General features: G+C 45.7%; 10 protein-coding genes, 3 long non-coding RNA genes and 1 pseudogene across 22 annotated transcripts; 9 read left to right on the top strand and 5 right to left on the bottom strand.

Annotated features, from left to right (window-relative positions):
* The first annotated feature begins 55,501 nt into the window (after positions 1 to 55,501).
* On the top strand, positions 55,502 to 70,740 carry LOC119180886 (E3 ubiquitin-protein ligase Siah1). Of its 3 annotated transcripts, none has more exons than XM_075875534.1 (5): positions 55,502 to 55,809; positions 60,425 to 60,724; positions 62,584 to 62,716; positions 64,844 to 64,950; positions 69,403 to 70,740. In XM_075875534.1, the coding sequence occupies exons 2-5, from the start codon at positions 60,568 to 60,570 to the stop codon at positions 69,777 to 69,779; spliced, it is 774 nt and encodes a 257-aa protein (XP_075731649.1). In that variant the 5' UTR covers positions 55,502 to 55,809; positions 60,425 to 60,567; the 3' UTR covers positions 69,780 to 70,740. The 3 variants fall into 3 exon arrangements, with proteins under 3 accessions (XP_075731649.1, XP_075731650.1, XP_075731651.1); XM_075875535.1 differs by lacking the exon at positions 55,502 to 55,809 and adding an exon at positions 58,415 to 58,524; XM_075875536.1 differs by lacking the exon at positions 55,502 to 55,809 and adding an exon at positions 58,513 to 58,552.
* Positions 70,741 to 86,610: 15,870 nt separating this feature from the next.
* Positions 86,611 to 88,889, bottom strand: LOC119181059 (heat shock protein 68-like). The gene has a single exon (XM_075875533.1). It carries the CDS (start codon positions 88,794 to 88,796, stop codon positions 86,883 to 86,885), a length of 1,914 nt encoding a protein of 637 aa, XP_075731648.1. The 5' UTR covers positions 88,797 to 88,889; the 3' UTR covers positions 86,611 to 86,882.
* Positions 88,890 to 103,766: 14,877 nt separating this feature from the next.
* Positions 103,767 to 105,892, bottom strand: LOC119181080 (heat shock protein 68). The gene has a single exon (XM_037432253.2). The coding sequence runs from the start codon at positions 105,609 to 105,611 to the stop codon at positions 103,890 to 103,892; it is 1,722 nt and encodes a 573-aa protein (XP_037288150.2). The 5' UTR covers positions 105,612 to 105,892; the 3' UTR covers positions 103,767 to 103,889.
* Positions 105,893 to 115,585: 9,693 nt separating this feature from the next.
* Positions 115,586 to 117,776, bottom strand: LOC119180947 (heat shock protein 68). The gene has a single exon (XM_037432090.2). The coding sequence runs from the start codon at positions 117,652 to 117,654 to the stop codon at positions 115,741 to 115,743; it is 1,914 nt and encodes a 637-aa protein (XP_037287987.2). The 5' UTR covers positions 117,655 to 117,776; the 3' UTR covers positions 115,586 to 115,740.
* Positions 117,777 to 118,570: 794 nt separating this feature from the next.
* Positions 118,571 to 119,487, top strand: LOC119180948 (alpha-crystallin A chain). The gene has a single exon (XM_037432091.2). The coding sequence runs from the start codon at positions 118,722 to 118,724 to the stop codon at positions 119,343 to 119,345; it is 624 nt and encodes a 207-aa protein (XP_037287988.2). The 5' UTR covers positions 118,571 to 118,721; the 3' UTR covers positions 119,346 to 119,487.
* A 6,441-nt stretch (positions 119,488 to 125,928) lies between these two features.
* LOC119180714 (uncharacterized) lies at positions 125,929 to 148,802 on the top strand. Of its 7 annotated transcripts, XR_012886505.1 has the most exons (6): positions 125,929 to 126,470; positions 128,328 to 128,393; positions 128,812 to 128,920; positions 133,701 to 133,793; positions 134,110 to 134,286; positions 148,711 to 148,802. XR_012886505.1 is itself a non-coding variant. In XM_075875532.1 (3 exons), the coding sequence occupies exons 1-2, from the start codon at positions 126,100 to 126,102 to the stop codon at positions 133,759 to 133,761; spliced, it is 432 nt and encodes a 143-aa protein (XP_075731647.1). In that variant the 5' UTR covers positions 125,930 to 126,099; the 3' UTR covers positions 133,762 to 133,793; positions 148,711 to 148,802. The 7 variants fall into 7 exon arrangements, 1 of the variants encoding a protein (XP_075731647.1); XR_012886508.1 differs by lacking the exon at positions 128,812 to 128,920; XR_012886504.1 differs by lacking the exon at positions 134,110 to 134,286.
* A 4,703-nt stretch (positions 148,803 to 153,505) lies between these two features.
* Positions 153,506 to 154,411, bottom strand: LOC119181748 (alpha-crystallin A chain). Its single transcript, XM_037432991.2, has one exon. It carries the CDS (start codon positions 154,274 to 154,276, stop codon positions 153,644 to 153,646), a length of 633 nt encoding a protein of 210 aa, XP_037288888.2. The 5' UTR covers positions 154,277 to 154,411; the 3' UTR covers positions 153,506 to 153,643.
* Positions 154,412 to 155,477: 1,066 nt separating this feature from the next.
* On the top strand, positions 155,478 to 157,626 carry LOC142761785 (heat shock protein 68-like; annotated as a pseudogene). Its single transcript, XR_012886509.1, has one exon. The product of XR_012886509.1 is annotated as a heat shock protein 68-like (transcript).
* A 7,013-nt stretch (positions 157,627 to 164,639) lies between these two features.
* LOC119180646 (heat shock protein 68) lies at positions 164,640 to 166,784 on the top strand. Its single transcript, XM_075875531.1, has one exon. The coding sequence runs from the start codon at positions 164,723 to 164,725 to the stop codon at positions 166,634 to 166,636; it is 1,914 nt and encodes a 637-aa protein (XP_075731646.1). The 5' UTR covers positions 164,640 to 164,722; the 3' UTR covers positions 166,637 to 166,784.
* A 6,453-nt stretch (positions 166,785 to 173,237) lies between these two features.
* Positions 173,238 to 175,426, top strand: LOC119181750 (heat shock protein 68-like). The gene has a single exon (XM_075875530.1). The coding sequence runs from the start codon at positions 173,329 to 173,331 to the stop codon at positions 175,240 to 175,242; it is 1,914 nt and encodes a 637-aa protein (XP_075731645.1). The 5' UTR covers positions 173,238 to 173,328; the 3' UTR covers positions 175,243 to 175,426.
* An 8,095-nt stretch (positions 175,427 to 183,521) lies between these two features.
* Positions 183,522 to 241,064, bottom strand: LOC142774219 (sodium-coupled monocarboxylate transporter 1-like). The gene is made up of 15 exons (XM_075874614.1): positions 240,983 to 241,064; positions 238,718 to 239,019; positions 235,636 to 235,701; positions 234,308 to 234,523; positions 223,091 to 223,329; positions 215,864 to 216,004; positions 211,633 to 211,762; positions 209,968 to 210,056; positions 208,695 to 208,804; positions 207,356 to 207,423; positions 203,783 to 203,869; positions 187,572 to 187,732; positions 186,743 to 186,843; positions 185,538 to 185,635; positions 183,522 to 183,712 (listed from the first exon to the last, which is right to left on the bottom strand). Exons 1-15 carry the CDS (start codon positions 241,062 to 241,064, stop codon positions 183,575 to 183,577), a joined length of 2,028 nt encoding a protein of 675 aa, XP_075730729.1. The 3' UTR covers positions 183,522 to 183,574.
* A 3,859-nt stretch (positions 241,065 to 244,923) lies between these two features.
* LOC119181061 (uncharacterized) lies at positions 244,924 to 253,914 on the top strand. The gene is made up of 4 exons (XR_005111145.2): positions 244,924 to 245,113; positions 249,873 to 249,960; positions 251,118 to 251,226; positions 253,680 to 253,914. It is a non-coding gene; the product is annotated as an uncharacterized LOC119181061 (long non-coding RNA).
* A 5,482-nt stretch (positions 253,915 to 259,396) lies between these two features.
* On the top strand, positions 259,397 to 269,891 carry LOC142774364 (uncharacterized). The gene is made up of 4 exons (XR_012886362.1): positions 259,397 to 259,530; positions 268,174 to 268,252; positions 269,076 to 269,187; positions 269,776 to 269,891. It is a non-coding gene; the product is annotated as an uncharacterized LOC142774364 (long non-coding RNA).
* Positions 269,892 to 277,818: 7,927 nt separating this feature from the next.
* On the top strand, positions 277,819 to 283,565 carry LOC119181003 (uncharacterized). The gene is made up of 4 exons (XR_012886361.1): positions 277,819 to 277,913; positions 279,413 to 279,500; positions 280,042 to 280,153; positions 283,272 to 283,565. It is a non-coding gene; the product is annotated as an uncharacterized LOC119181003 (long non-coding RNA).
* The last annotated feature ends 4,793 nt before the right edge of the window (positions 283,566 to 288,358 follow it).

Raw genomic sequence — 288,358 nt, 5'->3', positions numbered from 1 at the left:
CGCGAAGTTTCGAATGAAGCGCCGAAGGTAGGAACACAGTCCTACGATACTGTGCAGTTCCTTGACCGATGTTGGCTTGGGGAACTCGGTCACGGCTCGAAGCTTGGCTGGATCAGGGAGAAATCCATTCCTGGACACGACGTAGCCGAGTATTGTCAGCTGCCGAGCTGCAAAAATGCACTTCTTTAGGTTCAGTTGCAGACTGGCGTTGCTCAGACGCGTTAAAACATGCCGAAGGCGTTGAAGATGCGTCGAGAAGTCAGGAGCGAAAACAACGACGTCATCGAGGTAGCACAGGTACGTGTGCCATTTCGGGTCACGCGGAACTGTATCCATCATACGCTCAAAGGTGGCGGGCGCATTGCACAGCCCAAACGGCATAACGTTGAACTCGTACAAGCCGTCGGGGGTGACAAAAGCGGTCTTCGGTCAAGCGTCCTCAGCCATAGGTACTTGCCAGTACCCTGAGCGCAAATCGAGGGATGAAAAGAATTCTGCTCCTTGCAGGCTGTCAATCGCGTCATCTACCCGCGGTAGTGGATACACGTCCTTACGAGTGATCTTGTTGAGGCGTCGGTAGTCCACACAGAACCGCACAGAACCGTCCTTCTTCGTGACGAGAACGACAGGAGATGCCCAGGGGCTGCTGGAGGGGCGAATAACATCGCGGCGAAGCATGTCGTCGACTTGCTCATTGATTACATGTCGTTCTGTGGGAGATACGCGATATGGACGTTGCCGCAGCGGTGGCTGTGCGCCTGTGTCGATGCGATGCGTAACGGTGGATGTGCGGCCGAGAGAAGGTTGAGCGACATCGAAAGAAGAGCGGAATTCTTCCAACAGGCCCAAAAGCTGGGAACGCTGGCCTTGCGTAAGGTCGTCGGGTAAGCAGGGACCGAATATATCATCGGATGATGAAGCAGATGTCGAAACAGCACCAAGCGTACAGGAACTTGAGCAGTGCACGTCATCGGGTTGATCTATAACTTGCGTGTCTTCGATGGGTTCCACACTGCCGAGACATTCCCCTCGCACCAACGTAACGCTGTACGGAGATCAGTTCACAACGAAAATAGTGGTTCTGCAGTGAGTGAGTTGCATGGTCACGAAAGGAACCAGCAAACTTTTCTTATGAAAACACGATGAGATGGCGAGAGGAGTGCAGCGGTGTCAGAAAGGCTTGCGCAGTAGAGCGACACCGCAACGGACGAGTTTGCAGGCACTTGAGTGTCGTCTCTGACGAGTACCTTGCTTGCAGCGGATGGACTGTCGGCCGGCGTCAAAGAAGAGAATGGCGTGAGTTCTATTTCTGCTGGTGCGCAATGAATGACGGCGTCGTGGCGGGAGAGAAAATCCCATCCTAGGATGACGTCGTGAGAGCATGAAGAAATTATGATGAATTCGACCACATACATCACGTCCTGAATCATAAGGCGGGCTGTGCACATCACCGTAGGGTGAATACTTTGGGCGCTGGCTGTACGGAGGGAGAGCCCACAAAGCGGCGTGGTCACTTTGCGCAGTAATCGGCTAAATTTTTCGTCCATCACGGATACGGCGGCTCCAGTATCTACAAGAGCAGATGCACGAACGCCATCCACAAGCACGTCTATCACGTTCGACGGGCTTTCCTGAGGGCTTCCGCAGTTCGACAGCGTCGCAGCCCTTGCCTCGTGGACTGCGACGACTAGTTTTCCTGGTCGCCCTCGAGTGGACGTGGCCGCATTGGCGACAGTGAGCGACGTCGTGGAGATGGTGAACGGCGGGTAGACGGAACGGGGCGGGACGACGGTGACATAGGCGGCGGTTGGTCATAAGAGCGGCTTGACTGGCTGGGAAAGTTGGAGGCGACCTGCGGTTGCTGCACACGATTGCAATAGCGTGCTACATGACCGACGCAACTACAAGCAAATCAGATGGGGCGATTGTCAGCAGTGCGCCATTGGTTTGCGGGTCGCATCCATGTCGCAGAACGCGATTGGCGAGCCGGCTGCTGATATGAGTGTATGGTAGGTGGCACTCGGGGCACGTGGGTGACGCCGGCGTATGTAGGCAAGACAGTTTCTCCAAAGGCATGGGGCCTCGCGACGGTTTCGGTGTAATTTAGGGGAACAGTCGCAGAAATCGGTGGGGGCGGCCTGGCAACAACATGGGCGTAGCTGAGTGGCACAGATGCAGGAGGCGGCTGGTGGTATTCAGGGACGACCTCCGCGATTTCCTGCTGAATGGCTCGGCGGAGCGGAGGTAGAAGCGCACTTGATGGCTGTTGAGCATGTTGCGGGGAAGCAAAAGCCAGTAGAGAGACCTGGCGGGCAACTTCCTCACGCACGAACGACTTGATTTCGGCGAGCAAGGTTGCGTGGTCCGGAACTGCTGACAAGGCCGAGAGATCAGCATCACGTGGTGGCGGTCGACGGGTCATCAAGCGCTGCCGCCGCAGCTCGTCGTAACTTTGGCATAACATGATGACTTCTGCCACAGTGCGGGGGTTCTTTGCCAGGAGCATGGTGAAGGCATCGTCGGCGATGCCTTTTAGAACACGCGTGATTTTGTCAGCCTCTGACATGTTCAGGTCTACTTTCTTGCACAAGTCAAGGATGTCCTCGATATAACTTGTGAAGGACTCGCCTGTCTGCTGGGCTCGTTCACGTAAACGCTGTTCAGCTTGCAGCTTACGAACTGCCGGGCGGCCGAACACGTCGACGACAGCGGTTTTAAAAGCGGACCATGTCGGGAAATCAGATGCGTGGTTGTTGTACCACATGCCGGCCACACTCGCGAGATAGAAAAACAGGTTGCCCAGTTTACCTAACTCATCCCAATGGTTGGAAACGCTCACGCGTTCGTACATGGCCAGCCAGTCCTCGACGTCGGTGCCATCCGCTCCGGTGAAGACAGGAGGGTCGCGGATGCGGGGGACACCGGGACATGGCGTCGGCGTAGGAGGAAGCGTTTGCTGGGCGGCGTCTTGGTGCATGGTTGGAGGCACGGTACGGGATCGAAGCTCCAAGGGCATCGAATGCGGACCGAAGGTGTTTGAAGGGCACAGCACTCTCAGCACTCTCCACCAAATTGTTAAGCGGTTTATTGGCGGACACTCAGCGATGATTCACGACAGCGACAGTCAATGCGGGGATCGACTCTCTGCGCGAGCTGCTCTTCTTATGAAAAGGGCAACCCACTAGAAGGCGCTGAAGAGGACGACCCACTGTTCAAAGGCTTTACCACAATATATATATATATATATATATATATATATATATATATATATATATATATATATATATATATATATATATATATATATATTGAGGATGAGACAAGCGTATGGTGGTGATTTTGATCAAGTAGGGATGATGACGATGTCAATAACAAGCGCCCACACTGATTCCCTCACTTGGAAGCGGACATCGTGGCCGCCGCCGGTGAAAGTGACGAGGAACGTCACGTGAAGGGTTTCATGGAAGAAACGAGCACAATCTCTGTGCTGCGGTAACGACGGTCTGTTGAGGCGACAAGTGGTGCCACACGATAATTGACCGACGAAGTCTGTTCCAAAATTATGTGTGGACGATGAAGCACGGTTCGAATTTGTGACAGAGACTAGGAGTGCGTAAAGGCGTTAAAACCAGCACCTCGTCACCAGGTCGGAAAGACACAACGCTATGGGATGCGTCATAGATGATCTTCCACTCGTGCTGTTCCACTTCAGTATTGATGCGAGCCTGATGACAAGACTGGGCCAGGTGGGAAATCGTATTCTTCGCTAGAAGACTTACATGAATTAGCATGGCTGTTAAAGAAGAAAACGTCGAGAAAGATAGTAGGAGGACGTCCGTACACGAGGTAAAACGGTCAGTAGCCAGCTGTTCGCTGAACAGTTGTGTTGTAGGCGAATGTCAGAAGAAGAGTATCCCAGTTTTTGTGGTTGGGTTGGACGTAAACGGCTACTATGTCAGCAAGGGTTGGATGAAATCTTTCTGAGACTGTTGGTCTGAAGGTGGTAGCTTGAAGCTGTCTAGTGAGTAGTTCCAGAAGCGCGCAGTACTTCATTTACCATTTTTGAAAGGAACACTTTGCCACGGTCACTAAGCGATGCACGAGGAGCCCTGTGGCGCAGTATTATGGCGTGAAGAATAAAGTCAGTAAATTCCGCAGCTGAGCCTGTACTAACGGAGGACGTCTCAGCGTATCGTGTCAGGTGGTCAACGGCGGTCACTATCCATCGTTTGCCAGCAGAGGTGACGGGGAGAGGCCTGTGAAAATCAATACCTACAACCTCGGATGGCATGGAAGGGCATAGAATGGGCTGTAGAGGTCCAGCAAATAAAGATCTCGGGGGTTTACGACGGTGGCATGGGGAGCAGGAGCCGACGCACCGCGCAACACTAGAAGAAAGGCCAGGCCAGTAATTACGACATCGAATGCGGCCAAGAGTTTTTTTGAAAACCAAGATGGCCAGCAGTCAAGTCATCGTGAAAAGCTTCAAGCACGTGAACGCAAAGAGAGCGTGGCAGCACAGGAACCCAGCGCTGACCGTCAGGATGGTGAATGTGGCAGTAGAGAATCCCATTGTCCAGCCTGAAGTGTAGGAGTTGACGACGAAGTCGCACGTTAGGTGGATGAGAAGCTCCCGGAATATGGTCCATAATTCGTCTGCTGTATGGATCAGACCACTGGCGGGAGTTGAATGTTGGCTCGTCGTCCGTAAAGGGTTGTTCTATTGAGGCGAGGGGATTAACTGCGGTAGATGTGGCGGTTGAGCTCTCGCCAACGCTCATATGAGGAGTAGGAAGCGGGCAACGAGATAAAGCGTCGGCGTCTTGGTGTTTTCTGCCAGACTTGTAAAGTATGTCAAAATCATACTCCTGCAAGCGTAGTATCCACCAACCCAAGCGTCCGGACAAGTTCTTCAGTGTAGACAGGCAGCATAAGGCGTGGTGGTCCATAACGATTGTGAAGTCACGGCCATGGAGATAGGGATGGAACTTCTGCACCAACCAAACTACAGCCAAACACTCTTTTATCGAGTAGTTCTTCTCGGTAGCGGTGAGTACGCGGCTGGCATATGCAACACCTTTCTCTAGGGAAGACTTGTCGCGTATTTGGAGAACGGCTCCTACACCATGGCCGGTAGCGTTGCTATGGAGCATAGTCGGTGCGGCTTCGTCAAAATGACAAAGTACAGGTTCAGACGCGAGGGCACCCTTTGACAGGCCGAATGCTGTTTTATATCCTTGAGACCACAGAAAGGGGGTGTTGGAAGCAAGTAGCTGGTGTAATGGAGCAGCTATGGAGGCGAAGTTCTGAATAAACCGGCGAAAATATGGGGCGGGGCCAAGTTTCTGCGCAGCTCCTTCGGTCTTTCGGGACGCGGAAAGTGAACAACCGCAGCAATCTTTTTATAGTCGGGCCGAATTCTATCTTTAATAACGACGTGTCATAAGATCTTGATATATTTACTAGCAAAATAGCATTTCTTAGTGTTTATCTGCAGACCGGCGCCGGCAAGGCACGTCAGAACCTGATACAATCGTTCTAGGTGCTCAGATAAGACAGATGCTTCTGATAGTTGGTGATTGGGAATCAACATATTTGCACAGCGCAAGACTAGGAGTAGTTATGACGTAACTACAGAAGAAGAGACAAGGACAGAAAGAGCGCTGACTTAACTGAAATTTTATTAGCGAAAACGCTGGAATTATACACTCGTGACAGAACATCGCCGCGCAATCACGCAACCTACTGCATCACAGCAAGACAATCATCATCTCATTATATAGCTACAACACCACACCTCAGCGCGAATTCACAATCTATTGTGCCCAAGCCAGAAACTCGATTTTTTTTTTAGTCGGGGAAAACGAAGGCATGCTGATGCATCGATAACCCAGCATTTGCATTTGAATGGCCTCAATAATTTCTCAAATTAGCTGCTGACGGTGTTTGGCTTCAACAATGCACTTTTCGAATTTCGGTCTGCAACCACAATCTCTTCAATGGATACCCAATTGGCCTTGCACAGCTGAGTACACATGGTAATGATGCTCCTTTAAACGCTCATTCAGGCACCGGCCCGTTTGCCCAATATACATCTTGCCGCATGACAACGCGAGCAAATAAACGACAGCTGTCACACATGCTACCAATGGCCTTCTATGTTTGAGTGTGCAGCAGCTACTTCGTGCGGACTGCGCATTCACCCGTTTGCAGAGCGCTGATAGCTTTTCTGGGACAGAGAAAACAACCTTCACATCTGCCTTACCTGTCTTTTTCAAATTCTGCGAAATTATGTGTAGATAAGGAATCACAGTAACGCGCTTTGAGCTACTAGCCACGCAGTTAGCTGGTGCTGCTCGTCCCTGTTTAATTGTCTTAAGCAACTTTTCCGCCACCGAAACCAGCACATGATCGGGGAAACCAGCGCTGCTCAGACGGGAAGCCTGCTCAACGAAACTGCTGATTAACGAGTGGCCGCAAACTTTCGGAGGGCATTTATTTAACAATGATTAGCAATCCCTCTCTTTACGAGCTTCGAATGAGCCGACAAGTACGGTGGAAGATGTTTGCTTCCTCTAAGCTCATATTTCCAGCAAAGGTGATCACTTGAGATGTTTAATCTCAAATCTAAAAGCCTTAACGAAGCATCCTCCGGAAGCTCATGCGTCAGAATAACGGCAGCTTCGAAGCCTCGATCTTCGCAGTCAAAAAGCACCAAAAAATCGTCAACAAAACGAAACGCCTTTACGACAGCCATTCTGTCGAGGTGGCTAGCCAAGAGTCGGTCATGGTGAGCGAGAAAAATGACACTTAAAACAGGTGCTGTGCATGAACCGATGCACACTCCTCTTTTAAGTGTGAATACACTTTATAAGCGACCCCAAACCATCCACCGCCGTCGGCGGCGTCCGCAGTCTTCTCTCTATCTTTAAAAGAAAGAGGACTTGGCGGGCCGCAGCGCGACGCTCTACCGAATAAGCCACGGACGCGACGCTGATATCCCCCTTCGCTCGCTCCTCCGCTCTCCTCGCTCGCTGCAGATGCGCGCGCACCCCTCTCTCTCGCGCGCCCGTCTCCTCTCACAGTCTCCCGTCGAGAGCGGGTCGTGCGATGGATGTCCCGGAGGCAACGCCACCATCAACAACGAATGCAGTACAACCGAATGCCAGCACTGCACCCGTCGTTGGAGGTGACGGTACCGCGGTGGTTTCGCCGACGTTGGAAGACAAGCCGGCGCTGCGAAGGGCTCGTGAGACCGAACGTAAGCGGGCGAAGCGTGCAGCGGATGCCGAACTTCGCGCTCGCGAGGCCGAGGACAAGCGGGCGAAGCGTGCAGCGGATGCTGAACTGCGCGCTCGCGAGGCCGAGATGAGGCGTCAGCATCGAGCCGCGAACGCGGCCCAAGATGCGGAACGACAACGCAAGCGTCAGGCGGAGAAGGGCGATGAAGGCCGGCGTCGAGACGCCGCTCGCAATCGTCAACGGCGAGTGGACGTTCCCGAAGCCGTTCGAGCAAGTGAACGTGCCGCGCGGGAGAGGGTGCGAGCCCTGGACTTTGCTCGTCCGGGGCTCGCATGCTATGAGGGGGAGTAAAGTTAAAATCCGTTGGCATTCGCCAGTGAGTTAACGTAAACTCCCCCGTGTGATCAAATTGCGATTCCCAGGAGCCATTACACCATAAATGCACCATAGTGTGATTATTAAATATAATAGTGCGAATTAATAAATACCCCTCATAGCATCACCCCGTGCATTCGCACTTAACCATGTTCACCCTCGGGGAAATGCTTGGGAGTTTTTTTTTGAATAAAAGTGCCTTCTTTCCATGATACAAAAGTTGTCTTGAAGTAAAATTCGACGAGCTTAAGAAAGCCACTGACTGTTATGACCACCGCATTCTAGAACTCAACTGAACTGAAGTTGTCAATGCAATCCTCAACGCACCATAGTAGCATGTCATGTTGTAAAGAGTAGTAAAGATCCTTGATGTCAACGGAGCAGACACTTAAGCAATTGTTGTGGCGTGAAAGAAATGAAATAATGTCATTAGAATCTTTCACCAGAAAATGGTCGTCAATGGTCAGCAACTTTACCTTATCTTGTAAAAACAAGGTCACTTCCTTTTGCCACGTCCCATTTTCCGAAACAATGACTCGAAGCGGCCAGTCTACTTCGTGAGTCTTGACCGTGAAGAATAAATCCAAGCTACGCTTGTTGCTTTTGTCAATGAATCTTGCTAGCCTACTTATTTCCAGTGCGTTGCACAACTTCTTGGCTTCAGTCTTTACTTTTGTCAGCGTTACGTCGCTTCGGCACTCGAACACGGAACTTAGAGCATTGCTGGCTTTTGAGCGTAGCACTACATTCGGCAACATAGCAAAACCCCCATCATTGTCCGCGGTCATCAAGGCTAGTGAATGCTCTTTGAGAACGTGACAACATGGGGAAAAGGGAGGTTATGGTGGTCTGGTGTAGACTGCGCCAGAACCTGAATGTCTTCAGCTACACACCAATCCCTTTCGGCCTCGGGAGCCCGTTTGGCTACTTGCCTGACAAGAGTCAGCGTTCCCGGAGGTGCCAGATGATGTTGTGTGGCGAACTTGGGACCCAAGCTTAACACACGCTGTACAGAGTTCGGGATGGGCACCTCACAAGCAGTGTGGATTGGGTTGCTCGGTGAGAGTTTCTTCCTGGGAGTGATGGCCCGAAGATGCGCCAGCACATGTTGCCAAATTAAACTCCAGGAAACGTTGACTAAAATATAACAATGTCGTCTAGGTAGCCAAGGCAAGTTTTCCATTTGAGGCCGCACAGCACGTTGTCTAGCATGCGCTTAAAAGTCGTCGGCGCGTTGCAGAGCCCGAAGGGTTCTTTTCTTATGTGATTCCTAAAGAGAAAAAAAGATAAAAGAGGGCCCCGTAACTGTCTGCATCAAAGTACGACACTTCAACAGTAGCTCATGAAAGATGGGGGTACGGAGGGATTAAAAGGATAGCAGTAAAGGTAGAGAGAGAGAAAGATGCGCAAGGACAGTGAGCGACGACATCAGAGAGATAGGAAAGATGGAAACACGGTCACAGAGTCCGAGGACGGGGCACCACTTGCGAGAGCTCTTGTCGGCGACAGGAGATGGCGTAGGGCTAATCCAGCCGGCCAGAGCTGCGATGTTGTCAGAGATCGCGAGGGCAAAACCGGTCGGCACGGAATCCAGTGAGCTAGTCCAGCCCGAAGGGTATCATGTTGAATCCGTATAGCCTATCGGGGGTCGCGAACGCTGTTTTCTCCATATCGTCTTCATGCATGGTAATTTGCCAGTACCCAGAACGCAAGTCTGGGCTTCCAAAGAATTCCGCGTCTGGAGTCAAGGGCGTCGTCAATGTATGGCATGGGGTACACGTCCTTGCATGTAATCTTATGGAGCACCCGGTAGTCCACGCAAAAACGCACAGAGCCACGCTTTTTACGAACCAAAACAACAGGAGACGACCAAGGACTAGATGATGGATGGATGACTTCCCGTTTAAGCATGTCGGCGACGTTTTCTTCTATAATTTTTCTTTCAGCTAGAGATACGCTGTAGGGTCGGCGGTGTACAACAGATTTCCCAACTGTTTGAATTCGATGTGCTGTAGCAGAAGTGCAGCCCAGGGTAGACGAGCAAACATCGAATGAATTTGCGTGTTTCTGTAACAATGCCAGCAGCTGCTGCGTCTATGAAGTTGTCAAGTCACTGCTGATGGTGGTGGTAAAGCCGGAGGAAGAAGCATGCTCACCGAGGGAAGGGTCCTTGGATGCGATGGCCTGAAGTGGCATAACAAATACAGGCTCGTAGTCGGCAACGTGGGCTACAATAGTGCTCTTGGCAGTAGGATCTTCTTCGGTGTAGAGTCCAAGGCCGTTACGAGTGCAAATACATTGCGAAAACGAACGACACTGAACGTAAGAACTATGCCTTTACGAACGCAAAGTGGTGACGGGGAGACCAATACATCGCCGTGGTAGATGTCGTTGGACGTAATGCTGACAATTTGCTCTTGTAGTGGTGAAAACTCGATGTCTTTCGCAGCGACCAGACGAAGCGGCTTCTGATTGTCGTCGTCAAGCATGTAGTCGGTGTCATCAAGGTTAACGACGCGTTGTCCACGACAAATCGCCGCGGAAGCAGATGATAAGAAATCCCACCCTAAAATTAGTTGGTGAGAGCAGCGGGACAGGACAGCAAACTGGACATGATGGCAGATGCCGTCGATGAAAGCACGCACAGTACAAAACGCGGAAGAGCGAATAACGTTCCCCTGGGCAGCAACTAACGTGGGATCATCTTAAGACGTCATTACTTTCATAACAGGTTCTCACAAATTAGCACGTATAGCAGACAATGTCGCACCCGTGTCCACCAAAGCATCGACACGCACTCCTTCCACTTCCACAGAAACCAAGTCACAAGGGCCTGATGGAGGAATTTCAGTTCTGATTTCAAATGCAGTTTCTCCTCCACAAACTGCATCATTTAGTTTTCCGAATGAATATCAGAGGAGAATGAGGCGGGCCGAAGTGGAGAAGAGGAACGGCGGAAGAGCGAAGGCGAGCGGCGTCTCGTGTTTCGGCTGTTCCGCGGTGCATTCGATGCTGGTGGTGATTCAGACCGGTGCGGAGGAGACGAATAACGCTGAACTTGATAAGAGACCCCAGTGGACCAACCCAGTTCACGCACGTCGTAACCCCGACGCTCGTCTTGCTGGCGCTTTCGGCAGAAACAAAATATGTGACCGCGATAGCCGCAGTAATAGCAGACAGGGCGGGACGAGCGCCACGGTGGGGAGTAGAAGGCGTTAGGGGCACTTGGAGATAGCGCGGTAAGGTGGGCCGAAGAAGGGTTAGGTGGCATCGAACAGAAGTTGACCGGGGGAGCGGCAGCAACCGACGCGTAGGATGGTTGCGGCAATTTCGTACCCATCGTTAGCATAAACGCAATTTATCCTCACAAATTCACCGATTTCGCCTGCACCGCTTGCGGGCAGACCGCTACACTAGCACACATGCTCTGGGAGTGCGGGTCGCTTTGACCGAATAATAGCAAACCCGAGTAAGATGCGCTTCTGCACAGCCCAGAACTTCAGGACCAAATCCTGGCCGTCCAGTGTGCCCGCGACAGGGCCGTCAGGCTAGACCTGCCGTTCTCTACGTGGGAGTAGCCGGGTGACGCGTGGACACCAGAGCGTATGCACTGCACCATAATAAAGTTGTTCTCACTCACTCAATGTCACGTGTACGTTGCTAGGAGGCACGGCAGCGACTTGAGCGTATAGGTTGATATGGGGCGAGAAACAGGTGGGTGTACGAGATCAGGGCCGGTCAGAGATGTAAATAACAAACGCCTTTTTATATCCTTTTTATTAACCCCATTAGGGGTTGACAGTATGCTAAAAATAGACTAAAAATGTTATAAACCACGCATGCAGATACGGCGGAGCCATCTGCTCATGCTAATCGCGGTCATCGTCTCCGGACCCTTCCTGCTGGGCTGCTTGATCTACCGAATGCGCGGACTCGATGACGAGGGCAATGTCTTCGAGTTCGTTGAACCATCGGCGTCCACCAACGCCTACAATGACCGCGTCGGCCGTGCGGTCGAGCCGCACGCTCGTTGGGTGGAGCACGGACACCGGTGGCAGTCCCCACAGCGAGGACTGCGGGTGTTTTCGGCCCACTACCGCCACGAGCTAAGGTACGCGAAAGCGCATGCGCGTATACATGCACGTTTTTGTTTAGATAAGATAACGCAGTCTATACAAGTAAGACTTCAGTGTACGCATAGCACCGTTTCAACGGGTTTCGCTTATTAGGTCATGACACTCTTACTTTTTTGTGGGATCTTGTTTTGCTGCTTTCCGAAGTTTCCACTACAATTCAGCAGTGTGTGCTTGAACGTGCTATCAGATAAAATTGTCCGAAAGAGACAGTTTTCTTACCTGTCATTTTATTTAAGCGCTGTTATTTCACTTTTGCTTCTGTTGGGTAATTTTCACTCATTGTAGTTGAAATCCTGATGGTTAAACTCAATCGCGTCGCTTACGCCATCTCCGAAAGCTGCTGACGCCATATAGCACCTGACGCTATAAGGTTCACATGGCAGCTTTTTTCTTGGCCCTTGCTATTTTGTAACAACATTTACAATAAAAACTAATGAATAAATAAGTAAACAAAAAATAAATAAAATATATAAGTAATAAAGTCGCGAAACTTTTGTGAGGGTCTCGTTTCTTTCCTAGGAACTACCGAATGAACACAACAATCAACCCAGGAATAGCATTGGGGCAATAAATATTGTCTTTCACAACTGTGCAGACATTATAGCATGAATAATATCAATTAAAACGGATAGAAATAGCCCTTTATGTCGATGAGATTCGCAAGCACAACCTTCGAAATACGCGTCCGATGAGCTACCAATCAACCTACGAAGGAATGCACTTTCCCGTTTATTTCGCGTGATTTGAAAGTTCTTTTCGGAGAAGGTGCTTTTCATGCTTCTCATTAATTTCGACTTGCGTCGTAATTGCTTTACACTGCCGTCAAAGGCCCTAGTGATTATCCCCTATACTTACCTTGGGCTAACTGTTTGCCGCCTTTATTTAGTGTTGCTCTTCCAGTGTTTTTATCTTTCGCCTTTTCGCGTTCTCGAGCGTGCCTCTTTCTGGGTACAGTGATGTCTAAACTTCTACTTGGACGACGACGAAGCTCCGCCCCTCCTTACGGAAGCTGATAATTTTCAATGACATGCCCATTGCACGAAAATTCTTGAGAAACATGGCGTATCGCGCTCAGGTCGCTGAAGTGGTAAAAAAAAGCGTCGAGTTGGGGATCGCTTAACAATAAAAGTGTTGCTGGAAGCGGGCTTTATGGTTTATTCTAACGACATCAATACAACTGGCGCAATAGCTCAATCACTATGCCCTCGTTTTCATGGTCCGCGAGATGCTCTTTTAGCTCCCATCTCAAGCTAGCAGTTTGGCAATTAAGATCAATCGTGTTCTAATTAAGTGAGGACACCTTTCTTTACGTTTTATTATTCAGGCTTTTCATGGTGCACTGCTAGTTCATCGCGAAAACATTCTCATACAGTGATAAACATGTGAAAACTGGACTACAAATATTTATTTATTTATTTATTTACTACATAGTGCAGGCCCTTAGGTCCAAGCAGGTGGGCAGTTACAGAAGACATAGCTGAACAATAGGTGGCATAAAGATTGTTTGGGGTGAGTGTCTCATACACTCATAGTGAACACAAGGAGCGACATAGCAAATTATTTCATAATAACGCATGTACTGGACAAAAGAGAAAAAAAACACCACAAATTCATACTTCATATGTTGTGCGATTGAAGTAAAAAATAAATACGTAATAAATACAAAACAATAAAACATTTATTTTTACCGTTCAAGCCAAGAAATATATGCACAAAAATATGGCTTACAAAATATGGCCTGCCAACACACGTTTAGAAATTATTCTAAGCTTTTTCGCTCAGAACAGCACGCCACTTACATGGCGCTCGATAGTCTGTGCAACAAACCAGTTTCTGCGCTTCCCAATATCTTTCATTGTGTTTATCGCATTCATATTTCTGCGTGTCTTACGTAGGTCTTTCTCTGAGCCCATCATACGAGTCCTTGCGCTCACGACTGCGGAATTCCTGGACAGCTGCCTTGTGCGAGCCCGTATCGTCTACAGGGACTACCCCAACTCTATTCCAACTGGACAAGTTACATGCAGGCAACTATCACGATCCTCGGAAGGCGCCGACCTAAACAACTCACAGCGGCTGCACGACGCGATTCTCGAGGTCGCCACGGGTCAACCAGACGACCGCGTCCCGGTCGCCCTGTCCATAGAGACTAGTCAAGACCACCGATCTGTCGTGTGGATACCCGTGAAGGCATCGTTTGTCGATCCTCTTCGAGAATCGGATTCCATCGCAGTCTGCATTCACGTAGACAGTGGGAATGCCGAACGCGCGAGCGATCTCGTCTCGTGGTACAGGTCCAGAGGATCGGGTCAGGTCACCGCCTACGGCGTGGCGAAAAGAAGTGCCGCATCCAAGGCGCCTTCGTTTAGTGGAGAATTCGTGCCCTGGTACGATTCCGAGACGCTCTACGGAGTGTCAGACGTCACGGCTACGTCGCTGATGCTCCGCGACTGCGCGCTGCGTTCTTCGGCGACGTCCAAGTGCGTGGCCCTCCTGGGCGCCGACGAGCGGCTAGTCGCCGATTCGCGGGGATCTCGGACCAATTGCTGCTTGCGTTATCCGCAGCTACTGCGGCTATGCGAAAGCTCGCGAATGGCGTTCGTGGAACGTCGTGATGGCGGCTCATCGTGCGAAGGATTCGTCAGCGGCGCTGCTCCGGGAAACGAACAGTCGGTGCGCCATGCGCCGAAGAGGCCGTTTCAGCGCTGCGTCAACGGAACGGCGTGGGAACTCGTCCTGTTTAGCGTGGACGACGCCTTGCTGAGTGGCTCAACTGCCGTGGAAAGTGCTAGTTTTTTGCCGCCTTCCATAGCCGTATTGCGTTCTTCGGTATCTTCTGGACCTAATGGCCAGACGGGCAATTCGGAAATAGGACGGACTTCTTCGTGACCTTGTGTATGCGTCGAAGAATGCGAGTTTCTAAGCTCTTTTAGCACTCGTTTCTCTGTCAAGTGTGCGCCATCGCCCTTACTTTATTATTATTATCCCTTTCTTTCAGGCAGGGGAGGGCTAGGGGGCATTGTAGTGCATGTTATCTTTTCTTACACTTCATGTCATGCCATAACGCGTGATATAGAAAAGTGAAAAATCAAGTCTCGGCATAAGGCTGAAGCAATGAATGCGATATAGCACGACATCGGACTGTCATACGAAGTAAGGCTAGGAGATTTAGAAACCATACGAAATGTATATAGTGAACGCGGTCGAATGCACGTTGACGTGCAGCAGCACGTTCTTTCTGTGCCTGAGCACGTATGCGAGCCCGCCTTGATTCACCACGACAAAAGCATTCCGTTTGAGCTGTTCGGCATGGTGTTCATCCGACATGCGGTGGCATAACAAAGGCTGAACTACATGCAGCGTTTTCGTCGCCATTCATCCGGCGTTTCCGTACTTTTCGTCAGTCGACGTTTACAATACCGGTGACGGTAACGAAAAGTACAGTTCCAATGCACTTCACGAAAACGTCCACCTCAAATGGTCCCAGACCTTCCAGTCAGTGTCGACGCCGGAAGCAGCTGGATGGCGGAACAAGCTTGCTTGCTTGTTTCTTGACATAAGGCTCCCACCCACCTCGGGAGATCGACTATGAAATCGGCTGTCAATATAAACAAAATTTTTAATTTTGAAAAAGGGTGACGTAGAAATCTATGGCCATAGGAATGAACAAATGAAGTGCTTAATTCAAAGTAATTATTATTGTGTCAATAATAGGTGCTTATTTCGAGGTAATATCGCGTTTTCGTGGTCCGCATCGCACTGGCACACTTAGATTCCCCCGCCTAAAAGTTGTCCGCCTCGCGTAAGTGTTGCCGTGCACAACGTTACCCAGCTTTAGTGCACGGCGGCCACAGAAACTAGTAGCAGCAGACCGAAAGTAGCGGGAGCCACAGCAGCAACAAAGACCATTCAACAATTTTCTGCCATGGCCTACACGATGGCGGGCCACGGCAGCGCCATGGCCTCCGAGACGGCGGGCACACGGCGGGTTTGCTTCCGGCCGTCCCAATCGCACGGAGAGTTTCGAGAGGTGGGCGTTGCCTGCTCCTTTCTCCACACCGCGGCGCTCCTTCGTATGGTCGAAAAGGCTGTCGCGCTGTTGGCGTAGCTTGCATGTGGCGAGAAAAAAAAGATGCTTTTTCGCTTTTATGTAACTTCGCGCTCATTTGGGAATGTCGGGCCAAAGTTTACGAGAGGCTATAAGTTAATGCTTGGGCGTATATACCCTCAAACTAGCTTTTTTTTTGCTGAAGATTTGCGCCACCCATACTAGGGCACTTTCATTGCGATGTCTACGCAAGAGATCCGGATATGCTGAAAACTTGCTATACTTCGAATTTTACGGGCTGTATAGTATGGAGGGCACTGGCGGAGAAAAAAAAATGACAGCCCGATCAACAAGTATAGTGAATAGAGTGCCACGTTCTACGCCCACGGGTAACACTCGATTAAAGGGTAGCTTTTTCTTTACTTTCATGGAACTAGCGCTGCTTTTCATTGTAACACCTTTTTTAAGAATCGTCCCGTCGAGCCACAGAAGCAGGACGCAGGGAGCAGGGTGCCGGCAGTCTTTATGCGTCTAGAATGTGCATACTGAACTTAACTGGTTCTGCGACGAATACGGGCTGGTTACAGGCACGTTTTGGTCACTTATGGTCGCCCATTTGCACAGTGAATTTACGGTGTTCAGTGGATACGTTGGGCAATGTAAGAACGAACATCGAAATATTTTGCTTGTTCAAAAAGTACACAACACGCGTTCAGAGTTGGATGTACGTGGTATGAAACACTGCGGTGTTACATAGCCGTGATAGTTTGCACTTTTTTCTTTCATTAGTTGTCTACCTGGGCAAATGCTTAGTTTTCATTAGAAGGACGCCGTTATGCTACAAGTGAGAGCCTTTGATTTTGATTAAGTCGAGAGCGCAGTAAATGAACACGACACTCATGTCATTGAGGTCAGCAAGACAACGCGACAAGGACTCCTGAATAATTGTATCATCGCTACGTCACGCTATCACTACCTTTATATTGTCCCGATGAACACGAAGCCACAAGGAAGACAGAAGCGAATATATTTTACAATATTCACAGGCAATTGCTACTGAAAGGTCGCCAGAATCTCGCGAGGCACACCAGCCTCCTCCTTCGCCTCTCCATGTGCCACGACGAGCTCATGCACCCACCATTCTTTGTAACATATATCACCCCCATTCTAGTGACAACAGGATGTAAGTTCCGGGTGAAATTTCCGTTAACACAGTGAGACTGTGCAGCTGAAGATTTCGAGTGGTAATTGGAGCGCAGGTCCTCATGCGTCGGCTATCTTCAGGGAAAAGTTATTCCACTACAATATACCAGCGAATAAGGATAATCAAGAGACTATCAATCAACGTAACCGACCAACACATATATGGCGCAAACATCTTTTGTTCTTTATGGCGATTTCATAATTAAAAGTAATTTGCAACATCATTACAAAGGCGCAGTCACAGCGTGGCGTTGGACTTGGCCACCAAGTTCCCGAAGGTGCTGGTGTCTGGAGAAAAAAGAAGAGACGATAGAGCGCTGCTGAAATAATACTTCGAAGAAATATTCAAAAGGCGCTAAGTCAAAAGCACTAGCATAGCTTTGGGTGTATGCAGCATGATTCATGCTCATATTCTGGGTCCAAATGCAGCCGGATATCTTAAATGTGAAGCATTCGTTCATCTCCCCTTCAAGTTCTGCCTTAAGGGAGCAGAAAAGAGCATGAATAACTTGGTTTAGATTGATAAACTGCACTCTGAAAACCCTATACTACATAAGTATCACTATCAAATTCGTTATCAGCTGGAGAAAAACTAAGTTAAGGTTTCACTTTTAAATTTCACGTCGAGTTCGCAGCGTTCTAGTTCATAAATTTCGAAAGAAATTTTTTCCTCTTTTCGCGACATTGGCTCGATGAAATTTTCTGAAACTTTGTAGCGGCTAGATTTATGGCACCCACAGATGCTAATGCACTTCAATTTTATCGATTAGATGCCATGTTGAATCCTGTTAGGACTAACTCTTGTATTTACAAACGCTCCTCGACTCGAGAACTCTCCTCGACTTGAAAAAGTCGATGGGAGCGTCGTCTCTTGGCAGACCAAGTCACTGCATATCGGGAATATTCTGCAGCCATCCTTGAAAAGCGCAGCGTCAATTTCAGTCGAGCAGCGGTGAGTTGCTCAACTCAGTCAAGTGAAGAATTCGAGTCGAGGAGCATTTCTGAATACGGGGATTAGAAGCCACGTAGGGTTCTAGTTTACGCCTTCAAAATTTTATGATTTCACGATGTTTGGTGCGAGAATCTCAAGGTGGCCCCTCAATCCGCGTTTTCTATTCGCAGGTTTTCGCACTCATCAAGCGTCGTGTCGCGGTGAAAGTGGCGTTTTCGGGATTGTGGAAGTCTACTAATGCACAAAAAAACCGGTCTTCCCTTTAGTATGCCTTACACGCTTCACTTTCTTCGAAACACAGCGCCTGGACCATCGCCGGCGCGTTTGGTCCAGCACCGTGGCATTCAGCGCATTCTTTTTTGCTGATACTGCAGTTTTCAAGATGAAAAAGCCGGAGAGCTCCTGGTTTTTGTTAGATGCGGAGCATCTAATACTCGAGGCTTGTAGTGCGGCGCCGTCCGCAAGCTTCCTCCTCCTTCTTCCACCATCTGTGCATCCCTTCCTCCTCTACACACCGCGCGCGCTTCACTCCTCCACCATCTGTGCACCCTTCCTCCTCTACACACCGCGTGCGCTTCTCCTCTTCACGATGCGCCGTCACGCTTCGAGAACATCGGCAGCTGACGCGCGCGCATGCGCCGTCGCGCTTCGAGAACATCGGCAGCTGACGCGCGCGCATGCGCCGTTGCGCTTCTCCCCCTTCTCGAACATTCGACAGCTGACAGTGCATGCGCCGTCGCGCTGTATATATACTCAAGGTCGGTGCTCGCTCGCTCAGTTGCCGCTCGTCGGTTGGTTTGTACGGCGCGTCGACGTCCGAGGTCGCAATGATCGATGTCCCTTCGACCAGCGCCGGCCAAAGTGTTGGCGGAACCGCTCAAAGTTCGTCGCAATAAATACACACCGCCCTTTCGCATACGTGTCGTACGTGTTCACTCATTTAACACCCCTCCTACAACCACGTTAACCAATTTAGCCAGCGACCCAAGTAAGTCGCAATTTAACACCCCATTTCACAACCACGTTAACCAATTTAGCCATCGACCCAAGTAAGTCGCACTTTAACACCCCTTTAACCAATTATATGCTCCGCATCCTCCTCAGTGTTCCCCCGAGGGAAGCTGCGGGCAATTTTTTTGCACGTTAAGTGAAAAAGTGTGCCAACGAATAAAAACCCGATAATAACCTCTCATTCGATGGAATGCTGCGGTTCCATTCATAACGTTACATTTATCCAATCACAGGCCTCAGCCACCCGTCGTCACTTCCGCCGCAGTAGTCCTAACGAGCGCCGCAACGGGTCGCTGCGGTCACCACCGACGTAGGAGTTTCCGATGAAGCCTTGAAGGCCCCCTGCCCTCCAACACTTTACACTTCGGTGTCGACCGCATTAACGCGTGGTGGCATTCGTCAGAATAGTTACGCACGGAATGACGACGCAGAGCGCAGGCCTGCCATTGGATCAATGCAACGTTAGATTTAATTGTGGCATTGTATCAAATTAGGAGTTACTGTTCATTTTTTTAGTTTTTAGCATGATTTTTCACTGAACGCAAAAGAGGAAAAAGCTATGACCTTTTCAGCTCGACGAAATCGGTCAAGGAATGGCCCGCCACGGTGCTGGAGGAAGCGCACTACAGATGCTCCATGCAGGTGTCAGTGTTCGAAGAAAGTGAAGCGGGGAAAACGTAAGAGCGTCGATATAGACGTTGTCGCCACAAGAAAAATTACCGAAACTATACAAAACACGATGGAAGCTTTCGCCAACTGCCTCAATTTGCACGTGCGGTTGGCGCTTCAAGAACCCCACTGTTTGTTACTTTCGCAACGGCGTCATCGATTACTTGCAAATAACGGGCAAAATCGCACTTCCCCTGCGCAGGAGATATCAATTTTCTTAGGGGTGCTCTCAAACGTGGCAGCGCAAGTGAAACGTATTCAGGTGAACCCTTTGAGGGCAGTGGCATAGCCGGGGAGTGAGTGACCCACCAAGCTCGCACCCCCCCCCCCCCCCGAAAAATTTCTGCCTACGACTTTTCTTGAGGTTAGGCGTCCATCTTTCTGTATTTTGAAGTTTTGCAATGAATAACTTTGTACTGCTTGCTACTATATATTGCTGCCGTTCTTTATGCAAAAAATTTCTTCCTTCAGAGTACGCAACACGCAAATAAAAGACTGTAAAGAAACGGGGCCTTCAAAAGATTTGAAAGGTCCCGCACTAACACTCTACATCATTCCTTCGTCCCACGCGCATCCAACGACTGAAACCACCGTCCCTCTGACATGGTTTCCACCTCAAATCATGACTTGTTTTCATCTACAACGCAGAATTACTTACGTGATCACGCGTGAAGTGTATACTGTACGTATATAGTTTTGCACCCTGTTTCCCCACGTTTCTGTTGATACTTTCCCGTACATTCAGTGTATTGCCTAACATCGAATTTTCATGTGTTCTAATCTTTATTATTTGGATGTTACTATGTTTGCTCTTGGTTATAGTTTTTTTGGCGGAGGGGGGGGGGAGTGGGGCACCCCACTCCCCTTTGTAAAGCTATGTGCGATTAAAGGTAAAATAAACACAAATACAAACGGCTATTTCACTAAATCTATCTATAACTACGAACCCTACGCATGAGTTCTCTCGCCCCATTGAACGACTTAAAAAGATTGATTGATCAATATGTAGGGTTTAACGTCCAAAAACCACCACACATATGATTATGAGATACACCGTAGTGGATGGCTTCGGAAATTTCGACCAGCTGGTGTTTTTTAACGTGCACCCAAATCTGAGCACACGGGCCTACAACATTTCCGCCTCCATCGTAAATGCAGCCGCCGCAGCCGGGATTCGATCCCGCGACCTGCGAGACAGCAGCCGAGTACCTTAGTCACTACACCACCGCGGCGGAGTCAACTTAAAAAGAAGAAATGCATCTCAATGGATACAAAATTTTGATTAAGCGATCACATGCTTTACACAACCACTTGATTTAGGTCTCCAGGTGTGAGGAGGTGAAGGTGTGAAGTCACCAGTTCGTGGAATGTAACTCCGGATGTCTTCAGCCGCCATTGTCGTCAAAAACCTACATAGCTCTGCACTTTATTCAATTACGAGAGAAGTCTGACACAGTAAATAAGGCAGACTAATTGGCCCTATTAGATGTCTAGCGGGCTCCCCCTCGCCCTCTCACGTATGCCTACCATCGTAGCTCGACGAACTCGGTCATGACACGACTCGCTCGGACTCATTCAGACTAAGATAGAGCAGCGAGTCTGAGGGAGTCCAGGTGAGTCCAGTTTAGTTAATCTGAGTCACAGATTCCAAGTGTCCGGCTCCAGAAAATTTTGGCGAGTCCGAGCGAGTCCAAAGTGCAAGATATTTTAACGAGTGGGTCCGAGTGAGCTCCGATGTTGTTTACCGACCTATGCTTGCCAGCAACTATAGAAAAAAAACGCGTTTCCGCACGTTTACCAAATCGTATTCGCATCCGCTACCAAAAGGTAATTTAATGCGTCGCTCACTGGTTCAGTCGAGCAGCTTGATGAGCAGCAGTACGAGCTTGAGCCGGCTCATCGGCGCGTACAGACCGTCAACGTTGAACTCGGTGGCCTGGTTGGCCAACGCCGGCACCGACGGGAAACAGCGCTCGAAGGCCTCCAGCTCTCCGAGCGCCTCGTCCTGGTTGCGAGGAAACGCCACGGCGATGGTGCCGCCGGTGGAGCCGAACTGCTCGCTCAGCCGCCTCATGAACGGGTCCAGCTGATTCCGGGACATTCCGCCGAAGACGGTAGCGGACGTTATCTGCGAGGCAGGAGCGAAATATGTTGCTCTTGAGCGCTTCCTCTGCAGAGCAAAAAGCACCATGAGCTAATGAAATTCACCGTGGCGAAATCTGCAAGTGAATCCTTTCTCGAGAATAATAAAAAAACGGCTAGTAGAGCGTTTCGCAATGTTTCGACAACGTTTCACCTTTAGCACTTTACTATTAATTGAAAATCAGTGTGGTCGATGATCAGGGAGAGATTGCATCTTGAAGCGATGAAAGATCCTTGCAATACGGAGTGTCTATGGAGTCAACGTTCCTACAAACGGTCCTGTCTACTACAGAGGACACTACAACAACGCACATTCACGCACTATGGTAGGAAGATGTCGCCTGGAAGACGCGACCGCTGGTGGAAACGTCAGCTTTAACGACACCCCGTGTTCCAAGAGGTGTTGAGTGAATGTTATGTGACAGTGTCAGCTCGCCAATATAGTTCTTACACATTGAAGTTGTTACCAACAAAGTGTCATCTCACACTTAAAGTGACTAGGACTGCATCGTAGCCTTGTGCGTGCCCGTAGCACGCGTCTCAATCGCAATTGTACCTGCACGGTCCTTCCGGTGGCCTCCTCCACGAAGTGCGAAGTCACCGCGTTGCCCTCGATGTTAGCCTCGGTGACACGCAGCGACTTGAAGACGAGGACACCCGGAAGCACGTTGCGGAACACGGCGCCTCCATCTCCGCCCGCCGCCGACGCCTGACGGTATCCGTGGGCCCACGGAAATCGTAGCGGTGCCGCCGAGGTGGACGGGCTGAGCAGGGCCGCTTCAATGTCCAGCGGCGGCGTCGTCCGTGCGCCATCGATCCGTGGTCGCCGCCAAGCCTCGTGGCTGCTCGCACCAGATGGCAAAGACAACGGCCTGTAGGAGTGTCGAGGATCTTGAAGAGGTTGCGCACAGTACGAACTATCCTATTTTTTTTTAACCTATACGCTAGTCACACGAGCAGTTAAGAAAACCCCTGACTTTAGAGAAGTTCGCGAGTGTTTTCACTTCCCAGAACAACGGGCTCAGCCACTAGAAGTTTCGTCAACACACATTACCACTCCTTCTGCAGGGCAAAGCAAAGACCTTTTCCATGTTTCTCCATTCAATTCTCTCTTAAGCTTACTGCAGCCAACTCATCCTTGAAGTTCTTAGATCTCGCCAAGTCACCGGTCAGTCCCTGAAATACTCCCCTTGTCTTGGAATTTAGTCCGTCACTATATGATCAGCGGTTTATCTTGTCTCCTAACACGTCTTGCTCATGCCAATCTCTTCTATCGTCGCATTATCATAGTTGCAACAAAATACAACTGACGTAACTACTCAGTACTTTATTTATTATTTATTTACAGTACCTACAGCGCCCGCGAGGGGCATTAGTGTAGGGGGGAGATAACGATTTCGAAATTCAGAAAGGCGACAGTCCATTAACACTGAGTTGAACATAAAAGAAATACAGATACATAATAAAGCATCCAATGGTGACACGTAATAAACATTGACGTGTGTGAAGATACAGGAAAAAAAAAAGCTGAAGCGTAGATCGCTAGAGAGATGAAACGAAAGTGTAGGCAACTTTAATGTGTGCTCAGGCTACGATAAAATATGATGTTCCAGCGCAGTGGCAAATGTTTCCCTGGACGCGGCTACAATTTCATGAGGTAGTTTGTTCCATTGCTTAATTGATCGCGGAAAAATTGAATACTTAAAAAGGTTAATTCTGGTAGCGAACTCGCGCACTTTAAGGGGGTGATCAGTACGAGCAGATATATACGTAGGCTCCGATATGTAGTTTTCTTTGTGAATACCCGTTAAACCATGGAATATTTTGTGAAACAGAGATAAACGTAAGAATTTGCGCCTGTCTTCAAGAGGAGGCCATCCTAAAGTACTCCTGATTTCGAAAGATCTTTTAGAAAAGTTGTAATCACCCGTGACGAAACGCGCCGCTCTCAGCTGCACGCGTTCTAGAGTGTCGATGTTCACCTTAGTAAAAGGGTCCCACGTGCTGCACGCGTATTCCAAAAGTGGGCGTACATTCGACATATACAGGATTTCTTTCAGGCTGGCCGGTGCTTGTTTAAAGTTACGTCTTAAGAAGTTTAATGTGTTGCTGGCCTTTGTTACGATGTAATTTATGTGGGCATTCCAAGTCAAATTGCTGGAAAAAATGACTCCTAAGTACTTATATTCTGTTACAAGGGACAGTTGTGTTGTATTCATGACATAGTTTGCCATCAGCGGGTGTCTTTTGTTTGTGAATCTTAAGAGGTTGCATTTGGACAGGTTGAGTGTCATGTTCCAAGTCGCACACCAAGACATGATTTTGTTCAGATCATTCTGTAGCAGTTGACTATCTGATTCACTTGAAATTTCACGATAAATACAGCATTCATCTGCATATAACTTCACACGGCAAGACAAGCTTTCAGTAAGGTCATTGATAAATATAAGAAAAAGCAGGGGCCCTAAGACGGACCCCTGTGGCACTCCAGATAATACAGAGACATCAGAAGAGCGGACACCATGAAGTATCACGCGTTGGTTTCTATCTAACAGGTACGCTTCCAACCACTTCAGGAGGGTGTTCGGCAAGTTGAGGTAGGACAACTTTAGTAGTAACAGGGTGTGAGATACGGTATCGAAAGCTTTGCGAAAGTCTAAAAAGATGCAGTCAACTTGCAAACCTGAGTTAATAAATGCTGCGATGTCATGGCAAAATTCTACAAGCTGAGTGTCGCAAGAGAAGCCAGCCCTGAAGCCATGTTGCGTTGGAATAATGAAGCTATTTTCTTGAAGGTGTGCCATTAAATTTGTATAAACAACATGTTCTAATGTTTTACAAGCAACGCTTGTAAGTGAAATTGGCCTGTAGTTGCACGTTCTTGTTTTTGAACCACTTTTGTGAATTGGGATAACATTTGCAGTTTTCCAGTCCGAAGGTAGAGCACCAACTTAAAGAGATATCTTAAATAACAGTATTAATAAAGGGGTGACAGACAATGCACAGTTTTTTAGGACAAAATTTGAAATAAAGTCAGGACCGGTAGCCGAGTGGATGTTTATCTTCCGTAGTAATAATGCGATACCATCTTCAGACAGCTCAATTTCCCTCATCTGAGTAAGCTCTCTGACGTCATGTGATTTCGAAAGTGCGGCTTTTGAGCATGAAAACACGGAGTGAAAATAAGCATTGAAGGCCTCTGCTTTTGCCAAAATATCTGCGCCGTAGGCTTTTTCATCTATGACGTCAGGGATAGCGTCACCAGAGTTCTTTTTGCTCTTGACATATTTCCACATTTCTTTTGGATTAGTTTTCACTTTGTGTCCTAGAGTGAAAAGAAACTTTTTATGTGCATTGCACATCAATCTCGCTATCGTTTTGCTCATTACCTTCATCTTTGCGAACAATGTAGGATTCGGCGAGTGGCAGTGCTTACGAAAGGCTCTATTTTTCCTGTTTAACATCGTTCGAATCTCTTTAGTAATCCATGGTTTATCGTTTCGACGCTGGGAAGTAATGACATGCGAGGGAATGAAGGTTTGTGTCAAGGACAGTATTTTAGTCTTAAAAAGATCCCACAATGCACCTATGTCTAGACACGAACATTGAGCCCTAAACTCTGGGAAAAAATTGTCTAGTTCACATGATATTGCCGCGTAATCGCCTCTTTCATAAAAAAAGACCTTGCGAGGCTGCGCAGAACGACAATTCTTGGTGGCACAGGACAACTTAGCGACGGCAACATCATGATCACTAATACCAGGAATCAAGGTAATCGAAGACACGAGATGAAGCACATTGCAAAAAAATAAATCATGTACATTTGCACTACTAGCCATAATTCGCGTTGGTTTTTGCACAAACTGTAGTAACGAATGGGCATTTATCATTTCGCGGAAGGTCGTGTACAGGAGGGATGAATTGACTAACACTGGTGTAAGCTGCTGCCATATCACATCTGGTAAATTAAAATCACCTGCCAAAACAATATATGTAGTTTGTAGTGTCAGCAGCACATTGCTTAAATAGAAAAGGGGCTGAGGGGCCCTCGTGCTGGGTGACCTGTAGAAGGAAACGAATGCCACAGACGAGCCGTTGTTCAAGAGTACTTTGCAGCAAACAATTTCGGTTGAGCCAGCTTCAACGTCAACGAGGAAGCTAGATATAGCATTATGAATCAAAATGAAAACACCTCCCCCATGCGCGTTTCTGTCCTTCCTGTAGACTGTGTAGCAGGTTGGAAAGATTTCATTGTCATTTATTGTGTCGTCTAACCAAGATTCAGAACCAAGTACTACATGTGGCTTTGTCGTTTCAATGAGGGCGGCGAGTTCTATAATTTTATTTTTTACGCTACGACAATTTACCACAATACACACGATGTCATCCGGGCTGGATGGTTGTCTAGAAGTTACGAGGGCCTTTTTTAGTTGCTATGTCTTGGTTTTAGTCACGCTGTCTGTTTCAGCAGTATAGACAAAAGTGTCCTTGCCATTCTTTAGTTTGTTATAATAATAAACATGGACTTAATATAGATGTCCATACACCGGGCCTGCATAGCGAATAAGTACCTTGATATGCAGTCATCCTATAAGCCAGTGCATATGCCTATGTAAATTTGAAAGACTATCATTTTACTCTCAGATGTTTCTGTGTGACCTTGTAATATAACAGATTACACTAAGAATGAAACTCCGGGCTTACTTCATACCATAGCAAATAGCTGTCCAATGTTGCCTCAAGCTCTTTCCGAATTTGTTATCGCCTCCCGGGGCAAAGAGGCTCATTATGCTCGTTAGAAGGTTGGCCCCAGATATCAACTGACAATTTTTAGCTCCTCAAACTGAGACATTCGGTGAGTAAAGCGACAGGGCAAACAGAGTGTGTGTTAATAAAGTAAACGTCCCTTGTTGACGTAATCCTCATATTAAGTGGATGGATAAAGCTGTATTCTTTGCTTGGATGATGGCTCACGCACCCTTGCCAATCGTAGTATGTATGGTCCATCACAGAAGTACTAACTCTCTTCAGTGACGGCTAAATTTCAATTCTGCCTCGAGCCACTAATCACAAAACTTCGTCTTAGTCATTTGTACGCCCTAGCTATTTTCGTTTCACAGTCCCACTGCTTTGAACTGCTGGATGAGGTATTTTGCCAAATTTATGAGGTGTTCAACCATTTTTTATTGCTCTCGGCAAGCACCGCATCACATGACTACACTTTTTTAGTTAGCTAAGTGCACTACGGTATATGACTCGCTCTCTATACCCTATCAAAAAATTGAACTCGTCTCTAAATTGGTGGCATAGTAACTACAAGGAGAGCTTATCATCGCCTTCTTCGGCAGCAACGTCCCCGTACATTGACTCGCGAACGCTTGATACACAATGGAGGCTGTTATTGGAGTGCGCGTAGTGCTAACTGTAAGAAGCACTCACCCGGGTACGGCGCCGTCCACCAGCTGTAGATGTGGCAGCTCACCAGACTCCGAGGACCGTTCTTCACCGGCGCTGAACAGAAACTCACCAAAGACGCCCTCGTGTATGACGTCGTCGTAGATGGTTCGGGCAAGCTCGAGCTTGAAGTACACGATGACCGAGTCCGGAGGCAGGAACTCACGCAGGCGTACTACGGCTACGTGAAACAAAATGAAAAGAAATGAAGCAGCGGCGAAATTTTCGCTGAACAGGAGGCCGATAATCATGGAGTGCAGTATCTCTACAGAAATGATGATGAAAACTATTGTTCAGAAGATGAAGGGAATCGGGGGAACAGTGGTGCAATTCTTATTGTATTCTGTTGGCTGAGGAAGCGGCCCTGGCTATTTCGACGAGGGTTTACTGTTCCTCGAGGAAGGAGCTGGACAAGGCTGCCTCCCATCCTTCCACCTTTGGCGGATTTTTAGCGTCTGCGTGCTATTAGCCTGGCATGAAAGTAAACAAGTGCTTTCTGCCCAAGGAATCCGCAATCGGCCGAAAGCCATTCTGGCTCGACATCAATTTCTTATCGGATTATTATTCAACATATTTTTTGATCTTCATAAGTGGCATTCTGTTGTCTCTTTAATATACCTCGTCTAGGCTCAGTTACTTCCCACAGCAAGCCAGAAGCATCAAACGCAACGCACTAAAAAATTCTGGAGGCGACTCTACTCCATGACTTCGGTTTCGTTAGTGGCACACGTGCGTCGACATTTGTGCGCCCTTGTCTATTGCTTACGTTAGTGGCCTCAATCTCGCGACCCGCGGGTCGCATGCAGCCCCTGGACCTCTCAATTAGTGGCTCACGCCTTCTCGGGGAGTATATGTTGTGACTTTGCTAGATAATATTTGCAATATTTCCTCGCCTGCAGTGATTATTAACGCTTTGCTTGGTTCAGTTATACGGATACGGGACATGTCTCAAGCATATTTTTTTTTCCTGAGGCACGTTACTGCATTGAAAGATCACCACGGAACAAAAGCTATTTCAGAATTTCCCGTTCTGATAATCAGTATCGAGATATTCCTCGAAGCTTGACGTCAAGCAATGGCCATCGGATTTCGTATACGACTAATACGTAAGATTACGGAAGACTTTCTTTCAAATCCAGCGTTAGGTCACATTTTCTGTAAATTGCTGCCGACATTTTCACTGTCCTTGGCCTTGATGGACTAAAATTAGTGTCAATGCAGTGTTTTTGTCTGGAAAAGCTAGTGTGGCATTTCCAGGGAAAAATCAGCACGAAAGACGGGACAAAAAGATACTGTACTTTAGGACTAGTGCTAACCTCTTGACTAATGCGAATCAGTGCTGACCTGCTCAGAACTGGTCCTGATGTACTGTTCTTTTTTCTGTCCCGTCTTTCGCACAGATTTTTTTTTCGCAAATGTTGCATCAATTTGCCTAGACAAAAGATATGCGACGTCATTAATTTTAGTTCACGAAGGGCCAAGACAGTGAAAAGTCCACCAGTGCCGACTTGTTTCCGTAAAGGAAATACGTCACTGACCTATTTCTGTGATGGAAAATTGATCTATTTCAGTGACACAAATACGTCAGTGAAAACTTGGTGAACACCACCACAGAAAACTTTCATGTTTAAGAATAAAAAGGAGCACTGACATCAAATATACTCATGTCAAGATTTTTTGTGTCAAAGAATAGCTATCGACCCTCAAGTAGTGATTCGCGACCTAAAACGCATATGAGGGACGAATGAGTATCTGTAATATTGATTAATACATTCACTATCGAATGCAGTTCAATATTGGAAAGCCCGCCAAATTTTAGTGCTGGTAGCGCTACCTCGCGGCGACGTCGAGTTCGCTGCACAGCTGATGCAGCTTTCACGAAAATTGGTGACGTCACACTGGCGTTCCGTCTGCTAGGCACGCACGTACAGTCAGTCCGGATGGGTCCTCTGAAGCGTAGACTTGCCTTTTTCGCCAACATCGTCATCCTCGCCATCGTCGCGGTGAACATCGGCAAGTGATGATGACAGCGACCTAAAATTGGGTATCGCCGCGATTCGCGACGATCCTTCGCGACGATTCGCGACAAGGTCCGCGTTAAATTCGATGTATTTATCAGTTCCGACCGTATACTGTCGGAGCTCAGGAACACCAACTACGCACCTCAAGTCGCGGGCATTTGGCGAGTGAATTGCTGCTTTCAGCTCCTGCAGCGCACACGGTAGGAATAGCCCCGGCCTCGAGAAGAGACCTCGTACTGCCAGTAAAACCTAACTGGTTTGCCAACACAGGATTTAGTAGCAGCTCGCCGCAAATTGAAGTTAGAAAATGCGGCTGTTCTTCACAGGCGTCCAGTCCCTCTGTCCAACGGCGCGTACGAAGTGAACCCACCGGCTGTGTTGAGGTTCGTGGCTTCGAAAGGCATAAAATGCCACGCACTTTCCAATTTTTCCGCGCCTCGACGTGCAGGTTCTCACTACGCAGCGGTTCCCCAACATTCTGGCACGTATTGGCACTCTGAATGATCGTACTCACACGCAGTGGAACACAACGCAAATCAGTCAATACGACACGATGAATCGCACGCACGCTCCAACACAGCAAGGAGGGTCACTAGTGACAGCATGGCCGGAAGTCGGCTCCAAACACACTCGGAGATCATCGACGTCATCGTTACTAGCATATCGTCACTCAGGATGGTATTTGTGGAATGTATCACACCGAATACGTAGCACTAGTGTCGATGTCGCAGGGCAGTCTCTTTTCTGTTTTTTCTCCTTAGCTTTTCTACGCTCTTTGGCGTCGAAATAAAATAACTTCGACGCGACGAACGCCATTCAAACTGAATGACGGGCAAATCTCGATCTTGAAATTTGATGTCAGTGCTCGTTTAATATGTACATCAGCCACGGGCGGAGCACTTACATCGTTTGTCCTCGTTCAGGTCGGCGTGGTAAGATAGAAACACCAGCGATGGCCGTAGCCCCGCCAGGCGTGCGATGTTTCGGTAGAGAGCGAACTTTGAGCAGAATATGTCCACGCACACGTGGGAGCTGCCCAGCGCCGACACGGGGACGGCCCTCTCCGAGTCCTGCGAGGAAGCAGCGCGCCATCTTGCATAAATGGCGGGTAGCGCTACGCACCCAGTTTCATCGTTTAACTTGACGTTGGTCAAGGCGACAGCTGACGCATTATGACGCTGTTACCGAGTATACCGTAAGCCAGACGCTCTATACTGAGCTGGTCGTCTGTACTGAGCAAAGGCGGCAAGAAACGACAACGGGGGAGTGAGGAAGCTCAGGTCATCTCCGTACAGCGTGCCCAAAACATAACTTCAATATGCATGGTAGTATCAAAATCTGGAGCTGAAACTGTTAACAGCGCACGCAAGATTAGCAGACCGAGCAGGCAAAACATAGGCATAGAGATGAACCGTAAGTGCGCTCTCATTTGGGCTGGTAGGTATATGTCCTAATGAAACGAGTAAAAGTGAGAATAGAAAAGACAAAGGTATAAGCGTCGAGTCAAGCGCAGCACAGCATTAAAGTGATCTCTGCCTTGTCCCGTTTTTCGCAGCGTTGCTCGTTTTCCGTAGACATGTATACTAACCGACACAAATAAGACTGGCTGTTCACTTAGGCTCCTTACTGTCGTACGCGCAGTTGCTCGCTTTCTTCGGGCATACGCAAAGAAGCATTTGTCAATTCTCTTTGGCTACGCCTGTCCATTACTCCGTTTTGTATATGCTGTAAATACTTAAGTGTACTATATCAACACGTCCAAGCTTCTACTCAAAGCTTGACCCACAACACTATAGCTATCTGAACAGAATGCACACGAGCTCGCGCACCTCATAAGTTGCAAGTTTACCAACCAGCACTGGTTCTACGCGGTTAATAAGTAAACGTATGGCTACTAGTGCGCCTTGGGCCGACCTTGTTGCACAGCCTTCATGTACCGTGGCGCCCCTTGCTGCTAGCCATCAAATAGAAGAGGTAACCACGACAACGAGAGGAGTAAATAAAGCCGCAAATAAAAACGACCAAGCGATAAGCCAAACAGAAACAATCCTAAACTGACACAGGCATATGTTACCTTACGTCAATGACGAAACACTGCAGTACACGCCCATAGACATGGCATTTGATTCCCGATAGGCCCCATCTAGAAACTTTGACATTGGCCACCTTCCCTTTGAATGAGAAGCGATCACGTGCTTGAGATTTCTATACTAAACTACTGTAATATTTATCAAGAGGCTGGGCCCTTCTCCAGTTGCTTGGGGGACGGTCGAGATGGCTATGACGCGCGGCGTGGTTCCAGCTCACGTGTGAGCTCTCGGGCTGACCGAAAAACAAACGTGGCGTCCCTCGAGTAGAATATGATGGAATGTAGTGGTCTCTGCGTTTGTCGCGCGTATCGTAGAACAGTCCTGGAACCCATGGAACACGAGGTCGTAGCCCCAACCATGGCAGGTTACGTGATGCCATTACTTGTCTGGAGTTCAAAACGGCACAAAACTGAAGTTGTTCGTATCGACAGACGGCTTCACCGCCTTCATCTAGCTGAACCTGTACCACAAGTGAAGGTGACGTGACTCACCGGCGCGCAGCAAATGGAGACGGAGATCAGCTTCCTGCGCAGCAAGGACAGGGCGACCGACTGCCACAGCCGGTTGACCTCGGCGCATGCGAACAGTTCCTCGGTCTCCAGGTGGTCGAGGACACCTTCCACCAAGAAGTTCTTGGAGGTGAATGGACTCTCCTCCATGGCGGCAGCAGCAGCCTGACGTGGCGGTTACGGGCGTTCCAGCGAAGCCGAGCACGACCGCACCTCACGAGGAGTTGTCTTCTTCTGCGAACGTGAGCGCGACGGATCCCGTGCCATGCGCCCCCTTGCTTGCTTCGTCTTCCTCAGTTAGCTGACCATCGCACGAGGACGCCGCTCGTCTTTGGCTAGAGACACCATCTTCTTGAGGCAAACTGCCTTATATGCCTCGGCCAACGCGAGAATTAACCGTTGGCATTGACAAAACTAATGGAAAAAAATATTCATAACATGACGACTCCACCGAGGCGTCACGGATCACCAAACATGCCACGTCATCATTGTGTCACTTGGACGTCACATAACGTGACATCAGAAGGTTACAGAACTTCCTGGTCGAAGGTCCGCTTTGCCTTGTCTTAGACCCCTCGTAAAATGCGGGAATTAACCGTCGGCATCAACTCAAGCGACGCATAAAAAAATCACAGCATATTCACGAAGCGAATGATGACTGGGGCGAAGCGTTCGTCAGTCCATCCGTGCTTCCGTCCGTCCATTCGTTCTTGCTTCCGTCCATCTAGTGAACACTCCAATTACTGCCATCTCGCATCTTTTCATCGTATATTTATCATATACATGTACCGCCATCCAGCAGACACTCCAAGGGCTAAACGAGACGTGGGTATACATGCATCGGGGCGCACGATCCATGGCTTAAGGAGCTTCACCCCTAAAAATCACCATCATATTGCCGCGAACCATGCATTGGGTTTGTTTATTTGTGTTTTGTTTTTTCGGCCTGGCTGCGCCGGCCTGTGCTATCACTGTTTTCACAGCGTTTCGAACAAACGCTATCACAGCGTTTCGAACAAACGCTATCGAACAGCGCTTCGAGCGTTCCGAACGAACAGCGTTTCGAACAAACGCTATCACGGCGTTCTCGATACAATTCGACTATTCGAGAAACCCTCGCGCCGAGGGATATAAATTCCCGCACAGCCGATGCCGCGACATTCGATCGCCGACGCTCACTAGCGTGCACGTCGTTTTGCCGGCCGCTGCTTCGCCGCCTGTGTATTCTTTAAGTTGTTAGGGGAGAACAGGTTGGCTCCAATAAACTTGTCTTGTCTTGTCTTGTCTCCTAGGAAATCTTGGCTCATACCCACATGGGGGATTGGCCACACTGTACCTCATAATAGATCATTTTTTACAACGCTTGCTAACTAACCTTGTTTCCTTATAAACTTGTTTTCCTTATAGACAACTTCGTCGTCCTTTGCTGCGTGACATCTGGTGGAGGTGCGGGGTACATGAACCCTAAGCCATTGCCAAGCCGACAAGCAAGCCCAACACGACAAGCACGCCCAACTCGTGTCAGCCGCCGACAGCAAGGCCTTCAGCCAGCGTTTGGACTGCTCCCAGATAAAAAGAGGAAAGAAGACGTAAAAACCACGATGATCAACGCAGGCACCATGACCAGCGCTACCAACCCTCCCGTCGTTCTGCAACAACCTCGTGAGCCCCCATCATTCCGAGGATCTCCTGGTGAAGACCCGGAAGTGTGGCTGGAGAAGCTGGAGCGCATCCGCATCTTTAACAGGTGGGATGACGAAGAAACGTTTCGTCGTGTCTTCTTCTATTTGGAGGATGCAGCTCGAAAGTGGTTTGAGAACCATGAAGGCTCCCTAACCGACTGGATTGTCTTTAAGAGCGAATTCTTCAAAACGTTCGCTACGGTTGTGCGGAAAGAACGAGCCGCCCTTTTGTTGAGACGCGAATGCAACACCCTAACGAAGGTGTTGTACTGTTCGCTGAGGAGATGAAGATGCTGTTCCGGAGAGCTGACCCCGAAATGGCAGAAGAGAAGAAGGTGCGCTTTCTGATGCGGGGAGTTAAACAAGAGCTCTTCGCTGGACTCATCCGCAACCCCCCTAAGACCGTCGCTGAGTTCATCACCGAGGCTTCGATGATCGAGAGGACCTTGGATATGTGTTCGCGGCAATAAGATAGACCACTCAACACCCTTTGGGTGAACCCGGTAAACGCCCCTGGATTGGCGACGGAACACTTGCGGGAGACCATCCGCGCCGTCGTTCGCGAGGAACTGAGGAAATTGTTCCCAGCAACGCCGCAGCCCCAAGTCGCCTCTTTCACTGACGTCGTCCGCGAGGAGGTTCAGCAAGCACTGGGGAATTCTACGCCGTCGGAAGCATCTTACGAACCACAAGCGATGACGTACTCCGCTGCTTCTCGTCGACCCCGACCCGTCCCAACCCGTTATCAAGAGGCCCCGCCGTACCGCCGCCCAATGTCGCCCGCCCGACCCCCTGTAACCCGAAACCAGGCGCCCAGGAAGACCGAGGTGTGGCGAACGCCAGATAATTGTCCGCTGTGCTACCACTGCGGAGAGGCCGACCACGTCTACCGCCGCTGCCCGTACAAGAGGCTGGGTTTGCGTGGGTTCTCCGTCGACGCACCCCGCCCGCGAGCTGGCCAGCGCCCATTTGAAATCGAAGAATACCTGTCGAACACCAGCCGTGGACCATCCCGTTTCAACCATTCGCCGTCGCCCTACCCGTACCAATCCCCCGACCGTCGCAGCAATGCTGACTTCGCCCGTGGAAGGTCCCCGAGCCCACGAGGGGGAAACTAAAAGCAGCAACTTCTGGAGGTGAAGTTGCACAACGGCGAGAAAATGAAAACCCTCCAACGACGCAAGGCCGTAATTCACGACATGCCCTCATCCCGACGACCCGACGACACCCTGTCGAGACCCCCGAAAACGACGACAGCTACGCTGCGCGACGCGTACCCCAAATGACGAAGCCTGCCGCTGAGAAGACAACGATGACGACGCATAGTGCCCGACCATCAACACGTGCAAGCCGCGATAGGACGCCCGACGTGCCCGAAATTCGAGGAAAGCGGCATCCGACGTCCAGTTGTCCATCGACGGCCTTGACGTAGTCGCCCTCATCGACACGGGAGCTGACTACTCGGTCATGAGCGGGTCATTCGCGTCCAAGCTAAAGAAAGTTACGACCAGATGGGACGGTCCGCACATACGCACAGCAGGAGGCCACCTCGTGACCCCAAGTGTAATGTGCACATCGCGCGTCACCATAGACGGCACTACGTACCCTTCGGAGTTCGTCATTTTGCCTAACTGCTCCCGCGACGTAATTCTCGGAATGGACTTTTTGACGGACAATGGCGCAATAATTGATCTGCAGACCGGGTCGATAACGTTTTTTTTCCGATCACTCCACGACGCCGCAGCCGAACCTCGGACACCGTGCTGCTGTAAGGATCGCCGACGATCACGTCACCCTGCTACCCCGCGCAAGCTTGATGATCGCCGTCTATTGTGAAGGTGCTGCTCCTGACGTCGACGCTATCGTGGAGACTGACCAAAGGTTGCTTCTAGACCGCGGTGTGTCTGTCGCAAGAGGCATTGCGCGGTTTAAGCAACGCAGATCCCACATTTTGGTCACCAATTTCACCGAGGAGTACCAGCATCTAAACAAGGGCACTGCAATTGCGTTCCTCGAAGAAACGCAAGAAGCGAGTCAAGTGATCGCGGTCGCCACCTTTGAACGCGCACGCGCAGATGCTTCCAGGCTGCCACATCCTTTCGACGTGAACCCGGCGCTGTCGCAAGAAAATTGGGACAGATTACTGGAGTTGCTCCGTCGCTACAGCGAGTGTTTTTCCTCGAACTCGAAGTTACGTCAGACACCTTTGGCGAAGCACCGGATAATAACCGAAGATGGAGCCCAACCTACCAGACAGTCACCGTACCGCGTTTCTTCACACGAGCGCGAAGCCATCCGGACTCAAGTAGATGACATGCTCAGCGATGACATAATACAGCCATCGAAAAGTCCGTGGGCTGCGCCGGTTGTACTCGTGAAGAAAAAAGATGGCACTTTAAGATTCTGCGTTGACTACCGGAGACTAAACAAAATCACCAAAAAGGACGTGTACCCCCTGCCACGAATCGACGACGCCCTCGACCACCTCTGCCACGCCAAGTACTTCTCATCCATGGATCTGAAGACCGGCTACTGGCAAATTGAAGTGGACGAAAGAGACCGAGAGAAGACTGCATTTATAACCCCGGACGATCTATACGAATTCAAGGTGATGCCGTTTGGACTGTGCACGGCACCCGCGACGTTTCAGAGAGTCATGGTCACTGTGCTAGCAGGCCTGAAGTGGCACACTTGCCTCGTATACCTCGACGACGTTGTCATATTCGCCCGGACTTTCGACGAACACCTCACAAGGTTGGAATCTGTACTCGAGGCCATTCGTACGTCGGGGTTAACGCTGAAGCCTGAGAAGTGCCGTTTCGCGTACGAGGAACTCAAGTTCTTGGGTCACGTCGTGAACGCCGCGGGAGTCCTACCTGACCCGGCAAAAACATCAGCCATTGCGAACTTCCCAAGGCCGAAAGATAAGAAGGGTGTGCGAAGATTTCTCGGACTGTGCGCATACTACCGGCGCTTCGTCGCAAACTTCGCACGCATTGCAGAGCCACTCACGCGCCTGACGAAAGAAGGCACCCCTTTCAGCTGGGAAAACGACCAAGAAAAGGCATTCTGCGAGCTGCAACAACGCCTGCAAAACCCACCCGTACTCGCTCATTTCGACGAAAACGCCGAAACGGAAATGCACACGGATGCCAGCGATATCGGTTTGGGTGCCGTCCTCGTCCAAAAGCAAAGCGGTTACGAAAAGGTAATCGCCTATGCAAGCCGTGGTCTGTCGAAGGAGGAGCGAAACTACTCTGCCTCCGAGAAAGAGTGCCTGGCTATCATATGGGCCATTTCAAAATTTCGCCCATACGTCTATGGTAGACCGTTTAAGGTTGTGACAGACCATCATGCGCTGTGTTGACTCGCCAATTTGAAGGACCCCTCTGACCATCTTGGGCGGTGGAGCTTGCGCCTGCAAGAGTTCGACGTTACAATATTCTACAAATCCGGCAGGAAACACTCCGACACCGACTGCCTGTCCCGCGCCCCCGTCGACCCACCACCACAGGACTCCGATGAAGACAGCGCGTTCTTCGGAGTCGTGACAGAGAGCGACCTAGCCGCCCAGCAGCGTGCCGACCCTGACCTCCGCGCCATGATCGACTACCTCGAAGGACGCAACGTCGCCGTGCCTATGGAGTTCAAGCGCAGCTTACCAGCGTTCAGCCTCAAAAACTCCATCCTAGTGAAGGAGAATTTCAACCCCGGAACGAGAACGAATTATCTACTTGTCATCCCCGCACACCTTCGTGACGAAATTTTGGAAGCGTGCCACGACGACCCGTCTTCCGGACATCTCGGAACAGCTCGCACGATTACAAAAATCAAGGCGAAATACTTCTGGCCCCGCCTGACATCCGATGTCACTCACTACGTCCGGAGCTGCCGTGACTGCCAGCGACAAAAAACACCACCGACGAGACCCACCGGACTTCTGCAGCCGATCGCCGTCCAAACGAGGCCCTTCCAACAGATCGGAATGGACCTTCTGGGCCCGTTCCCTACATCCCGATCCGCGAACAAATGGATTGTCGTAGCGACAGACTACGTGACGCGCTACGCAGAGACCACCGCTCTTCCTAGGGGAACTGCACAAGAAGTTGCAAAGTTCTTTATTAACCAAATTGTGCTGCGACATGGAGCCCCTGAGGTCCTAATCACGGACCGCGGAACGACCTTCACTGCGGAGCTCATGCAAGGAATCTTACGCTACAGCAACACAGATCACCGAAGAACGACGGCGTACCACCCCCAAACGAACGGACTAACGGAACGGCTGAATAAGACAATCGCGGATATGCTGTCTATGTACGTCGACGTTGAACAGAAGACGTGGGACGAAGTCCTCCCGTACGTCACGTTTGCGTACAACACGGCTATCCAAGAAACCACGCAGATGACACCGTTCGAGCTCGTCTACGGAAGACGGCCGACTACGATGCTCGACGCCATGCTTCCGCACGTAGAAGACGGCGACCTCAACGCCGACGTCCAAGAATACCTCCAACGTGCGGAGGAGGCCCGCCAGTTCGCTCGAGTTCGTATAACGGACCAGCAACTGGTGGATGCCGGACGCTACAATCTCCGACGCCGAAACGCCGAGTACCATCCTGGAGATCGTGTATGGGTTTGGACTCCCATTCGACGACGTGGACTCAGGGAGAAACTTCTACGACGCTATTTCGGACCCTAACGGATTCTACGACGTGTTGGCGAACTAACGTACGAAGTGATCCCCGATGGTGACTCCCGTACATCATGAAGACGCACGCGGCCCGAAGTCGTCCATGTGGTTCGCTTAAAACCTTTCTACGGACGATGACGAATTTTATTTTAATTTGTTTGGACTGTCCCTTATGTTAGCATCTGGTCGATGCACTCTTAGAAGGGGGGTAATGCCGCGAACCATGCATTGGGTTTGTTTATTTGTGTTTTGTTTTTTCGGCCTGGCTGCGCCGGCCTGTGCTATCACTGTTTTCACAGCGTTTCGAACAAACGCTATCACAGCGTTTCAAACAAACGCTATCGAACAGCGCTTCGAGCGTTCCGAACGAACAGCGTTTCGAACAAACGCTATCACGGCGTTCTCGATACAATTCGACTATTCGAGAAACCCTCGCGCCGAGGGATATAAATTCCCGCACAGCCGATGCCGCGACATTCGATCGCCGACGCTCACTAGCGTGCACGTCGTTTTGCCGGCCGCTGCTTCGCCGCCTGTGTATTCTTTCAGTTGTTAGGGGAGCACAGGTTCGCTCCAATAAACTTGTTTTCCTTATAGACAACTTCGTCATCCTTTGCTGCGTGACAATATTACGTGCCGATTCAACGAGATCATTATGAGGTACGACGTAGCTAGCTGGGCCCTCCCGATTAGTTTTGACTACGTTTGTTTCTTCAACGTTGACCCAAACTTAAGTACACGAGTGAGCTTACATTTCATTGAAGTTGAAAAGCGGACGTCGTGGATTAGAACTGAACCGGTGACCTAGATTGCAGCAGTACTACACCTCAGCCTGCTAAGCTACCTCATTGGATTGCCTGAAACGTAATTTCAATGCATTTTTAGCTCCCGCATCGCAAAATCAGACGAAGTCGTTTTACTATTGAACTTATTATCATAAATATCAAAGAGCTGCTCAAAGGCTGTGCCTTAGTGTATTTGTATACTTTGCAGCGCATTATTATTTTCAGTTCGAGTGGCACAGGAGTTTAAGGGAGGGGGGCATCTGAAAAAATTTTTGTACAGATTATGTGTTATGCTTATTGGCGGGAGTTATGGGGCTATTTTCATGAGTCGGTTAGTCCTAGGTATATGCGAACGTAATGTCAAATTAAGTCTGCCTAATACATGCAAAAAAAAAGACGCTATAGAGCTACTAAAGCAGCCATCTGTTTTTTTATTCGCTTTGTACTGTGTTATACGTCCAGTTAGCTTGGGCTTCGAGAAGTAGCGTTTTTCTCAACTGCAGGGAGAGGAAAAAATTCCAACACAGCACTTTGCAGATTGCAGACCCAAGGGGTCTTCCTTTTTTTCCTTTTTTGTTAACAACGTACCGAGTATATAATTCACCGAGTATTCTTCAAGCTTTAGTGAATATTCTCTAACTAAACATCTTAAAGCATGCCAAATTAGCGATATCGAATGCGATCACAGCTCGAATAAGAAGCGTGCGGACAAGGGGGGGGGGAGGGGGGAGTCGTTCATTCCCGAATACTATATACTACTACCACTATTGCTATACGCAGTACGCACGTTTCTGCTCCCTGAGAAGGGGACACTCGTTGGTCCCGACAATGGCTACGGTAAATATTAGTAATGCACACGCCAGCACTGGCATCATCGACCCAACACCGCGCTATCAAAACGCACAGGCCGTTGGACGAACTGTGCGTGGCGCTTATCTGCATATCGTCCGCTCCCGTTTAATGAACTCGTCATTCGATGACATGACAGGGCACTCAGTTATCTAGAGCGTAACTGCGTTTCGGTTGACCACCTCATAAATAACCGCACGCGATACAAGAGTAAATTTATGAATTAGGATAGGAGAGCAATACCATTCAACGCGGATAAATACGCCAGTTTTCCCCTAGAAGTCTCCGAAAAGGAGGAATGCTAGAACGCCTCTATATTTTTCAGATCAAGGTATTTATCAGCGAGACAAAACGGAACATAAATGAAGAAAAAGTACTAGTGTCCCAAACAAATCGATACCTCCTTACAATTACCTATCAGCAAAATGCCCCAAGTCTTGTTCTTCTCTTTGTAAATTGGACCGAAAGTAATGCAGAAACAGAAAAAAATAGTTCACTTCAGATTCTGGTGGTAATTGGTGGCAGCTGAAGATTAGCGTGGTAAATAGAGTGCAGATCCACATGCATCAGCTACTAGCAGGCAAAAGTTATTGCACTATTCGATATACCAGCGAAGAAAGATAATCGAGTGACTATCAATCAACGTTACTGAGCGGCACATATACGCAGGAAACAAATTGCCCGGTATCTGCATTTATCACTGCAAATGTCGTCGGAAGGCGATGGTCTTGCGTCTGGAGAGACTGAAGAAAACGTTTTTCTCGTGTTCTGCGTGAGAAAATCGGTGAATTGTATACTGGAGGCGCTGCCTTAGAGAGCATCGATTCATGCAGCGAAGGCGAAAGAGCGCATCGAGGCACATTTGAAACGAGCGCTATCTGGCACTTAACTTCGAAAACGAAGGAAGGCGTGCACCCCCAGGGAGAAAGATGCGCGTCTGTCTCGGAGGCGATAAGGTATAGAACGCAAAGCGACGGGAAGGTGCCAACACCGTGTTGTCTTAGCAAAGCGTTAGAAACACTTGCCTTTTTAAGCATCGCGTTGCTCTGCCAGCGCAGCGTGATAAACGCTACGCTCCTTAGAATTACTTGTATGTGAGTTCTCTAGTATAAAGGCACGCATACAACACAACAACTTGTTGTTGTGATGCCTCAGATATGCGCAATGTTGGCTTTTAATTGAAAATCGCACAATTATGAACGCTAAAACATGAGGAATATCGGTGGGCGCTGCGGATGGGGTTAGTCGTTCGGGGTATCGCTTGGTGCCGTTTGGGGTATCGTTACGGCGGACAAAAAGACAAATGTACTGAGAGATGTACAGAAGGATAGACAAACCAAAATTTTGGCGCCGAAGGTCCTCAAGAAAGACTATCGTGCTTAAAAATGCCAGGACTGCGCGGAAGGCGCAGCACAGTCACAGCGAAAGCGAGAAGAGCGGCCTTTCATAGAATTTTAAACACTCATTGGGTAACTACAAGCGCACTAGCTTAAACACTATGTAATTATTAATAAATTTATTTGGGTAGCAGGCAGGCATTCGCTATGCTACCTTCTCATTCTTCTGAGAAGCGTGGTATCCGCTACACTTGCAAGGAATTTGGTGCCAATGGTTCATGCAGTGACTGACGACGATGAGGAATTATGGCTGAAGTGGGTACGCGCCATAGTTATTAGGGAAACAAGAACAAGCTTTTGTTATATCTAGGAGCAAGTTGGACTGCCCACTCGTTATGCTATTCTCATTATGCGACGACTGGTTGTTCTTTTGCTGTTTTGAAGTGCTTTATACGTCGTATTAATGCGATTGCTTTCCCGACACCGAGCCTGCCTAAGGCAAGGTTGACAACTACTGACAAGCACCGGTGTAGCTGAGTGGTAGAATACTGGGCTGGCATCCAGCGGACCCGGGTTCATACCCTACTATGCCATTTGTGCTTAGTCAAGCCTGCCTAAGAGAAGTTTGACAACAAGTTGCGAGCACCGGCGTAACTTAATGGTAGAATACTGGGCTGGCATACAGCGGACACGGGTTCGAGCGCCATTGTGTCGTTGGTGCTAGGTTTGAACACCGCGCGCCAGCGATCACGGAGGCCTTGCCCGGGCGCGCTTAGTTCAACTTAGCTCCGCCAGATGGCACTACCTGTCTAGTTTAACTAGGCCAAAATGGAATTGTTGCGGCAGTGAAAGAGAAACAAGGGTGGAATCCTTCAGGGCCCCAATAAATGTTTTGATCTCTCATCCATCCATCTTGATGCACTGAAGGCTTTTATTGTAACTAGTTTGATATTTAGCGATTCATTTATAGTATCATGTCCAAGATATCTCTCTCATGGGACTTGTCGCGTGGTGCATTTAGCTCAATTTCTCGGCAAGTGGGGCACTGCAGTCGATAATATTGCCGTTTTAGTGTCCCTGTAACCTGCCGTCGCCGCCGTCGAAGCTCCCCGCTGCATCATCGTCCACACCCTCTCCCACCTGTACCCCTCTCTCTCTCTTTTATGTCTGTCTTCTCTCCTTCCCCAGCGAACGCGCGAAACCATCGCTTCGCCCTATAGTTTTTCAACTCTGCGGCGTCTCCGTTGTTTCACTCCACCTAGTGGTGGGTCCGTAGCCCGAGCTGGCTCGGCTGCGTCGCGCGCGCGGCAAACTCGTTCGGACATTCCCGCCACCGAGCGCAGACTATGGGGCGCAGAAAACACTCTCCCCACCCTGTACCGCCTCCGTGAAAGCTAGCAGATATATCAAGCACACAATCGTTAGCGTCCCATTTCTAACGAGCTTCGCCGATCGGTTGTGCTCATTCACTGAGCAACTGCTAGTATCTTGTGGTTTTGGATTGCCTGCTTGTTATCTCTGCAAAATGAAGCGTTTCATTCCGAAGTACCTCACATGAGATACGTACCCAGTTGCAGAAGCCATAAGGCGAAGCTCTCGGCGTGAACACTTACCTAATCGACCCAAGTAGTTCACTTGGCCGAAACAAGACAACGCGACGAGGACTCCTGAAGGATCTTATCTTCGCTACGTCCCACTATCGCAACCTTTTTATTGTCACGAGGAACACGACGCCACACGGGAGACACAAGCAAATATTTTTTACAATATTCACAAGCAATTGTGCCACTGAATAGTCGCCAGAGTCTCGCGCGGCCCACCGGCCTCCTCCTTCGCCTCTCCGTCTGCCACGACGGGCTCATGCACCATTCCTCGTAACATATAGCATCAGCATTTCAGTGACGACCGGATGTAAGTTTCAGGTGAAATTTCCGTTAACACAGTGAAACTGTGCAGCTGATGATTGGCGTGGTAATTGGAGTTCACATTCACATGCATCGGCTATTTGCAGGGAAAAGTTATTCCACTGCAACATACCTGCGAATAAGGATAATCGAGAGACTATCAATCAACGTAACCGACCGACACATATATGGCGCAATCATCTTCTGTTCTTTATGGCGATTTCAAAATTAAAATTATTTACAACATCATTATCAAGGCGCCGTCTCAGCGTGGCGTTGGACTTGACCGCCAAGTTCCCGAAGGTGCCGGTGTCTGGAGAAAAAAGAAGAGACGATAGAGCGCTGCTAAAATAATATATCAAAGAAATATTCAAAATGCGCTAAGTCACGAACACTAGCATAGCATTGGGTGTATGCAGCTTTCATGCTCAGATTCTGGGTCCAAATGGTGCCGGATATCTCAAATGTGAAGCATTTGTTCATCTTCCCTTCTGCCTTAAGGGAGCACTACAGAACATCAATACCATGGTTTAGAATGATCAACTGCTCTCTGAAAAATCTATAATGACATAAGTATTCACTATCATGAATTCGTTGTCAGCGCAAAAAAATGAAGGTTGAAGTTTTACTTTTAAATTTCACGTTGAAATCCCCACGCGCTAGTTCATAAATTTCGAAATGAATTATTTCCGTTCTCGCGACATGGCTCGATGAAATATTCTGAAACTTCGTACGCTAGGTTTACAGCACCCACAAATGCTAATGCACTACAATTTTATCGATTCGAAGCCATGTAGAATCATGTTAGCACTTAGAAGCCACGTAGGGTTCCTGTCGACGCCGCAAAAATTTATGACTTCACAATGTTTGGTGCGAGAATCTCAAGGTGGCTTCCCAACCCGTGTCTTCTATTCGCAGGCTTTCGCACTTATCAAGCGTCGTGTAGCGGTAAAAGTGGCATTTTCGGGATTGTGAAATTTCACTTTACTAATACACAAAAAAGCGGTCTTCCCTTTAGTTTGCCTTACACGCTTCACTTTCTTCGAAACACAGGGCCTGGACCATCGCCGGCGCGTTTGGTCCAGCACCGTGGCATTCAGCGTATTCTCTTTTGCTGATACTGCAGTTTTCAAGTTGAAAAAACCGGAGAGCTCTTCGTCTTTTTGCACGTTCAGTGAAAAAGTGTGCTAAAGAAGAAAAACTCGATAATAACCTCTCATTCGATGGATTGACGCGGTTACATTTACAACGTTACATTTATCCAATCACAGGCCTCAGCCACCCGTCGTCACTTCCGCCGCAGTAGTCCTCACGAGCGCGGTAACGGGTCGCTGCGGTCAGCAACGACGTATGAGTTTCCGATGAAGCCTTGTAGGCCCCCTGCCATCCAACACTTCGCATATCGGTGTCGACTGCACCAAGGCGTGTTGGTATTCGTTAGGATGGTTGCGCACGGAATGACGACGCAGAACGCAGGCCTGTGATTGGATCAATGTAACGTTAGATGTAATCGCCGCATTGCATCAATTTAGGAATTACTGTTTATTTTTAGCATGGTTTTTCACTGAACTCAAAAGAGGAAAACGCTATGAGCTTTTCAGCTTGAAAACTGTGAAATCGGTCAAAGAATGACCGGCCACGGCAATGGAGGAAGCGCATTGCAGACGCTCCAGGTGACAGTGTTCGAAGAAAAGTGGAGCGGGGAAACGTAACAGCGTGGACATATACTTTGTCGCCACACAAAAAAATTCCGAAAATACAAAACACGATGGAAGCTTTCGTGAACTGCCTCAGTTCGCACGTGCGGTTGTTTGTGACACCGCATTGTTTGTGAATTTCGCAACGGCGTCTTCGATTCCTTGCAAATAACGGGCAAAATGGCACTTCCCCTGCGTCGGAGATATCGATTTTCATATGGGTGCTCTCAGACGTGGCAGCGCGAGTGAAACGTATTCAGGTGAGCCCGTTGAGGGCAGTGGCAGAGCCAGGGAGTGACACCCCGAGCCCGCACTCCCTCCCCCCCCTTTCCCGAAAGAATTCTGTCTACGACCCTGCTTGAGGATAGGCGTCCATCTTCCTGTGTTTTGAATTTTATACAATGAATAACTTCGTACCCCTTGCCACTATATATCGCTGCGGTACTTTATGCAGTAATTTCTTCCTTTAGTCTACGCAACACGCAAATAAAATACTGTAAAAATGGGGCCTTTAAATGATTTCAAAGGTCCCTTTGATGGTAATTTCGCTGAATCTATCTATCTATCTATCTATCTATTTATTCATCTATCTATCTATCCATCTATCTATCTATCTATTTATAACTAACTTTCTTTACACAACATGCTTTACACAACCACTTGATTTAGGTTCCCAAGGTGTGAGGAGGTGATGGTGTGAAGTCAACAGTTCATGGAATGTGACGCCAGATGTCTTCAGCCGCCATTGTCGTGAAAAACGTACATAACCCTGCACTTCAATCAATGACGAGACAGGTCTGACAGAGTAAATAAATAAGGCTTTCTTATTGGCTTCCTTAGATGTATGCCTACTACCGTAGCTCGACGAACTCTGTCATGACACGACTCGCTCGGGCTCATTCAGACTAAGATAGTGCAGTGAGTCCGAGTGAGTCCAGGTGAGTAATATTTTGGCGAGCTTGAGTCCGAGCGAGTCCGGTTGAGGAAAAGTTTCGTCAATGTGAGTGCCAGATTCCAAGTGTCCGGCTGAAGAAAATTTTGGCGAGTCCGAGTGACTCCAAAGTGCAAAATATTTTAACGAGTGGGTCTGAGTGAGCTCCGCTTTTGTTTACCGACCTATGCTTGCCACGAACTAAAAAAAAAAAACGCGTTTCCGCACGTTTGCCAAATCGTAATCACATCCGCTACCAAAAGGTAAGTTAATGCGTCGCTCACCGGTTCAGTCGAGCAGCTTGATGAGCAGCAGTACGAGCTTGAGCCGGCTCATCGGCGCGTACGGACCGTCCACGTTGAACTCGGTGGCCTGGTTGGCCAACGCCGGCACCGACGGGAAACAGCGCTCGAAGGCCTCCAGCTCTCCGAGCGCCTCGTCCTGGTTGCGAGGAAACGCCACGGCGATGGTGCCGCCGGTGGAGCCGAACTGCTCGCTCAGCCGCCTCATGAACGGGTCCAGCTGGCTCCTGGACATTCCGCCGAAGACGGTAGCGGACGTTATCTGCGAGGTAAGAGCGCAACACGTGGCTCCTGAGCGCTTCCTCTGCAGAGCAAAAAGCATCATGAACTGCTGAAGTTTACCGTGGAAAAATCTGCCAATGAATCATTTCTCGACAATAAAAAAAGGAGCGAGTGGAGCATTTCGCAATGTTTGACATTTCCTCTTTAGCACTTTACTATTAATTTAAAATCAAAGTGAGCTCGATGATCAGGGAGAAATTGCATCTTGAAGCGATCAAACACCTTTGCAACACGGAGTGTCGGTGGAGTCAACGTTTCGACAAGTGGTCCTGTCTACTACAGAGGACACTACAACTACGCACATTCACGCACTACGGTAGGAAACCGTTGCCTGGAAGACGTGTCCGCTGGTGGGGAAAAGTCAGCTTTAACGACATCCTATGTTGAGTGAATGTTGCGTGACAGTGGCTTCTCGCCAATAAAGTTGTTACACAGTAAAGTTTTTACCGACCAAGTGTCATCTCGCCGTCTTACGCGTGTACGTAGCACGCGTCTCGATCACAATCGTACCTGCGCGGTCCTTCCGGTAGCCTCCTCCACGAAGTACAAGGTCACCGCGTTGCCCTCGATGTTAGCCTCGGTGACGCGAAGCCACTTGAAGACGAGGACACCCGGGAGCACGTTGCGGAAGACGGCGCCTCCATCGCCGCCCACCGCCGACGCTTGACGGTGTCCGTAGGCCCACGAAAATTCTAGCGGCACCGCCGAGGTGGACGGGCTGGGCAGGGCCGCTTCAAAGTCCAGCGGTGGCGTCGTCCGTGCGCCATCAACCCGAGGTCGACACCACGCCTCGTGGCTGCTCTGACCAGATGGCAAACACAACGGCCTACAGGAGTTTCGAAAATCTTGAAGAGGTTGCCCACAGTACGAACTTTTCCACCTTTTCACCTTATACTCTAGTCACACGACGAGTATTTTCACTTCCCAGCACGCCGGGCTCAGGCACACACATTACCACTGCCTCTAAAAGCAACGCAAAGGCCTTTTTCATGTTTCTCCAATTAATTGTTTGCTATGCTTACTGCGGCCAATTCATTTGCGCAAAAGTTCTTCTCACCTAACCACCTGCCTGCTCCTGAAATGATTCCCTTGTCTTAGTTTTCCTTCCGTAACTATATGACCAGCAGTTATCTTGTCTTTTAACACGTCTCATGCTCGTGCCCATCGCTTCTACCATCGTATTAAAATAGTTGCGATAAAATACAACTGACGTAACTACTCGGTACTTAATCTACATGTTCATATACCGGGCCTGCATGGCGACTAAGTACCTAGATATGCAGTCATCCTATAAGCAAGTGCCTACGTATATTTGAAAGACTCTCCTTATTTGGTATCAAATGTTTCTGTGTGACTTTGTAATATAACAGCTTACACTATGAACGAAACTCCGGGCTTAGTTCATACCATAGCAAATAAGTGTCCAACGTTGCATGAAGCTCTTCCCGAGTTTCTTATCGCCTCCGGGGCCTGCGGGGCCAACCTTCTAACGCTCGTTAGAAGGTTGGTCCCAGATATCAACTGACAATATTTAGCTCCTCAAACTAAAACATTCGGTGAGTAAAGCGAGATGGCAAACCGAGTGTGTGTCAATAAACTAAACGTCCCTTGTTGACGTAATCCTCATATCAGGTGGATGGATAAAGCTCTATCCTTTGCTTGAATGATGGCTCACGCACCCTTGCCGAATCGTAGTATGTATGGTCCATCACATAAGTACCAACTCTCTTCAGTGATGGCTAAATTTCAATTCTGCCTCGAGCCACTAATCACAAAGCTTCGTCTTAGTCATCTGTACGCCCTAGCCATTTTCGTTTCACTGTACCACTGCTTTGAACTGCTGGATGAGGTCTTTTCCCAAAGTTTTGAGGTGTTCAGTTTTTATTGCTCTCGGCAAGCACCGTATCACGTGACTATACTTCTTTACTTAGCCAAGTGTGCTACAGTCTATGGCTCGCTCTGTATACCCTATCAAACAATTGAACTCGTCTCTAAATTAGTGGCATAGTAACTACAAGGACAGCTTATCATCGCCTTCTTCCGCAGCAACGTCCCCGTACATTGACTCGAAAACGCTTGATGCACAAAGGAGGCTGTTGTTGGAGTGCGCGTAGTGCTAACTGTAAGAAGCACTCACCCGGGAACGGCGCCGTCCACCAGTTGTAGATGTGGCAGCTCACCAGACTCCGAGGACCGTTCTTCATCGGCGCTGAACAGAAACTCGCCAAAGATGCCCTCGTGTATGAGGTCGTCGTACATGGTTCGGGCAAGCTCAAGCTTGAAGTACACGATGACCGATTGCGGAGGCAGGAACTCAAGCAGGCGCACCACGGCTGCGTGAAACAAAAAGAAAAGAAAAGGAGCAGCGGTGAAATTCTCGCTGAGCAGCAGGCCGATAATCATGGTGCAATGTCACTAAACAAATGATGATTACAGCTATTTTCAGAAGATGAAGGGAATCGGGTGAAGAGTGGTACAATCCTCTTTGTTTTCTGTTGCCTGAGGAAGCGGCCCTGGCTATTTCGACGAGGGCTTATACTGTTCCTCGAGGGCAGAGCTGGAGAAGGCTGCCTCCCATCCTTCCCCCTCTGGCGGATCTTCAGTGTCTGTGTACTATCAGCCTGGCATGAAAGTAAACATGTGCTTTCTGCCCAAAAAATCCGCAAACGGCCGAAAACCATTCTGGCTCGACAACATGTTCTTGTCGGATTATTATTCAACACAACTTTCGATCTCCATAAGTGGCATCTGTTGTCTTTTTCTTAATACACCTCGTCCAAATTCGGTTATTTCGCATAACAAGCCAGAACCATCAAATGCAACGCACTGAAAAATTCTGGAGGCGACTCTACTCCATGACTTCGGTTTCTTTAGTGGCACACGTGCACCGACTTTTGTGCGCCCTCTTCTATTCCTTAAGTTAGTGGGCTCAAACTCGTGACCCGCGGGTCACATGCAGCCCCTGGACCTCTCAATTAAAGCATATTTTGTGACTTTGCTAGACGATATTTGCAATATTTTCTCGCCTGTAGTGATTAATAACGCTTCGCTCAATTCAGTTATACGGATACGGGGCAGGTCTCAAGCATATTTTTTTTCCTGAGGCACGTTACTGTATTGAAAGATCACCACGGAACAAAAGCTATTTCAGAATTGCCCATTCTGGTAATCAGTTTCGAGATCTTTCTCGAAGCCTGACGTCAAGCAATGGCTATCGGATTCCGTATACGACTTATACGCGAGATTACGGAAGACTTTCTTTCAAATCCAGCGTTAGGTCACATTTTCTATATATTGCTGCCGACATTTTCACTGTCCTTGGCCTTGATAGACTAAAATTAGTGTCATTGCAGTGTTTTTGTCTGGAAAAGCTGGTGTGGCATTTCCAGGGGAAAATCAGCACGAAAGACGGGACGAAAGATACTGTACATTAGGACTAGTGCTCACCTCATGACCAATGCGAACCAGTGCTGACCTGCTCAGCACTGGTCCTGATGTACTGTTTTTTTTTTTACCCGTCTTTCGCAGATTTTTTTTCAAATGTCGCACCAATTTGCCTAGACAAAACAACTGCGAGGTCATTATTTCAGTTTACGAAGGGCCAAGACTGTGAAAAGCCCACTAGTGCTGACCTGTTTCCGCAAAAGAAATACGTCACTGACCTATTTCCGTGACGCAATAATGATCTATTTCAGTGACAAAAATACGTGCGTGAAAACTTGTTGAACACCACCCCAAAACACTTTTGTGGTTAAAAATATTTAATATGTACATCAGCCACTGGCGGAGCACTTACTTCGTTTGTCCTCGTTCAGGTCGGCGTGGTAAGATAGAAACACCAGCGATGGCTGTAGTCCCGCCAGGCGTGCGATGTTCCGGTAGCGAGCGAACTTTGAGCAGAATATGTCCACGCACACGTGGGAGCTGCCCAGCGCCGACACGGGGTCGGCCCTCTCCGAGTCCTGCGAGGAAGTAGCGCGCCATCTTGCATAAATGGCGGGTAGCGCTACACACCCAGTTTCATCGTTTAACTTGACGTTGGTCAGGGCGACAGCAGGTGCACTATGACGCTGTTACCGAGTATACCGTGAGCCAGACGCTCTAAACTGAGCTGATCGTCTGTACTGAGCAAAGGTGGCAAGAAAGGACCACAGGGGAGTGGGGAAGCTCAGGTTATCTCCGAACAGCGTGCCCGAAATATAACTTCAATATACACGGTGGCATCAAATTCTGGAGCGTAAACTATTAACAGCGCAAGTAAGATTAGCAGACCCAACAGGCAAGACATAAGCATAGAGATGAACTGTATGTGCGCTCTCATTTAGGCTGGTAGGTTAATATCAGAAAGAAACGAGTAACAGTGAAAACAGAAAAGACAAAGGTGTAAGCGTCGAGTCCAGCCCAGCCCAGCATTCAATAGATCTTTGCCTTGTCCCGTGGTTCGCAGCGTTACTTGTTTTTTTTTTCTAGACATGTATACTAACCGACACAAGTAAGAGTGGCTGTTCACTTAGGCTTCTTACTGTCGTTCGCACAATTTCTCGTTTTTTTCGGCCATACGCAAAGAAGCATTTGTCAATTCTCTTTGACGATGCCTGTCCTGTACTCAGTTTTGTATATGCTGTTAATACTTAAATATATCCTTATCAACACGTCCAAGCTTCCACTCTAAAGCTTTACACACGACACTTTATAGCTATCTGAACAGAATGCACACGCGCTCGCGCACCTCACAAGTTGGAAGTTTACCAACCAGCACTAGTTCTACGCGGTTAATAAGTAAACGTATGGCTAGCCTTGGGCCGACCTTGTTGCACAGCCTTCATGTTCCGAGGCGCCCCTTGCTGCTAGCCATCAAATAGAATAGGTAACCACGACAACGAGAGGAGTAAATAAAGCCGCAAATAGAAACGACCAAGTGATCGGCCACACAGCAACGACCCTAAACTGACACAGGCATATGTTACCTTCTGTCAATGACGAAATACTGCAGTACACGCCCGTAGACATGGCATTTGATTCCCGATAGGCCCCGTCTGAAACTTTGAGATTGCTGACCTTCCCATTGATTTCTAGACTAAACTACTCTAATATTTATCAAGAGGCTGGGCCCTTCACCAGCTGCTTGGGGGACGATCGAGATGGCTATAGCGCACGGCATGGTTCCAGCTCACGTGAGCTCTCGGGCTGTCCGAAAGTCAAACCTGCCGTCCCTCGAATAGATTATTATGGAATATAGTGGTATCTGCGTTTGTCGCGCGTGTCATAGAATAGTCCTGGAACCCACGTTCCCACGCAACATCAGGTCGGAGCCCCAAACATCGCAGGTTACGTGACGTCATTACTTGTGTGGAGTCCAAAACGGCACGAAAGTGAAGTTATTCGTATCGACATACTGCATCACCGCCTTTATCTAGACGAACCTGTACCACAAGCGAAGGCGACGCGACTCACCGGCGCGCAGCAAACGGAGACGGAGATCAGCTTCCTGCGCCGCAAGGACAGGGCAACCGACTGCCACAGCCGGTTGACCTCGGCGCAGGCGAGCAGTTCCTCGGTCTCCAGGTGGTCGAGGACACGTTCCACCAAGAAACCCTTGGAGGCGAACGGACTGTCCTCCATGGCGGCGGCAGCAGCCTGGCGGTTACGGGCGTTCCAGCGAAGCCGACAACGACCGCACCTCACGAGGAGTTTTCTTCTTCTGCGAACGTGAGCGCGACGGATGCCGTGCCATGCGCTCCTTTGCTTGCTTCGTCTTCCTCAGTTAGCTGACCATCGCACGATGACGCCTCTCGTTTTTGGCTAGAGACAATATCGTCTTGAGGCAAACTACCTTATATGCCTCGCCAAACGCGAGAATTAACGCCGTCGGCATCGACACAAGTGATCAAAAAAAATATAAGCATCGCATGACGATTCCACCAAGGCGTCACAGATCACCAAACATGCGAAGTCATCATTGTGTCATTTGGACGTCACTTAACGTGAAATAAGAAGGTTACAGAACTTCCTGTTCGAAGGTCCGCTTTGCCTTGTCTTAGATCCCTCATAAAGTTCCAGAATTAACAGTCGGCATCAACTCAAGCTACGCATAAAAAAATCACAACATATTCACGAAGTGAGTGATGACTGGGGCGAAGCGTTCGTCAATTCATCCGTGCTTCCGTCCGTCCATTCGTTCTTGCTTCTATCCGTCCGTGCCTCCATGCGTCCGTCCATCTAGTGATCACTCTAAGTACTGCCATCTCGCATCTTTTCATCGTATATTCATCATATACAAATACCGCCACCCAGCAGACACTCCAAGGACTAAAGGAGACGTGGCTACACGCATCGGGGACGCACGATCCATGGCTTAAGAAGTTTCATCCCTAAAATCACCATCATATTAAGTGCTGATTGAACGAGATCATTGTGAGGTACGACGTAGCTAGCTGGGCCCTCCCGATTAGTTTTGACAACGTTTGTTTCTTCAACATTGACCTTAACTTAAGTACGCGAGTGAGCTTACATTTCAGTGAAGTTGAAAAGCGGGCGTCGTGAATTAGAACTTAACCGGCGACTTAGAGTGCAACAGTACTACACCTCAGCCTGCTAAGCTACTCAGTGGATTGCCTGAAACGTAATTCCAATGCATTCTTAGTTCCCACGTCGCAACATCAAATGAAGTCGTTTGTTAACTAATAAACTTATTATTATAAATATCAAAGAGCTGCTCAAAGGCTGTGCCTCAGTGTATTTTATACTTTGCAGCGCATTATAATTTTCAGTTCGAGTGGCACAGGAAATTAAGGAAAGGGGGCATCTAAAAAAATTTGTACAGATTACGTGTTACGCTTATTGGCGGGAGGTCTGGGGATATTTTCGTGAGGCGCTTAGTTCTAGGCATATGCGAACGTAATGTCAAATGAACACTGCCTAATACATGCAAAAAAAAGACGCTATAGAGCTACTAAAGCAGCCAACTGTTTTTTATTCTCCTTTTTTGCGTTGTATGTCTAGTTAGCTTGGGCTTCGAGAAGTAGCGTTTTTCTCAACTGCAGAGAGAGAGAGAGAAACAAAATTCCAACACAGCACTTTGCAGATTGCAGACACAAGGGGTTTTTCTTTCTTCCTTTTTTTTAACAACGTATTGCGTATCCAATTCACCGAGTATTCTTCAAGCCATAGTGAATATTCTCTAACTAAACATCTTGAAGCATGCCAAGTTTGCGATATCGAATGCGATCACAGCTCGAATAATAAGCGTGCGGACAAAAGGGGGGGGGGGAGTCGTTCATTTCCGAGTACTACTACTGCCACTATTGCTATACGCAGTACGCTGCTACAGCAACATAAATAGAAAGTACGAGTGCAGTAGTAACGTTCCTGCTCTCTGAGAAGGGGACACTCGTTGGTCCCGAAAATGGCTACGGTAAATATTAGTAATGGACACGCCAGCACTGGCATCATCGACCCAACAGCACGCTATCAAAACGCACAGGCCGTGGGAAGAACTGTGCGTGGCCCTTATCTGCATATCGTCCACTCCCATTTAATGAACTGAGCAAAAGGAAACTGTCGCGTCGACCTTATGTAATTCCCACGGCGCGGCTTCACAAGGTGGTGAAGTGCTTTTGCACAGCGTTGGGTGTCTCTCGGCTACAGCGTGGCAGCGGCGGCACCGGATGTTTTCAACTTGAGGCTAACTTGGGACAACAAGCTGCAAACGTATGAACTATTGCGTACACCCGCTCGAAGACATCCACCGCCTTCAGGCGAGTGAATCTCGTCGACCGACACCGGTAGGGTTTTCACAGTTTACGGTAACGCACGCCACTTCGTGTATGCTCATACATAGTCTTCATTTACGAAATATATGGAAAGTATTGGTTTTTGTCATATAAGTGACATATTGAAAATAATTTTATTTGAGTGCGATTTCTTTGTAGAACAAAAATATAAAGGTATGTATCTACTGAAAACCTATATGACTTTTGAACGTAATTAAGACAGCACGTTTGGACGGGCCAAAAGCTTACAAAAAACCCACATACTTGTAACTTTTTGGCTTCTCTAGGCACGCTGTTTCGCGTTCAGCATGTACAAAGTATATATATATATATATATATATATATATATATATATATATATATATATATATATATATATATATATATATATATATATATATATATTGAAAGAGAAGATACACAACATAGCGGTTCTCTTAATTTTATTTCCAACGATTTCGAACGGTCGACCGGTCTTCGTCAAAGTTTGCTAACAAGTGCGGCGCTAGCGTCGCATTTGTTTTGAGTTTTATCGCCATTAGTGGCGACTGAGGAGCCTTGATGTTCCACTCCAGGAACCATTTACTTGCCACAATAAGACATGGATGGCCGAGGACTGAAGGCAGGCGGTTGGGGCACATGGCTGATCGATCAATCAATCAATTAACCAATCTTCATCAGTCACGTCAGAAAGCTAATACGGTCCAGATAAATATTTAGAAGGAAATACCGAGGTTACAAACCCAAAAAGAAACCTTCTATGTTAATACATTGGAAAAACAATAACCAAGAAGGAATAGCAAGAACCATTTTAAGTGGAATCAGTAACAAGGTCATACATTTTGGTTATCTCGTAACGAATGGCATACGCATACATACAAGACAACTTCACAAAATTGACGTAACGCCGCAGTTATTAACGCAATAAACAAGCAGTTTCCTAATTTTACCTTAGAAACATGAATGTGCATCATTTCCTTTAGATAATGTAGTATATTGAAATTCTATATTGAGCAAGCAGTGGCAAGTGAAGGAGAGAGAACGCTGGAGTCAATAACTGAATACTTTCCCCTCTCCCGCGCACACGTACCCATGGCTCATAGATACAACTAATGTTAATCCCATCATTACTGCAACTGATATTGCTGCAACCACTGCTGCAACCACTACTGCTACTTAGCGTGTGATACTGCGACATAGACAAGAGCAATTGCAAATACAACAGCGACGCTCAATGACAAGGCGGCAATCGCCGCCTCCCAGTTCTGTCTTCTCATATCGCGGATGTCTGTTTCTTTATGGGCTCAAAATTAGTACACGCAACAAGGCAGCAGTCGACGCCGCCAGCTATACGCAAGAGGATGTAGGCCGGCGCTGATTCATCCGCGCAACTGGGCGCTATCAGAACGTGCACATATAAACGTTCGGGCCACGGGGAGCGCTGCGTCCGGCTCTTATCTCTACGTATCGTTCACTTCTGTGCAACTGGTTTCGGTTTTGTTGAAAGGAAGGGCACGGCATTCGTGTTACGCGACTGTGCGGGGTCGTGTTTGTTGTGAACAGTGCTGGCGATCGTTGGGGTGTATCTCGGACAGTGTGTGGCAGCCAGGGCACAACTTGAGGCAAACTTGGGGTCATCCAGCAGCCAACGGATCAACCGCGGTGACGCCTTCTCGACGGCATCGACGACCTTCCGTGTGCGAGTGATTCTCGTCAACCGACGCCGGTAGGTTTTCCCAGTTTGCAGTCGCACGCACCAGTTCGAGTATATGTGTGCACCGGTTTGAGAACACTAAGAAACACAAAACACACACACCAAAGATGGCAGTGATTTACTGCATCAATACCATAGCGCAGTACTCACGGCCACGCCCCACCAAACAGCGCTCGAGGTTTCCAAGGTGACATATTACCAACCAGGCCGAAAGCACGCCTATTGTGAAGTCTGTAATGCCGCTATGTTATTGCGACGTTCGGTATATCTGTTTTCTAGCTACTCACAACACTACGTACATATAGCCCGCATTTAAATGCAGGTGCAATGCTTGAGGTTGATTAACATAAAATCAGGTTCACGCAGAAGAATTCTGGGTGGCCGATATTTCCAGGACGCTCCACTATGGCGCCCTTCATAATCATATTGCGTTTTTTGGATTTAAAACCCCTACACAGCGGATAGGCGTATTTTACATATCCAAACGGACAAATAAAAAAAACTGGAAAGACGCGCCAGCAGTGCCGTTTGCATATTAAGTATAGCATGTATAGGGCCAGCCCGAAACGTTGTGATGCCGTATACCCCAACAATCTTTTTATATCACGCGGAACTTGATTCCTGGATACGGCGGTGTGCAGTGATAACGAGATGCAGCACGATCACCGATACGAACGTCCCCTTCACGCCTGCATTCTGAATTACGTGATCGCGCAGATAACGCCGGCTGGTTGTCTCTGTCGCTAATAAACACTGTTAGCACACCTGTGTCCCTTGTGCGCTCACGTTTCTATAGAGCAGACCCTGTCGATATTAGACGATGTTGTGTCCTGGATTCATTGCTAGCGCGCGCGACAGAGAAATATTAAGCATGCCTTGAAGAGTGGCTGGTTAATGGATGTTGGGTGACGGGGTCCCTTATACCAGAAACACTCGATCTTGAATGGTTGCCGGGTGATGAGTTGGCGCCAACTACTAAAGAAATAGCAAGTGTGCGCATCAAGCTAGACTTGTCTTGCTTTAGCGCAAAAGGGGCCTAATCCTAATAACTAGGAGAACGTTAAGAGCTGAAAAGCAGCGAGGGGCAGACAGAGGTTGATTGCGACATTGCTTCAATCACAGGGGGAGGGGGGAGCGAAGATCCAAACTTCCACCCACGACAGACACCATATAGTGGAGGAATCTGACAATGCCGAACAACTGGAGTTCTTTGACGTCCCATACAAAAATTCCATATATGGACTGGCATAAGAAGTCCCATATAATAACACATCAGAAATTGGGCATATCAGGCAGCATATATGAGGACCGACCATATATACGCCATATATGGCCCGATATGCCTAATTCCTGATATACCCATATATGAATGAGCCCTATATACAGCAACATAAGGCTGTATTTGACCCCATATAGAAACCAATTTTGTCATATATGGCCATATTTTCATCCATATATGGTAATCGGTAATCACATATGCGGACATATATACTCCTATATATACAGATGTGATTTATATAAGTGCTCTATATGAAATTTCCGTAAGGGGTGGGCCTAAACCCGAATATTGGGCTTCCTGCATTCTTCAATATTGTATATACAAGCTGATATGCAAATGCACTCATGAACATGTATAAAGTATGAATGAAACGACACACAGAAAAACATCCTGGTGGCACTCCTGAAGTTCAACTGAACTAGCATTTTACCCAACACTGGCGAAAGTGATGGCGGAGTTTGGAAACGCACAAGTAGTGATATACGCTAGAGATAGAGATCGAAGACTAGAAGCACTCACTTGAACATAAGTTCTCAGCGTGGATTTGTGGTTCGAAAGTATAGTACATACAGTTTTTGTCGTTGGGAAATAGAAAAAAAGACTAAAAACTCCTTTCCGTGCATATAGTAAAAAACAACGGACTCTTCCATAGATCTAAGCTATAGACTCGTGCACTACATCGATAACTTATACGTTATTCTTAATACAAATCATTGCAGTGCTGCTTTTTTTTTCAAGGAGAAAATTTTCTGGACGCTCCTCAACGTTTTTTTTTTAAATTTCGATCAACAACTCGCAGTGACGGAAAGCATTTAATTATGACATTTTAAAAGTGTCACGTTAAACCATTTTTGTATGTGTCAAATAATCGTCTCAGGATTACCCTGTTTGATTGATATGTGGGGTTTAACGTCCCAAAACCACTATATGATTATGAGAGACGCCGTAGTGGAGGGCTCCGGAAATTTCGACAACATTTCCGCCTCCATCGGAAATGCAGCCGCCGCAGCCGGGATTTGAACCCGCGACCTGCGGGTCAGCAGCCGAGTACCTTAGCCACTAGACCACCGCGGCGGGGCTCAGGATTACCCTGTATATAAGAATTTAGTATCACTGTACTTATGCAAGCTTTACGATCCCGCAAAATTGAGCTTGTTTTTCGGTTTTTGTATTTCGCTCTGTTTAAAAAAAAAGGCGCCATGTCCGTAAAGAGAAGGAAACAAAGAAAAAGCTTATCCGCGCTTTCTGGTGTTGGCTTTTCGTATCGCAACATTTATCGCACGCTAGAACGAAGTGTTCTGCTAGCCGGGCCCTTTATCATTTGCCCATATCGAGCCACTCCAACAACATGTGGAATGTTCCGAACTGATAACTGCGTACGGGGCGAAATCGGTTCTGGCGGCTTAACAGCAGAACCGCTGCCATCGGCGTCGACGGATGACGCACAGGTATTGCGAGTTCGCCTTTCGTGCAGTCGTACGTGGGCCACTTTTTCTTTTTCTTCTTTAATTCGTGTGCGTGTGTTGTGTACGTTTTTGCGATTACCAATTACAATTTAAATAGATAGATCGATCGCAAAGCTTGACTTTGGGCGAGCCTTGCCGCAACAAAACATTGCCGAGAGCCTTTCCTATATAGTCCTCTTTATGTGTCGCAATCCATTACCATTCATACAGCTTTCGATCTTACGACACAAATAAAGCGTAGCAGTAGCCAGCCAGAAAGTTTTTGTGTGGGGGGGGGGGGCAGCCATGGGTTTTCATTTATACTTGATGTTCATGCGTGCGTTTTGTATCTTTGCGCCAATGTATACACATGCGAAATCGAAAGGTTGGACCCCCCCCCCCCTTCCCGTGCTACACAAGTGAAGTGCATAAGTTCAATACTTGTCGAGGGCGGGTGTTCCACAATAGCGTACGACACTGAAATACCGCTTTATTTTTTAAATTAAACAATTCAGTTTAGGTAAGGTTAGAATATTACAGCAGGAGATCCAAAAGTTTCGAACAAACTGACAGGCCCGGGCACCTTCTGCGTCTACATAAGTGAGGTAATTACCGAAAAGGCATACAGCACAGGTTTTTGCTCGAACAAAGGGCACACTTGTGTAAAACAGATTACCTGCCTAGCACTTCAGACGAAACTGGGCGAGACGGGGGGGGGGGGGGGGGCTGAAAGTATGTGCGTGTTGCCTTTTATAGCCCACGCGAAAAGCAATGACTGAAACAGATGACGTCGACAACGCTGTCTCATGCCACGTATGTTCAGGAAACAAGGAGAGTGCGACTTTAATTCCTACTTCTGTATTTATTATTATCGCAATATAGACTTAACTTTCAAAAGTTCATTTTATTTTTGTTTTCTCTCGTTTTAAGTTATATAGAAAAAAAAATTCTGTGTCAGATTTGAATTGGTGAAAAACAGTTATTGCACTCTTTTTGATTTACGTACGTTGTTCTGATTGATTATCAATGTTCAGTCATCAAAAAGTCCAACAAAGTCATCTAACGAACTCTTGGCCCATTCCCCTGAGTGGGCAATAGCCATACTAAACAACATGCCGCATTCAGTAAGCCTGGCAGAATCCTATTAACCAGTATCTTATGAAACACCCCACTGTACTTAATCAATCTGGTATTTTATGAAGCATCTCAGTGACGCGCTGCTTTTGCTGACCCGTTTGTAACACAAGACTGAAAAGATGTCACGCAGTTCCTTCAGACCAATCCCTCGATAGGGTGCGTTTGCGGTTAGCGCACACCTTAATCATTCACCCCATTACTTCGTTAATTTCTCGCTATGTGACCATACAGTCATGTCGTCAGTAAGACAGTGTGAGTCGACCAGCCGAAAAACTACTTCTGAAAATCATGTAAAGATTGAAAAACGTGACTTTGACAGCCTGGACGTAAAGGCCGACCTGAACAGCAGTGATGTACACGGACATTCTTCTGATATAGAGTGCAAACTATGCGTCTATCAATCATCCTGTTCATATGTCATGTCAGAGCCTGACTCAATGACCTGCAGTTGTCCGTTGGACCCGGTTGTCCATTCGAGCCGGTTGTCCATTCGAGCCGGTTGTCCATTCGAGCCGGTTGTTCGTTTGACCCGTTTGTTCGTTTGACCTGGTTGTCCGTTTAACCCGGTTGTCCGTTTAACCCGGTTGTCCGTTTGACCAGGGTGACAGTTGGTCGGGGTATCTGTTTTACCAGAGTGTCAGTTAATTAGGGTGTCGAACTTGGACGTAAAGACCAACCTGAACAGCAGTCATATTCGCGCACGTTCTTCGGATATACAGCGCAAAACTATGCGTCTGTCAATCATCCTGTTCGTCTCTCCTTTCAGAGCGTGACTTGCAGATCATCACGAGGACCCATCCGAAACGTGATCACGAGACGAGGTGGCCACAAGTCAAGGTTGTCCAATTGCACTGCCAGAGACCAAACGAGAAAGACCGAGAGTTGCGACGTAATTAGGGCCAAGTCGCGATGGCCGCCTCCGAGGACAGCATGGTGAGCCTGTTCGAGTGCCCCGTGTGTTTGGACAGCGTGCTGCCGCCCATTGTTCAGTGCCGCAACGGCCACCTGGTGTGTTCCAGCTGCAGGGTGAACGTGGATACCTGTCCCGTCTGTCGGGAACAGCTGGGTGAGTGGACTATATAGGCTGTGTTTATCAGTTATAGTCGACGCGTCTCTGTACGAAGTTGTTTTAAAGTAATATACCCAAAGGGTGCGTTATGCATTCTTCTAAGGCATCTAAAAGGCGTAACCTATATATATTTATATATATATATATATATATATATATATATATATATATATATATATATATATATATATATATACTGCAAAAGCTGTTATGAGATCAACACTCGGGTCTCGCGCAGCGCCGTATATGTCCACCACCGGTGTCCTTAACCTCGTCGCGTGAAATTAGAAACAAAAATCGAGAACCAAAGACACAGTGGGGCTCAAACCTGGGTCCGCTGGGTGCCAGCCCAGTATTCTACCACTGAGCGATGCTGGTGCTTGGAACTTGTTGGCAAACTTGCCTCAGACAGGCTTGGTGTCGGGAAAGCAATGGCGTTAAAGCGACTTATAAAGCGTTGTATAACAGCGATAGAACAAACAGTCGTCGTACAATGCGATTAGCGTAACGAGAGAGTCGTCCAACGCTCAAAGCAATTACAAAAGCTTGTTTTTGTTCACCTGCGGCGGCTGCATTTCCGATGGAGGCGGAAATGTTGTAGGCCCGTGTGCTCAGATTTGGGTGCACGTTAAAGAACCCCAGGTGGTCGAAATTTCCGGAGCCCTCCACTACGGCGTCTCTCATAATCATATGGCGGTTTTGTGACGTTAAACACCACATACCTACCAACCTGTTTTTGTTCACCTATCAACTGTGGCACATAACACTTAAGCATGATTTCACATCGTCAGCTACTGCATGAACAATTGGCACAGAATTTCCCGCAACAGTTTAGCGGATACCACGCTTCTCAGAAGAATGACAAAATATAGTATAGCGAATGCTGGCTTACTACCCTCAAATTATTATTATTAATGCCGTAGTGGGCATCAAGCGAATGTGCTTGCAGCACTTACCCAATAAGTTTTTAGAAAGGGCTTTGAAAGGCCGCTTTTCTAGCTTTCGTTGTGACTATGCTGCGCCTTCCGCGCAAGCCTGTCGTTTTTTTTTTTTCTGAGTCGGTGTAATGATTAGAGACCAGATTTTAGGCGAATGCCTATTTTATTCCTCGCATTCCTACAATGCCACTTTGATTAAAGAGCAATAATTAGAAGTTAATCAGGACTCATATAATATTTTATTGTGCCTATAAATGCCTATTTTCGACAAAGGTGCCTATATGAACACTATTTAACCTCAAGTTTTACTTTCTAGTACAGTTTGAGACATTTCCTCGTGTTACTGGGCAAAGCTGACCTTTTGGAAATCTGTGGGATGCAATGTGTAGTTATTCAGTTCAACAAACTTCCGCAATGTAACCGCTAGCAGCAGTGAGCGGTTGTCGCCGGTTGAAGGAGGCGTAGGAGGAGAGTAAAGGATGCTATTTCTGCAACCCTAATTCGGAACGTGTCCCAGACTATTCAGTTAAATTGAGAGAGGAAAATAAAGCTGTCAAGAAGGAGAGGGTAAGAGTGGCGTTAATTGCCGAAGACGTTATGGGCGGCTTTTACAGCCGCTTTTACAGTCCTTGAAGACCTGGGTATGGTGGGGGGGGGGGGGGGGGCGACGGGAAGTGCCTCTGTGAAGCCGCAGGAAGGTGGAGAATGATTACGAAACTACGGAGTGCCGTCAGGGTAAAGTAGAGCGTCGGTGAAAAAAAAAAGAAAAAAAATCGAATGTGTACGGGGCTTTTGTTTGTTTGTTTGTTTTTTGTAGTCTTACACATATTTAAGAACATTACCGCACCAATGTTTTTTTTTTTTTTTTACCATGCTCGCCCCCTGGCGGCTGTAATCACACGCGGGTTTTCTGCGCAGACGACATTCGAAACCTCGCCCTGGAAAAAATTGCCGAGAAGGTCAAGTTTCCCTGCAAGTTCAAGTCCTCGGGCTGCACTTTGATGCTGTCGGCGGCCGACAAGCTGATGCACCAGGGCGTGTGCCTCTTCAGGTGTGTTTGGTCTCAAGCGATGCCTGCATTGCCTCACGAGCGTCGCTGGTGTTGTGGGTGCGACCGCGGAAGAACCCGGCGCCATCAAGCGGGAAAAAAATGGGGCCCTCGATGGCGCGCCGGTCACCTTTCCTTCTTCCGTGGTTGCGTATTTGTAAGCGCCGTTTTGCAATAACTGCACGATACTCTCTCGTACAGGGCCCCGCCGCCGTGGTCTAGTGGCTACGCTACTCGGCGGTTGACACACAGGCCGCGGGATCGAATCCCGACTGCGGTAGCTGCATTTTCTATGGAGGCAAAAATGCTGTAGGCCCGTGTGCTTAGATTTGGGTGCACGTTAAAGGGTCAATGTAACAGTTTTTTCACATTCCGTTTTTTTTTTTATTGTTAGACCACTACTGGAGCAAACCATTGGCACCAGAGTTCAATCGTAACACCCATTATTAACGGAGCTACGAGTACCAAAAAGGTACCCTCCTCCTCCGCTTTGGATGGATGGATGGATGGATGGATGGATGGATGGATGGATGGATGGATGGATGGATGGATGGATGGATGGATGGATGGATGGATGGATGGACGGATGGATGGATGGATGAATGGACATGGCTGTACCCTTTATATCGGGCGGTGGCTAGCGCCACCAAGCCGTAATACTTAATGAACCCAAAACTATATTTATTTTTTTTCCTTAAAAAGTGAGTTTGAGGATTCGTACTTTGCGGTAAAGAGTTTAATTTTCACTCGTGCCTTGACTTTAGCCACCAATCAGATAACCTCCTTCTAGTTAAGTCTACTTGCTTAAAGTCTATTTTGCCCTCCCGGTCCCTAAACCCCAGTGCTTTGAAACCCCAGTGCTTTGCCTTTCACCCTCAACTGCCCTCAACTCTTCCTTCGAGCACTCGGGGCTAAGCTCCGCCTTCACGGAGCCTGCGTCACGATGTGGCGTGGAACCGCATACGCGTTAATCCAGCCACCGATCGGATACCGGCAGTCTGTGCTGCGCCTTCCACAGCCAATCAGATCAGCTGGAAACGATGACGTCAGTGGGGCAGAGCGTGCCGCTTCGTGTATGGGCGGTTGAAAACACGTTTGGCCGAGTCGCAGCAATCTGCAGTGATATGGAGCGATTCGCAGCTTTAAAAGCGTTGTAAGAAATTACACAGCTTACGCAGAGAACTCAAATCGGTCTCTAAAGTACCTTTGAGACTTGGCCTATCGGCTCAATGTGTTTGTGAAAAATCGTCGAAACCGTTTGAGTCCCTTTAAGGAAGCCCAGGTGGTCAAAACTTCCGGAGCCCTCCGCTACGGCTTCTCTCGTAATGATATATGGTGGTTTTGGGACGTTAAAACCCACATATCAATCAAACTATCATCTCTCGTGCAGCAGTCTCAAACATGTGGCCCACCGCGCTTTCGGTAGTATACCCCGCCCACACACGACCGCTTTCGTCCCCCCCCCCTTTTTTTTTTACCTTGCCCCTCTTTACGAAGTTGCAAAATAGTACTCGCATTATTTTTCTGCCCGTTTCGATGAAAAACGCCTTGTTCGCGTAAGTTCTTAAAGAGACGCTTAAAAACGCTGTTCGGGTAAGTTCTTCAGTCTTAAAGAGACGCTAAAGAGGAACAATGACTTGGTTTGGATTTACGAACTGTACTCTGGGAACTCTAATGTCACATGTCCCACTATCATGAATTCATTATTAGCGTGGAAAATCAAGGCTGAAGTTTGTTAAATTTCACATTTAAAATAATTAATGTTGTAAACTAAAGGCTCACTTAAAAGGGAGTTTTCGAATAGTGGCCCAGAAAGTTTGGGGTCCCAAAGCCCTTTTCGTATGCACACTTTGGTTTAGGCCGGATCTACGAGTTTACGAATAGTGTCTGCTGCGCTTTGCACATCAGCCCTCACTTCAGCAGGTGACGTCACGTTTGTATATCACAGCTTTTGGGCCATGCTTTAGGGCACCCGCTCAATTCGAGAAATAGCGTGCCTAACACTATGCGAAACCCAAACGTGTTTTTGCGCATGCGCAGTGGTCTCGACGCTATTTCTTCGGCGCGCCCCAAAATGTTGAGGCCTCTATTCCGAAAACTCCCAAGCATCTCATTAATTTTTTTTTTCAGGTTCTTTAGGTGTCCTCACCCAAGCGGCCAGTGCCAGTGGCAAGGATGTGCGGACGAAGTGAAAGGACATCTCCTCAGCGCGCACCCTTTCGTTAGCGCATTGAAAGGTAATATATACGTATAGCGTACCATCCGCGCGGTAGTCACGGCGCTCGACTGCTTGACCTGAAATTCGCGGAACAGAACGCCGGCCAAAGTGGTCGCGTTTCTATGGGGACGAAATGTTAGAGCCCTTTGTATACATTGATTCAGGTTCGCCTAAAAGAATTCCACGTGTTCGGTTTCCGGAGTTCCGACTGTGCGGCATCTCGCGTAACATGATTGTTTTGAGACGCAAAACTCTAGCAGTTATCATCATTGCGATAGCAATTATATGGACACTCTCGACTTGATTTTGCCCCAGGCGTCACTATATATATATATATATATATATATATATATATATATATATATATATATATATATATATATATATATATATATGTGTGTGTGTGTGTGTGTGTGTGTGTGTGTGTGTGTGTGTGACAATGCAATAAATAACCCAGAAAAAGACTCTGGCACGCGGAATCGAACGTGGGTCCTCTCAATCGTGAGTGCGAGGCGTTAGCCACAGAGCCACCGAGGAGCACATTCTTCACCTTTCAAACGGCAAGCTATTTATATCTACCGCTTACCACTCCTCGCGGATATCTCGGGGGGGGGGGGATCATCGTGTTTTCAGCATTATCAGCAAGATGGCGTATTGAGCGCGCGTCCCCACATGGCGCGGCGGCGCGCACTCTTATCTCCTACGCGTACTTTTCCCCGCTTAGAGGAGGGGAGCAACACTCCCTTGCAAGTCCTTTTTTCCGGTGGGGAGGAGGGGAGGACCCGACATCTTGGCTGGTGTCGGGCTTTACCTGGAATTATTCTGTTGTAGTTACCGGGCGCACAAAGGTCACTGCAATCGTTGCAGACTCCGTTTCGCACGCTTTTCAGACACAGCGAAGTAACAACTGAGACGCTTATTCGCGTACATCTGTACCTGTGAGAACGTTTCGTGCGTCATTTGTGCGTAAGAAACGCGGGGCCCGTTTCGATTTGCTTGCAATTTTGCGCATGACCTTCCGATGTGTTGCCTTTGCGGCAAAGCTGTGACTATTATTATTATTATTATTATTATTATTATTATTATTATTATTATTATTATTATTATTATTATTATTACTATTAATAATAATAATATATTACAGGGTGCTTCGAAAATTTTGCCTAAAGTCTGAAAATATGAAAAAATGCGATAATTTTGCTCACTATCTTAATACGTACTTTGTCTGTGGAGACCGACATCCTAATATTATCAAAACATTACGACAGTAACTAAGGAAAGTAAACTAACTTTTCGATTAGTGTAGAATGGCAGCCCAGTCGAATTGAAGAACCAGGGCACCTGAATTTGGTCGAATTTGATTATTCCTTAACGAATCCCACCAGTTTTTTTTTCACTATATTTGCACCGAAAAAAAGAAGTCTTAGCATATCCACGGAGTGAATGATGATGACTGTGGCGGAGCTTCGGAGGCTTTCAACGGTAAACCGTTAAACGTCCATCCAGTCCATCCACAGGCCTGTATGTATGTATGTATGTATGTATGTATGTATGTATGTATGTATGTATGTATGTATGTATGTATGTATGTATGTATGTATGTATGTATGTATATATGTATGTATGTATGTCTAGTGAACCCACGACGTCATCTCGCATATTTTCATCACACATACATCATGTACAAGTACCGTCATCCAGCGGACATTCCATAGACTAAACGAGAGGTGGCTACCTACTACTACTACTACATACATCGAGGACGCACGCCAATGGCTTAAATAGTTCCGCCCCTAAAAACTCATCTTTTGTTCTTTGATAACGAGTGCCTCGCCTGGGCTGACTTAATATCTTTAGGTCTCATGCGAGAGTTAGTTTTGTTGTTGTTGTTGTCAGTGGCCCCCTCGTCCAAAGTTCATGGACTCCCTCCGGCGCAAACACGGGGTGAGAAAGATATTGCACACCCGCCGCTTTGGCTACGAGTGGCGCTGACTAACACCCCCTAGGAATACCCAACAAAGTGAAGGCGGTATGCGCCTCTCGTGAGGCATCGGGCGTATAATTCAAAAGTTGTTTGTTCGGATCCCACCGACGGGAAAGACAGAACGCCGGACAAAGAGCGAGGCGCGATAGCCTCGCTCGTGACTTAGCGAATTCTTGAAAGAACATCGCAATATGCCTTCAAGCCAATCCGTCAAGCTGGAGCTATGACGTGTACTGTGCGATGTCAGTGAACGAAAGAGAACGCCAGATGGTCGCATATTCCGGAGGTTCTCCATAAGGGCGTTTCTCATAATCATATCGTGGTTTTTATGATGTAAAACTCGCCATATTAATATTTCCGAGCCACACATGTGCATCAAAAATCCGCGTTTCACTTCAATAGAACACGCCCAGTGCGCGTTCAGTTGAAAAAAAAAAACATTCTGACAGTCCAACTTCAGCTGTTCCCAATATTACCTATGTATGACTGATACAGCTTTTTTTGTTTATGTAGCATGCTTCTAGAAATTATTGTTCCAGCACTACTACCAATAATTCTGATATCATTACGTCTTATCATTATGTTTTGGCCATTTTGAAAAGCGAACTATTCAATAACCGGCACTCTCCAATACACACCTCCAAACCACTCGCTGAACTACTCCTCGGAAACACCTTGGTTCTGTCTTGCTTTCCGACGAGCCTCAAACTCACCCCTCTTGGCAAGCCTATCAATGGCTCGCTCATTTCAACGAACCGTATATACCTTTGCACCTCTAGGCACACTTTCCGCTGGTCCCCTCCCCTTTTCCGCAGAGCATCACTTTCTCCCACTCTCGACAAAGCAATCCCTGTGTCATTTGGCGCTGCGCTGCTACACAAGGAGCAAAGTGAACTTAGGAAATGATGGAAGTGGCAATTGCTGCGGACTTATAGCGCAACATGCATTTGTTATTTCTTGACATTACTTGCTGCTTAATAACATATTATGGGTGTGAACATAATTTAGAATGAACTTGAACATGACTGGCCACTGCCTCAAGACAGCGCGTTTTAAACGAGTTTTTGCTGCATGGTAGGCGATGGCAAGTCAAGTTCAAGTCGAGGATAGTTTCTGAATAGGAAAGTTACAGTCGTATAAAAAAAAATCACAGCACATCCACGGAGTGAATGATGATGAGTGGGCCGAAGTGTCCGTCCGTCCGTTCATCTGTCTGTCTGCGGATATGCTGTGCTGGCTACGCCGGAGGGTTGGACTACCACCCTAGTCCATAAGAAGCTTCGCCCCTTAAACGCTCCTTCTCTTCGACTTGACTTGCAACCGCCTCAAGGTAGCGCGTTGGAAACGTGTTTGCACTGCACTAAAGGTGGTGGCAAGTTAAATCAAGGAGATTTTCTGAATACAGGGGGGGGGGGGGGGGGGGCGCTTGGCCAGGTTGCCATCTAGCCGTCAGCAAGTTTGAGAACAATTTATGGCGAGCGCCAAGGCTGTCTTGAGGCTGGCTCAAATCAAGTACGTGTCAAGTAACATTCCTGCACTGGGGGGGAGGGGGGTTCACCTGTCTTTTTTTACCTGTTCTCAGTGCGTAGCACTTTGTGGACCCGGCAGGCCGTCTATTTATCGTTTTATGCAGCATGGTCGTGCAGTTGTCAATACATGTTTAAAAGAATGGTAAAAATGATCAAAAGCAGTGCAGGATAAGCTAAAAATGGCTAAAATAATGAAAATCCTGTAATAACCAAGAATTAATCAAAATCATCTGCCTGAAATCAGAAAAAATCCTTCTGAAACATCGGACTGATACCCGCGCCGCTCTAAAGAGGGCACCATCTCCTCGGCAGGAGCGCTGTTCCGGAGGCAGTTCCACGCGCCAAGGTCATGGCCGGATTCGCCGTGCCATAGTTTCCTAAAATTAACTGGAGTGGACTCTAGCGATGCGATCGTTCAGCGACCATGGGAATGATGAGTAGTGCGCGGATTTAGTTTTTTTTTTTTTTTTTAGTTTCGCGCTTGTGGGTTTCGAACGTCCTTGTGTCTTTGTTTATCGCTTGTTTTGGTTTTGCTTCGAATGAAATAATGAACCACTGGGGAACTTTGTGACCCGATTCAAATTGATCAGCCTAAGAGGTTAAGCTGGTGAAGTGCAACTGCCGAACATTTGCTGATTGTCGTCTAGCGAAAAAGCAGCTCCAAGCCACGCGAAGCCAAGCGGAGTCAGAAGAACGCAGATAAGGCAAATCGGTGTATTACCTATCATTCCCATGCTCGCTGAAGCAACGTGCGTTGCAGCTACCAAAAAAAAGCTAGCGCAAGAGTTTCCTCTTGTGTGTTTATGGGCCTAACTTTATGGCACGTGATATGCACTTTCTTGGGTTTCACGGTATAGTGAAGCTTCAGTAAGCGCGAGATTTAATACCGCACCTAGACCTACACAAAAACAAAGTTAGCGCAGGATTTTCGCCAACGTCATTATCTCAACCTTTTCAGACAAGGAGATTATGCTGCATGTGGAAGCCAGCGACGCGGACGTCATCTCCTACTGGATGCAGATGCAGCTTTGTTTCGGGCGCGAGTTCCTCGTGATAGTGCGTCGAAGACAGATAGACGATGACAGGTGGTGTTACTGCGCCGTCGTCCAGATGATCGACCAGGATAACAACGCGGCAAACGCGTTCGCCTACCACGTGGAGCACAACGGTCCCAACGGCCGGCACGCCCACGAGGGCATTCCGCTGGGCATCGAGGATGACGTCACGGTTGCCCTGGACAACGGCGACTGCCTCGAGTTCGAGGTCACCAACGATCACATTGTACTGTCCGGCGGATTGGTGCGCGTCAAGTCGACCATTGTGGACCTCTCGTGAAAGCGCGCTGGCCGTATTTCGGCCCATGCTTGAGCCGCAGATTCCACATCGTCGCAAGGCTGACATCGCTGACGTGGCCACCCCTTCTGGTTTGTTGACTGTGTTGCGAAGTGCAGTGTTTACAGCACGATTGATGCGAAGACTGTGCAGGCTTGAGGCTTTCGAGATTAGCGAACACCCTCGTGATCGCACGATGAACTGATTGGTGAGGTACAGTGTGGATCATGTTGTGTAGAGTGATCTTTCAAGCACGAGCAAGTACTACGGAGAACGTTCATATTTGCGCTTGTGACGATTAGCGAACACCTTTCTGGGCGCATGGTTGACGACTTCGTTGTCATGCTGTTTTGCTGGTGTCTTACATACCGAGTTGTGCAGCGTACTGTTATAAGAGTGAGTGCCACGTGAGTAAGCTGCCGTTTTGGCGATAGGCGAACACTTCAGAGCGCATGAGCTTCTTCCCTTATACTTACTGCCCTTGTGCTAAGCTTCAGTTTCATGATATCCTCGTTCTTAGAAATTACTTACAATGTGCACGCCTGGAGATAATTTTTTGATGTTCCAATCTGTCAATCAATGCATGCGATACCATCAGATGGCACTTCAGATTGCATGTCACCAAAAAACACAGCAGAGCGTTGCTGAGACAAACGACGCAGCTGCGTCCCGATACGGTGGTGAGATTGAATACGTTGCGAATATTCGACTCTTACCAGAACTGTGATATACGAATGTACAATGCAACGAGTGATGTAAGAAGGCGTGTCAACGACGGCACGCCGAAATGATGTATACTCATGTGAACGAGTTGTGTAGAGCGCGGATGGACGTAATGGTGTGAGGTAATGCTTTGAGTGGTAATTTCCTGTTTTATTGGGTTTTTTAGTTTGCAGAAAGCGTTTAGTATTTTAAAGTGTTCTACAAATCGACAAATAAAGTGCATGCTGTTGGTGGAGAATAATCGATTCTTAACACTCGCGATGCGCGATTGTTGACTTTGCTTTCGCGTGTTCGTACATCCCACATTGTACCTGCTACTCATGTGCAGCCAATTAAGAGGATATCTGGGCCACGTGGCTACAGGCGCTGTTGGCGCCATCGACAGCCACTTACAACACTGCTCGCTTTATGCCATCACATATGCGACCGGCATTTTGTAGTACGCCCATGGAATACCGGTAATCGTACTAATCCACAATTTAAGCTTCTTGAGTAACATCGTACAATAAGAAGCATGCGCTAAGTAGTTGAAGTACGCATTAGGGACAATATATCGCTATCGCGTTAAACTCTTGATGGCAAAGCTTAAGGATCTCCAAATTTTCGTGCTCGTTAATTTAGTTTTCATGGATAGCCAACTAGCCCGATAGTCAGTTCTGCTTAAGTGAGGTCGCGAGTGCACGCACTCGCATGTGGCGGCCTCTTACGGCGGGCGCGGCAGGTATATGGAGCCCACGACGCTCATATTTGGGGTCATTTTCAGCGCATGTCATTATCTGTTGAGAGAATAGGGAGCGTCTTTTAGCTGACTTTGATAATTGTCAATTTCAGGCCACAGGCGGCGCTATAATGTTTGGCTCGCGTGTCCGGACCTCCGACCCCGGCATATCGCACTCACCCTCGGCTATGCGTATGGACCCGTTCCTAACATACACAGATATTCTAGAACAGCAACGACTCGAAAGACGAAAACTTCCGCCCCGGCGACAAAGCTCGGTGAAGAATCTCGGTGAGGTAGCGTGGCGTCACCTGCAGACCTTGTCTTACCCCAATCCATACATACTGTCCAAGATATATAGATCCCGACACATACACACCACAGTGCAGGTTATGCTTCACTAAAACATCCACCCTGTACCTCGTGGTATGGGAATGCGCACACAATCCACCTTTACAACCCAGAGCACAGCCCAACACTGTAGGGTGGGAGGCAGCTCTGTCCAGCTCGGAACCGAAGACCCAAGAGGCCCTCGTGAGACAAGCGAGGACAGCGGCCCGTGCTAATGGGATCCCGGACTAGGAAGCCCACTCACCGACACTCCTTCAGTCGCAAATAAATGTTTTATTCTCTCTCTCTGTCCTCGGGAGCATCTAACTGACGATAGCTCTCTGGTTTGAACAACCGTTGTTTTGCGGTGCATATAACGAAGCTCCTTTTATAACCACAAGTGGTTCAAATTTGGAACAGCGAATGAGACGTTCGCAGGAACCAGAAAGACGGGACGGGTGCCAATTATGTGTCTCCCGTTCTTTTGAATGCCTGGCTTTGCGCTCTGTTCCCACTAGCTATGCAGCGTTACGCCGTATTAAAGGTTTCCTTAAACACCCTACGCATCCACTGACCCGTCCGGGACCGTTTTTTTTTTTTTTCTCGTAATGGCAACAAAGGATATGGACTACTACTGCATATGGGCTACTACTACCTGTGGCTGGCGTAGCCAGGGAGTGTAACACCAGACTCGTGCCCCAACCCTCCCCCCTCTTTCCTCCACCTGTTTGTTTCTATATTTGTCATACTATACAGAACACAAACTGTCATTCTACCCCATCTGCCTGCCCAACCCCACTTCATATCAGTGCCGCACTTCAAGTCTCCCGACCTCCTTCAAAAAATTTGTCTGCTTCCCTGTACAGCTTGTTCCTACTATCAAAAGTCGTTTATTGTTCCCCTGTCTCCCCTTATAATTTCGGTTTATTATGTACCTTGTAAACGCTTATTTTAAGCCTGTTTCCCTTAAAACCTCGGAGGCTATGTACAATGAGAAGAGCTGTGTACTTTCACAAAAGATGGCAGCACACCTCAGGCGCATAGGTGTGCTGCCATCTTTTGCTGGTGTGCTGCCATAGACATATCGGGCCAAATACGAAGGGGTAGACACAGTATGCAGTGCGTGTGGAGAGGAAGAAGACACTGCCGAACACTTGATAATGTTCTGTAAAGGGCTTCACCCTATAGTTCAGGATGATGGCGCAGAGTTTTTCAAAGCACTGGGGTTTAGGGACCGGGAGGGCAAAATAGACATTAAGCAAGTAGACTTAACTAGAAGGAGGTTATCTGATTGATGGCTAAAGTCAAGGCACGAGTGAAAATTTAACTCTTCACTGCAAAGTACGAATCCTCAAACTCACTTTTTAAGGAAAAAATAAATAAATGTAATTTTGAGTTCATTAAGTATTACGCCTTGGTGGCGCCAGCCACCGCCCGATCTAAAGGGTACAGCCATATCCATCCATTCATCTATTCATAGCCGGCGCTTAATCTCAGAGGTCATACACATTCAAAAAAGCTTGTGTATTTTCACAAGAGATGGCAGCACTTCTTAATCTTAAGATTTGTTGACGCGTGTTATTTCTCATTCGCGTTCGCGGGAAACCCAAACTATCGCGCATCACCGCCTGCAACGTAACTGAAGCGTGATCTCTCAAGACTGGCAGCTTAGTCTAGAGGCCATAATTTAGAAGAAATCGTGTCAAGTAACGAAGACAGCAGCACTCAGGTAAATGGGCACCGTGTTGTAGGTTTCCTTTTAAGAACGTAGCACTTTTGGGGCTCTGCTTGTCGTGCATCTACTGTTTCATGTTATCTGACCGACAGGCGTACCACCTAGCGGGTTGCAGAAATTAGGCACCTTTTTCTTTTTCTAACCACCACCACCGAGTGACAGTGGTGACAGAGTCACTCTCTGGTCATTACACCCCAAAACGAGGCTAACAGTGCTCAAAACAATTAGGAATTAGACTAAAAATCCCCACAATAATACAAGTTTCAGAAATATGGCCAACAATTAATCACAGTAAATTACATAAAACTGCAGAGAGAGAGAAAGAGAAAGTATACGAGAAAGGTAGGGAGGTTAGCTAGACGGGCGTCCACTTTGCTACCCTTCCCACGGGGAGAGGGCAATAAGGTGGAAAAAGAGAGCAAGAAGGAGATACACTTTGCATACCACAGACACGCTTCACACACAGTGCAGCTGTGTCATAGGCAGTTGCTCAGTGATGTTGCCCTCAATATTGTACAAGGGTTCGTGTCAGGGGAGGCCTGTCAAAATTTCCCAGGCCACTATAAAATATCATCATCAAACACCAGAGGAAGAAAAAGAAGATGATGACGATGATGATCCTTGACACTCTGGCGCACACCCACAAAGAGGGATCGGCCAAGAACCGGGCGGCAGGATCTTAACTAAAAGGCTAATGGTTTTTCAAAGAAAACGTAATTTTGGGCTGAAAAAAAAAGTATAGAAAGAAAAGCCAAAAATCGGAAAAGGAGTATGGAGTCAATGGGGAAAAAGCTGACGATTGGTTCATTTGGAGGAGACAAAAAGGTCAAACTAATGAATGAGGTGCAAGTGACTGTAGGATCACGAGAAACAAGAACGACAACAGTGATTGAAGCGTTACAAGTCGTTGTATCTCCCACAGTTGTATACCCACTCCAAGCCAGATCACAAGAAGAATGCTGCCTGGAGCAAGCGCGTGCTACTTCACTTCTTCTAATAAACTGTATTCGTTGGAAGCAGTCCCTGGTCTAGATCTTCTTAATAATGGTCCCGTGAACCAGGATACTACCTCCTCGCTGCCAAGAAAGGTCAACCTGCCACGGAGCAGCAGAGAAGAAAATGGCGGAGGAGCAGAGTATTGACATATGGATCGAGCGACGAGACCACGGTGGACAGTACGAGCATCAGAACGAACGATTTACAAGTAAGGAGCCATTGTTAACTGCCTAAATATGAGCAAGGAAGTGATAACGAAGAAAAGGAAAGTGCTTCACTCCCACATCACGCATTAACGCAGCTGAACAGCAAATTAATGATGGGGCTAAGCGGGAGCAGCTGCTTGCAATGCAGGCGCAGATTAAATGAATAAGCGACAGTCTCAAGAGCGTGAACGAGCAAATGGAAAAGTTTGACAGAAGACAAGAGTACGACATGAAATTAATGATGACCTTGTCTGCAATAGAATTCAGACTTTGACAGCCTTCACAATCGGATTCAAACGATAGGACAAGGCAGATGACGCCCTTAAGTACAGGACAAGAATCAACGGAACTAGTTAAGCTACCAAAGCCTGAAATGATAAAGTTTGGGGGAAAAGCTTTGGACTGGAACCGATTCTGGGCTCAGTACGAGTCAGCAGTTCACCTGAGACCGAACATGAGCAAGGGACAGAAGTTCAATTACTAGTTAGCATCGCTAACCGGAAAAGCGGTGGCTGCTATTGAAGAACTTCAGTACTCGGCAGAGGAAAATTTTGACGATGCAATCAAAATACTGCAAAAAACGTTCGGCAATCACGAACATTCTATTAAAATGCACATGAATGAGCTCTTGAGTTTGGAAAAAGTGAGGTCTGCTCAAGATACCGATGACTTAAACAGGCTAGTACAGAAAGTGCAAGTTAATATATTGGCACTCGAGTCCCTAAAAGTGGAAATCAAGAGCTATGCGCCAATGTTGTTACAGGTATGAAAAAGAGCAATTCCACCAGAACGATTAGTGCAGTTCAAGTCAAAAGAGGCTATGAGAAACAGCTCAGCTTCAGAGAACGGCGAGCAAAGCAACGCAACAGGAAAAGCGTGTGAGGAGAAGCTGGACAGGATTATGTTATTCTTATGAGAGCAAGCGGCTTTTCGTGAAGAAACACAACGTGAACAAAAGAGGATAACTACAAAACCAAGAGAGAATGGCCGACAGATGCGCACAACTTCAAGCTTCTAAGCTCAGCAGACAGAATATGCTTAATCTGCAAGCAGAAAATCCATGCAACCAAAAACTGTCGACAGAGCATTCCAACGAATGAAAAGAAAGCTATGCTTACTGAAAATAGAGCATGCTTCAGATGCACGCGGCCAAACCAGACTGCCCGCATCTGCAAGGCCCAAGTAAAATGCAAGCAATGCAAGGGATGACATGCCACGTCAATGTGTAGAACTGTGATGCAGAAAACAAGGGCAGAGCTAGTATCAACAGCGCAAGCCGAAGCGACATCTACGCTACACGCAACCGAAAATATCAAGCATAAGTTTGTGCTTTTGCAGACGGCTGTAGCATGCGTAGAAGGAGAAACATGTGGCTGACATCGCCGTTTGCTATTAGACAGCAGAAGTAAACGTTCATTTATTGAAGCGGAATTAGCGAAAGAAATAGGTGAGAAGGTGTTGCGACAGGAAAGGCTGACAATTGGTTCATTTGGAGGAGACGAAAAGGTCAAACTAATGAACGTGGTGCAAGTGACTGTAGGATCACGAGAAACAAGAATGGCAACAGTGATTGAAGTGTTACAAGTCGACGTTATCTCCCACAGTTGTATACCCACTCCAAATCAGAAACTCAGCGAGAAAATGAAACAGCTAAAGATGCAAGTGGCTGATCACAGGACCGAGACGACTGCAACAGGTTCTGTAAAACTACTGATCGGCTCAGACTATTATTGGGAATTCTTTACTGGTAGAACTCGAAGAATTGAGGACAGACTGATGGCTGTAGAAACCATATTGGGATATGTACTGCAAGGGCCGTCAGAGCAAAGCAAGACAAAACTTACACATAATAAAGCAGTCATGGTTCTGAAGGTTGAAGCTGCAGACACAGAACTCCAGCAAGAGCTACAGAGGTTTTGGAGCCTGGAGTCAATGGGGATCACAAGAAATAGTTTGGATAGCACAGGAAATTAAGTGGTCGAAGAATTCGAATGCAAGATTATGCAACAAAACAGTCACTATCAAGTCAGCTTCACATGGAAACAGGACGTAAACTTGGAAAAAAAACAAGGAAAATGCGATAAAAAGAGTATAGCAACTGACTTAAAGGTTGCATAAAAATGAAGACATGCTGTATCACTATAACAAAGCTATATGGCAAAGAGTATATGGCATTAGGAGTTGCAGAGGAGGTCCAAGAGCCATCAAAACAGCCAAATGCACTTTGCTACTATTTACATGCCACTTCCTGCAATCATTAGAGAGGACCGAGCCACAACAAAGGTTCGAGTAGTGTTTGACGCCTCATCACATTTTCGAAAAGGCATGTCTTTAAACGATAACTTAGAGGCAGGACCCAATTTGAATGAGGACATGCTATCGCTGCTCATTAATTCCCGAAAAAAAAAAAAAGGTGGCATTAGTAGGAGATGTTGAAAAGGCATTTCTACAAATCTCTATACACGAAGAGGATAGAGGTGCAATGAGATTTCTGCGGTGGAAGCATGACGTTGAGGGAAGGTTAATGAATGAAATTCAACTATGGCGCATGACAAGAGTAACGTTCGGAACAACACCACTGCAGGAAGCGATCTACGTGGATGAGGTCATTCTGGGAGCAGCAATGCTTGATGAAGCAGCCAAGTTGTACAAAGAGGCAAAGCAAGTGTTCAGAGAGCCAGCGATGAGTTTGAGAAAATGAACATCCAATGAAGAGCGATTGAATAAAATAATAGATGAAAACGAAAGGGATGATTCTCATAAGAAGATTCGATCTAGATGATTTACAATGCTTCTGGGCTTCATATGGAAACACTCAAAGGACATGATTTGCTTCCCTGTGGAAAAGTGGGATTTATTAACAGATACAACGTATTTGAGAAAAAGGGCCGTGTTACAAGCCAAAGCCAAGATATTTGACCCGCTCGGTTTGTTGTCGTCGTTCACAGTACGCGCGAATATAGGACTGCAGCTCAAGAAATCATTCGATGCTATGCCAGCAAGAATCAACCAGTACTAGCATACAAGCTGCATGTCTTTGCTGACGCGAGCCCATCAGCATACGGAGCGGCAGCATACTTAATAGCAGTTTACTGCGATGGAAGCAAAGAATCAAGGCTAGTAACAGCGAAAAGCCGCGTAGCTCCAATTAAAAAGCTGACATTGGCGCGACTTGAACTAATGGCAGCGGTGGTAGCATTAAGATTATGAGACAACATCCAAGGTCACTTCAACGAAAGATTTCAGGAAATACACTGCTGGACGGACTCGATGATTATGCTTCACTGGATCAAGGGAACAAGCAAAATGGATTTGCTTTTTGCCAATAAAATCGCAGAAATCACAAAAAAAAAACACATCAAGCAAGCTGGTCATTCGTTCAAAGTGACGACAACCCTGCTGACCTACTTACACGTGGAATAAGTGCAAAAAGACATTGATAACATTAAAGTTATGGTGGAACGGTCCCGAATGGATAACATCACTGGAAAAGAACTCCACAAACATAATTGGCACGAATACAGACGTGGAAGACCAGCATAAAACACAATGTCACCAATGCATTGGAGGAGCCGAAGTTGAGCCAATCTTGAAAACGAAAGGTATTCATCATACAGACGGCTTGTAAGAGTGACAGCATGGGTGTTCAGTTTCATAGACCACACTAGAAGAGAAAAAGAGGTAAAAAATGCAGAAAATTATTGGATAAGACAGACCTAAATATCACTGAAACAAACAAAGGGTGAGGTCTATTCAAACACTCAGTCATTTGAAATTAATGGACACGAAGTCTACCTTGATGACTATGGAATCATCAGACAGAAGGGACGATTGCAGTGCACTCAAGAATTCAACAAGCACGTTATAATAATTCTAAAAGACGGCATTTCACGGAACTGCTAATACGTCACGTGCATAAAATGGTATTACACAGAGGAGTTCAAGTGACGCTAGCGCAACTTCGAACTAAGCTCTGGATATTGCAGGGTAGACAAGCAGTCAAAAGAGTTCTGAACAGATGTGTCATCTGCAAGAGGCATAACTCCAGACCAGTGACTCAAAACATACCTCCACTCCCAGCAGACAGAGTCATCGAAGCAGAGCCATTCAAAGTTACGGGAGTTGACTTCACAGGACCTTTTTATGCAAAGGACAAGTACCAGAATGTGAAGCAATATGTATTGATAATCACTTGCGCGGTAATGAGAGGAGTACACTAGGAGGTTACCAACGATTTGTCATTGTCAAGTTTTCTACAAGCATTTTGACGGTTTACAGCTCAATGGAGAATGCCAGCAGTGATTCTATTTGGACAACGCCAAAACATTTATAAAAACTGAAAAGGAAATCAACAAAATGCTTCAAACAATTAAAAACGAGGTCTTAAAGGATTACTGCAGTGGCCAACAAATTCAGTGGAGAACGATAGCCGAGTGCACGCCATGGTGGGGAGGATTTTACGAGCGCCTCATAAGAAGCCTGAAGACGTCGATCCGAAAGATAATATCGAAAAGTACAGCTTTGGTAGAGGAGCTACGCACTATTGTAGCAAAAGTTGAAGGAGCAGTCAACAATCGACTGTTGACTTACGTATATGGAGAACCTAACGAGCCAATGCCACTAACGCTGGCAGACATCATAGGCGGACGGCGACAGCTTCAAGATGGACAAACAAGACTCTACAATGGTGACATTGAAGATGCATGGCGAAGCAGATGCAAACTCGTGCGAGCTTGGTGGAAAAGATGGCATCGAGAATACATCAAGGAAATAGGAGCTACGGTCAAAGCCAAGACACGGCAAGCAAAACCACTCTCACAGGGTGACATGTTGTTGGATGAGCACAATGCTCCAAGAACATTTTGGAAAATGTGCCGGATTGAAAAACTCTACCCTGGGCGAGACGGAATAACAAGAGTTTGTCTCCTTTGCACAGGCAAAAGAGAACTTCTAAAAAGATCGGTAAACCACATATACCCTATGGAGGGTTGTTTCAAACAGCCCGCGAGAGCTTATCTTATTTCAACTTGGGCGGGCGGCAGCCTATAAAATATCATCATCAAACGCCAGAAGAAGAAAAAAGAAGACTGCAAATGCCAGAAGAAGAAAAAAGAAGACAGCTACCTGGAGTGCTACTTCATTTCTTCTAATAAACTGTATTCGTTCGAAGCAGTCCCTGGTCTCGATTGTCTTAATAGCCACTCTGCCGTAGATAGTGGCTTGGGAACTTCTGACTCCCCCTGTGCTTGGGGACCGCGCACCCAAAATCTTCTCCTGAGTATACTCATTCATTCACTGTTTATTCAGACAAAAACAATGATTGCATAGGTTGAAGGGACTAAAGGCAGATTACCTCTGCCTGACTAAGGTCCCTCCACCCATACATTTGCTCAGGTGAAGTGGAACAAAGGATACAAATTTCATTCTGCTTTTGAATGAGGGGACACAAAATTCAAATTCAACAAGTGTAACAGATGTCAACACATACGTTTTAAAATTAGCCATTACAGTCATCACCAATTTGCAGTACCAATAAACAACATATGGTAAGCAAACTTTATCATATCAAATACCTTATCTGCTCCAGGAAAATAGCTATGTCGTGAACTTTTGAAAGAACATAACACTAAACACAGTGCGAAGAAAAAAGTTAAGATGTACTTCCTTTCTTGTAAGGAGCCCTAATTGAATTATTTATTATAAATATTTCTTTTGTGTCGTTTGTGCTTTTGCATATTAGATGACAATTGCTCAATTTCTTTCTTTTCGAATGTATTTCTCTGTGGTATTTAGTAATTCTGTCAGAAATTTCTCCTTGTTGCATTTTTATACAAATATATTTTTATTGGTACTGCAAACCATATGTTGTTCTGAAAAAAGGCAATCGAAAACGATCAAAGTGTAGTTCATAGGGAGTATCGCTTGGGTAGCAATGCTCCATATAAGTGCCAACGGTGTTTCCTACTTAATTAATGACATATAAGCAGAGTTTAAGATTGTATAATTAGTAGACCTTAAATATCTGAAGCTTGCCAAAAAATGGAGGAGTACGTTCTCTAGGTTGCAGATTTTCTATGTAGCGTACAGACCTTTTTTGTAAAACTAACAGCCTGTCAAGATTGGTTGTTGAAGTTGTACCCCAAATTGAAAGACAGTATAGGGACGGTTATCCAGTCTTGAGAGTCCGCCGATCTTGTTCAAAGTCGAGACAGTACGTGGCACAAGACGTGGGTAAAGTCGCGAAAAACGCTTCTGAAGCATCCAACTGATACACGCGCAAGGCCATAACTTCGACATGCGTGTGGTTTCCAAGGAAACCGCTAAGTCAATTGACCCGGGCTCGCTCTGTACTTCCTCAGTTTTCACATAGTAGTATAGACATTTAGAAATACACCAAGACCTACACAAGAATGACATTGTCACAGGCTTAAGCATGCTGTTTAGAACTATATAAGCACTACACTAACCACAGAATTTATTACATACGTGGCCTGTCAAGCAATTAAGCGGCATACATGGCATTTTATGACACATGTACATATTAGTGATGTTTAATTACCAATCACAAGTAAACCAAGCTCTCCTGAATTACACTAGAAACCTACAAAGCTTATAGGCAGACCACATATTGTAGCATCAACTTTATAGATAGTGACAATCAGAATAATTGGTACCTATTTGTTTTTTAGTGAAAACAGGAAGCTTACCCGTCAGAGTGCCTAATGACATGATGATATTGTGTAAAATGCTGTGAATCATTTACAATCAAACTTTTTCTATGTGCAGTCATAGTGATGTCGTACACGCAACAGACTCTGCAAGCATTGGGAGGTGAGCGCAATATCAGTTCATGTTTGTACACTGAGCTTTGTTGCACAAGCATGCACTCCACACGTACGCGCCGTTTCTCGGCATGTTCCATTTGTTGCTGCAAAGCCACCGCACCTTCTCAGCCTGAACTCTTTTTACTGGATAATGCAGCACATAACAGAGCAGGAATGAACAATGGTTATTTGCATACTCAAAAGCTGAACACTCGTTATATCAAACTTCTCTACAGCGAATGGAACGACTTAATATTGCAGCATCAAGGCTCTTTCACAAACCTATGTCACATAAAAATTTTTTGTCACCTTTGAATCAGTTTAAAGACGGTTCTATTCAAATTGCAAAAAGGATGCTTTGAATCTGTCACTGCAATTCACAATGTTTTCAGCTGGACAAGGATCTAATCCAGATCCTTGTGTGTGTGTATGTGTGTGTGTGCGTGTGTGCATGTGTGTGTGTGTGCATGTGTGTGTGTATACACACACACACACACACACAAGCAAATTCTAGCCCCTTGGCTTCAAGCCTTATGTTTTTCGAATACCTACACACACACAGCTGTAGGACAACCAAACAGAATAAATTGTAATAGTCGAAACGTGTTGCATTTATTCTTCATAAATAAAATTTAGTTAGCTTATCTTAATACTTATTCTTGTAACATCAGTGATCATGTGTTAATAAGTTTTAATCTTTTGAATTCAATCATATAGATAATAATAATAATAGGATATACAGTAATTCAATTGACACGTATAACTAATGTTTTTGTAATGCGTGCTTCCTTAGCGGCCCTGATTTCACCTCATGCTGTAAAATGCCCTTTAAGTCAGCAAAAATTGTGGAGCTCGCTGACACTCACTCAAGAAATATATTTTGCGTTTAAGGTGTACTCGGGCTCTGGTTCACCAAAATTTTTTTTGAGCAGGACTCGTATCCACAAAGATTTTCTTTAACCTGACTTACCCGTACTCAAATTCATTAAAGTATTAATCATGCAGAGTCACTCAGACTACATCTGCGTCCAAGTAAGTCCAAACGAGTTGACTTATGAGTTCGTTTGGCCAGAATTACCGTTTTAATCATGGTGTTCTTTAAAACCAATATCTCACGTAATGGGTGCTCTTTTAGGTGTCTTTTGATATAGTACCTAAAATGTAAAAAACCTTGCAAAACAAGAAGAACGGTATACGACTACAACAAAGTCAATGTACATGAACTAAATAGTGATCATAGTACTGATATTTTTCTGGGCAGTCTTTCATGACACTTTACGATCATGATACAAATGAAAATTGGCAGATCCTTAAAACTACATAATGAATTTAAAAAAAAAACATATCCCTAAGATCACCATTGCACCTTCAAATAGAAATACGTGGTTTACAAAACAAGTGAAACGCTTCATAAATAAAAAAAAAGAATGTACTTAAAAGTGAAACGTTCGAATGCAACGGACGGCAGGGAATGCTATCGCGAACATTCAAGACTGTGCAAAGCAGGAATGAACTCAGTGAAAGAGAAGTTTTACAACTACAACTCATCATAGCTTTTAAAAACAACTGTGAAAAATTTTGGGAAATAGTCAATCTAGAATCATACTCTTTGTTTGTTGTATCAATAACGATAATGGAGATTGGTGAGCCGGTTTTGCAGTCCGATGTTACAGACAAACTAAACAACTAATTTTGTACAGTTCTTACATCAGAAGAACCTATACTGCCGAATGTCAAGTTTTTCAAAATATACGCTTCAATGTCTGACCTCGTAATCACTTGAGGGAAGGGGGGGTCTAGAGGCTGCTACAGATCGCATTCCAGTTAATTGGGCTCCAGGTCCAGACAACATCTGTGCAAAAATGTTCAGACTAACAAGAACAGTTACATCATTAATTTAGTTGCCATTTTTTAGCAATCAGTCGATACAGGATGCGTTCCTGACACCTGGAGAACTGCGGATGTGGTTCCCATTTTTTAATCCGGCGATTCATCCTTACTCTCTGACTACAGGCCCATTTCACTAACGAACATATGCTGTAAATTGCTAAAGCACACCATATCATCCACCGCGATTACATTTCATCAGAACAAAATTTCTTTTCCAACAATCAGCATGGGTTTGTTCACAGTCATTCATGTGAAACTAAACTGTTTCAATTGATAACAGAATTACACGAATCCATTCGCGTTGGTTTTAAAATTGTTGCCGTGTTCGTTGATTTTGCAAAAGCATTTGACAAGGTTCCACATATACACTTAATAATGAAGTTCACGAATCTGAACATCAATAGCAAAATCATTACATGAATAACTAATTTTCTGACCAACTGCAGCTAATCAGCTTATGTGAAAGGACACACATGTTCACATTCACATGTAAAGTCTGGCGTTACTCAGAGATCAGTCCTGGGAGCAATTTTGTTTCTCATTTGCATCAACAACATTAAACATGGTTTCTAATTTACAATCAGATTATTTTCAGATGATTGCATCATTTACAGAAAAATCAGCAGCCACCAAGCTAACGAATCATTACAGTCAGACTTTAATAAACTTGCACTTTGGCATCACCAGTGGCAAATGCAAATTAACACTTCCAAAACTAAGGCGATGACAATTACAAGAGCACATAATAAGAACTTTGAACATGAAATTCAAAGTGTCTTCATTGGAAAAGTATTCATGTTTAAATATCTCGGAATTTATTGATCATCTGACCTTATCTTGGAATGAGCCCGTAGATATAACTAGTAAGGCATCAAAAACACTTGAATTTATTAAAAGAAACCCGTACTTGCCGAACTTTACCACTGAAATGCCAGGGTACATTACATTTGTCAATTCAAAGATTGAATATGCATCCATCATCTGGAACCCACATCAATCATATCTCATCGATCTACTAGAATCAATACAAAATAAAGTGGCAAGATTTATCACCAAGCAGTATTCTCTCAACTACACCATTACAGATATCAAACACTCACTTTCATTACACCCCTCTTGAAGAATGCACACTGTTGTCGCATTTTTATACATTTTATCAGAGTAAAGTCTGCTTCGTGAAGCCCACATAAACACACTTCACAATATTGCCAAATGTATTGATCACCAATTGAAAACACAGCCCTTCCTTGAATGAACAAATTTGTATCAACACTCACCATTACTTCAAGCCATACATCACTGGAACACACTGCTCAGGGACATCGCATCAATCATTGGCCATGCCCCTTTTGTAAACCAGTTGAATATTTTCTTGGACATATGACTTACCTATTTATGTATATGTAGTATTTACTTTTACTCTTCTTTCATTGTAAATGTATTTACTTTTTTTCATGGCAATTTTTCGTATAATTATTTGCACTATAGCCGTGTCCCGCTTTTTTGTTTTCATTCATGTCAGAAATTTTTTTTTCACTTTTGCATATTTATCTATGGAACAATATTTTACATTGTTTACCATTTTCATTTTATAGTAACAATGTTCTGATTATCAAAGGTATTGTATAACTAAAACTCCCCTATGTAATGCCCGAATGGGGCTTTAAAGTTATATATAAATAAAAAAAAAACACCTATCACACTCATTTTCTTTTTATCCAACCACTTGCAATGAGTATTTCGATAGTTAGGACCCTGAAAGCTATGAATCTTTGTTCGATAATAATAATGCGTCATTTGTAAAGCTATAGCACAATACGTTGTAAATGCTTGATTATTAACGTCACTTTAGAAATTGGCATTTTTCTATACCAACTTTATGTGGACTATTTTGTCATTCCTATTTTTTAAGAAAGAGATCCCATGTTCCTTTAGAATTATAGACCCATTCGTGTCCTTGCATTTTTTATTACTTATTGAAAAAGAAACCAAAAACCATACGACAAAATATTTAAATAAATTTAATATCCTTCCCCTTTTTAGTTTGCAATGCATTAAGTATTTTAGTCTAACCTAGCATTTAAGAGGCGATTAGAGAAAGAAAGTTTGCAGCGCTTGGCATTTGTAGACCTATCTAAGGCATTCGACGCTATGAGTCGTCCAGTTCTTGTCAATAAGCTCAAAGACGAAGAGCTGTGCCACCGCTTCTTATCTGCACTAACTTACCAAATCTCTAACGAATAATGAATATTTTGATGCTTGTGCTCAGAGGAAGCACCAACCTATACAAATGTATACTGCAGAGGCCCAATGTATGTCCCCTACTTTTGCTCGTTTATATTACTGATCTGTCTGGTTGCATCTCCTTATCGAGAGCATGGTTTTCACAACTGTGTTTAATTTGAACTGTTGCGCACAGTGCCAAAAGGTAAGTAAATGGAGAGCATAGCGGGTGCGAGTGAGGTGCCTGAGCGAGCTTGCTTGCTCAAGGGACCGTTTTGAAGGTGTTCTAAATATGAGCCCCTGCTATAGTAATTAGGGCAGCATTCTGTGGTACTAGAGAGGGTTGCAGTTCGACTCCTGCCTTGGAAAATTCTTTATTGTTGTATTCTTTTTAGTATTACTTGTTTATGAATGCCATTTCACTGCATTTCTTATATGTCTCACATTTGCAGCTGTGCACGCACCACAGGCTTTCAGTCATCTCAGTGGACAATGTTTTCTATCTGGCAGGCTTATTTGGGGAGAGGAAGAAGCTGCAAATTGATGCAACACTGCGACTTGGAACAGTGGTACTACAGAAGTCACTTGAGAAAGTCAGCACACCTATGAGTAAGCTGCAGATACGAGCTTTCCTTGGGAGAACCTATATTTGCCGCGTGACAACACTGTGCACGTCCGACTTCACACGACAAACTAGCCTTACACCAACTACTTGAAGATGCCTAATGATCACTACGCTGTAGTTCTGTATAAACAGGTTAACAAACAAGGCTGCTTTTTTTACGTCATTGTAAAATAAACTTATTTAGAAAATTGTAGGCATTATAGCGATACTTACCTGTGGCAACTTGCCGCAGGGTTGGTCTTTGCCCATGGGAAGCCATCTTTTCCTTATTCTCAATTGCATTACAATTAATAACATTCCTTATACTTTTCTTAGCATAACTGTCTATCAGTTCTCACCAATATTGTGTCTAAAATAGAAAACGAGCCCTTAAATTTACCCTTCTTTCCTTGACCTATGGTAAAACGACACAAGTTCCCCCAATATAAAATGACATTTTCGTGTTACCTTAAATTGCGAGGTGGCATATAAAGAATGAAGCACTTTACTCTGCATCTAGTTTCACGAACTACTCAGTCGATAGAGAAGCCTAAGGCCTCAATCCATCGAAATTAAGACCACACGTTTAAAAAAAAAAAGACAGGCTATTTATTGAGGCATCACAATAAAGGGACAATGATAAAAAACTTGTTCGTTCCTAAGGTATCACGGAATTATCACAGAAGATCCTGTTTTCTCAAACAACACATCAAAAGGGATAAAGATCTACATATTAGAAACTGCTCTTTTCAAACACCACTCAAAAGGGACAGAGATGAACATATTTACATGTTATGTACATTAATAGTTACATGCAGTCCATTTACACATTAAATAGCTAAGTGACATTCCATCACTCAGTCCACTTCTTCTACAGTGGGGCCACTGTGATGAGGTGTTGACCCGTGCTTCGGCCCTTGAGACTGGTGCAGCTTGCTCATGATTGGCATGCAGGCCTGCTGAAGCTCCTTGAGACGATGCTCATACTCCTCCTTCTCTGCCAGGCTGTTTCCGTCGATCCACGAGATGGTTTCCCGACATTTGGACAGCACGGATTCTTTTTCCGAAGATGAAAGCTTATCTCCAGCTTCTTCGGCAGCCTGCTTAACTCCATAAACATACGACTCGAGGTTGTTTCTGGCAGCCACCCTCTCGCGCTGTACGTCGTCTTCCTGCTTGAACTTCTCAGCCTCGGCAAGCATTCGGTCAATCTCCTCCTTGGAGAGACGGCCCTTGTCATTGGTGATGCGGATGCATTCTTGCTTGCCAGTGCTCTTGTCTTTGGCCGAGACTTGCAATATGCCATTGGCGTCCATGTCGAAGGTGACTTCAATCTGTGGAACCCCTCTGGGAGCTGGTGGAATGCCGTTAAGGTTGAATGTTCCTAGAAGGTGGTTGTCCTTGGTGAGGGCGCGTTCACCTTCGTAAACCTGGATGGTGACTGCAGGTTGGTTGTCGGAGTATGTGGTGAACGTCTGCGAAGTCTTGCATGGGATGCGCGAGTTGCGCTCCACAATGCGGGTCATGACCCCGCCCGCCGTCTCGATGCCTAACGACAGCGGCGCCACGTCAACCAGTAGAACGTCACGGATGCTGTCGCTCGAATCTCCGCTCAACACGGCAGCTTGAACCGCAGCGCCGTATGCAACGGCCTCGTCTGGATTGATGCCCATGGAAAGTTCTTTGCCGTTGAAGAAGTCCTTGAGCAGCTTCTGCACCTTTGGGATTCGAGTGGAACCGCCCACGAGCACGACGTCGTGGATCTGCGACTTGTCCATCTTGGCGTCACGAAGTGCTCGCTCCACGGGCTCCAATGTGCTTCGGAACAGGTCCATGCAGAGCTCCTCGAACCTGGCTCGAGTGATCTTGCTGTAGAAGTCGACGCCTTCGAACAGTGCGTCGATCTCAATGCTCGCCTCGGCAGAACTCGAGAGTGTCCTCTTGGCGCGCTCACAGGCAGTGCGGAGTCTTCGAACGGCTCGAGGGTTCACCCTGAGGTCCTTGCGGTGTTTCCTCTTGAATTCCTGCACAAAGTGCTCCACCATTCGGTTGTCGAAGTCTTCACCTCCGAGATGTGTGTCACCTGCCGTGGAGCGCACTTCGAACATGGAACCCTCGTCGATGGTCAGCACGGAGACATCGAAGGTGCCACCACCGAGATCGAAGATGAGGACGTTCTTCTCTCCGCGCAGGTTCTTATCGAGGCCATAGGCTAGCGCGGCTGCAGTGGGTTCGTTGATGATGCGCAGCACGTTGAGACCAGCGATAGCGCCAGCATCTTTCGTCGCCTGCCTCTGAGAATCGTTGAAGTAAGCGGGCACCGTGATGACAGCGTCGCTCACCTTCTTTCCCAGGTACGCCTCGGCCGTTTCCTTCATCTTGGTCAAAACCATGGCGCTGATCTCCTCCGGGTTGAAACGCTTTCGCTCGCCTTTGAACTCGACACTGATTTTGGGCTTGCCTCCGTCGCTCTCAACCTTGAAGGGCCAATGACGGATGTCGTCTTGGATCTTGGGGTCGTCGTAGCGGCGCCCGATCAGCCTCTTAGCATCGAACACCGTATTCTCGGGGTTCATGGCCGCCTGCGCCTTGGCTGCATCGCCGATCAGCCGCTCCGTGTCCGTGAAGGCAACGTAGCTTGGCGTCGTGCGATTACCCTGGTCGTTGGCGATGATCTCGACGCGACCGTGTTGAAAGACCCCCACGCACGAGTACGTGGTTCCCAGGTCGATGCCGATAGCTGGGACGTCTGACTGCATGCGGCAAGGCATGATGAATGCGTTGTGTGGTATGCGTTCTTTGCAGAACTATCGCTCTTGTGATTCGAGTCACAAGTCTGCCCGACGCCCGCTCGGCGCGCAATTTATACCGTTCGCGCGCTTTTCTAGAATCTTCGCGAGCAGCGCCGGCCAATAGGAGCGAAGTGAGTCATTACCATCTAGCTAGCCGCTCTTCCATTGGTCAGGCGCTCGTAGAAGCTTCGAGAAAAGTCTCGCATCGTCTGCTCCTGCTACTGGCATGAAAAAACAACAAAACAACGGACTGACGCCCTGTAATGTCATTTATTAAAATACCACTGAGTCAATCCTGTACGTACCGCTAACAAGCGCGTCATAATTCATGTTCTACGTAAAATAACACGAATTAATCGCACGAAAATATAGATACTCACTCTATTCATGCCTGGGCGTGTATTTACATACGGATGGCCGATATTTTACAAACGTGTGTAATACATGTTTCTTAGTCAATAATAAAACTGCGTTCAAATAACTTACAATTGTAGCGTTTCTAAAGCGTGATGTGCTCTAAAATTACGCTGGCTGCATTCTTGTTCTGTGCGATCCTGATTTGTTTTAGAATCAGCTGATCGCAAGTGCGCGAGAACATTCGAGAAACGGCGAGATGTAAACACTGTCTCTAGGACCAGCGCTTCGCTCCAGGAAGCTTTTTTTGCGTGACTTCCGAAACTCTGTTGTTGTTTTGTAGGTTGTGATCATTTACGAGCTCATGAGTACCCGAAGAGGGCTTAACATAGTCTAATATTTGTAAGTGTGCCCCGCTCCGTTCTTGGAAGAAAGTGTCGCGCATTCTAGCATCTGCTGGCAGCTTTTGTGGCTCTTTTCGAGATACGTTACTATGAAGTACTGTGCGAAATCCCGTTGTCTGTGCTTCCGTGCCCCGTCGCGCTGCATTATGTATTGTTTTAGTAATTCCATAACCCTGAGGGCAATATTGTTGTTATCCATAACGTGCGGTAACAAGGTCAACGAAGTGAGCTGTCATATAAACTGTACGATCACGCGGCAGAAAAATTAAGAGGAGTTCTTTGGGTTAGCGATTATTATTCTTCTCTATGCGCATTTCTTTTATGTATGGCTGTCTTGCGGCATTGTAGCGTATCATCGCGCATTTGTATCTTGTGCCGCTTTGTTCATGCAAAGTTTTAAGTAGTCCGATAAGTTGAGTCCCCCATCACATGGCTAACAAAACACAGCCAATGTGGCAAATCGCTGCTGCGATAGTTATTTTAGTTACGATGGCTCGGAAATTATGCAGTGACCGATCGGTTTTTCTGGATGGTAGCAGTGTTCACACTGGAAGTGTTATTCCGGCGTCCATCAAGTTATCGTTTTGAACATAGTATTGGCACCTTTTTCTTTCTTTTTGCATTAGAAGAATTCAGGAAAGCAAGTATGTTACGATAGACTAGCAGTGTTTTCATTTATCTTTTACTTCAAGTGGCAGGAAATGGGGCTGGGGCTCAAGAAACAAACAAGCAAACACGAATTTTAGGAACAGCTATCTTCATAATCACGTGGACATCCGGAAAGTTGTTCAGCATTTCTTAAAATCTCTTGAACAAAATCTGTTTTAAAAGTCTCTTGAACATGCAAGTACAAAAACTTTAAAAGCCATGCTAGATTTACGTGCTGTTGGGCCACACATAAACTGGACATAAATACAATGTACTTGCATCATGCTGGAACAAGCAGCATGAATGCATTTTGTGAATAATTATATCAAAGTGTTACACGCAATCATTTCGCATAGCTACATATTGAGTGGGAAGCTGCCTCAAGAAGTGTTTGTTTTGGAGTCTCGAAAAGGACATTATCACAGCAGCAAGTGAAGGATATAAAGTAATTAAACGGAGCAGTTTTGGAATTTTCCACTGTTACAGCATATGAGCAGTGTGTAGCCTTCATACTTATTTTGTTTGTACTATGTTTTGTTGAATTACTCATTATTGGACACACATTGATTAAGCATAGGCCTCCGTAGTACAGCTGTATTTGACATGTCAGTTAATAGGAAACCTGCTCGGTGAAAGAGAAGTTATGATTCACCCCTATTGTACTTGAAGGTACAACTATAAGCACAAAGAAGTTATCAGACAGAAAACAATGCATCCCAGTTAACAGAAACCGCTTTTTCTTCCGTGAAATCCTCAAACGTCATATTTAGCACAGCGCTTACATCGAGTTCAAGTAACTTACGAAGTCAAGGAAGTGAGCAAGACTGCTGTATATCAATGTTTGTTGGCCATCTTAGTTTTTCAGTGTGTGCTTAAAATAAACATTGGTGCTCTATAATGCCTTGATCAAATGCATCCGTCACTAGCAAAGATGGTTCATACTTTTTGAGTGAGCGGGAGCTGTCACTTGAAGTTTATCCATGAGGCTGCAGTCACGCTCATGCTATATCTGTGTAGGTCCTCACTTGCCATCAACTTTCCTTGTTGAAGTGTGAAATAATGCATTCATTCATCTCTTATTAACAGCCGTTCATGAACCCAAGTGATGCCATTGACCTGTTTGTTGCTGCATGCCTGATCTCTAACACCAAAATGTGTTAGTGAGATCGATTTGTCGGTTCAAAACAAACCGTAGTTGATCGACTCACTTGAAGTCGAGACTGTTTAATGCACGCCAACGGACACACACACTTTTTGCACCATCTGTGACAGATGTATCACTTCGCTCCTTAAAGTTACACTGAAAGGAAACAATGACTTGCTTCAGATTAATAGATTCTACTCTTGAGAACTCTAGTGTCGCAACTTTTACCATCATCAGTTCATTATTGCTGGAGAAAATCAAGGGTGAAATTTTGTTTTTAAAGTTAGCACCAAAATCTCGGCACGTGACGTCCCTCATTTCAAAACATATTCGTACTTTCGCGACGTTAGCTCACTGAAGTTTTCTTATTAGTATGCTACGTCTATGGCTCCCACAGATGACAATTAATTTCATTTTAGCCGATTAGGGGCTACATGAGAACTAGAAGATGCTGTCATAATCTGTGACGTCAGGATCTTTGGTGCAGGAAACTCAAAGTGGTGTCTCCTCCGGCACTTTCTTTTCGCACGTTTGCTTGCCTACGAAGTGTTGTCTCGTGGTAAGAGTGGCATTTTCGGGATTGTGGAATTGTGCTTTACTAATATGCAAAAAATCATTTTTCTGTTTAGTGTCCCTTTAAAGAGCTGTCATCTCACTTTCATTAGCTTGAATTGAACAGGCTGTTCATACAATATGATTCCAGAAGAACTGTAAAATAACTTTTTCTATAGATTGGAAGCATGTGTCCTCATGTACTTGTTGACGTAGAAAGCTACACTTTGTCGAGTTGTCATAGCAGTTGAGCAACCAGGGGCCCGTCGTCTCTCTTGAACCGCCGGCATTCGAGTGCGCTCTGTCTTAGTTATTCACTACTGCAATAAGCCGAATCACGCTGAATACACGGTTGTTTAAAATTGATTTTGTTGTTTTGCCTTCTTATTCATCATTTCATGGTCAGCCTTGTCACTTTCAAAGAGCTTACATGTGTTTGTCGGTCAGCTGGGCTTACGTTTACTATTGTGTTAGGTCCACTGTTTCATCTTTCACGTCTTTGAGTGGATCTAGTAATCGCTTCTTTATTCTAATCTCATACATACATAAGCACCCAAGAAAATTGACATAAGGATGGTAACCATGCAAGTTTGCATGGTTACCATCCTTATTTCATTGTTTTGCGAAGCAAGCGTCTTGCACTGTACATTTTTCTTCTTGCATTGTTAGTCTTCTTGTGAATGCCTTGTCATTGTATCATTGTATTTGCCCCTCCTGCATGGGCCAGCATATTGGCCTGCAGTATCGATAAATAAATAAATAAAGTGCAGTTGCAGCATGTGATACTCTTGATGTGGAATACATCGGTTCACCTCTCACGCACTTCATAATGCCTTCTTGGGCACTTTACATTGTCCCAATTTTTCCTACATTTAAATAAACTCTGCAACTGCTTTCCCGTGTTTCCTTTGGCTTTATTAAAGCCTATGTACTGGCTTTGTGTGACTGCTGAGCATAGTGGTGCACCCTTTCAGCATAGTTGCAAAAAATGAAAAATGCAGCATTCAGACTTATCTGAATCTCACAGTTCCTGCATAACTACACTAATGCCTCTAAAACAGTTGTTTTTGTCACCGCATTCTTTCCGCACAGGCACAAGGATCCTTTGTAGATGTAGGGTTGCAACCTTTCCCCGGAAAATAAAAAAGAACATTGAGAGAGCGATGCGAATTGCTTGAATAAGGTCATCTTGAATGATTGGCATATTTGTCTTGCAGTGCCATTTAATGTAATCTAGCTTTCTTTGAGTAAAATAAGCTCAGTGTAAGTGTACATAAAAGCAAAACACGAAGCTAATCTAGTCTAACTGTGGCATAAAAATGCCTGTGATTGGAATCAAGCTTGTACTAAAAGTAAGTGAGGTGTTGGTTATTCCTTGAAATAAGCTGCGCTGAAAAGGAACTGCGTATACTTCATCCCCAAAAAGCTCTTCTTTGCAGCTGAATACACCAGGCCAGTGAAAACTGTGGACACAAACGAACGTCAAAACCTATACTGCGCAGATTCTACAAAAATATAGGATATCATGAATACATAGATGCTCTATTCTAATGATCTCTACAATTGATCAGGATCTCAACAAATGCATGACAGCTCCACTGCGGAGAAACCTAAGGAAATGCGTAACACGGGCATGCAACGAGTTCCCACGGCTCCTTTTACCATAGTGTCGGTGACATCAATGTTTGACGTAAATGCAGGACTTTCCCGGCATGCGTAGAATCTTGTTAGAGAGATTCGCGATCTCGGTGTGCGACATTGTGCTACCTTTTTTTACCTATTACGGAAGTTGAGATTTTTGTCACCTGCAGCGAGTTTCCTCGGGCTCTTCGCTCCATCGTTTCTATAACAATTCAGACCCCATCAGACTCAGCGATGCCGTGCCTTGCTGCACTGGCGAGGAGTACGGGCAAAGGAAAGGGCATTTGCTCAGCGAGGTGATGGCACCTTCTCTAGCGCTCCCCGGGAGCCAGCCCAATGTTTAGAAACGTTTTTATCAATTTTGGGTTAATAATTAAGACTTTCTTAATTCTGTCAATTATATTACACCCACCTTGTTCATTTCAATCCAGTTTTGAGCGTTTCTAGCCTTACCTTAAGTGAGCACTTTACTACACTGTAGATTTACGATAAGCGCGATCACGCCAAATGAGATACACGGATGACAAGCCAGGCCCCTGAAGTGCCTCAGACTTAAAAATAATTTATTTATTTGAAATTCTTTACAGGCCTGTTCAGTATTGTGAATGAATGGCTCTAATATATAACATCAATCAGCAAAAAATAATAATAATAGTGATCAAACACAATGAATAAACTGTACACTAAATCAGACAAAATAACTGTTGAACATTTCACACATAACATGTACATAATGCTGAATACATACTGAATCAATTCGTGATACATACATAATACTGACACAATATATACAAACTTAGCTTTTTCAATGGACGACCTTGGTGAAAATGTGCAATTAGTTGGTGGTTGAATATGTTGAGGCTGGACAATGAAGCTATGTTGTCGGGCAGGCTATTCCATGATGTAGCAGCACGTTTGAGGGCTGACGAGGTTAATGTGCCACCATATATGTGAGTAAAACTCGGTTTCAATTTTCTGGATGTTCAAGATGGGACATTGAGATGAAATGAACATGACTAAGAGCATACAAGTTTTGTTTATTGGCAATGAATAGTTACCATTATAGTTGTTGAACTTGCGCTTATATAATGTCCTAGAAACAAAGTAATTGTCATATTCTCACGAGAAACCTGCCATTGTATACCAGCAACCGGCCTTCCACGAAGCTGGCAGGGTTGGTCTAAAACTGGGCAGGTGGCAAGCCTATGTAGAAGGTGAAAAATTCATTAAATCAAAATATTTTTCCCTTGTCATGCTGTGTTTTCTTCTCAGATGTTACTCTCTGTCCAACTGTGTATTTAATTTCTGACGTCTGTGTTACAGATGCCTAAGTCTTTAGGAACCAAAATACTTGAAGCTTAAATAAGGGTTGTTCAACTGCAAGAAATGCTGACATTTGTAGCAGCTAGTTGAAGCATTAAATTGGTAAGTGGTTAATGAGTGCTTGATGAAATGGCTGCACTGAGGCTATCATTACTTATAGGGTCAATAATGCTTTTGATATTCTGAATATGCATTCATTTGCTTCTGATCATTTCTCAAAAAAGAACATGGCAGTTTGTGAATGTCATTTTTACATTATTGTATTGCCACTGATCTCCAGAGTACTTGTCGATTTGACATACCTTGCTGACTAAACGACAGTTTTGAGCATAGTGGCACAGTGTTCCTTCTATGTGCGGTCTCTTGTTTTGACAATGATGTTGCTAATATGGCCTGGATACAATTGGTTTTACAGATGCGTTATTAGTACTTATATGTTTCATCCTTCTGTGCAATGAGTCTTATTGCTCAGACAGTTCCAGAACCAAATATTCTACTAAACACAATAAACATGGACTTTATAGATAACACACGTCGCAGCACTCTGTTAGCCTGCAAAGCCTCATTTCTGGTTATCCAAGCCTCGTGTCGACATCACTATAAACAAGTTGCAGTTGTAACCAATATGAAAGAAAACAAGGAAATTACCTTCACGTCATATTGGCTGAATGCAGTTGGCAAGCGCAAATTTATTCGTTACACTGGTGTAAAAGTGTTAATTCACTGCAAATTAATACATCACATTCGCATTCATACATTGTGAGTAGTCATTGCTGAAGAGCAAATATGTTGTTTCCTTTCACGTTGTTCCCGACTGTATGTGCATAATCTTTCCTTGGCATGCTAAAAGCGAACTGCACAACTCCACTTTCCAGAAACTGTGCAGCTGACTTCCAGTCATTATCCACATTACGGGGCTCTGTACGTCATGACGAAACCATGCAGGCATAAGTGCCTGCGGAGTAAAAATGATGGCTTTTCATCACATTTTTTCATTACAAGATTTCTGTTTTGGTTATTACGAATGAAATAAAGAAATTAGGATTGAGCGTGGCATGTGTCGATGAAAGCTGTTGATGAAGGCACTTTAGCTGGATCAGTTTTTGTTAGCCTAACCAAAGCCTTTGATACTATTAATCATCAGATACTCTTCCTAAAACTAGAAGCAGTTGAAATTACTGGTCCTGCTTTGTCACTGATTCGTGGCTACCTCTTTAATAGAAACCAACTGGTCTGTATTGCGGGCACTTACTCAAAACAAAAAACGTATAACACAAGGGTACCACAAGAGTCCATTTTGAGCCCTCTTTCGTTTTTAATGTATATTAATGACCTACCGAATATACCACGCACTGTAAATGTTTGTTTTATGCTGATGATACAACAATATTTAGCTGTGACAAAAGCATCGACTGCCTAATAGAGAAACTAAGTACTGATCTTCGCAACATATTATATTGGTGTAAATTTAACAGATTAAAGTTCAATCCTCAAAAAATCCAATTCATTGTCTTTTCATCACATCAACGTTTGCTGGTACCCGCTCCTACAATTTCTATTCCACATCATTTGATCCATGCTAGCAATGACTGTGTTTATCTAGGTGTCAGGCTCGATAAAAACCTAAAATTTCATAGCCACGTTTTAGGTGTTGAAAAAAAATCTGTCTTATGGTATATGCAAGCTCATTCGATCTTGGCCTTTTTTTTCACACTCCATTTTCCTTTCACTATATCATGCATTTATTCACTCGCATATCAACTATCATGTCACATCATGGGGTAATAGTTATAATAGTCACCTTGCACCGATACAGACAATTCAGAACAAAGCAATCAGGATAGTAACTTCTACCTCATCTAACAACAGTTCCCAACAGTTGTTCTATGTTTATAATGTTCTTACAGTACACGACACAGTAAAATACAATCTAGCCATCTGGTTATCCAAGCACATTAATAATAGGTGCCCCATCTCCATCATCCCTTCTTTTTCATTTTTTAAACCTAACACACTAGATTTGCTTCATACAAAAACTTAATTTTGCCGAGAATCCGAACTAACTATGGTAAACAAACTGCTAATTTCAGTGCATTTTCTCTATGGAACTCATTGCCATCTATCTTAAAATCAATTATTCTAAGCTTAATTGTAAAATAATTAAAAAGTTCCTTTTCAATCAGTACAAAGCTAAATAACTTTTTGTTTACACAGCCTTGAAAATAATTTGGTGTCATTTTTTATTTTTGTGTATATTGCAAACCTTATTTTTTTCCCATTTCAAGTGTATCACGTGTTTTCTTCTTGTTTTACATTAAGGATTAGAATTATTTTATCCACTGTTCCCAAATTCACACAGAAATTTTTCCTCCTTCCCATTGATGCAAATGTCACGTTTTTCTCCATGTTTAGCCTGCATGGGAGGTCTCAATTCAGTCCCTGACTCCGGGACCTCCACCTGTATACCGCAATAACGAGATTTTATGGAAATAATAAAAAAAAAATTCTGATTCTGACTTTTGATACCAATAAAATTGGGGGTACAAGTGAACAAAAAGTTTTCATTTACAATATATCATTTATGTACGATTACGCGTATCGTAATCGGGGCCCACTCAGAACTCTCGCAATCTGATTTCTCAGCCCGTTTTCCTCGTACATCGCTGGAATGTTAAAGAATGAAGCTTTGTTAATGTGACATGCTTTCCATTAATCGTACGCTTATATTGCGAAATTTCGCAGCAACTCTCGCTTTCCTATTGAACTCCAACTTGTGACACACCAGCCGGTTGTTCGAAGTGGAAGTTTGAAGAAATTTATTGCCACATTGGTACAAAACATCGAAAACAGACAAAGACGGTGGGATAAAAGCTGCATATAGGCAGCTTGACAGGTCCCACCTGCCCGTACGACAGCAGCAGCAACAGGACAAGAACTTTGGCTTGTTGCAATATTAAAATAGAAATACTCAGAGCAAGCCGATGAAAAACGGCAAGAAGCACACATTTTCAAGAAACACAAAAGCAAGGTTAACATTCATCCAATCAGTTGAAGTAGTGCATTTTTAGAAACATAGCGTACGTTTTTCATCGCAAAAAATATATCGGTTTGGTGTTGAGTGAAGACAGTATGAAAGTGTTTGAAGACCACAGTTTGCGCGTGTTTTCAGAACTGCCTGACATTCCTTATAGTGTATGTCCTTTGTAGAGACCACATGACAGTCTCTGTACAGACTGCACTTTTTTCTAACATCACTTGTAGTAACACTGCTACTTTTTCATGATACTACTAGGTATGTCCAACATGATTTACGTGCCCAATACAGTTAATCAATAAATGAAAAAAATAAAAATAAAGCTAGTTTCACTTCAAGTAAAAGCTGTATGAAGTGCAGAGAAGTGATTACTCTGTGTTTCTTTTGTTTTTGCTGCTCTTTTCTATTGTGTTGTTTTCTTGTGTTAATCTGCTGTTTTCTGTTCTTTTCTTATTATAAGGTTTTAGTTACTTCAGATGTTATTTAAGAGTTACTTTAGTTTTTACTTATTTTATGTTAGTGTTTAGTTTTATTCATCGAGTTTTTGATGTGAGTTTCTCCGTATTTTCATCATTTTAAGTTGTGTTTCCACTTCTGAAACTTTACTCAACAGATGACACCGAGGTTTGGTTTCGATGCATCAATACTGTATTTACAGTCGGCAGCCTGTTGTCTTGGCTATGCTAGGCACCCATTTTCATACACGTCCTTCGTCTTTTAAGTCTCTTCATTCCCTTTTCGAATATTGTTCTTGCTGTTAATTAGCAGTAGTTGTATAATCAGTTCAAGTTGGTGTTGCTTCCATTGTTCATTTAGCCACAATTCTTCTATTTCATATAATAATTTCTATAATATAGATAATTTCTTCTGCTTTTGACTATGACCATTGTATGGTCAGTAAAATTGACAGCCAATGGCTTTTTATTGGGTTCAATCAGGAAATTGCAAAAATTACATTGACGCATGTTCCTCTGATGGCGATTAGTCGATGCAGAAATTGCATCGAAATTCATACTGAATCGTCGTGCATTGCTTCCCAGAATGTTGACGTTAAAACTCCCCATTATAATGAAGGGGGAATCGTTATATTTAGTTAAATTGATACCACCATAGTGCCCGAGACATGTAATTCATAACGCTATTTCAAGCCAAATATAGCGCTAGGTGCATTGTTGACATTGATGCCATACACCAGTCAGTTGATTTGTGTTTGCCATTTAAGAAGTCGTCTGGTTCGGGAACTTCTAGAAAAATGGCAGACACTTCTTGTTTCACCTAGACGTACCACCCCATGCCTCCGGCAAGATCTGTAACCCGCAGCTGTACAAATGATTGGCATGAAACCATCAGTGCAGGATTAGCACACATTTCTTGTTTTGGTTATACAGCAGGAGTCTGCTCTTGCGATCACCTTATTGTGTTTGACGTCATGACTGTGCTTTTCACTGGTGTGAAAATTCGATGGACTTTGTCGAAGGCTCATATAGCTGCATTATTGTAGAGAGAAGATGATGTAGTCTTTTGAATTCGTTGGTCATGCCCTTTTTCATGTTATCGACTATGTGGTAGCACTTGAGATCGAATGCAGAATTCACCAGATACAGTTTTATAGATTTGCGCAATGCCATAGAGCTTTCGCTATATTCGTATACTAGTGACTGGTAAGTTGCTGCTTGTGAACTGCCACTGTTGTAGCCTGAGTCAATAGAAGCTGTTTTCATCAACTCACAATCCCTGTTCCATGATCTAAAGCGATAGTGGCAATGTGTGGTTTGTTGGGAATCCAAGGTATTTCGGTTGTTGTGGTCTGGCATCGTCCACCATTTTCTTAGAATGGAGCCACGCAAATCTCCCCATAGTGGGAACGTCGAACTCCAACTACAAACATATCGGGAACTGATTCGTGGGTTTCTTATAGAGTTTCAACATTCCCACGGCTCCATTTACTTGGCCATCAAGTACATCAGTGTTCACTGTTATCATCTGTAGTTTACGAACCACAGGAACGATTTAAAGGGGCAAATTTTTCATTTCGGTATGGGCCATGCGTGTGACCATAATGTGAGCATTTTGCTTTTCACATTTAAGCGCGACAATTGATGTACAAATGTCTTAAGCAGACAGTCTCGTTACTTCCCCTCTTCAAGATTTTCTGTGAAAGAGTTGTATGCATCTACCTCCTCGTTGGACTAGTAGGGCTGACATGCAGGGTGTGCAATGTGCAATGCTTCATCAGTTTTGACAAACCCTTTCTCAAAAAATTGGTTCTAAATCTGCATGTTACACCGCAAATATCGTCGAAAAATGGTAGTCTTGCGTCTGGAGGGAGTGAACAAAGCGTTTATTTGATGTTCTGCACAAGAAAATCGGTGAGTGGTATTCTGGAGGCGCTAGGTTAGAGTGCCTCGAGCGTGTAGCGGAGGCGAACGAGTGCATCGAGGCACGTCAGACATAAGCGCCATCCGGCAGTTATCTTAAAAAACCAAGGCGTGCAGCCCGTGGAGAAAGATGCGCGCCAGTCTCGGAGGTGATAAGGTGTAGAACGCAAAGCGACAGGCAGGTGGCACCACCGTGCCGTCGTAGCAAAGCATTGCAAACACCTTTCTGAGCATATCGTTGCACTGTCAGCGCAGTGCGATAAACGCTACATTCCTTGGAGTTACTTGTGTGTGCCTCTTTTAGTATAAAGGCAGACATACAAAACATCGAAGCGTTGTTGTGGCACCTCAGATATGCGTAATAATTGCTTCTAATTGACAATCGCACAGCTATGAGCGCTAAACCTTGAGCAATATTGGTGGGCGCTGCAGATGGGGTTGGCCGTTTAGTGCCGTTTAAGGTATCGTTAGGGCGGACAAACAGACAAATGTACAGACAGCCAGACAGACCAAATTTTTTTGTCGAAGGTCCCCAAGAAAAACTATCGTCTTTAAAACAGCAACCTGCTCAGAGAATAGTGCTCGTCCATGTCAGATCTTAATCAGGAGATAGGAGCAGCCTTCACCTTACTCATGCATTACAGTAATCAGTAGAAAGAAATAGGTCATGTAGCACCATTTCATGTTTATGCTAAAGTCTTTGTTGCTCTCTTGGCACCTTTTGTACACTTCTCTCACCCTGACGGGGCAGAAGCTGGCCCAAATCACGGCAATGACTGATTCAGTTTCAGAATGATCTACAGATAAGGAATGATCTACAGAAAAATATACAGACAAGGGTCCTATAGTCGAAAACTGCAGCGGAACCCTCCGTTCACAATAGTAAAGGTAACCGGATGAGAGCACGCTGATTTAATCATTGATTACAGAGCTCTTTCGAAGGTTAAACGAAATATGTTCATTCGCTATCATTCAGACAACAATAACCACCCTTTCATGAGAGCTCAATTCGGGTCTCACCGACAGCGGCTGCTGCTTTTCCTGTTATGGCACATATCCCAAATGCTTTGTTACATGCAGCGTCATTGCATCGATTGTACATATTCATTGCCAATTTCAGAACAAATCTCTCGCAACAGCCTGCGGGTTTTGTGAGGAAGACTCGAAGTGGTGGCAAGCCAATCATTGTCAGCCATTGAATGACTTAGTGAAGTATTTCATATTGCTAGGCATTTGTTTATCTCATCATTTTGTCATACTCAGTGTTGTACATTATATTTTGAAGTTTTCAAACAACTGTACACAGACAATATTCCTTTAGCATTCTAAGTAACTCTCCATTTGCAAAGATATCCGAGTTTTTGTTAACGTTGAAATGAACAGCAGGTCTCTGTTGTTCTTAGTTATTCTGACAGAAGGATGAGGCTAGTGCCTCTTCCTGGTGAATCGAGCAAATTCATAGATGATGTTACCATTGTTACCATGAATGCATCTGGATTGTTTAGTGTTAGTGAGATCTAGTTTTTCATTGAAGAGTTCATAGGAGCGGTTGTTGTCTAGCACTTGCACTAGGTACTTTTTTTCAACAATATGCAGAGCACTCGGCTTCATTTATAGTCATTTGGTGTATTACTAGTGTAGTGGCAATACCGAATCGCCGCTGGTCTTTCGTGTCGAACGTATAGTCTAGACTTGTGCATGCAGGGTATTGCAAATCTGTAACAGGTGGGGTAGGTTTTATTTCTCCGCCTTTGTTGGTTTCATCTGAATTCTCAAATTTTTCCGAATGGTTCTCCTATTGACTTTGATTTTTAGAAATTTGTACAGGGGCAGTTCAGTCAAGTATTGTAACCAAGCATGCACATTCGTTTCTTCATTGAGCGAGATTCATACGAGGGTTTGCATAGAAGTTTCCATTTGATGCGATTTTATGTCTATAGCTACATCATCGCAAATGTCTTGTGGCAAGCTCTGAACTGTCTTTTGAACATCTGTGGGTACGTTGACGATCTGCTCCTTAATTTTGCATTGGCCTCTACAGATGCGAATGCTCCTGAATAATAGTAGAAGTGGAATGAGATGTTCCTAGGCTGGATTTAGCACTGGGGAGATAGGTTGGGTAGGGTGAATGTGAAGTGAAAAAAAAAAAAAACAATCGACAGATGCCACTGCACGCATTCAATAAAACCATAAAGTATGGCATCAGTGATTTTTGCGAATGCGAGACTTCAAGACATAATGTTACTTTTTGTAGCAATATGTGGTAACTGAAGTTAGTTTTAAATATTCAAAACCAATACAGCTACAGCAAGTGATACTAAAAATAAATATCAGTCATCTGCAGCTGCAATTCAGACCCGAGCCTTTGAAGTGGGTCGTCAGCGTCCCACACCTTGCACCACTTTGCTGGCTGGAGCAGCATGTGACTCTTAAATAACTTCAGGCAAGCAATTGCAGTGCCACAAGTGGCTTCACCTTGTTTCAGCTTCACTTTTTATATATTTATGCTGTGGCCATTTTGATCATTCCCCTGTTCCGACCTAAAAATAAATACACCCTCCGCCTCCAGTACTGCAGAACGGCTGTCATTCATCTGTGCAACAGAGCAATGATTGGCGATTTCATTTCTTACCATAAGCACATTTTCGCTGGTAAGGCAAATGCCCTGCGTATAACATTTAAAAGTTCGCTGTTCCTTGTTAAAACGTTATGTCTTGCAGAGCAGTAAAGTCGTAATTTTTTATGAAATTCGCCAAGAAGTAAAATTTTTCGACCAGAAAACTAGTGAAATGAACACGAGCCTGTATGGGCAAGTAGTATACCTTTAACCCACTGCAATTCAGTAATAAATAAATGGAAATTTTGCTTGGGTGAGATGGTGATCACTGTGGGTACAGCTCGCATTCATTCTTGGGCAGTAACCTACTGTAAGTACTCTCTGCTAGAGGATATCAGGGTGGCTGCAACCAACGTAAGTGTAAAGGACTAGATGCACCATCTAAAACCATTAAATTCAAGTGAGCATTCCTGATAATATTCACTCAATTCATGGGCATGCCCATGCAACAAGAGTTAGGCACCCGATGTATAGGTATCTAATTGGTGCTCCTCCTTTGACCCCTACAATGAGTTATAATTAGTATACATCAGGGCATGACATTATTTTCACCTCATAATTATTCTCCTTCACTTATAAAAGAAAGTTAACAACAACAGATCTTCGATTGCTAGCTACATTGTAGCTCGGTATATTATTTTCAGTCAAACACTTACCTTGAGCCATTTATCGTGACATAAAAAGACTTGATATTTAAAGCACAAGCAATGCCCATAAAAGCTGTCACCCATTCTCAGAACTCAACTACAAATATTCATATGTACAGTGCTGATAATATTCCACTGGTGAGCAAGTGACAGGTTCTCAAGCAACACTGTCGAAGCATCACCTGGCAGTGACACAAGACAAAGATTAAAAAAAAAATCACTTTATTGAAGTGATATAAATGAAAATGTTATACACAATGTTTCATGGTACATAAATAGGTGAGTGGATGACAATTTCAAAATGAAAAACCTAAATCACTACATTTCTATTCAGTCCACTTCCTCAATCGTTGGCCCAGTGTGCTGAGCGGTCTGCTGCCCATGCTTTTGTCCGTGGGCCTGGTGCATTTTGCTCATGATTGGCATGCAAACCTGCTGAAGCTCCTTGAGACGATGCTCATACTCTTCTTTTTCAGCCAGGCTGTTTCCATCAATCCACGAGATTGTTTCCCGGCACTTTGTCAGCACAGAGTCCTTCTCCGAGGATGACAGCTTCTCGCCAGCTTCCTCAGCTGCTTGCTTCACTCCATAGACGTAGGACTCGAGGTTGTTTCTGGCAGCCACCCTCTCGCGCTGTACGTCGTCTTCCTGCTTGAACTTCTCAGCCTCGGCAAGCATTCGGTCAATCTCCTCCTTGGAGAGACGGCCCTTGTCATTGGTGATGCGGATGCACTCTTGCTTGCCAGTGCTCTTGTCTTTGGCCGAGACTTGCAAGATGCCGTTGGCATCCATGTCGAAGGTGACTTCTATTTGTGGAACCCCTCTTGGTGCTGGTGGAATGCCGTTGAGGTTGAATGTCCCCAACAGATGGTTGTCTTTGGTGAGAGCACGTTCACCTTCGTAAACTTGGATGGTGACTGCAGGTTGGTTGTCGGAGTATGTGGTGAACGTCTGCGAAGTCTTGCATGGGATGCGTGAGTTGCGCTCCACAATGCGGGTCATGACCCCGCCCGCCGTCTCGATGCCTAACGACAGCGGCGCCACGTCAACCAGTAGAACGTCACGAATGCTGTCGCTCGAATCTCCGCTCAACACGGCAGCTTGAACCGCAGCGCCGTAGGCAACGGCCTCGTCCGGGTTGATGCCCATGGAGAGTTCTTTACCGTTGAAGAAGTCCTTGAGCAGCTTCTGGACTTTAGGGATTCGAGTGGAACCGCCCACGAGTACTACGTCGTGAATCTGCGACTTATCCATCTTGGCGTCGCGAAGTGCTCGCTCCACTGGCTCCAATGTGCTCCGGAACAGGTCCATGCAGAGCTCTTCGAACCTGGCTCGAGTGATCTTGCTGTAGAAGTCGACGCCTTCGAACAGTGCGTCAATCTCAATGCTCGCCTCGGCAGAACTCGACAGTGTCCTCTTGGCGCGCTCACAGGCAGTGCGGAGTCTTCGCACGGCTCGAGGATTCACTCTGAGGTCTTTGCGGTGTTTCCTCTTGAATTCCTGCACAAAGTGCTCCACCATTCGGTTGTCAAAGTCTTCACCTCCGAGATGTGTGTCACCTGCCGTGGAGCGCACTTCGAACATGGAGCCTTCGTCGATGGTCAGCACCGAAACATCGAAGGTGCCACCACCGAGATCGAAGATGAGGACGTTCTTCTCTCCACGCAGGTTCTTATCGAGGCCATAGGCAAGCGCGGCTGCAGTAGGTTCGTTGATGATGCGCAGCACGTTGAGACCAGCGATAGCGCCGGCATCTTTCGTCGCCTGCCTCTGAGAATCGTTGAAGTAAGCGGGCACCGTGATGACAGCGTCGCTCACCTTCTTTCCCAAGTACGCCTCGGCCGTCTCCTTCATCTTGGTCAAAACCATGGCGCTGATCTCCTCCGGGTTGAAACGCTTTCGCTCACCCTTGAACTCGACGCTGATCTTGGGCTTGCCTCCGTCGTTCTCAACCTTGAAAGGCCAGTGCCGGATGTCGTCTTGGATCTTGGGGTCATCGTAGCGGCGCCCGATCAATCTCTTGGCATCGAACACCGTGTTTTCGGGGTTCATGGCCGCCTGCGCTTTGGCTGCATCACCGATCAGCCGCTCCGTGTCTGTGAAGGCAACGTAGCTCGGCGTCGTGCGATTGCCCTGATCGTTGGCGATGATCTCGACGCGACCGTGTTGAAAGACTCCCACGCACGAGTACGTGGTGCCCAGGTCGATGCGATGGCTGGAACGTCTGACTGCATGCGGCTAGGCATGATGAGTGCGTTGTGTGGTATGCGTTCTTTGCAGAACTATCGCTCACGTATTCGAGTGATCAAGTCACAATTCTGCCTGACGCTCGCTCGGCGCGCGATTTATACCGTTCGCGCGCTTTTCTAGAAACGCTGAGAAGCTTCGCGAGCTACGCCAACCAATAGGAGCAAAGCCAGCCAATGTCGTCAACCGAGCCGTTCTGCCATTGGTCAGGCGCTCGTAGAAGCTCCGAGAAAGGTCTCGCATCGTCTGCTGCTGCTACTGCCTTCAAAATAAATCACAACAAACGGCTGATTCCTTGTAATTTCTTTCTTTTAATACCCGGCCGTATGTCTACCCTCAGTTTAAATGTAATATATGTTCTGACCTCGAATGCGTGTCCTTCGTACAATAACGCCGATTAATTGCGGGAAAACTTACGACAGTTTGTGCATCACGTTGGCAATAAATCTCTTTGACCACATATTTTAGCTACTCATAAAATCTTATGGAAATAAAGCAATATGTGTGATATCATGCGCATAATAATTACGTGTTTACATGTGGCACATTCTGTGCGATCCTGCTCTGCTGAATTAGCTAATCGCGAATGCACGAGAACATTCGAGTTTCGGCGAGATGTAAACACAAGCAGTAGGCAATGTCCGTTCCGTGACTTGACCGTGACTTAAACAAGGTTCTGCCCGAGCTGCGCTTCACGTTCAAGCGATAATCAGCTACCTTTGTGTGTTAAGATTTGCTTTTGTCAGAAGTGGGAGTGTCAGTGATTTGTTTAGCTTTTCACAGGCATAGGATTGTCCTCGTATGTGGACTGTGCTTTGCTCACGGAACGTGTGTTTGCCGTGTTTGATGTTTTCACGTGTAGCTGTTGAGTGCTCAGGGAAACCTTTTTTTTTTTTTGCATTTGCTTCCACGCAGTATCGCGCCGCAGAGCGCATGTATAAGTAAATCCAGTGATGGTTGTGGTGCCTCTGAACAGTAAACTTTGTTAGTAATTGCTCCGGATCTGCACCGAAGTGACACTGAAACAATGAGAATGGCGAACTTTTACTGCCTCTGAACAGTAAACTTTGTTAGTAATTGCTCCGGATCTGCACCGAAGTGACACTGAAACAATGAGAATGGCGAACTTTTACTATTTAACCGACTCATAAGTCGTAAAGAAACTGGAAACAATCTGAGTACAATCATCGCAGTGTGCTACTAGTGTGCAGCATTATCGGCTCTGATCTCATTTGTGCGACGAGAATCGACATATTAAACATATAGCTCATTAGGCCGGGGTTTTTTTTCCCCTCAGATAGACATGCAGGCTAATGCGGTGAAATGTGAAAATGATCGGGGTTAATTTTATCTCGTACCGATTATCTACTGCTTATTTGGCTACAGTTAAATCGAGCTGCGGTCACTTCTAAAATGTGGCGCTCAGCTTTTCCAGTTTGGTTTGATTTTTGCCACAAATCCTACTACTTTGAATTGTAGTTCATTTCACAGCGCACTTTTGACAACCTGCCATTGTTTGCTACACGGAATTCACATTGATTGTTGTCTGTTAAGTAATTTCATTAGAAATAATAATATTTACGGGGTGCTTCGACAATGTGCAGAAGTCCAATCAATGTATGGCAAATTTAATGTCTGCTCCCAAAACACCAGCGGCTGCTTTAAACTAGCACTTTTTTCTGCTCCAAAAACACTTATGGTTGCTCTGAAGCAGTACTTTTCCTGCTCCAAATTATGATCCAGACAATATAAAGGCATCTCCATCACTGTAAATCTATTAATCTCAATGGCAAAAGTGCTGAAGTTGAAAAGATGTGATAACTAGGTCATGAAAGTTGGCTCCCAGCACTTAAGTGCACGACCATGCATGAGAAATTGAGGTGACTGCATTGTACAGACGAGATCACAATTGTCTAGAGCAGCGGCGTTCGTGTTTGTTGTTTGCAGCTGCTACTTCACGTCAGCTGCAAGCTATTATTTTTGCTCGAATCATAGCAAAAGAACCTGGTATGCAGTGTAACTGTGTGGTATCATTACAGCATTGGCATCTGTATATTTTTGCTGAAAGAGGCAGCTAAAGCGACTGGCTGGGTGGTGTAGATAAGAGGGATTCCATCTGTACTTACAGGTTCTGTAATTAGACTTGAGGTTAAAATGATTAATTTTTAGACTTTGTTTTGCTCATAATTCAACACTATCGACTGCAAAGACGGGAGTATTTTCCGCCTCACCCCAAGCTAAATCGGGCCCAGTCTGTTCAGTGGCGGCAGCTACACACACATACATAAACCCTGTCACCACGCACCACATATATCTTGACGTCTATAGTTCTAATCTATGCCAATACTATACCACCAGAGCCACTCTTGACCATATCCTATGGGAATGTCCAGCATTAGTCAGATATTCTGGGGTCGAGGCCTTCAATGAAGACCTTAGGGCGCGTTGGCGGACTGCGCTGCTCAGTTCGGGCCTGGACAAACAACTTTGGGCAATCCAGCAAGCCAAGGAAGCTGCCGGGAGACACGGTCTCTCCGTTGGCCCCTAGGTGGGAGCCCATCTCAGCAATCTGCCGGGAATTAAAGTCTCCATCTCTCTCTCTCTGTTTTGCACTTGTATTTTATATATATATATAAAATGTTATGCTGGCCAGATTTTATCAGATAAAGCTCACTTTGTAAATATTTACTGCAGTTATTATCTTGGTTAGATTATAAAAAAATAAAAAGGTCTTTCATGACCCATGACTTCAGCAAGAGCCAGCCCAATTAATTATTCTTCCTCTTCTGGTGTAAGCTTTTCATCCTCGTACTGTGATATTGACATTTATGAAGTCAACATTTCGAGCTTAAAATTGACGCCTTGGCCATATTTAGCATTAGTCGACAAAAGAGAGAAAACGTCAATGTAGGAACTGTGTGTGTTTTTGCATTTTGATGGCACCGACATTTTGAAGTAAGCATCTAGTATTTTCCCCAGCACAAGCAGCGTCTTGTTAGGGCGATTCGGTTGTTCCCCTTGTTTTATAAGATGGACATGCTGTCCAGGTTGATAGATTCATTACCGGCAAGATCACTAATGCTTTCCAATGGCAAAAAAATGGTTTATTTCCTACTGATTGTTTCTCAAATGAGAACATAGTAGTGATAGTCATATTTGCTATGTGTGTCACATGACTGATTTCCAAGATGCATGTACATTATACACCTCTTTTTGATAAATAAACAGCAAGAGTTTGTGTGCAACAACGGTGTAGTGTCTTTTTATTCACTTATATGTATGTGTTCTTATTATGTAATATTCTTACTAGTATGGCTTACAAAGAATTGGTTTTATGGATGTCACTTGTGCGTCATTGCATGTTTCGTCCTTCTAGACTGGTCTTCATCAGCTACATGTATTATATGACACACAATCTGTCAAGCCTGAGTTATTCTTATCCTAGGTATGTGTCGGTATCACTGAGAACAAGTTCTAGTGCACCTTTGTGGTGCTGTTGTTACGGTGCTCAGTTACTGTCTCGAAGGTTGTGGGTTGGGTTCCAGCTGCAGAGGTCGCGTTTCAATGAAGACAATGTGCCAGTGGCCTGTGTGCTACACCTTGTTGGCGCACATTAAAGAACACCAGATGCTCAACGTTTGCAGAGCTCTCCACTATGCCATACACCTTAATCGTATACAGAGTTTCAGCGCATGAAACTCTGTATTTTACTATTAGGGACAATGAATACCTGCTTTATCCTCAGCATGTCGAAAACCAAATTACATTACTCTACTCTTCAATAGCTGTGTAGTTGAGTATAGGTTCCCGTGCACTCTATTGGATGCTGTACTGTCAGCCGCAAAAGCTTGTGGGATCTGCCGCGTGTGGCTGAGTGGCGAAAACCGAGCGGTTATAAACTACCGTGCCTCGGCTTTTTGCGGAGGCTATCATACACGGCCTCGGGGATCAGCAACGGCACACTCAGACGTGCCGCTGCTGAATTTCATTTCGAACACCGTGGCCGATAACCTGAACATCGTGCCGCATTACGGTATGCGGTGCAGCAATGCAGTTTTCTGCCGCCCCGTCATGCGCTGCAAACCCCGCAAACTTTTGCGGCCAACAGTACATTCCTTACGCTGTGACAAAAGTGCGTAGGCCTGAGACATGTCTGCGGAGTGAATGAAAATCTTTCATATGTCATTAATAACTAGAGTCACGAACCAGTTTATATGGTTGAATCAATGTTAAGCTTGCCTGTAGCATACTTTTGAAGTGTGGCTGCAGGTGTAGAGAATGCCCCATTTACAAAGCATCATTCACGTATCAAAATACAAATGAGCACTTGTTCAAATCTCGAGAAGTAAGGTTTCTTGTCTTGTTCTTGTAAATCACTGAAATGTTAAATATTGAGGATATATTCAGGTAGTGTCAGTTCCAGTAATTGTGCGCATGTATTGTAAGATTTAGCTGTACGAGTGAAGCCCTCATGCTCCACCTTTCTACATTGCCAGTTGTATGTCCTTCGTACGGTCCACGTACTGTGCCTATGTACCTCTTCTCCTAGTTCCTAAGGCTTCATTTTCAACTACTCTACTTGCTATTTTATGTGATGTAGGTAATGTCCAAGCTGACTCATCTGGCCCAACGCAATACTATATGACATAGAAGTAATGCTGATAGGGAAACTATAATGGTAAACAGTTTAACCTCATCATAATAAACACTGATATACCCTATGATCACTTACAGCAAATGAAAGGTGAACTTGAATTGGCCACTCTTCAATGGCATTTATCATTTATACAATGAAACCGGAAATGCGAGCACTACTGTGATATTAGCTATTATGAAGAAATAGTTGGTTTGCCCAAGGGTCAAGATTGGAATGTTAGAATAAAAAGTAACATTATTATTAGAAAACAATGGACATTTTAAAATAAATACTGCTGTATCACTAATGCCTGTTCAAAAGTTTAGATGTATCCTTTAAATATTTGAGAACACAGGCCGTTTTTGCCAAAAGAACATGTTCTGGTGTAATTTCACCTTCCCATGTTTTGGTCTCTTCAGTCTTAAATGCCAATAAAGGCGGGTAAGGATTACTTTATTTATGGTAGGTTTTCAAGCCCATAATAATTCATTTTCGTATCTAGGAATCTCGCTCGAGTAATGAATATAGAATGTAACGAGCTCTTTTATGGTGCCCGTGCTAGTGTAATAAAGTTTGAATATTATATTTTTGTTCTACTTTCACTAGCATAGCGCTCAAATTTGGGTGCACGTTAAAGAACCCCAGGTGGTTGAAATTTCCAGAGACCTCCACTACGGTGTCTCTCATTATTATATAGTGGTTTTGGGACTTAAACTTCACATCATCATCCGGTGGCATAACCATTCAACGTGAACATCTACTCAAACCACTGCATGTCCTAAGCAAAATTGTCCATTATTTTAGCACAAGCAAGCAGTGTAATAAGAAAATCTACCGCTAATGTAGTTCTTGCACATCAATTGGTGTATTTCTAAATCCTGAACCTGCGGAAGTGCGTAGCACAAGCAAGACAGTGATTCCGATTGCACATTCATTAGCCCGTCTACGAATAATCTCTCGTAAAACTTTGTGTAACACCAGCGCTGAAGAAGCGACGGTGGGATGAGCAATAATGCCTGGCGAGGTGGTGGCGCCCAATCTTGTGCTGTGTGGATACCACATGCAGGCTTTCTTCATTCACAGTGTTTTTAGCTATCTTAAGTGAAAAAAATATTTGGATTACTTCTTGGTTATTTGTTGTCTGATATTACGTTAGACATGGTTAATTTATTTTAACCTGCTTTTGAGTGCTATATAGGTTTGTTTTAGGCCTGTATCGACCATTTTATTTTCAGCATGATCATGCCACATAAGATCAATGAATGGACGAGATGCCAGGTCCCCAAAGTGCTATTCCCCTAATATAAGTACTTTATGCATGTGGGAGACTTAAATGATTTCATGCTCGGACTCTTACTATAATCTTATCCTGAACAGATCACCTACGCAGAGCCTACAATTGAACAAGGCTTGTGAAGGTTTGAGGCAGTAAGTAAAAAGTCAACCACCTTACGATCGCCGTCACTCACTACAGCTACGTACCTTCCTCTAGTGCTCAACAGCCAAAACACGAGGTTTCACAAGAATGCGTCAGATGATCTTTATACACAGTACATCTATATGATAGTATTTGTAGGTCGATGATGGATTTCATAAGCAGCATAATTTTAGATTTGCAAAGCCTACACTTGGCCATTAAATTTGACAGCTGTATTTTAATCATTTATGCCATTGAACGGCATTTTATGATTGTAAATTATATGTAAGACATTGCTGTTTGTTTCATTCACTAGTGTAATTATGAACAGCATGTTGTAATTAGTAATATTTCCACTACAGGACCCTTTTCTGTACATGACCTCTACACGATTCTTGCCTTACCACCAGCGTGTACAAGTGATTCCGAATTGCATAAATGTTGCAACATTTCTGGCCATCGGACACCATTATGATACAGCATTACAAGAAACTCCACGTATTTAGCATATTTAGCATGCCATATCGTAGTGCTTTAAAGGTAAAGTAACGTGCGTCAACCAAGCTCTAGTGCAAAAAAAACGCGGCTTCAATATTGTCAATGAAGCAACTTGTTTACATTGCTTGGAACGTTCAGTCTGTTTTGAATATTGTTAGTAGGCCTGTATGCGTTTCTAAAATGGTTATACCAGTTCATGCAAATGCACGCTTCAGGACATTAATGCAGCAATATTCCCATCGCAAATTAAAAATGAGAAGCCCCAAAGCTTCCGTTATGGACAAAGTAAGAGTAACCTTTCTTCCAATGTTAGGCTTTTTAAGTTTATCAAATGACTGCAGCCTAAATTTGCCTATGTTTTCTCGCGGTAATGCAATGCTTTTTTCGAAAGGCAATGCATGTTTCAGCACAACTTAGACTTCTTATCATTGACATGTATCCACATTACTTCAACCAAAGCAGGTATTTTAACAGTTTGCAGGCACTAAATTACGACTAGTGATTTCCAACTAAATATATCTGTACCTGATATCAAAGAAACCTTTAAACACATCTAGTTCTGTAAATACAATGTACATACTCACCTTGAAGCAGCATTCATTGAATGCAGCTGGTACTGTGTGTGGCTAAAAAAAATGGAGTGACCACTTACTCACACTCTAGTTTCAGTATATGTCGTGTGATAGTGCAAGCATGGCACAGGGCAGCAAGCAACAGTCATTTAAGCAAAACTGTCCTCAGTTCGATTCCAACACATAGCGATATTCATTTATATCTTTACGCAGATGACATTGCTTTCTTTGCGACAAACAGTGATCTGCAATTACTTTATCAGACATTACAGAATTACCTAAACATGATAGAGGAATGGCTTCAAAAAATTGGAATGTCTCTAAATGTAAACAAAAGCGCGCTTCTAGCGTTGTCGTTCAGGGATCCTGTTAACATCTCCTTGATGTATGGCACAGAGCAGATTCCCCAGGTGGATTCACTTAAATACTTAGGCATCATATATAACAGCTCGTTAAATTGGAAAAGCCACATCGATCACATTGCGTCCAAAGCAACACGAGCCATGGGGTGGTTACGCAAGCTCAGCAACATAAAAAGGGGGTTGCGAAGAAATACATTGGTAATGGTCTATAAAATGTACATTCGTCCTATCATGGAATTCGGCTGCGTCTTATTTTCGGGCAGTGCGACATATAAAATGAGACCGCTAATACTATTAGAAAGGGAGGCCTTACGACTGTGCCTTGGACTGCCCAAGTTTGTTGCTAACAACGTGCTATACATGGAAGCGCGTCTACCGTCATTGTTAAATAGATTCAAAATGCTTACTATCCAAACATTTTTAAAACTATACACTGTGCCCCAGAGAGCATCCTTTTATGCTTTTATTAAAGAACCAAGTTTATTTTTTGAAACTTGGTGGTCACGATTCCACTGCCCACAGATCTTGTTCGTTCAAGCGCTGCTAGAACCACTGAACGTCAAAATAAAACATATTTTCACAACAAGAGACGTTAACTTAGATCTTATGATAGAATTTGAGAATATTTATCCCTCTAACGCAAAGCAAATGCCATTTCAATATTTAAATGATCGGCTGCAGGATTACTTGGCGCATTTGAACTTGAACAACATAATTGCGACCGATGCATCCGTATCAAATGAAAAGGCTGGGGCAGGTATCTTCTCACGTTCCCTTGACTGGTCCTTTTCGGTTAGACTCCCAGATTACACACCAATATTCATGGCAGAATTATTTGCTATTGTACTGGCACTACGGAAACTTCCTTTGGGCGAATCGGAAGCAGTCGTAATTACAGATTCTTTTTCAGTATGTGCTGCTCTGTCTTCAGGAGCCAACTTAACACTTATGCACATGTTTCGACAACTCATACCGACAAACTTGAAAAAACTGCAGCTCTTATGGGTACCAGGTCATCGTGGCATATATCTCAATGAGATGGCGGATGCACTAGCCACAGTATCTCTTAGCGGTCCCATTATCCCGATTTTGCCTGATACGGCTTACGCGACAGCAATAAGGTTTAGAAACCTCTGTTTGCGTGAATACGACTGCTACTCATTGGATAAATATCGAGATTTCGCACATCTAAGATGCCGCTGGAATAGACAGTGGTGTGCAACACGGCACTTGGAAGTTACTTTTACAAGATTGCGTTGCAGAATTCCTCAACTGAATTATTATTTGCATAAAGTTGGTCTAAAGGCGTCACCTTTATGTCAGACTTGCCAAAAAATGGAAACGATAGATCACTTCTTTTTGTTCTGTCGCCGGTATTCTCATCAGCGGAAAAGATACCTGGTAGCTCCACTTGAAAAATTGGGATTAGAATTAAATGTGGCAGTAATTTTGTCGTTTGGCAGCATTAAATTCGGTTATAGCCACAGGGACGTCTGCTCTGCGGTATTTGAATACATAATTGAAACAAAGCGATTGCCATGTTAATCTGCCTATATATGTATATATATATGTGTGTGTGTGTATATATATATATGTATGTATATATATATATATATATATATATATATATATATATATATATATATATATATATATATATATATATATATATATATATATATATATATATATATATATATATATATATATATATATATGTATGTATATATATATATATATATATATATATATATATATATATATATATATATATATTCCTGATGAAGGCCAGACTCTAGGCCGAAACGTCGAAATAAACCACGTTGTGACCGCTCACGGAGGATCTACTAGACTATATATATATATATATATATATATATATATATATATATATATATATATATATATATATATATATATATATATATATATATATATATATATATATATATATATATATATATATATATATATATATATATATATATATATATATATATATATATATATATATATATATATACCCACCATTACCTCTGTCTCAAATCGCATCTGATGGCCTGCATCGCTCCCTGCTCAGATATACTCCTTTTTCGATTTTCGGCTTTCCTTTCTATATTTTTTTAGCCCAAAATTACGTTTTCTTTGAAAAACCATTAGCCTTTTAGTTAAGATCCTGCCGCCCGGTTCTTGGCCGATCCCCCTTTGTGGGTGTGCGCCAGAGTGTCAAGGATCATCATCATCATCATCATCAAAACTGTCGCATTGCCTTTCCAATCACACAAGACACAAAGTTTAAAAAAAAAAGATCCATCTCTTTATTGAGGTGTATGAGTGAAAAAGTATTTGTAGAGTGTTAAGTATTTATAGCATGTTTATGTCAATATAAATAGGTGACAAGATGGGTATCTTACAATGAAATTAAATAACCTATGTCACTACTTTTTACTCAGTCCACTTCTTCAACAGTTGGCCCAGCTTGGTAAGGCGTTGACCCATGCTTTTGCCCTTGAGGCTGGTGCATCTTGCTCATGATGGGCATGCAAGCCTGCTGAAGCTCCTTGAGACGATGCTCATACTCTTCTTTTTCAGCCAGGCTGTTTCCGTCAATCCATGAGATGGTTTCCCGGCACTTTGTCAGCACAGAGTCCTTCTCTGAGGATGACAGCTTCTCGCCAGCTTCCTCAGCTGCTTGTTTCACTCCATAGACGTAGGACTCGAGGTTGTTTCTGGCAGCCACCCTCTCGCGCTGTACGTCGTCTTCCTGCTTGAACTTCTCAGCCTCGGCAAGCATTCGGTCAATCTCCTCCTTGGAGAGACGGCCCTTGTCATTGGTGATGCGGATGCATTCTTGCTTGCCAGTGCTTTTGTCTTTGGCCGAAACTTGCAAGATGCCGTTGGCATCCATGTCGAAGGTGACTTCGATTTGTGGAACCCCTCTTGGTGCTGGTGGAATGCCGTTGAGGTTGAATGTCCCCAACAGATGGTTGTCTTTGGTGAGAGCACGTTCACCTTCGTAAACTTGGATGGTGACTGCGGGTTGGTTGTCGGAGTATGTGGTGAACGTCTGCGAAGTCTTGCAAGGGATGCGTGAGTTGCGCTCCACAATGCGGGTCATGACCCCGCCCGCCGTCTCGATGCCTAACGACAGCGGCGCCACGTCAACCAGTAGAACGTCACGGATGCTGTCGCTCGAATCTCCGCTCAACACGGCAGCTTGAACCGCAGCGCCGTATGCAACGGCCTCATCTGGATTGATGCCCATGGAAAGTTCTTTGCCGTTGAAGAAGTCCTTGAGCAGCTTCTGCACCTTGGGGATTCTTGTAGAACCGCCCACGAGTACGACGTCGTGGATCTGCGATTTGTCCATCTTGGCATCGCGAAGTGCCCGCTCCACAGGCTCCAATGTGCTCCGGAACAGGTCCATGCAGAGCTCTTCGAACCTGGCGCGGGTGATCTTGCTGTAGAAGTCAATGCCTTCGAACAGCGCGTCGATCTCAATGCTCGCCTCGGCAGAACTCGAGAGTGTCCTCTTGGCGCGCTCACAGGCAGTGCGGAGTCGTCGCACGGCTCGAGGGTTTACCCTGAGGTCCTTGCGGTGTTTCCTCTTGAATTCCTGCACAAAGTGCTCCACCATTCGGTTGTCGAAATCTTCTCCTCCGAGATGTGTGTCACCTGCCGTGGAGCGCACTTCGAACATGGAGCCTTCGTCGATGGTCAGCACGGACACATCGAAGGTGCCTCCACCGAGATCAAAGATGAGGACGTTCTTCTCTCCGCGCAGGTTCTTATCGAGGCCATAGGCAAGCGCGGCTGCAGTGGGTTCGTTGATGATGCGCAGCACGTTGAGACCAGCGATAGCGCCGGCATCTTTCGTCGCCTGCCTCTGAGAATCGTTGAAGTAAGCGGGCACCGTGATCACAGCGTCGCTCACCTTCTTTCCCAGGTACGCCTCGGCCGTCTCCTTCATCTTGGTCAAAACCATGGCGCTGATCTCCTCTGGGTTGAAACGTTTTCGCTCGCCCTTGAACTCGACGCTGATCTTGGGCTTGCCTTCGTCGTTCTCAACCTTGAAGGGCCAGTGCCGGATGTCGTCTTGGATCTTGGGGTCGTCGTAGCGGCGCCCGATCAGTCTCTTGGCATCGAACACCGTGTTTTCGGGGTTCATGGCCGCCTGCGCCTTTGCTGCATCGCCGATCAGCCGCTCCGTGTCCGTGAAGGCAACGTAGCTCGGCGTCGTGCGATTGCCCTGATCGTTGGCGATGATCTCGACGCGACCGTGTTGAAAGACTCCCACGCACGAGTACGTGGTGCCCAGGTCGATGCCGATGGCTGGGACGTCTGACTGCATGCGGCTAGGCATGATGAGTGCGTTGTGTGGTATGCGTTCTTTGCAGAACTATCGCTCACGTATTCAAGTGATCAAGTCACAAGTCTGCCTGATGCTCGCTCGGCGCGCGATTTATACCGTTCGCGCGCTTTTCCAGAAACGCTGAGAAGCTTCGCGAGCCGCAACAACCAATAGGAGCAAAGCGGGCCAACGTCACCAACCTAGCCGCTCTGCGATTGGTCGGCAGCCTTGAGAAGCTCCGAGAAAGCTCTCGTGTCGTCTGCTGCTGCTTTCGGGTCAAAAGTCAAACATACAAAAATGGAAGCCGTTTCGTTTTGTTTAAGGCACAAATGTGTGATACAGGTGCTTATTGCTGGAATACAATGGAATACTGCTAGAGTGTCTCTGTGTGACAAATAAGTGAAACGATTGATGTAGCGCGAGAACAGAACGGCGACAGAAAATTACGAGCGCTACTCGTCTTCTTAGCGCTCGTTTTATTCTTGTACCTTTGTCGTCGTTCTGTACTCGCGCTGAAACAATCGTCATGTCATAGCAACTAGCCCAAATCGCCACGCCACAGAACAGCGAAAGTTTTGTCCAGACCGCTCCAGTGGGAAACCGGAACAGAGAATTGAATTTTAATAATGTGTTCCAGCGTCAAAGTTACTCTGCAGAGCGTTGTATCCAATTCTACGCAAACCTACGTAAGCTTTGTAGCACGATTCGCACGCCGTACCGACCCAGGTTAGGCCGTCAGGTGCTGATATCCCGTCGTTGAGACATCCGCGAGTCCAACTAGAAGGCGCGAGAACTTTCGAGAACCAACGTGATCGCGCTGCAATGGGAGAGAGGCCGTAAGTATGCTGTAGGCGGGGCGATGACGCAAGTTTCCTCCTTTCTAGCAATCTCGAAGGTTCGCGTTCTTGCCGTGCAAAGGCGTACGCGTGTATAAATAGCGGCGTCGTCTGCTCCGCCGCAGATTCAGATCCCAACTGCTGTGAAACGTTCGATCAAGGTGATCCTGTTCGTTGGTTCAACTTCGCTCTCAGTGCATTCCCCTCTTTGAACTTCTACGAAGTCGCTCTGCAAATTCCGTCATGGTGCGGTTGGTCTTCTACCCGCTCTTCAACAACGAGGAAGACTTGTTCTCTCCTCTCAAGACCCTGGACCAACTGAGCGACTCCGTGATTTCGGCAGTGCGTCAAGCGGACAACGAAACGAAGCAGGCGTCGTTTGATCGCAGTCCAAGCTGCGTTTGTCTACGCGGTGCCTCGCCGCTGAGCTGCCGTCGCAAGCGTCACTTCAGCGAAGAAGAGTCGTCGCGAAGTGCCGTCGACTCAACCGCGGACGACGACTCCAAGTTCGTCGTGAACTGCAACGTACGCGGTTACAAGCCCGAAGAGATCTCCGTGAAGGCGATCGGCGACTGCGTCGAGGTGAGCGCCAAGCACGAAGAAGACAGCGAGGACGGTAGCAGCTACGTGAAGCGAGAGTCCACCCAGCGGTTCACCCTCCCCGAAGGAGTGAAGGCAGAGACGGTCACCTGCGCCCTGTCGTCTTCGGGCGTGCTGGCCATTGAGGCTCCCAAGCCGGAGGTTCCGAGCAAGAAGCCGAGGATGATCCCGATCACGGTAGAATCGCCCAAGCCGATCGAAGCGGCGTCAGAGGAGTCTAACAAGGAGGCAGAAAAGCAGAAAGAAGGCGCGGCGCCCGCGTCCTGAACATTCCTGAATTGTGCGCATATTTATTGTCCCACGCTCATTCATAGGATCATGTCTTTCTGTTCGCGAAGTGCGTTCACATTCCGTCATTTCTACGTCTCGTGAATGTTTTAATAAACGGGTGTATTTATCCCGCACATGAGCTACTTGCGTTCGATTTTGTTTTGTTCCTGTCTGGGACGTGCAGGCCCCCGAATATTGGAGGCCGCTATTTCAGCCACAGGCTTTCGCGACTAGTTTGCAGAAATAACCTTACTATGTAGCAGGGATGATTGGTGTATTGATAAAAAAGCCTTGTTGTGTTGTACACGTACACAACAAATAAAATGATTTGGCAGATCCCACGCCTTGCAGGAATCGGTTTCATGCGAAGCAGTCAGGTAATTGCCTATGCCACACTTATTGGCCTTGAGCAAAGCGTTACAAGGTGGATCGATGTGTTTTTGTCGGTAGAGTTGTACGCACATCGATTGCGGGCTTACAATAGAAACGTCAACTACACTGGTGTGTAAAGCGCAGCTTAGATTGTCAGCCGTAACTTCATCACTCACGCTAGAGCACACACGTCACTATTATACAAATGATGCAACTTAACGGTGTGACAATGTGGATATCATTCGCAATTTTTAGTCTATTTAGGTCAAGCAACGCTTGACTAGCACTTGCTGATAGGTTGTGAATTATATAAGTACAAGCATAGTGTTCATTAGACTGCCTTAAAATTGCGACCAACAATGAAACCACAACTGATGATGACCTGGCATGACACATACGTTTATTGCTTTCTTATAAAACCAGATAACCAGCAATGGGACCACAATTGCAGCTGTGCCAACATTACACCTGCATAGTGTCTTTTTCTAAAGCAGCTCCATGACTCTGCATGGCTCTGTGGTAGAATACTTGACTTCCACGCAGAATGCTTGGGTTTGATTGCTGCTTGAATAATAATTTTTTTTTTGCTTTCGTTGGGCCAATACTGCCAATGTAAGCAGGTTTTTTTTTACCGCTGTCGCATTTATACTACCAATGTCCGTTCTCGCAGTTCCAGGGCACATATAAACTGTGCCACACATCTCTGGAGGAAAGGGTACGTGTGACGACGTACCCCCGTGACAAGATTTCCACGTTATTCATATCATGACCACAAGGCAGTCATATTCATCCAACTCTCTTACCATCCCATACCAATTGTGATCTACACCACATTAGGGAGGTGTAGACATCAATCACAAAAAAATCTAGATGTAGGCAGCTAAATATGTAAGTAGATAGAAACGCTAAAAAAACCTTTGGTTTGCAAAGGCATGCTTAAGCATGTCCTTGCAAACTTCCATTCTTGTGTATTCTGCAATTTTATCTAAGCACAGGAGTTGAGTATGTGTATGCACAGAATAATAACTTCTCTTCCACACATTGTTATCATATTGTGGTTTTGAGATATCAAAAAGTGTAGTTTAGTAAGCAAGAGGCGATATCAATGAGACTATTCTTCTAAAACTTCAAAACAGCCAAATGGTTAAGGAACATTCTTTTCACAACAAAACCACTAACAAGATGCTGTTTAACCTCGATCTAAGTAAGTCACTGGGACCTGTGAATTGCTTCATTAAATCGAGAACTTCGCAAAATCGAGAGAACGAAAAATTCTGTTGGTGAGATCGACAGAAACAGCTTGTCATTTTCGCCTGCATGCGCTTTGTGAGCAGTGGGAGCACACGATTCCCGTAGCTGGCCAGTAAAATCAAGTGTCCTTGGTACTTTCGTGTACCCCTGCAAACCGCCCCAGAAACTCAACGCGTCTATCTCAGTGAGGCTTAGTGTGTTATTCCAAGCAGTCTCGGTTTGTAGTTTTGTAAGATCCAAAGCGAGAATTCTGCGGTGTCGTTCGTACTTCTCTTATGCTGGCGGCATACTGCCAGACACTCTAAATGCCACCAATTTGGAAAAAATTTGTTTTTCACGCATCTTTTCTCCTGGAACACTTCGTTAAAGTGGGTTTCATGGCAATGTTTGCTTCATTATTTAGAATTCGTAAAGTCATTAAGCCTGTGGGTAACGACGGGAGAAATCTGAACTCGATCACTAAATTGGGAAATTCATAAAAATGGGTTTCATAAAATTGAGTTTTAACTTCCCAGTTCAATGACAATTGTGAGGGTAAAGTTAAAATGAGAAATCGAAATAAACACAAGGACACAAGTTTAGTCACTCTCCTTGGCAGTTACATTTCGTAAAAATTAATTGGACGTCCTTTACTACATTGTGCTATCGCAACCATATCATATTTTTGGTACACAATACTCAAGAATTGTCCTCTCTTCTTTAATTGAGTAAGCACCAAAATGTCATCAAGCAGTGCTGTTTGTTAAGTATGCCATTAAGTTATGTCTACCGGGAGGGAAGAACTTCTTTCATTCAAATTAGGGCATGAGTGAGGGCTGGTAATAACACTGGTTGCTGGAAGAAATATTGGGGGTGTCAGCTGGCCACTTTTGCCCTTTTTAATCAGTGTTGCATCTACGTTATTCCAAGAATATCATGATAAGCAAAGTCACTGGCAAGCATTGTCATCGGGAAATTTGACATATCCTGTAATTAAGGGCCATCGAGTTGCTAAAAACTTTCTTTTGATAATGACAGTAGGTAGCTGTCATTCAATTCTATTTTGTACAAGTCGTTTAATGGTGAAGGTTGAAAACTCAAGGTGCTGTGTCGATAAAAATGAAGATTTAAAATACAAACGGGTGTGCGCATCAAGACATTTCCCTGTCGCCTCCAGTACGCCTTTGCGTGCAGTATTAGCCCCATTTGGCCCAGGAACCCTCCAATTTTGCAAGCATTCAATTTTGCTTCACTTAACTGTGAGCTAGCATTATGCAATGATAATTTCTAGCTTCTTTACCTTTGTTTTGAAATGACATTTCGTACACTGTAGTTCATTACAAATAATCCTGTATTTGTTTTGCTCTTAAACTGTATCAATATGCCACCCCTCTATAATCGACAAAAATCTTCCCTGAAGTTACCACCAATAAATAAATAAATGAACATTCAGGACAGATCTTTCTTATAATGGAGACATTTGCTCATTTTCCAGTCCCACGCGAATTATAAGATTCCATCCACGATCACCGCAAGGCAGCCCACAACTGACGAGCTCTCAGGTACAGCCAACCAGTTTCAGAGTACCATTTTGTGAAGATTCTGTTTCAAAATAAGGAAGTGCTAATCTCATAAGCAAGATAGGCCACAATTGAATGCCTGAACAATGCTTTTCCAAGGGAAGGCAAAGAGTAAGAAAAGAAACTTACACTAACCAGGCCACTAGATAGTAAGATACTGAAGCTGAAAGTGTTTCGTAAAGGCAGGAATACTTGGAGATAGACAAAGTGCTGCTTTATTAAGTGGCAATCCTTCTTTGCTCTTCACCTAATTATATGAAAACACACAATATACAAGATTGATTAGACAATAGCTTAAAGCCAATCTAATGCCTAAAGTTACACTTTCCCTTCAGGTAGCCACCAAGGCTGAAGATAGTGAAGGAGCGAAGGAAGCAATGGTGTTGGAAAGAGAAGTCACTATAGCTGCATACAAATACTTCCATTTACGAGCTCTTTACATAGGTTACATCTGTGTTGGCTCCAAGTGCAAAATGATGTGTGATGTGAAAGAGCTGATCAGAGTAGAAGGCAACTTTTTTGTGTCAGAACATAATTTTTGTCAAAAAAATTTCAATAGAGCAGGCAAAAACATGCATATATAAGTGCTGTCCATGTTGTTCTTTTGTGTTTTTGCTTGCGCTGTTGGAATTTCTCAACGAGGAGCTACCGATTCGCCAATACACTCACATTGAACCATTTCTTTTTTTGGATTTCCTTCACTTCTTATGGTGTAAGCTTTTTTTTTTTTAGTTTTTGCTGTTAACACAGCACTAATGTAGTTCCTACATAATTCTGTATTTACCAATAATATCGTTATTGTGCAGGTCATAGTGTAGTTTTGAATCTTGCTCTTAATGCAGCTCTATTATCATGAAACACGAAGTGTGCAGCGTAGGCAATTAAATGCTTGCCAGCGCTTTGGCCATTGCACGCTGGCTAAGGCGGTGGCTCCTCCACTTACACAGCATGGGTGTCAACCGGATTGTTCAGAAACATCTTCCACTATTTTAGGCAAATTACTGTGATTAAATGTCAGTTATTTTTGTAGTTTACATTACTTTAAACCATGAAATATGCATTTTGAACTGATTTTCAACATCGTTAGCCTGTTTTAACAGCATTACTGTGCGTGGTGAGACAGTGCATGGACGAGAAGCCTGGCCCCCAAAGTGATCTGTACTTGAAAGTTGAGTGCAATTTTGTTAGACAAGGGGCCTCTACACTCCCAGTCGTGTAGTGGCTATGGTCGAGCAGAGCAGTATGGCAATGGCATTTCTTCTTGATGCACCTGGTGTATAGGCTGGTCTTCAAGCCGTCCCCTGAAGCTATTGCTACTACCATGATACACCACCATGCCAAGTCTGACGAGACCATATGGGTCAATAAAATAAAGAGATAGTCACTTCCGGTTGATGTTGCCGGCTGTTAAATACTCATACACATGCACCAGCGATGAAACGTAAAACATGATGTTGCAGCCACGTTTCCGGGTGCAGGGTTTGACAGCTGTCGCACTTTGCAGCTAAATTCAGGTGCTACGGCACAGTACCCGGCTGATAAACAAGTTTGGCACAACAGGGGCACAGGACGGCGCAGGTGATTAAGTTTGGCGCGAAATGCCACAGCTGTTCCAGCCCTATGCCTATAAGGTAATTCATTCGGTTAATGTAGCATTACCAGCAGAGCATTACAAAAAGTTAGGTGCAGCTCACAATTGGTGTTCTACACTGGTAGGTGTTCTGTGACATCGCTGGTTGTTAATACATGCAATTTCCTGAAAAGGAGTGGGTAACGTAAAAACACCAATTTGTCGTTTCTTCCCATGTGGTCACATGATCCCCAATGCTGTGAAACTGGTTTATAAGTAATGAATTATTTGAAATAGATTTTTAGTGTAACATCAGTGTAGAAATGTAGGTAAAATACCTCTATATCTATTTTTTTTTTGTAACATACTTCCTTCACAAAAACATCTATCCGACGGCTACTTCACGAAAAAATGTTGGCTCTTGTGTAGACCGTGTGCACATCATCGGCTCTCTGGTTCATGGGACAAACATTGTGACCCAAGAGCAATTCAAGATCCACAATTCCTAGGAGACTCATATGAGCCACAAATTTTCTGATGCCATGGCACACAGTCTCAGCAAATTTTATAACCTTCGCGCACAACTGCCACGTATTCACGGTATGTTAATTTTCTTGTTCTTGTCATCCGAGGTGATTTTCTGGTGGACAGGTGCTGTTTTGTGTTTGTTTGAAAAATAATTTTGGTACATTGTTTCACTTCATTTGCTTGCATCGTCATGAGGGCCTGCGGGTTCTTTTTTTCAAATAAAAATAAGATAAAAAATTACTTCACCAGTGGTCTCGTGAGGCAACTACGGGTGAAGTTCGTCGTCGCAAAGGTAAACTGTACGTACATAATGTACCGCACGTCAGTGACGTGGTGTTTTTCTTTTTCTGGCTATCCGTAAAGTTAGCGCCAGGGCGAGTAATCAATTACCGATTAGGCACCCAGCCCATTGCACTTTCTTGTCTCTCCTCTCTACACCGGTAGCCAAGTTACCGGTGTGTATTCTTTTTTTTTTTTTCGCGCCTGAGGTCGTGCTTGTAGTATCGATAATCGCGTAAGCTAAACACTGATTTATCTTGCCGTCAACTAACAGGCAAAAATCCGCTGCTGCCATGGCGACTGATTAAAGCTGACGAAGAAGTGTACGCGCACTGCACGTGCATAGCTCACCTCGGTGAGGCGTGCTCACGCGTTAGAGCAGTGCGTCCCGCAAACTCTGTCCGGGTCTTTGCGACTTCTGCTGAACCACATAGCTCCGCGCCATGACGACAGCCCCGTTGTCTTCTCAAACAGTTCTAGTTTGACTTTCGGCACCACGTGGAAGCATACCCATCGAAACGTTTCGTCGTTGAGCGTGTTGTTAACGCGGTAGGAGCAACCGTAAACCTCGCTGTTGATCGTCGTTGATTTGATGATATTCGACGAGCAACAAGGTTTTGCCTGGGCGGTTCTTAAGTCCACGCCGTAGTTGAGACATCTTACAACGCTGAAGTAATGCAAACGCAACGCAGGAGAACAGTGAAGGTTAGGAAAGACCACACAGCACCCATCGCATAAACACCGCACAGTTTTGAATCGTCTGCTGCGTAAAAACTTGAAAAATGGCGCCAGAGCGGAGCACCGCAGCGCCAGGTTGCGGCTGAATTTTAGTGCGAAACCTCCTTGGTGCGTACTGAAGCGAGTAAATTGTTCAGTGCATGCTCTGCAAACTGATGTAAATTTGTGTCATAGTGTATGGTCAATGTAGAACGACGTCTAAAATGGAGATCGTGGACCCACTCCACGACCCTTGAATTTCCGGGGGCGTGGGAAGAAGTTAGCATGCGCTTCGCTCATAGAGTGACATAGTAAACATCACTCACGTGGTCGCTTCCGAGTCATCTGTGCTGTCAGAGAACACTTACCACTTGGTGCTGTTCTCTGCTCTCTGTCACTGTCGGACTCGCGTACTGCTGCGTGTGTTTTGCACACACATTCACGAAAGTCGCTTTTGAAAGAAAAGTTCGACAAAATGCCGCGTGCATGTGATGTTGCCGGATGCCCCTATGGTGCACGACGCCACTACTGTAGCAAACCAACCGATGTGGCTTTTCACTGGTTGCCGCACAATGAACCTGTACGCTCCAAGCGGCTGAGTGCCGTGCCAGTGTGCCACCTTGCTAAACAGACAACAAATCTGCGCGTGTGCTCGCTGCACTTTCGTGCAGAGGATTACGAGACGAACCGCATCTTGGACAAGGCTTGCAAAGTGCCTTTCCGAGCACGGCTGCGCCCTGCAGCGCCGTTCCGTCGGTGTTTCCCGAATCCGAGAGTCAGCCCGACACCCTGCCCAAGTTTTGTGCATCCAATGACCTACAACGACTTCAGCAGGACGACGATGCGGTGAGTTTGACATTTGCTCCTCTAGAAAGCCTTTACGTCGAGTCAAATGAGTGGTCGCTTCATCTGCAGATAACTTACCATGTCCTTTGTATATTTACTTAAGGCGAAAGCAGACGATAAGCACCCCTCATACTACACTATTAATGATTTGTCGAGCTTCATTCTGTTTCAAAACAGGCCTTCGATGAGGCAGCCCTACTCAGTTCGCCTGAAAGGTCTAGCTGAGGAAACTGGTTTGTCACTTGAACAGTTTAATGGCTCCTGTAGAATACCCGCCACCGTGGCAGTGGCAGACTATAGACTGCGATGTGTCTTTACTACAAGTTACAAAACACTCGCCCATTGCTCATATCCCAACATACTTCCTTGAACTCCAACACAAACACACACGCCCTGAGTTATTTACAGATGCCTCCAAGTCTAACTCCTCTGTGTCCTACGCTGCTGTCTGCCCATCCTTCTCGGATGCTGGCCCTCTACATCCAAACACAAGTGTCTTCACAGTGGAAGCTCACGCGATACTTGTGGCCGCTTAACGCATCAAACAATTACAACTACAAAAAGCAGTCATTTATACGGACTCCCTCAGTGTGGGAACAGCTCTGCAAACTCTTAAAAAAAAAAAAAAACCTGTCCTCATCTCACTTAACTCTATTTTATGCACACTCTACACACTCAAACAACATGTTGTAGTGTGCTGGGTGCCAGGGCACCGTGAGATCCAAGGCAACGTCATGGCGAATCAGCTTGCTGCATCCGTCCATGAAAGCACTGCCACTACACTCATATCAATCCCGGCCCTTGATCTTAAACCGTCTCTCAAACGAAAACTCAGGGACTACTGGCAGAACGAGTGGGATAGACACACACAAAACAAACTACACGTTATTAAGCCACACCTTGGTCATTGGCGGCCACTATCAAAATCGCGTCGTACAGAGGTAACACTAACGAGGCTCAGGATAGGACACACATACACGACACACTCATATCTTCGTCCGGTGGCAATCCACCATTGTGTGACAGATGGGGTGAAGCACTAACAGTTCTTCACATTTTAATCCAGTGTGAACAATGAGACACTCTAAGAAGACAACACTTTCCGTTACCCTACGGACAACATATACCATTACGCCCTGCAATGTTCGTCAGTAGGGAACCACTTTTCACTCATAAATCGTTGCTAGCTTTTTTAAGAGATGTCCGTTTCTACCATGTAATATACCCAGACATCGCGTAGTGTCACCTCTCAAGAGAAGTTGCTGCTGCAGTGGCTACATTGAAAAAAGCTTGCCTCGCGGCCCTTGGACACAAGGGCGCTGATGAAGCATTTGTGCTACTTCCAAATACTTTTACACATGCTTTTATTATCAAAACCTTTTGTCACCCATTTTTACTATCCATATCATGCCACTGTCATGATTTTAATAGTTATATTTTTACCCGCATTAGCGCGAAGAATTTTAAGGCCCCTATACAGCCACGCACCATATCATTGCCCACATCTCTAGTCACTGAAATGGCGCTCTGTGGCCATCAATTGGCCCTTGCGCCATTAAGCCCTGCATATTATCATCATCACATTTGCTCCTCTTGATAAAGGAAGCTGCAAGAGTGTGTATGTATGACATCCAAAGGCGTGCACAGGGTCCCCCTTTGGGGCGGGGAAGCAGGGTGAAGGTTGGTTGGAGCACCTCCCTTTTCCAATTATGTCAATATGTGGGGCTGAATTCGCCACCTTCTTCTCTCAAGTGACCAGAGGAAACAGTCGCTTCCCTCCACCCTCTGCTGTGTGCACGTCTATGATGAAATCCATATGTATGCAGGCCTCATGATAATGAGTCGCATTATTTTCAGACTGATTGCGTAGAATCCGGAGACAGACCATCAGCAAGTGATACCTGCACCAATAGTGACACGAAGGTACGTAACGCTTGGAAAGGCTTACGCAGTGTCTATTCTCTCGGCGACCGCCTCTCATTGGCTCTCATATGTCACGTGACTAACAGATGTACAGGAGTGGGGAAGAAGAGGAAAAACTGGCAGCTGTAGACAGACTGGACAGATGTGGCCAAGCGTGCATCGGGTTAGGTTAGGTCAAGTTCTCCCGGTCGCCGGGAGAATAATACAAAAAAGTTTTGCTCGGCAGTTAGTCACATGACATATCAGAGCCAATGTGACGCAACTGCCGGGAGAAATTTTTTTGAACAATTATCGCGGTTGCCGGGAGAATAGACACATCCAAAAGCTTATCGTACTCGCGCTTAACCGTAGTGACAGAGTCCCCTTGCAATTTGGGCCCACGTGTCGAGATGCTTCACCATGTCATTGTAATCTTTAGGGGGCTGTTCAGGCGGAAACGCAGACACATCGTTTGTCGAGTGCTGGCTGCTTGGGCAACTACAAAGCGGTGCAAGTTCGTCCATATGCTCCATATGGCACGAGCATTGGTGAGTGCGTCTGTGAGCGGATCTGCGCATTCCAAGCATCGTTTGATGATGCTGCGATATGTGGTTAATATTTTTGTTAATTTATCTGCTCGTACGTAATTTTGAACTTGAACATTTTTTAAAATTTGGTGTGTAAAGAAACCACGAGCATCGCAAGAATTGAAAAACTGTGCTATATCATTTTGATTGCTCTAGGCAATGAGGTGCTGTTTTTCACGTAGATGTCTTGTGTTATTTGGCTAGCTGTGAATGCTATACATAGTGTTCATGTGATGTCACTTCCATCATTGTCGCCCACTCCTGCCATGTCCGGTACCTCCCTGGGTACCTACGGCAGTTCACATGCTGCAGCGCGGTTTGTTGGGGGCTCGTCATCTGTTCTTGTGTACAATGTTGAATGGGAAGCACTGTTGTTTTTTGTTGTTATACTTCAACGAGCTAATCTGATCAGATAGGCCTCTTGTTCACTATATACAAGACCAGTAAATCAAGATGTGCAACATGTATACCAGCCACCGCGTACACCGGCTGCCCGCCACGACCTACGAGGGCCCATTATCTTGATTTCACTACAAACTACAAATTGGGTGGCCCAAGAACAAGTGAAAGCCAAAGGTCTCTCGAGCCGCAATTTTAAGAGTGGATGAGCAAAGCGCAGCAGCTCCCATTGAAAACGAGTCGTGCAGAGCTAGGCAAGTTTACAAGAGATATAATATTAATATATTGCTGCGTCCCATGCCACCAAAGTAGCAGTGCGGCCCCCCCAAGTTTTTAAACAGTGCTGATGTTGAGCCTTTTTGATTAAAATTTGTGGAAACAGGCATGGAAAATATTATTATTTTGTTTCTTGTGTCTTGCACAAAAAAACAATAAAACAAATTTTGAAATTAAAAATTATGCGAGGCAGATAGAGACTTCGTGTGATGCGTGCCACTGTAATGCCTGTCATCATTTTTTTTTGGGTATGTTTTGACACTTTTTTCACCTTGTATTTTACTTTTGTTGTACGCTAATGTACAGTGGAGTCCTTGAAAATGATGGAGTCTGTGTTAGGGAATTAATTGACCAATTTTTAAAAATCCTGAATCTGCAACTCCAATCAATTGGCTATACTTCATAGTGAACTAATATTGTTTCGCATCCATTTTCACAGTTTGTTTCAATGCAATACCCAAATTTCCACGATCGCCATCACGATGTTAACCGCCTCCCTGACACGCTGAATGTGCATGCCTTGTTCGCGGACAAGTTTGTATGTACAGTATCTTGGTAACCTATCTCTGTTTGCAGGTAAGTGCTTGGCTATGGCACTAACATGTAATGAAGTTACACCTGAATACGCAAATATCACAGGGTTTTTTCAAGTAGTTTTTGTTAATCCGCACCAGCACAGCCGTACTTTTCGCAAAATCACAATGTGCATTCTCAATTTTACGTAATAACTTTCGGTGAAACATCCCAAAGTTTTGCTCCCTCTTCAGGGATACTAAATCAACTTGCCTCACTAGCAGCTGATAATTCCTCAAACTTGCATCGTGAGGCAAAACTAAAAGGGTGCAAGCACGAGGAAACAACACGGCAGCGGTAGGTGACGAAGTCTGTAGGTACTAGGGCATGCCGGTTGCGCATTTCGGAAGTGACGAAGGGGTGCTGCGTCACGCACGTACACACTATGTATTTGAAACCGATCTGGGACGTTAGCCATAATGTATGGTGGGAGCAGGATATGTATGCTTTCACCGTGTTCATGATACATATGTGTCTATGTATAGCAAGTGAAAAAAAAAATTGAAGGAATTTGAGCACGAAACCCTCACAGTCTCAATGGACCTTTTTTAAAATTGTAAAGTTAGCTTTGCTGCTACGCAGTTTGAACAACTAATGGCGGCTAGTCACTTACTGTAAATAGCCTCTTGAAGTGCTGTTAGCTTATACAATGATGTGGGAAGTGTAGAGCCGGCTCTCTTGACATAAACTCTCCTCACAGACAAGCCCAAGTACGTCCAGCCAGGAACGCGTCTCTGCTTAAGCACAACAAGTGCCACCATTACTTGGGCAAATATGCAGTGCAGAGAACCACACTTGAGAATTATGAAAAGGGTCCATTGGTGCCAATGCTAGACTCTTAACTATGGGGTGAGTTCACTTGTATCACTGGTAATGTATTTTCTAAAAAATTACCAATCGATACCAGTGTCTAACAGCACGACTTTGAAGGGACCAACAAGCAATTTTTATGGTGGGATTTTTTTAGCAGAAAAGCAAGGTTACCGGTAAGTCAGTCTAACCACGAAATTTTGTAACCATGGAGACAGTCTAACCATGGAAACATTTGTAATCAGTTTTTGTATCTGCAGCGAATATTAAGTCGCATACTCGCATGCTGCAAACAACGAACGCACGGGGGTTTACTGCGCATGTGTGCACTCCGCGCGCATGCGGCACGGCTGGATTTGGTCCACTGGAGGGCGCGACGGCAGCACCGCTTCTCACCGTGCTACTCCTTTTACCTCGTAAGCTGCACAGAATTGAGCGGCGCTGTGTAATAATATACATACTTTAATTTTGATGAATGGCACGCATGACAGCATCAGTCTATGCAACTACGTATAGTAAAGAGATAGACATGAGGGTTTTTGTGACTTTTAAGTACAATTTAAAAATATAAGTCCTACTCACAATGCAAAAAGAATACTAAAATCTGTGACTATATTTCGTGGTCTTTTGATTTCTACTAGCATTTAATTGCACTTTCAGACCAGTTGTTGGTCTCTTTTTATGCAGGGGTCCAAGTTAATTTGAACCTGAAGGACAGTCATTGCCAGCCACCACATTTGTTGCCTTAGCAAAGACGCATAAATCATTTTTCTGAGTTGATGTTCTGTCGTTCCGGCAATAGGTATCCGTCGCCAGGCCAACAGGTGCACGTCGATGTTACTTTATCTGGTCCAACGTGCCTTGCAAGCAAGTCGAGAAGTGGGGCCCTAAACCTAACCCCACCGTCAAGGAAAATATATGCCAGGCCAGTGCGAGACGCGCTGCGCAGTCACAGCGAAAGCTGGAAAAGCGGCCTTTCAGAGCCTTTTCTAAACACTCTTTGGGTAACTGCTACAAGCACACTTGCTTTGTACCCACTAAGCCATATATAATCATAAATTTTGCATAGTAGGCCAGCATTCATTATGCTATCCTTCGTAATTCTTCAAAGAAGCGTGGTATCAGTGTACACAGTTGATAGGACATTTGTGCAATTTTTTTTATGTACTAGCTGATGACGATTAAGAATCATGCTTGAAGTGTGTATGTGCCACAGTTAATAGGTGGTCAAGAACAAGTTTTCTAATGGTTTGGAGCATTAGACGACCCAATCGTTACGCAATTCGCATTGTGTGATGCCTGGTTGTTTCTTTGATGTTCTAAAATGCTTTATTACTCATACTAGCGAGATTCCTTTCCCGACATCAAGCCTGCCTAAGGCCAGTTTAGAAGAGAGTTTCAAACACCGGCGTGGCTCAGTGGTAGAATACTGGGCTGGCATGCAGCAGACCCGGGTTTGAATCCCATTGTGTCTTTCGTGTTTTCTTTATGCACCGACTTTTTTTATTATTTCTTGCGATACTGTCTAAGGACACTGGCGGCAGTGGTGGACAACTACGATGCCGCTCGTGACCCGTGTTGTGATCTCATAACAGCTTTTGCTGTAAAAAAGTGGAGGTGGGGGTTGGGGAATGCTGTAGTAGTTCAAAAGTGACCGTTAGCGCTAGTCACGGATGCAGCACATTTTGTTAAATTACTCATGCGTGTATGCATTGCATAATTATGATTACTAATGTGATTGCTGGCATCTAAAAGAGTTGCTGGCAATCATCTGGAGCAGCTAATTAGACTTCTGCTGCCCCCGAAAAAAGAGAACACCTTGTGCGCTAGTTTATGTTAGGCTATCCCTACTCCTTGGTTTTACAAATATCCCGAATTTCGTGGTCGCCGGCTTGGCAGAGCCGCATTTGAATTCGCAGCAGTCTGTCGAAGGATTTCGCCGGAACACCAAATTCTAATGTGGACTGTGGACTACATTGTTTGCTCAGTGGGGTAATTCAGAATGCTACTTTCATTGAAGTAGCAGTGCCAATGTTCACTATGCGCGATTCAAGTGGGTTGATTATTTTGTACTTTAAATATAAGCCTTCTTTTTTGTGCCGCTGCAAATTTGGTGTTTGATAAGGAAATTTTTTTCCCATAACCTGCTCCAAATTTAGATTTTAGTGCTCCGAAAGCAGCATTTTGCTGCTCCCAAAATTCTTTCAAATTCTATTTCAGCTGTTGCACCCCTGTCACATTTGCAATTAGCAGAAATTGTTTATGGCCTAGAGTATTGGGCAGCAGACTTGCATTGAAGATTATAAGCTTACTGTGTTGTAATGAGTGTGAAGCGTGACGTTATATGTGTGTGCTCTTTCTTTCTTTTATTCACGTCTTAAAACTACCCCCCCCTCCTTTTTTTACCCCTGTGTATGGTACCATGCCAGTCCCCCTAGATTGGTTAACATCCCCTGTCTTTCCTTTCCTTCTTCTTCCTTCCTTGACACATTCTCATAAAATGGTATAGAAGGCAAGCGTGTGGTTGCACTTTTCTGATCCATTCTTTCATAAATGTGTTCAAAGCATTTTTTTTTTTCATTATTCTGGTTACTCCTGTAAGTTCCATAGTTGAGCACAAAAATATTGCTTATATAAATGAGGTGATGTGGATGATGTAATGCTATAACCCTTTCCGTTGCAGCGACCAGTATACTGGACATACCAATAAGGCGGTGCAGAAATGCAAGCAGATTCTCAATTGAAGCCAAAACCATTTTTTCAGCTGCTGTAAGAGGTGAGCAATATAATTTTGAACGTTTTTCCTCCCTCTGTCACACTTTCTTATGTGGGCGCCTTAGAATATGGGCGTGATCCACGAGAAAAGCGAGCACGTAGTGCGGTCTGGGCCAAATTAACAGTGCGGAAGGCCCGATTAAAAAAAATAAGGGGGGGCACTTCCCCTTCTTTGCCTGCCACCTTTCTTTCCTTCTTTCTCATCTCGTCATGCTTGAGACTTGACGTTTTTTACATTTAGCTGCAAAGAACACGTAATATTTGCTCTAAGCCTCTGCGGAGTGTTTAATATCACCTGGGTGTTCTCTTTTTTGCAGAGCACGTGGAGAGATTGTCATTATAATAATGAACTATATATCAGGAGAGGAAGACACATGGACAGCATTAAGATTGGTGCAGTTCGTTGAATCATACTGAAAGAAGACTAAACTGTACGAGAAGTTAAGTCGAAAAGAAGGAATGCATGCGACACTTAGGAGTGCAGTCTAAGCACCGTGAGTGTTTCTTCCATTTGTCTTGACCTACAGTGATGGTTACCCTTGTTTTAAAAGAGGACGTCTTCTCTTGAAAATCAAGGAGGGCCTTAGTGGAAAATCGCTTCCCCTATTATTTGTTTCACTTCATGGATTCAGTAGCGCACACCTTTGTTTCCTGCGTGCGAGCACTGCCGAAGTTGACAGATGGGCTTTTTCAGTAACCTTCGCTCGTACTTACAGTAAACATGCTTCTAATCGTCTAGCTACTTTTGATTTCATACAACGCACATTTGAGCTTTTTTCGGTATAGTTCTACTGATCACAACAAGTAATACACATGCCCCGCAGGGGCGCCTGTGAAAGCAGGTGTTTGGTGTGTAGCGACACCACGGATCCGAGGTAACGGGGGGGTTTCGGCTCCCTCCCACGCCTAGCTGTGCGTGGCTTTGCCGTGTCCGGGGAAAAGGGGATCCTGGAGGTTGAGCCGACGCTGGGTGACCGGACCTTTAAGGCCCCCCTGCAGAGGCAACACACCCCTTTGGCCCCGGATTCACGTAGACGGCTCCCCTGGGCTGACCCACCCAGGGGAAATCGGCAGTCGCCTTTTCCTATCCCTCCCTCCCTCTCTCTCTACATTTCCGTCTTTGCCATCACTTTTTACCTTTCCTGTCTTCTTGTTGTTTCTTCCTTTTACTTCCAATTTTTCTGGCGGCGAGGGTTAACCCTGTGCAAATAGCCTACCTTGGTCTAGGCGCATTGGGTTATAATAGTGTTGTATGGCTGGCGTCGGCAAGTTTTTAGTATTTACGAACTTGTAGCGTCCCCTTGTTGGGCTCCATGGTGGGTGGTCGCCAACGCTGCTTAATAAAAATAAAACCGGCATGCATAAAGCATTCCCCTCACTTAGCTATCGTACCGGCTTGAAGCGGGTACGCACCGATGACATAAACTTTTTTAACAGGCCAATAGAAACATTTCCTCTCTTTCATGTTATCCACTGTGAAAAAACTGGAAAGCAAGCCAGGACCGTCTATCCTTTCGTAGTTGCTAGATGTCTTACCGAAACTCTTGGCACAGGATACAAGGTAACCAAAATGGCTAGCGGAGACCTTCTCGAAATCTGTGACAAAAAACAATATGAAAAGCTAGACCGTCTCTCAGATTTCGGTGGCATACCAATAACCATAACACCACATAGATCAATGAACACAATTCGCGGAGTGGTATCTGACATGGACTTACTTGACTTGACCGAGACTGATTTTTTTGAGGGGTGGAAGAGCCAAAATGTGACTAATGTACAGAGAATTATCATCAGAAGAGACAAAATTGATTGATATGTGGGGTTTAACGTCCCGAAACCACCATATGATTATGAGAGACGCCGTAGTGGAGGGCTCCGAAAATTTTGACCACCTGGGGTTCTTTAACGTGCACCCAAATCTGAGCACACGGGCCTACAACATTTCCGCCTCCATCAGAAATGCAGCTGCCGCAGCCGGGATTCGAACCCGCGACCTGCAGGTCAGTAACCGAGTACCTTAGCCACTAGACCACCGCGGCGGGGTCAGAAGAGACAAAAAGGAAACACCAACGAAACACGTGATACTCACGTTTGCTTCCAGTAAATTGCCGGAAACCATTCAAACAGGGTACACGAAAACTTCAAGCAGGCCATACATACCAAACCCCCGTCGTTGCTTCCAATGTCAGAGGTATGGCCATGGCTCTAAAAGCTGTCGTGGTCGCCAGACCAGTGCACAATGGGGAGCCATGGGCCACGTGTCTGAGAACTGCAAAGAGCAGCTGCACTGTGTAAACTGTGACTGAAACCATGCTGCTTATTCACGTTCCTGTCCATACTGGATGAAAGAAAAGGAGATAATAATGATGAAAGTGAAAGAAAACATTTATAAAAGAAAAGGAGATAATAACGATGAAAGTGAAAGAAAACATTTCTTTTAAGGCATCTAGGGAAAGAGGACGTCAATTTATGGCCCATCGTATGCTGATGCGGCGCGTCAGGGGGCACCGCCGTACCAGCCCCCGTCACTCCTTCGGCTCGCGCATAGCGAGCCGGTGGTTGTGGCGCTTGCCCCCAAGGCCGCTGTAGTCCAGACTACACCGCCAACTCCCGAACAGAGACCGGAGACCCCAGGGTCCTCAGGTCTCAAGGCCTCACCTCACCAGGCGAGGCCCAGAATTCGAACAACTAGCTCGCACGTGCGGGCATCCAGTGCCTCCGAGGAGGCAATGGATACGTCGGCACCCTTGGTAGTACCGAAAGAGCGGCGTGGCTCCTTAGAGCGTGTCAAGAAAACAAAAAAAAAGCAAATAACGGGGCCTGGTAATGGCCCTGTTACTTGAATTCAAACTTCCCAGCTAAACAGCCACCTGCTTTTCGTACACACAGCACTACTTTATATTCATCATGAACACTCAAATTATACAATGGAACGTCAGGGGCCTTATCAGAAACCTTGACGATATCCAAGAACTTACACGAACACTCACCAAAAGTGCTGTGTGTGCAAGAAACACACCTGAATTCAAAACACACCAACTTTCTTTGTAAATACGTTATTTTCTGAAAGGACCGTGATTATGCCATGACATCATCCGGAGGTGTTGCCATTATAGTGAATCAAGAGATTGCATGCACACACAACTCCAAAACATCTCTTGAGGTAGTGGCTGTTCGAGCTGTGCTTTTCGACAAACTCGTAACAGTTTGCACTCTTTACGTACCTCCAAGGTATCACCTACAATAACATGAATTTCAGTCCTTAATCGATGAACTCCCAGAATTTTTTGTTCTCGTTGGATACTTGAATGCGCATTGCAGGCTATGGGGCGACTCTCGTGACGCCCGAGGTCGACTGATTGAGCAGTTTCTTCTCTCTTCCAGTGTGTGTCTTCTGAATCAAAAAGAACCAACTTATTATAACCTCGCTAACAATACTTATTCCTCAATAGACCTAAGCATAGTATCTCCATCGCTTGTACCTCTACTTCACTGGAAAGTCATCACTAATCCCTACGGAAGGGACCACTTTCCCGTAGTTTTAAGCCCACCTACATCAACTGAATGCCCGCCACAGGTTCCCAAATGGCTATTAAGCAAAGCCTATTGGGAACAGTTTTATACTATCACACATTTAAGTTGGCGCGACATATGTACTTTAAGCATTGATGTTGCTGTCAACTACCTCACTTCGTTTTTGATTGATGCAGCAACAAAATGTATCCCACAAACGAATGGACACCCTGGAAAACGACGTGTGCCATGGTGGAACTCTGAGTGCGAAAATGCGCGCAAGCAGCAAAACAAAGCATGGAGGTTGCTTCGGAACTCACCGACAGCCCCGGAAATCTTGACAGCTTTAAGAAAATAAAGTCTCAAGGCAGGAGAACACGTCGGCGGGCCAGAAGAGAAAGCTGGCAGGAGTTTTTGTCAGGGATCAATTCATACACACAGGAGGCTAAAGTCTGGAACATGGTTGGTAGGGTAGCAGTAAGACAAGCACACACACTCTCACTGGTAAACACTCAGGGTGATACCTTGGAAGATCAGGCGAACTTCCTCGGTGCACACATCAAGCGGGTGTCCAGCTTCTCGCACTATACTGACGCTTTCCAAAAATACAGAACAAGAATAGAAAAGCAAAAACTCGAACACAAATGTAGGAGATACGAGGCGTACAATCAAGCTTTCAGCTTAGCTGAGCTCCAAACATCACTGAACTCCTGCAGTGATTCCGCTCCAGCTTTTGACCGTGTGGTTTACGAAATGTTAAAAAAGCTACCAATCGAAACTCAAAAAACCTTACTTTGTTTGTACAATGCTATTTCGTTCTCTGGCACTATCCCTACTTCCTGGAAAGAGGCTATTGTTATTTCCATTTCGAAACAGGGCAAGGACCCTTCTTTAGTTTCGAGTTACAGGCCTATTGCGCTTACAAGCTGCCTGTGCAAACTTTTCGAAAAAATGATCAACTGCCGACTTGTACATTTTCTTCAAACAAACAATTTGCTCGACCCATTTCAGTTCGGGTTTCGAGAAAGTAGATCCATCAACGACCACCTTGTTCGTATCGAGGCACAGATCAGAAACGCTTTCGCTCATAAGCAATTGTTTCTTTCTGTGTTCCTTGATATCGAAAAGGCATATGATACAACATGGCGCTTTGGAATACTGTCCCACTTTGGCGTGCGTGGCAGAATGTTTACTATAATCGAAAGCTACCTGTCAAACCGAACATTCCGAGTTTGAGTAGGCAGCGTACTCTCGCAAACATTTGTTCAAGAAACAGGCGTGCCGCAAGGTGGTGTACTTAGTTGCACACTTTTTCTTATCAAAATGAATTCTTTGCACTTGTCCATCCCTCGCAATATGTTTTATTGTACATATGTCGATGACGTCCAGCTTGGCTTTAGATTTTGCAATCTGGCAATGTGTGAGCGGCAGGTTCAGTTAGGTTTAAACAAGGTCTCCAAATGGGCAGAGGAAAACGGATTCCGACTGAACCCACAAAAAAAGCATGTGTGTCTTGTTCTCCCGAAAGAGAGGCATGCACTCAGAACCCGACATTGAACTGAACGGTCAACGTCTGTCTGTTAATGCGGAGCATAAATGCTTAGGCTTAACCTTGGACAACAAGTTGACCTTCGTACCGCACATCAAGTATTTATAAACAAGATGTTTAAAAGCCATGAATGTTTTAAAAGTGTTGTCACGTACTACGTGGGGTAGGGACAGGCAATGTCTCATGAATCTGTATAGAAGCCTCATTCGCACCCGTTTAGATTATGGGGCCGTTGTTTATCAGTCTGCAACTCAAAGTGCTTTGAAGATGCTGGACCCCGTGCATCATTTGGGCATTTGGGCATCCGCCTTTCTACGGGTGCTTTTCGCACCAGCCTCGTAGAAAGCCTTTACGTTGAGTCAAATGAGTGGCCGCTTCATCTTCAGAGAACTTACATGTCGTTTGTTTATTTCCTTAAGGTGAAAGCAGACAAGAAGCACCTCTCATACTCTACTATTAATGATTTGTCGAGCTCCATTATGTTTCAAAAGAGGCCTTCGATGAAGATGCCCTTCTCAGTTCGCCTGAAGGGTCTAGCAGAGGAAACTGGAGTGTCACTTGAACACAGTTTAATGGCTCCTGTAGCATACCTGCCACCGTGGCAGTGGCAGACTATAGACTGCGATGTGTCTTTTCTAGAAGTTATAAAACATGCGCCTATTGCCCGTATCCGAACATACTTCGTGGAACTTCAACACAAATACACACGTCCTGAGTTGTTTACAGATGGCTCCAAGTCTAACTCCTGCACTGCTGTCGGCCCATCTTTTTCGGATGCTGGCCCTCTACATCCAGGCACAAGTATCTTCACAGCGGAAGCTTATGCGATACTTGTGGCGGCTAAACACATCAAGCAATTACAAATACAAAAAGCAGTAATTTATACGGACTTCCTCAGTGTGGTAACGGCTCTGCACATTCTCAAAAAACAAAAAAACCCTGTCCTCGTCTCACTTTACTCCATTTTATCCACACTCTACACACTCAAACAACATATTGTAGTGTGCTGGGTGCCAGGGCACTGTGAGATCCAAGGCAACGTGAGGGCGGATCAGCTTGCTGCATCCGTCCATGAAAGCACTGCCACTACACTCATATCAATTCCGGCCCTTGATCTTAAGTCGTCTCTCAAACGAAACCTCAGGGACTACTGGCAGAGCAAGTGGAATAGACACACACAAAACAAACTACACATTATTAAGCCACACCTTGGCCATTGGCTGCCAGTATCAAAATCGCGTCATACAGAGGTTATACTAACGAGGCTCAGGATAGGACACACATACACGACACACACATATCTTTTGTCTGGTGGCGATCTACCATTGTGTGACAGATGTGGTGGAGCATTAACAGTTCTTCACATGTTAATCCAGTGCAAACAGTTAGAAACCCTAAGAAAACAACATTTTCCATTACCCTACCGACAACATATACCATTACACCTTGCAATGCTTGTCAGTAGGGAACCGCTTTTTAGTCATAAATCATTGTTAGCGTTTTTAAAAGAAATTCATAGTTTTTATATCATATACCCGGGCATTCCTTGGCACGATCTCTCCAGAGAGGTTCTTGCTGCGGTGGTTACACAATAAAGCATTTGCCTCACGGCCCTTGGATGCAAGGTTATGAACGATTGAGGCACTTGTGCTACTGCCATACATGTCCACCATCGTTTTTTTATTATCACCAACTTTTGTCATCTATTCACACCACACACTCCTTTCACAGCATGATCATGATTTTATTACTTGTATGTTTTTACCCGCCTTACCGAAGGAATTTTGTGGCCCTTATTCAGCCGGTTATCACAATCATTGTCCATATTTTTAGTAAGATGAACTGGCGCTCTTTGGCCGTGAAATGGCCCTTGCACCACAAAACATGAAACATCATCATCAAGTAATACACATGGTTTAAAATTGAAATATTTTCAATATGGGAAGAGGGTGGGCCAAATCTTTCGAAAAAGGTGGCGCCTATAATAAATTAGATTCATGTAGAGCTTTCACAAAAACGTTTTTATTAATATTTGAAAAACGACCACACATATTTTCATTTATGCACAAATCGTTTGCTTTTAAACATGCAATAGGGCTGAATTTTTTGCATGAAGTATTCACTCTCATTGGGCTACAGGAGAAGGAAACACATTCATTGCACACATCTTTTCTGTGGTTCCAGCAGGAGCGTTAAACTTTTTCGAACAAAACAACGAAGTCTGCCATTTATTCTGGCCTATTGGGTGGGCCCCTGAAATAGGAGAGCCCGGTTGATATGAATCCTGGATAATCTGCCCCTGGGTGTGGTTAACTATACAAAATTATTTTAGGATCTCTCTTCACGCAATTCAAATAATTTAAATTGTGCGAGTCGAGCGGTGTCTTGTAGAAACAATGATGTATAAGGGTAGTTTTTGTAATCAGTAGTTTGCTCGCAATGCGAGAATGTTTTTATGTCCAGTACACTGGCACCAGGACGCAGTTGGATCACATCGTGCCAAACATGCAGGAAAAAAAGGAAAACTAGGAGTAAGCATGGGGCGACAAACTTGAAGCCCAGTCATTAAAAATGAAACTGGAGCATCCTGGGAATTCTACAAAGAGAATGGAGCTTGAGGAGTAAGCGGCATCAGAGGAAGTCGGCTTGTGGACACTGCGCGCACTCCGTCGTACCTTTTTAGCTTAATGACGCTATGTGTGACTGTTATATGAGAATGTTTTTCTTTTTTTCAGACGAAAACAAACTGTTTTTGTGTGTTTTTTAATACGATTAACCTTCTGACAGGACCTAATGCAACACTCTTTCAAGGGAGGTAGCAGAACGTGTATACCCATAGGTGCAAAAAAGGAATTCTAGTGGTCCCTGAAAATTTGTTGCGTGCTTTTCAAAAGCTTCTCAGCTGTAAATGGACACAAAATATTTTTCCTACTCTACAAAAAATTTAGGACTGAAAGGGATAAAGTAAAGACTTGCACAGTTTTGTATAAATATAGAAAGTTTATTATAAGCGATGTTGCACTGTTATTTTGTGATATAATGGCTTGATTTAATATAGTTTCGATCATAAACGGCACTGGCTATCGTATTGATATAACAATGAACAGATGCATTAAAGAACTTTTTTTTATAAAGGACATGGTGGGGGGTTCATTATGCTAGTGGGTTCCTTACGCGAGTAAATATAGTATACCGAATTTGGTATTATGTGATTTGAATGGATGACGAAGGTATAAGACTCGTGCAAATATAATAATCATTAAATGTCATGCAAAACATGACTACATGCCATGCTCGCGATGCACTCGAAGTTGTTTTGCTGGCTTCACATACACTGAATTCCGTATTAAGTGACGTGAATGGTGGACGAAGATAAATTACACGTCTAAACATGATAATCATGACATGCGTGTCATGTAACAACATGACTACATGCCACACTTATGATGAGTTTGCGGCCGTTTCGCTAGCTTCACATATGCCAAATTTGGTATTACGTCATGTGACTGGTGTGCGACTGGTGCAAACATGATAATCAGGAGATGCGTGTCATGTAAGAACATGACTCAGTGGTGCAACAGCTGCACCAATTGCATCAATTCGATACAATTCCCGATTGTTGCGCTGAGCTGCGCCGATACTGTGAAATGCGCCAAAATGCCCAGCCTGCCTCAAAATTTTTTTCAGGTGCGCTAATTTTGGCAAGAAATGCAGGCCACCTCGGCCACCTACAGCTTGTGTCATCAGTCAAAGTGCGCAGATGCAAACTGTAGTGCCTAGAATATATCCTAAATATTCTACATACTCGCCCCATGCTCGCGAGACTCGATATATCAGATAAAGTAACAATACTGCATGCTGTTAAGAGGGAGAGAGGCCCCAACAGATCTTCTTGAGTAGCGTGTCGCGAGGACCAACACTGGGCAAGGAGCATCCAGGTAGGAGCAAGACAAAAGGCAGCCAGAATGAAACAAAGCCTTATATTTGCAACGTATGTACAGAACGTGAACGGGAAAGCCTCCGACGCTAGATGCGGCGGCCTTTTATAGGCGCCGCGACGCTCGAGGAGGAGGGCACCGCTCGCTGTTGGATGCGCACAGTGTCCTTTGGTTGAACACCAGCAAGAGGGGCGAGAGAGCACTGCCCATCGCGTAGTGAGTTCATAACAGCATCTCCGTCGGGTTAGCGATAACCTGATGGACAAGGGTCTGCATCCACTGTCCAGAGGGTCACTGTTCTGCAGCCCGAAGTCTCCGCTCTTGGAGATGCTCTTGATGGCTCCGTATCGTCGGCCCCAGCTCAGCGCCCTGGACTCAGCTCTGGCTTTTGGGCTTGCTTTGTGCAGAAGCGCATTCTTGATGATAGTTTCCCTGGAGACACCTCGACGAAAGCAGCCCACCAGCGCCAGACAGTTCACCCTAGGACCTACCAGGCTTGTACTAAAGCAATCAATAAAGCTGGCAGACGAGAGGGACAAGAATTGACTGCCCGCTCAAATGATCGGTTCCCAACCAGACGGCGAAAACACTTCACATGTTCAACAGACTGCTCACAGTATGCCTCTTTGAAGGGTTCTTTTAGATGCGTGTCTGAAAATCCCAATTAAAACCCCCGGATGCTTCACGAAATCTTTATCCACGGTGCAGATAAGATAGAATTTAGACCTCAGAATCTGTCTACTTGTGCAAAGAGACAGGAGTGTCCAATGTATCTTTTCCTGCACGGGGACGCCTTCATTAGACTCAAAGTCTACCTGGTACATTATTCAGGAAGTGACCCCTGAAGCCAGCGAAACTACCAAACATACGTCGGCTTCCCTTCCGCCGAATAAGCTGTGCACTGGGTGTTCATTACCTCTCATGTCCATTTCTTTTCATTAATCGCTGAACTCAATAGAACTGTCCATTTCTTTTCGGACAACCTGCCCATCGAGATCAGCATATTCTGACGACAGTACCTCCGACTGTACACTCGGTGTGTTGACGAGTGCGTCTGCACTCTCTTGTAGTTAGCCAGTTCATGTTCAGGCTTTTGCTCGGAGCAATCGCTGCACGGCAGTTCGCTAGAGGGGCAAACACGTGCTTTCTCTGATTGCCACTGGATGCCTGACTCATGAGCTACCCTAGCTACGCTTTCAGTGTTTCCTGCACCCACTTCATCACGAGTCCCTCCTCTCTCTGAACACTCTCACGATCTGTCTGAAGCTCAAGCCGCTTTAATTTGAATTGAAGCATTATTTATTTATTTATTTATTTACAAATACTGCTGTCCCATGCCTGGGACATTGCAGGAGCGGGTACAGAAAAATCAACGAAAGCACAGAAACAAACAATAGTGCGCACAAATTTATGTGACTAACACATAAAATTTTTCCCGAACTCTACAGTGTTCATTCTACGCAATGCACCATCAAGCTTGTTCCAAACTTCCACCACACGCGGAAAAAAAAAGAATTTGAAACAATCCAAACGAGACCTGAAGGGTACAAGGTTCAAAGCGTCTGTACTACGTGTTGTACGCGCTGGTATATCAGCGAAAGATAAGGGCGCGTGAACGCGGGTCATTTTGTGTACAATCTTGTGCAACAAGATTGTACACAAAATTGTCGTCACTCCGGGACTCGTTCTCGCCTCAGTCGTCGAACGTGAAGAGCCCGCCGTGCTCCTCAGTCTTGGAGCTCGCCGGCAAGCGGGCGCCAGGAGACGACGGCTTTGGCGGAACTGCGGCGAGAGCGCGGAGCGTGCAGCCAGCTGGTCTGAGCACCTGCCACTGATTCACTTTAACCTTTTTATTTCATCGGCCCGCCCCTTTTTTTCGTCGTCCCGCCTTTTTTTTTTTTTTCATCAGCTCGCCTGTGTTCTTCCTTGGCATGCCTCTTTTCTTTGATTGCCCGATGCTTTTAACGATTTCCCAAGATTGCTGAAGCTCGCATTCATCTACTCCTGAGGCAAGTAATGCGTGAATGATAATAGGCTTCCGTACAGCATTCCCCACGTCCACCCTCAATTCCGCGCAAAGCAATAAGAGATCAGGCTTTCATAGTGAATTGAGGTCCATGACCACAAGTTCAGACCTCAAACTCTTTTCCCTGTCTGTTCTTCATCAATATCACCAAGTGCAATTGTGCAAAGGGGTTGAAAATTCAAGAAGAAAACCTGCCAGCTTCAAGCTTCAAATCTACTCTTAAAAGCCTGGCAAATATTAAAGGAGAAAAGTCCAACACTCTCATTGCTGCAGTCATGGGTTCCGTTTAGTTGTCCGCGTTTCAGCTGGCTCAAGTTGCAAGGTCCACTGCCATCCCACCGCTGCCACCAGCTGTTACGAGGGAGAGAGGCCCCTACGGGTCTTCTTGGGTAGCGTGTCGCGAGTGCCAAAGCCGGGCAGGGAGCATCCAGGCAGGGGCAAGAAAAAAGGCAGCCAGAAGGAAACAAAGTGTTTATATTTACTATGATTTACTATGTATGTACAAAACGTGAACAGGGAAGCCTCCGATGCTAAATGTGCCGGCCTTTTATAAGTGCCGAGACGCTCGAGGAGGAGGGCACACCCGCTGTTGGACGCGCGCAGCGTCTCTGAGAAACACGTCCAGCGTCTCTGACGGATGCCTCCGGTGTCCATGAAGGACGCGTCAGTGTCTTTTGGTTGAGCACCAGCAAGAAGGGCGAGAGAGCACTGCACAGCGCGTAGGGATTTCATAACGGCGCCCGTCGGTCTGCTGACTGCGACGAATACCTATTGGTGGGACGATGGAACTTCAAAACAAAAATGTGTTGCCGCAGCCACCAACGCCTCGCTGGAATTATAACTTTCTTAGCCTGAAAACACGGCTATGGCATGCTAAAAACTAAAGCTGGTGGCGTACACCATGGTTTCCTCGCGTGAACAAGCTCGACGTGTTGCGAATCCTGGAGTTGCCAGCGAACACATTGATTGCCTTAGCAGTGACACATAAAACGTTTATATTTGTCCTGAAGTTGCATTGTCTCTGCCACAGTCCTGGCGATAAATATTCGGTACCATTGCCAGGCCATCGGGCGCTCACCGTTGTTCTTTACCTAGTCCAACGCGCCTTGCAAGGGAGCCGAAGCGGCACCGAACCCCACGGTGAAAAAAAAAAAAGGAGGTGGAAAGTGAGTTTCATTTCAAAAGGGGTAGCACACCGACATGAGGAAAGAAAAACAAAGAGACAGCTCTCTTTGTCTCTCTTTCTTTCTAAAAGACGGCAGTCTTTTTTGGGGACCTTCGACGTAAAAACTGGTCTGTCTGTCTGTACATGTCTGTTTGTCCACCGTTACCGCGAACCGGGTACTCTAAACAGCACCAGCAGATACCCCGAACGGCCGACCTCATCCGCAGCGCCCCCCGATGTTGCTCAAGAATCACCGTTCAAATGTGTGTGATTGTCAATTAAAAAACAATTATTGCGCATATATGAGGCACCATAACACGCATATGTTCTGCATGTTCGCCTTTTACTAGAAAAGTCATACATAAATAATTCTAAGGACCCTAGTGCTTATCATGCTGCACTGACCATGCAACGCTTGCACGGAAAGGTGTTTTCAACGATTTGCTAAGAAGACACTGTGGTGGCCCCTACCCCTCGCCTTGCGTTCTACACTTTATCACCTGTGAGACGGGCGCGCACAACCACACGCTTTCTTTTCCAAAAAAAACTGTCAGATGGCGCTCATGTCTCACGTGTGACGTGACTTGTTGCGCTCGTTCGCCTCCGCTGCACGCTCGAGGCACTCCAACAATACAGCGCCTCCGGAATACCATTCACCGATTTTCTTGTGCAGAACATCAAATAAATGTTTTGTTCACTCTCTCCACACGCAAGACTATAGTCTTTCGACTACATTTGCAGATTACATGCAGATACGGGGCCCATTTTTTTTTGTGTCATTGTGCTGACCTTTTGAAGTGAGTACTATGAACCAGCTAGCCCAAATCAAAGTATTTCTTTTGGGAAGTGAGGCAGTGGTTAGAAAATTTGTTTGCTTTGGTTCTGATGTTGCTTGAGCGACCTTCGCCGCAGTACATTTGTGCCCTGAGGAAAAGCATATTGAGATTTAGAGGGGGCTGTTAGCATTAGTCACGGGACACTGCACATTTTGTTTAGTTACTCATGCGTTTGTACGATGCATAATTGTGAGTGTCAGTATAATTACTTATGTCTAAATAGGCTATTGACAATCATTTAAAGCAGTGCGTGATATCTGTGCTTTCCTAAAGAAAACTGAATTGTGCGCCAATTTGTTTTTTCGCCACCTCTACTCCTTGGTTTTACGAATCTACCGAATTTCAAAGTTGTGAGCTTGGCAGATGTGTGTTTAAATTCGCAGAGTTCGTCAAATGGTTTGACAGACACACCAAATGCTAATATGGACTTTATCGTTGTTTGCTCAGTGGGGTGGTTCAAAATACTACTTTGATTGAAATAGCAGTGCTTATGCTCACACTGCACAATTTAGGTGATGGTGAATGGCTTCTACACATTTTTTTCCTAAATTTAAGCTGTCTTATATTGCTCGAAGTTTCATGTTTCACGAAAAAGTGCATGTTTTTTTTTTTTTCCGCAACCTGCTCCAAATTTGGGTTTTTGTACTCTGAAAATTGCTCCGAATTGTATTTCGGCTGTCGCACCCCTGTACATGTATTAGTTTACACTGCATTATTAGAGAAAAAAGTCGCATCAAAAGTGGCTTTTTTTTTACAACAGTGTCATTTAGTTCTCTAAATTTACATTTTTTCAAAGCCCTGCGCCAGCCACTTTCTCTTCAAGATTGCATTATCACGTCGACAGTGCATTTTCTGGGACCTGGAAGTGCTAGTTCATGTTTCGTTACCGCTAGGAAATACACACAAAAAGAGTGACGATGACAAAAAAAAAAAAAAAAGATACCTCCAAAGGGTCCCATTGTTTAAAATGCAAGTTTAGGTAGTGTCGGCAGTAGGCGACTAGGCGTACATAGAGGTCACTTTGCGAACACTTGCAAAACGAAGGATATGGTGCTGTTTTAAAATGTATAAAGCACTGAGAGCAAGGTGAAATTCTCTGCATTTGAGACGGCTGTTCGGCCAAGGGGGAGTGGTGCACAGGAAACCAGGGCGTATCTTGACTGACATCACAATTTTGGGAGGGAGGCCCTTCGTGTCAGATGTAATGTAGGGATGTATAACTCTCTAGCCTGCCATGGTGGCTATATGTAATGTAGAGATGTAGAACTCCAGCCTGCCATGGTGGCTATATGTAATGTAAGGATGTAGAACTCTAGCCTGCCATGGTGGCTATATCTGATGTAGGAATGTAGAACTTTAGCCTGCCATGGTGACTATATGTAATGTAGGGATGTAATACTCTAGCCTGCCATGGTGGCTATATGTAATGTAGGGATGTAGAACTCCAGCCTGCCATGGTGGCTATATGTGATGTAGGGATGTAGAACTCTAGCCTGCCATGGTGGCTATATGTGATGTGGGGATGTAGAACTTTAGCCTGCCATGCTGCATGTGATGTAGGAATGTAGAACTCTAGCCTGCCATGGCAGCTGAGTTGTGACGATGATCTGCTGCTGACCCTAAAAACCTGAGATCTGTGCTGACCGCGGCAGTCGCATTTTCAGTGGAGGAAAAATACTGTAGGCCCGCGTGCTGTGTGATGTCAGTTGACATTAAAAAAACCCCAGGTCGTAGAAATGACCTGGAACCCCTCACTACGGTGTCTCTCATAGCCGTAGTCACATTACGGTGAAGCATTCCGTAAACCAAGTCGATGTTGATCGCCTATTTTACTTGCGGAGCTTATCTAAATGCAATATCTAAATAATAAATTTAATATATTCCTTTTCAGGTACCATGTGTCTCTCTCGGAGCAAATTGGAGGCAAGCGTAGAGCTCAGTGGATGAATAAAATAACCCATACTGGTGTTCTTATATCAACTACATTCGAAGATTTCAGGATCAAATACCTGTGTCAATGACCACACGTTAACCCCTTAAAACCAAAAGTGCCCATTCTTTTATTGCTTATTTAGAATCTCATTGTACTAAAAAGCAGCTAGTCGATATAGAGAAATTATTTGTGCTACATACTTAGTCAAATCAAAATAATAGTTTGTTTCTGAACAACACTTTCAAAACAAGCTTTCAAAACGCTTTCAAAACAAAACTTTCAAAACACTTTCAAAACAAAACAAGCTTTCAAAACAAAACTGCTAATAAAAATAAAAGGCTTATAAAGACAATTACGGATGTCACATTTTTCTTTACGTGCGTAGGCCAAGCACCTTTAGTCTATTTCACTCTGGAAGCATCAAAATTCTTCAAAAAATTTCTGAACATGAAATAATGCTGCCTCACTGGCGAGCACTCTTGACCTTGCAAGTGGGTGACTTGCAATGTAAGTCATAGACGAGTGCTGCTCGCCCTGAGAATCACAAGGGAGTACCGACTCTACAAGGACGAATTGGCTCGTCCAAAACAGTCTGAGGACAGTTTGGCATGACAAGTACTGCTCGTCCAAAACACAGAGGTTAATTTGTGTAGGATATAAAAATAGCCTGTAAGTTAAGGCTGCATAAATAATCTGATTTCAGATCATTTATACGCAAGTTACCCTTTCCGAGAATAACTTGTTTGAAATGCAAGCGGGAACTCTACAGAAAGAAAAAACCACACAATTAGAAGCCCTGAAGCCTTGCCAAAATTATTCCCTCAGTAGGCCCTGAAGCCTTGCCAACAATATTCCCTCAGTAGTGTACGTCACTCAATCATGGGGAGTTAATCCGAAGTTAAATTTTGTTGCCCTGAGCATTCAATGAAAAATATTTCACTACAGAACGCCTCATCACCGCATCCTGTATTTGGCATACCAACGCTGAATAAACAACTTGCCGTTTTTGCCGACCATATTCTGCAGCGACATGCCTTGTTTTTGAAGAAATAGTCGTCACATGCCCATTCGATCTGACATAACATAGATGGCTGTTTGCTGCATACCTGGTGCGCTCGGCTTCAGCATTGCCTAGACTGGGGCTTTGAGTAAGCTTATTATCATCTCAAACTTCATGAATTTTTTGTGATTTGTAAAAATGAACATGTCCCAAATTGTCACACTCTGTAACCCCTCCATGTAAACAACGACCCCAAATCTAATAATCAAGATGATAACGAATGAATTTTCGTTAATTATTTATTGGAATGTAACTTTAGGAGCGGCAACGTTTTACCGCCCCTTCATAGAGTTCGTTTGTAAAGCAGAGATCTCGCTGTCAGAGCATTTTTATTAAAAGTATCTAGAGCCGGGTGCGCGAGTTTGTCGCGTTCTGCAAGATCAAAGTAAAGTTATTTTCCTTCCTGCCTTTCTTGTCAAGAAAAAGACACCCTGCATAGTGATACACAGTAAAACTGGTTTACTGTACTGGGCAACGACCGCATCATACTGCGACCTGGGTCGAGCGTCTTGTGCCCCGGGTAGACCGGGTGCTTTTTAAATACATGAAGCCTGAGCCACCCAAGTTTGTAAGCGTTGCGTTCTCCGCTTGCCATCGAATGCGCGGCAACCATTTTTGAGGCTGTCTGCTGCTTTCTTTAAGCATCACAGACGGCACCCGCAAGCACACTGAAGCACTGTGACGACTCCAGACATCACTGAGGTGTATGGTTTCTTTGACAGCAGACAGAATAGCTTCAGGCTGTCGTCTATTTACTTAATGCGATCATTCACCATTACGGTTCACTTGGCGGGTGTGCAAAGGACTGTTATTGGTTGATCATGTATGTGCTATAATGCAAGGGGGTGTAGGAATTTCTGAACCTGAGACAACCTGGCGCTTCATGTCGTGACTTAAACTGTGGCAATACGGTTTTGTGACAATTTGCTTTGGAAACCACAGCTTGAGTAAACTGCAGCTCCACATCGCTATCTGTTTCAATTACAATAATAATTCCGGTGTACACTTACCTTTTCATTTTTCTTTATGAAAGTTAAAGAAGCTTACGGAAAGAAATCACTTCCTTCTTTGAACTTGGAGTAGTTTCTTTCTTGTCTTCCTTAACCTTTGTACAAGCGTCATCTCCTCCTCTCCACTTATTTCATTGTAAAACACATGGAAAACGGCAGCAGTAGCAAGTGCTGAGACCAAAGGTCAGCAAAACTTGTAGAGCTCACTCAGACTCGCTTACGAAGTCTCTTTTGCTCTTGAGGCCCACTCGGACTCGCGAAAATTTCAACTAGACTCACTTGGACTCAAACTCTCCAAAACACTATTCACCCAGACTCGGACTTGCAACTCGATCTCAGCTAAGTGAGTTGACCCATCAGTCTGTTAGCTAAAGATAAGCTTTTCTGAGAATGGTGTCAATGCTCCTTAACACCAATATCTGACGTAACCGGTGCTGCTCTTGCCCCTTTTGATATAGTACCTTTGAATGCAAGTTGTGTTTGCTTGCGAACCAATGAGGTCCTTTTTATTGAAAGAGATGACAACACAAGATGTGTTTATCAACAAATCAATTCTGGAAGAGCCGGCTATAGGGAAGTCAAAGCACCCTTCTGCTTAATTCGCACCTCTAATCAATCAATATTGAAATTGTGTACGAACGACGCTGCTGTAGAGTACATGTGATCAGCAGACGTAAGTATAAATGTGAATCAAGGTAAGTCTGATAGTAATATTGAAGATGAGTAGATAGGACCATAGGCTGGCCAAAAAAAAGTGGAATTCACTCAGACTCGCTCAAGAACTGTATCTTGCACTTCGGGCTCACTCGAACTCGGGACTCGCCAAAATTTTTCTGAACTCGCTTGGACTCTCTCTCACAAAAATATTTTTCGTTCGGACTCCAACTCGCCAAAATGTTACTTATCCGGACTCGGAATCAGACTTGTGGCTTGATCCGAGTGCATGCGATCAAGTGAGTCGTCTCGTAAGTGAGTTCGCTGACCTATGCCTAGGGTGTCTTTTGTGATCTGCCACCTTTGCACGCTTAAGGCAGTAGCAGTTCACTGTCTCAGCCACACCTGTGAGCGGTTGACTTTTTAGGAGCAGCCCAGACAGTGAGATATTGGCCTCGATAAGCAACCTTTCAGGAAAGCTGATTCACACAAATCAACAGGAGTACCAATGCGAGTTCTGTAGCCGGAAATTTAATAATAAGCATGCACTAACAATGTACATGCATACCTGTGAGAAGCCTATGCCTGCCACCTGTGTCCTCCAGCATTCATGCAAACATCCAATCTGAGACTACTAGGATTCCAGGTTGAGAATACGGGACCTTTGCCTGTACGATTTTTTGTATCCGCATTTCAATGTATAATAGAGTAATAAATGACATTGGCTTAGAAATGACTTTGACTTCGTACACTTTGGCTAGACACGGTTATCTCTGTTTGCACAGTCACAAACGAAGTGGATACAGTTGATTTCACGTGACAAACGGGCGAAACGAGGCGTGATGGACGTGCAACCACATGTCGATAGGTAGGAGAAAATTCACCACTGATATCTCTCGTATGCGAACCCGTTGAGGGCTTGCTCATTCATGACGTCATGTGAACAGGCCACTCCAGTCACATATGGGGCTAACAATGCTAACAACCCTCTTATGCAGGCGAGTCATGTGCGAAAACCATAATACGATTACGAGGGACGTCATAGTTGAGCACTATGACTTCATTTTGACCCCCTGGGGTTCTATAATGTGTTTAAATCTATGTTCAGCAGAATTTTTTAGTTTATTTTCTTCGTTACGGTGTGGCTGTCATTACTAGCAATCAGATCTATGCCTTCACACTAGGCTGTGCAGTGTCGTGGGCCCTAAGCTACAGTGGTACATGAGTACAGTTGCTTATTTGGATGCAAGCAAGCATGTAAACTGTGCTTCCATCTTTATCCAATACAGCACAATTCACACAGGTTGCTTTGCAGCAAGGCACCCACACTGAAGTATGCATAGTGTAACTTCTACTTGTATTCATTTTGGTCATTACAACTGCTGCACAGCAACTTCTTTATGATGGAATTCATTATTTTTTTTTCTTTTTGCATCTCTTCCTTGTACATCTGTCTGTCTTGGATGACACCTGAGGATACTGGGAAATATATTGTCCTTACTCTCGCACTTGGTATTAGAACTACTCAGCTAGCCAGATAATGGTACGATTTGTCACAGCATGTGTGCGTCAACAAGTCATGTCGTTTTACACACAGGGTCAAAAACTCTTTTATACACATTTTCTTATGCATTACATTTAATTTCACCGTACAATTGTCGAGGACACCTTAGAAATATTGTAGGAGTGCATGTCTGTGATGAAACTATAGCATGCCGATGAAGATAATGAGCAATGAAATATTCTTCTGACATATCCGGTTTATAAAACCATACAGTGCATAGAAATGAACTCTCTACATGAAAAGGTCTCCACTTAATGAAGTTTGACTAAACTATGGGGGTTTAGCTGTAGTTTATAAGCTCCGATGCTGGTTTGTAACCTATGGTTTATATAACCAGGATTTCTTATCCTCTACTTTCTTTTTGGGGATTTCAGGGTATTTTTTTATTGGGTGTGCAACGCTGCCGGCAATCACGGCCTGTGGGGTAGGCCTGTCGCAGGCACGAATAAAAAGAAGCCATAATAATTAAAACGTGGGGTGAGAGTACCCATTTATTGAAATAATCACGTGATTAACGTTGCGGAATGTGGACGCATCTTCGCGAACAAAAAGACATGATCCTAAGGATGAACGTAGAACGATGTGTGGAAAATGCACGAATGTTCACGACTCCGATGCAGCCTCGGGAGCGCCTTCGCCCTGCTTCTCCGCCTCCTTGTTGGCCTCCTCTGACGCCGCTTCGATCGGCTTGGACGATTCTACCGTGATCGGGATCATCCTCGGCTTCTTGCTCGGAACCTCCGGCTTGGGAGCCTCGATGGCCAGCACGCCCGAAGACGACAGGGCGCAGGTGACCGTCTCTGCCTTCACACCTTCGGGAAGGGTGAACCGCTGGGTGAACTCTCGCTTCACGTAGCTGCTACCATCCTCGCTGTCTTCTTCGTGCTTGGCGCTCACCTCGACGCAGTCGCCGATCGCTTTCACGGAGATCTCCTCGGGCTTGTAGCCGCGTACGTTGCAGTTCACGACGAACTTGGAGTCGTCGTCCGCGGCTGAGTCGACGGCGCTTCGCGACGACTCTTCCTCGCTCAGCGGACGCTTGCGACGGCAGCTCGACGGTGAGTCGCCACGGATACACACGCAGTTTGAACTGGGGTCCGCGGATGCCTGCTTCCTCTTGCTCTCCGCTTGACGCAGCGCCGAAAGCACCGAGGTGCTTAGATGGTCCAGGGCTTTCAGGGGAGAGAACAAGTTCTCCTCTTCGGTAAATAGCGGGTAGAAAACCAAGCGCACCATTGTGGGCTTCGTCGATCAACTTCGTAGATTACTGGCGTGTGGTGTACGCAAACAGCGAAGTTCAGCGAACGAGCACGATCGAGTTGATCGAAACGTTTAGAAGGGCAGCTGAGTTCTGAATCTGCACTCGAGCAGACGACGCCGGCATTTATACGCTAGCTCGCATCGCAACGGAAACAGCGCGAACCTTCGAGATTTGAGGAGAGGAGGCCGTTTGCGTCACACTCTCTCCATCACTTCGCTGCTGTACATTCCCGGCCTCTCGCCCAACTGCCCGCTGTCGCGTAGGCTCCCGAACATTCTCGCGCCTTCCGAAAATGGGCGGGCGGTATCGACCCGTCACCGTCACGTTTCGTGCAGAGTACTGTGGCAGTGCTCTGTTGAATAATTGTGATCGTTAAGGAAATTCTTGCCTGTGCTTAGTGATGTTGATGGTTGAGCGTGCAGTAAACGGAGTGTGCATAGTCCGTTCACATACATTGGTTAGTCGTGTCGCCGCTCTATTCGAATCAATAAATTAAAATTAACGGAATAAAAATCTTTTGTTAGGTTCAATATAGTTAATAAAATGACCGCTGATGGCTGCATTTTTGTGCTCTGCAACCTACAGCAGATTACACCAGAACCGTAAGTCTACAAGAGCTATATGGGAGTCGCTTCAACCCGATTTAATGCACTCTGATATGTAATGGCTAATTCACGATTATTGTGTAGATAGGTGTGTTCTTGACAAAATACGAGGCACATTAACCCGTCGTTAACGCATTCGATCACTTACGGGCATGAGAACTACGATAATGGACTGGCTACATTAACCTCAACATTACAACGTTCCGCATACTGAATTCGCGGCGCCGTTGCTTCCCTCATTATTTCCGGTAAATCGTCTAAATAAATGCATCCTGCTTCGAGTCTTGAATAAAATAACGCAGCCATCAGTTTTAAACAGGTACCAATAAGCAGCTGCATCACGCATTTACGCCTCAAACAAAACAAAACGGCCTCTTTTATTTTGTTTGTTTTTTCATCCGAAAACAGTAGCAGACGACACGAGAGCTTTCTCGAAGGTTCCGAAAACTGCCGACCAATAGTAGAGCGGCTGGCTTGACGTCATCAGCGCGCTTTACTCGGATTATTTTTGCGTGGTTCTCAATGCTTCTGGGCGTTTCTAGAAAAGCGCGCGAACGATATAAATTGCGCACCGAGCGGGCGTCAGGCAGACTTGCGACTTGATCACTCGAATACGAGAGCGATAGTTCTGGAAAGAACGCATACCACACAACGCACTCATTATGCCTAGCCGCATGCAGTCAGACGTACCAGCCATCGGCATCGACCTAGGCACCACGTACTCGTGCGTGGGAGTCTTTCAACACGGTCGCGTCGAGATCATCGCCAACGATCAGGGCAATCGCACGACGCCGAGCTACGTTGCCTTCACGGACACGGAGCGGCTGATCGGCGATGCAGCCAAAGCGCAGGCGGCCATGAACCCCGAAAACACGGTGTTCGATGCCAAGAGACTGATCGGGCGCCGCTACGACGACCCCAAGATCCAAGACGACATCCGGCACTGGCCCTTCAAGGTTGAGAACGACGGAGGCAAGCCCAAGATCAGCGTCGAGTTCAAGGGCGAGCGAAAGCGTTTCAACCCGGAGGAGATCAGCGCCATGGTTTTGACCAAGATGAAGGAGACGGCCGAGGCGTACCTGGGAAAGAAGGTGAGCGACGCTGTCATCACGGTGCCCGCTTACTTCAACGATTCTCAGAGGCAGGCGACGAAAGATGCCGGTGCTATCGCTGGTCTCAACGTGCTGCGCATCATCAATGAACCTACTGCAGCCGCGCTTGCCTATGGCCTCGATAAGAACCTGCGCGGAGAGAAGAACGTCCTCATCTTTGATCTCGGTGGAGGCACCTTCGATGTGTCCGTGCTGACCATCGACGAGGGTTCCATGTTCGAAGTGCGCTCCACGGCAGGTGACACACATCTCGGAGGAGAAGACTTCGACAACCGAATGGTGGAGCACTTTGTGCAGGAATTCAAGAGGAAACACCGCAAAGACCTCAGAGTGAACCCTCGAGCCGTGCGAAGACTCCGCACTGCCTGTGAGCGCGCCAAGAGGACACTCTCGAGTTCTGCCGAGGCGAGCATCGAGATTGACGCGCTGTTCGAAGGCATCGACTTCTACAGCAAGATCACCCGAGCCAGGTTCGAGGAGCTCTGCATGGACCTGTTCCGGAGCACATTGGAGCCCGTGGAGCGAGCACTTCGCGACGCCAAGATGGACAAGTCGCAGATTCACGACGTAGTACTCGTGGGTGGTTCCACTCGAATCCCAAAGGTGCAGAAGCTGCTCAAGGACTTCTTCAATGGCAAAGAACTTTCCATGGGCATCAACCCGGACGAGGCCGTTGCCTATGGCGCTGCAGTTCAGGCAGCCGTGCTGAGTGGCGACTCGAGCGACAGCATTCGTGACGTACTCCTGGTTGACGTGGCGCCGCTGTCATTGGGCATCGAGACAGCGGGCGGGGTTATGACTCGCATCGTGGAGCGCAACTCTCGCATTCCATGCAAGACGTCGCAGACGTTCACCACTTACTCCGACAACCAACCTGCAGTCACAATCCAGGTTTACGAAGGTGAACGTGCCCTCACCAAAGACAACCACCTTCTGGGAACATTCAACCTCAACGGCATTCCACCAGCGCCCAGAGGGGTTCCACAGATAGAAGTCACCTTTGATATGGATGCCAACGGCATCCTGCAGGTCTCTGCCAAAGACAAGAGCACGGGTAAGCAAGAGTGCATACGCATCACCAACGACAAGGGCCGTCTCTCCAAGGAGGAGATTGACCGAATGCTTGCTGAGGCTGAGAAGTTCAAGCAGGAAGACGACATTCAGCGTGAGAGAGTGGCTGCCAGGAATAGCCTCGAGTCCTACGTCTATGGAGTTAAGCAGGCTGCTGAAGAAGCTGGAGACAAGCTGTCATCCTCGGAGAAGGACTCGGTGCTCTCGAAGTGTCGGGAAACCATCTCATGGATTGATGGAAACAGCCTGGCGGAGAAGGAGGAGTACGAGCACCGTCTCAAGGAGCTTCAGCAGGCTTGCATGCCCATCATGAGCAAGATGCACCAGCCTCAAGGACCCAAAGCATGGTTCAACACCTCACCATGCTGGGCCAACTGTCGAAGAGGTGGACTGAGTCAAGGATGTACTAGTGATCTAGGTTTTTTTAATTAAATTGTAAATACTCATCTAGTCATCTTTTTTTTTTTACTGCCATGGAATGTACTGTAAATAGTTGTTCACTCAAACACCACAATAAAGGGACTTGAATTTTTTTAACCTTGTGTCTTGTGTGACTGCCAGGGTGATGCGACAGCTTATTTGAAATGCCTGTCGCTTTCACTTCTGTGCTATGCCACTTCTAGTGCCTCGAAATGCTTTACTCAAGTAAAGCTGTGAGGAGTTTAGGTGCTGAAAATCATCGTCTCAGGACTTGAGTTTGACACAGAACGAATTTTGGTTAAAGGTAAGTGTAGCGAATTGACTTGGAAGTTCCGTCTAATTAAGTGTTTGAGACTATTCAAACACTGTCTTGCAGTGAATAGCATAATGAACTTAGACTTAAGTACATAAACACTGGTTTGCTGTTTTTTTCATTCAAGAGCTCAAAAAAATGTTAAAGGTATGTTTCTCCATTCTTCATAAGTTTCATATGCTGAAAATTATGTTCAAGGTGCTGCAGTTAAGTCCAAAACCAACCTTGTCAGAGGCTGCTCGCATTTAAGCAGCGTGTCTGGTTACCACGTGTCTACTATTGCGTTACCCAACTTCTAGACACTCCCTGATTAGGACTGTGCAATTGATGAGTGGGCTTGATAAGGAGGGCTTGAAGAGTAGATTCACGGCTTAGCTTCAATTGTATTCTTTATGTAGAACTTGGTAGAGAACAAAAAAGACACATAAATAAAAGACATCAAAGTTGAAAACATTTATAGAAACAGCTTGTATAAAAAAGACAGCACTTAGCACTATAAAGCTGGAGAGTGTAAGAATGATTTCACTCTTTAATTCTGCCTTTGAAGAAGTGCCGGTACAACCGATTCTCCAAAGGGGGTTTCATGATCTGCTTTATTGCTTTTGTTTTCCTTTGTCCATGCATGATTCTATTAATGTTTTGCATGAACTAGTATTTCCAATTTGTTATAGTTGACATTTAGCAAGCCAACAGGGTAGTAAGATCATGTTAAGCAGATTTGTAGGTTGTCCTGCCAACATGCTATGAGTGGACTGCATAGATGTTAATAAGCCATCTCAACACCTCATTAAAGTTTCCCTTAAATGAGTAGATTATTGTCAATTAATGGGTCTTGTCCAATCTCTGTGGCACACACCTGTTTTGATAGATTGATCGAATGCTCAACACACTGGCAGTCCCCACCTTGGCGCATTGGCCAAGACTTCGCTATCTTAACATTTCAATGATAACGTAGAGAATGCTTAGTTATAAAATAAAGGGGAAAGATTGCTGATACTTTAATGAAATCTTCAAATTATTGTGCAATTGTACGATAAGACCAGAGAGCTGTATTAAATCTGACCAGAACAATTTTGTTCGGATATGCTAAGCTTCAACACATTAAAAAAAAAGGTTAGTTCATGAATATTTGTTATAAAGTGGGGCTTAGAAAGGCATGTCTTAGGTGGTTTGAATAAAATTATAAACTGCACCAAGGACATTCCTGTATGCCATTATCCATAAGCGTTGGCACCAAAGTTCATATACAAGTGCTGCAGTAAACGTATCTTGAAAAATGGATTAAGGAGAAGTATTTTTTTTAATAATGAATATCTAAGACATAACACAAGATAATGTTCAATTGTTCTTATTTATTTGCAGAAATGACAGAGGGGCAATATTACAAACCAGGCCCGTTTATAAGTATATGTTTGGTAGTGACAAATATGAACATTGTTGGAGAAAGAATAAAGAAGATGTTTGTTGTGATTGAGGCTCGTGCTTGTTTTGCTGAGACCACTGACTCCTGCATCATTGGTGCTCGACAAATTAAACGGTTGCCTTACCTAGGCCTCTAAACGTATTTCAATGGTTTAAATGCTGGGACAGGCATCCATTAATGTTTTGCATGAACTAGTACTTCCAATTTGTAGTAGTTGACAGCAAGCCAACAGGGTTAGTAAGGTCGTGTGTAAGCAGATTTATAGGTTGTCCTGCCAACGTGCTAAGAGTGGACTGCATGGATGTTAATAAGTCATCTCAACACTTCATTAAAGTTTCCCTTAACTGAGTAGATTATTGTCAATTAGTGGGTATTGTGCACTAATTAGTGGGTCTTGTCCATTATACAGCAGGTAGTAAAAGTCACAGTTACTACCACAGGGGAGATTGACCATTGCGAGACTTCAATGGAAATTTTAAGTGCTGATATTCCATCCCTTATGGTATTGTTTACCTCATATCTGTGCCCATAGCTAATGTTCTATATTTGATTGCCGTTATAAGTTCCACTATTGGAAGAGATAATTATTGAGCCATCCAGTGATGTTAGTGCCTGGGAATGAGCCACCCTATTAATTTTTTCACCACCCAGGGCTTAATTTTGATTGGACCTGTGGAAAGTGGTAGGGCTTCCCCATTTTTTGGGGCACATACCTGCCAGACCAGAGTTTTTGCGTATGCCAACAGCCACATCGACAGCGACATGAGTCGGACAACAGAATCTTCCCTTGAAAAGACAATATGCGGCCGATGGAAGCTGAAGCTAGATTTCCCACATGAAGGGTGCCATTTGCAACAATTATGCTAGCATGGCTATCGTCCTCCCATTGACTTTCTTGGGTGTAGACTCACTCACAAAAGTTCACAGAACGTGGACTCTACTGAAAATGGGAATCTCTGCTCTGCTAGCGCACAGCACTTTTAACCTAGCCGGTAGCTGTATAAGTCACAGTTACTACCACAGGCGGGAATATTTATTTGGAGGCTACGTCATCAAACGAAGTAGGAATATAGCTTTTTAGAAAATGCTACATTCCACAAACTTCTGGGTGTGGAGGTTTGTGTATGTACAAGGTTAGAACCTGCAAATATGTACTAGGGCTACTCAAACACATGGTATGTATAACTGCGGCCCTAAAATACTGCACTTAAGCCCAACGGACCAATAAAAACACAAGTACTACCTGAGAGGTGACAAGGCTGCCACAGTTATAACCACGAAAGGTCGAGAGCAGTTACGCAGTGAATAAGGCGAGAAACCGAGGTACACACTCTTTCAACAGCCTCGTCTTTACTGTCAATCAGCTCGTCGCAAACATGATTAACTAGGATTGAGCACCTCGATTGACCTTATCAACTGCAGTGATGGAACTAAAAAGCAGGGCTTACTAGCTCCACTATTAGATGAGAACATACAATTTCCACTTCGAGAAAAACGTACATCACTGTTATTCTCTAATCAGGTTAAAGTACAAGCTACACTATGCCTGCTTTGTAAAGTCCAACATGACCCATCAGGCAGAAGCCATGAAAGCAACATGCATGTTCAGTGGCCAGATTCAAGGGTCTCAACATCAGACGAGTTGCTCAAGTGCTGTTTCTATCGAGTAAGCTAACCTAATACGTCTCTGCCACTAACATGTGCTGGAGTATGAGATAAAGAGCACACAAATAAGCACGTCAAAGGCATAAATTGTGTTCATTAAACTTTATTTCGAACTTCAAACACAAGGACAGATAATGGTAGGTGACAATCCACAGACGTTTAAGCCAGGGGACTAGTGAGTGACTGAAACAATTTTATTATTGATTCAGCATAAAGGGGGAAGAGGTAGAGGGATTTAAAGAAGACTCTAGCGTGCTCGGACGTCCCGGAGCGGCAACCTACTCGTGTCAGACCCGTGGGGACGCCCCTTTCAGCCGCTGGCGTTCCAGGATTCCAAGCACATGCTGGACCACGTCTCTTTGGTTGCCTGGCTCTTGGCTCATGATTTTGCTGCTGATGTGAGTTGAGTCTCCTTCTTGGCCACCGTCGAGCAACCAAGAAGGGGACTAGCCAGAAATTTTTTTCGTGTGGTTGTACGGTTTGTGTTTGTGCATGCATTGTGCGAGTGTACACATACACATGCCAAATCAATAAATTTTGGGAAAGGGGGAGTGGGGTCTAAGCTTCACTGGCTACACCAGCAATGTAAGCCAACTGTGCCGCTGAATCCGCACTTCAACCTGGCATGATGGCAACTTCTCATCATGAAGTACTAAACACTTTTGCTAACAACAACTGCCTTTGATGAACGCTGTGACCTATACAAATGAAGAGTCTAATGATGAAGTTACTCTCATGTGGTAGCAGTGTGGAACAGCCCCATTGCTCACAAATGCTGATTTAAGGCAATCTCAGTAACTTCTTGGTTTTGCATGCGAGTGCAATCAAGGGTTTCTGCTATGAATGTGACATTCGATGAGTTCACTAATTAAAATGTGCTACCAATCAAGTTTTTCAATCTACTGGGAAACTGCCCCGCCCCTTTCTTTTGTGTTTATTGTCATTCAGCTCATTCAAAACATGATTAACTACGATTTCTATCATACGAATTTGCAATTGATGTCAACATGTTTGTTTTGTCTAATAATGCAGAAAAAAAAAAGTGGGGGAGTAGGAATGTCTGACGTGTTCAGTTTAGCTGTGTACAACAAACAAGTATGGCACAATGCTTCAAATTCATGAACCCACTTACACTTTGTGTGCTTCTGCAGGACTAATTTGCCAATTATAGTGATACGAGGGTCTCATTTTCGTCAGTGTGTCTGGATTAACTTGTCGCAGAAGACTTGGCGTGAGGCACATATCAAGTGTTGGTGAAGGAATCCGAAACTACTCCACTGCCTCCAGTTTCATGTGCATTTGTGAGAGTGCCCTTGCTGAGATTCCAAAACAGACACTTGAGGCTCACTGCCAGTGCATAACAACTTGCTCAGTTCTGCATTCGATGCCTCTTGGGGCTACTTCAACTTCACTATTTCTTCGAGTACAGGTTAGCCCTCCAGGACAAAGAGCTGCTGTCAGCAGCTCGACTGAGCCCAGGAGGCATTGCACACTTTATAGCACGTGTTAAGTGATCGCACGTAACACTTCACTTTAAGTGCCCATAAAAGGCATTCATTGCTACTTATGTTTCTGCTTAGGATGTATGTCGTATGTATATTCAATGTCTACGCGATTGCACATCACCTAAAGCTGACACGGCATTTTAGAGTAGAGGCACCTGCATGTTATTCCAAGATGTGTGGAGTGTAGCAGAAATTTGCAGAGGGAAAAATGGGATGTGATTGTATGATGTGCATGCCCTCATGAACACGAAACTGACTGGTGGTGGCAATCACAAGCATGCAGAGTTCATGCTGCTCAGTTTATTTCGAAAGAGCCTGAGTGATTTCGAAAATGTATGCAGTTTCTATCATACAAATTTGCAATTGATGACAACATGTTTGTTTTGTCTAATAATGCAGAAAAAATAAGAGTGGGGGAGTAGGACGTCAATGTTAGGCTAGGAATGTTCACTTTATAGTATAAAAAATGACAGCACCGAGATTAACAGATAGATCAAGATCGCCGCAGCACTGATTTGAGAAGTGTGGTCTATCTTGTTAGCCAGGCAAGGTACGAGACCACGTAAGCCTTCATGGAAAACGTCGCAAACGTGTAAGTTGATGTTATACGATGTAGCACAATAAACACATCGAAAATAAATCGCAATGTCTGAAAATAATCCCGATAATCCCACCCCGAGTTGTATAACCTGTACTACTATGCGGTCGCCTTAATATCTTCCTGCACTGTCGTGCAAATGGAGTTCTGGCAGTTCACTTTCAAGGTACCTCATCTTTTCGGCATCGGCACTATGCACCGTCGACACTAAGGGATATTTACTAATACATACGTACTCGATTACGCAATCCCGTGGAAACACACGCACAAAGACTTAAAAAGCACTCTGTAGTTGCACGTGAGAACATCAAGCAGGGCACACACACATTCAACAGATGTTAGAAAACGCGGAACAATGTTAACTCCAAGAACGAAGCATGGCCAATAATCTTACGATGACGATCCTCTGCCTGCGAAAAGCTAATGATGCCCCTGCCGACAATAACGAACCCTGGACTCACGAGAACATTGGTGATAGCCTAAACGCGTTCAGAAAGCATGACCTACTACACTCCTGACCTGCCCAGAGAGCACCTCTTCCAGCGCCCACGTTCTAGTTCATACCTTCTGCCGCTAGGGCCGTAACTTAGGAGCACTGTGGCGCTAGTCAGCACCTGTTCGCTGACGTCAGCTTGAGTGTTCGTGGTCATATTTCGGCCAACAGAGCACTCATATTGCGTAATTATTATGCACTAATGAAAAATAATTTTGAAACAAATATTTCAAAAGTCATTCACAAATTCTTTGCAATTAAATGGACGCAACATCACATATGCTGTCCTACACTATGTAAGTCTACGGATTCTCGCATTTGTCCACCAGTGTGCAATAAATTTTTCGTCACACTGAACAGCTTACTTGACCAGTCATCTAAGTGAAAAAATAGTCACATATATGCCGGCTGTTCATCACGGAATGCAGCCGTTCTTACTCTAGCGCCGTCCAAACAGCCGTAAAGTAGCAGACGAACAGGTTATAGGTAGCGCCACCTACGGCGAGCGATTGAACGAGAGCGGGGACACGCGCTCCCATAGGAACCCCGCTATCTGAACAGGTCAGGAGTGTAGTAGGTCATGTCAGAAAGTCGCCGTATTTACATCTCGCCGGATCTCGAATGTTCTCGTGCATTCGCGAACAGCTGATTTGAAAAGGCAGGATCGCACAAAATCTGCCACACGCAAACAACGTAATTATGATGCTGGTGATGCCACAGGCACGGCTATTATACTGTATTATTTATTCGTTTCTATAGGTGACTGAAAGACATCGCTAAAAGCTTGAGAAGCTTCGTTGTCAATGTGTATATTTCCATAAGTATTCGGCCCTATTGCACGCACGACCTGCGTTGGACGTCAAAAGATACATTATATAATAAATTTATTGTAGATTTATACCTCAGTATCTAAACATCGCATTTTGTTTGTTTTTTCTGTTTTTTTTTTTATGCTAGCAGCAGCAGCAGACGATGCGAGACCTTTCTCGGAGCTTCTACGAGCACCTGACCAATAGCAGAACGGCCAGGTTGATGACGTTGCCCTGCTTTGCTCCTATTGGTTGGCGCTGCTCGCGAAGCTTCTCAGCGTTTCTGGAAAAGCGCGCGAACGATATAAATTGCGCACCGAGCGGGCGTCAGGCAGACTTGCGACTTGATCACTCGAATACGAGAGCGATAGTTCTGGAAAGAACGCATACCACACAACGCACTCATTATGCCTAGCCGCATGCAGTCAGACGTACCAGCCATCGGCATCGACCTAGGCACCACGTACTCGTGCGTGGGAGTCTTTCAACACGGTCGCGTCGAGATCATCGCCAACGATCAGGGCAATCGCACGACGCCGAGCTACGTTGCCTTCACGGACACGGAGCGGCTGATCGGTGATGCAGCCAAAGCGCAGGCGGCCATGAACCCCGAAAACACCGTGTTCGATGCCAAGAGACTGATCGGGCGCCGCTACGACGACCCCAAGATCCAAGACGACATCCGGCACTGGCCCTTCAAGGTTGAGAACGACGGAGGCAAGCCCAAGATCAGCGTCGAGTTCAAGGGCGAGCGAAAACGTTTCAACCCGGAGGAGATCAGCGCCATGGTTTTGACCAAGATGAAGGAGACGGCCGAGGCGTACCTGGGAAAGAAGGTGAGCGACGCTGTCATCACGGTGCCCGCTTACTTCAACGATTCTCAGAGGCAGGCGACGAAAGATGCCGGCGCAATCGCTGGTCTCAACGTGCTGCGCATCATCAATGAGCCTACTGCAGCCGCGCTTGCCTATGGCCTCGATAAGAACCTGCGTGGAGAGAAGAACGTCCTCATCTTCGATCTCGGTGGTGGCACCTTCGATGTCTCCGTGCTGACCATCGACGAGGGTTCCATGTTCGAAGTGCGCTCCACGGCAGGTGACACACATCTCGGAGGAGAAGACTTCGACAACCGAATGGTGGAGCACTTTGTGCAGGAATTCAAGAGGAAACACCGCAAAGACCTCAGAGTGAACCCTCGAGCCGTGCGAAGACTCCGCACTGCCTGTGAGCGTGCCAAGAGGACTCTCTCGAGTTCTGCTGAGGCGAGCATCGAGATCGACGCGCTGTTCGAAGGCATCGACTTCTACAGCAAGATCACTCGAGCCAGGTTCGAGGAGCTCTGCATGGACCTGTTCCGAAGCACATTGGAGCCCGTGGAGCGAGCACTTCGCGACGCCAAGATGGACAAGTCGCAGATTCACGACGTAGTACTCGTGGGCGGTTCCACTCGAATCCCAAAGGTGCAGAAGCTGCTCAAGGACTTCTTCAACAGCAAAGAACTTTCCATGGGCATCAACCCGGACGAGGCCGTTGCCTATGGCGCTGCGGTTCAGGCAGCCGTGCTGAGTGGCGACTCGAGCGACAGCATTCGTGACGTACTCCTGGTTGACGTGGCGCCGCTGTCATTGGGCATCGAGACAGCGGGCGGGGTTATGACTCGCATCGTGGAGCGCAACTCTCGCATTCCATGCAAGACGTCGCAGACATTCACCACTTACTCCGACAACCAACCTGCAGTCACAATCCAGGTTTACGAAGGTGAACGTGCCCTCACCAAAGACAACCACCTTCTGGGAACATTCAACCTCAACGGCATTCCACCAGCGCCCAGAGGGGTTCCACAGATAGAAGTCACCTTTGATATGGACGCCAACGGCATCCTTCAGGTCTCGGCCAAAGACAAGAGCACGGGCAAGCAAGAGTGCATACGCATCACCAACGACAAGGGCCGTCTCTCCAAGGAGGAGATTGACCGAATGCTTGCTGAGGCTGAGAAGTTCAAGCAGGAAGACGACATTCAGCGTGAGAGAGTGGCTGCCAGGAATAACCTCGAGTCCTACGTCTATGGAGTTAAGCAGGCTGCTGAAGAAGCTGGAGACAAGCTGTCATCCTCGGAGAAGGACTCGGTGCTCTCGAAGTGTCGGGAAACCATCTCATGGATTGATGGAAACAGCCTGGCGGAGAAGGAGGAGTACGAGCACCGTCTCAAGGAGCTTCAGCAGGCTTGCATGCCAATCATGAGCAAGATGCACCAGCCTCAAGGACCAAAGCATGGTTCAACACCTCACCATGCTGGGCCAACTGTCGAAGAGGTGGACTGAGTCAAGGATGTACTAGTGATCTAGGTTTTTTTAATTAAATTGTAAATACTCATCTAGTCATCTTTTTTTTTTTTTTTCACTGCCATGGAATGCACTGTAAATAGTTGTTCACTCAAACACCACAATAAAGGGACTTGAATTTTTTTAACCTTGTGTCTTGTGTGACTGCCAGGGTGATGCGACAGCTTATTTGAAATGCCTGTCGCTTTCACTTCTGTGCTATGCCACTTCTAGTGCCTCGAAATGCTTTACTCAAGTAAAGCTGTGAGGAGTTTAGGTGCTGAAAATCATCGTCTCAGGACTTGAGTTTGACACAGAACGAATTTTGGTTAAAGGTAAATGTAGCGAATTGACTTGGAAGTTCCGTCTAATTCAGTGTTTGAGACTATTCAAACACTGACTTGCAGTGAATAGCATAATGAACTTAGACTTAAATACAGAAACACTGGTTTGCTGTTTTTTTCATTCAAGAGCTGTAAAAAATGTTTAAGGTATGTTTCTCCATTCTTCATAAGTTTCATATGCTGAAAATTATGTTCAAGGTGCTGCAGTTAAGTCCAAAACCAACCTTGTCAGAGGCTGTTAGCATTTAAGCAGCGTGTCTGGTTACCGCGTGTCTACTATTGCGTTACCAAAACAACTTTTAGACACTCACTGATTAGGACTCTGCAATTTATGAGTGGGCTTGATAAGGAGGGCTTGATGAGTAGATTCACGGCTTAGCTTCAATTGTATTCTTTATGTAGAACTTGCTAGAGACCAAAATAAGACACATAAATAAAAGACATCAAAGTTGAAAACATTTATAGAAACAGCTTGTATAAAAAAGACAGCACATAGCACTATAAAGCTGGAGAGTGTAAGAATGATTTCACTCTTTAATTCTGCCTTTGAAGAAGTGCCGGTACAACCGATTCTCCAAAAGGGGTTTTATGATCTGCTTTATTGCTTTTGTTTTACTTTGTCCATGCATGATTCCATTAATGTTTTGCATGAACTAGTATTTCCAATCTATTATAGTTGACGTTTAGCAAGCCAACAGAGTAGTAAGATCGTGTTAAGCAGATTTGTAGGTTGTCCTGCCAACATGCTATAAGTGGACTACATAGATGTTAATAAGCCATCTCAACACTTCATTAAAGTTTCCCTTAAATGAGTAGATTATTGTCAATTAATGGGTCTTGTCCAATCTCTGTGGCACACACCTGTTTTGATTGATTGATCGAATGCTCAACACTATGGCAGTCCCCACCTTGGCGCATTGGCCAAGACTTCGCTATCTTAACATTTCAACGATAACGTAAAGAATGCTTAGTTATCAAATGAAGGGGAAAAGATTGCTGATACATTCATGAAATTTTCAAATTATTGTGCAATTGTACGATAAGACCAGACAGCTGTATTAAATTTGACCAGAACTATTTTGTTCGGATATGCTAAGCTTGAACACATTAAAAAGAAAGGTTAGTTCATGAATATTTGTTATAAAGTGGGGATTAGAAAGGGATGTCTTAGGTGGTTTGAATAAAATTATAAACTGCACCAAGGACATTCCTATATGCCATTATCCATAAGCGTTGGCACCAAAGTTCATATACAAGTGCTGCAGTAAACGTATCTTGAAAAATGGATTAAGGAGAAGTATTTTTTTTAATAATGAATATCTAAGACATAACACAAGATAATGTTCAATTGTTCTTATTTATTTGCAGAAATGACAGAGGGGCAATATTACAAACCAGGCCCGTTTATAAGTATATGTTTGGTAGTGACAAATATGAACATTGTTGGAGAAAGAATAAAGAAGATGTTTGTTGTGATTGAGGCTCGTGCTTGTTTTGCTGAGACCACTGACTCCTGCATCATTGGTGCTCGACAAATTAAACGGTTGTCTTAACTAGGCCTCTAAACGTATTTCAATGGTTTAAATGCTGGGACAGGCATCCATTAATGTTTTGCACGAACTAGTACTTCCAATTTGTAGTAGTTGACAGCAAGCCAACAGGGTTAGTAAGGTCGTGTGTAAGCAGATTTATAGGTTGTCCTGCCAACGTGCTAAGAGTGGACTGCATGGATGTTAATAAGCCATCTCAACACTTCATTAAAGTTTCCCTTAAGTGAGTAGATTATTGTCAATTAGTGGGTATTGTGCACTAATTAGTGGGTCTTGTTCATTATACAGCAGGTAGTAAAAGTCACAGTTACTACCACAGGGGAGACTGACCGTTGCGAGACTTGAATGGAAATTTTAAGTGCTGATATTCCATCCCTTATGGTATTGTTTACCTCATATCTGTGCCCATAGCTGATGTTCTATATTTGATTGCCGTTATAAGTTCCACTATTGGAAGAGATAATTATTGAGCCATCCAGTGATGCTCGTGCCTGGGAATGAGCCACCCTATTAATTTTTTCACCACCCAGGGCTTAATTTTGATTGGACCTGTGGAAAGTGGTAGGGCTTCCCCAATTTCTGGGGCACATACCTGCCAGACCAGAGTTTTTGCGTATGCCAACAGTCACATCCACAGCGACATGAGTCGGACAACAGAATCTTCCCTTGAATAGACAATATGCGGCCGATGGAAGCTGAAGCTAGATTTCCCACATGAAGGGTGCCATTTGCAACAATTATGCTAGCATGGCTATCATCCTCCCATTGACTTTCTTGGGTGTAGACTCACCCACAAAAGTTCACGGAACGTGGACTCTACTGAAAATGCGAATCTCTGCTCTGCTAGCGCACAGCACTTTTAACCTAGCCGGTAGCTGTATAAGTCGCAGTTACTACCACAGGCGGGAATATTTATTTGGAGGCTACGTCATCAAACGAAGTAGGAATATAGCTTTTTAGAAAATGATACACTCCACAAACTTCTGGGTGTGGAGGTTTGTGTATGTACAAGGTTAGAACCTGCAAATATGTACTAGGGCTACTCAAACACATGGTATGTATAACTGCGGCCCTAAAATACTGCACTTAAGCCCAACGGACCAATAAAAACCAAAGTACTACCTGAGAGGTGACAAGGCTGCCACAGTTATAACCACGAAAGGTCGAGAGCAGTTACACAGTGAATAAGGCGAGAAACCGAGGTACACACTCTTTCAACAGCCTGGTGTTTACTGTCAATCAGCTCGTCGCAAACATGACTAACTAGGATTGAGCACCTCGATTGACCTTATCAACTGCAGTGATGGAACTAAAAAGCAGGGCTTACTAGCTCCACTATTAGATTGGATTGGATAAACTTTTATTTCCACTATTAGATGAGAACATACAATTTCCACTTCGAGAAAAACGTACATAACTGTTATTCTTTAATCAGGTTAAAGTACAATCTACACTATGCCTGCTTTGTAAAGTCCAACATGACCCATCAGGCAGAAGCCATGCAAGCAACATGCATGTTCAGTGGCCAGATTCAAGGGTCTCAACATCAGGCGAGTTGCTCAAGTGCTGTTTCTATCGAGTAAGCTAACCTAATACGTCTCTGCCACTAACATGTGCTGGTGTATGAGATAAAGAGCACACAAATAAGCACGTCAAAGGCATAAATTGAGTTCATTAAACTTTATTTCGAACTTCAAACACAAGGACAGATAATGGTAGGTGACAATCCACAGACGTTTAAGCCAGGGGACTAGTGAGTGACTGAAACAACTTTATTGTTGATCCAGCATAAGGGGGGAAGAGGTAGAGGGATTTAAAAAAGACTAGCGTGCTTGGACGTCCTGGAGCGGCAACCTACTCGTGTCAGACCCGTAGGGACGCCCCTTTCAGCCGCTGGCGTTCCAGGATTCCAAGCACATGCTGGACCACGTCTCTTTGGTTGCCTGGCTCTTGGCTCATGATTTTGCCGCTGATGTGAGTTGAGTCCCCTTCTTGGCCACCGTCGAGCAACCAAGAAGAGGACTAGCCAGAAAGTTTTTTCGTGTGGTTCTATGGTTTGTGTTTGTGCATGTGTTGTGCGAGTGTACGCATTCACGTGCCAAATCAATAAATTTTGGGGAAGGGGGAGTGGGGTCTAAGCCTCACTGGCTACACCAGCAATGTAAGCCAACTGTGCCGCTGAATCCGCACTTCAACCTGGCATGATGGCAACTTCTCATCATGAAGTACTAAACACTTTTGCTAACAACAACTGCCTTTGATGAACGCTGTGACCTATACAAATGAAGAGTCTAAGGATGAAGTTACTCTCATGTGGTGGCAGTGTGGAGCAGCTCCATTGCTCACAAATGCTGATTTAAGGTAATCTCAGTAACTTCTTGGTTTTGCATGCGAGTGCAATCAAGGGTTTCTGCTATGAATGTGACATTTGATGAGTTCACTAATTAAAATGTGCTACCAATCATGTTTTTCAATCTACTGGGAAACTGCCCCCCCCCCCCCCCTTCTTTTGTGTTTATTGTCATTCAGCTCATTCAAAACATGATTAACTACGATATCTATCATACAAAATTGCAATTGATGACAACATGTTTGTTTTGTCTAATAATGCAGAAAAAAAAAGAGTGGGGGAGTAGGAATGTCTGACGTGTTCAGTTTAGCTGTGTACAACAAACAAGTATGGCACAAAGCTTCAAATTCATGAACCCACTTGCACTTTGTGTGCTTCTGCAGGACTAATTTGCCAATTATAGTGATACGAGGGTCTCATTTTCGTCAGTGTGTCTTGATTAACTTGTCGCAGAAGACTTGGCGTGAGGCACATATGAAGTGTTGGTGAATGAATCCGAAACTACTCCACTGCCTCCAGTTTCATGTCCATTTGTGAGAGTGCCCTCGATGAGATTCCAAAACAGACACTTGAGGCTCACTGCCAGTGCACAACAACTTGCTCAGTTCTGCATTCGATGCCTCTTGGGGCTACTTCAACTTCATTATTTCTACAGACTAGCCCTCCAGGACAAAGAGCTGCTGTCAGCAGCTTGACTGAGCCCAAAAGGCATTGCACACTTTATAGCACGTGTTAAGTGATCACACGTAACACTTCACTATAAGTGCCCATAAAGGCATTCATTGCTACTTATGTTTCTGCTTAGGATGTATGTCGTATGTATATTCAATGTCTACGCGATTGCACATCACCTAAAGCTGACACGGCATTTTAGAGTAGAGGCACTTGCATGTTATTCGAAGATGTGTGGAGTGTAGCAGAAATTTGCAGAGGGAAAAATGGGATGTGATTGTATGATGTGCATGCCCTCATGAACACGAAACTGACTGGTGGTGGCAATCACAAGCATGCAGATTTCACGCTGCTCAGTTTATTTCGAAAGAGCCTGAGCGATTTCGAAAATGTATGCAGTTTCTATCATACAAATTTGCAATTGATGACAACATGTTTGTTTTGTCTAATAATGCGGAAAAAAAAGAGTGGGGGAGTAGGACGTCAATGTTAGGCTAAGAATGTTCACTTTATAGCATAAAAAAAGACAGCACCGAGATTAAAAGATAAATCAAGGTCGCCGCAGCACTGATTTGAGAAGTGTGGTCTATCTTGTTAGCCAGGCAAGGTATGAGACAACGTAAGCCTCCATGGAAAACGTCGCAAACGTGTAAGTTGATGTTATACGATGTAGCACAATAAACACATCGAAAAAAAATCGTAATATCTGAAAATAATCGCGATAATCACACCTCGAGTTGTATAACCTGTACTACTATGCGGTCGCCTTAATATCTTCCTGCACTGTCGTGCATATGGAGTTCTGGCAGTTCACTTTCAAGGAACCTCATCTTTTCGGCATCGGCACTATGCACCGTCGACACTAAGGGATATTTACTAATACATACGTACTCGAGCACGCAATCCCGTGGAAACACACGCACAAAGACTTAAAAAGCACTCTGTAGTTGCACGTGAGAACATCAAGCAGGGCACACACACATTGAAAAGATGTTAGAAAACGCGGAACAATGTTAACTCCAAGAACGAAGCATGGCCAATAATCTTACGATGACGATCCTCTGCCTGCGAAAAGCTAATGATGCCCCTGCCGACAACAACGAACCCTGGACTCACGAGAACATTGGTGATAGCCTAAGCGCGTTCAGAAAGTCGCCGTATTTACATCTCGCCGGATCTCGAATATTCTCGTGCATTCGCGAACAGCTGATTTGAAAAGGCAGGATCGCACAAAATCTGCCACACGCAAACAACGTAATTATGATGCTGGTGATGCCATAGGCACGGCTATTATACTGTATTATTTATTCGTTTCTATAGGTGACTGAAAGACATCGCTAAAAGCTTTAGAAGCTTCCTTGTCAATGTGTATATTTCCGTAAGTATTCGGCCCTATTGCACGCAGGACCTGCATTGGACGTCAAAAGATACATTATATATGAAATGTATAGTAGATTTATACCTCAGTATCTAAACATCGAATTTTGTTTGTTTTTTCTGTTTTTTTTTTATGCTAGCAGCAGCAGAAGACGATGCGGGACCTTTCTCGGAGCTTCTACGAGCACCTGACCAATAGCAGAACGGCCAGGTTGATGACGTTGACCTGCTTTGCTCCTATTGGTTGGCGCGGCTCGCGAAGCTTCTCAGCGTTTCTGGAAAAGCGCGCGAACGATATAAATTGCGCACCGAGCGGGCGTCAGGCAGACTTGCGACTTGATCACTCGAATACGAGAGCGATAGTTCTGGAAAGAACGCATACCACACAACGCACTCATTATGCCTAGCCGCATGCAGTCAGACGTACCAGCCATCGGCATCGACCTGGGCACCACGTACTCGTGCGTGGGAGTCTTTCAACACGGTCGCGTCGAGATCATCGCCAACGATCAGGGCAATCGCACGACGCCGAGCTACGTTGCCTTCACGGACACGGAGCGGCTGATCGGCGATGCAGCCAAGGCGCAGGCGGCTATGAACCCCGAGAACACGGTATTCGATGCCAAGAGACTGATCGGGCGCCGCTACGACGACCCCAAGATCCAAGACGACATCCGGCACTGGCCCTTCAAGGTTGAGAACGACGGAGGCAAGCCCAAGATCAGCGTCGAGTTCAAGGGCGAGCGAAAACGTTTCAACCCGGAGGAGATCAGCGCCATGGTTTTGACCAAGATGAAGGAGACGGCCGAGGCGTACCTGGGAAAGAAGGTGAGCGACGCTGTCATCACGGTGCCCGCTTACTTCAACGATTCTCAGAGGCAGGCGACGAAAGATGCCGGCGCAATCGCTGGTCTCAACGTGCTGCGCATCATCAATGAACCTACTGCAGCCGCGCTTGCCTATGGCCTCGATAAGAACCTGCGTGGAGAGAAGAACGTCCTCATTTTCGATCTCGGCGGTGGCACCTTCGATGTCTCCGTGCTGACCATCGACGAGGGTTTTATGTTCGAAGTGCGCTCCACGGCAGGTGACACACATCTCGGAGGAGAAGACTTCGACAACCGAATGGTGGAGCACTTTGTGCAAGAATTCAAGAGGAAACACCGCAAGGACCTCAGGGTAAACCCTCGAGCCGTGCGAAGACTCCGCACTGCCTGTGAGCGCGCCAAGAGGACTCTCTCGAGTTCTGCCGAGGCGAGCATCGAGATCGACGCGCTGTTTGAAGGCGTCGACTTCTACAGCAAGATCACCCGAGCCAGGTTCGAGGAGCTCTGCATGGACCTGTTCCGCAGCACATTGGAGCCCGTGGAGCGAGCACTTCGCGACGCCAAGATGGACAAGTCGCAGATTCACGACGTAGTACTCGTGGGCGGTTCCACTCGAATCCCAAAGGTGCAGAAGCTGCTCAAGGACTTCTTCAACGGCAAAGAACTTTCCATGGGCATCAACCCGGACGAGGCCGTTGCCTATGGCGCTGCGGTTCAGGCAGCCGTGCTGAGCGGCGACTCGAGCGACAGCATTCGTGACGTACTCCTGGTTGACGTGGCGCCGCTGTCATTGGGCATCGAGACGGCGGGCGGGGTTATGACTCGCATCGTGGAGCGCAACTCTCGCATTCCATGCAAGACGTCGCAGACGTTCACCACTTACTCCGACAACCAACCTGCAGTCACAATCCAGGTTTACGAAGGTGAACGTGCCCTCACCAAAGACAACCACCTTCTGGGAACATTCAACCTCAACGGCATTCCACCAGCGCCCAGAGGGGTTCCACAGATAGAAGTCACCTTTGATATGGACGCCAACGGCATCCTGCAGGTCTCTGCCAAAGACAAGAGCACGGGTAAGCAAGAGTGCATACGCATCACCAACGACAAGGGCCGTCTCTCCAAGGAGGAAATTGACCGAATGCTTTCTGAAGCCGAGAAGTTCAAGCAGGAAGACGACATTCAGCGTGAGAGAGTGGCTGCCAGGAATAACCTCGAGTCCTACGTCTATGGAGTGAAGCAGGCTGCCGAAGAAGCCGGAGACAAGCTGTCATCCTCGGAGAAGGACTCGGTGCTCTTGAAGTGTCGGGAAACCATCTCATGGATTGATGGAAACAGCCTGGCGGAGAAGGAGGAGTACGAGCACCGTCTCAAGGAGCTTCAGCAGGCTTGCATGCCAATCATGAGCAAGATGCACCAGCCTCAAGGACCAAAGCACAGTTCGACAGCACAGCATGTGGGGCCGACTGTCGAAGAAGTTGATTAAAAACTGTACTTAGGTTATTAATAATGTGTAAATAAGTTGTGTATATACAAATGGCATATAAAATCCTGTCTTTATGTGGTGTTTGAGTGAACAGCACTTTCTGTGATAGCTTGATGATCTCATGGAAGAAATTGTGTTGTCCCTTTCTTGTGGTGCTCGAATAAACAGCCTTGTCCTCATAATACTTTTTTGTGCCTTGGCTCCTCTTGGAAGGTCAAAGCCCTTTACCTTTTTTCTTTTAACCACATGTGTTTGGATGCTGAAGTTCTAGAACTAGCTAATCAAGCTACTGTGCTAATTTAATAATGTCATAGTGATATAAAGTCAGCTAGAACTTTGTCGAGTTGATTGGTGAAATATTTCAGTGTAGATAGTCTTCATGCATACTGTATGATGCGCTGTAAGTGTTTATGGAAGAGGATAGGTAAGTGTTCTTAGGATGATGCACTGTGCTACAGTAGGAGTGTGATATTCAGTTAAAAGTATTCGTAAAGTTATCAACAGTGTGGTTGTAGGTAAGGCAAGGAACATGAGTGATCTTTACGAAGCAATTTGAATTACATAGCAACAAATATATTACATAGCAACAAATGACATAGCAACAACATAGCAACAAATTACATAGCAACAACAAAAATTACATAGCAACAAACACACAAGGATCACGCGTACACATTTTCAGAATTCTCGCTCAGAATGCACCCAGTTAGTTTTGTTTTATTGCGTATATCAAGAGAAATTGCTCCGATTCATCTCCCGAGACATTTTCTCGCGCTCTTCCACAATGATGCGCCTGCCTGAGAAGTGCTGCCCTCTTTCGTTTTTAAAGAAAAACTTAGCAAATTTTGCAGGCGTCAGAGATGCAAAGGACCCTTCTTCTTTATTCTCAAAGGACATAATTTACTGCCTTTGGTTGTAGGCTTTCTTTTGTTACTCATGCTAGCGTTTTCGCGCTATCTTAAATGAGACTGAATATTGTCAATATGCACGATGAAATTATGCACGATGAAATCCTGCTGTGGCTTCTATTAAATAGGCAGCGTACGCACGTGAAATCGAAATGTACAATTCGGCACGTATGAACCAAGTTTGCCTGGCGTGTGCTGCCATCTTGTGTCCAAACACGAATATAGTTTGTTACGGCGCCCAAGACAAAAGCCCTAACCTCTCTCGAAATCCAAGGTAAAATTTTTCGATTGTCTTGCGTAGCGTTGCGATTTTCTGCAGCCAAGCTTTGGCATAAACATTCGTAAGGATCGAATATAGACAATGAATTGTCATATGCGGCCTTTGAAAGCAAGGACCCCTAATTACTTGCAGATGGGCACAAAGGCGGATCCAACCACCTATTTGGGGGGGGGGGGGGGGGGGTTACTTGAACTAACACCTGAAAGGTGGGCGTAGTCATTCATTTTTTTTTGTTTTTACTAGCACAAAAACCATGACATCATAAATACTGTTAATGTGTGCTCACAGTAACCCCATTCATTTGTCCTAATTGGTGATAGCAGATGGATGGCAAGCACTGATGAGAGGTGCTGCAGGCTTTAAGGAAGAGGGCGATCCAGAGGGCCCAGTGCCCTCTGGATCCGCCACTGAATTGGTGGCCTGGCCAAAGCTACCTGGGTGGTCGCGGGAATGTTTAGCCTTTCAGTCACTTCCCAGGCCTGCTGCGATGGCCCAAACTTGGTTTTCGAGTTCTGAGCATCGCGCCAACGCGTCTCAAGGTGATCCGGGCTTTTGTGATCGAAAAGCCGTGTACTGTGCGGGCATTTGCCTAGGATATGTTTTAAGTCTACGCATTCGGGTTTACCTACGAGTATGACGTGCAGCCCGACAATCATTAGTTGCCTGCGCAGTACTGCTGCCTTTTATTAATGTAGATCACTTTTTGTTCTCAATGTTCGCTTAAGATCAAACGTCGCGTTTCGTTTCTCTGACTTGCAGAAGGTGACGTTTCTTTCCCGGTACCTGCATTTCTCGCTGTGATCATACAGGTGGTAAGAGCAGCTTAATTCTATCAACCACACACAAAAAAAGCCTTTTCTACCCTCACTGAGGGTGGACGCTGGTTCTGGAGCAAAAAAATTGCACTCGACATTTGGCGATAATTCATCTAGCTACAGCGGCGCTGAAGTAAAAAAAACAAAAGAAAAAAGTATGCTTTCAACCCATCGGGAACGCACCTATCGCGGCTTGGCGCGGAGAGCTGCAGATTGCACAGCGTCTCGTATCTATGCGCAAGCCGGCCGACTCATTGCCGGTGGAGCAAGTGACACGCAGTTTTAGAGATAACACTCCTTCACCTTTCAAGCGAGCCGGACTGCACGAGTGCTGCGCACGGCAAGACAATTATTCCGAGTCTGTTATGGCCTCGGAAACGAGGCGTACCCCTGATTGTTAATCGCGAAGGACATGCTTTAACGATGTGCTATCTGGGCTTACAATGCCTGCGTTGCCATTCACGATTTTTGCGGCTTCTTGTGGCTACCCTAACCGTATTTACGCGTGCACGTAAATACGGTTAGGCCAGGACCCGGTTTGTTTATTCTCAGAGGAAGTGTTGACTGATCTACCAAACTTCGCCGTCTTTCGTAAAGATAGTGCCGAGACAAGAGAGGGAGAGGGGCTCATTGTATTTAGTCAGCACTTGTCATGCTCTGCTATCGACATCCCATCAGAACTAGAAATACTGTTTATTCTATGTCATGCCGCCCCGCAATCTGTAATTTTAGGTGTTTGTTGCAGTCCCCCGAGTAATGGCGTCGACTTCGTTCGAAATCTAAGCAATGCACTGAATGTTGTTTGCTCTCGCTATCCAAATGTCGATATTCTTCTTTTTGAATACTTTAACCTAAAAAAAAGAAGGTATTTAACTTACATGAGGAGACTATTTTATGCCGCCTGTGACTTGCAGTGGCCTTCACGAACGCATACTCCTATCTCATTGAAATGACCAGCTCTTCTACATACACTTACTCCAGCTGCGAAGAAACCATCGCGCACCTTCTATGTGAGTGCACCCATTTCAACGCGCCAAGACAGGAACTGAGGGCAGCTCTGGATAGACTGGATGATCGTCCTTTGTTGGAACAAAGGATTCTGGGTCATTTGCCGAGCCCATCCTCTGCCCAGAAGGCTTTGAAAGCTTTGCTACGCTTTTTTTGCGGACAACTGGCCTCAGAGACAGACTTTAATGTCTTATACTCTTTGATGTTGCCTTTCCTCTGTCGACAGTTTTTTGTAATTTCTCTCTCTCTCTCTCTCTCTCTCTCTCTTCGCAACATTTCTTTTCATTATCTTTTATTCCACTCACCCCTTTTCCCAGCACAGGGTAGCCAGCTGGTCTACGAACTGGCTAACCTCCCTGTCCTTCCGCTTAAACTTTCCTCCTCCTCCTCCGTAACCTACCAAATATTGATTTGTGCAGCTCTGTACCTTCTCTAGCAAACCAAACTGAGGCTAGATATAGTAAACCGAACTGAAGCGAGATATTTCTTGAACGTTTGCCTCAACTTTATTATCACACAACCCATATCAGAGCCATACATCAGAGCCAACGGGCGTTACCCAAGACACTGCAAGCATTTTAGATCTAGTATACTTTTTGTCGTCCATTACCTTTCTTCGAAAAATAAGCGATCACAAGGTCATTCATGCTTTGTTTCACTTTGGTCCCGCTCTGCTGCAGAAGCGCGAGAAACCATTACACCTATACGACAAAGGTGATTATGAGGCATTATGTGAACATTTGCAGGATTTCCTACATTCCTTTCAAGATACTTTTCATAACCGCAGCATTCATGAAAATTGGCTGATATTCAGAGAGAAAATAAATGAATTAGCGAACCGGTACATACTAAATATTTCCTTTCGAATGCACGCACAAAAACCATGGTTTAATCATTCTCTTGAAAGACGAGAAAACAAAAAAAAAAGAAACGTTTGCATAGCGCCGCAATATGCAAAAATAACACTTCTGCACGGGGAAAGTATTATGCTGAACACGCATATTTAACCACGATTCACACTGCAGTGCGAAAGATACGTCTTTTGGTGAAGACCTTTGGCAACTCTTAACCAATAGCGTAAAGAAATCCCGGCAGGTGATACATCCTCAAGGTAGGTACAGTGTAACACTCGCCAGTGAAGGAGGGGAAATGGTCGACGATATAAAGTGCGCGAATCTTGTTAATGCAGTGCGCCCTTTATATGTGTATGTACAAAGGAGCCTACAACACCGCATTTTTCGTCAATACAAGTGTTATGCCAACCATTACACTTTTCATGGTATCCTATCCTCATGGTATCCTATCGTTTATCGACAAGTTTACACACACATCAGCCGGCCTGGATGACATTAATGCAAAACTGTTGAAGAATACTAAACACGTCATAGCGGTTTCAACTGGTGAAATGTCATATGACTGGAAGTTTTGGAAGGTTTTTCCCATCTACAAAACAGGTGACAGGAATTACCCGCTCAATGATCGCCCCATTTCATTAACGAATGTGCCCTGTAAGCTCACCGAACGTCTCGTATACACAGAAATCATGAAGTTTCTTGACTGGAACAAATACTTTCACTTTTCACAGCTTGGGTTCCGCAAAGGTTTTTCCTGCGAAACACAATTGGCCATTTTTCTGCATGATATTCACACCGACTTTGTTTGTAACCTCCAAACAGACCTCATATTCCTAAATTTCGCAGAAGCGTTCGACAAAGTGCCACACCAACGCCTATCAGTAAAGCTTCCTCTTGAGAATATTAATTGCGATATTTAGTTATGGATAGAGGCCATCCTGACGAACAGTTCCCAATCTGCTACAGTTAACAACTGTGAATCTATAGCCTCCTCCCAGTGACTTCCGGCGTACCGAAAGTATTTGTCCTTGGACATCAACTTTTCCTAATACTTATAAATGCCCTACCTCTGCACGTATCTTGCCCCGCCATGGTGGTCTAGTGGCTAAGGTACTCGGCTGCTGACCCGCAGGTCGCTGGTTTGAATCCCGGCACGGCGGCTGCATTTCCGATGGAGGCGGAAATGTTGTAGGCCTGTGTGCTCAGATTTGGGTGCACGTTAAAGAACCCCAGGTGGTCGAAATTTCCGGAGCCCTCCACTACGGCGTCTCTCATAATCATATGGTGGTTTTGGGACGTTAAACCCAACATATCATCATCATCTGCAAGTATCTTGCAACGTTCGTTTGTTTGGAGACTACTGCGGCATTTTTCGAAAAATCACTAACTCATCAAATCAAGACATATATCTTCAGGAGGAAATTAACTACAGCAATAGTGCGGCCGTTGGTTAATCGATCTTAATCCCAAGACGTGTAAAGAGGTTGTATTTTCTCGCCGGCGTGATTCATTTCTTTACCGGTACACAATCAGTCACGTTCCCGTGTGTGTTGCACAGTGATACATATATACGTGCTACCATATTGAACTACTTATCCTGGCGCAAACATGTCACTAATATCGCTTCATCTGCTAACAAATCACTGGGTTTTCTCGAGCGGCATCTCAATCGCGCCCCCAAAGCTGTAAAACAGCTGGCCTACCAGGCAATATAGTCAGGATTCCATACGCATCCGCTATATGGAATCCTGACCAAACATACTCCATCAACGCACTCGAAGCCGTTCAAAACAACGCCACGAGGTTCATCCATTCTAAATATTCGTATGACGCAAGCATATCTTACCTTAAAAAAATTGAATCTGCTTCCTTTTTTGCACGCATTGGCGCACTTTAAACCTTTTTGTTTTTCTTAATCAACCGCCCTGTTTACAAACAGCCACTTGATGACATCCGGTTTTGTCCAGTGATAGGCGTAAATAGCATCGGTGAGCAAGAAGAGCTTTAGAAAATAGCCCACTGGTTTTCTACACCTCCTTTTTTTTATCAGACAAAATATATTCGAAAAAAATGTTCATTTGGGCTACATGTAAATGATAAAAGATTCCCTTGAACTTTACGCACGTTTCTTTTATCTGAAAAACTAAAGAGAGACATTTCTTACATTTAAAAGGAACTTGCTTTCAGTTTCGACATTAGGAGCTGGTGAATGAGGTGACCGGAAGTATTGTGGAGTACAACACTTGCAATCTTGAAACCGTCTCTATCCTCCCAGCAGCCCGAACATCTCATCGTACATGACACACATTTCAAGTGGGCTGCCCTCGCACGTGCACTACTACCTTTATCGCCTCATTCTTTTGCCATACCGCTACCAAATGGACCAACCTGTCCAACGAGACGATCATTGCCAACACTTGCCCGTGGGCGTTCACGGCGAGTGTCACGGCGCACTTTTAGCAGTGTAAGCGTTTATTTCATTTTTACTGTTTATTGTTTGGGTATATCAGTATTCGTGCTGACGTAATTAACGCATCACCCTATGTACTCATCTGTACTTTTTTTTCCTCATTCGTTGTTATGTATTATGCAAATGTATAGCGCATGCATTTTTTCTCTTTTTCTATTTCTGTATTTTCAGTTATGTTTACGCAAATTACAGACTAATGTTTTTCCACCCTTGTGTAATACCCCTACCAAGGGGTCTGTAAGGTAATAAAGTGAAGTGAAAAGCCAGCTTGATGATGCTAGGTTTTTTTGCTAGGTTGCTTCTGAGCGCAGAGACGTTCGAGTACAACCACAGAAAGTCACAGACACGACCCATGCAGATATTGCTCAAACTTTATAGACGAAAGCTCGCGCTGAAACCAAGCGTTCGCAACTGCCGTCGATCTGTGGGCTGTCGTCGTTCGCGTAGGGCTTCTATCATTTCGGCGTCTTCTCGAAGTAGCCGTCGCCTTCCCCGTTCCTTATAGTATTCTCTCGCTGTAGGAACCGCTGAAGCATTCCGTGCAGTTGCTTCATCGAAGCTGAAAACATGTGGCTGCGCTGGTTATCACTGTGTTACTCCCGACGGTTTATTGAAACTCTCTCTAATTCACTTCCTTGTTTCCCTCTCCCCACTTGTAGGGTATCATACTGGACGTAGTCTATAGTTAGCGCCTGTACCTTTATTTCATTCATTCTCTCTCTCTTTTCAATCACTAGTTAGGTCTGTATAGGCGAAAATGCTTGATGTCCGTGTGCTTAGATTTAGGTGCACGGGAAAGAACCCTATAGGCGGTTGAAATTTCCGGAGCACTCCACTACGACGTCTCTGATAATCATATCATGGTTTTCGGACGTTAAAACGTAATCATTGTCATTATTAGTGTGTCCAGAAATCCTGACTGTGGAATGCCGCCCATCCGTTGCCTTCTTCAACGTAGTGGACCATGCAGAGGTGCGTACGTGTATTGAGGGATCTGCCCAATTTATATTGCACATACCCATTCATGATGATGATAGTTTCTTGTACACACTTGTACGCACCGAAGTTTTTACCGGTGGCTTATACAGCTTCGATTTTAATAGAATCGTAGCCTGAAATTTTCAGTAAGACCTTGACCTAGGTGAGGATGAAGGCACAGCGAGGCTGAGGTAATGGACGAAGAACACGCAACACGGACTGAAGTTTTAAGTCAGCGCTCGGCTGCGTTGCGTCTTCTACGCCCATTGTCTCAGTCGTGCTGGGACTTAATTCTTACTGCCAAAATTTTCTTCTGCGAAGTAGCACACTTTCCTGAATGCCAAACCACAACTTAGCGGCCTGCTGCCGGTGAGGTTGATGACGTGCCGTGGTGAAAGGTCAGGGCGAGGGCAGAGGTAAAAACATTCATTTCACGCTATGCTGTAACACCGTGCCACAAAACAAGAAAAAATTTGCCGGTGTTATTTATTCATCCGCATTGAAACTTTTTTTTTTTAATTTTCTTGTGCACCCTAAGAGTTAGCATGAGATGGCGTTGCAGTCACGTTGGTACGTTTTGTTTGGCGAGTCGTATGAGTGTTCGTTATGAAACAATGCAGAACGTATAAACTGCTTCTCTAAACAGGCAGAATCATTGTTGCGTGTCTTCGTTGTTGGGAGTTCAGAAAACATGAGCAAGGTATAAATCTGGCCATACCGTCTGTGTGACGCATTTTGTTGTGCAGGCAATTTCGTGGTAGAAGAGTTCATTCTAGCTGTGTTTGGCTGTGCGCACAAACTTGAGATACTTCGAGAAAGGTGAGCACCCCCTTCCTTCCGCTGCCTGTAGAGTACTCTCGAAGTGTGCGAATTTTGTTCCTCGGTGATGACGTCAGCCTCTAGCAGGCGACGTCGCAATAGTCTGTACAGTCGTTTTAGATTATAGAGTTAGGAGTTCTCGGTATAGTTTATTGTGGCTTTTCGTCCGTGCAGCGTTGTTCTATCTTCTGAGCGACGTCCTAAGAGCATCGGCTGTAGTACGATGTCGTCCACGTTTTCATGCAACTGGTGAGATTATCGTCTTCTTTAGTAGTTTGCAATGGCCGAACTTCGAGAGCAGCGTCGTTGTGCACCATCTCGCTCGTTTCACGATGCTCCTGGTTCAGGAAAAAAAAAAGCAAACAAACAAAGATAAAATTAAACACAGAAGCTCAATAGCCGGAAGTATAAGCCCTTTCATTGTTTACAAACACAGACCTTTGATGGCATCCAGTTTCGTCCACCGATGTGCCTTATTAGCATCGGGGGGGGGGGGGGGGGGCAAGAAAAGCTCTGGAAAATAGCCCGCTTATCGCTTATTTTCTACACTTTCCTTCCCTTATTTGGCACAATATAATCAAATAAATGCTCTTTTGAGCTACATAAAATAATAAGAGATTACTTTGAACCTTATGCCTTTTATCAGAAAAAAACTAAAGAAAGATTTTCTTTACTCTTGAAAAAAACTTGAGAACGTGCGTTCAGTTTCGAAGTTAGGAGCTGATAAATGAGGTGACCGGAAGTTTTTTTGGGTGCAATGCTTGCAATCTTGAAACCCTCTACAACGCGTGCTGAAACAGTTGGCGTGGTTTATGACATTGCAACATAGACAGTGTCTTTGTGCGATCTTTCCAAGTGTCTACCTTGTTCGCGGAATGTAAACGTTACACTGTTTGCTCCAAATTAGTGCTTGCGCTATGGTGTTCCAACAATTAACACATCTTGATCTAATTGTCTGTTCATCGTCACAAGACAGATGCAGTGCACACTTCCTGAATACATAGCGCCTGTCATCGACATGCGCACAAGGAACACAAGACACAGGTGCTATGTCTTCATGAGCGGCACGCTATTTGCCTTGTGGTGAAGCGTTCGAAGGTGCCGTGCCAAATATCTCGCCGTGTGGCATCCCAGTTAGTGGTGAGTGATGCGTCCACACAAAAGAGGGAAACAGCAATGGTGACGTATAGGTGCATAAATCGATTCGTGATATATATATATATATATATATATATCACGAACACACACATATATATATATATATATGTGTGTGTGTGTGTGTGTGTGTGTGTAATGAAACAAACAAACAAGAAACTCAGAAGAAACCACAGGGGGAAGAAACACACAAGAAAGCGAGCTTTTCTATAGGTAAGCCTTAAGAGGAGAACTAATGATGAAATTTTTTAGTATTTTGGGGGGAAAGTATTGTTACTAATTGTTGTTGTTCGGTGTATGGCTTCTTTTTCGAGGAAAAGAAATGGCAATGTTAACACACGTTGATGCCGAAAATTTCATGCCAGTGATTAAATGAACGCTTTCTCTCGTGCCAAACAGAACAAAGGGCAGAATTTCCCATTGCTCATGTCATTAAGCCTGCTCCATCGGTGAGCTCGAGGGCTGATTACTGCAGGTGGTGACCATCGGAAGACATTGCGTTGTTCTCTCGACACGTTTCGAGGAAGCCTTGAAATGCTTCCAGTGCATCGTTTTCTGCTCGAACCTACATCATTCTAACCTACATCATTCTAAACGTATGTAAAACATACATAAATTATGGTTGAAACCCTCCTGAAAAAATTGTTTCTCACTACGTTACTGGTGAAGATTCCTACTGAAACGTTTTGCATACTAATCCAACAATTCTTCTTGTTTCCTTACAAAATACATATAGATATTTCTTATGGTTGTAAATACTTGTCATATTTCCATAAGAACCTCACGGACTCGACTGTCATATTCACTCGTTGGGATGGCGTACACAGCGTTTCATTAGGAATGTGACCGATCACATCGCACGAGCTGTCACTGTGAGTGCATTCTTTGACGGATTGGGGCTCAATGCGTGCTCTCTTCGTTTTATTTTTTTTATACAATTAAGAAAGCCAATCATTCGAGAAGCTAACCTGAAGACTATAAGAGGAGAGCATGCAGTCCAAAACTCACTTTGCTTACGTGTCGGAGAAGGCCGACCCGACGCCAGAACTTGAGCATCAGAGGACTCGACAGCCGCGCCGCATCTCGTATCTCGTTGGTCGAAGAAGCTGGAACGAGAAATCGCGGCATTGGACTCATTGTAAAGAGGTTACTCATTTCACGTTATAAGCATGCGTAAGATTATTTGATTAAGAGTACACGAAACCAAGAGAAATAGAAAATAAGCGTTAATGTTTCAGGGGCGAAGCTCCGTATGGTCGATACTTGTCCGTTGACGTGTGCCGTAGCCATGATGACGATGCTAATGATGATTACGCACAATTACTGGCATGAGCAGCGAATGACGTCTGGAGATACTCTACGATGCATTTGGTACGACTGTAAACAACCAACAACCACCAGGGGAACGTGCCCAGACCTCGTACGTCTCTGCCAACTGCAGGCTTTAGATCCGTTACCACAAAGCAGTAATTATGAAGGCGAAACTAAATTCACAACTCACAACATACCAGTCATCTGGGAGGGCTTTATGTTCTCCCATAGTAGAGTGCCAAGTGCTTTGAATGGTTAAACACACTTTACTAAACACATCTTTGCAATCCCCGGTGGGGTGGGGGAGGGGGATTTGAAATGAGGAAAAAAATTAAAAGAAAAGTGAACCCCACAACTGTCTGCACCAACATGCGACACCTCAGCAGTGGCTCACAAGAGAAGGGATAAGGAGGGATAAAATATATCTAAGAAGTAAGTATTGAGAGGAACGTAAAAGAATGAGGGCCGGTTAAGAGAAGTTCATGGACGGGGTCGCGATCAGTGGGAGGTCGTCGAAAAGAGGCCATCACAGACGGGACAACCGTCAGCTACAAAATTCAGCGAGCGTCTCGAGAATGATAGACGGAGATAGTGTTTACTCATGGCCTCCAAGATTTGCGGCAGCGCGGCGGGCACGCCGCGCGACCGCAATCTCGGAGGCCATGGTTTACTCTTACGTGGTCGCCGACTACGAGGACTTTGCGGACAAGCTCCAGTAGAATCGTTTCCTGGGTACCACAGCCCAGACACTCTTCCCGTAAGTTGCCTTATGTATTTATATGAAAAGGAAGTTGAGAGAAAACCCTATCTTTTTTATTCATTTGAAAGCCGATGACTGACACGCCTCTAAGAGCTTCGATGTATTGCTGATATGAAGTGGTAGCAAGCGGCGTCGTACTTACGGCACAATAGGCTGAACGTAAGGCCGAGCACCACTGTCAAGCAGACCGTGAGAAGACTGAACCAGTACGAAGAGATCCGGTAAAGCAAGAGCGCGTCTGCACTGTGGGCCATGGAGGGTGAAAGGAGAACGATTAATTTAAAACCCTCGCTAAATTTTGTTTCATTTATTTATGCACTTATTTGTTGCATAATTTACACCCATTTCGAGGCACCAGCAGGTTTGCAAACAAGCGGTGCCTTATTTATTTTTTATTGTACAATAATTATGTTAATGAATTAGATGGTACGAGTTGTATGGGACAGCATATATATATATATATATATATATATATATATATATATATATATATATATATATATATATATATATATATATATATATATATATATATATATATCATTTGCGCTACAATACATATAAAGAAATTCCTATAGGGCGCTAATGTCTCCCGAAATATTTTCTGGCTCCGCTCTTGATTGCGACTCGTTTGTCACTGAAGGCTATAGATATGAATTGGTATGAAATTTTGTCCTGTAACGCAGAATAGCTGGGACTTTTGATGAGCGAGTGACGAATACAAAACGAGACGGAAAACACGAGAGACGTATGGTAGAGGCTTTCATTTCTTCCGCTGTTAGTTAACTACTGCTCCCCCTTCTCCCCAAACAGTTGAGGATATGGTTTTTAAGGAAAAGTGCCACTTGTATTATCTCACAGTGCCTTGTATAAAGCACGTTTAACGATTTTCGCTTCCCTGATCGACGTCACCGCACCGCATTTCTGCACGGATGTCATATTGAAACGAAATTTCTACGATTTCATGTTACTGTTCGCGGTTTCCATTTGACGCTTCTTCGTGAAGCGTGTAGTTCCCGGGGCATTTGTACAAGCCGTACGTCCTCCTCGCCGGCGTGATACGTGACAAGAACCTGCCAGTGGTCTGCCATATCTGTAGAACGAATACGCCCAGGGCCGCCACCGCCGAACCCTGGAACAAGGAAGGGTCGGTTTATATTTAATGTAATTTTTTATTGAATAGAGCAACGACTAATCCAGGAATAATTTTCACCGTGAGATTAGCAGCGAACCGAGATGCAATAAAAGCTCGTTAATTCGAACTTACAGTGAATACGAGCTCGCACCCATATCGGCACTGCCCTGTGGATTTCTATGGGGGGGAAACTCCCAATAATTTGAAAGCGTCGGTATTCACAATTGATGGTTAGTTCAAACTTACAAGCCCCTGGTTTTCATCGCTCCTCGCAGAGGTCGTCCTAGGGCGTCCACAATGTGTAGCAACACCAAACCTAACCAAATTTGCTAGAGATGCAAGACAAGAAAACAGGAGCATTTCACGGCTGGTGAGAATTCGGACGCTGCGCTCGAGCTCTTGGGAAACGTGGGAATGATGGCAACGGAGTCTCGACAAAAGAAACGCAAGCCTATGAAAACTCCTGATTAAAGTTAATATTCAGCGCGTCAACTCTGCCGTGTAAATAAACGTCTTTTGCACTTGGTTACTAAGTGCTACAACCGCTAACGCGTTGTAGCACTCAATTCGTGCTAACGAGTCCAGATGGGGCTTCTTCGGGTTCTGCCCACGCACTGTGGAGCAGTATTCGTTAATTCTAGCATCCACACGTTGATTCGAACGCCACCTCATTCGAACAATTTTAGAGTCACCTTGAATTTCGCATTAATGAGCTTTTGCTGTCTTTGTCTAGTTTGTCTAGCCCCATAATTTATAAGTGTTCAGCTGTCTTGTTTATCAGCTTGTTTATCTAACGTGCTCTAAAATGTGAAATAGGCTGGTTCATAGTTTCTCCACATGCAAAATTAGCTTCTCCAAAGTGGTCCAAACTGAAAATTTTGTTTCTACGAAAATTACTCCAAACCAGATGTCCTCGGTATAGCATTACAAGCGATAAAGAACAAATATTGGTTTGACATCTGAGTCGCAACTGGTGGATCAAAGAAAATGTTGGTGCTATGATCCTTTTCATGGAAGGCTACCCGAGTGCCGCCATAATCTTCAGCTGGCTGTGGGAAATAGGCGTTACCACCCAAGGATTTACTGCCGAGAGGGGACGTCAACTTTTGTACGGGAGTACGTCAACCTGTGGCATGGTATGCCACAGTCCAGAAAGAAGGAGTTTCTTCTATCCCGTGCAGAGGTCTATAACAGCGTACAGCCATCATCATAAAATATTTCACAAACATTGGCCAATATTTATCCAACAGTGACCATCATTAGATACACTTCGGTCGATGCCACACCCTGCCATGGTGGTCTAGTGGCTAAGGCACTCGGCTGCTGACCCGCAGGTTGCGATATCAAATCCCGGCTGCGGCGGCTGTATTTCCGATGGAGGCAGTAATGTTGTAGGCCCGTGTGTTCAGATTTGGGTGCACGTTAAAGAACCCCAGGTGGTCGAAATTTCCGGAGCCCTGCACTACGGTGTCTCTTATAATCATACGGTGGCTTTTGGAACGTTAAACCTCACATATCAATCAATCAATCAATCAATCAACCAATCAATCAATCGGTCGATGCCAATCAGTGTTATAGTATGCAGGTGAATACAGAGGTTCGGGTAGTATGCAGGTGAATGCAGAAGTCACAGTGAGGTGATTGGTCAGACTACGCTAGTTCCAGTATGCCCCCCTTCATTCCCACCATTTTTGTCCTTTCTTTTTTTATTTTCAGACATCGAATATTGTACGTCACCTCTGAAATAGGCAAGGCAAAAAAAAAAACGAACACGAGGAGAACTAACGCACGACATAGAGCCTTGTGGTGTGTTATTTCTTCTTGTGTCCTCGTTTTTCACCCAGCCCATTTCAAGTATTCATGACCAGTACTACCTTGACCCAAATTTCAATTCTTCTATTTCAAATCACGTCGCATAATGCGGGTCGACGGCGTCAAGCATGGCTTACAAAGACAAGAACAAAAAAAAGAAAGTCACAGGGTCCCTCATTCATTTGCGTAACACGACTCGAAGGGGAGAGCCATCTTCTTTTTCTTCTCAATGAACGTACCAATCCCTCCCCGAACCTCCCCGAAAGCTTACTGCGCCTAACGTGTTTTTGCATGGCCTCCGGGATTAGGGGTATCGCTAGCTTTTTGCACTTCACACGGCATTGCATTGCCTCCGTGAGCGGCCCACCTTTGACCAAGCGACTAAGCCATGTGATCACGTCATCATGCGCTGTCACGTTATGTGGCGCCATAGTGCCATCAAGATGACGTCGTATGTTGACGTCAACACGTGATGACGATATTTTGCACCGCTATTCGCCAACACGAGTGGTACGAAGTATCTTGGATGCCTCATCGATTTCCACGTTTGGTGGGGCATGTAAAGCATCAGCAACCTAAAAGAAAAGACCCACTATGCGGAAATTGTGAGACTGACGTACATAAGTTACGGCAACGCGACCAAAAAAGAAGAAAAAAAATTCAGTCAGTTCCACTTGGCGGATGCTTATGCGACAGTGAAGCTGCGTGTGTGCAGTGACTGTGGCGTAGGTAGAATTTTTTTTCGGGGTGGCCACGAATTTCAACGCCCTTGGAATGGACCTTTTTAGCTCTGTATGCCATGACGGAAAACAATTTCAAAAGGGGGGGGGGGGGGCAGTGTGCCACCCGCTGACTACACCGCTCTGCAGTGGGGTTGATAGAGTGGTTGAATGTAGCGGGAAGAATAGCCCTAGCTGTAGGGGGGAAGTTGCGAGAGTAGTGAGTACTCGGGGGGGTCTATGGAATCACCCACTTTCTGTGGGTAAATTCGATAACCGATATACGACAGACGTGAAAGGCTCGACCAAGAACTAATTCCCGTTGCTGTGCCACAGACATGTTCCTCGTTCGAGAGCACGTCTCACGAGATCGAGCCCTATTCTGACGAACTGTCTCCCCCCCTCCCAGCGCCACCTTCCGTGCAGAAGAACCGTGCAGTTCCGGCGATAACGTCACTTCCTCCGCCGAACCACTTTGCAGTTCCGGGTATGGCTGCGCCTCCTCAGCCGCGCCACTGTGCTGTTCCGGGGAACTGGTCTCGCAGAAGAGTCCCAAAACGCTATTTAAGGCCGTGCCGGCCCCATGTTAGAGGGATTTTGCCCCAGCCGACGTTGTCGTGCTGGCCGGCTCTGTACAAACGACAACCTGCTACAGTAAACGCTACTTTTGTTGCTGTTTTCGAAACGGATTGCCTCCCTGTTTCGCCTTCGGGCTAAGGCTTCAGCGAAGTCCGCTCGACGGCTCGCCGCTCTTCGCCACCGCTACCATCGCGACAGAGCAAATTCATAACACCGTTCAGAATTTTTCGGAACCACTCTGCGATGTTTGTCTTTGCCACGAGAGAACGCTATTTCAATGCTCAAATGCCTTTTTTCGGTTAGTTTACACCGGTGTGAGGAAATTAGGATAAGAATATGGGCTGCTGTTCGCACCACAGATCAGCGTAGCATTCGTGCGTGCTGTCTTTCATATAGTCTTCATTGCTTATGTTGCACGTAGTTTTGAATAATTATCCACCCGTGTTCAGTAAATGAGTTTAGAGAAATGCAATTTCACAGAAGGCGGACATCAATAACATTTAAGTAGGGTATTTTTTCCTAGAGATACGTTAAAGAGGATGAGTAAAAACTTCATTCACATGGACATACATAATGAAATATCGCTAAAGCAGCATGCAGAATTGATGTTACACGCATGCGGAGACACACAAAGATTTGTCACTAAAATAGGTGCTCATATCCGCATTACATGGTAAACAAAAAGCGCAAATAAACATGAATATCTACATTTTGCGGACTTGCATGGCGTTTCTGTCGACACTAATCAAGACATCCGGTTACCAAAACTAAGCAAACCAAAAAAAAAAGTTTCATACGCCTCACAGACCAACACAAAGAGACAAGAACAGTGCTGAAGGAATTAGTCTTCACCGATAAAGAAGAGCTCCTCCGACAAAACAGATACTATAGCTCTGTGTAGAGTCGCTGCAAGATCGGGAAGAGCGTGCGACGGCGACAGCCGGCTGCAACCACCTCGTGGTGGTGGTGGTAAAAACTTTATTTGATCAAGGAATTGAGGCCAGTACGGCCCAGGTTCCCCGCACAACCACCGCTGCGCTACGAGTTCATGAGTCCATGTAGTTGGATGACGTGGGTGGCCCCGCGGGCGAGGGTCCGCCGGGCATTTGAGGAGGATGTGGGTAAGGGAAGCGTGGGGGTGAATGCATTGAGCACAAGACTGTTAGTATGCTCATGGGTAGATGCGAGAAAGGGAAAAAGGAAATAGGGAGAGGGAAGTGTGTGGGCACGGATGAAGGAAAGGTTTCCTACCTCCGTGTGTGTGGGTCTGGAGGCGACGCCATTATTTCTGATGAGAACTGTCCAGGGATCCGTGGGGTGGAGGGTATAGCTGGCGTTTGGCGCGGTATGCTTCAGTCATCTCGCTGATGGAATGCATGCGTTCCCTGGAAAAGCCCGACTCGGAGTCCGCCGCCGCCCGGTTGACGAGACCTCGGGCGTGGTCATTGGCGGCTTCGTTGCCGGGATTTCCAGAGTAAGCAGGCACCCACATAAGCTCCACATGGCGGGCCGGATGTTTGGGGGGGGAGGGGGGCGAGCTGGCTATGCTGAAAGCGGTCTCATGGACTCGATCTCGCGCAAAATTCAGAATTGCGGTTTTTGAGTGGGAAAGGACGTACCAGGCATCAGTACAAGTGAGAGCAAATGCGATCGCCGCTCTTCCAAGGATTACGGCTTGGATGCAGGATATAGGCGGAAAGTTGCAATGGGCTGGAGCGTGCGATCAACGACTGCAACTGCCGCGTCATCGCCCGTGCAAGCTGCATCCACCCACACGGCATCCTCCTCGAAACCGTTGTACTTGTGGAGAGCTTTTGCACGGGCTTTGCGGTGGACCGAACGGCATGCAACGTGGGTGTTTCTAGGGAGATGCTTTATGGTGAGCTGTGTGTATATGTGTGGAGAGACTGGCAGGACGCCACGCCGCGATTGCGCCAAAGACCGTAAGCATCAGCGACAATGAGAAGGCAGGCGAAGCGGCCTTGAGAACAACGCCCAGCAGAAACGAAGCAATTTACTCCGAGGCTGCGAAATCCAGCATGCACGGTCCTCCAGAAAACACGAGGAACGACGCATTGCCTCAAAGCATGCTGATTTGATTCCCGTGGGAAGTAGTTCCGGCATGTTACTGATGAGATCACTCTACGATTTTCGAGGTGGCCAAGGGTAGAAAGCACACCCCAGCCAAGCCTCCACATGAAGTTCCGGAGGTGGCCAGGCAGAAATGATGCCGTTGGCGCGCTCCAAGACACGCGATTAGAGCTAGTGCAGTGGGCCGGAGGAACTAACGGGAGCAACAAAGCAGTTGTTGTGTCCACGATAGGAGTGTTCAACATATCTACCCTAGGACAGTTCGACTGGACATGGCGAAAGAATGCGACTGCTGTTCCATGAAATGAAGGAAGCGTTACTGATTATGGGCACCTGTTAAAGGGCCACCCACCATGTTTGAACATTTTGGGCTGAGAAGCGCAATAATGCGTAAATGGGGCGTTCGCGATCACGTCCGCCAAAATTTGCTACGCTACGCGCCGCGAAAATGGGTCAAATTTCTAGATGAACGCTGCTCCCCTTTCCTTTCGCGGGCCCGCGCATAGAGGATGGGGCCATGACGTGCACGTATGAATGGCCCAACGTACACGGCAGTAGAGTGACGTTGCTCCTCTACGTATACGACTGTGCTGGAACGTTCCCAACAGTAGCACGTGACATGAAAACTATTTAACACGACATGCGTAGTTTATGTAAATTGTAGACCTTGAAGAGAATAATAAAACTTGAGATAAATAATAAGACGCAATAAGGAAACGTGCACGTATTTTTTTCCATTTTTTCCGTGAATTGCAACGATATGCGGAGCTAATGTACCGGCGTTTCGCATGCGTTCATGTCCCCACGGTCAGCGCATCGAGCAGACGACAGCCGTGGAAGCGAAGGTAACGCTCCTACGCATTCGCGCACTCATTGTGCTCATCTATGCTACCGCGTGTAAGCCAGCGCATGAAGTTTCCTAAATATAAATATACGTGCCAGCGGTTCCAAACCATTCCGCATAAACAGACAGTAGACAACGAAATAGCGCTGGTAAAAACAAAACAAAACAAAACGAAAACTGCCACTCGCATGCTCGGGGGCTGGGTTTGTTCGGGCACGTCATACGCACGTGACCTCTTGGTCGGATGCCTGAGAGAGTAGGGAAGAAATTTGGCTTGCGAAAGCTACGCGAGAGAGCGGCAAGGGTTTCAAACTCGCCTCCTCTCATCCTCGTTTCGCGGCGCTTAAAAAAAAGAAGAAAATAGTTTTTTTTTTCTCAGTTTGTAATGAACTGACGGGAAAAAAATTGTCGCATATAATGCTCCTCATCAGAAACGCAGCAACTTCCACGGTCTAACTAAAATGTGTTATGGGGCCTGGTGGGTGGCCCTTTGATATGTAGATTAGGCTATAAATACCGAAGGCGAGTGCCTAGAAAATAATATGCGACTGTTCGCTCGAGGGATCGCTTTCATTGTACAAGGCACAACAGGAAGCGCAGAACTACTATCCGACAGCCTGTTGACACTGAAGGGAAAGCAAATCCTGTGTCTTTAGATAAAGTGAGAATAAGAAGTGAAGTCTACCGCAGTCCATTTGTATTATGCGCGGCCAACTGCGGTCGCTTTTTGCTATGACGTAACAATCATGATGAACCAATGACAAATTCAGCGTGGCGCCGTTGGCTATGAGAGACGATGTGCCCGTGCCGCTGCACCGAGACCAGGAGGCGTCCAATCGGTTTTCCTGTAGTGATTTCTTCGTCAAGAAGCTATTTCATCAACTCGCACTCAGAGTTATCCTCGCTAGCCGTCATTTGACGGTGAGAGAGAGAGAGAAATAACTTTATTTGGTTAAAAAAGAAGGGGTTTAGGAGCTAGATGGGTGGGGCTCCATGTCCAAGGCTTATCATAGATCCTCTCTTTGGCAATTTCCTGCTTAAAAGTTTGATAGATCTTTAGTGCGGACTTCTTCATCATGCCAATTCTCCACATGTCGGTCTCAGCTTCGTTCACATTCTTCTTAACCGATAGTTCTTTTTGGTTTCGTCCCCTGATGTTTTCTAAGTATTTACATATGAATGGATGGATATGGCTGTACCCTTTAGATCGGGTGGTGGCTAGCGCCACCAAGCCTTAATACTTAATGAATCAAAAACTAGATTTTTCCCCCTTTAAATAGTGAGGTTGAGGAATCGTACTTTGCAGTGAAAGGTTTAATTTTCACTCGTGCCTTGACTTTAGCCACGAGTGATTATGCAAACGAGTGAATAGCCACGAGTGAATATGAGTGACATATGGATGGACGAATGGATATGGCTGTACCCTTTAGATCGGGCGGTGGCTAGCGCCACCAAGCCGTAATACCTAATGAACCAAAAACTAAATTTATTTTTTTCCCTTAAATAGTGAAGTTGAGGATTCGTACTTTGCAGCGAAGGGTTCCATTTTCACTCGTGCCTTGACTTTAGCCACCAATCAGATAACCTCCTTCTAGTTAGTTCTACCCGCTTAAAGTGTATTTTGCCCTCACTGTCCCTAAACCCCAGTGCTTTGAAAAACTCTGCGCCATCAACCTGAACTACAGGGTGAAGCCCTTTACAGAACATTATCAAGTGTCCGGCAGTTTCTTCTTCCTCTCCACACGCACTGCATACCGTGTCTACCCCTTCGTATTTGGCCCGATATGTCTTTGTTCGCAATACTCCCGTCCTGGCCTCAAACAGTAGAGAACTACCCCGAGTATTATCATAGATCCTTTCCTTGGCCATTTCCTGCTTAAAAGTTCGATAGATCTCTAGTGCGGACTTCATAATAATGCCAATTCTCCACATATCGGTCTCAGCTTCCTTCACCTTCTTCTTAACCGATAATTCTTTTTGGTTTGGCCCCCTGCTGTTTTCCAAGTATTTACCAGTCAATTTTCTGGTTCGCTTCCGCCATTTTGTATCGAAATTCTTCATCTACAAGTAGCTGAATACCTTCCTAGCCCAACGCTCCTCCCCCATTTCTCTCAATCGCTTCTCAAATTTTATCTTGCTGCTAGCTTCCCTGCCCTCAAATGATGTAAATTCCATATCACCTTGTACTCCCTGATTTGGTGTGTTCCCGTGAGCTCCTAAGGCAAGCCTACCTATTCCGCGTTACTTAATTTCTAATCTTGCTTGAACTTCTGATCTCATGCACAAGACCGCATTGCCGAACGTCAGCCCAGGAACCATGACCCCTTTCCATATTCCTCTCACAACATCATACCTATTGTAATTCCACAGTGCACTGTTTTTCATTACCGCTGCATTCGTGTTACCTTTAGTCGACACGTATATTTCGTCTTCCCTTAGGTACTCGGCCCCATTGCTTATCCATACGCCCAGATATTTGTATTTATCTGTTATCTCTAGCGTGACCTCCTGTATTCTAAGCTCACTACCTTCATTATCATTAAAAATCATGACTGCTCATTTTTCCTTAGTGAATCTGAAATCTAACCTATCCCCCTCATTACCGCAGATGTCCATCAATCTCTGCAAATCTTCCTTGTTATCGGCCATTAGCACTATATCATCTGCGTACATCAATGCTAGTAGTGCCTGTTCAATGAGTTTTCCTAGTTTGACGAAAGAAAGATTGAAGCCCAGTCCACTTCCTTCTAATTTGGCCTCTAATCCTTGTAGGTACATCATGAATAACAAGGGTGACAGAGGACACCCTTGCCAAAGCCCCCGTTTCACCTCTGTGGGCTTAGATACCTTTTTTCCCCACTTTATAACTACCTTGTTACTTTTATAGATCTCCTTTAAAAAATTAGTGACTACATCTTCCTCGCCTAGTGTGTCCAGTATTACCCACACTTCCTCTAGAACCACGCTATCGTACGCTCCCTTGATATCAAAAAATGCTAGCCACAGGGGCCTGTGTTCCTTTTCTGCTATTTCGATTCACTGGGTCAGTGAGAACAGATTGTCTTCCAACCTCCTGTGTTTCCGAAACCCATTCTGCAGTTCCCCCAGCACCCCCTCATCCTCTATCCATGCCTGCAGTCTTTCCTTTATAATCTGTATCGCCAGCCTGTAAACCACTGATGTCACTGTTATAGGACGGTAGTTGTTTATGTCGGCTTTGTCCCCCTTTCCTTTATAGATCATGCTCATCCTGCTAAGTTTCCATCCATCGGGAACTTCTCCATCGACTATTATTTTGCTCACTGCCTCTCTCAAAGCCTGCTTAAACCTCGGACCCAATGTCTTTATCAGCATAATTGGAATGCCATCTGGGCCGGTTGATGTACTGCTAGGAACCCTTTTCTCAGCCCTTTCCCACCCTCGTTGTGAAAATGGAGCCATTGCAAAACTTGATTCGTCCTTGTCTATTGTGGTGCATAAAGCACTTCTTTGTTGAAATTTTTCTGTCACCCTTGTTCTTATATATTCAATAGCTTCGTCCCTTTGTAGCCTAGCACCTTGGGCTGTAGTTATAAAATATAAAATTCTGTTCTAGGCTCGTCTCATTTCCTAGGGAGTTTAGATGGTTCCAAAACTTCACAGCTGCCTTTCTATCTTTTTTATGTACTTCTGCCAGCCACTGGGCTCCCTTTCTTCTAATCTTTTCATTGATCAGAAGGGATGCATCCCTTCTACAGCTTAGAAAGATTTCCCATTCTCTTTCAACATCATCTGTCGGTTCACCCCGCTGCTTAGCATGTCTGTGTTCCCTCGAGGCTTCCTGACGTTTTGCTATGGCTCTCTTAACTGCAATATGCAAACGTGCGCCAGCGCGACCTGGCGGTTTCCTCCCGAGGCGTGGCGCGTTCATCACACTTTCCTATTCTAGTCTCTGTAACGTAGCCAATCAGTGACAGAAGAGCGAGATGGCGGAGCCGCGTCGCATGCTGTCGGCTGTCTGCATCGTCTACATCTGCCGCGTGACACTTCGAGCTGCTTGCTTCATGCTTTGCGGTTTTCACGCTATGTCGTACGTGTGTTCCCATACTTCCTTCCAGCAGTGAACAGAGCATTTTAGTCTGTCCGGTATTCAAAAAAAAAAAAAAGCGTGCAGCAATACAAAACGACGTCTCCAGAAGCAGGCGTTTGGACAACTGACGCCAGCTATCCAGCGTTAGCAACAAATGTGTAATGTATGTCCTCTGAGACTTGGGGAGGGTTGCTTAGGCCTAGAACATCAATTATTTGAGTATGGCTCTTAAAAACGGTGCCGAATCGATTCGAATACTGTGTTGTCAAAGCTAAGAAACCTGAGTTTAAAGCGATTGGAAGCATCAGTTCGGACCTTACGAGCTACAGAGCGCACGGCGGCCGCTTGATGTATTCGAGGTGGTCGACAGCTGCGTTCGTAACGGCAGCCATGTTTGTCGGAGGCTGAAACTTCTCGCCGGTGTAGCGTAGCCGTGCACTTCGAAAAGATCTCCCGCGGACGGCGGCAGCCGACTGCCTACGGCACTGCGCCGTTACGGCAGGCTTTCCACTAGCGTGAACCGGCCCTGCACCGCTCTCCGGCAAACGGCACGAAAATGGGTCTCGGACCCATTTTTCGAACGGCGAAGAACGGCAGACGTGCGCAAAGCAGGCAGCCGCGCACGGCTGTCTGAGAACATCAGACGGCGAGGAATGCTTGCCGCTAGCGACCGGCCTTGACGGGTGATCACACAAAAAATCCAGGTCTGGCACACACACACGAAGTCTCGAATCGCTGGCCTGATGTGCTTGCTGCCGTATGCGTCCTTTACGGCAGATAGGTCGCACACGACCACTGTTCCAATAGTCATTTCGTTGTTTGAGCTGCTTCAAACTGTAGTTGCGACCTCCCTTCGGAGCAGGGTTAGTAGCATTGTGGAGACTCGCTTTGTCCAGGTGGGTGACATATTAAGTTGGAGTGGCTGACGCCGTCGCCGCCTCTTCTTGAGGGAGTGCTGACATAATTTGAGCTACCCCATCCCCCTCCCCCAAAAATTTATTTCTATTGCGAGTGCTATCCTAACCGAAGCCAGACAATACGCATCAAATATTGTGCTTTGATTTTGAAGTTTTCGTCAGCTAGCAAGTGCAAGCCAGCACCACCACAACGAACATTACCTCGATAAGTGACTGGGTCTGCGAAGTCTGCGTCCAGCCAATGTCACCTAGATAATTTCAGGCTTGCTCACGGTGTTTGCCGTGGGCTATGACGTCACTTTGTTTAGACCAATGGGTTTCGCTGCACAGACATTCGCTCGACAGACATCGATTGCAAAGCCCGACGAACGTTTTCGCGGCGCGCTGGTGTGCTTGTTGGAGACTCGGGAAGACCCTCTTTTCTGTGTCTGTGAAGTGTGATAATGTGATGCGTTTTGTGTACTGGATATTCGCAATCTGTGCGGCTGCGAATCCGAACGGTTGGGCGATGCTGCGTAGCGAAATATCGCGGCAACGGGACCGATGTTGCGAGTGTTCTCGTTTCGCAAGAACAACCGAAGAACGAAATGGGAGCTTGTAGTTCGTCAAGCTGCGTCGACATCCGTTTTCTTCGTGTCCTGAAGGTACGTGTGTCCGTGCTACGTATTCACAAGTCGCTCGAATGGCCCCACCTTCACCGTGTTCCGTTCTTCCTCTAAAATAAAGGTGTCATGTGTCATGTTTGCTTCTCCCTCGCTGGCGTAAGCCCTGGCATTCAAATAATAAACGCGAGTGGCAGTACGTTTTCAGAACAGGCGTCTTTTCTTCAGGGTCAGCAGATATTTTGCTGTTGCCGATTAGCGCCGCGGAGTTGTTCTGTTTACTTGGTTGAGAAAAATGGAAGGAATGCTGTTGCGTTACTTAGTGCATCGGTTTTGTGCATTGTATTTTTTTGCCGGTGTTCCTACCACTTTATTCCGGTATTACAAAGTTTGCGCCAGTCCCCTCAGTACCTTAGGCTAATATGTTTCGTTTAAATTTAGATGCATGTAGATTCTTACGGTAAAGCGATTTCGTAGTTGGTTTTCAGGTGTGCGAAAAGCTTGAATATTTAAGAACCACTACCAAAAAAATTGGCCCCGTATCATCATGTTACACTGCAAATGTCGTCGAAAGACGATAGTCTTGCGTCTGGAGAGAGTGAACAAAACGTTTATTTGATGTTCTGTGCAAGAAAATCGGTGAATGTTATTCTGGAGGCGCTGCGTTAGAGTGCCTCGAGCGTGCAGCGGCGGCGAACGAGCGCATCAAGTCACGTCACACATGAGACATGAGCGCTATCTGGCAGTTATCTCGGAAAACGAAGCGCGCGCGCCCGTCTCGGAGGTGTTGTGTAGAACGCATGGCGACGGGTAGGTGGCACTACCGTGTCGTCTTAGCGAAGCGTTGGAAACGCTTGTCTTTTCGTGCAAGCGCTGCCTGGTCAGCGCAACGTGATAAACGCTACGGTCCTATAAAACTTATGTATGCTTTTTCTAGTAAGAGGCACACATCCAGATTATTGACGTGTTGTTATGGTGCCTCAGATTTGCGCAATAATTGCTGTTTAATTGACAATCGCACATGTATGAACGCTGAATCTTGAGCAATGTTGGTGGGCGCTGTGGATGGGGTCGGCCGTCTGTAGTTTCTTTTGGCCACTTTGGTGCCGTTTAGGGTACCGCTATTGGTGGATAGACAGACAAAAATTTTTGCGTCGAAGGTCCCGAAGAAAGATTATCGTCTTTAAAATATACCAATCCAAAAACTGGCAGCGCAGTGGAAGCGCGGGGGCTACACGGTTCAATATAAACCCAATACTAGAATTTTTCCCAGGCCCTAAGTTATATGACCGACCAGGCACCGCTGCGTGAGGGGCCAGAGCAAAAGAGGAAACACCGCTCCTTGTGTCGGTCACATATCTTTGTGAAACGAATGATTTTATTTTTCTCTTGCAATGGTCATTTGCTGTTGCTGTTGTAGATCGAAATTTGCCGTTGTAGATCGACCTCACGTTCGATAGCACACAATCTTTGACCTTTTTTGTGGAAGAAATGGCTCGCAGGTGAATCGTCAAACGCTTCCAAGCGCAATGCATTACTTAAACCGGCGCCTTTTATTTTACCCTAAAGGCAGAATAAAGCTATTAAGTATGTAAAACTAGCCGCGAACTCTTTATCGTTCAACGGTAGACGATGGTGGCAATAGATTGACGGCCTCCCGTACACGCGCTCGCTTGGGCAAAACGAGCGGCCTCACGGTGGCAGTGAGCAGGCCAGATAATGTTTTTCTAGGTGGCATTTTCCAGCACGCAGTCTGAATCGCAGAAATCACCTACAGAGTAGTATGTATAGGATGCCAATAAGCTGATTGTTGTTTATGTGAACAAAGTGCGACTGACAGCTGTTGCTAGTATTTCGCGAGTTTCAGCCTCTCCGTGACGTCGTGCAAGTGTTGGCACGTGACTGCGCAGCCACCCCTCGACGCCGAAACTGGAAGAGCTGTTTTAAAGGAGCGGTATGAGAAATGCATTCTATGCATTCAATGCATTCCCAAGAACTATATGCGACATTCTTAGGGTTCTCGGTGCCTGTATTCATATTTATAGCGAACACCCGAAAATATTTAAAGTTCATGTCAGTGCTGCTTTGAGGGGGGGGGGCAAGTACAATGATAGACACGCACGTGAAACTGCGGCGATACATAATTAGCTTTAAAAGGAACCACAAAATGTCCGAGGCTTCTGCCTGGGCGTGCGTGAGCGTGCTCCGAAACCAACAAGGATGTTCTGTCAGGCCTGTTGCCATGGTTGTCTACGAGATGAATCTTTGATATTAGTACTTTTTTTATTGATATTATATATAAGTAGATGTTGGCGGACAAGGATGACGCCGGCTACTGCTTAGCCCTTGAGTGAAAGTTGAACACGTATCTTAAAAGAAAGCATGCGAAACAGTGCATGGAAAATAGAACACTCGAGCACAGATGCAGAAACACATATGCACACATCACAACACAATGATAAGGAAATGTTCAAAAGTCAACGAATGAAGTCTCTGAAAATGTCCTTCCTTAATATTTGATCCAAGCAGCACAAAAACAGCAGGGCATATGCCTGAAGATATATTCGCTCGTGTGTACAAGACATTCGACACGTCATTCACTTCAGCACACACTTTATTATCACTCTCCAGTACAAACACGACGGTAATTAGTGATAGTATGACATACGAAACGCTGAAAGAGCTCACCAAAGCAAGCAAGGCGCAACATGAAATTAAATTTCAGTGGATACCTGGCCATTGCAACATTTCTAGAAACACAGCGGCCGATGAAGCGGCACGACAAGCACATCGTAAAGATGTTACTGTTTCTTTACCGATTTCGAAAAATGATATCAGTACTAGGCAACTTCGCTACAAAACAGGATGCATTTAGAATGTCTTTTCATCTTCATTCCTTAAAGAACAAATCTGTAGGTGCCCTTTATGCATTCGTATTAGAAGATTTGGTCTTGTTCAAATATTACTTTATCTCTGACTGCGAGAGATTGCCCAAGATGACTGCCGACGTCGGTAGGTGCGTCATGCGAAAATTCACCTTTTTGTCGAAATAAGATATGAGCATTTCTTGAACATCCCACTAGCTCATAGGCGTCTCTGTATGCAGGTTACTTGTGTGGCTATGTAGAGGCAATCTCGGCAGTTAATTTCAGTAACCACATGACCAGGATTTGTCGACATCTGCACGTAGCGCCATCTCTTGTCGGCCGCAATGATGACCTGCCGTAACTGAATTGGAAATAGGTGAAAAAAAAAAATCATATCTGACAAAAAGACTAGTTATCGAAAACGACTCCCGGTTCTATATAACAGATACTTATTTGAAAACTTTTGGAAAGTTATAGCGTCGCACTAAAAACCGCGTAGCTTCCCAGAATGTTTAATGTTTAACAATGAGGTCCCATGTGTTTCTATGGGAGGTGGTCAATTGTGGTGTGAAGCAACACGCCATTTAGTGCGATACTGCAATTTTACTGAAATTTATCAGTATGTCTCTGCTACATATAATGATAACTACCTTTTTTGGTGAGACATGATTTTTCGCATTCATTTTCCATTCAGTTATGGCAGCCTGCCGTTCGTGTCGCCCAGAGATGGCGCCACGTCCAAATGTCCTCAATTCCTGAGAATGTTTACGACAAAATGGACACTTTCGGGCTTACCTGTAGTATCATTCGAAGAACGAGAAAAGAAGCTCATAAAATGAGGCTTTTACTTCAACTGTGGTTGGATAGAGCTTAAAAGAGGTCCCGCCAGATGACCGAAGCGTGGTCTCCCAGTGGCTCCGCGACAAAAAAGGTCGAACCGGCCGTATGAGGTGAACAGCGGAGTCGCCGGCCGGTTAGGTTCGTGACGTCAGTCTAGAGTGCGTACCTATTGGTTCAGGCTCGTGTACGTCCGCATTTGAGGAAGAAATGCCGCGGAATTCTATATGTGCGTCCGACTATCGTGCAAAGGTGCTGCGATTTTAAAAACGGAGGCCTTCGATGCCTCATCAAAAGCTAAAGTTCGCCGTCGCCGTCTTCTGTGTCAACACGTCTGATATATGCCATTATCACTGATGACGCCACATCATGACGTCATCAGGTACCATCATCTCCTTGCACTGCCTACGTGATCAGACCAGCGATCACGGAGGTGGTGCAAAACCAGATGAGGCGAGCGGAGAAGTTGCAATCCCACTGATCTCAGAGGCAATGCTAAACAACGTCAGGTGCAAACAGCTCTCTCTCTGCGATGGTTGCGGGAGAGGATTAGTAAGCCGAAGAAAAGAAAAAAAGATGACTTTCACCTTCTAATTAATCGGGGACCCGGTGAGTTCGATTGGAAAACTGTCTCAAAGGGCATAATAATTTATACCGAGCCGTACACAGTTTACACGCTATGCAACAGAGAAAGTGTGGCTTGTACGCACCTTCCCGTTGGCCCAGGGAAAGAAGAAAGCCAGTATGATGATCCCGACAAATGGCCCCGTTGCTGCAGAGTGCAGTGCGATGAAAAACTGCGATGTGCGGAGGAAAGAGGTGAAATCAAAAGCACGTTTGTGGTCAACACGCTCGTGCGCCATGTTAAAACAATTGAAAATGAAGTATGTGATTTTCTCAATTATCCAGTGCCGTCGTGCAGACACCCAAAAGCCTTGGGTGGACAGTTGAGGCTTCCGAAAGTAGTGCTTCAGAGTTTTCGTGCCTTTGGCTGTTAAATGATCGTAACGTCGCAATATTTTTGGAACCATCATCCTTATGCGATTTCGGGGGTAGTGGTTTTAAAATAATTGAAATTAAGATAAAGTTCTCAGCTTTGAAAATTAGGCTTTAACTAGGGGAAAAGAAAGAAAAAGTGAGCCCTGCAAATGTCTGCAGCTATGTGCGACACTTCAGCAGTAGCTCACCAAAGGATGAGATAAGAAAGAATTAGAGTGAAAAGTAAAGATTAAGAAAAAATGGGATTGGGACACGGTTGAAGGACTCTGGGGACGGGGCAACGCTCGGCGAAAGCTACGCGGCGTCAGGAGATTGCGGGGGCACAACCGTTCAGCACGGAATCCATCAAGCGAGTACTAATGCAGTTTCGATCATGCCCTTTTCCCCATCTCTGCTAAGCTTAAAACAGTCGCGTATTGTGCAATGCTGCATTCAGTACATTCAATTATTCATGTTTTTCGACAATTTGAAAAGACGTAACAATGAAGTCAGCCACGAGCTTGCGGCCGTGATATTGCGGAGGTTGGGGGATAACGCACGGATGGCAGGCCGGAAGAACTCCTATACCTTCATTAGCGGTAAAATTTTGTTCTTTTGGGCTGGGTGGAGGCTTATGGTTTACCGGGACAGCCTAATGCTCTCCCTTAGTAGAGCACATCTAACTCTGAATCGTCAAACACATTTGATTGGGGAGTATGCGCTGCACTTATGTTCAGGGACGGCGTTCGGCCCTCTCATAGTGGAGTACCAAATGCTCTAAATTGTTAAACACCTCTTTTGAACGCATCATATCGTACTCAAAATCGTCCAACATTTGCTCTAAACGCAGATCTTTTTTCGGGGCAGCTTATATGGTTCTCCGATTCAGTAGATGTGTAGGGCGCTAAAGCGTTCACAATTTATTCCAACAATGTCTTGTTTCGTGCACCGTAGCGTAGTTGGCCTTTACCACGATGCCGGCCGTGGGGCATGCGCCTTTATCCAGCGGATCGAAAAAGTCGCGAAACGGCTCCTGGTTTCGGAGGCCTTCGTTCTAGCAGTGTCAGTTCTCCCGGCCCCTACTGAACCCTATCAAAACGCCAGAGGGCAGCACAGGGAAATGGAAAAGGCGGACAACAGAACAGCTTAAGGCCTTGTCACAGTTATAGTGGACTACAGCCAACATCACAGTATACAGTAATCGGTATGACGACGAGCGATATCACGCCGCTCCTGGTCGCAACCCGAGCCAGGAGGCATGACCTACACAATCGGATCCGGCAAGAACGAAGCTTTCTGTCGAAAAAAGAGCCATGTTCCGGGCAGAAACTATGTCTCGTGTAACTTGACTCGAAATTGTGTTAACGAGCCTCCGCAGTCGTCTCTCTATGTACGTTTGCGTGCTTGTTCACTCAAGTAGCCATGAAAGTGTCCGAAGCACGTTGCTGTTGATGAGTAACGGTAATAACCGCTTGATAGCTTACTATATCTTTAGTGAAGTCGCAATACATTCTGAATGCGAAGCATTTATTTGCGTATACTGTAATCACTTTTGGCGTCTATCTGCGTATTTATCTATAGCTAGCCACTTACGTCTGGGTGATTTTGTGCCCCCCCCCCCCTAACTTGGTGTGAACCAAGATTAGTAAGGGAGGTTAAGATGGTAGGACAAATTTGACACACTGGTCAACGCATGAATAATGTCACGATCCCGCCGACTACGTCGTCAAACACTTCCCGCCCGACAGTGGCGCATACGCGCTCACGGGTATGTGCCACTGGTACACCGGTGTGTCCCACAGTTGACTGAAATTTAGCATATACCCAGGAACGACGAGGACACACATGGAAAATTTTAACGCGTGAGCGTTAAGAAAAACTTGACATCAGCAGCGTTGACTTGATGAATGAAAAGAATTATTGTCGGGGTCCCAGCAGGAATCAAATCCAAGCATTCTGCATGGCAATCAAGGATTCTGACACATAGCCACGGCAGGCCTTGGAACTGCTTTTCAAATAGACCCTAATATCCACGAAACGTCGTGAACAGTCGGTTGCAGTGCTAGCTGTTTGATTTTGTAAAGTTTATCTATGTACTTTTTTGATACAGCCATCACGTCGGGTTAACGTCAATTATAGTTGGGCGCCGTGCGTTGGAGTTGATTTATGTGGCAGTGTCCAGGGCTACCATTCTTGCGAACACCGGCGCTTCAGGTCAGCTTATCGATTCTGATGTTGCTGATACACATGTTCCATCTAGTGGCTAAGGTACTCGGCTGCTGACCCGCAGTTCACGGGATTGAATCCCGGCTGTGGTGGCTGCATTTTCGATGGCGGCAAAAAGGTTGTAGGCACATGCGCTCAGATTAAGGTGCATGTTATAAACCCCAGGTGGAAAAAAATTTCCGGAGCCCTCCGCTACGGCGTCTCTCGTAATCGAGCACTTTATGTCTCTCTACTTTCGGACACGCGGCATTTCGGTGCAAATGAGCGCGCACGCGTGGAGAGTTTTAGTACTGCGGAATGGTGCAACGTACGCATCACGCAAGCGCCTTGCGTTACGTGGCGTCGTTTGCCACTAATCGGCTTTTAGTACGCCGTAGTACCCGCGTACGTAACGAGCGTGAAGCGTGTTGCGTCATCTGGTAGATCAAAATAGAAGCACGTGTTGTAGACAGCCAATGTGAGCCAATCCAAGTGTTATAGCCAAATTATGGCCACACTTTAAGCCACAGAGCCGGTCGGTGCTTGCCTTCGATGCCGCCATTTTGCAAAACGAAGTCTCGCGCTGTCGCAAACTTGTTCGAGAGCGGCGCGATCAGCTCATACGTACGCACGCACGCATCTCATGCGTGCGTACGTAGCGGCTGCGTACGTAACGCGATACGCGCGCGTTGTGGTCTGCGCATGCGCACTACGCAGAACGTGGCGTTCTTACGTACGCAACGCCGCCACGTACGCAGTACTAAAACTCTCTAAAGTCGCGGCCGTCGGCCCCTGCGATGACCGAGCGATGGATGCGTAAATCAGACAATGAGTGATATATTGGCTGAAATGAGTGGTTTTTGAGCTTGCAGCATCATTTGTCGAGAGAACAAAGAGTAATTTTCAGCTGACTTTGAGAATTTATGGTGAATTTCTAGGCCACGCACTGCGCTATATTTGGCCCGCGTGTTTTTGGGAGCCTTGACTATGGATCGACAGTGTTTTTTGACCACTACGAAAAGTGCTGCGGGACTTTTTTTAATTCATTGTCAGTGCGGGAACGTTGGCTGATCGACCCTATAGCATTTTTTCATACTTACCCTTGCGGCAGATCCGATTTGCGGAATCAGAAGCCCGAACAGTATCATCACCGTGCCGCTGGATATTGCTAGAAAAAAAAAGCAGTAGATAGCTTCGTTTCTGTGCAGCTCTCAAATTGGCTATCAGGCACTCTATTTACGGTTATACCGACAATCGCGTGTCACTGGCGTCACTATTTTAGCCTCCTCTTGAGGTACTGATGCTCTGCAATTCTAGGACATTGGTCCTTTCAACATTACACATCCGCTCAAGAGCGTTAATGGCGATTGCGCTCCTCACAAGTGCGGGCTACCCTGACAATCTCGTATATGACATGACTGGTGATCAAGCTTTTCACAATGCTAGGTATAAAACAGCTACCTAACAAAGTGACTCGCATGCTGCATGACTACGCGGTATTGAGACACGGCACGCACACTATGTGAGCCTGAGAATACGAGTGCTATAAGACTGTAAGATGGTGTACGGAGCGCACCCCGCATCTCTTGCGTGCATTTTCTTGCGCGACATTCACTGCGAGTGACCTAGAACTATCATACATCGCGTGCAACACTGGGGAATATATGCAAGGAGATCAATATGCAAAATGTCTGAGTCCGCACGTCTTGCGCTTGGTTCTCAGCGCTGGAAACGTGGCCTCCTCAATTGGCGTCGGTTGCGCGCTACCGGAACTAATCACCGAGGTGACGTATAAAAAAAAGGGGGGAGGGGGGTCGCTAAGTGATCCGAAGCAACTAATATGACGGCAACCGTAAAAATAATGGAGTTTATTTCTGAGGCTTGAAGTATGGTCATATAGTCTAAAAATGAAAATGACATCACGAGTGGCAAAGATAATTGACTCGACGTCTATTTTTTGGTTCAAACTACTACTGGAGAGGTTTCAATAGCTTCGACAGCGTTGAAACTGAACCCCAGGTGGTGACAAGTAAGCTTGAGTTTCATGCTACGGTGTACCTGATAATTATATGGTGGTTTTGGCAAGCAAGACACCCAAAACAACCACAAGCAGTGAAGCCTCAGCTGCACAGGAGGCCTCGGCTCTTCAAGACGAGCTCAAGATAGATGGATAGATGGATAGATAGATAGATAGATAGATAGATAGATAGATAGATAGATAGATAGATAGATAGATAGATAGATAGATAGATAGATAGATTGATATAGATAGATTGATATAGATAGATTGATATAGATAGATAGATAGATAGATAGATAGATAGATAGATAGATAGATCGATAGATAGATAGATAGATAGATAGATAGATAGATAGATAGATAGATAGATAGATAGGTAGATAGATAGATAGATAGATAGACAAGTGGAAGAGACTTACCAAGGCCAGCCATCACAAAGCCTAACTTCTTTTTTGAGATGCGAATGTACGGGGACACAATATCCACGTACAGGACGGCAGCATGAGAGTTCACAACCGAGGATACTGTGCTATAATAAAAAAACAAAATTTTCCAGGTTACTCACTTCACCTTTTGTAGGTCGCAATCTGGATAAGCTATGCGTGAGTCAGGTGCAAATTCGAATGGTTATATTGTAACCACCTATTGGTTATGTCAGACATTCGCAATGTATATGTTAGTTGCACGTTAAGAGACAAATTGGGTAATAACAGAAGGAATGGCACATATAAACTGAGATAGCCCTCGTCCATCCCCGTCTGTTTGTCCCATTCTTTGTACTGTTACCGAATTCTTGTAGCGTGCACCGACCAGCCCAAGTTGACACTTCATTGTACTTTGAAATTTGTCGAATGATACTAATATTGAGTCCCAAAGTACATATTTAATATTCTGAAGAATGAAGGCGCTAATCATTGTCAAAAATTCGATTAATATATCAAGTATAATTTTATCAATTCCCATTTTTTTTCAACAGTTGCGCCGCTGCTAGCAAAAACGCAGTACGGCGCCCACTAGCTGCATAGCAACATGACAAGGGGGTTGAAACATCTTTGAAACAGCGAACGGATGCGATCTTATCATAGAAATGGTGAGATGCGTACGAAGCGTTTTATCTCTATGTTATTCGTTTTTATTCACCCTTCATGTGCACACGTCTCTCGCCGCTTACATTATGACTTCAAGCCTGGCGTGTAGCTTTGATGGGATGAATAATTTTATAGATGCATCGCTGGCAGCATTATGTGGGTGGAGACGCCCTTATTATCTTCGCGTATTTCCAATTTTCCCTGTTCTTTGCGGCTCAAAAAGTCGATGAGGCGCGCTTAGCACCAAGTAGGGAGTGCCGCTACCGTACTACAAACTTTCACAAAAGCATTAGTCGTACGTACTTCCTGTGAAAGGCCGCGTCACAGTGGTTTCGTGTACTTCGGCCTTTTCGTGCAAATTTTCTTTCGTTTTAGTAGTATAGTATAAAATGGGCCAATAACAGCGTAATAATCACACCAGCTTCGACGCCAGAGGTCATTGTAGGCATCATGCTAGAAAGCTGAAGTCATTGTAAGTAATAATCGTACAATACTTCTTCGATATTAGAAGGAAAGGAATGCTTTATGAGTTTACGGGTGGTCTCTATTATACTCGCGTATACTAAAATTTGGTTGAGGGCATTGTGTGATGTTTAACTGATACCTTATCGATGCGCTGACGAGTCCAGCCAAGAACAGGCCTCGAAATCCTTCGATGGAGCTCGCACTTTTGTTGATGTAGTACGGCACGATCTGGGACAGAAAAAACACTTGGTTCGGCATTGCAGTTAACGTACGGATGTGGTTGTGTCGCTGCAGATCGTGTCTCCACGTGCAAGAATTTCTACACTTATTGGCAGATGCTCGACATTTGCTGCAGTTTCAATCAGATAGCAATTACACTGCCAATCGAGGTGCACATTCGAACTTGGAAAGAACCAAGTCGGTTTCAAAACGTCGGGTTTCTTCAAAACATTTGGTTGGAGTCTAAATCATCTCCCAGTCTCATACCCAACCAGACATACTTCTGTCAAATGTTTACATTCAAGACATTCGAACTATCATCTCTTTACATGCTCTAAGCAGCATCAGCATGGTACTGTGGGACACGGATCTACACAGTGCTATGCATATTTGGCTACAGAGGCGATGGAACTGAGCGTACGGATCACGACTCATCATTGTCACATCTCTGAAGAAGAGCTGTAAACCGCATTACTTCTGCGTTCCACCCGTTTATAAGCGTTTTTTAATTTACTTTCAGTTTTTAATTCTAGTTATAACTTGTGCTTGTCTAAGTCTTCGTCATTTTTTAAAATTAACTTCCCTCTCTCATTTCCTCTTGCGCTCCTCCTACCTTCCTTTCTTCCCGAAAGAGTGAGCAGGTGTTGTGCCTATATTGACAGCGGTCAGCAGGCGGATCCCATCTTCGTAAACTGTCCTTTTTTATGAAAGGGAACACGCAAGCACGTCGCCTGCGCTCCGCGACGGCCGACAGCTTCGTCAACCGTTAGCTAATGAACGCATGTCCACTTTTAGCGTCATCTATTGTCAAACAAAATAACTAGTCATGGACAAGCGCTGCTAGATTACGCTACCGCTTTGTTCTCGCAACGGACGATATGCCGCCAAAAGCGCGCGCGCTTTCATAAGCTGTCGGTTGATGCCGATGGAGGCAGCTGTCGCATAACTAGTCATGGACAAGCGCTGCTAGATTACGCTACCGCTTTGTTCTCGCAACGGACGATATGCCGCCAAAAGCGCACGCGCTTTTTTATAAGCTGTCGGTTGGTGGCGATGGAGGCAGCCGTCGCAAAGCACAGGCCACGCGCTCGCGTTTTCCCCTTCATAAAGGACGATAGTGTACGTCGCGTGTTCGTACCACTCAATTTGCGTTGAAGCGCAAAGGTTGCTTCTCTCGTCCAGCGACCGCGTTTCCTTAAGCCAGAGTTCTGACGAGTTATGCAACGTCGAAACCTAAACGAGTTTCCTGCTAGCCTAACTTCGTATAATATTCAAGTTTTTTGGCTATCGCAATCATTGCTTCGCCCTTCTGAAGAAACTGTGACGTCCGTTTCGCGCACCAGTGCCTTAAGTAGCTGTGAGGAGGCGGCTAGCTGGGGAACCGACACTGCGTAACGCGACTAAACGTTGCCTCCGTGTACAGGGTCCAAAAAACCGGAGTGCATCGAAAAACAATGATCAAATTGACTTTGGCCGCTGTTGAGGCTTCGTCCTGGTAGCAAAACCTTCAGTTCTTTATTTTTATGGGGACCTGAGCGTTACTGTTTCTCTTCCGATATAACGGAAACATGGAGATGTTAATCACCTGGTCGTAGCGGGTTATGGAGCCCGAAAGAACCGGATCACAGTCTCTGTACCAGTAGACCATAGCAAGCCCTGTTAGTCCGTGAAGGGTGTAACAGTATGCCAACAGAATGACGCCTCCGAGTGCTACTCTGAAAAGAAATGAAAACGGTGTGAGGAGTTGTGAAGTGTACCTATATACAGCAATGTAGTAAATCGCTGCGTAACTAGGTAATCAAGCCTAATTGCTTATTGCTGCGACAAGTTGACTTAAGCTATTGAACACGAAGCTCTCCTTGAGAATGTCCACGGGTTTTGCATCGTTGAACGTCGGTGCTGTTGTTGGCGTCTGCAGCACAAGGCAGCGATTACCATTACTCTAACCCAGAGTTCCCAAACACGTGGCCGACGGACCGCTTAGGGTCCGCTTGCATTTTGGTAGTGGTGCGATCCGCACACGACTTTTGTTAGAAGTTTCTTATCGTTTGACCTTTTGTTAGAAGTTTCTTATAAGGCATGATAATGAGCTACACGGACTCGACTGGTGTCCAGCGTTTCTTCGTAAGGCGGCCCACACGTGTGAAAGAGAAAGCGGCATATATGTATTGTCAGAAGAGTCAACTTCCAGATTTCAGCCAATTTTGAGATCAGTACTGATATATTTCTCGAGACTTGGTGTGAAGTACTCTTCAGAAATGACTAATGTATGATATGTTGGAAAGGCCATCTTCAAAACGGAAACTTTATCTGACACTTTGCACTTTGCGCAAACTGCACCGCCCTCCTTCCCGACCATATTCACTGAACTGGTCAAACTGCATTGCAAACGACTTGTTCCTTCCATGCATGCATATCGTTGTATGAGTTGGTGTACTCCACTAACGCAGGCATATAACTATGAAAAACGTTATTGCTAGTAGAAAAGTGCACGTACAAAGCCTTGATAGAATTTTTTTAAGTGCGAGACCATCGCAAGAAGTGAATGACGTAAATAAACAGCAAGTAACAAGTGTTGAGAGAGAAGAAGGTGCGGTTCTACAGGAATGAAAACAGACTTGATCTCAGGAATTAAAGCTATAATGGTAGCACTTTTCTCTTAAAGGGGCCCTGAATCACTTTTTCGAACAATGTTAGACAGACCTTTTAATAGTGTCTGTTGCCTCTCGAGTCAATTAATTGCCACAAATATGTTTAGGTTTCATAAAGTACGAATTAAGTTGCAGAGATTTGTCATACGCTTGAAGCGATTTCTTTCTAGTTTAGCTCCAGCAAGCTCACTAAGAGCTACGCAGAAGGGGGATGACAAAGGAGCAAGAAGCTACGTCCGTCACTCCGCAAACGTCGTGATCTTGAGCACGTTTCTTTTTGAACGCGTGGGTGACTTGCAGTGTGATCGTGAGCGCGGACGCGGGCACGTTGCGGCCTCCCATGGTAGCCGAAGTAACTATGCAGCTCACGACATGTCCTCCGAGATGGCGAACGTGCGGGGAATCCCGCCGTGCTGCCTATCTCGGAGGCCAAACTCACAATGCTCTAATTAGCCAATGGCTGAATACTTCGCGTTTATGGCGTGGTCATTTGGGTTCATAGCATCATTTGTCTGGAGATGAGGGGCCAAGAAATTGTAAATCCAGGTCGCGTTCTGCTCTATATTGTTTGGCTGACGTGTTCTTAGCAGCCCTCAATTACCTGTCGGCAGTTTTTCCTGACCGAGATGAAAAAAAATGTTGCTAGGCCTGTTCTAAGCTTGCGAGTGCGCCAGATGCGCAAGTGCTGCTGACTGATTCATTCACGTTGTTTTACTTTGTTTTGAGGGAAATAAAGAATTTGCAAAACCGGTGCTGAGCGACCACTCGTTCAGGATTTGTGAGTGATTATGCGGAGTTCGAAGGACGCCAATTCCACGGTTACTGATACTGACACATGAGTGCTTACCATATACGCATATACCCTCAAGAACACACACACACACACACACACACACACACACACACACACACACACACACACACACACACACACACACACACACACACACACACACACACACACACCACACACACACACCACACACACACACACCACACACACACCACACACACACACACACCACACACACACACCACACACACACACCACACACACACCACACACACACACACCACACACACACACACCACACACACCACACACCACACACACACACACCACACACACACACCACACACACACACACCACACACACACACACCACACACACACACACCACACACACACACACACCACACACACACCACACACACACCACACACACACCACACACACACCACACACACACCACACACACACCACACACACACCACACACACACCACACACACACCACACACACACCACACACACACACCACACACACACACCACACACACACACCACACACACACACCACACACACACACACACACACACACACACACACACACACACACACACACACACACACACACACACACGCGCGCGCGCGGCTCCTTAAAGTATTCATACTTGAAGTATGAAGTATACGCGGCTCCTCGAAGTGCACTGACTTCCCGTATGCGAATCTCTTTAAAGATACACGTCAGAATCGACTCTCTTCTGAGTCTTAAGACTCCTCAAACAACGAATAGTGATCTCCAAAAAATTTAGTGTTTCTCACTCTGAAAAAAAAAAAAAGGTCAAGTAAGAAGGGTGTCTTTTTGACCCACAACAATAATCGCCATAACGGTTTGCCTGCATTTGCTTCTTTGAAAGCTCGGTGCTGGCCACTTTCTTATCGAGAAACTTACGTCACGCTGATAACGCGCATGTTGTTCGAGACGTGAAATATCCGGGCACGCAGCCATAGTGCAAGGAAGAGAAGGCGAGACAGAGGATGATTATTGTTGTAAGGCAAAAAGCCTCCCTTCAGCTCGATCTTTTTTTAAGTGCTCTTTCATAAAGAGAGTCATTTATGTGGCAATTCAGAAGTCACAAAAAATTAGTTAAAGACTCTTTTAACTGACGAGCACTTTAGAGGGTCGAGCTGTCATATGCTGTCATCGTCGCTAGACGTAACGCAGGCAATTAAACCACATACAGCATGGTCATATGGTATGTATGGTTGCTATATGTGCTACACTGTGATCGCGTGCTCGCGCCCAAGTGAAGAGTTCTTCCTCGTGTTCTCTGAGCTCCTTGGTGATGATGAAAATAGTGGGGCACTTTAGGGGTAGAATGGCGCACGAACACAGCAGAAAGAAAAACCAAGGAAGAAATATAGAGAGAGTGAAGCTAGGAAGACAATATAGATAATTAAAACACTAGAGAAAACGTGAAACGTCAGCAAGAAAGAGACGAGAAAAATAAAAGAAATATTTGAAGAGAAACAAAGCAGGCCGCCCAGCTTCGCGCTTTTATGAGGCTCGGCATCATTAGCGCGAGGCCGCCTTAACTCTATTTTCGTAAAGTGTATGATATATTTACACAAGGATGTCAAGTTATAAATTTATAAAAAATGACGTGAAAGTCATTTGTCTCGGACTACGGCCAGCTGACTTTCATGCATGGCCAAGGACACAGTGCAGCGGCTGCTTCTCAAATGTCATGCGATATTTCATTGTGAATTAGTCAGCAGCTTCGACTTCAAGAGTTGTGTTTGACTATTAAATACTGGCGGTTATGTTAAACGTCCTTCTTTCTAGCTATGGTAACTATAAAAGTAGTTTATTAAACCAAACTGTGGGTAAGGGATACGAAAGGTTAAACGAGTCTTTGTAATAACGAAACGGTTTCCGAACCACAGCAGATAATTAGTTTCAGGTTAATGATTTTGTACCGAGACGTACGTAGATTTAGTCTGCTGTTTAAAACCAGCAGAAATGATGCCTGATTTTAGCAAGGAGAAATCTAAAAATGGTGCAGTTTTTCATCGATTTTTCGTTTTCAGCCTCTGGAAGTGTAATGATAGATTGTATGAACAGGTAGTCTACGTTAAATTAGCGTGAATGAAAGAATAAGTCTATTATTGAGCCAAAAGCTTGCGGCATTCTGATTGAGTAAAAAGTGGCAGTTAAGGCAAAGCGTATGATACATATGTTGAATAATTTTCACAATGCTCATTACTGATGTGGTCATGTAGAAAAAAAAGAAACACCGTTGATTCATTCTAATGGGAACCGGATGGCGGTGTTGCATCTAAGAACGTCGCGTAGCTACGGCCAAAGCAAACAAACTTACTTTTTCGCCTGCGTCAGCGACCTCGCTGCCAGAAATCGTTGAGCGATCGCCTGGTCCAAGCCCACGCACATTAATTGAACGGGAAATGCTGCTAGAAAGCCAGCCCACACGGTTTCATCAGTGGTGAAGTCGAATTCAGTTCTGCATTGAAGAGACAAATAAGCAAAACACACAAGAGCGACTTGTTGCCGTTTCGCAATAGCTTGAGCGCACGAACGCGTTGCAGCGCGCCAGCGCATGTCTCCTTGATGGGGCGCCGCCACTCTCCCTCACATGAAGAGAGAGATGGTGCAGGTTTGCGTAGCCATTCACCCTCTTTCTCAACAGGGAGAGGGCGCGGCGCCACATCAAACAATCACAGCACATTCACTGTGTGAATGAAGAAGAGTGAGACGAAGCGTCCATAAGTCCGTCCGTACGCCTGTCCGCCCGTTCGTTCTTGCTTCCGTCCATCCATCCGTGTGTTCGTCCGTGCGTCTGTGTGTCCATCCGCCCGTCTGTCTGTCTACCCAAGCCTTCGTTTGTGCATTCGTCCATAAACCTGGATGTCTGTCCATGCGTCCATCCGTTCGTCTGTCTGTCTGGCAGTCCATGCATCCATCCGTACGTTTGTCTATCGGTCCGTCCATCTATAGTGAACACTTCAAATACCGTCATCTCGCATCTTTTCATCATATATTCATCATATACAAGTACCGCCATTAAGCGGACATTCCAGGGACTGAACTAGAGGTGGCTTCCTCCTCGTCCTCCTCCTCCTACTCCTCCTCCTCCTCCTACTACTACATCTACTACTACTACTACTACTACTACTACTACTACTACTACTACTACTACTACTACTTCTACCACTGCTACTTCTACTACTACTACTTCTACTACTACTACTACTACTACTACTACTACTACTACTACTACTATTACTACTTCTGCCCCGCCGCGGTGGTCTAGTGGCTAAGGTACTCGGCTGCTGACCCGCAGGTCGCGGTCTCAAATCCCGGCTGCGGCGGCTGCATTTTCGATGGAGGCAGAAATGTTGTAGGCCCGTGTGCTCAGATTTGGGTGCACGTTAGAGAACCCGGGTGGTCAAAATTTCCGGAGCCCTCCACTATGGCGCCTCTCATAATCATATGGTGGTTTTGGGACGTAAAACCCCACATATCAATTAATCACCATTACTGCTACTACTACTACTACTACTGCTACTCATACATCGTGGATGCACGACCCACGGCCTAAAAAGCTTCGCCCCTAAATGATGTGCGCTGACGCGCTGCAACGCCTGCGTGTGGTGATGTCTCTACAAGATAGTTTTCGCGTCTGCGAAACTTCGTGTGCCGTATTGGTGCAGTGATTATGGTGCTCTGCTGCTTGTGCCGAAAACCACGGGTTAGATCCCGGCAGCGGTGGTCGCATATCGATGGACGTGAAATGCCGGAGGCCCGTGTAGTGTTCAAGGTTAGGAGGAGGAGGAGGAATAAATGAGGAAAGACAGGGAGGTTAGCCAGTTCTCAGACCGGCTGGCTACCCTGTACTGGGGAAGGGGGTAAGGGGGATAAAGGATGAGAGAAAAGAGACGTTGTAAAAAAAAGGAGAGAGAAGGTCATCAGACGATCCACGACGCTGTTTACAGTCTGTCTATAAGACCACTTGCCCGCAGAAAGCGCAACAACGCTCTCAATGCCTTGCGTGCAGAGGACGGTCTCGGCCAGTGTCCTAATACCCTTTCTTCCGACAATTGGCGATTGTCTATTCTATCTAAAGCTTTCGACAGTTCTTTTCTTGGCACGCTGAAGCGAGGACACTCGCAGAGAAGATGGGAGAAAGTCTCTGCGCAGCCACAGTTGTCACATGTCGGGCTGCTGGCCACTCCGATTCGAAACGAATAAGCATTCGTAAAGGCCACCCCAATCCACAGACGGCACAAAAGTGTCTCCTCTGCTCTGGTTATTCCTGATGGAAGACGAAGCTGTAGGTGTGGGTCCAAATTATGAAGGCGGACGTTGGTGAATGCCGGTGAATTCGACTGAGCGAGTGTCAGTTCTCGTGCAAGTGATTGAAGCCTTGCAGCGGCGTCCGTTCTTGATAATGGTATAGCTACACAAGGGGCATCATCATGAGCAGTTCGGGCTGCTTCATCTGCACGGTCGTTTCCATCAATGCTGCAGTGGCCTGGTATCCATTGATACGCTATGTCATGTTGTTTCTCTATAGCCCGGTGATGAAGCAGTCGTATTTCAGCAATTAGCTGTTCGTTTGGTCCATGACGATATGGTGAGGCTGTAGCGGAAGCTGCTAAGCACCACCGCATTCTTTTCTATCCCGTCTGCAGCCGGCCGTCGACAGCGCGCCTACTCGCGGCGCCAGCGCCTCCTCCTCCGTGTTCGGGGAACAACGTGTTGTCGGGGCCGGCTCCGGGGATTAGACCGGCGGCATGCTACGTCTGCTCGCTCGGTGGCCCCCTTTTCCTCTTTCTTGTAGAAAAACGCGGGGGTGCCTCCTTTTCTCCCTCGTCTAGGGGAGCTCTCGTCACTCGCACGGAGTGGAAATAAACAGTCTTGCCCTGCAACTCCAAACCTGCTTCACGTCTCCTTTCTCGCTGCCTCCGGCAGCCGACATTCCCGGCCGCTACAAGGCAATGCCCTGGAGAGCTGCTTTGGAGTCGGAGAATATTGACCATGTCTGTTGCGGTTCTTCAACTAGGAACTCCAGGGCGGCACGAATGACGGCGAGTTCTGGGCTCGTTAAAGAACGACAGATGTGACAGATCGTCTTAAATTCCGGAGCACTCCACTGCGGTGTGCTTCATAGTCACAACGTGGTTTTGGGGCGTAGCAATGTATACATTCTCACGTCTCAGAAACTTCACCACGTTCGGATGTTAAACCATAACCAAGTTGATGAAAACAAGTTTTTGATGTTTTCCTAATATGCGGAGTGACAGTCTTAAAGCAAGTAACGGAGGACACTCGAGCTTTGCTTTCAAGAGTATAGTCGCCACAGCGTAATCAAGCCTCGTGCACATCGCCTTTTCAGCTGCTAACCTGCATCCGTTCTGGGTGCATGCCTCAACCATGCTGTAAGAAAATGAACGACCGTGCACGTAACGTTGGTTGTTTCAAAGTATCACTGAATACTTTTTCAATGTCAAAGTCCTATATTATTCTCACACAATAAAACTCGGTTGCAGAAAAATATACAGAAGAGGGTCCCATAGTCGAATACTGCAGCGGGACTCTTGGTTAATAAATAATAGTTAGCGAGAAGTCTAAACAGGGAAACACTGAACAAATGAACAGCAACAAAAAAGAACGCGAAAGGCAAAGTAATATCATATAGTTAAAGTACACAGACTGAAACACAGTGGCAAAGTACAATAACTGAGAAAGAAACGAACAAAGTAATTTTAACACAAGTGATGCAATTTGATGATCAGAAAGTTAACCACAGTTCTTAACTGCCCACAACGCCATACTTATTTATTTTGCTTATCAGCGAAGTCCGTAGGGCAACACGCGAACCCATGGAGCTATTCACATAGTTGATGGCTCTGCTGCTGCTGATGATCTAACATGTCTGAGTGCATTGTAATGGGTGGGCCTTTAAGACATCCACTAGTTGCTCAATTTACATGTTTTTACGCCCTGCGCAATTCTACGCTTCTACAGCGCAATATTACATGCGTCAGAGAAACTCCATTCACTGCATGACATTCGTATTGTATGTAATGAAGATAAGCACTATTCTGAAATGCAGAGGGTACCACTCTCAGGCAGAAAGACGATGACGTTCGTGATTGGTGCATCGTGACGTTTGTATCTTCTAGGGATTTTGCTGGAACAAACAGTGGTGTGTATCTCGGCAGTTAGAAATTACAATCACCAGATTTGGATGCAGAATTCCGTACCTGAATTATTATCTACCTAAAGCTGGACTCACAGCATCTCCGTTATGTCTATTTTGCAAGGAATCAAAATCAATAGATCATTTTTTTTATCCTGTCAACAACATTCTTATCAAAGGAGAAGATACCTGGTCGAACCGATTGAGAAGCTAGGTTTAAAAATAAACGTAGCAGTAACTTTATCATTCGTAAGGATTACATTAGGTTATAGCCACAGGGAGGTTTGCTCTGCCGCGTGTGCGTACATGATGGCAACCAAAAGATTACCTTGATAGTCTATTGTTATTATTATTTCCGGCTACGAGACCACCTGAATACCTGACTCATAACTCTCTTGATGATCCTGCCCGCGCGGTTCTTGGCCGATCCCCCTTTTTAGGCGAGTGCCAGCAAAGCTAAATGATCATTATCACAATAATAATAATAATAATAATAATAATAATAATAATAATAATAATAATAATAATAATAATAATAATAATAATAATAATAATAATAATAATAATAATAATAATAAACTCTTCTTCTTCTTCTTCTTCTTCATCAACAAAAAAACTGAAATGCTCGCCTGTTGCTTCCCGACCTGCTGCGACAAACCATACAAGAGTGCTGCACAGAAACACCTTATTCTAATGCAATGTTTTTTTTTTCGAAAGAAGTTTCAACAAACCTCTTGGCTTTGTCGTAGAACACCTGCTTGCCACGTGGATAGTTGGGTTCAATCCTCACTCGGACCCGGAAATTTCGATTATTTATTTTATTTGCCCATTTATCAATTTTTAGTTACACAAAAGACGATTTTTCACACACAACCAACGATGCCGACACCGTAATTTTTGAGGTACGAGTTCTTGGACGCTATCGCGTTAAAAGGGAACGTACGAGGGTGGAGCATATGGACACATCATTGTCCAGCATTGAGGCACATGACTTACTCTCGGTTTTCGACTTCACCTTCTATACCCACCGGGGATGTTTAATTCATGACATAGCTTGAGCCAGCCCTCGTTGCCATAGCAACCAAGTTCGAACAGCAATTCAAGGCGTTTCTTTCACTTGTTCACTGCCCTGTAAGCTTCCAGTGGTACATGCCTCCTTAGATGTTTTCATCAGTGCCTCTTTACCCTGTGGATTCTAATGTATTGTGTGGTTTCAGAATGAACGAAAACAGCTGACATTCAGCTGTAATGCGCCCCGCCGCGGTGGTCTAGTGGCTAAGGTACTCGGCAGCTGACCCGCAGGGCGCGGGTTCGAATCCCGGCTGTGGCGGCTGCATTTCCGATGGAGGCGGAAATGTTGTAGGCCCGTGTGCTCAGATTTGGGTGCACGTTAAAGAACCCCAGGTGGTCTAAATTTCCGGAGCCCTCCACTACGGCGTCTTTCATAATCATATAGTGGTTTTGGGACGTTGAACCCCACACATCAATCAATTCAGCTGTAATGCGGAGTCCTTATACTTGCTACTTCTTGGTGCGCATTGAGTTGCGATTGAGCTGCGATTAAATCTTCCACCTTCTATGACATTCATGCCAATTAGGAGAATAGAATCAAACAAAAAAATATTAACATCTTCCCAGAGATGCGAAGCAGCAGCGTTGTGCAAGGTGGCGTCATGGGTTGAACGGTGCTAACGCGGGTGCTGCGGGGAGCGCTGGGAGATTCGTTTTATAAGCGATTTGTTTGAAGTGCTTTCGAGACGTTGCCAATGATGGCGACGTCTAGGATTCGCTGGCAATGGCTTTCCGCTGTCGGCGCTTCCACACGGCTTCCTCGGCTCGCGTCTCCTCGGTGTTGCCCGCGCGCCGTCTCCATTCTCGAACGCGATCCGCGTGCTTGACTCGCACCTCGTCGGGGTCGTTGGCTACAACTGCCCACACTTGCGTTCGGCTTCCCTGTCTTGTGCCTCGTCGGTGTTGCAGGCGCGACGTCTCCGTTCGCGAACGCGGTCGGCTCTGCTAACCCTCGCAACGCCAGCGACGGCCGAGTTAGGCCCAATCGTTTCGGCGCATGTTTCGGCAGACAAAGAAGCTTCGCTTTTCGGCATCCTCCGCATCGCAGATAAATGAGCCGAAAGAGTGTTCACTCTATGTGCTCCTAAACGTTGAGAGCGCTGGAGAGGGTGAAACGAGAGAGAGAGAGTGACGTCACCGGACACTCCAAGGGTTGGGGCGGTGCCCTACTTGGCACCGCCCCAACTTTTGCGGCGAGCGAAGCGTGGTGGGGCGTTTTGGCGCGGAGACACGGACGGACAGAGTTACAGAAGCTAATAAAAGAGCTGCTTCGCATCCAAAAAGAAAAAAAAAAGAATAAATTGAGGGTTCGGCTACGCCAAGCAACGTAGTGTTGTGTTAAATTGTAAACAAGACTAACTTATCAGTGGTCAAACTCCGTAAAGGTTACTGTAAAGACGAATTATGGTTGTCCATCAAGTATGCTAGACACGCCCAACCTACTATACTGCGCATTACCATTCGTATACGGCAGGGCAACTGTTCATTTCTGGAATAGTTGGCAACAGACTTGTACACCTTACAAGTTTATTGCAAGTTTGCTGAAAGAACAATGAACTAAGGTTGCTTGCATGGTAGAGAGAAGGCTGGGGGCTTGTGGAAATGATAGAAGGCTAGCAGTGGATACTTTGATATAGTGTTAGAAGTTGTTAACTTCGAATAGGAGTTCTTTCAAAGTTGTCGTGGCTGATTCTCTACATTGAACACTCTCTCAATTTATGAGCTGAAGGGAATGGTGGAAATATATTGTAGGAACACCTTGAGCACCAATTAGTAGGTGCACAGTGCTTCGATGATAGCCTTCAGGCCCTCTATAAAGCGTCACGTTTCGGTGTTGCTTGAGCTTAGATCAGGCGTTGCAGGTAAGGCCGAAAAAAAGGCGAATAACTAGGCCCTGTAAGAAGCCTCCGTCTGACTGCACGGGGGCTCTCTACGGTTGAATATTTTCGGGAGAAGAACTGCCTTGTTATAAAAGACTGGAGATAACTTGAAAAAAAAGTAACTGGTTACCTGTAATGAGTTACAAGAAAATAGATTCAATAACTCACACACGTTAGGTTTCGAAACTGTGTTCGGTTACATTAGAACATTGACAAAAATTTGCTGATTACACGTAATCAATTACTAAAAACGTGTTACGTACAACCCTGGTACCCTTCATTGGCATGCTTTGCGATGAATGGTACAATACCATTCACTTTCACTCATATCCTGCAAGGCCATCAACAAATTGTTGATCGCTGGATGCATTGCGACGACTTTCGATCACCGCCACTGAGGACTCAGTGAGGGTCGTTAGCCTCGTCATCTCACCTGACGCACGCGAAATCATAATAGGTACGGGTAGAAGCATCCAAGAATGCGTGTAGCAAGATAAGCATGTGCACACTTAACCGAAGAATGATCGTTGTGAAGTTCAAGTCGCCGAGTGGCCTCGGCGGATTGGCACTGCGCGCCGAGTCGTAGACGATCTTTCCGATGATTGTGAGTGGCGCGGCTGTCATGATAACCGCTTGCACGCAATCTGCCCAAACGACACTTCGCAGACCTCCCTGAAAAAAAAAAAGCAAAATTTGCCATGGTTGGACGCAATCCAATGCGGCGTGAATGAATTTTAGTAAAGTCGCACTCTGAACAAGAAAGACTGAGCCATAGCTCAGTCTTGTTTGCATTGACTGTCAGACCACTACCTTTGCAACAGCAAATGTCGCATTTGCAGCAGACGCTGCTGGGCGCTGTTGGCGTTCTCGGTACGAACGCGCACAGAGTGAATGTATGTATTATAAATGGATGGATGATATGAGCGTCCCTTTCAAAACGAGATGGTGACATGTGTGCCACCAGGATCGACAAAAAAAACCTTATTTACTTATTTTCTTCTCTTCCTATGATTGACTATGGTCTTGCCTGGTTCTGTTAAATTGATCTTACTATATATGCAAAAAACAAGCAATTCACGGCCCTTTTATTTGATGCTTTACTGCAAAACGCCGTTGGTTTTCTCACTATGCATTTTCGCCCTTGTCGACTAGTTTTCTGACAAGAGTGCTCAAAGTGTCCCTTAGTTATTTTCATCGCAGGCGTGCTCAGCTTCGCACTGTTGTCCCTATGACCCAAGGCTTCATGTAGGCTCACTTCCCAACGTATTTAGGTGTACATCTCAACATTCAATCGGAACTTGCTACGTCGTTTTCTCAACTTCCCCACAGCTCTTACATTGTTCTCCTTCTTTAGTGAACGTCGCTTTATAACTACGCGTTCTAAAACAACCTGATGTCGCTTCAAATGCTAAATAGCTTTCCTCAGAATCATCCTAAAATGCCTCCGTGCTTATTTCGTTTTTTCCCTTTCGGTAGCTCCTCAAAGCCACTTTTTTTTTTCATCGCTGCTATTCAGTACATTCTCCCTGCTTTCTGAAGTCTTGCCTAACGCTCATATTTACCATATCGCTTAATCTGCCAGCCATACATTGACTGCTGAACCTCCTAGTTCTTTTTCAACACTGTGTGTCTACGCTGTTGCTGTACAAATACTGGTACACCATCTGTGCTTATCTACCATCTTACATACTCCTTAGCTTTTCTTGGAACCTCATTTCAGGAGCTTGCTTCTCAAGCTCCCTCCCTGACCAGCGGTCATATATCGGTGAACTCGCCCGTGATTCGACTCACTTAGACTTACTCAGACTAAATCAAGCCGTGAGTCTGAGCGAGTCTGGGTGAAAAAAATAAATAATAATAATAATAATAATAATAATAATAATAATAATAATAATAATAATAATAATAATAATAATAATAATGAGTCCGAGTGAGTGCAGTTGAAGAAATTTTTTGCCGGTGTGAGTCCGAGTGAATTCAGCAGAGGAAAATTTTGGCGAGTCTGAGTCCTAGTGAATCCAAAGCGCAGCATGTATTTCTTCAGTGAGTGCGAGTGAGTTCCAGTTTTTTTTTTTTGCTTGCCTAAGGTTCTATATATACATCGCAAGCATCACTATCATACTTATTTCGACTCATGTTTATGCTGACGTCTACTTACAGGTTTAGTAGTGTCATTGATACACCATTTCAATATTTATTGATCACAGGTGTGAAATTACGTAAGGAGTTGCCTTGACCCTTCGCTCACCAACTCTTTTGCGAAAGTTATTGATAAATAACTGTTTTCCAAGAAAAATAACTTTACCAGTTTGCGAGCACTCAGATTCGTTTTCCTAGCTATACTATGCCAAACGGCGCCAAGAGCACTGATTACACGAGATATTAGGGGTAAAGAGCATCGACACCTTTACCGAAGAAGCTAATTCAAGGCTAATGGACTCGCGCGATATCATTCAGACCGAGATCGAGCCATGAGTCTCAGTGAGTCCATTTTAGTTATGCGTAATTGAAATAACCTTATTAGGTCCACAATAGACGCGAGTTAACTCAGGGTCACCTAGCTAGGCCCACTCGGGGACGGTCAGCTTAAACCCGACCGCCCTCGCGTAGGCTCTCTAGTCGGCCAGCATTTGAGAGGTGAGGTCGTGGGCTTTAATCAGCTTGTTCATTTCCGCTTGTTGGAAAGGGGGACCGGCAAAGGCACAGCCCCACGGGTCATGCTCGAAGTCTGCATAACCGCCACACGAGAGCAATCCGAGCTTGAGAACCATCCGGGTGAGTAGAATTTACATGAGTGTGAGTCCGAGTGAGCTCGAAAGCTCGAAATATATCTCATGAGTGAGTCTGAGTCAACTCCTCAAGTTTCGCTGACCTATGCCGGCAGATGCCGACGTGTACAGCAGTGTCACCTGTGTACGCTTCTGCGGTAGCTGCTGAAGGTCGCCGCTCGAGTTGCCTCTCCGGCGATTCCAACGATGCTCGCTAGATGGCGCGCCGCCACTCAACGTTTTTTGCATGTTTTGAGCTTGTCTTTATCATTATAAGGCAGCAGCTGAAATCTTCATAGCACTTGTTTTATGGTACGGCTTTTTCGGGGGCCAGTCACCAGGTATTTATTAGTTATTGCGGGTGTGTGTGTGTTTGAAGTTTTTGTGTTTTTTTTCTTTTGCCACCCCGTGGGGGTGGTGCGCGTACATTGAACACGCAAATTTTTGTAGTAGAGCTTAGACTTTCTTTTTTTTTCGTAGTGCAGGGCTCGAGTTTAGTAATGATCGAGTATAGGGACAATTGGTGTCAGAAAGACAAGGTTAAAAAGACTGTAAAGTGTTCAGGATGTGGAGTGGGTTTGAAAGTGGACCCAAGCGTAGAAGCGGATGGAGAAGAGGCTGACGCGAAGTGTAGGCAATGTGAGGTCAAGAAACAATAGAGAAAATGATGGTTGCCCAGAGTGAACTGCTGATGAAAATCGCCGAGCTCGAGACTGCGTTGGCGACAGAGCAAGAGAAAACGAGGGCAATGGGAGAAAGACTGAAGTCCGCCGAGGAAGCACTAGCGAAGCTGAACAAAGGAGCGGCCTACGGAGAGAACAGTAGAGAAACGACAACCAGAACGGCGGAGAAGGAAGAGGAAGCATGTTTGGAAAAAAGCATGTTCAGCCGGTTCAATTGTCGCAAGGCCCAGCTTCAGCGAGGTAGTGTTGGGGCTGGGAGGGGACAAAGCAGCCGGTGTCACAGGTGCAAGTAGCCCCCAGGTGCAAGACGCTCCAGCTGAAAAGTCACAGCTTGTGATAATCGCCGAGGACTAGAATTTAAATCGATGCACAGAAGCGATCAAAGAGAGGGTAAGAGGTGACAAGAGGGTTGCAGTAGGGTTGTTCCCAGGACGCAAGCTGGAAGCAGTCATGAAGCAAGCGAGCGCAAAACTCAAAACTACAGCTGATAGACGAAACCTCGTGATAATTTCAGGCGGTTTAAACGATGTCTTAAATGAAGATACAGCAGGACTAGCAACCACACTGGCGAAAGGCGTCGATGACATGCGCGCCACTTAATTCTCCTCAGGTACAGGTAGTATGCACGATACCGGAGGTACCGGTGCGCGATAGCAGCCTGCAAAGAGCGGTTGTCAACGCAAACCAAGAGATATGGCGGATGAGTCGAGAGAAAGGCTTTGAGGTGGTGGAAATAAACAGAGAGGTGCATAGGTGGGGTGGTATTCAACGAGACAGAATTCACTTCGATGGGCGTCTGGGTCATCAGGTGGGTTGGCGACTTGCAGGACGCGCAGTAGCTTTTTTGGGGGGCAAACAGGCCCTTCGGGGTGCAGGATAGCTAGTAATGAGGAAAACAACCAGGGAGACTCTTTGACAAGTGGTATGGACGGATACGATTCAAAGTGGCACCAGTATCTAAGATAGGTAGAGTCCGGGGCATAAATAGACGTAGCCACGAGTGCCGAGCCAATTCAGACATAGGGTATATTAACATGCAGGGTGGTAGGAACAGGCTGAAGTGGGAAGAGATAGAACAACAGCTAAGGGAAGAGAGGGCGATGGTATACAGTTTTGTAGAAACGCATCTCAGGGACATGGAACAACCTCCGAACAATCCGGACTACGTGTGGGAATATTGTAATAGAACAGAACGCAGCAGGAAGGGGGGTGGTATTGGGGCATTCATTCATAAACGTACAGACCGGCAAAGGGTCAAGCAGGAGTGAAAGGAACATTTATGGCTAAAAGGGAAAGTGGCAGGTCAAATGACACTCCTTGGTTTCGTGTACTTGTGGACGGGAGCAAAGGCCAGAGAGGAAAACCAGGCAATGGTAGAGTGTATATCAAAGGACATTTAGGAGTTAGGAATAGAGTGCGAGATAATTATACTAGGAGACATGAATGCGCACATAGAAGATATAGATGGGTATACCGACCCGACAGCAAAAGGATCATGGATATGTGTGAAAGGCTTGATTTGATCATTTGCAACAGTACCGAGAAGTGTGAAGGGCAAATAACATGGGAGGTAGGAAGGCTGCAGTCGATGATAGATTATGCACTGATTTCACATAGGATGTATGATAAGCTCAGGGGAATGCACATAGATGAAGGTGGCTTCAGAAGTCTGGGTAGTGATCACAAACGTATCAAGCTAAGTTTTGGAAGAGCAGTGAAAGTGGGAAGGAGACAAGATGAGCAACTACTGGAAAATTTTTATCCAGAAACGCAAATTAAAATAGCCAATAAAGAAATTGAGAAAGTAATCACGGAGGATAATAAAACAGTGTGGACATACACGAATCTACTTAGACTGTTTGAGCTAGAGCTTGCTAAGACGCGTGACAAGTCACCCCGGAAAAGAAGACACAAATCCAAAAGTTGGTGGAATGAGGAAGTTAAGAGAGCCATAGAAAAACGTCAGGAAGCCTCTAGGGAACACAGAGACGCTAAGCAGCGGGGTGAACCGACAGATGATGTTAAAAGAAAATGGGAAACCTTTCTAAGCTGTAGAAGGGGTGCATCCCTTCTGATCAATGAAAAGATTAGAAGAAAGGGAGCTCAGTGGCTAGCAGAAGTACATAAAGATAGAAAGGCAGCTGCGAAATTTTGGAACCATCTAAACTCCCTAAGAAATGAGACGAGCCTAGAGCAGAGGTTTATAACTACAGCCCAAGGTGCTAGGCTAGAAGGGGACGAAGCTATTGAATATATAAGAACAAGGGGGACAGAAAAATTTCAACAAAGAAATGCTTTATGCACCACAATAGACAAGGATGAGTCAAGTGGTGCAATGGCTCACTTTCCACAACGAGAGTGGGAAAGGGCTGAGAAAAGGGTTCCTAGTAGTACATCAACAGGCCCAGATGGCATTCCAATTATGCTGATAAAGACATTAGGTCCGAAGTCTGAGCAGGCTTTGAGAGAGGCAGTGAGCAAACTAATAATCGATGGTGAAGTTCCCGATGGATGGAAACTTAGCAGGATGAGCGTGATCTACAAAGGATAGGGGGACAAAAATGACATAAACAACTACCGTCGTATAACAGTGACATCAGTGGTCTACAGGCTGGCGATGCAGATTATAAAGGAAAGACTGCTGGCATGGATAGAGGATGATGGGGTGCGGGGGGAACTGCAGATTGGGTTTCGGAAACACAGGAGGTTGGAAGACAATCTGTTCTCACTGACGCAGTGCATCGAAATAGCAGAAGAGGAACACAGGCCCCTGTGGCTAGCATTTTTGGATATCAAGGGAGCGTACGATAGCGTGGTTCAAGAGGAATTGTGGGGAATACTGGACACACCTGGCGTGGAACATGTAGTCACTAATCTTTTAAAGGATATCTATAAAGGTAACAAGGTAGTTCTAAAGTGGGAAAAACAGGTATCCAAGCCTGCAGAGGTAAAACGGGGGCTTAGGCAGGGGTCTCCCCTGTCACCCTTATTATTCATAATGTACCTACAATGATTAGAGGCCAAATTAGAGAGAAATGGACTGGGTTCAACCTCTATTTAGTCAAACATGAAAAACTCATTGATTAGGCACTACCAGCATTAATGTACGCAGATGATATAGTGCTAATGGCCGGCAACAAGGAAGATTTGCAGAGATTGATGGACATCTGCGGTAATGAGGGAGATAGGTTAGATTTCAGATTCAGTAAGAAAAAATCAGCAGTAATGATTTTCAATGACAACGAACGTAGTGAGCTTAGAATACAGGAGGTCACGCTAGAGATAACAGATAAATACAAATATCTGGGCGTATGGATAAGCAATGGGATCGAGTACCTAAGGGAACACGAAATATACGTGACGACTAAAGGTAACAGGAATGCAGCAGTGATGAAAAATAGGGCACTGTGGAATTACAATAGGTATGATGTTGTGAGAGGAATATGGAAAGGGGTCATGGTTCCTGGGCTGACGTTCAGCAATGCGGTCTTGTGCATGAGATTAGAAGTTCAAGCAAGATTAGAAATTAAGCAACGTGGAATAGGTAGGCTTGCTTTAGGAGCTCACAGGAATACACCGAATCAGGGAGTACAAGGTGATAGGGGATGGACATTATTTGAGGGCAGGAAAGCTAGCAGCAAGATAAAATTTGAGAAGCGATTGAGAGAAATGGGGGAGGAGCGTTGGGCTAGGAATGTTTTCAGCTACTTGTACATGAAGAATGTCGATACAAAAGGGAGGAAGCGAACCAGGAAATTGACTGGTAAATACTTAAAAACAGCAAGTGGCCAAACCAAAAAGAACTATCGGTTAAGAAGAAAGTGAAGGAAACGGAGACTGACATGTTGACAATTGGCATGATTAAGAAGTCCGCACTAGAGATCTATCGAAATTTTAAGCAGGAAATTGCCAAGGAGAGGATCTATGATGATACTCGGGGTAGTTCTCTACCGTTTGAGGCCAGGACGGGAGTATCGCGGACTAAGACATATCGGGCCAAATACGAAGGGGTAGACATAGTTTGCAGTGTAAGTGAAGAGGTGGAGGAAACTGCCGAACATTTGATAATGTTCTGTAAAGGGATTCACCCTACAGTTCAGGATGATGGCGCAGAGTTTTTCAAAGCACTGGGGTTTATGGAAAGAAAGGGCAAAATAGACTTTAAGCGGGTAGAAATAACTAGAATGAGGTTATCTGATTGGTGGCTATAGTCAAGGCACGAGTGAAAATTAAACCCTTCACTGCAAAGTACCAGTTCTCAACCTCACTATTTAAAGAAAAAAAAGATAGATCTAGATTTTGGTTCACTAAGTATCATGGCTTGGCGGCTTTAGCTACCGCCTAATTTAAAGGGTACAGCCATATCAATCCATGCGTCCATCGTCTTGGGATATGTGGAATATGGGAATGCTTACGCAACCATCACTTGAGGCCTACCAAACTTTCAAGCAGGAAATTACAAGGGAAAAGATTTACGATAATTCTCGGGGTAGTTCTCTGCTCTTCGAGGCTAGAACGGGAGTATTGTGGACCAAGACGTACCGAGGGAAATACGAAGGTACAGACATGGTATGTAGTGCGTGTGGAAAGGAACAGGAAACAGCTGAACATTTCATAATGTTCTGTAAAGGGCTCTACCCTATAGTCGAAGATGATGGCGCCGAATTTTTCAAAGCAATAGACTTTTAATGGGTACAAATAACCAGGAGGAGACTAACTGACTGGTGGCTATAATCGAGGCGCGAGTGAAATTTCATCCTTAAACAAATAGTGACAGTACTTAACTTCATGGCTAGGGGGCGTCAGCCACCGCCCGATCTAAAGGAAACAGCCGGATACATCCATCCATCCATCCGTTGAGGGTGCCTCGATGCGCGAGCGGCCATTAAGACACTTTACAAGGCGTTGGTTTCCGACGGCCCGCTATGACCAGGCTAGACTAGACAGCCCGCGCGCGCGGGCTGTCTAGTCCGACCGTGGGTCCGCGCTCTTGCCTTCTCGCGTAAACGTCCTCTTCATTCTCGTCGCTTCGTAGGCACGGCATGGAAACTTGAGCGAGTTGGTAGGACATAGGTGAATATACGAACAGCGCAACCTAGAAGTAGTTACAGCAGGGAAGCAAGAAACAAGGATAGAAAAGAACGATCTTTTCCGTCCTTGTTTATTGCTTCCGTAGTTTCGCTGTAACTACCTCTAGGTTGCACTGTTCCTATGTTCAGTTAGGCACGGCAGCACGTGACAAGTTCGTACAATGAGCGTTACGCACGATTACCGATATCCTCGCAGGCCCCCTCACCCGCCTGCTCTCAACCCCGTTCAGGAACGCCTGATAGCTCAAGCTCTGCCATTTATGAGCGTTAGGCATTTGACTCACGGCAGTGGTCAGCATGGCATAAAGGGGCAAGTGGTTAACGTGCCGATCGACGTGGCCAACACTGTACTGTGGCAACCACCGAACGTGCCCGACAACGCTGTCACCGACGTATACATCGCGCGCTGACTCGTTAACAAGTCTTCCTACAGAAATTCTCTCGCCAAGAAACGCCCCGAGCACCTCCGAAGAAGCTCCTCTAACATAATTCCCTTTGTGGATATGGCGGTAACGTTTTTCTCAGCTTTCCTTCAAACATCGTTTTGCTTCGAACTTCCCTCACTTCAAAACTTGTTCATCTCACATCCGCCTTCATTTATCATCTTCCCGTCAGCACCCAACTTGAGGGATCGCAACTGCTTTGCGATCCCTCCGCAGCTGCTCTGCGGACGCATCCTGCCAGCCGTTTCCCATGGCAGAATACGTCCTCGGAGCCGTTGCGTACGCTCATCTATATCTGTCTAGTAAGTGTCGGGGCTACGCTCACCAGTGCTGTGTAGGTAGTGCCAGCGACGCCGATCAGAGCCGTCGAGAGCGGTAGTGATATCCCAAATGCTGCAGAAAAGTTAGGTTAAAAGATGATGAGCACCCGTCACATATCTTAATAAAATGAGCACAAAGTGAATCTCATTGACATACCAAGCAGCTTTTCTCATATTTCTCATATAAATGCGGCTTTAGTTGGCAGCTTCGGAAGTTTGCAAGCAGTCATTGATATTAATGACACCGTAGGAACGTGGACATCTTACGCTCAATGGGTTCCGAAGCCCTTTCTTCTCAAGTAATCATTGGTAGCCCTCAGCATCGATGTTTATCACTTCACGAATTGATCACTCCAAGTTTTTTTCTAATCTATTAAGAACGAGCGGATTCACTAGAAACTTCCTCACATTTCAAGCCTTTCTTCTATCTTCCCGGAGAGCGAACTGGCAGCTATGCACGAAGAGGTGACTCGGAGAAACGAAGCTACGTTGCGCGTATGTGATGACGTAAAATTCGCATTATGAATCGTGATCACTGATCACTATCTCCCGTTATAATTTCCGGAGCGCACTAGTGTCAATGTAATTGTAGCCCGCTGTGGAGCATAGCACCCCATAGCAAGAAGCGAATATGACCGAAACCCGATTAAGGGTGTATGTCAGATATCGGCGAATAGGAGTGATCTGCTTCATGACGACATAAAGCACGTGTCCCGCCCATAGAAGAGTCTGAGGAGGGGCCGCTGTATGAAGAGAGACCACTCGAAAAAAAATGGCGGATCCCGCGTACAGTGGGAATCGATGCTATGCGAAGCACGAATGAGGAAGGTGGACATGTCACTTCAAAATTAGCACCACGTTAGAAGGTGGAGGTAAATTATGCCGTACATGACAATCATCTCATGCTTATCATGTTTAGACGTGTCATTTACCTTCGTCGTTCATTCACGTGCCCCGCCGCGGTGGTCTAGTGGCTAAGGTACTCGGCTGCTGACCCGCACGTCGCGGGTTCGAATCCCGGCTGCGGCGGCTGCATTTCCGATGGAGGCGGAAATGTTGTAGGCCCGTGTACTCAGATTTGGGTGCACGTTAAAGAATCCCAGGTGGTCGAAATTTCCGGAGCCCTCCACTACGGCGTCTCTCATAATCATATGGTGGCTTTGGGACGTTTAACCCCACACATAAATCAAATCAATCGTTCATTCACGTCCCGTAATACCAAATTTTGTATATGTGAAACTAGCGAAACGGCTGCGTGAACGCTATGAGCATAGCATATAGTCATTCTTTATATGACGCGCATATCATGATTATCATGTTTGCACCAGTCATATAACCTCGTCATACATTGACTTCACGTAACACTAAATTTGATATATGTGGAGCTAGCGAAACGGCGGCGAGTGCATCATTTTCGAGGAATCTATATACTCCCACGTAAAGTTCACCCACGCGCACGCTGGGCGCAGCGACGCTACGCTAGCAGAATGAGAGCGCTCAATAGTCCGACGCCAGGCGCGACCAGCGTCCGGTGGCGCGGCCCGAGGGCAGCCGCCGCAAAATGCAGTGCCGCTTGCGTTACGCAAACAGCACTGCGTCTGCCTCTCTTCGCGACGGAGGGAAGCCGGGTGGCGTCCTCAAACGCAAATGCGTCAAAGCAATGCAACGCGTTGTCAAATTTGATAACGGCAAACCATATATACACCATGCACCACTTGACGGTCCTCGGAGCTCCGTAACCACAATTCTAACGCGTTTTTGTTTTTTGGCGGTGAGGTGGCGCAACGGGCTCGCGTTGAGTACGCTGTAAAGATCGGCGATCCTTATCAGGATCGTGATTTCGCAGAGCACGAAGGTCACTTCGCTCGCTGCCGCGGCTTCGTTTATGAAAGGAGTACGCTGCTCATACGTGACGACGTAAGAATTGTAACAGTTGGTGCTTGTCCTATGTGTACACTTGCGATAGTATCGTGCGTCTTTCTTTCTGTTTTAACAGCGCGCTTTAAGCGTCCAGCTCTGACAATTGTTAATACGTGCTCGTCCCGTGTATGGTATAGTTTTTTGCTTTTTTTCTGCTCGAGGTGTATGCTGCAAGTTTCGAGTTGCTCGACGTTCTTCACGTACCTTTGAAATTTGTTTGCTGTTGCTGAAGCAATTTGTTGCTGTTCCCGAAACAATACACGATAAACACTGAACTACCTCTTTGAATGCATGTTTCACTTTCGTGTTATACCTATTCCCAGAAAAGGGAATCAGCCACGTTTCAACAGTGAACACATACCGACAAGCTATGTTCTCTGTTGTTCTAACGCAGGAATTTAGTGCTATATATCAACTTCGGTATACTCTGCAGAATAGAAATGGCTGAGCGGACGATTTTCTTTGCGAGGATTTATGCTCCTCCCGAGCTATGAACGAAAAATCTTTTCGCTTCAGCCGCACACACGGGCAGGCGTGGTCCGGCGTTATGAATTCATGCTTGAATGGTCGCTCAGACATTTCTTGCTTACTTGTCGACAAGGCGATCGCTGCGCTGTAGATCTCAGCTGCTCCCGACGTTTGCTATAAATAACGAAAAAAAAGAGTCCGGTAATCACTGAACCAATGAAAAGCAAAAAAAAAACTAACAAAAAGACAGGTTGAGATCGTGAAGGTGTCAAGATTGGATACGCTCCGCAGTGAGGTACTCGGGATATTTAGTAGCACATTGCTCATTTACACTTCTTGAGTCAAACCGCAGTCTTGAAACGCGCAATTAACAACATCGCTAATTTCATTTCTGGGAAATTATTATTGGGGTATCATGTATTGCATGGACCTACCTGTGCGTGCCTGCTACGGGCTAACAGCATATCATGTTCTAAAAAAAAAAGCAAATAAGCCAGCTTCATACTAGTGGTCTGCAGCCTGAAAGAATCGCATAGCTCAACGGCCTTGTGTGTTTATCTTTATTTTGTGATCTCTTTCTTACTTTGTTTCTTTTCCGCCTTTTTTTATGTTTTCTTCAAGAACTTTTCGTATTTTTAAACCTTGGTTACGTTTCTTGCGTTGCTCTTTCTTGCTATTTCTCTCTCTTTATTTTTCTTTATATTTTTCTACTTCTCTATTTTTTTCTCCCTTTCTCTCCCTATTTGTCTCTTTTTTTTGATTTTCTCAGTGTTTCTGTTTTTCTTTTTTCTCTCTTTTTCTCGTTCTCTTTCTTGCTGTACTATGCTTTACTTTCTCTCCTCATCCTCACCCTTACCCCTCTCCTACACCATCAGTTTTATTTCTCACCCCCTTGCCATACTTAGTTATAGAAGGCTTTCCTACACTACGCTCTGCTACCGTGTCTGGGCAGCCAAGCCAATTGACGTGAATTCTGTGCGGCAACTGGAGTTGGTGGTACAAGGTGTGAACACCGATCACATTGAGTCGTTTTTGGCCGCAAATGATCGCTTGACCGGAGGAAGTCGCAAGTCGCAGGTGTGAATCAGCCTTAAGACCAAATGGTATTGCGCATTTAAAACTTTGCCAAACGACCGAGGAAGAACTCGTATGCAGCGATTTTCCTCTTCTTGAATGCGCTTATACGCTTTGCTATGGTTGGATGAATCACTACAAAGCCCAACGCCTATGATTAGATGCATCGAAACTTTAAGCAAGCTTTGAGAATTTGCGTATGCAGTACTTACACTCAGCATGAAGTATATGAGGGACGATGCGACGCCGACGCCATTTCCGTATCGCATGCGAAGATACTGCGATAAAATAAAAGGAAGAGAGAAAAGAATGCCATTGAAAAGCGACTGTGTGGGTAGAATAAAAGTGGGTAGTGAGAGGTACTGCTAACTTCCATGACTCACTTTCCATGTCTGCCGACAAATACCACCGAGCCGCCCCTTCTGTGTATACGGTTCAACGCCGAGTCGGCCTCTGTTGTTGCAACGTGGTTTCACCGGCTCCTGATCTAACGTCATGCTAGACAGGATGATTGGATGGATGGATGCTATGAGCATCCCCTTTATAAAGGGGGAATGATATGTTTGCTATACCAGGCTCGAAATAGAAAAACAAAACAAAACAAAAAGAAGCTTTTTTTAATGTTGGCCTAATGCCTTAATTACTACGATGAAATTTATGCTATTAGACACAACAAAATGAGTTCACGGTCCATTTCCTTGCCTCTTCAGGTAGAATGACATAATTTTTTCTACTGTTTCTGTACTTTATCTCTACTTTTCTGCCACAAATACTCCAACCGTCTCATACTTACTTCTATCGCGGACGTGTTCAACTTTCCTTGAAGAAGAGATTTGCTTGTGTTTCTGTTATGTTTACGTTGCGTTGATCTGCGCTTTCGTGTTCACTTGTGTTTGTTTCTTGTGTTTTCCTCTCTTTTTTTCTGTTTATCTGCGCTTTTGTTCTTTGAGTTATTTTCTTGTGTTTCCCTGTTCTTTTCTACTATGTGTTCTTCTGTTTATTGTCTGTTTTCCATTCAAATTCTTTCCTCGTGTTTATCTGCCATTTTCTGTTTGTTGTGTTTATGTGCTATTTTTTTGCGTTCTCCTCTCGTGTTTGTCGGCTCTTTTCTGATCTACCGTGTTCTTTGTGCGTTATCTGTTATTTCTGGTTATTCTGAGCGCCTTTCCTGTGTTTATCTGCGTTTTTTGTTCCTTGTGCTCGTTCCTTTTGTTTGCCTGCTCTTTCTGTTCTGTGTTCTTTCTCGTGTTTATTTACATATTTATGTTCTTTTGCGGTGCTTTATTTTGTATTGATCTGCTCTTTCCTGTTCTTTTGTGTTCTCTTCTCCTGTTCACCAACTCTTCTTGTTGTTTTGTAGCTTTTCTTGTGTTTATTCGCTCATTTGTTCTTGGCGTTCTTTTATTGTGTTTGCCAGCTGGCTCTTTTGTGTTCTTTTTATGTGATTAAGTGACGTTTTCTGCCACTTCCTGCTTTTTTTGTCGTGGATATTTGATTTATTTTGATACAGCCTATTTTCTGTTCTGTGGCCTTCTTTGTAGCGTATTTCTATACTGTGTGCTGCTCTGAGCGCGGTATGTCTAATTACCTACGCTGGTGTTTGACCTCCGTTTCTCTTCTGCCCCGCCGTGGTGGTCTAGTGGATAAGGTACTCGTCTGCTGAACCGCAGGTCGCGGGATCGAATCCCGGCTGCGGCGGCTGAATTTTCGATGGAGGCGAAACTGCTGTAGGCCCGTGTGCTCAGATTTAGGTGCACGTGAAAAAACCACGAGTAGTCAAAATTTCTGGAGCCCTCCACTTCGGCGTCTCCCATAATCATATGGTGGTTTTGCGACGTTAAACCCCCACATATCAATCAATCAATCAATCAATCAATCAATCAATCAATCAATCAATCAATCAATCAATCAATCAATCAATCAATCAATCAATCAATCCGCTTCTCTTCTCCGCGGATTTATAAATCCCGATGCAAGTGTCTCACTGTCGCTTCGCTGGCTCGGAAAGACGAATAAATCTTTCGGCGCGCTAGCGGTTACGAACAAGCGCGCGCTGGAATTCCAAGCGTGCAGCCAGCCTGCTCAGCTCAAATCTATCAATGGGTGGACCTGCGTGACGCCCACGCAAGACGTAAGACGAGGACAGGCCAGTAGCTTACATCCCCCTGCCGTTAAAATAGTAATAATTAGGGTTGTCAATGAATTAACGCTGGTCGTGCATTTGGTGGACCAAAAAAAAAAAATCGTTGGTGCGCACACATTGCAAGACTGCTCATCTCAACCTCCCCCCCACCCCCCCGAAACAAAATGCATATTGCGAAAAAGAAATCGGAAGTCACTCTTCCGCAAACACGCTGACGTATGGGTGACGCAATCTGTCCCTTTCATTTTTAATTAGAATGCCTCCAACAATTCACGTGCAACCGTTTCCCTGCTGCGTCCCAGCACCTTCAGTCTTGCAGAAAAACTGTGACCAGCACGTAAACTGTGGGAGGTGTTCTGCGTGCAAATGAAGGGCACAGATTGCATCAGCCAGACGTCGGTGCGTTTGCGGGATTACGAATTTTAATTGCTTTGTGAGAATATCATTAGTTTTTTTTTTGTAATGAGCAACTTTGTGAGATGGTGATTCTCATCATTTTAAAAGTTTGTGCTTATAAGGAACCTCTAGAGAATTTTCTGCCACCCCCGAGGACAGATTTGATCGTTTTTAAATGTTTTTTTTTTTAGCTGCGATGGGTTTGATTTTTTGTCCCCTTTGGTAATGCGCAAAACTTGTGACTCTACGAGACTGGTTTCACCTGGAAGATGTCGTTTGCTCCTTTGGCCCCCGTCACGACCACGTGACAGTATAGAGGTAAGGTTTTCTGAATTACTGCGCAGTTTTGCCGTGGACAGAGCCATAACACAACCGTGCAGGTAGTTGATAACATGAACCGAATTCAGTTTTCATATTATCATAAGTTCACTTGTTCACCCGTATATCGTAATAACTTTTTTTATAGAATGTGATTTACATGGTCCTGTTTAGGACTTTGCAACTAATTTTCTGGGTTTTCAACAGAATAAATATTTGTAATCTGGACCTTAAAGTCGGCGACAGCTTTGCATGACTATACAAGACTGGACGAGGTCTGCGGGCAATTAACGGGACCTCGCCACACATTGTGTACCAGCTGCCAGGTAACGTCAGCGCCTACTTGTCAGTAAAATCCGTATGCAGGAACTCATTAGAATATTTTGTTGATGAAAAAGGACGTTGAATTATATCTTTTAGACGGGCGTATACCTTACCTCAAATATAGACGTGACCTTCAGCTGGTACAGCACGGGTAGTAGGAGGTAGCAAAAGAGGATCCCTGCCGGCACGAACGCCGGTATGCACCAGAAGGTGTGGAAGCCGTGCATGTAGAAGTAGGCGACCCACCCGATCGTGCCCATGGCAGAGACGTTGGTCGCCACCATAGACAGGGCGAGTGGCATGACATGCAGTGACCGGCTTCCCAAGAACGCCTCATCCTTGGTGCTAACGCCTCGCACACGTCTTCGTAAGGACAGGTACAGTCCGGTCCCTGCAACGGTTCGAGACTGACGAGCTGAGGCCCGTAGCCATAAGGGTGCCCTAGTCCCCACTCCCTTTCACCCTTCCCTATCTCTTGAGTTCTTGATAGAGGGAGCGTCTTACCATTAATATGTAATGAAATAGGTGTTTTTCTATAGATAGTATAGGTAATCTTCAGCAAGTGCATCCCCCCTCTCCATAAAAAATTTCTGGTTACGAGCCTGGACAAGCCTGACAGCTATCGTTGTGACTGATTTGTTAAGGCGGAAGCTTCGGATGACTCACAAAACAAGAACAGTGACCGTCGGCGTCATCATGGAGCTATGCAAAATATCATCGCGTGTTCCCGTCGCAGATGGCCAACATTTGTCACATTATCATGACGTCATCGCATAACATCGTAGCTTGGCAATACGTGGCTTGATACCGGAGGCACGTGATGTAGAGGAAGACGTGTGGGGGGATGAGGTCGGTATACTTCAAAGGAAAAATATGATTGCGCACACCCTAGGTGCTGCCCCATTGGCTGTGCACGTTTGGATGGTGCGCGCGAAAATGCCCTTCACATATTTCCCAGCAGGCCTACTTTGCTGGGCTGTACAAATTGTAAATATTGTGCATCCGTATGAAGTATACTTTTTAGGCGTATGCATAAGGTATGCATCAACTTTTGTATGTCTTTGAGTCAAAGGGGATTGCGAGATCTTCGCGAAAGGTGCTCAAGACGTCGGTGCAGCGGTTAACGTGAGATAATGACCTGAGAGCTATGTTTATTTACACCTAGTTACGCTCATTTTGATCGGCAACACTAGCCGACATTAGCAGACATTTTAGTGGCGTCAACCTGTGTCAGAAAAAATTGACTTGGCCTGATCGAAGCTGTATTACGCAAATAAAAACTGGAAGGTTTCAGACGAAATAAACAACTTTAGGACGAAGGTTTCCGGTACCTCATCAAACAGGCAAATTGACCATCAGCAGTGGTAGCAGAGGATACTGCTCAGTGACATGCTGGCGGACCCACTGAGCGTTGCCAGTCATGGTGGAACCATGGTGGACCCGGGCATAAAACATATCGCGTTAAAAAAACACGATGGGACGTCAGGATACGATGTAATCAACACGTTATAGATGGCTAGCATTTGGGACGTCATCATGATGTCATTATAGAGCCGTTATACTGTCGCATAATGTGAGGTCCCGTGACAATGTCAACGCATGCCATCGTGGCTTGCTCAAACGTGGTCTGATCGCGAAGGCAGTGCAAAAACACGTTAGTTAAATAAAGCTATTGGAGGGAGGCGGGAGAGGTTCAAGACCCTGTCTTAGAAGAAAAGTATGGCTTTAATCCTCGAACTGTCTTAGGCGAACATTAAGGGATCTTGTGGACACATAATGGAAGAGGAGGCCATGGATTGGGGATTCAAACTGGTGTTATACTCTGGCGTGCTATCGAGGTGCCGGTCCCTGGCGTGGGCGGAGTCCTATACACTTCATCACATTATACCTGGCGTGGCTTAAAGCATCGACCACGCCTGGAACACCGAGAAATGAAACCAACGCCACATGTTGGATTAGAGGGTGGTATGACAGTCCAGCTCTGACCTGGCTGTCCAGCAAGAGCTGATCGACCAGGTGAAAAGCGCGGGTAAGGTCTTTGGAGGCCCTCGATCAGGACTCCTGCCATTGAAATAACTTTTCATTCTTTTCTATTATAAATTTTCGATTCGCCTTGACCGTACATAGGAAATGAACGCACATTAGAAGACCGTTTAGGATGATTATATTATTGTTTACCTAAATATTTAAAAATTCTATTTTTTCGAATTCACTCAATTTTTCCAGCGAACGGTCTGATCCTGTCCCGTTAATGTGCTGTCGGCGTAATGCGAATTTGCTAGCTCATATTTCCCGCGAATCGCACTAAGCTGACTGCCTAAAACTGATTACAGATGACACTGAATATTCGTAGCTGAGGTCAATGCACGGGCACTTACCCAAACTAAGAGCCGTGAGGCTTAGAAATATGGCGTAGTCGTAAACGGGCACGGTGGGCAGCGTTGCACTTACGGACGACATGGTCGCGGACGCTAATTATACTTAGCGCTTGTGTGGATTCCTCTTCGTGCAAACGTCACATGCCAACGCTGTCACCTGTAGGTCAGTTGTATTGGTGCTTTGGTTTAATGAGTGGAGCAGGTGTTCCGCAACTGTACGGCGTGATTGCTTTACCTTAATTATGATTTTTTGGGGGGAGGGGGTGGTGGTGGAGCTTCCTGACTTTTATTCTAATGCTGTGACAGGCATCAGTAATTTGGTTACTGCGTATCCAATTGCACACAGCTCCATGCTGCTGGCTTTTGGTGAACTGCGTGTGGATCTTAATGACGCCAAAGTTGAATGAAAAAACAAAATAGTTGTACATATGATCTACGGCTGTTTTTGTTCTGGTCTCATACGGACCTCCTCTGTTCGAGAGATGCAGCTATACAGTCAAGTCCACATATATAAGACTTGCAGTTTAATATAGAGTTCGATATCTCTCATAATTCAATGGAAAAGTTGTAATAAATTTACCGTATTTTCTGTGTGAATCGCGGTGTATAAGCAAGCTTTCACGACTGCGCCAAAAAATGTGGCCTCCCAGTAATACGCGGGACTTCTCATTTTTCCGCAGTGTGTAGCTGATGAAGCCGGCTACACGCATTGGCAGGTTATGCGTGAGAATACGGTATCAATGTAAACAGTGCCTTAACATATCCATAAGCAGATGTTCGTAGTGGTTGTGCGTCGGAAGCCCCTAGTTTGACTTCGTCTTGATTCAAAGTGAAAAGAAAAATAAAACAAAATCAGAGCATAAACAGGAAGGAGGGAGGGCTTCCACCAAATTTCACAGGTTTTCGCCGCTAGTGCAGTTTGAACCTAACGTTAGCTTTTGCTTTACGTGGCTATACTGAGCGTGCTTTCTATACGTAGCTTGCACGTGACGTCATGGTCGCGGATTTATGACGTACTTGTTTACTAACATGGCGGACATGATGACAAATGGAGAAGCACAACCGCATCGCGCTAAACCTGCTTCGACAATATAAGGATGTGGGCAGAATACTATTGCCCACCGAGCGACAATAACAAGATAACTTGCAAGTGATGTAATGATAACATTAGCATGCGACGTCACAAACCTTCAGTGTGCCTTGAGGTTGGCCATTACGACGGTTTCAGTGACGTCTATGCTGTATAGCGGTGACGTCAGAATTTTCTCTACGTTCGACTATGTTGGTTAGCGCCAGCCTTGCGGAAAACGGCAAAGTTTTTCTGTTTTACGGCAGCCACTGCGTTAATAGAGGCATGATGAAGCGAGTTTTAACCCTCCGCAATGAGCTGACGAGTGCCACGATGAGGAATTACGGCTAAACGCATGCATTGGCAAGCGGTATTTTCTACGCAATCTACGTAGTGCCCTCCTATGAACACCGCTTACTCTAAATAATACACGCGGGTCTTCCAAGTCACCTTTCATAAGAAGAAGCCAACTTCATAAAGGGTTTTGCAGTGTCCGTTACCTCGGATTCACCATTGCGATGTAAAGTTGCGGGTACGATGTTAGATCACTATCATGTGCTCTGTGAATGCAGGCCAGAAAGACAGTGTCCGAAGGTGGCCTTGAATCTCCTACAAGACTCTAGCTTGTAGTTTAGACACATTTTGAACCCATAGAAAAGTCGCTCCAATGCGTTACTCGTAACAAAAGTGCTGCTGACATTCTTGCAGGCCACGAGCCTGAAAAAAAAAATGGTGTAGTTTACTTGTGTGACTGTATGTGTTATGTTTTTATCACTGTATATGTCATAATCATCATCCCGCACCTGCAGTAGCCTGCCAAGCGAAAAAAAAAGTAAAAAAAAACCGGCAGCTCTTCATTAAAATACTCTGTCTCTTTAAATTCTCTGTCCCTCTCTCTCAATTTGATGTATGAATTGTTTTGGCTGTATGTAGTTGGTGCAACCTTCAGTTTCCCGATGAGTTGACGTTAAGACACTGTCGTGTTCGAAAGCTATTTTATGTAAGAGATAATTGTTTGGGTTTAACGCCCCGAAACCACCATATGATTATGAGCGACGCCGTAGTGGAGGGCTCTAAGAATTTCGACCACCCGGGGTTCCTTAACGTGCGCCTAAATTTAAGCTCACTGGGTCTCACGCAGTTTCGCCTTCATCGGAAATGTGGTCGCCGCGGTCGGGATTGGATCCCGCGACCTGCGGGTCAGCAGCCGAGTACCTTAGCCACTAGACCACCGTGACGCGTTAAATGATAACTCAATTTTCCCGAGTTCTGTACAGTCTGGCTGGACTGTATAGCTTAATATGTATTAAACAAATTCGAGTGTTTGGGGCTGTAGCTTGATTTGTACTACACAAATTCGGGTGTACTAAATAAATTCGGGCCCGGCATCGATTGCCGCGTAGCAAGAGGTCGTAGGTTAAGCGCTTGGTTAAACTCATGTTGACGCAAATGTTTTTTTTTTCTCTTCTAGTCATGTGTACTTTTTCGACGTCATTTCCGTGACAGAAATACGTCACTGAAGTATTGGTGGACCCCGGCATGAAACAACATCGTGTTTTAAAATATCCACTCATCTCTACGAAGTGAATCATGACGAGGGGGCGAAGCACTGGGGATCGTTCTTGTTTTGGAATGTTCCTATGCTTGTTCTTGTTGAGCGAGAACAAGAACAATTTATGGTTTCAAGACGACGAACCTTTTGGTAAAACTGACCTAATATAAACGATACCTCATTCTCAAGATTTGAGGACATATTTGCGTGTTGCCATCTCTCGTTAGCATGAGCATTGTTCTTCCTTAAATGATTGGGAAATAGGCGAAAAAAAAACATAGATTTGGACTAAGCTAGTTATAAAAAAACGACTGTGTGATATGAAGTGCAGAGACCTGCTGGAAGATTTTGGCGAAATTTTAGTGTCGGGCTCTAAGCTGTGTGGCCTCCCAGGACCATTAAATTCCGCCAATTGGAAACACGTGGGGCCTCATTGTAAAATATAAATAAATTGGAAGCCACGCGTCTTGTAGTGTGATAGGGACATTTCACGAAAATGATTTTGTAAGTCTCTACTATTTAGATATCGGAGTTGTTTTTGATGACTAGTTAAATTCAAAAGATATATTTTTTCGCCTATTTCCCATTCATTCACGGCAGCCTGCCGCTATCATCGCCAAGAGATCGCGCTACGTGCAAATGTACCCAAATCCTGGTCAGGTGAATTTTCGGTGTTTTCATGCTACACGAATGTCGTCATGTAGCAGCACTTCGCGGATTGAATGTGCGAAACAAGCGTTTAGTGCAGTCTGGATTGCGCCGAGGGCGCTGCAGTAGAAAGGGGCACTTCACAGAGATGAGCAGCCTCGGGCCCGCGTTTAAATGTCGTTCAAGCTCTTACCAATAAATAGCACAAAAAATCTGTGATGCTGGCAAAGTGACAATCAAAAGCAAAGCTCCCATTTGGGCTAGTTGGTATGACACTTCTCACCACATGTCCTGTCCTCTTGTTCTTGTTCCGTTATTCATTTGTGTATTTAGCTCACTGGAGCTACATCACAATGACGAGAAGCAACAGATGTTTGAATTTGAGCGTGATTCTCCACTTGCCTTCTGTGCTTCTCTGTGATGTGCATTCTTCACTAGTCCATTGTTCTTGTGCAGCTGCTGGCCACATTTTTCTTGACGTCCTCAATCATAATTGCGCGCATTTTTTTCTTGTCTCTCCCTCAGCATTGCTAGCTTTACGCAGGTTCACACAAGCTCGCTTTCACAGTGACGCGTTTCATTTTTTGAAAAACAAAACAAAACAAAACAAAATTGCCACGTCTGGTGGTTGTCTGTCGCCGTCAAACAAACGATTTGAGAAGTGCACAGAATTAATTTCTAATCTGCGCACGTTCATGGTAACGAAAGCCATCCAAGAAAAGTCACAGGTTTGAAGCTGGTTGTTTCGCTTTCTGCATAACGTTTCCATAAGCGTTTTTTTTTTTGGGGCGAATATTGACCAACTGTTCGACGAGAGCGCCACGAAAGCGTACTCATCAATACATTAAAGATTGCCTCGCAGGTAAGATTTGCTGTCCAGTGAGCCATAGTTCAGTCAGTCGAAAGTGTTTATGAACCCCAGTTTTTGAAGGAAAATAGTTCAGTTTTTCTGATTTTTCTTAAAAAATAACTATTAATACGGTCGTGTTTCTTACCATTTGTCTTAAATATATATATATATTAGCATGATGGCTGAAAGCGCATTCATTTGCATGCGTTAGAGGGTATTTTGGTTAAAGCTTATAAACTAGAAAAAACATTGATCTTTTGCGAAGACTGTGCGTCGTTTTTCTGATGGTCGACCAGCGCAAACTCGCTGCCTAAGCCCGAAGAATGGTGCAGACCCAAGAGCGGCTGGTTTAAGGAATATTCTCGCATTCACCGATCAGCCAATATTATAAACGTTTACACTGTCTTCAATCGATAGCGTTGTTGACTTAGTGACCTCTGTTCAGCAACAAAAAGCTCAGAAACGGTTGTCGGTAGCTCTGTTCTTAGACGTGAAAGGTGCCTTGACCAATGAGGCTGGTCTCAATGCTTTCGAAACAGCTGAACTTGGAGGTCGTCTCTCTCGATGGGTAAGAAGCTACCTCACAAAGAGATCCATGTTCCTTCTAACCTAAGATGGGTCTATGAATAAGCACTTCACAAGTCGTGGGCTGCCATAAGGCGGCGTTTTGAGTCCGACTCTTTTCAACCTGGTTCTAGTGGGGCTCACCGAAATGCTGTCACAGACGGCTTATATATTTCTCTACGCTGATGATATCTGCATTTGGGCGTGACACGGCTTCAAGTGCGCGCAAGGATACAGAAGGCGGCAACAATGACATCGGCATACCTTCGCCAGCAAGGTTTCACTATCGCCACAGAAAAATGCACAGCGGTGGCCTTTACACGTAAAACGATGTCTTTCTACCCATTGTGCAGCGATGGCAGATCAATGGCTTATAAGAGCAGTCATAGATTCTTAGGTGTCATCGTAGATCGTGACCTGACCTGGAGCCCACATCTCGCATACCTGAAGAAAAAGCTCATTGGCATTGAGAATGTATTCAAGTTCGTTGCTGGAAAATCATGGGGCCCTTTCGTGAACTCATGCTGCAGCTTTATACAGCCCTCTTTCTCGGTCTTCTCCGGTATACAGCCTTCCTGCCCTGTCCAACACGTTTAAGACTAACATCCGTGCACTATATAACGCACAAGCCCAAGCACTCCAGACATGTCTTGGCCTTCCAAGATGCTCGTAGACAGTGGCAACTATTGTTATCGCCCAAGAACAGCTGGTCACAACGTATATCATTGTCGAGACGCTCAGAGCACACTTTCGACATTTGTCACGGCTTCCGTCACGTCATTTAGCGTGTTTGACAGTGCGGAGGCCCCATTCTTTGTTCTGCGGTATTGTGACGAAACATCAGGACATATTACGGCTTGGCTTCAAACTTGCGATGCGTCTAGCAGCTGTGTTATGGAGTCTCCGTCAACCGGACGTGCACTTATCGGTTCCTGGAATCGTTAGGAAGGCACGCATGTCACTGCTAGCTCTGGAGCAATTGACTTTGCGTCTGTTGGACGAAAGGTACTTTGGTCACATACATGATAACACCGATGGCTCCACTAATTTCAACAGCTCTACAGGAGCAGTGGTTGTTCCATCTGGTAATGTGTTGCTTCAATACAAGTTTTCTCACACCACGACGTCGACAGCAGCGTAACTCGCTGCGGTTCAAGGTGCAGGGAAGTACATTCTTCGGCAGCAGCTTAATCAATGGGCCATCTTTTGCGACTCCAGGTCAGCCTTACAGTCACTACGGTTTGTTATGCAGCATGGGTTACATGAACAATCACTGTATCATATAAAGGAACGACTACCACGAAGCACTCGTCAAAGTTCACGATATTGTATTTCAATGGTTGCCGAGTCATTGCGGAATCATCGGCAATGACCGCGCGGATGAAGCTGCTTGATTGGCTCATGACCAAGACCTGCGTACGCCCATACCACTCTTGAGAACAGACCCTGCAAGGCGACTACAATCACTTGCTCGCGGTATTACTCTCCTACAATGGAATACGCCGGGTTTCTCCAACGCGCGCGTGTTATCGATCGACCCAAAGTTGCAACTTCGTTTGCCAACCGGGCTCCTACGATGCGCTGAAGCTTTGCTGCGTCGCATGAGGTTGGGTGTGGCATTTACGATTGCGTGTTCTCCTCTCCTTGGAGCAGCGAGCAGTTCGGCATGCAATATCTGCACCTGCGAGGAGACGCTTGAGCACATTCTATGCCATTTCCCAGCATACCAGTCTGAACGATGTATTATGGAAGCCAAGCTCTTTCAGCTGGATTCACGGCCGCTTACAGAAAAGAAGATCCTGGGACCTTGGCCGGCGGTTTCGCATACGCGCAAAGCCACGAAAGCCCTCTTGTACTTTTAAGGACCACCAGACTTCACGAGCGCTTGTGAAAGAACAGTGTGAGAACGTGCTGAGTAGTATCGAGCTGACTGTTCATCTTTCTCTTTCTTACTCCTTTTCTTTTCTATCTCTTTCCTTTCTATTATTACCCCATCCCAAGTGTAGGGTAGACAACCGAGCCAAGCTTGGTTACCTTCTCTGCCTTTCTTCTATATATTTATTTATTTATTTATTTATTTATTTATTGATAGATTCATATGTGGGGTTTAGTCCCAAAATCACCATATGGTTATGAGAGATGCCGTAGTGGAGGGCTCCAGAAATTTAGATCATCTGAGTTTGCTTAACGTGCACCCAAATCTGGGCACACGGGCCTACAACATTTCCGCCTCCATCAATAATGCAGCCGCCGCTGCCGGGATTCGATCTCTAGACCTGTGGGTCAGCTTCCCAGTACCTTAATCACTAGACCACCAGGGCGGGGCGCTAGTTTGAGAGACCTAACTTGTTTAAAAAACCAAACTTGTGAGACCCTTCCTGTAGATTAGCTTACATGAAAAAAATGTTTGAATGTTGGGAACATTTTTGTCGCGCCCTTTTGTTTCAATTCAGTCAACTTGAATGCAACAGGGCACGAATGGTAGAGCGGAATATAACCGGTGGGGCCACACATTTGGCAACCCTGCTGGGATTCTCTTCGTAAATTGCAAGCAAGTGGAGCACTCACAAACATTGAACAGTACCATGAGGACGAACTACGCAAGCATTAAGCAATAATTACTGACAAAACACAAAACAATAACAAACAGTGCAGCTGCACGTATAGGTGACAAGGCAGGAACCATCAGGAGAAGCAGTGATCCCAATAGCCAAGTTTTGCTGGTCATACTGAAATTTTACTAGATATGCTAAGTTTTTTGCTAATAGCACTAAGTGTGGCTAGTATATATTGGCTATATATGTCACGTTTCAGTCTGGTACGAGATGTGATTTTAGGGACGTGACTAGCTGTGACGTGGTTTTAGACCAGAACATGCCACATGACTTAGTCTTTACGCTATCGTGCGTGATTGCATGATGAAATAACGCGACATGTTCTTGCCTAAAACCGCGTCACAGCTAGTCACGTCACTAAAATCACATGTTGTAACAGACATCAAGGTGACACATACAACAACGCTAGACACGCGCCAAGATATGTGATCGTACGGGATTATTAATTACGTGAGAATTTGTACGGTACTTTCAGCCCCGTAACTAGGTGCTCTGTGATTTTTGTTGACGCGACTAATTATTGCGACATGTTACATGATTTTCAGTGGCGTGACTAGTTTTTACCTGATGCTATAGGTGATCTCTGTTCCGCAACTAGCTATCACATGATGTTACCCGATATTTAGTCATGTAACAGACTCGCCCATCATAGTTTTTGTATTACGCGCCGGACAAATCGGTCCACATGTTGTGGGAGAAAAGCGGAAGTTGAAGAGAACGAAACAAGTTCGTACCGTTTAATGATGAGGATAGTTCCCATTCACGCTGGCTGGCACAACCAAGGCTTTTAAGAGCCGGACTTTTGAAATAATTATAAATATGCACGAAACATAGTTGAAGTAACAGTGAATGTTTTGTAGAAAGAACGTTATCATTAGTTTAGCATGATAATGGCGCAAAGTCGAAAGAAAAAGCTACAATATAAGGCTAAAATGTAATAAATTACGATCGACGTTGCCGTGTCTTATAAATTTAGTCAACTGCATGACTAAGGACAGCCATCCTTGACTGGGCTACATGGCCCCTGACAGCGATCCTAATTGATCCTATCTGCTACGACACTTTAATTGTAACTCAATCGATTCAATTCTGGTAGGCGTGCACAGTTACTCTTCGTCAACTAGGACTGCCCTTACGGATTTATTGACTGCTTAGAATTATGGTTTTAGGGAAATTATAAATTTAGAAGGAGTCCAGGATGTGTTTTCATATTCAAGTACCTGGCGTACCTGAAACTTGCATAAAATCGGCTGGCCTAGTTGGGGCATAATATAAGAAGATATGATGTTGGAGAAAGGACACCTCACAAAGAAAGGTGAACATAAACACATATTTGAGTTGCGCAAAAAAAAAAAAAAAACACGAACGAAAGGGAGTACACAGCACGGGCGAGAACTTTAGCTGCACAGTTGAAGCTTGCGCTTGTCCTGTGTTCTCTCCTACATCCGTATTTTTTTCCGCTACCGAAATATGTGTTCGAGAATGCACCAACTAGCCCAAACGAAAGCTTTATTTAGACTTGAAAGAAGAGCTTCCAGACGCGTCATGTTAACCTACTCAATTCACTCACTAAGTTGCTGTTTTTTTTTCAGACACACGTGGATAATTTAAGCGTGAAAAACGTAATTATGCTTTGTTTCTACCTTTTCGGGACAATATTTTGGACGTTCTTCTGTGCAAGTAAGTTCGTGGCTGCAGTAGCTGTTCGCTTCTAAACATGTTGTCACTTTTGTGCTGATGAGTCGCAGTCGAAGCGTTCACAGAATGTTCATTAAGATTTTAAAAGAGTTGACTGTTGGGCGAGTTGATGTTCTCACGTAAGAACCATCGTAAGTACCGCAACTATAAACAGAACTCACAGGAAGAAACAGACAAGCACAACCACAGATTGACTACTGATTTTATTGAAGCAGATCCACACCTTTGTACATCAACAAGCAGCAGAGGCGCACAGTCACAACCAATGTAGGTAAAAAAAAGAAATAACAACTTCTGATTGCGTAATCTACATTGAGTAGGTTTATATGATTTCATGATTCTGATGTGACACAAGCAAGCTCAAGAACCACAAGGCCGAAGAACCACTGGTTATATTTACTTAACGTTTCAAGTAAGTGTGCGCATCGAGTCAGAATGTCGTCGCGGCCAACAATGCCAAACATTGCAGCGTCATGATCTGCGGCCACCTTTTAAAATCAACGACACAACCCTTTATCCTTTCCGCGCCATTCATCGGGGTTCAGCCTCTCGCTGTTCAGCGTGACGTCACCAATTTCGTCTTCTGGTCATCGACTAAGCCTCCTTGTCCACTCCGAGGCCCGTGCGTTTGCCGCTTTTCCTCCTCGCGCTGTGAGTATGAGCAGTCAGCCAGGAAGAGAGACGAGTGGATGAACGGAGCTTAGCGAATGAGTAAAGCGAAACGAGCGAGGGCCTTTTTCGAATCATTGAACACGTGTAACTTCTATTATACGGCACCGTTTCGAAAAAGTCCCTTGTACGCTCCTGGGCAACTGAAATGCAACAACTATAGACTTCGACTTCTCGGTGATTGAGGGGCTCTTTAGGACAATGCCTTAGCTATAGGTATAAAACAGTCATCAAAGCGTGTTATTTTTTGATCTGGCTACACTTCCTACGAGCTGTAACTAGAAATCACCAAAGTTGACGTTAACGTACAACTAGCTAGCTGAGAATTCCGTGAAAACAATTCTTGTTTTGTGCTGTGTAATTTATTCAGCATATTCTACAATATGCTGTTTCGCATGAATTAAATAAACTTGCGCTTATGGGGGCTTGGTATAAATGGCCAAATTGATGTTTATGTGCTCACTTCGCAGAAAAATGTTGGACGAACGAAAGAAGAGTCATGTATGATGGTCAAGTCCTTAACTTGACAAGCCCTTGCGTCAGTTACAGCTGCCATAAAGGAAATATTACGATGGAAAAGTAAGTGCATTTTGAATCACGTAAAAACTAATCGTTCTTCACCATGAGGATACCACGATAAACATTTATATGAATGAAAATTCTTGCTCCAGAAAATACGGGTACCTCATGTATACAGGTTAGCGGAGTGTACGAGTTAGTGCAGTGAACATCGGCAACGTGTGATTCTCTCGTCGCACACTCATAAGTAGCTCAAGGGGTAAATTGCAGCTCATGGTTACTGGGTGGGACAACAAAATTAAAACAGTAGGTCTGAAAATTATTTAGGAATCTAAAAAACATAAAAACATAAAACAATGTGCGATAGTCTCGAAAGAAAACAGTGCATCTTCATTGGCAATGATGCACTGGAGGCGGCAAAGGAATGCATCTGATTAGGACAGGTAGTTACCGTGGAGATGAAGCATGAGACTGAGACAGACTGAACTAACTAAAAGAATAAGAATGAAGTGAAGCACTTTCAGCGTGCATTATCAGATAACGAATGGTAGTTCACCACTATTGCTGGTGAGGAATGCTTAACAGCTGCATCTTACATGATACTAACCTACGCAGCAGGTGCCTGGAGGCTCACGACGAAAGTTCATCCTGAATTGAGCATGACGTAGTGAGCAATGGGAAGGAAAATGGTATGTGTAAGTCGAAGAGGCATGAAAAGAGCATAATGGTCAGTGAGGAAACATTTGTTAAAGGGGCACAAATCAGAAACAACGACTTGGTTTAGATTGACAAACTGCACTCTGAAAACTCTAATGCCTAATGTTTCTCCATCATAAGTTCATTATTAGCAGAGAAAATCAAGGTTGAAGTTTAATTTTTATATTTCTCACCGGAATCTCCGTGTGTGACGTCGAAAAATTTTAATAGGTATGTTTTGTATTTTCCGAACATTAGCTCTATGAAATCTTAAAAATTTTCGTATGCTAGATACATGGCACCCGCAGATGACAACGCAATTTGTTTAAATCGATTAAAAGGTACGTAGGACCCAGTAGGCGCCTTCGAAATCTATGAAGTCATGAAGTTTGGTGCGGGAATATCAAGATGGCGTCGCCACCCACATTTTATTTTCGCGCGTTTTCTCGCTTATAAAGAGTAGTTTCGCGGTAAGAGTGGTGTTTTAGAAATTCTGAAATTGTGCTCGAAATGTTACTTTACTGAAACGCGTAAAACCATTTTGCGCCTAAAGGATTTCTTAGTAGAAATAAAAAAAATAATATGGGCTTGGGTGGGGCATGTAGTGCGTAGACAAGATGATTGAGAGCTCTTAAGAGTTACAGACTGAATTTTAAAAGAAAGCAAACGTGTGAGGTAAGACAAAAATTAGGCGGGCAGATGAGATTAAAACGTTTGCGGGAAAAAAACGTTGCCGGAGAAAGCACAGAACCCGGTTGATTAGAGGAACATGGGAGATGATTTCCCCCGCAGTAGGCGTAGTCGGGCTGCTGCTGATGATGTCCGGTTGGCTACCCTGTGCCGGATACTGGGAACGCAGGAAAAGGCAGACGAGGGAAAGAGAGGAAGGGATTAGCAATAAGCACACTGATTCGTACATGTCAGTAGCACATGTAAAAGTCAAAGGTGTTCACTGAAGAGAGCGGTCTTCAAGAAACAGAAAAAAGAAACGCATTCACGGTCTTGTGGGCCGACAAAAGTCAGGATCTGTATGTTATACTCGGCGACAACTTATCTTGACGTTGGAGCGAAGGATACCAAGGCGTCCCCTTCCACCCCTTCCGCACATACTCGGCTGCTGACCCGCAGGTCGCGGGTTCGAATCCCGGCTGCGGCGGCTGCATTTGTGATGGAGGCGGAAATGTTGTAGGCCCGTGTGCTCAGATTTGAGTGCACGTCAAAGAACCTCAGGTGGTCAAAATTTTCAGAGCCCTCCACTACGGCGTCTCTCATAATCATATGGGGGTTTTGGGACGTCAAACTCCACGAATTAATCAATCAAGGAACAACGGCAATGTTTATTTGAGAAACCACAAGGTTTAGTCTCTCTATGCGACAGTGTAACTGATAATGCGTTTCCGCATTGTCACTTGATCTTCAGAATGCATGTGTCGTTACTTTACTAGGCGTTTTTGACTGCTACAGACCTCGCATAAGATTGGTCACGAGTGACAATTATGCTGGGGTGTGGTGCATTGAGATAAAGGTCCGATATATAATACTGCATGCGGAACAACACACAGACTGCCGGCTTATGCAGAGTTACGTCATGCTACGCGAGTGTTTCTAAGAGCATGCCTTCGCTTAGGTCAAACAAAAAATAAGACATAGAAAAAGGGCATCAGTTCAATACAATTTACAAGAAGGAAACCAGGTGGGGCTGTCGGCCGCAACTTTCGCAAGGCTAGATCTGCCGGCAACCTACAACGTCTCATTCTTAATCCTAATCCAAAAAGAGTTGCCTTTTGAATTGATACACGTGATTTCGATTCTTGCAGATGTCCGGGAGCCGGCGATCCATTGTGCACGGCGTCTTTTGTTGAAGACGCTCCATTCCCGCGGTGTTGCGGCGCCGTGATGTGTTCGCGAGGCGGTCGTTCAAGACCGTGAACCGTGAGCAGAGCTTGCGTGGAAGCAAGATTTCAGATAACACCCGTAATCACGTGACATGTTACGTCACGCATCTCTTTATATAGCACTAACCCAACTGCAATAAAGTTGTTGTTCACCCGACTGACCGCGTCGCTACAGTTTTCAGCCAAAAAGCGAATTATTCTCAACGGGTTCGTAGGTTCATAATATATCGTTCGGCTTAATTTGTACGCACAAAACTTGCCCGAGTCGTTTTTTTGTCCTTTTTTACTTTACATCGAGACACGTTTCAGCAGACAGGTTTGGGTGTCATGGAAGGGCTACATTCACCACTCCTATGAAGGCCTCCGAGGAGCAGTCCTCAGGTCTGGCCGGCCGCCCGACATTTATGGCTAGATTGACGGACTCTTGCACCGCTCACGCTATAAACATCCTGCATAACTCAAATTCGTACGCGTGTTTACGACGCCGCGTTGCACTATGCCCAAGGGCTGGTTTTAGAAATTACAGGACAATAAGAAGTATTATTTGCTGATGGTTGAAAGAAAGACCTTCGAAAAGTCAAGTTAAATTATGTAAATAAAATAACGCCCCCCCCAAAAAAAAACTTTTTACCCTCATAATTTTCCTATTACATCAGTCATCTTGATTTACACCTTTCACACCATTTACCTGGTTCAAATAAGTGATAAAGTTTTAACCTAAAAACAATAAATTGAAGGATTTTCCAAGAACAATCTTCGAAAAATATCACCTCCCAAGCTTTCCGCAAACATGGTTAACCAGCAGAAGCTGAAACGTGCGGCCTCGGTGTTTAGAAGCGACTTTAACTCGACGTAACCCTCGAGTCTTCCACAATTATTGGTTACATCTTCGTGCTTCTTAAACGTTTGACTTGTGTTTCCCACAATGTTTATTTCACATGCCTTACGCGTTGCCTCGCAAGATCACCGTCATGGAGGAGTGTTATGAGCAGTTAAATGCATTTCGCAATGCGGTAATCACGGTGGTTGTTCTCAAACAACATGCGGTAATGGACGTCACCGCCGAAGCCAATGTGCCGCTGGAGACACCACCACCGAAAGCGGGCGTTCGTTCGCCCCGGTCAACAGGCTTCTGCAACCATCACATTGACACAGCAACGCCACTTTGTTGCAAGCGTTCGACATCGCGAGCTAGTTCGGCGGCTTGATTTGCAGCATCCGCCCGTCACCGGCGCTTGCCTTCGCGTTCGTGATTTAGCGTGGCTTGGAAGGATGCCGTCATCGGTACGCAGTCGCTCCTGGACTTCGAGCTACCGGGCCTGTTTTTGCCCACGGACTGCTCCATCGTCCCGGCGAATATAAGTCATCTCACGTTTGCACTGTCGGCGCTCTTATGGCGTTCATATGGTGGTTTTGGGACGTTAAACCCCACATATCAATCATCATCGGTGCTCTTCTGGAGTTGTCCCTGGTATGCCCCTGTGAAAGCTTTCGGAAGAAACTCGCGCGCGCGCTCGGCGCCACGGCTGTGACAAAACGGACGACTTACGTCACTCACAACGCAGCCAATGGCGCGCTTGCTTGGTACGACGCTGGGAACGACGTAACTGATGATGTCAATGAAGAATAACCCCCGTATTCGCAAATGCTCCTACACTCAAGGGCTCTCCTCGACTTGAAAAAGTCGATAGGAGCGCCGCCTCTTGGCTGACCAAGTCTCTGCATATCGGCAATATTCTGCAGTGATTCTTGAGAAGCGCAGCGTTGATTTCAGTCGAGCAGTGGCGCAGTGCTCAACTCAGTCAAGTGAAGGATGGCATTCGAGTCGAGGAGCATTTCTGAATACGGGGGTAAGACGACAGACTACAGACTTTTTTCTGCCACCATGGCATAGAACACGCAAAGTACCAACTATGCGGCATGACGATGACGCTGTTGACGATGAAAATTAAGCGCTTTCCGGACCGCACGATGGATGAAAACGATCCGCGATGGGTGAAAACGAACGTGAAGCCTTTTTCGCCCGCGAAAGACGAAACGGCAACGCTGAAAACAAGCTGCTATGCAGGTTACCCTAAGTATGCTTTAATCTACGTTAACTTGTACAAAAGGGCCTCACTGGGGCAACAGTTGACCGCACATACTGGGGACAATCAAGAATCACTTCAGCTATTAGGGCGAATGCCTTAGATGTCTCATCAAACGCGGAATTTACTATCGGTCTCCCGCGTCGGCGGCGTCAACCTGAGCAATGCAAGAAAATAATTGTATGATGATGTCAAAAGATGACATCGTTGCCTTGAGAATTCGAAGGTGTCGGCAGTGGTCATTTTCAGACTTCCTACACTGGAGCGAATTTTGAACGTCTCTGTCGACATCTGCTCAATGGACATAGCTACCCAGCTTATCTTTTCACTGCTATGGTTCCCACGCGTTCTGCCAACGTTCGTTACATAACCTATAACACTCCTCTCCGATGCCTCCTCATTGAAGGTTTCAGCCATCTTTGTTATGTATGGTCGGTACTGCTCTCTTTCTTTTCCCCTATCATAATATTGCATTCCTCGTTAACACTGTTAATTATGTACCGGTAGAAGTTGGCGAATAAACAACGCGGTTACCGGGAGGAGACGGATGAAAAGATTTCGATCTATTTCCGGAGTTTGTCGCACTTCGGTGGTAATAATATGCTTCCGCATAATTGCTCGTTAGGGGCATATCGCCACACGCCCTCTTCTCTTTTCATTTTTATGTTGTGGCCCCATAACACGTGTTACTGCGCATTGCGCAAGGCACGCCGGATGACTAGGAACCATCTAGGTAGTGTTAGAATTAGATTAGATTAAGCGCACAAATAGAGCAGGAATTTCTTCTGGAACTTACGTGGCAGCTAGCGATAACGCTGGAATCACCGATGACACATGTATAAATGCCGACGAGCTTCACTCCTTGTCAGTTTATCGACAGCCGATCTAGTCCCCGCTATCACTGTGCGCATACAGTCGTGCGCAATATAAAGGTTATCGCACGTGTATCGACCCGGCCAACGTTCCAGGCACCTAGCGACACGTTTCGGAACCGCGGAAATCAAGATCGCGCATTTTTGTCTTCCTCGTTGGCCATTCCATGCTACAACAATCGCTTCTACAATGAACTGAATTCACCCCTTTTTCTCTATTTGAGTCTCCCATTCGTGACGATGAACTGTACAATTGTATTCTTCGCGGGCCCTTATCTGCGCAGGTCATTGAAAAATTACTGGGAATTATGTGCGAAAGTTGGTACTTGGCACTGTTTTGTTTAATCAGCTTCCTAAGACGGCAGTGAACAGCAAAAAGAGCGAGTGAATTTTGCGTGATACCACCTTCTCCTCGAAAGAGTATTCTCAGACCAGGTTCCGTACAGCGTGCATTGCTCGCTTGCCGTTTAACTTTGTGTCCAAGCCACAAGTTCACCCAAATAGCGAGTTACGTATTTCTGATTTCTGCTGGAGTTTTCTGCACCGCCACGGCCACGTAAGAATATTTCAAGGTAAGGGGACATTACCCAGCACTGAATTCATAAATCTCTTTTTTTTGCAAGCTAAATATTTCGTCAAGGGGATATACTTTGCCCCACACCCCGTTTATTGAACATGTATGCTATTCTCGCACATTCCAACGTTGTTACGGCAGTATCATGTAGCGTAATAGGACGGAAACTCGGACGTTATAAGAATATAACGTCTGAGTTATAAGAATGCCCCGCCGTGGTGGTCTAATGGCTACGCTACTCGGCTGCTGATCCGCAGGTCGCGGGATCAAATCCCGGAGGCGGCGACTGCATTTTCGATGCAGGCGAAAATGCTGTAGGCCCACGTGTTCAGATTTGCGTGCACGTTACAGAACCCCTGCAGGTGCACGGTCGGAATTTCCGGAGCCCTCCACTCTACGGCGTCTCTCATAATCATATGGTGGTTTTGGGACGTTAAACCCCTCGTATCAATAATCAAGACGTTACAAGAATGTGGGCACGTAAAGCAGGCTCTCAATGTTTATGTCACGTCACATGATCTCTGAGAGCCGTGATGGAGGGATGAAAATAAAATGTGCATGCATGTTTGCAGTGATTCTACGTAATGAGACTCCGCACTGGCTTTTCGTATGGGTGGACGGCTTGAACTGCTTGAACGTTGCCCCGTTTTACATATCTGTGACCACTTTTTGGATGACAAGTTACAGAGATATATTTCTATAGTGTCTATTTTGTCTTGAACTAGATTTGTCTATCGTTACATATATCGTGACGTACAACACGTGTGAAACGATGGACAATTCTAGTTTAACGGGCTTAGCGGAATAGCGAGCTTAGCTGAATAGCGGTTTCGAATTATGCTTACGCAGTACCCTATACGAGTCGTAACGCTTAACGGTGCGCGTAATCACTCCGAGATTGAGCTTTAACGTGTTCTCGTGGTTTACGTAGTGCACGGAAACAAGGCGGCGGTTTCGGAAGCCCGCTCCGAACGGAAGTTAGTGTTGCTGTTGAAAGATTCACATCGTTCGCAGCAAATGACGGTGTGACATCGATTCACTTCCCTTCAAAAAGCTTTTACGGCCGATTATTACGAATGAATCGGCGGAGTTCTTGAGGTCGATTTCCACTTTGGACGTGCTTAGACCTAATAAGAAGATTGGTTTAAACAAATCTGCAGTACATAAATTTTCGCTTTTGTGAATAGTTTACAACAATTTACTGTTATTACTACTGGAAAAAAGTAATATTGCTGCACGCAGGTATACAGACGAGCACATTCCGTTATTTTTTTTTTCACTTTTCTTAACGCATTCATTCTCCACTACGTGGAACCGCTTAGAGGAACAAAAGAAACAAGAAAAAAAATAATCAGATTCCTACTGTACAAATGGCGGTAGCGAGCTTACAAAGGCTGCCTCTGTGGGCAGTGTCTAAAGCATCTAGGAATTAAGTTCGCCCATACTACCGCAGACATGGTCCAGACTAAAAATTTTCTTGAGCTTACAGAAAAAAAAAGACAGTTAGCACTGTTGAAACAAGAGGAGAAGGCAAAAAAATTGTCTTGCATTGCAATGAGACTTCTTCAACCATCAGCGAAACATGTGTATGCAAGCGATGTACTGTCGTGCTTGCTGTGAGCTGGAACACCGAATTCCTGTATGCTCATCAATTTGAATGTAACGCAGAGATTTTAATGAGACACATTGAATTACCATAGTTACCTTTTCGTTTTAGAATTTGGTTTTATGAAATACTTCTGTGTTTCCCAACTGCGTTTAGCCGCTATAATCGTTTATAGGTAATGTCAATGTTCCAGCTCACATTGCTGGCAAGTACACGGGCCAAAGGACATGCCGCGCTTTTCGTATCCTGATATGCGTGCCAGGCGTTCATGTTTATTGCCTGTGCGCGTAAACCTGAATATCTCGTTCGAACGTCGATTTACCACAGAAAAAAATGCACGTTTAAAAAAAACACAATGTTCATTGTTATAGAGTGTCCAGCGAAAGCTCACGGCGAAGTGTCGGTTTCCTCCTGCGTGAAAGAATGGGTTCGCGTGCGAACAATAGACTTCAAGGCGTTGCACGAAAACACCTCTACTTTGGTAGCAGCCTACGACTTGCGCATAACATTAAAGTGGAGAAACGGCGTTTCAACCAATTCCAGCTGCCGCAGAAAACAACTGCTACGTGAGCTGGACAACATAACCTTACAGGTTACCACACACTGGCGGAATCTTCGTTTTTTTTCTTCTCAGGTGGGTCGCTTTTGCTTGTCGTTGCTGTTTTTGAGTGCCTTCGAGTCACTGGTGGCACCACAACTGTATGACCACCGTAGAGGCTTTATAATTAAAAGTTGATTATTCTGAGCTGCACAGCATTGTGTTAGTAAGCTATACAGCACCTGGTAGGCATTAAACGGCTACCACTGAAGTCCGCTTGAACTGGAAACAAATATTTCCCGGGTATATGCCATGAAGACGGTGGACGTGCCAGGGGGCTGGCTTGAAGGGATCAACACCTCAAGCGGACGGAAAAATTATCGCCACCGTAGCTCAGTGGTAGAGCATCGGACGCCTTGTTCGAAGGTCGCGGTTTCAGTTCCTGGCGGTGGCAAGTTATCCCTTCATCCACTTTTCTTTCTTCACATTTACATTACAATTAGTTCCATTAACATCTCGTATACTTTTACTGACGTTTTTTCCTATTAGGTCTGGTTAATATTGTGTCTCTCACTATAGGACATTCATAGAATTTTTTTTTCGAAGCAGTTTCAACGAATTCCGTGGCTCTGTAGTAGAACATCTGCTTGCCTCGCAGACAGCCTGCGTCGGATACTCCCTCTAAGCAAAGACATTTATTATTTACCTAACCAACATCTTTCTCTATTTTTATCTCACATCCGATGACGCCGACGACGACACCTGAGCTGCCGCGAAACGAGCTCTTTTTTTTAGTGTTAAAACGGCAGAAAACGGAATTTGAGGCGCACATCAATTGATTTGATTGATTGATTTATTTGTGGGGTTTAACGTTTCAAAGCCACCATATGATTATAAGAGACGCTGTAATGGAGGGCTCCGGAAATTTCGACCACCTGGGGTTCTTTAACGTGCGCCCAAATCTGAGAACAAGGGCCTACAACATTTCCGCCAACATCGGAAATGCAGCCGCCGCAGCCGGGATTCGATCCTGCGACCTGCGGGTCAGCAGCCGAGTACCTTAGTCACTAGGCCACCGTGGCGGGGCAAGGCGCACATCAGCTCGAGCGTCTTTTTTAGCGTTGCGCCTTCAGTGCTAGCCACGTCAACTTTTAAATGCGAAGCATTCCTTAGCGAACTTCGGCGACTTCGAGAGTCTATCTATCTATCTATCTATCTATCTATCTATCTATCTATCTATCTATCTATCTATCTATCTATCTATCTATCTATCTATCTATCTATCTATCTATCTATCTATCTATCTATCTATCTATCTATCTGTCTATCTGTCTGTCTGTCTGTCTGTCTGTCTGTCTGTCTGTCTGTCTGTCTATCTATCTATCTATCTATCTATCTATCTATCTATCTATCTATCTATCTATCTATCTATCTATCTATCTATCTATCTATCTATCTATCTATCTATCTATCTATCTATCTATCTATCTATCTATCTATCTATCTATCTGTCTGTCTGTCTGTCTGTCTGTCTGTCTGTCTGTCTGTCTGTCTGTCTGTCTGTCTGTCTGTCTGTCTGTCTGTCTGTCTGTCTACGACATTTAGCTCTCCGGGCCGTTTCGATAATAGTATCGATACCAAACTTGGTATGGCATAACATGAACATATTTGACTAGTCATAACATGATTTTCAATGAATAATGAATCACTCATGACATGTATGTTTATGAATGTCATGATTTACATTTTATGGTCCAGCAGCTCTTACGGTGATTTCGTTCACATGGCATGCTGCAAAACTAGTATGGTATGGCATGTTTGCACGTAGAACACAAGCGACAGACCCTAACATAAAAATCATGACATGCGTGTCATGTAACAACATGAGCCCCGCCGCGGTGGTCTAGTGGCTAAGGTACTCGGCTACTGACCCGCAGGTCGCGGGATCAAACCCCGGCTGCGGCGGCTGCATTTCCGATGGAGGCGGAAATGTTGTAGGCCCAAGTGCTCAGATTTGGGTGCATGTTAAAGAACCCCAGGTGGTCGAAATTTCCGGAGTCCTCCACTACGGCGTTTCTCATAATCAAATGGTGGTTTTGGGATGTTAAACCCCACATATCAATCAATCAATCAATCAATGTAACAACATGACTACATGCGACGCTCATGATGCGCTCGCGGCCGTTTCGCTAGTGTCGCATATACCAAATTTGGTGCAACAATACGTGAATGGACGACATAGGTAAATGACACATCCAAACATGATAATCACGACATGCGTGTCATGTAACTACATGACCACGTGCCACACTGATGATGCGCTCGCGGCCACTTTGCTAGCTCCACATATACCAAATTTGGTGTTACTTGACTTGAATGGATGACGCCATATATGGCTGGTGCAAACATGATAATCACGACACGCGTGTCATGTAAGAATATGACAATTTATACCACGCTCAAAGCGTGCTCGCGACCATTTCGCTAGCTCTATATATACTATAAAGGAGATTTATTAAGCAGAAAGGTTGATGCTTGGAAGGCTTGGAAGGTGATGCACCAGCCGCAATTTCCGAGCTCGAGCCGCTGCTGCACACTCGATGCTGCTGCCTCTGCGCCGGAGTACTTCCTCTTCTTTACAATGGCCCCTCGGAGAAAAAAAGGAGCCATCCTGGCGACTTAGTCCTGTGCAGGCGGCGTTGAACCGTGATACTGCTTGAGCCTCTGGACGTGTAAAACCTCGCGGTTGCGACGTCGCAAGTCTGATGGTGGCGTAAGAGGCTCAATGAGGTAGTTTACTGGCGAAGTTTGTTCGACAATACGATATGGCCCATCGTACTTAGGCAGAATTTGGAAGAGAGCCCAGGTGTGCGATGCGGCACTGACAGCCACACAAGAGCACCTGGAAGAAAAACGGGAGTTGAGGTCTGGGCATCATGAATTGCTTTTTGCCTGTTTTGGTCATCGCAGGTAAAGCGACGAGCTAACTGGCGGCATTCTTCTGCGTGTCTGGCGGCGTCCAAGATCGGTAGGCACTCGGACGCGTCCGGTCGATAGGGCAAAATGGTGTCAATGGTGTGGGAGGGGTGACGGCCGTAGAGGAGGTAAAAAGGGGAGAAGCCTGTTGTCGCTTGCGTTGCCGTATTATAGGCGTATGTAATGAATGGGAGGACTAAGTCCAAGTTAGAGTGGTCAGGCGTCACATACATAGATAGCATGTCACCGAGAGTACGATTAAAGCGCTCGGTAGCCCCATTGGTTTGAGGGTGGTAAGCGGTACATGTGCGATGTACAATAACACACTCAGCGAGCAATTTTTCAATGACCTCGGACAAGAAGGCGCGGCCGCGGTCACTGAGGAGTTCTTGAGGGCCTCCATGACGCAACACAAAATGACGCAGTAGGAAAGTGGCAACCTCCTGTGCTGTAGCCGTTTGAAGAGCAGCGGTCTCAGCATAGCGCGTTAGGTGGTCGATAGCAACTATTATCCACCTGTTGCCAGTCGGAGTCGATGGAAGTGGCCTATAAATATCTATTCCAACCCGTTCGAAGGGTCGGGAAGGGCATGGTAAAGGCTGCAGTTCACCGGCGGAGGCGTATGGTGGAGATTTTCGGCGCTGACATTCGGTACAAGAGCGGACGAAGTTGCGGACGAAGGTATACATACCACGCCAGTAGTAGCGATGTGGAAGCCTTTCGTAGGTCTTGAAGACTCCTGCGTGGCCACATTGTGGGTCAGCGTGGAAAGAGGAACAAATCTGCGACCTCAGGGTTCGTGGAACGACGAGCAGTCACTTGCGTCCCTCTGGTGCGTAGTTGCGTCGATAGAGAAGCGTGTCACGTATCGAGAGGTGTGGAACTTGGCGCCGAAGCGTTCGCGTCTTTGGGAGTTCTGAAGTGTCGGAGAGATGATTGAGGAGAGACGCAGTCCACGGGTCATTGCGTTGTTCGATAGCAATGGTGTCAAAGTCAAGCGATGACAATGTGGAATCGCAAGCGGAGTCAGCTGTGGCATTGTGGGACAGGGGAGAACGGGAAAGGGCATCGGCGTCAGCATGCTTCCGTCCTGACCGATAAACCACGCGTATGTCGTAATCTTGAATTTTCAACGCCCAGCGAGCGAGGCGGCCAGATGGGTCTTTTAACGTCGAAAGCCAGCACAGCGCGTGGTGGTCGGTCACGACGTCAAAAGAACGACCATATAGATATGGGCGAAACTTTCCAAGGGCCCACACAATGGCCAAGCACTCCTTTTCTGTGACGCTGTAGTTGCTATCAGCCTTGGTAAGTGTGCGACTAGCGTATGCCACGACGTATTCCTGATGCTCCGGTTTACGCTGTGCGAGCACAGCACCCAGGCCTACACCACTGGCGTCGGTGTGGATTTCAGTGGGAGCTTCAGGATCAAAATGGCGTAGAATGGGTGGCGTCGTGAGAAGCCGTCGCAAGGTGGTGAAAGCCTCGTCGCAGGCAGGGGACCACGATAAGAGGTCTTCACAGCTGCTGAGAAGTTGCGTGAGAGGTGATATAATAGACGCGAAGTTTCGGACGAATCGCCGGAAATACGAACACAAGCCGATGAAACTTCGAAGTTCTTTGATGGTGGCAGGTTTAGGAAACGCCGTAACAGCTCGCAATTTCTCGGTATCCGGGAGGAGGCCTTCCTTGGAAACAACGTGGCCCAAAATGTTCAGTTGACGCATGGCAAATCGACATTTTTTGAGGTTTAATTGCAAACCGGCGTTAGTTAAGCAAGTAAGGACGTGCTGAAGGCGACGTAAGTGTGTGTCAAAGTTAGGGGCGAAGACCACGATATCATCGAGGTAACACAAGCAGATCTTCCGTTTTAGTCCACGCAGGATGTTGTCCATCATTCGTTTGAACGTTGCAGGTGCATTGCAAAGTCCGAAGGGCATGACGGTGAATTCATATAGGCCGTCTGGCGTGACAAAAGCGGTTTTGGGGCGATCGGCCTCCGCCATAGGCACGTGCCAGTAGCCTGACCGCAAGTCTAACGAGGAAAAGAACTCGGCACCCTGCGAACCGTCCAAAGCATCGTCAATGCGTGGTAGTGGATAGACATCCTTCAGCGTGATCTTGTTCAATCGCCGGAAATCGACACAGAAACGAATAGAACCGTCTTTCTTTTTGACGAGGACCACCGGAGACGCCCATGGGCTCTGTGAAGGTCGAATGACGCCTCTGCGAAGCATGTCGTCTACTTGGTCAGCAATGACGCGGCGTTCTGTAGCGGACACGCGATATGGTCGTTGTCGCAGCGGTGAGTGGGACCCAGTGTCGATGTGGTGTTCTACTGCTAAGGCACGGCCGAGAGATGTTTGTCCAACGTCGAAAGAATGGTGGTAGCTCTCAAGAATGGTGAGGAGTTGTGAACGCTGCGAAGATGTCAAATCTGCAGCGATGAATGGTTGAAATGTGTTTGCCGACGTTGAGTCAGGCGCTGAGACGACAGCCAGTTCACAGACGGAGATAGAAGGCACCTCATCGGAGACGGATATAATTCTGGAAGAACTGATTGTCTCGACGTGGCCAAGGCACTCGTGACAAAGTAGGGATAAAGACGACGACTCATGATTATAAATTGGCATTGTGGTAGAGCCTTCTACAAGATCGAGAGCAGCAAAAGGCAGGGGGAGGGCTCTTCGGGCGACGAATATTGGAGATGGTGTGAAGAAGACCGTGCCGTCAGATATGGCGCTGCACAAAACTGGCACGAACGCAAAAGAGCATGGAGGGATGTAGGTGTCATCGCTAACGACAAGTTTAGCAGCAGACTGGGTGTCGACGGAGGCTTGGTCATCCAGTGAGCAAAATTCAACCTCAGCCCTAGCACAGTCGATTACGGCGTTATGACGCGACAAAAAGTCCCATCCCAAAATAATATTATGGGAGCACGATGAAAGAACCACGAACTCTATCGTATACAGAACGTCCTGAATTGTCCCGCGGGCTTTACATACTGCGGTCGGTTGAACAGGTTGAGCACTGGCTGTGCGAAGCGATAATCCGGAGAAAGGCGTCGTAACCTTATGAATTGAGCGGCAAAATCCAGCATCTATAACCGAAACAGCTGCACCGGTATCTACAAGAGCGACAGTAGGGATATTTTCGACGAACACATCGATAACATTGGTAGGTGACAAATGAGGACTTGGGCAAACCGAAACTTGCGCAGTTCTTGCCTCAGGAACTGCGTCGTCTAGTTTTCCTCCTCGTTAGGTGCGGGCCGTCGACGCATAGGAGAAGGCGAGCGGCGGCGTGGAGAGGGCGAGCGAAGACGTCCCGACCGAGGGCGGTGGTCGTCCTGGTAGCGGGCTGGCATTGGAGTGGAGGAACCGTATCGCGCGTTGGAGTCAAGCGGGGAGAAAGGCTCACGGCGGTTTTCATTGGTGATATGCGTCCGGCGGCGGCAATACCTTGCGACGTGTCCGGGGTATCGACAAGCGCAACATATCGGGCGATTGTCGAGGGTGCGCCACGGGTTGGCGGTGTTAGTGCTGGTCCAGTGAACTGGAGCTGGGGGATAGCTCGCGCGAGGCCGGAACGGAGGTGCAGGCGCCTTGCGAGTTGGCATGGCTGCAGCCGCGGCGTAGGTGAGAGGAGCAGCCACAAGATTAGGCTCGCGAGCAGCTGGTAAGGCCTCGGCGACCTCTCCTTGAATGACGACACGTATAGACGATGGTAAAGTTGTGGTAGGTTCTGGTGTGAAAGGCACCAAGGAAAGCTGTCGTGCAACTTCTTCGCGGACAAATGCTTTTATTTCGGCTATTAGTGATGCTCGGTCATGACCACTGATCACACTAGACAGCGATGCCAAATCGTGTGCTGGAGGACGTCTTGTCAGAGCTCGCTGCTTCCGCAATTCATCGTAGCTTTGGCAGAGGCTAATTACGTCGTTAACAGTGGTCGGGCTTTTCGCCAAGAGCATTTGAAAAGCGTCGTCGTCAATCCCTTTGAAGATGTGCTTACATTTTTCAGCTTCCGTCATTTCGGCGTTCACGCGTCTGCACAAATCGACGACGTCTTCTATGTAACTTGTGAAGGTTTCACCCGTTTCTTGTGCGCGTGTGCGTAAACGTTGCTCGGCACGAAGTTTTCGGACGGCAGGTCGATCGAAGACTGATACAATCGACGTTTTAAATTGCGGCCACGTTCGGACGTCTGCCTCGTGGTTTCTAAGCCAAAGGCTGGCTACACCCGCGAGGTAGAACGACACGCGTGTCAACTTGTCCGCGTCCGTCCATCTGTTTAAAGCGCTCACCCGTTCGAAAGTCGAGAGCCAATCTTCAACGTCGTTGTCATCTGTTCCACTGAAGATTGGAGGCTCCCGCTGAGGAACACTGCCTGGACAGGTGGCCGGAAGAGATGGAAGCGTCTGCTGATCGGCATCCGGCATAGCAGAAGGTAGCCGTCGAGAACGGAGTTCCAGGATGGTAGCGGTAAGGTGTAAGGGACGGTACCCGGCACGGCTCCATCAATTATAAAGGAGATTTATTAGGCAGAAAGGTTGATGCTTGGAAGGCTTGGAAGGCGATGCACCAGCCGCAATTTCCGAGCTCAAGCCGCTGCTGCACACTCGATGCTGCTGCCTCTGCGCCGGAGTACTTCCTCTTCTTTACAATACTAAATTGGGTATCACGTGACGTGAATAGCTGACGAAGGTAAACGACACATCCAAACATGATGTTCATGACACATAAGTCATCTACGGCATCATTTAACTCCACCTCGTAATGATGTGCTGATTTCAAATTGTATTTCTCATTCGTTTTTCGCATATCATCGATTCCCACTGTACGTGAGATCTGCCAATTTTTTTTCTGCATAAAATTCTCTCTCTATCTTTATTTTTTATTCTTTTTTCCTACTTTCACTCTCTTTCTCTCTTTATCTCTCAATACTCATCGTCTTGACCGACCGGTGAAGTAGCTATTGTATCCAGCGCCGGAGAAATCCAGCTTGTGTTTTGTTAGCTAAGCAGTACAGATGACAAAAGCGACAATGAAAGAAAAGAAAAAAAGTGCGTGCTTGTTTATGATGATGATTTTTTCGCAGTGATAGAAGGAGAAAAAACGTTGTATTCATGTTGGCCTAAAGGGTTGACTTGCTTAGTGGATTGCGTGCTGACTGGCTGTGTCGTCCGCAATCTCCGACGCCAGCGTAGTCCTCACCGATCAGCCCGCTGTCCGCGATCTCCTGACTCCGTGTAGGTCTCGCCGACTTACATTTTCTTATCACATCCTCTACTAGAAGCTTAGCTGTGTCGCCTGCAAGGCACATAGAAATAAGCCCATTTTTTTCTTTCTTTTAAGAACCACTTACTTCTCATTGGAGGGAGCGCATAGCTCAGAGTCCTATTGGCTCGCGCAACACCACGTGCCCGCTGGAATAGCCGGCGCTGCTCCTGCGCCTTTGAGCTGGTCGGTGCAGTCTCCCATAAGGAATCTGATGGTGGAGGAATACGGCGATAGCGCGGTGGTTGCGTACATTCCCAGTGACCTTGCACAAACTACGGCGAACTATACTGCAGGTTGAAAGGTTTCTGGGTCTGGCCCTTTATCAGGATGAACGTGACAAGAAGCAGTCTGGTTAACACGACCTTTTCGTTTTTCACTGGAGATCGTTGAAGTGAACGTTTTGTGGGTAAACAATGCTGGAGGAATCGGATGTGTGTTATCTGTCTGTGTTTTTTTTTCTGACTGTGGCTTTTTGTTGCAGGTGAAATTGAAATAGCAAAGTGGAATTATGTTCTGCGAGTATCTTGTGGGGACATTCCTGTTCGGATGGCTTTGCGGAAGTAAGAAAGTTGTAACACCTATATTTGTTATATTTTGTTGCGGTATGTTTTTAAGCTCACGCCTCCTACGGTTATTCTGCATTGTTTTCTTAAATCTTGCGCGTGTTTGGTAATTAGAATGAATCAATGCTAGCTCCGTGAAGGTGTCTAGGCAGATGTAAAGCTTTGGCGTTCACAGTTACGTTTCAAAAAATGGATTCTCATGACAGTACAAATGAGCGATTCATTATTGGACGGCCAACTGAAGTGTTAGTTAACAACAAATAATGATTCAGACAGCTTGTCTGCGGCTGCATTGGGGACTCTTCCTGTCGTATGAATTGCACTGAAGGATACTTTAACCACCTACTTTCACAGTTTCAAGAGCGCTTTTTAATGAACAAAACAGCACCAGTGCTCTCGGAAACCCGGAAATGTATTACCGTAAGAATAGTTTAAAGAGATCACGTACGGGTGAATATTATTATTATTATTATTATTATTATTATTATTATTATTATTATTATTATTACTGCCATGGAAATAAATATTAACCCCTACATTACTTTACGCTCCCTCACATACTAGTGTAAAAACATGTGTGAAAATGTCAAGCATGCTCTCCCTCCTGAGCTGCTCAGTGTTTATAAACTACGGTTCAACATGCAGTTACTTCAGCTTGCGGGTCCATTCTGTCCAGTCATATTTCTATTTAAAGGGCGATGGCCTACGAATAACTAAAATGCCCAAAATGCACCTGTGTAGAAGTATTCTGTAGTGATCTCGCATAGGCGTGAGTGAAAGCTGTTGTTACGTTGACGTTTCCCTCATCTGTGCCGTGCAGACTATTGTGTACTACCGAACAATGGTACCGTTCTCTCCAGTGGAACGACGATAAATTCATCTCACCCTTGCGTTCAATACATTTGCACGAAGGGAAACCTGACGACGATAGAGTAAGTAGTCCAGTTAAAGCAATTCACGCTCAAGCTGTTGGTGGTCATCATTGATTTTTTGATTGATTGAAATAACAATAGTAAGGTTCTGCGGAGTTACACTTTTTATCCTGTGAATAGGATGTGCACATGGAAAACCATGACAGAACTCCTATAGATATTCATTATTTCAGCGCGTTAGAAAACCGAAGGCAGACTCAAGAAGTTCATTGTCATAGAGTTTAGCGTGCAGAGAAAGCAGGGGCAAAGCCAGAAACTTCTTTCGGGTGGGATTGAACTATACTTTACGTATGTTCGTGCGTGCGTTCGCATGCGTGCGTATATATAATATAAGCAAAATTGAAAAACTAGGGGGGGGGGGAATGGAGCCACTTATGCAAACTACATCATCACCATGCATACGCATAAAAATGTTGTTCGTCATCATCCAATTCTGGGATACTGCGAACACATCCGTTATGCGGGCATGCGCATGAACCAAACTTGTAACTATAAGAAAACTAAGACTTGGTGGCTCTGCCGCCACTGCTGTTGCTGTGAAGTGACGTTAATTGGAGTGTGCCTTCTTTTTACGTTTCTTTGCGACAGATGCACCAGTAGTGGTTCCAAAAACTGCCTGACAGGCGGAGCAGGAAAGAGACCTTTCCCTGACTGTTGTACTCCAATGGCGTGTTATTGAAACCATTAAAAAAAAACGGACGTAACTCTTGCTGTTTCTTTATTGGTCTGGTGTAAGACAGATGGCGGCGCTGCGTACCGCGCCTGTATGACGTCAAAGCGGGGATTCAGGTTCTTTGGAGGCCCGGCGTCGTATACAAACCGCCCACGCGGTAAAACTGGACAAAGAAGCAGTTAACTTGGTTACCTTGCGTGTGATGGTTACCGACGCTTTTTGAACAACCATGGATATCCGCTTCCAACGTTCATTTTAAAACCACTGAGCTTTGTTGCTGAAAGCTCCGGCCACTTGCTTCAGCGGCGAGAGATGCGCAATGGTGAAGTACTGCTCTGTGCCTCTGTAGATCATCCTCCCTAGAAGAGAGCGTTAGCTTTCACAGCTATCGTAAGGAACCAAAGCTGAGGAAGAAGTAGATAGTCGAGCTCAGAATAGGAAAGTGCCCCACTCTTGCATCGACCGTGTGTCGGAAGCACTTCGCTCACAGTGACTTCTGCTATGCCCGCCGTATACGCGCCATTCTTCAGTAAGCTTGTAACCGTGTTCGAGGACGTGACCAGTACCTAATCCATTTATTGCACGCATAATGCAAGCATAGGTGATTTGCACCAGGCGCAGTACCATCCCAAAATATGCGGTGAAGGCCTATAGACAGCGAGCCGACGACGCGACCTCCGAATGGCTTCGGATATACGCGCCTCGTGAGCGCAGCTGAACGGCGCAGAATGTCTGAGCTACTACGGCTTCATTTGGTTGGTGCACGTACATATATACGTGTACTTCACTGATCAAGAGAAGCGTGCGCCTAGCGCAGTGCTTATCATAAATCCATAAGTGAAACCTGCTGTCGCTGTTTAGTGCATGCACATTCTCTAAAGGTTTCCACCTGAGGCAAAGCAGACACTTTCAGCGGAGCTCTTCAAGGTTTTCGTTATGCTAAGTGCGTGAACAGAAACCCTACCTAGCTTGCCCTTGCCACGTCAATTTCTGTGGTTCTGTGCGAGGTATTTATGATCAGCGATAACAATTTGTTATAATCTGATACCCAAGCGACGGCTCTGTGTGGTAATGATACGAACTACTTAGTGGTATTGCTCTCTTTGAAACATTATTGGGACAAACTGCAATTGTTTGCATCGGCCAGGGGTGCAACAATGGGGCACTTCTGAATCTGATACCCAAGCGACGGCTCTGCGTGGCAATAATATGAACTACTTCATGGCATCGCTCTCACTAAAACATTACTGGGACAAAGTGCAGTCGTTTGCTTAACCAGGGGTGCAACAATGGGGCACTTCGATATATATATATATATATATATATATTGTGAGACGACGTCAGGTACGAAGGAGCGACCGTTTTATTGTCAACCCAGACGCGCGAGCCAGCAACCGAACAAGCAGCGAGCCGCTACGATGATGATGATCACGGTGCTTTGTATGCGCAGGTGAAAGTGAAAATGATGAGCAACACAATCAGCGCTCACACTATTTCCCCCCTACACGAAAGCGGTCTGCAAGACGTTCATTTAGTAAGTGTATGAGCGCTGGATATAAGGTTTCAGGCGAGACACATGGACGATCTCGGTCCCGCGACGACGGCGATCAGAAGCCGAAGTAACCGGCGCGACGCGATAATTTACGGCCGATGTTCGTTCAAGCACGGTGTAAGGACCCAGGTATCTGTGAATGAATTTTTCACAGAGGCCGGGTGTGCGAACAGGTGTCCAGAGGAGCACTTCGTCGCCTGGGTAGAATGACACAACTCGACGTGTCGCATCACAACGAACTTTTCGCTGGGCCTGAATGGTAGAGGTGTTGGCGCGGGCGATTGTGCGGCAGTGGTTGACACGGGCAGCGAATTCTTCCGGAAGGGACGCAGATGGGACAGAAGGCGTGGACAAAAAGCTGGTGTCTAGAACAAAAGATGGTGCACGGCCATACACAAGAAAAAACGGGCTGTAACTTGTAGTGCGTTGTATGGCAGTGTTATAGGCAAACGTGACGAAAGGTAGTATTGTGTCCCAGTTCTTGTGATCGGGTTGGACATACATAGAGATCATGTCTGACAAAGTTCTATGAAAACGCTCAGTAAGACCATTGGTTTGCGGATGATATGCCGAGGTGGTCTTATGGATTGTGTCAGAGGCCTGTAAAACTTCAGCGAGCACACGAGAAAGAAATGTCTTGCCACGGTCACTCAGGAGAACACGAGGGGCGCCGTGGCGCAGGATAATGGCACGCAGAACAAAGTCGGCTACTTCGCTGGCAGCTCCAGTAGGAAGAGCTGCCGTCTCAGCGTAGCGAGTAAGATGGTCTACGGCAGTAACAATCCAGCGGTGACCGGCGGCGGTAAGCGGAAGGGGTCCGTATAAGTCTATGCCGACGAACTCGAAGGGAGCGGATGGGCACGGGAGAGGCTGTAGAGGGCCGGCGGGAAGAGATGTCGAACGTTTTCGGTGTTGACATGATGAACAGGAAGTGACGTACCTGGAAACACTAGTGGAGAGGCCAGGCCAGAAGCAGCGAGTCTTAATGCGATCGTAGGTTTTATGAAAACCCAAGTGGCCAGCCGTCGGGTCGTCATGAAAGGCTTCTAAGACTTGGAGTCGAAGTGAGCGAGGTATGACCGGGACCCATCGGCTACCGAGAGGATGGTAAGTTTGTCGAAGTAGCGTTCCGTCATGAAGTTTGAAACGCGTGAGTTGTCGTCGCAAGCGGCTGTTGGGAGCACGAGATGAGCCGGTGAGCCGATCGATGATTGTACGGCAGTATGTGTCTGCACGTTGGAGCGAGGTGAGGTCTGCGGATTGAAGGAAGTCATCCGGTGCAGTGGGCTCGATGGGACTAAGACTGGTCATCTGCGTGGTCTCTTGGCTGGGAGGTGCTGCGCAGCAGGTAGATGCGTCATGATTTTGCAACAGCGGACAGCGTGACAAAGCGTCGGCATCTTGGTGTTTGCGGCCCGACCGGTATGTGACACTGTAGTCATACTCCTGCAGTCGGAGCACCCAACGACCGAGGCGTCCTGACAAGTTTTTTAATGATGACAACCAACAGAGCGCATGATGATCCGTGACGATCGTGAAGCGGCGGCCATACAAATAGGGGCGAAATTTTTGCACGGACCATACGATAGCGAGACATTCCTGTTCAGTGATGCTGTAATTGCGTTCCGCTGGGGAGAGAGTACGGCTCGCGTAAGCCACGACTTGCTCTTGTGAAGCCTGGTCACGCTGCAGCAGAACAGCGCCGATTCCGTGCCCACTTGCGTCAGTGTGTAATATAGTAGGGGCTGTGGGATCAAAATGGCGAAGAACTGGCCCTGACGTGAGGCATCGCTTCAGGGTCTGGAAAGCAGCTTCACAGTCATCTGTCCAAAGAAATGATGCACTTGTGGTCAGGAGTTTGTGAAGAGGAGCCGCGATAGTGGCAAAATCACGGACAAAACGGCGGAAGTAAGAGGCTAAGCCGAGGAAGCTGCGAAGGTCTTTGAGCGTGGTGGGCTTAGGAAAGTGCAGCACAGCGGCCACTTTGTCGGGATCAGGTTCGATGCCAAGCTTGCTGACAACGTGGCCTAACACTTTGATGCTGCGGCTCGCAAACCGACACTTCTTGGTATTTAGCTGGAGACCGGCTTTGGCTAGACATGTGAGCACCTCGTCTAGACGTTCTAGGTGTTGCGAGAAGCTGGATGAAAAGATGACGATGTCATCCAGGTAACAAAGACAGGTCTTCCATTTTAGGCCACGCAGCACCGTATCGATCATCCGCTCAAATGTGGCTGGGGCATTGCAGAGCCCAAAAGGCATCACATTGAATTCGAAGAGACCATCAGGAGTAGCAAACGCTGTCTTCTCTTTATCAGACTCATGCATCGGGATCTGCCAATACCCAGATCGTAGGTCGAGACTTGAGAAATATTCTGCACCCTGTAAGGTGTCAAGTGCATCGTCAATTCGAGGCATAGGATATACATCCTTGCGCGTAATTTTGTTTAGTGCCCTGTAATCAACGCAAAATCGCACTGATCCGTCCCTTTTCTTAACTAGGACAACAGGAGAAGACCAAGGGCTTGTGGAAGGTCTGATAACGTTGCGTGCGAGCATGTCATTGACTTGTTCCTCGATGACCTTGCGTTCTGAAGACGACACGCGGTAAGGGCGACGGCGGATAATACGAGAACCGTCTGTGGCGATGTGATGAGAGGTCACCGTAGTTTGACCTAAGCCATCCGAACAAACGTCAAAACAAGTCTTGTGTTTTGTTAAAAGGGCCATTAAGTCATTAGTTTGCGTTGGAGTGAGATATGGACTCAAAGTGGCTTTAAGCGCATTAGATGAGCCTCCTGGTGGCGTACACTTAGCGACTGACGGCGGAGACGATACAGTGACGGCACATACCGGTGCTATGTCGATAAGGCTGGCAACAGTGGACCCCTCTGGCAGTAGTTGTGGCTCTGTTGTCGTGTTGTAGGCGGTGAGACTGGCATGACCACGCGAAAACCGCACTAGACAACATGCGATGGCGATTCCTCGGAAAATGCAGCGCTGATCGGGGACAACCACTGCGTCACCGTCAATGGTATCGCTGGATCTAATGGTGAGGATACGTTCTTGGGCCGGGGGCAGTACAAAGTCTGCAGCTGCAACAAGGTGAGGCGACGAAAAATCGTAAGCACTAGAATTTTCAGTGTCCGTAATGCGAATAACGGGCGGACCACACGAAATGACAGCGGAAGCGGCTGACAGGAAGTCCCAGCCCAATATAATCGGATGAGCACATGAAGAAAGCACAGCCAATTGTATATGGTGACGAATTCCGTCGATCAGAACACGAACAGTGCATTGTCCAATAGGGTAAATTCTATTTTCATTAGCACCACATAACACCGGACCAACATATGGAGTTTGCACTTTTCGTAGACGATGACATAGTTCGCGATCAATGACCGAAATGGCTGCTCCAGTGTCCACGAGTGCGTCAACCGAAATGCCTTCTACACAAACAGTTAGTAAATTTGCAGGGCGCGCAGGAGGAATTGGGACACTTCGACGACAGGCAGTTTCTCCTCCAAAAACTGCAGCTGCTAGTTTTCCGAGTGGCTGTCGAGGGGCATCAGGGCAGAACGTAAAGGCGAAGTAGTACGGCGGAAGGGCGATGGTGAACGACGGCGGGGTGAGCGGGAAGAACGAGGTTCACCGTGGGACAAAGGAGGCGAAGGCGAACGTCGTGACGAGGGAATGTAGGTTCCTGGAACGTAGGGGTCAGACCTCGCAGCCCGGTCACTCTCGTACGAAGAATAACCTCGTCGTTCATCTTGCTGGCGCCGACGGCAAAAGCGGGAGATATGTCCTCTTATGCCACAGTAGTAACAGACGGGGCGCGTAGGGCGCCAGGCAGGGAAGTGTGGTTGTGGTGGTGCCTTGGCTGCCATCGCGGCCAAATGGTCGTATACGACGTCCGTAGTTACAGGTGGAGTAGGTGGAGGAGGCCGTGACACGACTTCGGCATACGTAGGCACATGTAAGGGCACAGGAGGCGGGGCACGTGCGACGCTCGTCATCGACGCCAATTCGTCCTTTATAATTTCCCGCAGGTTAGGAGGGGGTGAGCGGGCAGGTGAAGTCGGTGCGCTGGCAGGAACAAGGCTGTGAAGTTCCTCTCTCACTATGGTGCGAATTAGAGCTCGCAGCTCATGCTCGCCAGTAAGACGAGTGTCATAGGAGGCGTGTGGAAGGCGCATTGAGTAAAGTGCGTCCAGGCGCTGGCAGGTGGTAATAATGTCCTGAACTGTTGTCGGGCTCTGCATGACAAGAGCATTAAAGGCGACGGAGTTGATGCCTTTCATTACTTGCCGAATACGATCGGCCTCCGGCATGTCCTTTTGGGCGCGGCGGCAGAGGGCCAGAACGTCTTCAATGTACGATGTGTACGATTCGTCAGGCCCCTGGATGCGGGTAGCGAGCTTCTGTTTAGCTACCTCAGAGCGTCCTGTAGAAGTGCCGAATATTTGACGCAGCTGCACCGTGAATGCTGACCAATCAGAAAAGTCGCGTTCGTGGTTATGATACCACGTCTTAGCAACCTCCTTCAGATAAAAGGGTACATAGCGCAGCTTATGTGCCTCATCCCAGTAATTGCAAGCACTGGTACGGTCGTAACTGTCCAGCCATTCTTCTACGTCCTCACCGCGAAGGCCAGAAAACACTGGAGGGTCTCGTTGCGAGGTACTCACGGTGTGGTGAGGCCCAGCAGGCTGAGCGGGTGGTGCGAAGAAGGCGGTAGGGGGTGGGTCGTTTTGCGCCATCACTGTTGGCAAGCACAGCCGTCGACCTGATCGGAGCTCCAGGGGTGACCGGTAGTGCAGGAGGACTTGGGAATCACAGCACGCTCCACCACTTGTGAGACGACGTCAGGTACGAAGGAGCGACCGTTTTATTGTCAACCCAGACGCGCGAGCCAGCAACCGAACAAGCAGCGAGCCGCTACGATGATGATGATCACGGTGCTTTGTATGCGCAGGTGAAAGTGAAAATGATGAGCAACACAATCAGCGCTCACACTATATATATATATATATATATATATATATATATATATATATATATATATATATATATATATATATATATATATATATATATATATATATATATATATAATCGTTTGTAACACACAGTGTTTAGAGGAACGAATGAGGAATGAAGCCATGGGAAACTGCTAAACCTTGGCGATTACGCTAGAACGCTACAAAAAATATTATCAGTGGCTTAGCTCGGCTATACCAGGATAAACGTAACGTGAGCTGTGGACGGACGGACGGATGGACGGATGAACGAATGAACCACGGACTGGCGGATGGACTAGCGAGTGAGTCATATCACATCAGTCAAGTGCAATTCCTCTTGTGGAGTATCACTCTAGGAGCTTCCAGGCCCCCGGCACACCAACTGTGCACCGGGTGACATTACTGCCTTTCGGGCTCGCGCAGAACTGCTCACCGTAATCCACGCGAAACGTCTGAACCCCGGCCAGTGTAGCTTAGGCCAAAATTCATCCATAGAGCCGTGCCGTTGCTTGAAACTTCCTTCAGAAGGGACGCTACACAGGCTTCATTTTTGAAATGAACGATGTCAACGTGCGTAATATGACGTGGTAGAAGAGCAAATTAACAACCAAGCGTCACACCATGCGAATCGCGTAACAAGTGCGTGATTCAATGCTTCCAACCCATTGCGAAAGGCCCAGCCATATTTCTTCCTTATCATCAGCCACATCATCCACAAAATACACACGAAGCGTCACGTGTGTGTCGAAGGTGCCGCACATCTCCGCAGAATTATGGACATTGGTTTAGTGGCTGCTTCCCAAGAAGAGAAAAATTGTCACACGTTCCAGCGGTACCTTCCGAATGTTCTTGTAATTGTTGCCCCAAGAGAGTTCACAACTAGCTCCAAAAATACCACACTTCCATCTTTCGCTGTGACGCTGCTGCGCTTTCGGTGCAGACCTGGGGTTTCTTCTTGCATCTGTTTACACAATTTTTTTGTAACTTCTGTTTTGAAGCTGAGGAGTAGTAAAAAAATAGTAAATTGTGTTTTATAGGAACAATATATCGAAGGATCCGCGCACGGCGATTCCTGCACAAGTGTAACCATTGAACATACCAAGTAGTCGTTGTCGTATGTTGTTCCTTTCTTCCATGGAGCGAGTTTATTTTTTATGCGTGCTGAGTTCCGGCCTGCCGCACAAAATTCGCATGTACTCTTTATACTTTGTTGAACAGCCTGGCTATTGTCAGCATATACAATAGCGTTTCACTGAAATCGTTGCTTCGTTTTTGAATGAAGAGATGAGTCAGCGCTGAAAACAATGAACAATAAGGTGACGCGAAAGAAGAATAAGACCACATTTCCGGCCTTTTAATTTCACCCAAACTAAAGAAAAAAGCAGCACTTATCTTCTGAATTCCAATTTCTTTAAAACCCACTACGTTTGCACGACAACACAACGCCGGATACAGTGGCGCGATCTTCGTACTGTTGCAGGTGAGACGTGTTGTGCATACAGGTAATAACATAGGAAAACAAAAACAAACTTGTTGACCATATCGACAACTGTTCGTGTTGTTTGCTTCAGTTGATTCTGTGCGATATCTGCATGGCAAGCTTCGCCATGCCTCTCTGTTTTTCTGTCTTGTATGGACACTGTAATGAGCCCACGTACACGTAGTATAATGATATCGACAAAGTTGAGAAAAGCACTCTTGCTTGCCCTTACATGAGTATAAGTACAGTCATACATGGCGGTATAAAGGCCGATATGGACGTTTTTGTAATAGTACATAAATTCGTATGTGATCGTATGTGACTTTTTGCGTACCCTTATTAGACCATATATGGCCTTACATAAGACCCATATATGTGCCATATATTACATGAATATAAGTACAGTCATACATGGGGTATAAAGACCGATATAAACGTTTTTGTAATAGTGCATAAATTCGTAAATGGTCGTATATGACTTTTTGCGTACCCTTATTAGACCATATATGGCTTTATATAGAACACTTATATGTCCCATATATTACATATTCGTAAGACTGGCTGGTGCATTTACAGGGTCAACCAAATGTGAGAGTGGTGGTAGAGTTAAAAAAAAGGAAAACAGACAACCACGTGTTAGTGGCATGATGCCACGAGGGAATTCATGTGAATTTCTCGGAAAGAAAGCTTCTTAGTTGCGATAAATTGGTCTTGGTATTATGGGTTAAATTTGTTGCTGACCCTCCTTGCACATCAAAACATTCATATAGCGTATTTTCCCAAATATTTTAAGCGAGTAAGAAACTTCCTTACTGAGAAATCCGTACGGATGACCTCGTGGCATCGTGCTGCTAACGATTGGTTGTCTCCGCCGTACAGGGTTTCGGAAAACTAACTTGCATTACTTGTGTTCATGTGCTTCGAGTTGTCGATGAATTCACCCTCGTGCTGTGAATGGCTAGGCGCCCGGCTAGCTTAATTGGTAGGGTGACCACCCTGGAAAAGCGTTAACACCATTAGTACTTATTTTTTAAAATCTGGTGTGGTAAATTGAACGTTGAGGAAAATGTCCATTATGTGACATATAATCATGGTGACCACAAGCACAAAGATAAATTTACGAATTACGTCTTAGACATTAGTTTATACAATTTCTTGAACAGAAATGAGTTGGCGACAATGGTTTGAGGCATTGAGACAAAAATGTTTAATGTCCGTGTAACTTACGCTACGCGCACGTTAAAGAACCCCAGGTGGTGAAATTTTCCGGAGACCTGCTCTATGGCGTGTCTCATTATCATATCATGGATTTGAGACGTTAAACCCAGATTATTATTATTATTATTATTATTATTATTATTATTATTATTATTATTATTATTATTATTATTATTATTATTATTATTATTATTATTATTATTATTATTATTATTATTATTATTATAAATTAAGGTTGGTTGTCTGTGCTTTATTTTGATGATTTTGTATTTTCGTTTCAGGTCAGGGGATATACATAGAACCAAGGAAGGGAAAATATGATCTGCGAGTTTTTCGCGTTGACTTTTCTGTTCAATTTCTTTTGCCCATGTAAGACGGCGGTAACAACAATTACATTTCTTGTATTTTAAAAGAGCAGTCTGTTTATATCTATATTTTCCTCACTTCCCACCCGCTACCCGATATGCGGCTGTAATAGTGAAATGGCTATGAACACTCTTGACTTTTCATGACAATGAGTTCCGAATGGGTATAGCTTTAGAAAAACCTTGAGATGCGCTGTAAGACTTTTAAAACACCATCTTTACGCAGATATACTGATGAAATAGTCAGTATACAAATGGTCGCTTAGAAAACTCATACGATGTTTAAAATGGGTAGCATTAATTGGGGTCGAATGTGATCGGGTGTGCCTTACAGCACCCCTTTAGGTGTCCGATGTTTAGCTCTTCTTAAACAGCCCATTCTGCCTCGCTTCATGTCCGTACGGTCTTACCATTGCGCGAGTTTCACAGGTGTAGTCTTAACGGCAGATGATAGACATACGCTGCTCTGTTTTCGAGCTCACTATTACAAACTTGCGTTTCAGAATTTCAAGTAATTACGCTGATTTTTTTCCCAACGCGTGCAGACCATTGTAGGTTACCGAATAGCACTACTGTACTCTACAATGGAGGGACAATGAATTCGTCACATCCTTGTGTGCGGTACACTTGCGACAAGGGAAGCCTAACAATAAAGGAGTAAGTACAGTCTAGTGTCAACAATTGATGTGTTTGCGATGATCGCCTTTTATAGAAAAGTTGAGCCTCATGTTACTTGTACAAGAGGTCACGGTTCTCAGCGGCGGAATCCCAGCCACGATGCATCTCATTTCGACAGAAGCAAAATCCTACAGGCCTGAGTAATTATGTCTAAGTGAACTGAAGTAACGTAATGTACTGTGTGAGTTGTCCTATAGATTCATGTCGAAGTGTAGCGTGATCAAAACAGGACATAGTAAGACATAGCGCCTGTCCTCCGTGTTCGTTAATGGGTCTTCTTCGCGCTACCTTAAACATGATTCAAAGTTAGGTGCACGTTAAAGAACGCAGGTAGTTGAAATTTTCAGAGTACTGAACTAAGGCATATTTCATAATCGTATGGTGGCTATTACAAAGTAAGGATGAAGAAGGGGGCAGACACGAGTGAGAGCCACGGGCGCTGGCTCGCTCAGATGTTCCACTACCTTTGATGTAGCCAGACGTATACCGGTTCGGGTCTTTTTGTTTTCAACACTTAGTTCTGGTGCCGAAACCCGCGACCTGCTTTCACGTGCCCAGTTAGTTTCCTGGGTTTCGGCACCAGAATGAAGTGTACGAAAAGAACATCTGGCTACGTCGAAGGTATTCAAACAACTGAGCGAGCCAGCGGCCATTACTGTAGCTCGTGCCCGCACCTCTTCCTCCTTTTATTTGTCACAGTGAATTCAGCACGCAGAAAACCAGATATGATTATTGATTACGTGTACAGCAGGGGTCGGCAAACATGTGGTCCACGAGTCAGTATAATTAATGCAGCTGACGTCACGACGTCAGAACCTGCGTCCTGTTGTCACATCCTACCTGAAAACCAGCATTGAAATATTGTCTAAAAACGGGATTTGGTGGGAACAAAGGAAGACAAAACATGCGTTTCCGACTATCCGATGAACAAGTCAAGATGGTGGTGGAGAAAGCTGTATATGTTATTCGGGGGAACGGGTAGAAGGGGAAATAACGAGTAGGAGAGCGTCTGGAGGTGAACAGCCTTGATGTAGACATTTGCGAGTTGTTCAGCACCAGTAGACTCTATGAAGTAGTTTGTTATGTTTTTAATTGTAACCTACCTTCGTGAATTGTAAAACCATAAACTGCGTGCTGAAAATAAATATTTTATTGTAGTATTCTGCAATGTTGCCCTTTCGCTGAATTACTCCACGCCCCCTACAATTTGCTATGCGGCCACCGCTGTGTCGGTCTTTGTGCAACTTGGCTCTCCACCGGAAAGGTTTCCCGACTCCTGATTCATAGTAACACAGTGGTTAACCGGTAGTTTGTCAATTGGAACCAGTGAGATACGGTATGTCGCCTAGTGATATTCCTCTAGTTGTTCTTTTATTACGATTAATTTGAGTTCGTAACTTGGGCTCTTTCATGCCAAATGCTCATTATCAAACTCGGCCAAGTGCATTTCTGGACTTCATTAAGCGCGATTAGGATGCGCGCGATTTACTTTGTTGTAGAAAAGTACGTGCTGCGTGGCGTGCGAAGCACCTAAGGGCGCTGCAGGCTGTCGTGTACGGCCGTGGTTGGTAACACAGGCAGCACCAGATAAATAGCATAGACAGGTATAGCATATCGAGCACGTAGATGTAGATGTAGATCCTAAATTTGTGGCTCACACCCACCATGGGGGATTGGCCAAGAATCGGGTAGCTTAACACACACACACACACACACACGTATATATATATATATATATATATATACACACTAATGCGCTGGCGAAAAGAATATTAACAGAAATATTGAGTTTTTGTCAATTTTTTTGACAAAAAGTTTGGATGAATTAGTTCCTACGGAATGAGCAATAAATGATTGATATCAAAAACAAATTCACAGTAGCGTACATTGGTTAACTGATTATCTTTTGAAATTGAGGTTATTGAGTAAATCTCTTCGACTGTATAATGAAATCTTGCACGGCCTCACACATTTTCCCGCTGCCGTGCTCTAGGGTATGTGCACCTAGGGATAGTAAATTTGACGTCAAAGCAAAGCCAAGTATTCGTAACGGAATTTCTAGTGATACCTTTCTTACTGATGAAAACTTTCTGAAAGAGATCAAAACGTGTTCTTCAGTGTTTGCACCATTAAGAAGCCTTCTTGCTTTTACTCTCCAGCCGTCTACATTATGATATTAAGTGCGGACATTAGTGCTGTGGCTTGGGAATCACGCCATCCCAAACCACATGTGAAAATTAAAGGAGGAAGGAAGCGCGAAACAAAACCAGAATAAAAGGAAAGTTAAATATTAGACAAAGTAGAAATAAATAGAAATGAAGATATATCACCGAAAAAGAAAGGAAGATGCGGACCCGTAGGTTTACCGGGATCGAATTCCGGCTGCGGCAGCTGCATTTCCGATGGAGGCGGAAATGGTGCAGGCCTGTGTGCTCAGATTTGGGTGCACGTTAAAGAACCCCAGATGGTCGAAATTTCCGGAGCCCTCCACTACGGCGTCTCTCATAACCATATGGCGGTTTTGGGACGTTAAAACCAACATATCAATCAATCAATCAATCAATCAATCAATCAATCAATCAATCAATCAATCAAAATAATCAATCAATCAAGAGTGCTCCGGGTGAAACCGTGTATACACTGAATTCGTTTATCGCAACAACCAGTATTTCCACGTGTCGCTGTGCTAAATGCCGACGCACTGTGAGGCAGATGTACAGAGTTGCAAATTTGCCTTTCTCGTTTTACAAGGGTGTACCACCTGCCGATTCCTCCACCAACGTTCGTCCGCTATTGTTATTGTGCTTTACTGCTGATTGGAAGGTTGCGGGATTGAATCCCGGCCGCGACCGGTCCCATTTCGTCCGAGGTGAGCTGCTAAATTCTCGTGCAATTTAGGCGCGCGATTCAAAACACGAAGTTGGCAAAATTTTCAGAGATGTCCGCTGTGGCGCCTCTCACATGCATGCCATGGTTTTGAGACGTGAAGCAGCGGCAATTACTGATATGTTGGCTGGAAAATTTTTTAGTGAAATTGACAGAATGGCATTTTGTGTAAATTTGCCTCAAGCGTACCTTTTCTTCTTATTCATGACAGATGCTGGAAGAAAGGGTACCCAGACTGCCTGACAGCCGAAGCAGCAAAGAGCGAATTTCCTGTCTGTTGTGCTCCCCCGGTATGTTCGTGACAAAACATGTGGAAGACAGACCAGAACTTCCAATTTCTTAATTATTTTTCTTTAGCGCCACTCATTTGTGACAATTCCTCCGTCACTAGTAGAAAATAACCAAAAGAAGATGGCATGGCGTTCCTTTTTTTTCTTTTGTTATCGCTACCACACCATTTTCGAATGGAATTGCGTGTATTCAATAAATCTAACTGCAAGTTTAACGCGTCAATTGATTTATTCATGTTTAGAGGAAATGGAACGGTGACGATGATCTAAGGCACATATATCAGGAAGCGAACGAGTGCGACGAGAGTTGGTTCGTGAACGATGAACTTGAATGAGCGAAAGAAGATCTTCAGGGGTCCGTTTTTAGTTATTATACGAAGGTTGTAAATTCGGTCCCTAACGAAAGCGTTTTCTCAAATTTAATTTCTTCGCATTCACATAATCACTGCAACACAATTGAGATGCTACAAATACCGTCCCGTACATCTTCCTTGGCTTCAGTTTATGCTGGTTTCACACTAAACTTTCCTGAAAGAAACTTCCAGGTAATTTCATTTTCTCTCAAATGTTGTAGCAATGTTCTGTTACTACTTTCAGCTAGGTGGGACTAGTATGCAATGTTATTACCTTGCGGGAGTAAAGCTGATATCTGTGCTACTATGCTCATAGCTAAATGCTCAACGTTCCGAGGTTCTTGTATCTCGACTCCCTCGGAGGAGTCCAACACCGTGCTGCGGTATACTAAGTACAAGAACCCACGGCTGCATTCGCCGCAGTTCTCAGTTTACGTGTCTTTCGGGGAAATAAGGTTTGGAGGACGTCCCTCAGTTTGACGTCAGCTGCGAGAATTGTTTAGGTGCTGATATATGCTATCTACCTAACATACGAACTTTTATGTCACCGGAAATAAAATACGGTTCACTTGCATTTGTTTGATGCTTGAAAGCTTTGCTGCTTCACAAAGTTGTGAGTACGTACTTTTGCTGCGTGGCGCTGCAAAAATCTGGAAACAGTATTTTCACGCTCATCTTTCACTCCCGGAACTGTTGTCTTCTATTTACCGCGCTTTGCTGGGAGCTTCATGTTCTTGTGTGTTGGCTGTTTCACAGGTGTCACACACAACGGTGTTCATAGGCACGCTCACCAAGCGGGGCGACCGCCCCGCCCCCCTAGTCGCCTATAGACGGGGAAGGGGGGATCTGCTTCGTACATTGACTAGGGGGGTGGGAACCTCTAGTCACACAAGAAAAGGAGAAAAATTCGCCCCATCCATTCACAGTAGGGAGGGGAGCCTTGTGACAAATCTCTCCTCCCCCCCCCCCCAAAAAAAATACCAAAGTATCTAGTAACAATGCCTATGACGGTGTTTGTGTACCTGCTACGTGTTTGTATAAGAACATGTGATTTGAGTATACTCAATTTACGATACTTTTGTTTGAAAGTCGTTCTGAAGGACGGGTTGCTTAGGCTGCCATGCAACGTGGCCTGCAAAACAATGTGCAGATGGCGATGTATACATATGCCTCCGTGACTCAGTGTTCTTGGGATGCTATTCAATTCACGCGCCTTTCGTTGAACAAAATGGTTTAGGAAGTGCTGCCACTTTGCGAGAGAAGCAAGAATCCTTAAGATGCTGATAGTGGGCTTCTCTGAAAAGGTTTTGCCACAATGCTTTTCGCTATAAAGCCCACCTTGCTAGAACTGATTGCTCGCTTCGACTTTCGTGATGTTTGACAGTTCGACTTGGCGACAAGGGTGTGATTATGTCGTTCTGGTTGATACAGGATGCTCCATATGCTTGATAATACCATTTTTTCACGCTTTCGCAACGCGTTCGAAGCCTGCAACGTACGTTGAAACAGTAATTTTAGAGCTTTATTTTGGGATCCAAGTGGTCATATTTGCTGCATATTTCACCTTTATGCTGCAGAAGGGTGTTGGCATAGTTGCATTGGGGTTGTGCGAATGTTGCATTTCAAAACCAAATCGCATACAAATGAAGCAATGATGATAGCGGAACGAATGCAATTATGAATCGGGATAATATTCAAACTGTTTTGGAGTAGTAAGACAACCTGCTATATTGGGAGCACGTCATTTTCCTAACATCCCGAAATGCCCGCGACATTCAATTTCAAACAAATATTCACAAGCTTTATCACTGAAGCATTACGATTGCTTTTAACGCACAAGAAAATAATATTAAATAAACTCATTTAAGCTTGTGTGCAGCAGCAGCAGTAGCCTACTAGTTTAAATGCAAAAAAATGAAAATGTGGCACTTGACAACAGATTTTAACTAAAACAAATATATATATATATATATATATATATATATATATATATATATATATATATATATATATATATATATATATATATATATATATATATATATATATGCTAAATAACATTCATCAGTAAACATCATTATGAATGAGATGAGATGACTGTACTGATTACTCAGTCGCTTCGTAGACACCGAAGTTTTAAACGAAATGTCTCCATTCTGTGATCAGTCAGGTGTCGTTGATGGCGTAAAAGCTTGGGCAGCATGCATCTTGATAATACTGAAATAAAACAGGAAACTTTCCGCCTCTCTGTTTGAAAGTTTTCATTCTTTTGAGGTTTTATGGGCGAAGCTCCTTAGGGCGTGGGTCGTGCGTCTCCTGTATGTAGTAGCCACCTTTAGTTCTGGGCCGAAGCTCCCTATTTCGTGTGTCGTGCGCAATGCATGTAGTAGTACTGCGTCGTAGTAGCAGGTAGCCATCTCCACGGGCGGACAAGAGGAGCGGCGCGCGCGCACCCTTTTCAATTGGACGAAACCCACGCACGTTAATCACAAATAAAAAGATAGTTGTTTGACTTACTCTCCAATAAAATTTGCCTTGAATTTGATGCTTAAAAAAACTAGTATCTGAAGGACGCACTTTGAGCAAAGTCTGACCAGAAAGGGTTGCCACGTTAAACTCGCTGGGCGTAACCTCCTTGGTTTTAGCAAGCTTTAGCAGGGGTTGGGTCGCGGTGCCATGAATATAGTGAACAAGTATATAGCCACGAACTACAGGTGGTGAAAGGTGGGAAGTAGACACGAAGCGCAGGCCGTAAGAAAGTGCGCGAGTGCCACCTCTCGTTTAGTCCTTGGAATGTCCGTTGGATGGCGGTACTTCTATATGCTGAATACATGATGAAAAGATGCCAGATGGTGGTACTTGTTAACTAGATAGATGGGTGGATTGACGGATGGACGCATGGAAAGAGGGACGAACGGACGGACGCAGAGACGGACGGTTGGACGAACACAAGTGCGGATGCACAGATGGACGCAATGACGAACGGACACACGGACGGATGCACGCGCGGACGGAATGATGGACACACAAACGGACGGATGGATGGACGCACGGACGGTCTTACAGACGGACGCACGAACGAACGGAAGCAAGAACGAACGGACGGACGGACGCTTCGCCCCTCTCATCATCATGCACTCCGTGGATATGCTGTGATTTTTTTTTTGTCCTGGGAATGTCGGCTGGATGGCGGTACTTGAATATGAACATATAACGTGTTGTTGCTAAAATTTTTAGTCCTCTTATATATTTTGGCTAAAAAGCACTTGCTATGCCCGAAACAATACTGGCCCTGATGTGTTTTTTGCAGTAATTTTGTAACAATAAATGCGTATCACTAACCGAGTTTCCTTTTTGCTAGAGCAACTAAAAGGGCTTTAGGCCAAGACATTTGTATAACTGCTCCAATGAAATTGTGAGGTGGTTATCGTTAGAGAAAGCCTAGCTTTTGGCGTAATTTTAGTCGAAACGGCCTCGTGAAATGTGAGGCCCACGGGACGGCTTTCGCTCTCCCAGAGTGGAGTACCAAGTACTCTAAAGCGTTCACATTAGAATGCGAAGTCTATCTATCTATCTATCTATCTATCTATCTATCTATCTATCTATCTATCTATCTATCTATCTATCTATCTATCTATCTATCTATCTATCTATCTATCTATCTATCTATCTATCTAGCTGCATATACGACTTTTAGCTCTCCTGGCCGTTCCGATGAAAGTATGAATACCAAACTTGGTATGGCATAACACGACTGTATGAAGAGCATATTTTACTAGTCATAGCATGAAAATCATGACACGTATACCATGAATCTCATGATTTACAATTCATGGTCCTGCCGCTCTTCCGGTGGTTTCGTTCAGATGGCATGTTGCAAAACTGGTATGGTATGACATGATTGCATGGTGAACCCAAGAGACAAACCCTAACACGAAAATCATTACATGAGCGTCATGTAACAACATGATTACATGCCATGCTCATGATGCGCTCGCGGCCGTTTCGCTAGCATCACATATACTCAATTTGGTATTACGATACGTAAATGGACGACAACGATATGTGACTGGTGCAAACATGATAATCATGAGATTCGTTTCACGTAACAACATGACTACATGCCACGCTTATGATGCGCTGGCGGCCGTTTCGCTAGCTTCGCTTATACCAAATTTGGTATTACGGGACGTGAATGGATTACCGAGGTATGATACTGGTGCAAACATGATAAGCATGAGATGTGTGTCATGTAACAACATAACTACATGCCACACTCATGATGCGCTTGTGATCGTTTCGCTAGCTTCACATATGCCAATGGGTGATGAAGGTATTGATTGATTGATATATGGGGTTTAACGTCCCAAAACCACCATATGATTATGAGAGACGCCGTAGTCGAGGGCTCCGGAAATTTTGACCACCTGGGGTTTTTTAACGTGCACTTATATCTGAGCACACGGGCCTACAACGTTTCCGCCTCCATCAGAAATGCAGCCGCCGCAGCCGGGATTTGAACCCGCGACCTGCGGGTCAGCAGCCGAGTACCTTAGCCACTAGACCACCGCGGCGGGGCGGTGATGAAGGTATGTGACTCGTGCAAAAATAATAATCATAGATGCGTACGCGTCATGTGAGAACATGACTGCATG

This window comes from Rhipicephalus microplus, chromosome 10 (genome assembly GCF_043290135.1).
Source record: "Rhipicephalus microplus isolate Deutch F79 chromosome 10, USDA_Rmic, whole genome shotgun sequence".
In the NCBI taxonomy this organism is placed as follows: domain Eukaryota; kingdom Metazoa; phylum Arthropoda; class Arachnida; order Ixodida; family Ixodidae; genus Rhipicephalus; species Rhipicephalus microplus.
This window is presented reverse-complemented; position numbering and strand designations above follow the sequence as displayed.

Coding starts and splice junctions, on each gene's coding strand:
- LOC119180886 (XM_075875534.1), top strand. CDS start 60,568: ATGGCCGCCTCCGAGGACAGCATGGTGAGCCTGTTCGAGTGCCCCGTG. Junction 60,725..62,583: donor CGTCTGTCGGGAACAGCTGG/GTGAGTGGACTA, acceptor TTTTCTGCGCAG/ACGACATTCGAAACCTCGCC. Junction 64,951..69,402: donor TTTCGTTAGCGCATTGAAAG/GTAATATATACG, acceptor CAACCTTTTCAG/ACAAGGAGATTATGCTGCAT.
- LOC119181059 (XM_075875533.1), bottom strand. CDS start 88,796: ATGCCTTGCCGCATGCAGTCAGACGTCCCAGCTATCGGCATCGACCTG.
- LOC119181080 (XM_037432253.2), bottom strand. CDS start 105,611: ATGAACCCCGAAAACACGGTGTTCGATGCCAAGAGATTGATCGGGCGC.
- LOC119180947 (XM_037432090.2), bottom strand. CDS start 117,654: ATGCCTAGCCGCATGCAGTCAGACGTCCCAGCCATCGGCATCGACCTG.
- LOC119180948 (XM_037432091.2), top strand. CDS start 118,722: ATGGTGCGGTTGGTCTTCTACCCGCTCTTCAACAACGAGGAAGACTTG.
- LOC119180714 (XM_075875532.1), top strand. CDS start 126,100: ATGCCGCGTGCATGTGATGTTGCCGGATGCCCCTATGGTGCACGACGC. Junction 126,471..133,700: donor TTCAGCAGGACGACGATGCG/GTGAGTTTGACA, acceptor TTTCCGTTGCAG/CGACCAGTATACTGGACATA.
- LOC119181748 (XM_037432991.2), bottom strand. CDS start 154,276: ATGGTGCGCTTGGTTTTCTACCCGCTATTTACCGAAGAGGAGAACTTG.
- LOC119180646 (XM_075875531.1), top strand. CDS start 164,723: ATGCCTAGCCGCATGCAGTCAGACGTACCAGCCATCGGCATCGACCTA.
- LOC119181750 (XM_075875530.1), top strand. CDS start 173,329: ATGCCTAGCCGCATGCAGTCAGACGTACCAGCCATCGGCATCGACCTG.
- LOC142774219 (XM_075874614.1), bottom strand. CDS start 241,064: ATGTCGTCCGTAAGTGCAACGCTGCCCACCGTGCCCGTTTACGACTAC. Junction 234,524..235,635: donor TCATATACTTCATGCTGAGT/GTAAGTACTGCA, acceptor CGTTATTTATAG/CAAACGTCGGGAGCAGCTGA. Junction 203,870..207,355: donor AAATCGGATCTGCCGCAAGG/GTAAGTATGAAA, acceptor CGCACATCGCAG/TTTTTCATCGCACTGCACTC.